The sequence below is a fragment of the Platichthys flesus genome, chromosome 7 (assembly GCF_949316205.1).
Source record: "Platichthys flesus chromosome 7, fPlaFle2.1, whole genome shotgun sequence".
Taxonomy (NCBI): domain Eukaryota; kingdom Metazoa; phylum Chordata; class Actinopteri; order Pleuronectiformes; family Pleuronectidae; genus Platichthys; species Platichthys flesus.
The window spans coordinates 10,969,823-11,212,890 of NC_084951.1; the positions used below are offsets into that span (position 1 = coordinate 10,969,823).

The 243,068-nt window shown below is 40.6% G+C and overlaps 12 protein-coding genes, 2 long non-coding RNA genes and 1 pseudogene across 15 annotated transcripts; 6 read left to right on the plus strand and 9 right to left on the minus strand.

Moving 5' to 3' along the window:
• Positions 1 to 16,997: 16,997 nt before the first annotated feature.
• On the minus strand, positions 16,998 to 29,653 carry LOC133956783 (uncharacterized). The gene is made up of 10 exons (XM_062392094.1): positions 29,592 to 29,653; positions 28,741 to 29,382; positions 27,516 to 28,235; positions 26,287 to 26,928; positions 25,067 to 25,783; positions 22,448 to 24,245; positions 21,035 to 21,211; positions 19,971 to 20,147; positions 19,445 to 19,491; positions 16,998 to 19,198 (listed from the first exon to the last, which is right to left on the minus strand). Exons 1-10 carry the CDS (start codon positions 29,638 to 29,640, stop codon positions 18,672 to 18,674), a joined length of 5,496 nt encoding a protein of 1,831 aa, XP_062248078.1. The 5' UTR covers positions 29,641 to 29,653; the 3' UTR covers positions 16,998 to 18,671.
• A 2,256-nt stretch (positions 29,654 to 31,909) lies between these two features.
• On the minus strand, positions 31,910 to 34,040 carry LOC133956788 (uncharacterized). Its single transcript, XR_009921171.1, has 3 exons — positions 33,955 to 34,040; positions 32,931 to 33,035; positions 31,910 to 32,013 (listed from the first exon to the last, which is right to left on the minus strand). It is a non-coding gene; the product is annotated as an uncharacterized LOC133956788 (long non-coding RNA).
• A 23,455-nt stretch (positions 34,041 to 57,495) lies between these two features.
• On the plus strand, positions 57,496 to 59,258 carry LOC133956787 (uncharacterized). The gene is made up of 2 exons (XR_009921170.1): positions 57,496 to 57,591; positions 58,318 to 59,258. It is a non-coding gene; the product is annotated as an uncharacterized LOC133956787 (long non-coding RNA).
• A 353-nt stretch (positions 59,259 to 59,611) lies between these two features.
• On the minus strand, positions 59,612 to 69,598 carry LOC133956784 (NLR family CARD domain-containing protein 3-like; annotated as a pseudogene).
• Positions 69,599 to 70,934: 1,336 nt separating this feature from the next.
• LOC133956785 (uncharacterized) lies at positions 70,935 to 73,367 on the plus strand. The gene is made up of 2 exons (XM_062392095.1): positions 70,935 to 71,026; positions 71,467 to 73,367. The coding sequence occupies exon 2, from the start codon at positions 71,560 to 71,562 to the stop codon at positions 72,253 to 72,255; it is 696 nt and encodes a 231-aa protein (XP_062248079.1). The 5' UTR covers positions 70,935 to 71,026; positions 71,467 to 71,559; the 3' UTR covers positions 72,256 to 73,367.
• Positions 73,368 to 74,089: 722 nt separating this feature from the next.
• On the plus strand, positions 74,090 to 77,084 carry selenok (selenoprotein K). Its single transcript, XM_062392098.1, has 5 exons — positions 74,090 to 74,229; positions 74,644 to 74,734; positions 75,476 to 75,550; positions 76,074 to 76,169; positions 76,726 to 77,084. The coding sequence occupies exons 1-5, from the start codon at positions 74,211 to 74,213 to the stop codon at positions 76,727 to 76,729; spliced, it is 285 nt and encodes a 94-aa protein (XP_062248082.1). The 5' UTR covers positions 74,090 to 74,210; the 3' UTR covers positions 76,730 to 77,084.
• A 670-nt stretch (positions 77,085 to 77,754) lies between these two features.
• On the minus strand, positions 77,755 to 82,715 carry actr8 (actin related protein 8). The gene is made up of 13 exons (XM_062392096.1): positions 82,446 to 82,715; positions 81,498 to 81,668; positions 81,279 to 81,389; positions 80,887 to 80,991; positions 80,580 to 80,753; positions 80,239 to 80,332; positions 79,980 to 80,112; positions 79,658 to 79,811; positions 79,472 to 79,567; positions 79,211 to 79,351; positions 78,797 to 79,106; positions 78,483 to 78,646; positions 77,755 to 78,290 (listed from the first exon to the last, which is right to left on the minus strand). Exons 1-13 carry the CDS (start codon positions 82,578 to 82,580, stop codon positions 78,147 to 78,149), a joined length of 1,932 nt encoding a protein of 643 aa, XP_062248080.1. The 5' UTR covers positions 82,581 to 82,715; the 3' UTR covers positions 77,755 to 78,146.
• Positions 82,716 to 83,051: 336 nt separating this feature from the next.
• Positions 83,052 to 87,363, minus strand: LOC133956791 (uncharacterized). The gene is given in 11 exon segments (XM_062392099.1): positions 83,052 to 83,739; positions 83,741 to 84,108; positions 84,329 to 84,603; positions 85,058 to 85,138; positions 85,238 to 85,270; positions 85,360 to 85,395; positions 85,510 to 85,639; positions 85,777 to 85,880; positions 86,156 to 86,269; positions 87,178 to 87,202; positions 87,286 to 87,363. Coding segments are annotated over 11 exon segments (1,275 nt in total). The 5' UTR covers positions 87,349 to 87,363; the 3' UTR covers positions 83,052 to 83,693.
• Positions 87,364 to 88,110: 747 nt separating this feature from the next.
• Positions 88,111 to 97,644, plus strand: chdh (choline dehydrogenase). The gene is made up of 10 exons (XM_062392388.1): positions 88,111 to 88,300; positions 89,901 to 90,342; positions 90,568 to 90,798; positions 91,745 to 91,911; positions 92,021 to 92,172; positions 92,853 to 92,982; positions 93,142 to 93,276; positions 93,948 to 94,090; positions 94,904 to 95,006; positions 95,214 to 97,644. Exons 1-10 carry the CDS (start codon positions 88,111 to 88,113, stop codon positions 95,630 to 95,632), a joined length of 2,112 nt encoding a protein of 703 aa, XP_062248372.1. The 3' UTR covers positions 95,633 to 97,644.
• On the minus strand, positions 97,463 to 167,184 carry cacna1db (calcium channel, voltage-dependent, L type, alpha 1D subunit, b). The gene is made up of 50 exons (XM_062392868.1): positions 166,983 to 167,184; positions 165,232 to 165,697; positions 164,310 to 164,415; positions 140,569 to 140,708; positions 139,917 to 140,059; positions 139,197 to 139,349; positions 136,718 to 136,914; positions 135,551 to 135,654; positions 135,125 to 135,294; positions 131,768 to 131,842; positions 129,960 to 130,047; positions 129,074 to 129,234; positions 128,705 to 128,930; positions 127,889 to 128,096; positions 126,812 to 126,932; positions 126,445 to 126,559; positions 126,230 to 126,290; positions 126,006 to 126,066; positions 124,964 to 125,108; positions 124,668 to 124,797; positions 122,150 to 122,209; positions 120,446 to 120,552; positions 119,735 to 119,822; positions 119,524 to 119,631; positions 119,282 to 119,334; positions 119,033 to 119,191; positions 118,623 to 118,824; positions 117,870 to 118,028; positions 117,435 to 117,545; positions 116,934 to 117,011; positions 116,250 to 116,333; positions 114,008 to 114,049; positions 113,077 to 113,205; positions 112,532 to 112,597; positions 112,328 to 112,419; positions 112,076 to 112,235; positions 111,830 to 111,957; positions 111,605 to 111,701; positions 111,411 to 111,513; positions 110,646 to 110,747; positions 107,185 to 107,321; positions 105,778 to 105,894; positions 104,585 to 105,036; positions 103,936 to 103,962; positions 103,524 to 103,664; positions 103,262 to 103,407; positions 102,644 to 102,756; positions 102,414 to 102,545; positions 101,915 to 102,100; positions 97,463 to 101,562 (listed from the first exon to the last, which is right to left on the minus strand). Exons 1-50 carry the CDS (start codon positions 167,008 to 167,010, stop codon positions 101,257 to 101,259), a joined length of 6,783 nt encoding a protein of 2,260 aa, XP_062248852.1. The 5' UTR covers positions 167,011 to 167,184; the 3' UTR covers positions 97,463 to 101,256.
• Positions 167,185 to 169,189: 2,005 nt separating this feature from the next.
• dcp1a (decapping mRNA 1A) lies at positions 169,190 to 178,558 on the plus strand. Its single transcript, XM_062391529.1, has 9 exons — positions 169,190 to 169,373; positions 169,704 to 169,744; positions 170,228 to 170,355; positions 173,931 to 173,997; positions 174,127 to 174,265; positions 174,612 to 174,707; positions 174,896 to 175,447; positions 175,604 to 175,819; positions 176,120 to 178,558. The coding sequence occupies exons 1-9, from the start codon at positions 169,242 to 169,244 to the stop codon at positions 176,198 to 176,200; spliced, it is 1,452 nt and encodes a 483-aa protein (XP_062247513.1). The 5' UTR covers positions 169,190 to 169,241; the 3' UTR covers positions 176,201 to 178,558.
• Positions 178,559 to 179,630: 1,072 nt separating this feature from the next.
• On the plus strand, positions 179,631 to 194,109 carry LOC133956467 (transketolase-like). The gene is made up of 14 exons (XM_062391530.1): positions 179,631 to 179,845; positions 181,604 to 181,721; positions 182,487 to 182,600; positions 183,226 to 183,323; positions 186,242 to 186,433; positions 186,858 to 186,976; positions 188,034 to 188,230; positions 188,332 to 188,496; positions 189,706 to 189,862; positions 190,755 to 190,885; positions 190,962 to 191,045; positions 191,176 to 191,269; positions 191,446 to 191,568; positions 193,369 to 194,109. Exons 1-14 carry the CDS (start codon positions 179,739 to 179,741, stop codon positions 193,554 to 193,556), a joined length of 1,887 nt encoding a protein of 628 aa, XP_062247514.1. The 5' UTR covers positions 179,631 to 179,738; the 3' UTR covers positions 193,557 to 194,109.
• A 9,044-nt stretch (positions 194,110 to 203,153) lies between these two features.
• On the minus strand, positions 203,154 to 206,615 carry nsun5 (NOP2/Sun RNA methyltransferase 5). Its single transcript, XM_062391531.1, has 4 exons — positions 205,497 to 206,615; positions 204,426 to 204,633; positions 204,003 to 204,161; positions 203,154 to 203,553 (listed from the first exon to the last, which is right to left on the minus strand). Exons 1-4 carry the CDS (start codon positions 206,419 to 206,421, stop codon positions 203,274 to 203,276), a joined length of 1,572 nt encoding a protein of 523 aa, XP_062247515.1. The 5' UTR covers positions 206,422 to 206,615; the 3' UTR covers positions 203,154 to 203,273.
• Positions 206,616 to 216,637: 10,022 nt separating this feature from the next.
• On the minus strand, positions 216,638 to 224,750 carry mybl2a (v-myb avian myeloblastosis viral oncogene homolog-like 2a). 2 transcript variants are annotated; one of them, XM_062392463.1, is made up of 11 exons: positions 224,596 to 224,750; positions 223,279 to 223,381; positions 222,840 to 222,908; positions 222,553 to 222,645; positions 222,217 to 222,437; positions 221,977 to 222,097; positions 221,168 to 221,382; positions 220,172 to 220,874; positions 219,369 to 219,611; positions 218,312 to 218,512; positions 216,638 to 218,108 (listed from the first exon to the last, which is right to left on the minus strand). In XM_062392463.1, the coding sequence occupies exons 1-11, from the start codon at positions 224,604 to 224,606 to the stop codon at positions 217,509 to 217,511; spliced, it is 2,580 nt and encodes an 859-aa protein (XP_062248447.1). In that variant the 5' UTR covers positions 224,607 to 224,750; the 3' UTR covers positions 216,638 to 217,508. The 2 variants fall into 2 exon arrangements, with proteins under 2 accessions (XP_062248447.1, XP_062248448.1); XM_062392464.1 differs by lacking the exons at positions 221,977 to 222,097; positions 222,217 to 222,437.
• A 3,139-nt stretch (positions 224,751 to 227,889) lies between these two features.
• sgk2a (serum/glucocorticoid regulated kinase 2a) lies at positions 227,890 to 241,142 on the minus strand. The gene is made up of 13 exons (XM_062391514.1): positions 240,926 to 241,142; positions 238,986 to 239,010; positions 238,195 to 238,256; positions 237,171 to 237,228; positions 236,404 to 236,487; positions 233,923 to 234,054; positions 233,294 to 233,406; positions 233,149 to 233,185; positions 232,945 to 233,031; positions 232,610 to 232,705; positions 231,945 to 232,100; positions 231,661 to 231,750; positions 227,890 to 231,105 (listed from the first exon to the last, which is right to left on the minus strand). The coding sequence occupies exons 2-13, from the start codon at positions 238,998 to 239,000 to the stop codon at positions 230,950 to 230,952; spliced, it is 1,086 nt and encodes a 361-aa protein (XP_062247498.1). The 5' UTR covers positions 239,001 to 239,010; positions 240,926 to 241,142; the 3' UTR covers positions 227,890 to 230,949.
• Between the last annotated feature and the right edge of the window lie 1,926 nt (positions 241,143 to 243,068).

Genomic DNA, 243,068 nt, shown 5'->3' on the forward strand with positions numbered 1-243,068 from the left:
GACATGTAGAAGGAGATACGTCAGTTTCAAAAGATATAACGTCCTTTTCGATGGCGTGGTTGTTAAGCGATACATTCAGTCAATGGCAGAGAGTTTCTGACAACAACAAACATGGCGACGGTCAAAGAGGTTGTGATAATGTTCTCGCAAAAGTTGTCGCAAAAAGTTCAGAGAATGTTGATAATTCAGACTGAAGTTTCCCCAACATTGAATCATACTAGGTGTAGAATAAAAGGAAGAAGTTATTGGCAGAAATCCAAAATAGTAAACAAGATCGAGCTTCTCTTACCAGATCTTTCTTGTGTTTAGAACTGACACCTCCTACAGCGTAGATAAGACTTGTGTCTCCCGTGCTGAGGGGACAGTAGAAAAGGAGGACAAGCTTGTGACTCCAGTATGAGGTTTTGCTGTTTTTCTTTTATTACATTTTTCAGTACAAAACATTGTTTTGCAATCACCAGCTGATGACTCCATCCCAAGTTTGTTTTTATTCTGAAGTCACGTTTGATTCAGTTTCTGTGAGTTCCCAAGTCTCTGGTATCACCACTCAAATCGTTTGTTTAAACGCCAAGTGTGTGGTCCCGTGTCTCGACCGGGTCGTCTATTGTGTGCGTTCTCACAATTTAAATATTTAAAATCTGTTACATTTGTCATTATGTCTGTGGTCTCCTATAATTCTAAAATCAGTTAAGATTAGAAATTGTGTGTAGCATAAAATTCCCAGGGATCTTCATTGGCAACAGTAGAACGACCAAAAGTTCCAAGTCGTACACACTCTCTCCATAACAGTTCAAATTCCTATCTCTTGGAGATATGAAAGTTTAAAATACGGAATAATATCTTTCTTAGCGTCATCATTGCACTTTTTCACTCCAATGGCGGATATATATTTTATCAGCATTTAAAACCACAAAAACCTTTTTGCCAATGTGATTATTTTACTAATCTATAGAGACTCTATACACTCATGGTGTGCATCAGCAAAAGAGTGAAAGACTCGTTGATGTGACAAAAAGGATGAAGAAAGAATGAAGAAGAGATGTAAAAGAGGGGAAGAAGGATGACTATAAAGACAGTGGGAGGACTCTTGGTATCCATGGAGGTAAATAACGAGAATCTCATGACATGGGGCCTCCCGGAAAGCGTCCCACTTTTCTTTATCCTACTCCCCCCTTTCTCTTCCTCCTTTTCTCTCACTGAATCCCTCCTCCTCTTCTCTCCCTGTTGTTTTCATCCGTGCCTCTGATGATTTGCCTTTCCCCCTCCAAAATCCTTCCTGTCTTTCTCTGAACCAGCGTTACACATATATATGAATTAATCTTGGCATCATATACATAAGTAAAGAAAATTCTTTTAATTTCACATGGAGCAGATCCGAGACAGTCATTAATGATTAAAAGGTGATTACTGACATGTCTGCTGTTTGGCTCTATGTGGAATGTCATGAATAAAAAAGACAATGTGGGGCACTGATTAGCTTTGTTTATATCTGGGTCTGTCTGGGGGAATGTAAATGCTGCTTTTCCCTGTGTGACCGTCTGATGATCAGCTGTGGTTTGTGTGACTTTGTTTACTTTCAATAATGCAAAGAAATTGTCAGATAGAATCTCCTTCAGATATCGAACAGCTTATTTGCTGCAAGGACATTTTAAATCAGATCCACTGTGCCCTGTTTTGAATTAATTGTTTAAGTGAACTAGATGAATAGAAAGATGAAGAATAGGACAAAGAAAAAGCAGAAGGGACAATGAGAGGATGAGGGTAGTGAAGTGAAATAGAAGAGTGCGAGGAGGAGGAACAACAGGGAGAGGAGGAAGGAGGGGGAAGTGGAGGAGAAGAAAAGGATGCAAGAGCCACAAGAGAAGGAAGAGGAAGAAGAGGGTACAAAAGGAGGAAGGGAACGGAGGATAGATGCAAAGAAGCAGAGGAAGAAGAGGATAAAGACGATGAGACAAAGGAGAGGAAGAAGAGAAGTGAGAACTGTAAAGTGATTTGAAGCAGTACTTATTAATTTGACCACTGAGGGGCAGAACAACAACTCATAACAACGAACGGATACAGTAGCTTATCAAGCACCAAGATCCAAATAAAACACAGTAATAAGAGCGTCTCTTCTAAAGTGAAAGTCCAAGATCCACTGACCTCATCACTTTGTAGTGTTATTTCTCTGTTTGCTCCAACAAGTGTTAGAGAAAAGCACGAGGTTGGCTTTCCTGCTGGACTTTAGTCGCCAGTTTCTTGTTTATTTAGGCTCTAAGCCACTTGGCATGGGACTGTTAGTACCCGTTCACAAGGGAGTGGCTGAACTGTGTGCACCTTTGTTTATGATGGATCAGATATTCAACCGAGGATTTAAGTACATGTAGCTGTTTTCTTTGTACCAGCACAACGCCTGTTTTAAACCTGCAGCCTGTTTAGAGTGTTCTACTCTCTGGTCCTGTGTTAATGCTCCAGAGCTACATCAGAAGTATTCCTCAGAGTCCTCCACGAGCAGTTCTACCGTACTCTGTCACTTTTTTATTCTTTGGGTGATGGACTTTGTGTGCAGAGATTTATGATGCAGTGTGAACTTTGTGTTCATCCTACCCGGATCATCTGCTGTTAAGATTTTATAGTCAAATGAAACTGTTCTGTGTGGTTTGTTGAATGATATACTGAGCTGCTGATGCTTTTTCACACATTGTCCTGTGAAGTTACCGACACACACACACTGCCTGTTATAGAGCAACGTGTGGCTGTTTTTTCAATTTTCACTTGAACTGAACGCATCACATGTCCAAATCCTCTCCAACTTGGCACTGCACTTTCTCAGGTCATTCATTATAGACATGCCAAGTGTGTAGCAGATTAGATAAATGGTTAGCCAGCCAGATAAGCGTTTCCACGTACAGACTGAGATGCAGACAGAAAGGTGTTTGTGGAATAAGTAGATGTTGGTTGATTCGTGAAGGGAAAATCTGTTGTTCTGTCACATTTAATCTGTTCAACATGTTCCACAGTAAAAGTTGCTTTATGTTCATCTCTCCCTGAGCTTCACGCTCACTCTTCTACACGACTCACTGTGATACACTACGGACATCACTCTAAAGGCTCATCTGAGTTCTATCCCTCATCTTCAGTTTGGATATTTTCAGATTACCAGCCCCCCTCAGTCTACCATCCACCGACATTAAAATGTACTTAATTTCCGTCTCCTCTCCACGCATATGAAACCTCAACCCTGCCTCCTCTCCCCAAACCCCACCTCAGCCCCCTAACCCCTCGCTCCCCCAGATCCCTGTGCTGTAAAATTCCTTAGGGCTGCTTAAGTGATGATAAGACGTCAGGCTCTCTCTCCCTCTCTCCTGATTGTATTCACTGCTGTTGGTGTGTGCATTTCTTCATGTGAGTGTGTGTGTGTGTGGGGGGGGGGGGGTGTGGGTGTGTGTGTGTGCTGATGAGATCATGTGATGATATAAAAGTGTTTAGACCTCTGGACTGACTTCAGAGTGGAACCCCAGGTTGAGTCTCCATAAACCTTCTGGAAACATCCCCAGACCTGCAGATGTGTGCGTCTTGTCCATAATGGATGTTTTTTTGACATTGGGGTCAGAGGGGGAAAGCCCCTCCTTCAGAGGAATGATAATCAGATGCATCACTGCAGGAGCAATCCTACACAAGCACACAGAGAGACCTGTACACACAGTTATTAAAGAATTGCTGTGTTTGGTGAATTTTACCATTATTTTCAACATTAGCCTCTTTTCATTTGAAATGATTGTGGATGATCATCTTACGTTATTTCTATTTACATGTTATTATTCCTTTATTAGAATTTTCTCAATATTTTTGTGACATCCTAACTTCAGAGACTCAAAGATATGTAAAGAATCTTTTGCTGGATTCAGTTTTCCTTATTATTTTTACAGAATAATGGTCACCAGCTTTTTGTGACCAAAAATCTCTTTTCCTGTTCAAATATGAGCAATGACCTACCTTTCAGAAATATTCATATTTAGATAAAGGCGCTCCTGGCTTCTCTCTCATCACAGGTACAGCAGTCAGCAGTGTAAAAATAAACACAATGTTCTATACACAATACTAACAGCAAACAATTTCAGTGATGTGTGCTGACACGGATAAACTACAGTGACAAGTACAATGTGACAAATGTCCTGCAGATGTTTCACTGTATATTCTCCACCGTGCACCATGGGAAACATGTCCTGTTGCGTTAAGAGATGTGACAAAGGTGAAAATAAAGAAATACATTCATCATTTGCATCACCTTCTAACTTCACAAATATCCAAGATAAAATAATTTGAGTCAAAATAGTAGTAGTTATGCCAGTGACCAAAATGGACATAAGGCACATTTCCTAACAACAAATTGTACACTTTCCTAACTTTTTCATAAACTTCTACAACTTCTACCTAAAACCTTATTATACTAACTAACCATAAAACTAAGTCATAATCCCTAAACAGACCTTTGAAATTGTGAGGAGCAGCAAACAATGTCTCCACATAAATATAAAAAGGCATTTATACAAACACACACACATACACACAAACACACACACAAGCTGCATGTACAATATTCGCATATGTGAAACAAGGAGTCCGATTTACAATAAATACTTTTACAGACATTTACCATTCAGAATGATACTAATGCACATATATACTGTATACACGCACACACACACACACACACACACTCTTCATTCCCCTCTCTCATCACCTCCGGAACTGAACCCAGCTTTGTTCAGTGTGCGCGCTCTCCCCTGATGAGTGACAAATCTCTCTGCCAAAGAGGCAATCCATCAAAGCTACACACAGAGGAAGAGAGAGAGAGAGGGAGAGAGCGAGTGAGGTCCACTGTGTGTTATGAAGATTGAATATCACAGTAGCATCACATGATCCAAACTGATTCTCATCCTGTATTCTTGTACCAACCTGCAGCCGATACACAGATCACAGCAGGAATGCGTGTTAAAAATGATCCAGACCAGAGTTTGTGAAGTGCACACACGCACACACATGTGCAGTAGGGAGAGGTACAGCGCAAAGCCACTTGCACATGCTAACACATACATACCAGTTGGAGCAGAGCCCTGTGATTTGGTTCGCTCCGCAGGGTGTCTGTTGTCACAGTGAGGTTTCCCATGGCTCGACTCTAACGGGAAATTCAGACTGAAAACTTTCTTTCACAGCCTGAGGCTCAGTCGAACACTGAGCTTTACACACTGACTAGACACAGAAATTGTGCCAAAACCCAAACAGCTTAATGACACGTTAGGAGAATTTTATATATGAATTGTTTTTTGTGTGTGGTTTTTCTTTATTTAAGTTAATTCAATCCAACAGTGCATATTTCTTATAGTATATATTATAGATTGATTATATATATAAATCACTTTCAGAGAGTTAAATACAATCACGACACGACAACCAGAATGTTTTTCTGTCAAGTATACAAGTGATTATGGTCTAGATGAAATAGAACAGAGAAAAAAAAATTGTTTCTGTGTCAAATGAAATGGATCTCATGTAAATGACAGATCCATTGTGCATAGGACATGGTTTCTAAACATAGAGCACGGAAGAGCTTTTTTAAAGACTTTCTGGAGCTTCTGATTCATGTACACTATACATGTGGGATATTTCCCATTACATTGAGAATAACATGTAAGGTAGCACAAGTATATTTCCTGACACTAGTTCACTAATGTACACATGTGTACAAATCACATATCTATGGATTTTTTTACTCTGAGATGTGTCGACAGGATGATTCTCAGAGGATCCGTCTCCAGACTAAAAAAGCTTTAGTCAGAAGCCCCACTGAAAATAAAGGTCACACAGAGTCAGTCTCCTTTTCAGTATCAACAGAGCAGCTCCAGGTTATACTTCTTACTGGCATTCAATTCTCCTCTCCTCTGGCTTGTGGCTTTGGATGAGTGTAGCTCATGTGGCTCAATGGTCTGTCCTAAAGACCCAGGTATAACACATTTTAAAGCTGGTCTGTGCCTTTCATGAGTTCAGATGGTATTTGCCTTAAAGCTCTTACCAGCATTTATATAAACATGACATTACAGAGGGGCAAAAACCTCCCCGAGTGTTTAATTGTGTTCATGGGGAGCAGGGTAGTCTCACAGCACTTTTCATAAACCCAACAGATTACTGAGGCTCAGAATTTACACAGAAACGCAGAAGTTACTCTCTGTTATCTTTCCATTACTGGAATCAAACTGTTTTCCCTTTCTATAGACATAATTGTCTGCTGTTCCAGGTAGACACTACTCTACTGTGTACTGTACACTCTGGACACATACACTTTCACCCATAACCAAACCATCTGCAGCACTCGTTGCTGCATTAAGCCTGCAGGTGTGTCAAGCAGTGAATGGGGGTGATTTGCAGTGTATGTTTGAACATTTTGAACATTAATCACACTTTCTGAAACATGATTATCCTTTCCTGGGTATGTTGGTCTGTCCTGAGGGGGATATTTAAAGGACGCATGGAAGCTGTTTTTGGTGGATTTGGGTCCTGCATACTGCATCAATGATTAGTTTAGCTGATTTACACCCCAAGAGACGGAGTACTTATGTTGGACATACAAACCTGCTGCGGCTGGGCTCCATATTTCTTTTGTTTCCAGGGGTTTTCTGCTGGTCAACCTCCATTCAAGTCCCAACTTTTTCTCTTTCTATTATTTAAGTGCAATGAAACGAATGGGAGGGGCGATGCATGCACTGTGTGTTGGATATACCCAAATCAGACAATGCAATTTCATAAGGCCATATTTTTTATGATATGATAAACAATGATTGGTTGATCTAAAAAGGATGTCTTTAATGTTATTGGTTGGAAAATTGAATGCAATTTTCTGACTTCATAGTGACATCATAATGATGTATTTCCTGTATGACCATGAACTAATTTTCTATCTATGTAATCTCTATAATCTAATATTTGTTTGTATTACATGTATTGTAAAATGGGAATGCTGCTCTGTAAGCTGTCTAATTTAGAAAAATCATATTTAAAGGTGTCTATGGAACTTACCCTAATCATTTTGTTGCCGCTTTTATTAATGTCATCAAAGATGCATCTTGGCATTATTACCAATAGGAGTAGTTGATTTGCTCTGATCAGGCCCAAAATTAACACCAGATTAACACAACAGTTACACCAGTCACTGATTTCAGATGACAATACAATGGGACTCTATTTTTGTTAAACGAGGGGATTTTGGTGCACTGGGGACTTTGCAGTGGGAAAGCGTTATTCAAGACTATTCAACAGAAATATTTTTTCGCCGTGTCAAATAATTTGTACCAGACATTGGGACCCTCGCGTTTGGCATTTTAGTGTCATTTAATAGCACTTTAATGTTTGAACCCATCCTCATGTTTCCTCTAACACTTACCAAGTGGTTTCATCCCTGTATAATTGAGCCTAAAACACATGGAAAGGGTTTCACTGCACACTGATAGAAACTGTAAAGTTGTGTTGTTTGAATGCAGGCTGATGAGCAGAGTTAGACATGCTGACACCTGCACAATGACCCTCTGGGTTTTAATATAAATAAAAGGGATAAGTGATAAATAACAGCTGAGGTAGATAAGGTGATTTAAGTGTGCTAAAATCAGTAAAGGACAGTATACAAGTCAGTGCAGAAATATTACAGTTAAGCCAAGTAAGACATGTTTTATTCTTGTTGTCTTTGGTTCGTAGGATTTAAGAAATTAGAACAAGTCCATGTTCTCAAAGTTAATACTGTGGTTCTGACTTCACCGTGTTCTAACTCAGGGGCATTGCAATATGGTCGGCAAAGCAGGCACTTCCTTGAGGCCCCCAAGTGGAGAGGGGGTCCCGTAGAATGGCTGATTATTTTTGTCCCCAAAAGTGAAAATTATGTGAGAACCCCCTTAAATGTTATGTACAGGCAATGACACAATAGCCATAAACCCCCTAACAAGGCCCCATGGCACAAGTTCTCTGCCAAAAGCTTAAGAGGTTTGGTTGAAGACCAGAAAGTCTAAATGCATGCCTTTAATGGGCATGGTGTGAATGGTGCTGGTTGCACTTAAACTTCGATGTAGGGCCCCCAAAGTCTCTTGAAATACTCCTGCCTTAACTCCAGGGGGTCTTGTTATATACTCCATTTCCTTGCACAATTTACAAATAAGAAGGAGTTAAGACAGGTGCCAATCATTTGTAATATATTGCTACACTCAACACCGCTCCTTCCCAGATGACAAGTTTGCTTTTCTAAACTGCACCTTATATTTTAACCATTTTATAGTTTACAGTGTCCAAATCTTTCTGAAAAATCCATAAAGACAAACAAAATGTCTTTATTTTCATCTGATCTACATAATCTGTAATATAAAAATCAAGAAATCCCCCTTTTGGTAAAAGACCAAAAACCAGCACATTTTGAACGAGTATAACACAAAGTAAAATAGGATTCGTAATCATACACAGCTGATAACCGTAACTTTTAAAATGTTTCTATGTCCGGATCGTAAATTGTGTGTGTTTGACATGAGTGAATGATGGTCTTGACCTCATCCTACGCTTCTCTGTCTGTCCACTTATTGCAGGAATGAGGTGAATCTGAGCAGACGTCTTTATCCTACAGGTATTTATAAATCACACTGTTCTTCAAGCTGGTCTCCAGCCAAGGAGAAAAACATACTGTTGATTGTATTTTGAAGTCCCAGAGGGAGTTATTCAAAGCAGGGTTCCCAAGGCGCTGACCCTCTCTCAGACCTTTTCACCTCTTCTGATTTATCACCACATGATCCAATTTTCCACAGCAGTGGAGGGGAAGGGAGGGACGGTGAAACAAAACAGAAAAGGAGGGAGAATATGACAGAAAGAGGGAAACACACAAGGTAAAGTGTAAAACAAGAAGATTGGTGACCACAGGTTGGATAAAGGAGGCCTTGAGAGATGAAATTATGGGAATGATGGGAGGGAAGAGGAAGAAGAGGAGGAAAAAGGAGAAGGAGAAAAGATAAGACTAAAGGGAATCTACTGTATATCCATAGTAATCATGTGTTTTCTCCTCATGAAGAAGTTTGAACTTGTTGCTGTGGCAGCATAGGTATAGAGATGAAGAGGAAGGCAGAAGGAGACAACACAAGGAAGAGGTGAGTGAAATGGTCTGAAAAGAGAAAAATGAGAGGCAGAGTAGATGAAAGCAGGAGGGAGGGATGAAAAGAAACAAGGACAGCGCTCGGGGAATAGACGCCGTTTCAGAGGTGATGAATGTTGTTTTGACACGTGTGTATCCACAGGCCCACAGGTCACAGTTTAACAGAAGGAACGCAGGTCAGTTGAAAGTCTGGGTCAAGTCAAATATGATTCCCCAAGTGACAGCTTTGGAATTTAAATATATGGATCAGTGACGCTGGTTTGACGGCATGATGGGTCCGATTTAGCAAAGTGAACATAATGGTTGGAATGTGGAAAGTCATCCACCGTATAAATGTATATAAAAGGAAAGCAAGAAGGGAGGAAGGTAATGCAAAAATATATATTGCAAAATGTTGGACTGTACAACATGTAGGAAATAAAGCCAAGCGAATAACTCTTTAGAGGCAAAGGGGTATAAATCGGACCAAAAATATGAATAGAAGTATGGCGGAAAGAAAGTGGGAGTGCTGCAAATGTGTTGATAATTTTTATTGTTGCACCTTTGACCAGTGCAAAAGCAGACACACACACACGCACAATCTGGAACCAATTACTTCTTACCTGCAGGCTGCAGGCGACCCTCATCGCACACACTGTGTTTGGACACGCGTAATCAACACTGCACTTTATGTGAAAAAAAATATGGAGTCTCCACGATGCAGAGCTCTGGCCAATCAAAGACTCAGGAGTTGTTAGATCTGATGGTAGTGACCTGCAGGAAACACGGACAAATACTCAAAGTACAAAGTGTTGATTAGCCACAAAAGACACACACACACACACACACACACACACACACACACACACACACACACACACACACACACACACACACACACACACACACACACACAATGAATAGGACTCTTCTGTACTAGCTAATGTAAATAAGAAGATATCCAGGAAGATAAGAGCGATAAGTGACATCATTCCAGGTCCACATCTAGATTTTGTGGGGTTTTCTTTGTCTCCAGCCCAAATTGTTTTGGTCTGCTCTCTGATATGTTCTGTGTCCTTGTCTCGTATTTCGACAAGTGCTTACAGAAATTACCTGATTCTGCATCAGAATCACAATAAGCGCTGTCTCCACTCTTTTGAAAAGTTACTCTTATGAACTGTGCGCACACTCGTTCGCTTTGGCTGTCGACGCGACTCAAGTTTGGACCGTCTGTGTTTTGACTTGGCCTTGAAACGTCCTTGTCCCTGGAGGACGACTCAGGCCGAATGAGAAAAGCTCGTTTTGAAATGAGCAACGGGTTGTTACAGTTCAAGATCACACACATCATGTTCGACTTGGGAGGAGGGGGGGTGCAGCTCCAGCTTGGGAAGGAGCCATCACATCGCCTGCAGCGTCAGGCAATTACACACTAGTTATTACTTGTTGAGAAGATAATCACATTATTTAACTAACTTCTCAACAGTAGAAGTAATTACTTATATTACTTTCTGTTACTCCTCCCAACTTTTTACAAGGCACTCAAAAGCTCACCACAGCCACATCAAATTTTCTGTATTTGACACATGTGGAAATAGAAACCATTGGTGAAACACTGGTGGTGCCTCTCCTTATGCCATGAAGCCGACATGTTGATGTCCCACTGATAGAGACTCTGCCAGGCATTTACCCAACTCTCTCTTTCAGCTGCACTATGAGACAGCCAGTGTTTTCAATCTTCTCATAATACCTTTCTAACTACACTACACTCCGATTTGAAATTTCATTTTTAAGATAGAAGTGCAGTAATTTTTGTATGTGTTTGCATGTACATATATATCTATAAATATACTTCAAAATGAAATATACTCGTAATGCATTTGCATGTTTGCGATATAAAAGTGGTTAAATAAATATTTACAAATAAATATATATTCATATTTGCCAGCCGGCCGATACATGCAATTAAGACATCTTTAACCTTGAATATAATATCCCTCCTCTTTTGGTGAACACCTGGCTTCTTATTAATGTATTATAGTCCCTCTTGTCATTTTAAGATACAGTATGTATGTCACATAAACCTTTAGTGCTGCAATTAAAGAATTACTAGTCAAAAGACAAATACTGCTGTGATATAAATTAACCTAAGAGTCACAATTCACTGCAAAAGGTTCTCGACCGTATATTAAACACACAACATTATAGGACAAGAGACTCCAGCCCTGGTGGCGAGCTAATCCGTCCTGGATCAGTTTTCCACTGAGCACATCAGGATTTAAACTCGGAACAAACTGCTCACAAATCAACAAACAAGCTGGTTTATAAAAATGTCCAAGTAATTAAATATTCATATGAGCATAACAATAAGAGGTCTATAATGTCTACTACTCTCCTGACACTTGTTATAGAACAAAACACATTCATACATAATAGAAACTGTGGTCAGAAGTCCTGCGTGTAGCCAGGATTATTAATAATCCGGCACAGATCTGTTGTGTTGCTGACGTCTTCTGATTTTACAGGACGAAACGAGAGCAACACTTTTTTGAAGATCAAAAGTATCCCATTATTCATAATCTAGACAACATTTCAAGGCTAGTGTGGTTTAAAATGTCCACATTAAAACATCTATGACTCAGCCGCATCTGGTTTTATCTATAGTTTGCTCACAGCCATAGCTCACAACAGCACAATGAAGGCTCAACCTGGTTCAAAGCTGATTGGAGCTCGTACTGTGCAGTTGTCTTGTTTAGGAAATTCATGCTGCATGTGTCATTTCTCCACTTTTCTCCTGAGTGACAGAGACATAACTTTACAATGAGCTCTATCCAGGGCTTCCTGTCCTCGGCGAGACTGTGCGCTACGTCTCTCCCCACGAGACCATCATGATGGTGTTTCTCAGTGATGAATCCTGTTTGAGATATCTGGAAGAAATAAAGCCAGTCCCAACAAACGCAGTACATACTCAGTTTATAAATATGACACTGCTGTGTTCATGTGGGATATCATCAGGGTCCTTTTTCCTGAAATCCAATCTTCCTGAGGGTCATCATTGTTTTCTGTTCCTCTCTGTACACATTGAGGATCTCATTAAGATACATTATACTTGAACTGTGGGTTCCTTCACATGTTTTTGTTTAAACCTGGTATATAAAAAATGTAAAAATGTTTTTATAATAAGAGATGTACTTTGGATTTGGTGGCTTTACATAACAACACCACATTTCATGTGTTGGTCATTTCCCATTCAGGATGTGTGTGTGTGTGTGTGTGTGTGTGTGTGTGTGACGGTGTGTTTATGTCTGGATTAGTTGTGACAGACCAGGTCGTATATCCCTCAACACTCCTCAGCTCTCCTCTCCATCGTGACTGTCTGCACTATGTTTTTCAGCAAGTGAATATGTCTGTGTGTTTGTGTGTGTGTGTGTGCGCGCGAGAGAGAGAACAGACAGATCATAAATTAAGGGTCACTGCTGTATGTTCTTAGCATGTGCTTCACATGAAACAGGGAGCTGTTACATGAAACACATGTTGACTCTGTGATAATCTCTGTTACAAAGCCACAAACAAAATTACGGTGTCAACGCACTGCAGTTTAAGGTGACACATGCAAATGGACAAAACACCCTCACCAACTTGACAACAAATAGTTTGCAGCACAAGTGCTAACAACCTAATGAATCTGTGTTGTGCTGAGAAATGAGGAGGTGATATTGATGTTGTGTTGTAGAGATTGATTGGTCGGGTTGATATTTTCGTGTCCTGTGTTTGAGACTTTGCTTCTTTCAGACAGAAGCAGGTGTCATCTTCCCATCTTCCCATTGTTTGAGTACCAAATGTACTTGTAAACATGTGAGTGTCCATGTCCAAGTTTGTCTTCACATGAGGGCTGGTCAGTTATATTGTTACTACATTGTTAACTCGAGGCAGTGGAACGTGATATGTCCTGTTTGACCAACAAATCCTGATGGCACTTGTATTCAGGTTGCATGATCAAGACAGTAAAATGCTACTACTATAGGTGGATAGAGAAGCTGGTTCTCAAAGGGAATGGGAGATGACACTGTGATTGTTTTCTTGCATTTACGCCCTAGAGACTATGTATGACATTGTTTAACCAGGCAGTGATTCATTTTCTGCCATTAAACAGGCAAAAGTAGACGTTTGGACGATGAGAGAGAGGAGGGAAGTAGATGAATTGTGAATCCTTCACAGTTTAACTTTGTGGGATTGGCTCATTTAAACCCACCAGTGAAAGAAATCAAGTGGTACCAGGTCATGCAACAGACAGACACAGGCCGGCTGTTGCCACCCATGAGATAAATGAGGGAATACAGACCTCCAAGTCGAGAAGCTTTTAAGTTTGACTGGAACGAGAGTCTGTCAACTCTTTTCCAATCCTTTAAGTTCTTCCAGGGCTTCGACCCGAATTCAAAATCTCAAGTGCACATGCACACCCACACAACTATCAGCCATATGCAGACCAATCTGTTTATATGTTACTGATGATTTATGAGTTTTGAGCAGCTTCATGTGTGGTCCAGATACTCCAAGCTAAATGAGTTAAGCTACTATATGGTCAGCATGGTATTTCAATATGAACATCTTATTTAGTTCATTCAAGTAGGTTGATGAAGTTGGAGTGTTCGAATATAGTTGGCTATTTGTAGATGGTCTGTGAGGAGCTCATATATCTGGAGGGTGCCTGGAGTGTAGCTGCTGCTCCTTTGGGTTAGAAAGCAGCCAGTTGAGGTGGTTCAGAATTTGATCAGGATGACCCCTGTACGGCTCCCTGTGGGGCTCAAAATGAGATTCAGTGGCAAACCCAGAAGACGCTGGAGGCCTGGGAGCCTCTGGACTCTTCAGACAGAGCTGCAACTAAATTGATGTAGAGGAGTCGCTGCAAACTGGACCTGGAAATATTTAATATAATAATTTTATTGTGACAATGAATTGAGGGTAAAGGTGTGAATTTGAGAGTGAATGGTTGTTTGTCTCTACATGTCAGCCCTGTGACACGCTGGCGACCTGTCCAGGATGTACCCGCCTCCAACCCGATGTCAGCTGGGGTTGGTTCCAGTACCCCTTTGCAACCCTTAAAGGAGGATAAGCAGCAAAGATAATGGATGGGTGGACGGAGGTTAATACCTTGTTAAATAATGGGAAAAGGATAAATACAAATGTACACGTGTTGAGGTCCAACCACAGCAGCTTAACATTAAATCCAATTTACATAATGTGGGTGACCTGACAGATAAAAGTAAAAAAAGATTGTTGAGGCTGCAAGACATTTAAATAGAAGTCTGCCAATATGTCCCCTCTGCATCTCACAGTTAGTTTAAGTCTTACATCTTTTTTTTCAGAGTTCAACAGAGCATTGAAAACATGGTGGCAGTGACATCATTCTTCTTTGGTGAGCCTTATTTATCCTCTTACCCTCAGTGTGGAAAAGGAAAAGACCCAAAGACAGTGACGAAGTATAAATATGTGTGTGTGTGGACTTCTACAATAATGTATTAATGCTTCAGTACAGAAGAACATGTACATTTCTATACTGAGGCATTCATATATTATATAATAAGATATAAATGTTTCAGTTAAGAGTGGCTTAGTGCTCTTCCTCCCTCCCTCTCTCTTGTCCATTCCCATTTTACCCCATCAGGTCTCATCTAATCATTTAAGTACCAAAGGGGGTGACCTCATCACCCCAGTGCCATGGTAACGCCCTGCAGCCGTGCACCCTGGGTCCCGAGGATCCTGGGAAGGTGGAGGAATGTGGAATGTGATTGGTCTGTGAGAGTAAATGTGGACGCACAGGGTGGGAGCTGAGCAACCTGAGGATGGATGGATTAAATGACAGCTTGGGCATGCACAGACATGGACGCGCACACACACTCACGCAACACACACACGCACACACACGCACACGCGCTCGCACACAACAGTGTTAATGCAAGACAAAGACACACAGGAAAATGCACAATATGCAACTTCTGATCGCCAAAGTATTATATGACATAACACATGACCCTGCAGCTACACACACTCATATTAACACACAACCATGTGATACCTGCAAAACAGCAGCTATCAGAGCCTAATTCACTTTGTCTGTCCAGGCTGCAGGGCAGAGGTACGAGGTGATAGAAGTGAAAGGTGCTGAAAGCCTTTGTTTTCAGACATTCACACAATGTCAGGGTTTAAATATTTGAAATAGCTGAGTTGTACCTGCTTAGCTGTAGTTAACTAAATCACGTGGCCATTACGGCTTCCTATTAAACGGTTGAAGTGCACTTCACATTGATGACCCTGTTGCTGAATGGGGTTTACGTTGGACGTGAATCACTGTTCTGAATGAGCGTTCAGGTTCATATTGAGAGAAACGTGAGAGTTTTAATATTTGGTTTTGGCTGAAATAAGAGAGTGAAGTCACAAAGAGAAAGTCAGCTGAGGAGGAGAGTAAATCACAGTTCTCCAGAAAGGTTTGTGTCTGTGCGCTGTGTGGATTCTTCATAATGCTGGGCTTCTCCAACCAGAAGAGCTGTCTCACTTGCAAATATATAACAAACTTTAAAATTGATCTCAAATTCAGCATCTTATCTACCTACTAATTACATAAAACACATCTTGTGAATCTTTCATCTTATCGGCTCAGCTCTCTGCATGGTGGCCAAGGAAAGTGCATTGTCAAATTTGTTCCTGTTTGGACATACGCTATGTTCAAAATCAATAAACTTTGAATGAACAGGCGACCAGCACTTTGATGCAGCAGCGGCTGGGACTAATCAACATAGGAAATGTTAAGTCGAGCTTCACCAAACTTTAAATGAACAGGTGAACAGGCATTTGTGCAGCAGCGGTGGTGCATCTTAGTATAATGATCTCAATTGCCTCTTGGTAGCAGTCTGTGGGAAATATTTTCCCATAGATATATACACACTGCACCGACAGGATATCTAATGCGGAACTTGCTGTAAGAAAAATACACATGTTTATGTCTCTGATGGAGCAAATAAGCAAATCAAACACAATTAATCTCCAATGTAGAGCGAGCTGTCCACTAACCAGAGGGTTGGCAGTTTGATCCCTGTTTCCCCCAAACCACATGCTGAAGTGTCCTTGGGCAAGACACTGAAACCTGAAATTGACCCTGACTGTTTGAGCGATGTGTGATAGAGGAAGTGTTGCCCGTGTAGATGCTTTTGTATGGATGTGTGTTTGAAAAAAACTGTAAAGAGCATTTATCATTAGATATTAAAGTCTTCTAAAAGAACTATTTAATGAAGCATATGACACAGACTTCAAGTTTTGCAGCTCAAACGCAGTGACATTCACACAAAGTCCCTTGTCTCCATCCAGCAGACCCACACAGACGCTCATTCATTCAACTGGAGGCTGGCATAGGCAGCTCCCTAATCAAAACAAGTCTTCAGAGACAGAGAGAGCAAGAGGCGCTCCAAATGTGTTGTCAATTAGCTGCAGCAGATCAATGGTACAGAGTGAAAGAAGCAGGAACAGGAAAGGTCCTGAATGAATCAAACAGGTCTGTTGTTGTTATGAGCTCTGTGATGCGGGACCAGGACTAAATGTTCAGCGGTGAGTGTGTCAGCCACTTCAAAGATTTGGTCAAGAATTAGGTTTATGAAAACAATGAGGCAGCTTGTGTAAAGAGGCCTTCACTGCACTGGCTGCCATATTGTCCCTGAACGTTTCCTTTTAGTTCTCGGTTTCCCCCTCCCTCTCTTTTCTCTCTCTTCTTGGCCTAGCTTTCCTTCAGGCCTGCCCTCCATGGGTGCAATTCATTATCGCCTCACGCACATACCAGCAAAGGCTGTGAAAGACACATTAATACATGGGGAGTGACATTCAAACGTACTGATAGCTTTTAAAGCACGTGTTTATTTATTTTTTTGGAAGATGCATTTGAATAATGAATTGATACCTTGTACATTGATTTCTGCTTTTGTAAATAGAGATTTGAAAATATGCATTGGACCTGTGTCTGTTTTAAGTGCATCACTCTGCATAATTAGTTGATTGGCCCTGGACAAAGTAAGAGTTTCTTGTTTGGGGTGACATTTGTAATTATTTTGTTCAAGGTACTTGACAGTTTCTCTGTGCTATGTTTGTGGGAAGGAAACATTTAATCATATTAAAATGAACTGTGCCGACTGTGGCATTGTGCACAATAGCTATGGTTGTGTTGCTTTTAATTTCTACATTAGTTAATGTTTCAGTGAAGCTGAGTGCCAAAAAGATAAGATAATCCTTTATTACTTCCACGATGGAGAAATTTGCATTGCAGTGCTGGGAGGCTGGTCACTCCAGGTGAGGTCCCCACGTTGATGCATGTGAGTGAGAGCACAGAGATATGAAAGTTTGTCAATTATTACATTATATTACATGTCATTTGGCAGACACTTTTATCCAAAGCGACTAACAATTAGTGCATTCAACATCTATGAGGGTTCATTTTTAGGGGTTCAGTAGCTTGCCCAAGGACACTTCGGCATGCAGATGGGGAAGAGTGAAGATTGAACTGCCAACCATCTTGCTGGTGGACGACCACTCTTCCCCTAGGCCACAGCTTTAAAAAATAAAAATAAAAATGTCTCTGCCTCCTATTAGTATGAGTTTGTAAAATTGATTGGTCTACCCCTTTGTTTCTGAGGGCTCCTGAATACACTATGGTTGAAGGGGTGTTTGAACGGCTAGATGTCCACTACTCCTACATCCAGCTTCATGGCCATACACAGAACAAAGGGGGAGGGCCAAGTGTTAGGGCTAATGGATGAATTGGGACAGGGCTTTATTCTAATCAGCTCCTCCACTTTATATACAATGTCATTCAATTTAATCATTATATGTTTATGCTAGTTTATACTTCACTTCACCTCTGGGGCAACTAGTCTTTTTTTTACGCCTTCTAACTTTAGTTAATAGTTATTTTGCAGATTCATGTTAAAATATCGACTAATACATTATGTGAGGCAAGTTTATTATTATTTATCTAGCACAATGGGACTTCAAAGTGCTTTATATCAACATACAAGTCCCATAAAACACAGAGCATTTACGAAATGATGGAAACAAAACAGACAATCAAATACAATAGATTTGTAGAGGTAGCTCTGATTTATTCCAGATCTGTGGAGCATAAAAACTGAAATCTGCTCCTGCATGGTTATTTTTACAATTTGGAGCTACTCACAAAATAACCACCCATAGACACTTCTTCTTGAATAGCTGCCCTATGACGTATCACCAAAAAAAATGTAAACACAATGATCATTATAAGTAAACGTGAAATGTAACAATGTAAAAGTTTGCATAAAACCAGTTGGAAAAAAAAAGGCTGTCAGTGTCATCTAACTTCATTTCTTCCTTTACACTGTTAATATTGACTTTCAGTATGAACAACTGAACAAGAACAGCGTGACATATTATTGTTAAAGAACTGAAATGATGCACTTGTGCTTTTACAACCCTAAATGCTCAGCAGGGCATCAGGTCCTCAGCTCCTCCCATCATGAGTCCTTCAGTCGATCTCACACAAAGTCACAGAGCCCTTCCTGAACCAGAAGCTGGGGAAGAGCGGTTGTGTGAACTTGGCAGAGAAGGTGTGTATAAGACTCAACTCTTCTGATGTCACACTGTAATAACTCACACTGCCGCCCTCCCAATCCAGAAACACTGCTATTTTTTGGCAACAGGACAACTTTTTAAGTGTGGATTCTTTCCCATGTACGGCTTTGTACCCAGCCTTTGAGCAGCAAAGACTCCAGGACATCTTGTTGCATCCTAGGCCACCACTGCTGTCCCATTTTCTAGACACTTCTCCATATGCCACTGAGATGCCAACTTCCCCCCTCCACTCCACCTCCCAGTAGCAAAGGCCTTTCAAGCCCTCCTCAACAGACACCTGAGACCTCTTAAACCTGCGATCATTTGCAGGTCGTGAAACTTTCTCCTCCACTGTCTTTACAGTTCGTACTTTCCTGTTTGATTCAGAAAAAACAAGTCGCCTGCTGGCTGTGTTTTCATCAAACTTCAAATCTACAGCATCTGAAAGAGAAACAAACAACAAATTCAGTTTGAGTGTTGATTGTGTGGCTAAAAGACTACTTTACATTTTAGATTGGATTTACATTTGTATGATTTAAAAAAGTAAAAAGTCAGAAAAAATAAAGCACACCCATTATTGCAACCTGTACTGATAAGGTTTAGTGAGATATTAATCTTATTGTCATTTTAAAATAAGTACGTATCAGGTCTGCGATTCATACTTTACTGAATTAATTCAAGACTTACATTTCTTCATTCCCGCCTTCAACCGATGTGCTCCACCATGGTCCAAACTGTGCAAAATCAAAATATAGTTTTCATAATAACACTCATGGTCGCCATATTAATTCATACGAAACAACAGCAAGACCCACAACAACAATCCTAATCTTTAACTGTTGGATAATAGGCTGCTGAGCTAGTAAACATATGTGAAGTGCTTGCATGGGATGGTTTTGTATTGGACTGAACGTCACAGTTTGGTAAAGCAGCTAAATGAATGCGCTAAACTGATGTGCTCAATAAACCTTATAAGTACTGAGAACAAGTGTATTTTAACAGAGAGGTAACCACTTAGCTTTGCTTATAATCAATAAATCCAAAAATATGAATCTTGGAACTGGACTGAATGAAATGATCGTGTATTTTATGATTTTCATCTTCATTAGGAGCTTTTGTGTATATATGTATTTTCAGTATAACCTGCTGTAAGAGATACAGCTGCAACAATAAAAATGGACACATTTAAATACATCCTGTCATCTTCACATACCACAATGTCTGCAGTTTCCTTTTTGGATCGTCCACTATGGCAGTGAGCCTCTTCGACCCACTGTCTCCTGGATGATTGTAACTGAGATCCAGCTCTTTCAGGGGGGAAGCTGGGTTGGAATCCAGAGCTGAGGCGAGGGCAAAGCAGCCTTCCTCTGTCACCTGACAACCTGACAGCCTGACAACCACACACAGACACACGTTTAGAAAAACACATTGCAGCTAATTCTGTTACTGCTCTAATCCTGACTAAGGACTAAAGTATTTGTCCGGATTAGGAAAACACAATTCATTAACATATTAAATCACAAACGTTTTTGACTGTAAGAAACTGATCATATGTAGTCTTCTCTGTCCATGTCAGAGACATTAATTTGCAACGTTGTATCAGATATTAAGATAATTGGGGAGGATACAACCTGTGTTCTAAATCAAGGGGAAGGGTCCTAAGTAACAGCACTAGCAAGAGCCTTTTTAAATGTTTGCACTTTGGAATAGCTACACTCAAATCTAAGCATTGTAATCATAGATATATATATATAAAGGCTAGATGTCTCGGCCAACAGAGTCGAACGTCTGCACATGCCGTCCATCTTGGATCAGGCGGCTCGCTCACCCATAACATTGTGTTGGTAGGGGTACGTACTTTTTAAATAATCATAACTTGCTAAATTTTCTACGATTTTTCAACGGTTTGGTTTGTTATAAACGTCACAGATGTAGTTATGACACTGCATCCTTATGATTAATTATGTTATTTTAAAAAAAATAGAATAATGTTCTAAAATAGGTAAATTTCCCTTTACAAATCTACATCAAGAGTTATTTTTCTTATTTTATTTAAAAAGTACATGTACCACTAATAACACTATCTTATGGGTGAGTGAGCCGCCTGATCCAAGATGGCCACCATGTGCGGATGTTTTCGACTCCATTGGCCGGCAACCCGGACAAGACATCTAGCCTTTATATATATATCTATGATTGTAATCCCCCCAAAACATGTACATGATATTGTGTAGGTTGTGTTGCTCATTATAAACTGTATAGAGCATGTTTACTTACTTGAGATGCTCTAGTTTACATTGTAAACTCTTTAGGCCATTAGCAAGTAGCTTCACTCCTGAATCCAGCAGGTCATTATGACTCAGGTCCAGCTCTATGAGATTAGAGGACGTGGAAGTGAGGACTGAGGATGTTAGACCTGTACAGGACTCCTCAGAGAGCTTGCACCAACTCAGCCTGTAAAAAGAGAAAGGTCCTGAGGATGATTACTTGTATTATTAGGTAGGTGCTAGAAATATACTGGTACATGTAGCTGAGGCTGTTGTTAGCAAAACAGTGTTATCTTGTAGGGGACAGGGCTGAAAGTAAAACAGCAAGGAAAGAAGTCACTGGATTAACTCCTTTTAAAATGGTATCCACAAAGTGTGAAATAAATCAGGGGGACAAGATTAATTCACAGTGGAAACCACTTATAGTGATCACGTACATAGTATTCAACCGTTTATATGGATCAAAAAGCAAAGAGTCGTTCCTATAGAATTTCAATTAATAATTAATAATTTGGTTATTGCTCAAGTAATTAAGTAATTTTTATTACAGTGTTTTAGTAGTTCTGTCAGTAATTTACTGCTCCTCTCTGTGTTTCTATCACTCACCCGCCGAAGCCAACTAAATCAGGCCAAACTGAGCACACCCCACAATCTCTACTGCTCTCCATATATTGTCTTAATTTACAAATTGTGTGGTTTTTGACACTGTTTGTGTGTTCATGTGTGGGTGCATGTGTGTGTGTTTGTGTCAGCCCGAGAGTGAGGAGACGAGAGCTTCCAGGACGGGCTGACGAATACCCGCGCTGCTATGAAGATTTTACTTATTAAGAAAAGTAATAGTTATTATGGGGTGATCAGTGTTGATATTGTGGCGTCATTTCAAACTTTAAACTGTAGCAATCGGAGACATCAGCTGAGCTGGTGTCAGTGTGTGTGTCTGAGAGAGAGAAACGAGCAGCGGATTAAGTGAGTGTGTGTGAGATGTCCGTAATGTTACCTTAACCTAACGTGCATACAGAAGCTACACAATTCGCTTATGGTGATAATTTTGGCTCAGGACAAACACTCTAAGCAATTTCCACTATATTAAAAATGTTTACTGGCAGAGAGTTTGTTAATGGAACTAAATAAAAGAACTGAGCAGTGAATGGCATTTAGTCCACCTAGCCAAATGGGTCAGCCAACTTTAGTTAAAAATGTAAACATATGGCCTGGCTAAGCAACTAGCTGAGTGATCTTTGCTAAGACAAGGGTAGGATTCAACAGCAGTAATAAAACTGTACCTCCTTTCAGAGGGCTCAGCTAGTTTATGACTCAAAAAAACTGGGTTTCCATAAAGCTGACGTAAGTATATATTGTTTTTGCATAGGGCTACTTCATAATACCATAATAATATTTGTAATGCTCATTTTAAAGTACTTACAAGGTGGTTTTGGAGACTTTGACCACTGGCAACATTCCCAGAAAAACTTTTTCTGATTTCAAGTACTTTTTCAGATCAAACACATCAAGGTTTGCATCGGACATAAGCAGCACAAAAGTCAGAGCTGACCACTCGGAGGCAGAGAAATTTTCAAATGCCTTCTTCTCTGACAGCATCTTCTTTTTCACTTCTTTAACAAGGGACTGGTCATTCAGCTCATTCAAACAGTGGAAAAGATTGAGGTTTTTATCCGAATCCTGGATCTCTTCACTAATTTTGCCTTTGATGTAGTTAATTGTCTCCTTGTTGGTCTCTTTGTTATGTTCCGTCTTTTTCAGAAGGTCTTTCAGTAAACTTTGATTTGTTTCCAGAGAGAGACCAAGCAGGAAGCGAAGGAATAGATCCCAGTCTCCATTTTCACTATCTAGAGCCTTGTCCACAGCTCTCTTGTAGAAGTACGATGCAGACAAGTCTGCAACCACTGAGGTGGGTCTTGACAGCAGATTTTCTCCTTTGTTATTGAACTCATGAAACACAAAAAAAGCTGCCAGAAACTCTTGAATGCTCAAATGGACAAAACAGAAAAAATTCTTCTGGTACTGTCCACAACCTTCTCGTGTAACCCGAGTAAATAATCCAGAGAACACTGCAGTTTTTTCTATGTCAATACCACATTCTGTCAGGTCTTCTTCAGTGAAGAGAAGGTTTCCTTTCTCCAGTTCCTCGAAGGCCAGTTTTCCCAAAGATAGGATTGTGTCTTCGTGCCTTGTATTCCAGCATGAATCTGTTTCAGAACTCCCACTTGTCTCCTCATCACCATATTTCACATTAGCCTGTCTGCATTGCAGCAAAAGAAAGCAAAGATACATGTCAGTCAGCGTCTTGGGCAGGCCCTCTTCTTGCTTTCGAATCACAAAGTCCTCCAGAACTTTTGAAGTAATCCAACAGAAGACTGGGATGTGACACATGATATAAATGCTCCTTGATTTCTTGACATGTGACAAGATTTGCATAAGTAGATCCTTATCACTGAATCGCTTCCTGAAGTACTCCTCCTTCTGGTCATCATTGAATCCTCGTACCTCTGTAACCCGGTCAACTTTATCAGCAGGGATATTACTGGATGCTGCAGGTCGGGAGGTGATCCAAATTTGAGCTGCAGAAAGCAAGTTTCCTTTGATAAGGTTTGCAAGCAGAACATTCACGGAGGTTTTCTTTTTCACATCAGTCAAATCCATATTTTGACTGAAGTCTAGGTCAAGGCGACATTCATCGAAGCCATCCAGGACAATCAGCACTTTGTACTTTTCATAGTTGCTTATTTCTGATTTCTTCATAGCAGGGAAGAACTGATGAAGAAGTTCTTCGAAACTCTGCTCTCTGTCTTTTTGCAAATTCAACTCCCGGAAAGGAAGAGGAAATATATAGTTTATGTGTGTATTGGCTTGACCCTCAGCCCAGTCCAGCATGTACTTCATTGATGCAAAAGACTTTCCAATGCCTGCCACTCCAATGGTTAGCACAGTTCTAATTGGTATATTTTCACATCCAGGATTGAAGATGTCATGATAACTAATGGGCTTTTCTTCTGTTACTGGTTTGAATTTTGCATCCTGAACCTGTCTGACCTCATGCTGAGCATTGACGTCTCCCCTCTGTCCCTCTATGATGTAGATATTTGTGAAGACATCCTTCAGAAGAGAAGAGGTTTTGTCCTTATCAATCCCTTCAGACACCCAGGTGAATTGCTCCCTCAGCTGAGATTTGACTTTCTTTTGACTTGTGACATCAGGCTTCTCTATAAGAAAACAGGTTGACATGAATTATTTAAACACCAAGAATTATGCGGTTGTTTTTTTATTTGAGTAAATACTAGTGAAGCTCTAAAGGGTTGCAAAGGCAAAAGCAAAAGCCAGTTCAGTCATCTGCTACTTTTCATTACATCTATCTACTAATTCCAAAAAGCTGTCTGATTTTTTTCTGTATGTCAAGAATTGTTCATCTTATTAGCTTCCCACCTGTAATTGTGTATTGTCTTAAAATCTTGATATATTTTGAATAATCCAGTGACCATCATCAGTGTAAGTAATGTTGTCAATAAGGGTTGTCACGATACCAAAATAATGTCGATAGCAAGTTATACATTTCAATACCCATATTTTTTCAACACTTTTCTTAAAAAGAAAGGTCGCTCTATCTGATCCAGTGGCACCAGACTTCTGTAGTAAAAACATGGTTTGAGAAATGATAGTGATAAATTAGTCATAGCAGAGGGTTCAATTAGTTTGTGAGGCTACCAGTAGTGTGCAGGCTGATCCTGGATTTGAGCTTCATCACCATGAAATGTCAAACTTACAATGTAATTTACCCCCATTATTTCCATTCTCAATAAAATTGCAATTTATCTGTTAAGTGTTTTCTAGTTTTTTTGTATTCATGCATGAATGTTTTTGACAATGGATATGACCTTCACTTTACAGCATTAGGCTATGTATAATTCAGATCAAGGTCATAACTTGTTAACTCCAATAACATAACTTCTCATTATAGATATGCAGATGCTGCAGTGAGAGAGAGAAAAACGCACGTAAATAAGGTAAAGCAGGTAAAGCATAATACCTCGTATTTCTGTCATCCTGTCATATGACTCATCAGGCAGGGAGCAACAAGATCTGGAGGTTATCCAGAGCTGGGCGGAAGGAAGCAGTTTTCCTTTGATGAGGTTTGTCAGTAGCACATCCACTGAGGCTGGCTGTAGGACATCTGTCAACCTGTCACTGTGGTTTAAGTCAAGACGTCGTTGATACTGGTCCAGTCCATCCAAGACAAATAAAACTTTGACATTTTCATAGTTAGATATGACAGATTCTTTGGTCTCCTCGAATAAATGATTAAGAAGTCCCACCAAGCTGATTTTTTTATCTTTTAGCCCATTAAGTTTTAAGACGTCCAGTGGAAATAAAAGTTCTTCATCATCCTTTGCTGTGACAAAACGGGTCAATAACCAAGTGAAAAGTGATTTCTTATTTTCTGCCCATATTTGAATGAACTTCTTTACGTGGAAGGTTTTTCCAACACCAGGTTCTCCAATAGTAAGCAGAGTTCTTATTATCTGTTCTTTTTCACATTTGAAGATTTCAGATGTCTCATTCACTTTTTTGAATGATTTTTGCTTTCCATTTTTCTCTTCATCATTGGTTTCACCATCACATTTTTCTCTAATAATGTGTTCAGTGTTTTTCTGGTTAAGATGAGTTTGTTCTTCATTTTGAAAGTATTCTCCACAAAGTCTTTTCTTCAGTTTTGATACCAGCTGCTGTCGGCGCTTCAAGGTCTCTGAAGAAACAGAAACATTTTCTGCATATTATATCCACTCTTGTGTTATTTTTAAAGGTTCAGTGTATACAATTTAGGTGAAAGGGATTTATTGGCAAAATTAATCATAATATTATAATAATCCTAGTGATATTTTCAAAGTGTGTAATCATCTAAATTGTACAAATCGTTCTTTTCTTTATCCTAGAATTTTCCTTTATATTTAAATACTTTATATTTACATCAGGAGCGGACTCTCTCTACAGAGGCCTCAGTTTTTTCTTTCCAAACTGGACAAACAACCTTTTGAGTTTTTATGACAACTGAAGGCTCCTACAGGTTCTTTCATGTTTGGAAGGAGAGGTTAGTTGAGGGGTATCCAGCTGCAACATGACACTTCAACTTCAGATGTCACTAAATTCTACACACTGATCCTTTAAACTATAATAACATTAATTTGTCAAACAGAAGTAACACCACCTGGAGAGGAAATTGTGAGCTGTGGAAATCCCAAAGTTTCTTACCTCGACATTCTGTCACTTTCTGAATATATTGAGAGGGAATCTTGTCGACTCCTGAAGGTTGAGAGATGATCCACAGTTGAGCAGAGGGAAGCAACGTCCCCTTGATGAGGCTTTTGAGCAGCACATCCATTGAGGCTTGCTCTGTTATGTCAGTCAGGTCCTTGTCTTTTTCAAAGTCAAGATCAAATTTACAATCTTCTAGGCCATCAAGGATAAAAGCTATTTTATACTTGTCATAGGTGGGAACTCTTCGTGGTTTCATATCACGGAAGAAACTATTAAGCAGATCCTCCATGCTTAGAGATCTGCCTATTCTTGAATTTAACAGATGGAAATTAAATGACACAATCAAGTCCATGTCTTTGTTGGAGTTTCCTTTTGCCCAATCAACCATTAACTTCCCTTTTTGAAATGTTTTGCCAATACCAGGAACACCCTTCATTAGAACTGTTCGTGTTGTGTTTTTCTTCGAAGCTTCAAATATTTCATTGTAACTTTTTAGAAGTTGTGGTTCGTCTTTCTTGCTTTCAACAGCTTTTATCACAAAGAGTTCTGTGTCAATCTCATTTTGATTCTGATCTTTATAATCTTTGAGAATTCTCTTCTTCAGGTTATCACGGAGTTCCTCCTTGGCATCTTTCTCTGAGGTAAAACAAAAACAGAAAAGAAATATAATGACCTCTCTCATGAGATATGGCAGTAATTTTATATTTTTTAATATTTAGGGTTATCACTATACCAATACATTTTCGATAGCAATTTATATATTTCAATACCCATATTTTTTCAATACTTTTCGTAAAAAAGAAAGTCGCTCTATTTGAGCCAGTGGCACCAGACTTATGGAGTCAAAACATGGGTAGAAAAATGATGGTGATTAATTAGTCAGAGCAGAGAGTTTAATTCATTTTTGAGGCTACCAGTATTGTGAATGATAATCCTTGATCTGAGCTTAATCACCATGAAATGTCAGACTTACAATGTCATTTATGCCCATTATTTCCATTCTCAATAAAATTGCAAGTGTTTTCTGCGGGTTTTTGTACTCATGGATGAATGTGTTTTTTTGACAATGGATAAGTGACCTTTACTTTACAGCTTTCGGCTATGTATGATTCAGATCAAGGTCATAACTTATTAACTCCAATAACATAACGTCTTATTATAGATGTGCAGATGCTGCAGTGAGAGAGAGAAAAACGCACGTAAGTACAGGTAAAGCATCATACCTCGTATTTCTGTCATCCTGTCATATGACTCATCAGGCAGGGAGCAAGATTGGGAGGTTATCCAGAGCTTTGCAGAAGGAAGCAGACTTCCTCTGATGAGGTTTGTCAGCAGAACATCCACTGAGGCTGGCTGTAGGACATCTGTCAAAATGTCACTGTGGTTGAAGTCAAGACATCGTTGATAACGGTCCAGTCCATCCAAGACAAATAAAACTTTGACATTTTCGTAGTTAGATATGACAGATTCTTTGGTCTCCTTGAATAAATGATTAAGAAGTCCCACCAAGCTGATTTTTTCCTCTTTTATCCCATTAAGTTTTAAGACGTCCAGTGGAAATATAAGATCTCCATCATCCTTCGCTTTTACAAAGCGGGTCCAAAACGAAGTGGAAACTGATTTCTTATCATTATTTTCTGCCCATTTTCGAATGAACTTCTTTACGTGGAAGGTTTTTCCAACATCAGGTTCTCCTATAGTAAGGACAGTTTTTATCTCCTTTCCTTTTTCACATCTGAAGATTTCAGATGTGTCATTCACTTCTTTGAATGATTTTTGCTTTCCATTTTTCTCTTCATCATTGGCGTCACCAACACATTTTTCTCTAATAATGTGTTCAGTGTATTTCTGGTTACGATGAGTTTTGTCTTCATTTTGAGAGTATTCTCCACAAAATCTTTTCTTCAGGCTTGATACCAGCTGCTGTCGGCGCTTCAAGGTCTCTGAATAAACAAGACAAATTTCTGCATATTATATCAGCTCTTGTGTCATTTTTAAAGGTTCAGTGTATACAATGTAGGTGAAAGGGATCTATTGGCAGAAATTAATAATAATATTAAAATAATCATCGTGATATTTTCAAAGTTTGTAATCATCTTAATTGTACAACTCGTTCTTTTCTTTACCCTAGAATGGGCCCTTTATATTTAAATACTTTATATTTACATCATAAGCAATCCTCTCTACAGATGCCTCAGTTTTTTCTTTGCAAACTGGACAAACAACATTTTGAGTTTTTATAATGACTGGAGGCTCTTACAGGTTCTCTTTCATGTTTGGAAGGAGAGGTTAGTTGAGGGGTATTCAGCTGCAACATGACACTTAAACTTCAGATGTCACTAAATTCTACACACTGATCCTTTCAACTATGATAACAATAATTTGCAAAAAAAACTAACACCACCTAGAGAGGAAATTGTGAGCTATGGAAATCCCAAAGTTACTTACCTCGACATTCTGTCACTTTCTGAATATATTGAGAGGGAATCTTGTCGACTCCTGAAGGTTGAGAGATGATCCACAGTTGAGCAGAGGGAAGCAACGTCCCCTTGATGAGGCTTTTGAGCAGCACATCCATTGAGGCTTGCTCTGTTATGTCAGTCAGGTCCTTGTCTTTTTCAAAGTCAAGATCAAGTTTACATTCTTCCAGGCTGTCAAGGATAAAAATTATTTTATACTTGTCATAGGTGGGAACTTGTCGTGGTTTAATATCACTGAAGAAACTCTTAAGCAGATCTTCCATGCTAAGAGATTTGCTTCTTTTTGAATTTAGCTGATTGAAATTAAATGACACAATCAAGTCTATGTCTTTGTTGGAGTTTCCTTTTGCCCAATCAACCATTAACATCTCTTTTTGAAGTGTTTTGCCGATACCAGGATCACCCTTCATTAGAACTGTACGCATTCTGTTTGTCTTCGAAGGTTCAAATATTTCATTGTAACCTCTTAGAATTTGTGTTTCATCTTTCTTGCTTTCGACAGCTTTTATCAGAAAGAGTTCTGTGTCAATCTCATTTTGATTCTGATCTTTATAATCTTTGAGAATTCTCTTCTTCAGGTAATCTCTGAGTTCCTCCTTGGCATCTTTCCCTGAGTTAAAACAAAAACAGAACAGAAATATAATGACCTGTCTAATGAGATATGGCAGTAATTTTATATTTTAGAGCAATATGGTGGCATTTAATAACGTGTTATGAATTCCGTTAAAGCACAGAGAAGAAATGGTATTATGATATTTAATTGTGACTTTCAAAATACAATGTTATCAAATTCGACTTCCTTTATGTTTGTTTGAGTACCTGAATCATTGTCTAAGTCGAGTGGAACATCGTGAGATCGGTTGTCCATCTCTTTCTGTCCTTTCTCTTTCTGTGGCTGGAGTGTGCTTCAACACAGGCAAAACATGTCATTATTAAATAGTTCAGTTCTCAGTTTGTGTGAGTAAGAAACTATAATTTTACTGTGACAGAAATAGTAAATATTGCTCATGACATGAAATGACTTGAGAAGTATAGTCTATTTTCTCTTTTACTCCAGATCTAACTATACCGAAGAAGTGGCATTACCAACATTATCTCACCTTTGTTGTTTGTCACTAAAGTTGGTAGATTTGCCCATGGAGCTGTCACTTCTAACAGAAGCATGGCTGGGTTCAGGAGAGACGGATCCTTTTTCTCCAAGAGACCTTTCACACAAATGGTAGAAATGGTTTTGAAATGTCAGACATTAACAGCCATCTTTCAAAATATTTAGAGCTCCAATATGTAATTTACAGTCATATGTATATGCACCAGTGTACGTCATTCTGCACAGTCAAGCTCAAAGATCCAAGTGTAGTAGCAATTAACAAAACCCATTTCTGAGTGAAGGATGACTTTAACACAATGGAAGAATTGCTTTCTACTACACTAAGGCCATCTAAAGGTTGGAGAAGTAATTCATTGTCGTGAATACAGGTTAGGGATTGAACATCTCTATTCACAGAAATACACAAATGCATTTGTTTACAAGCTGAGGGAAAAGGATCACGCAACCTGAAAAGCCAAACAACCACGTCAACTAAAATATGCTATTAATGTTAAAGGATTTTTTACAAATAGGATGAATAGTTTTATTTCTTGTGACATTGGAGATAAAACCTAACATAACAAAAACAATGAAAAGCATCAGAGGGGTGATTCATACTCTGTGCAAGTTGTATATAGGCTACAATATACACACTATAAACTCTATATTTGTCAGAGCAGAGTTAAAAGAGTTTGTTGAATCTAAAATGTCATGTTAATTCAAACTAACCATACGACTTGGGAAAATAACACATTATACTCGCATGAAGTCCATTGTTTTTCCTACCTTGGCTCAGGCTTCATCCACACTACTATGTTTTAGTCATAAGACTTGACTGCTTTATAACTGCCTTCTATTCAAAACAGAATTTCAAGCACCTAAAACGAAGAACTTTGGAGTTTATAGTTGGAAAAAGGACAGACAGAAAAGGAGATGTAAGGAAACAATGAAGCAGCAACTCAAAGTCTTGGAGACTTATCCAATCTAACTGTACCACAGCCCTGGCGTAACCAAAATGATCTTACCTTTGTTGTTTGTCACTGAAGTCGATAAGTCTGCCCATGGAGCTGTCACTTCTCACAGAAACATGACTGGGATCAGGAGAGACTGATCCTTCTCTGTCAGGAAACATTAATTACAAATTGTATAAGTGTTTTTGCAATGTCAGACATTAACAGCCATCTTCCAAATTATTTAGAGCTCCACTATGTCCATTACAGTCAATGTATATGCACCAGTGTACTTCCTTCTGCATGGTGAATCTCAAACATCCAAGTGAAGTAGCAAATAAACAAAACACATTTCTGAGTGAAGGATGACTTTAACACAATGGAAGAATTGCTCTCTACTACACTCAGGCCATCTCAAGGTGGGAGATGTAATTCATTGTCGTGAATACAGGTTAGGGATTGAACATCTCTATTCACAGAAATACACAAATGCATTTGTTTACAAGCTGAGGGAAAAGGATCACGCAACCTGAGAAGCCAAACAACCACGTCAACCAAAAATGCTAAGTAATGTCAAAGGATTTTTTACAAATATGATGAAAAGTTTTATTTCAAGTCACACTAGAGATAAAACATAACATAACAAAAACAATGAAAAGCATCAGAGGGGTGATTCATACTCTGTGAAAGTTGTGGCTACAATATACACACTATATACTCTTTATTTGTCAGAGCAGAGTAAAAAGAGTTTTTTAAATCTGAAAATGTCATGTTTGTTCGAACTAACCATACGATCAAATGTAAATACAATTTGGGGAAATAATACATTATTCTCGCATGAAGTCCATTGTTTTTCCTACCTTGGCTCAGGCTACATCCACACTACTATGTTTCAGTCATAAGGCTTGACTGTTTTATAACTGCCTTCTATTCAAAACAGAATGTCAAGCACCTAAAACGAAGAACTTTGGAGTTTATGGTTGGAAAAAGGACAGACAGAAAAGGAGATGTAAGGAAACAATGAAGCAGCAACTCAAAGTCTTGGAGACTTATCCAATCTAACTGTACCACAGCCCTGGCGTAACCAAAATGATCTTACCTTTGTTGTTTGTCACTGAAGTCGATAAGTCTGCCCATGGAGCTGTCACTTCTCACAGAAACATGACTGGGTTCAGGAGAGACTGATCCTTCTCTGTCAGGAGACCTTAATTACAAATTGTATAAGTGTTTTTGCAATGTCTGACATTTTAACAGCCATCTTCCAAATTATTTAGAGCTCCAATATGTCCATTACAGTCAATGTATATGCACCAGTGTACTTCCTTCTGCATAGTGAATCTCAAACATCAAAGTGAAGTAGCAATTAACAAAACACATTACTGAGTGAAGGATGACTTTAACACGATGAAAGAATTGCTCTCTACTACACTCAGGCCATCTAAAGGTGGGAGATGTAATTCATTGGCGTAAATACAGTTAGGGTTTGAGCCTCTCTATTCACAGCAATACACATGCATTTGTTTACAAGCTGAGGGAAAAGGATCACGCAACCTGAGAAGCCAAACAACCACGTCAACCAAAAATGCTAAGTAATGTCAAAGGATTTTTTACAAATATGATGAAAAGTTTTATTTCTTGTCACACTGGAGATAAAACGTAACATAACAAAAACAATGAAAAGCATCAGAGGGGTGATTCATACTCTGTGAAAGTTGTGGCTACAATATACACACTATATACTCTTTATTTGTCAGAGCAGAGTAAAAAGAGTTTTTTAAATCTGAAAATATCATGTTTGTTCGAACTAACCATACGATCAAATGTAAATACAATTTTGGGAAATAATACATTATTCTCGCATGAAGTCCATTGTTTTTCCTACCTTGGCTCAGGCTACATCCACACTACTATGTTTTAGTCATAAGGCTTGACTGTTTTATAACTGCCTTCTATTCAAAACAGAATGTCAAGCACCTAAAACGAAGAACTTTGGAGTTTATGGTTGGAAAAAGGACAGACAGAAAAGGAGATGTAAGGAAACAATGAAGCAGCAACTCAAAGTCTTGGAGACTTATCCAATCTAACTGTACCACAGCCCTGGCGTAACCAAAATGATCTTACCTTTGTTGTTTGTCACTGAAGTCGATAAGTCTGCCCATGGAGCTGTCACTTCTCACAGAAACATGACTGGGTTCAGGAGAGACTGATCCTTCTCTGTCAGGAGACCTTAATTACAAATTGTAGAAGTGTTTTGCAATGTCTGACATTTTAACAGCCATCTTCCAAATTATTTAGAGCTCCAATATGTCCATTACAGTCAATGTATATGCACCAGTGTACTTCCTTCTGCATGGTGAATCTCAAACATCCAAGTGAAGTAGCAATTAATAAAACACATTTCTGAGTGAAGGATGACTTGAACACAATGAAAGAATTGCTCTCTACTACACTCAGGCCATCTAAAGGTGGGAGATGTAATTCATTGTCGTAAATACAGGTTTGGGTTTGAACCTCTCTATTCACAGCAATACACATGCATTTGTTTACAAGCTGATGGAAAAGGAACAAGCAACCTGAGAAGCCAAAGAGCCACGTCAACCAAAAACGCTAAGTAATGATAAAGGATTTTTACAAATATGATGAATAGTTTTATTTCTTGTCAAAATGGAAAGAAAACCTAACATAACAAAACAATGAAAAGCATCAGAGGGGTGATTCATACTCTGTGAAAGCTGTATATAGGCTACAATATACACACTATACTCTATATTTGTCAAAGCAGAGTAAAAAGAGTTTGTTGAAATCTGAAAATGTCATGTTTGTTTGAACTAACCATACGATCAAATATCAATAAAATTTGGGGAAATAATACATTATTCCCGCATGAAGTCCATTGTTTTTCCTACCTTGGCTCAGGCTTCATCCACACTACTATGTTTTAGTCATAAGACTTGACTGCTTTATAACTGCCTTCTATTCAAAACAGAATGTCAAGCACCTAAAACGAAGAACTTTGGAGTTTATAGTTGGAAAAAGGACAGACAGAAAAGGAGATGTAAGGAAACAATGAAGCAGCAACTCAAAGTCTTGGAGACTTATCCAATCTAACTGTACCACAGCCCTGGCGTAACCAAAATGATCTTACCTTTGTTGTTTGTCACTGAAGTCAATAAGTCTGCCCATGGAGCTGTCACTTCTCACAGAAACATGACTGGGATCAGGAGAGACTGATCCTTCTCTGTCAGGAAACATTAATTACAAATTGTATAAGTGTTTTTGCAATGTCAGACATTAACAGCCATCTTCCAAATTATTTAGAGCTCCACTATGTCCATTACAGTCAATGTATATGCACCAGTGTACTTCCTTCTGCATGGTGAATCTCAAACATCCAAGTGAAGTAGCAAATAAACAAAACACATTTCTGAGTGAAGGATGACTTTAACACAATGGAAGAATTGCTCTCTACTACACTCAGGCCATCTCAAGGTGAGAGATGTAATTCATTGTCGTGAATACAGGTTAGGGTTTGAACATCTCTATTCACAGAAATACACAAATGCATTTGTTTACAAGCTGAGGGAAAAGGATCACGCAACCTGAGAAGCCAAACAACCACGTCAACCAAAAATGCTAAGTAATGTCAAAGGATTTTTTACAAATATGATGAAAAGTTTTATTTCAAGTCACACTAGAGATAAAACATAACATAACAAAAACAATGAAAAGCATCAGAGGGGTGATTCATACTCTGTGAAAGTTGTGGCTACAATATACACACTATATACTCTTTATTTGTCAGAGCAGAGTAAAAAGAGTTTTTTAAATCTGAAAATATCATGTTTGTTCGAACTAACCATACGATCAAATGTAAATACAATTTGGGGAAATAATACATTATTCTCGCATGAAGTCCATTGTTTTTCCTACCTTGGCTCAGGCTACATCCACACTACTATGTTTTAGTCATAAGGCTTGACTGTTTTATAACTGCCTTCTATTCAAAACAGAATGTCAAGCACCTAAAACGAAGAACTTTGGAGTTTATGGTTGGAAAAAGGACAGACAGAAAAGGAGATGTAAGGAAACAATGAAGCAGCAACTCAAAGTCTTGGAGACTTATCCAATCTAACTGTACCACAGCCCTAGCGTAACCAAAATGATCTTACCTTTGTTGTTTGTCACTGAAGTCGATAAGTCTGCCCATGGAGCTGTCACTTCTCACAGAAACATGACTGGGTTCAGGAGAGACTGATCCTTCTCTGTCAGGAGACCTTAATTACAAATTGTAGAAGTGTTTTGCAATGTCTGACATTTTAACAGCCATCTTCCAAATTATTTAGAGCTCCAATATGTCCATTACAGTCAATGTATATGCACCAGTGTACTTCCTTCTGCATGGTGAATCTCAAACATCCAAGTGAAGTAGCAATTAATAAAACACATTTCTGAGTGAAGGATGACTTGAACACAATGAAAGAATTGCTCTCTACTACACTCAGGCCATCTAAAGGTGGGAGATGTAATTCATTGTCGTAAATACAGGTTAGGGTTTGAACCTCTGTATTCACAGCAATACACATGCATTTGTTTACAAGCTGATGGAAAAGGAACAAGCAACCTGAGAAGCCAAAGAACCACGTCAACCAAAAACGCTAAGTAATGATAAAGGATTTTTACAAATATGATGAATAGTTTTATTTCTTGTCAAAATGGAAAGAAAACCTAACATAACAAAACAATGAAAAGCATCAGAGGGGTGATTCATACTCTGTGAAAGTTTTGGCTACAATATACACACTATATACTCTTTATTTGTCAGAGCAGAGTAAAAAGAGTTTTTTAAATCTGAAAATGTCATGTTTGTTTGAACTAACCATACGATCAAATGTAAATTCAATTTGGGGAAATAATACATTATTCTCGCATGAAGTCCATTGTTTTTTCTACCTTGGCTGAGGCTACATCCACACTACTATGTTTCAGTCATAAGGCTTGACTGTTTTATAACTGCCTTCTATTCAAAACAGAATGTCAAGCACCTAAAACGAAGAACTTTGGAGTTTATGGTTGGAAAAAGGACAGACAGAAAAGGAGATGTAAGGAAACAATGAAGCAGCAACTCAAAGTCTCGGAGACTTATCCAATCTAACTGTACCACAGCCCTGGCGTAACCAAAATGATCTTACCTTTGTTGTTTGTCACTGAAGTCGATAAGTCTGCCCATGGAGCTGTCTCTTCTCACAGAAACATAACTGGGTTCAGGAGAGACTGATCCTTCTCTGTCAGGAGACCTTAATTACAAATTGTATAAGTGTTTTTGCAATGTCTGACATTTTAACAGCCATCTTCCAAATTATTTAGAGCTCCAATATGTCCATTACAGTCAATGTATATGCACCAGTGTACTTCCTTCTGCATAGTGAATCTCAAACATCCAAGTGAAGTAGCAATTAATAAAACACATTTCTGAGTGAAGGATGACTTGAACACAATGAAAGAATTGCTCTCTACTACACTCAGGCCATCTAAAGGTGGGAGATGTTATTCATTGTCGTCAATACAGGTTTGGGTTTGAACCTCTCTATTCACAGCAATACACATGCATTTGTTTACAAGCTGATATAAAAGGAACAAGCAACCTGAGAAGCCAAAGAACCACGTCAACCAAAAACGCTAAGTAATGATAAAGGATTTTTACAAATATGATGAATAGTTTTATTTCTTGTCAAAATGGAAAGAAAACCTAACATAACAAAACAATGAAAAGCATCAGAGGGGTGATTCATACTCTGTGAAAGCTGTATATAGGCTACAATATACACACTATACTCTATATTTGTCAGAGCAGAGTAAAAAGAGTTTGTTGAAATCTGAAAATGTCATGTTTGTTTGAACTAACCATACGATCAAATATAAATAAAATTTGGGGAAATAATACATTATTCTCGCATGAAGTCCATTGTTTTTCCTACCTTGGCTCAGGCTTCATCCACACTACTATGTTTTAGTCATAAGACTTGACTGCTTTATAACTGCCTTCTATTCAAAACAGAATGTCAAGCACCTAAAACGAAGAACTTTGGAGTTTATGGTTGGAAAAAGGACAGACAGAAAAGGAGATGAAAGGAAACAATGAAGCAGCAACTCAAAGTCTTGGAGACTTATCCAATCTAACTGTACCACAGCCCTGGCGTAACCAAAATGATCTTACCTTTGTTGTTTGTCACTGAAGTCGATAAGTCTGCCCATGGAGCTGTCACTTCTCACAGAAACATGACTGGGTTCAGGAGAGACTGATCCTTCTCTGTCAGGAAACATTAATTACAAATTGTATAAGTGATTTTGCAATGTCAGACATTAACAGCCATCTTCCAAATTATTTAGAGCTCCACTATGTCCATTACAGTCAATGTATATGCACCAGTGTACTTCCTTCTGCATGGTGAATCTCAAACATCCAAGTGAAATAGCAATTAACAAAACACATTTATGAATGAAGGATTACTTTAAGACAATGAAAGAATTGCTCTCTACTAAACACTCAGGCCTGAGTTTACAAGACGCCAGCAGAAAGTGCTGGACAACTTATGTTTGTATTTTATGCATATTTGCTCTGTTAAGTGATAAAACATGCTGGAAAATGAATTGCTGTCAGTAGCAACGCCATTTGCCAAAGACAGCTCGAAAAGATTTGTATCGATATCAATTTATTGATCAATTCAAGCTGTTGTTATTATTTATTATTGCTACCACCAAGGTCAAAGCACTACATTGTGTTGCTTTAATATTTCATAGTGTCCCATTTTAATTAATCTTACTTACTTCTCAGGTGATTGGAACATGGCCCGTCCCTTGGTAGCTGCTGGTTTGAGCCAGCAACTTGTAGAAGTACAAGTCCTTCAGCTCCTGTGGTTTTTATATCAAGAGAATCTGATTAAAAACCATGATTTCAAAATCAGAGGTTAATAATTAATCAAATCCAATGCATGAAGTATGTACCTTAAACTTGTTGTGCACCTTAATTGGGGCAATATTTGTAGGTTATATTGCCGTACAGGATATATGTTTGGATATTTTGACTTTAAATCACTACAAAATTAAAATTCATGAAAGTCCACAGCATTTCCAACGGTCCCTGAATGCACCTCGTCAGAAGAAACCGTTGACATTTTGGCTTAAAACACGGTGTAAATGACTTGTTTAGAATATAAATGTCCTGTTCTGATCATTGAGCCAGTGTTGCCATTGGCGACTTTGTAGCTAAATCTTGCGACTTTCCAAACCCTCATGGCGACTTTTTTTGTCAAAAGATACTCACGACAAATCTAGCGACTTTTTCTGGTGATATTAGAGACTTTCTGGTGTTTTGGAGACTGACGTGACAGCACGTATTGTTCTGCACAAACTGTCTTCAACGAGCAGCGGGTGCTGCCGTGAGCCCCTCCGCCGTCCCAACGCACTCACAGGCGGTCAGTCTCCCAGTAGCCTTGCAGTCAGAGCAGAGAGAGGATACTAGTGTTGTGTCGTTCGTGAACGATTCGTTCGTTTCGAACAAATCGTTACAAGGACTCGGGAGTAACGAGTCCTCTCAAAGAGTGATTCGTTCATTTTCTCGTGGCCGCGCATCGGGACTGTTGCATAGGCTGCTGCAGGTCACGTGGAAAATGATCCAAAGACTCGTATCCGGCAGATGAAGGAATCACTGATCCAAAGACTCTGTTGGCAGAAGAACGAGTCACTGATCTGAAGACACGGTCGTGAGGTGAACGATTCGTTCATCTGCCGGGTACGAGTCTTTGGATCATTTTCCACGTGACCTCCATAGGCTCAGAAGAGGAAACAGATACCTCATTCCCTATCGCGGGACCGCTGTTAAAAAGCAGCCATGACTGACAGCTTTTGTGTGGCAGATCATATTTTTTTTAAGAAAACCTCCTCTATTATATACAGTAAAACATGACAGTTTGTATGGTTTTAAATTGTCATTTATAGTCACACTGGCATTTAATTATCACGGGAAATAATTACACTGCACTAAACTGTAAGTGTAAATGTATAGTGAAAATAACAAAACCAGTCATTATGACTTTTGAATAGGGCTGAACGATATGGGGAAATAATCTAATTGCGATCCCCCCCCCCCCCCCCAAATATTGCGATTAAGATTTAATATGCGATTCTTTTATTTTATCCTCTCTTTCCCCCCCAAAAGAAACATAATGAATGATTTAAATATGACCAACACAATATTAGATACTGTACAATATTCTTTCCCACATTTTTATTTAACTGCTCATTACAGAAACCAGAATAACAAATCAGTGTGCATTTAAGTAATTTAATCAAAGTCATTTTAAGTATAAACACAAGGCATGCACTTTTTAAAAAGTGTGTGCAAATTTACCATCTTGAGAATTTTTTTTTTTTAAATATAGGTGTCTTACTGCTGTCAAGTCAGTAACATTTCCAGTGTTGGGAAGGATACTTTCAAAACGTATTCTGTTACAGAATGCAGAATACATGCCAAAAAATGTAATCTGTAACGTATTCCGTTACATTAACTAATCTGAGTAACGTATTCTGAATACTTGGATTATTCCACATTGAATTACATTTTACAAGTGTAGGAATGCGGCGTTGTTATAGTCAGTGGATCAGCAGCAGTTTAAGCTCTGTGTCCGCGGATGCGGCGGGCCAGCTGGATGTGCTGGCAGCGTGCGGATCAGGAGCTCCGTAGATCCCCGTTCATGTCCGGGTGGACGTGCAGCGGTATGGAGGCGCCGGGCCGCAGCAGGAACAGCTGAACACCTCCGTCTCGCAGATGTGCATGTAGGTGACCGGGGGGCTCTGGAGCCCCGCCGCCCGGCTTGCTTTTCCGAGGAGCGATTTTCCCGTCCGCCGCCCGCACCGCAGTCACCGGCAAAATGAGCTCGCTCTGTGTGGCCGACACGTTGGCCGAAGACTCTGTGGGCAGATGAACGAAACACGTCGGGAGTTGACCGATTCGTTCATCTGCCGGGTACGAGTCTTTGGATCGTTTGTTGAAACGAACGAATGACTCAAAAAGAGATTCGTTCATTCTAGTGAACGAGATTCAAAGAACCGACACGGTAAAAAGATCCGAACTTCCCATCACTAGACTAGAGGATACCTACGCTCCGCGTCCTCCAGAATGCAGATGAATCGCGCGTGCGCAAAGCCACCGCTGCTATGGCAATTCCGCCCCACTTAACAGCCTTTTGATTAAATTTGATATTCTTACATTTAACAATACAGGACAAAATTGATTTATATATGTGGGTCTAGATACAGCATTAAAGTCATGAAGTTATTTTAAGAAGTGATGGCCTATTTCAATGGCAAGATAAAAAATTTAAAACAAGAATCAACAGAAGAATACGGAAGTTTATTGCATTCACTTGAAAAAAAAAGTTATGTTTTTTTAACTTATTGAGAAATTATCTCGGAATTTCCGAGATAATTATCTGAAAAGAACAGATTATTTTCTCTCAAGTGAATGCAATACGCCTCCGTAGTAGAAAGCTCATTTTTAGTTCTAAACATATTTAGGGTGTTTTTTTCTCACTTTTTGTACGTCCTACAGCAACCATTACATTATGCAAATTAGGCGATGACGTCATTCAGCGACATCTAGCGACTTTGAGGACAGCCGATAGCTACTTTCCTTACTGAGGAGTTGGCAACACTGCATTAAGCAGATGTTGATCATAGAGGAAACTGTGTTTTCACTGTTTGCTTCTACTGTTATTGCGTGCGCACACACACACAACCAGTCTCGCTGGAGTGAACGCCGTTCAAATTCATCATTTGTAAACTGATTCGTTCGGTTCAGCGTTCGCAGAAAATATGAACAAACTGTCAATAACATTCTCTGAACTCTCTCTCACTTTCGTTCTCATGCTCTCTGAGTCTATTCCCTACGGATACAAAAAGCCCCCCCCCCCCCCAACTGGATGGAAGCAGTTTTTAATTAGACACTTAAAGTATGTATATGAAATAGTAGACGGCATCAATCAATCTTACCACTCCAGGTGAAGATACACTTCCATCATCCAATGGTATTCACATAGCTGTTGTTTTAATGCAGGTTCCACTGCCACGATGCTGTCTCTTCCTGAAAGAGCAGACCAGCTGGAGTTTCAGTTTCGTTTTGATCGACCTCCTAGCGGTTAAAGATACAGTGATGTGTTTTTTCTTCTTCTTATATCTTTGGACATAGTACTTCTTAGACTGCATGTGCATATACCACTTTTAGTGTGCAATTTTTTGTTTTTTTACTAGGCTAATGCAATGTGAATGTCCCATTAGGAAATTGTGAACAGAGAGAAGTAAATAAAAAAGAAGAATGTCGAAAATATTTGTACACACATATGAAACTATTTTAAGCAAACATTATTAAATCTGTGAAGCTGAAGTTAAAAAAATAGCATCTAACTAACCTCTAGGTCTTGGAGTGGCTTTCAGGGAAAACAATGCACAATGGGCCCTTTAATTATCGCCACATTTATCCTAAAAGATAATTTATTAGTAGTATTTATCATTATTATTATTATTATTATTATTTTGTTATTATATTTTTTTGAACATTTCACCTTGTGCTCATTATCATTATTGTTATGAGTATTAATGATATATAAAAAAATTTCAATCTCCCTCGCACCCCCACATGGAGTGGTAAGGCTCCCACAAGCTCTGATCCTCTTCTTGAGGCATGGGAGTCAGGGCCGGTGTTCCAGTTTAACTGGCGGGCATGGCTTCTGGCGACATTCCAGATGTTGAGGCTGTTTTTCAGAGCCGGTGGCAGATTCGTCATTTTCACAAAGCGCCTGTGTGTGAAGTGCGGTGATCTACTGAAGGTCTTGCTGAAATAAAAATCCTACAAAAACCCTTCACGAGTTCATGTGTCTGTGTCAGCATCACGTTGAGACCGCAATATACATTTAAATGGTAAAAAAAAAAAAAATAGTACAAAAACCTTGAACGGGATGCGAAACAACAAGCTGAAGCACTATAAGCTTCTAGCCTGATGACGATCTCACTACGCCACCGAGTCGCTGATATTTACATCGCGCTTTAGATAAATGTCTTGTTCTTTGCTTTGTCAGCTGTATATCACCAGATGTGCTTTAAGGTAACGCCCATGTCATCTGGTGATAGTCCGAACACAGAATAAACGCTTTAAACGTAATACCAGGCTTTACAAATCTGACGATCCTCTTCATAGGAGACACAGGGAGCATTGAAGAACACACACGCGTCACCAGCTCCACTCGAAGTGCTTTTGTTTGTCGCTGGTGATCATTACAGCGCGCACACACCAAACAACAGGTCCATGTAAACATCCCTCACGTCAACAAGGCGGAAGCTCGAGCGGTGTTTTCATGAGTTAAGTTGGTGAACGTGCTTCTAATGGACGAGTGAAGCTTCACGTGTCCTCCTGTCGCTGCTGGTTAAAGTCAGCGGACGGGATTTTAAAAGATGTTCTCGTTATTGTCGATGATAAGGTACTTCATGAGAGAATGAAAACAACCCAACCGCTCATCACAGAACGGGTGTGTTGGTTTTTCGTAGTTTCTGTAATGCAAGTGTTGTTTATCTGTGTGAAATCAACAGATGATCTGTCCGAAGTGTGTTGTCAACATGACACATGTGTGACGAGGCAAATATGGAAAAATAAATGTGAAAAAATCCCACCACGGGAATCGATCTGCTGTGGTCCACATAAAAATTAACGTTGGGACAACGGCACTACGCACTGCACCACTGATCAGAGTTGTACACAAGTTCACCTCTATGTTAATTTGACTGTGAAGCCTGTGCACATCTTAACATGAGTTATTGTTTCAGGGAACACGCCCAGGTTAACTTGTGACAGTCAAAATGTAACCGTAAACTCAGAGTTATCGGTCACACGTCACACATTTGGACACCGCTGTGCCCGTGTGCTTACCACACGCATCATCTGTTGATTTCACACAGATAAACAACACTTGCATTACAGAAACTACGAAAAACCAACACACCCGTTCTGTGATGAGCGGTTGGGTTGTTTTCATTCTCTCATGAAGAACCTTATCATCGACAATAACGAGAACATCTTTTAAAATCCCGTCCGCTGACTTTAACCAGCAGCGACAGGAGGACACGTGAAGCTTCACTCGTCCATTAGAAGCACGTTCACCAACTTAACTCATGAAAACACCGCTCGAGCTTCCGCCTTGTTGACGTGAGGGATGTTTACATGGACCTGTTGTTTGGTGTGTGCGCGCTGTAATGATCACCAGCGACAAACAAAAGCACTTCGAGTGGAGCTGGTGACGCGTGTGTGTTCTTCAATGCTCCCTGTGTCTCCTATGAAGAGGATCGTCAGATTTGTAAAGCCTGGTATTACGTTTAAAGCGTTTATTCTGTGTTCGGACTATCACCAGATGACATGGGCGTTACCTTAAAGCACATCTGGTGATATACAGCTGACAAAGCAAAGAACAAGACATTTATCTAAAGCGCGATGTAAATATCAGCGACTCGGTGGCGTAGTGAGATCGTCATCAGGCTAGAAGCTTATAGTGCTTCAGCTTGTTGTTTCGCATCCCGTTCAAGGTTTTTGTACTATTTTTTTTTTTTTTACCATTTAAATGTATATTGCGGTCTCAACGTGATGCTGACACAGACACATGAACTCGTGAAGGGTTTTTGTAGGATTTTTATTTCAGCAAGACCTTCAGTAGATCACCGCACTTCACACACAGGCGCTTTGTGAAAATGACGAATCTGCCACCGGCTCTGAAAAACAGCCTCAACATCTGGAATGTCGCCAGAAGCCATGCCCGCCAGTTAAACTGGAACACCGGTCTTTCCTACAGGCGACATAGGCGGTTGCCTAGGGCGCCATTCAGAGGGGGGCGCCCTTTCTCTATGTGGTATGGCCAAAAATATTGTATTTAATTACTCTGACAGTAATTTAAGTAGTTTCATTAGAGAAATCAGTAAATGACAGCAGCACTCAGGTGGAACGTTTGGCACGGGAGCAGTTTCACCCCGTACTGTCAGGTGCAGTCTGGATGAGGAAGTGAAGGCTCCGTGTCGTTCCTGCTGCTGCTTCCATCCTGTATTCTACAGGGTAGTAGTGGGTGAGAGTCACCTACGTTAGCTCCTAAAGCCTCGCTTGCTCACCACGGGTGTCATTGAGACGTGTTGACTGGTAAAACTTAGAAACTCCGCTGGGCAGTGAGGAGAGACACTCGCGCACTAGGTGGGTGGGGCTACATTTGCCTGTATAGGTGTTTATTTTACCTGCACGTCGTCTTGCAGGTGGGTCGCGATAGTAAATTGTTTACTTTACAGTGTGTAGTTCAGCTCCGACACACACAGACTCTGTAATTCATGTATTGTTACCTATGCCTTATAAAGACCAGTTATAAGCTAATGTTCAATAGGTCTATATTGAAAATTATATTGAAAAATATATAAATTGTGTTTAATTTGAATAAGATGCAGTCTGGATGATGAACTGAAGGCTCTGTGTTGTTATTGCTGCTGCATGCATGCTGTATTCTACAGATATACTTTGTTGCTGTGGTATCAATTTTGGGACCCATAACATATATCTCCAACCAATACTTTGACATTAAAAAAATTAATCTAACATTAGGGTAAAATGAGGCAAAAATCGAGGTACGAACCTCCTTGGTGTTGTCAGAACATGCTAGCACATTGAGGCTAATGGTTGGAGTGTGTGTGTCCAAGCAACTTCGACGAAGAAAGAAATCATTTTATAATAAGTTTTCGTGCGGGGGGGGGGCTCCAGGAGTGAAGCTTGCCTAGAGCGCCAAATGTGCTAGGGCCGGCCCTGAGGGAGTTGTAGGGTTCTGCACAGTATGTTAGCTCTTCCTAGGACTCTTCTGCACAGAGGGTAAATATGTTGCTCCTGGGATCTGCTTGAGCCACTCCTCCAGTCTGGGGATCACAGCCCCATAATGCCTCTACTACCACATCTGATTTCACCTTCCACATCTGTTCTATTTAGAATTTCTCCTCTTCTCTGTAAGCCCAGCAAACTGAGTTTGCTAAAGTAAGCCCCCTAAAAGCATGCAGCACTACCTCAGTGATAGACTGCTGCATGCACTAGCTACCGAACATCTGGCAGACTTCACCTGCCTGAAAGCTAAGATGGATCATCCAGTGTTATGTTGCCAGCTGACCTATATCACGGACCCTGCATGCCTGAGCTGTGGGACTCTGTGATACCAGAGGGGATTCTCACTTCTTCAAGGGGCAACCCATAAACTGCCTTAGATAAACCGTCCTATATGTAAAGACTGGTCACAGATGAGGACTCAAGTGCAAGACTCTATTTGACAACAGTTTAAGTTTTTTCGAAAGAGTCTTAATCAAGACAGAGGTATAGGCAGTCACATCAGGCAGAGGTATCAAAAGACAAACTGGTTCATACGCTCAAAAAAACAAAAAATATTTGGAAGAATGCTGGTATCCTCACAGAACGCTGAAGAAATGACAAGACAGAACTGACAAAAACTTAGAAGAACCACTGGTGAAACTGGTCGAAGGCAGGGCAGCACAAAGGGCATTAAGGCAGTTAACAAAATGATGCATGCCACTGGATACAGCACTTAATATATCACATATTATCTCATATTCCTAGTTGCTTCAATCATTTACTAGTCAATTGCTCTTCAACCTCTGATAAAATAATCCGTTTTAGTGTGTCCTCGACGAAAGAAACCCAACTACATATGAACCTGCCTGTTTTTAATTTTCTGTTCTCTTGTACTGTGTGGATTCTCTGGAGCGTCTTCAGAATTATTCTTTGTCATTAGTGAGTCCTCATCACAGTTCTACAATATAGTGTCACTTTTTATTGTTTGCGTGCTGGACGTTGCTTGCAGAGCTTTTTTAGAAACAGTCTATGTCTGTCTCTAAATCAGGTTTTATAACTTCAGAGTGAAGTTATAGAACTTGATTTAATGCTTTATCCCTGATCTGATCACAAGTGGACAACTATATAAGTTCACCAGTTCACCCAAGTCATTATAATGTGTCCAATATGTCTCCAGCAACCACTTGTGCTCAGATCTCAAATGCATCCAAACTCTTGGAGGCGTTCACACCTGCAGATAGAGCTGTTCACCAGTGATTGGATAACCCAGGATGATGTCATTGACTGAACATTACATGGCCGACATCCCAGCTCCACTTCTAATCACATTTTATCCTCTCTCTGTTCATGTGTGTGTCCCTTTCCCTGCATTTCTTACAGTGATGGGTCCAGGTGTCATTGCTGTTAAGGTGGGACTCACCGCCACTGACCCTACAATGAAGACAAATCCATTATCTCACATACAGCTGTGTTTCCAGACCATTGTGTGTATTTTGAGTCCATGTGTGCCTTTCAGAATAAAAGCACAGAGCAAGCAGGGTAAATAACTGAGAAGACTCCCCATAGAAATGTAGGAATTTAGTACCTCCTCGATCTCACTCTGTCACGCATCGCTGAGTTGTGAGATCCACATACACACAATGCAAACATACTAAATAACAGACACACACATGACCCTGCAGACCTGTGCTGTGTCTTGTCCAAAATTGTGTGCATGGGGCAGGCATAGATTGACTGTGTGTGTGTGTGTGTGTCAATGCCTTAACACTGAACACATGGTCAGCACCTGTTCACTGCTCTGCTCCATGTTTTTTCATTACCCGTGCAGTTCACTGAACCCTCACTACGAATACAACCCGATTCACCTCTTCATGCTCCTCCTTCACTCTCCTCTCTATTTTCTGCCTACCAACAATAAAAGAGTCTTTCTGTAGTGCATGTCCATAAATGTCTCAAATGAGCATCAAATTAAAAGGAGACTGGTCAAAACTGGTGCAGCAGAGGTCAGGAAATAGCGACCTTCACAGCATTATCACTCCTGAAAGTCATAATAATGGTTTAGGTCTTCGTAAAAAAATTACATTTGAACTGCCAAAACTGAAAAGTCCCATGAAACAGACCAAACTATGTTGAAGTCCACAATGCAAACATAATTTGTGATGCAGTTTTATTTTGAATGACAAGACACCCCTGTGCCACATTATCTACATTACAGATCCCTGGTGTGACTGAGAGAGAGAAAGACAAATTGTTACTTCTGTGTTTGTTTCTGTGTAACATGCTAAATTAAAATGTGCAAAACATTAGTACATTTACAGGAGAAACGAACAATAGAGTTATGCTGCGTTGAAACCAGAGTACAGAAGCTCATCAAGATCATTTTGTACACACATTAACGTTACCTCTGTTATGAATCCTGACTATTCAGGTAGTACTCTCACAAGGACTGTGTTAGACGTTTCAGGCCATGAACTGTTTCACATCTACAATATCCGTCTCCACATCTATACCTTTTTTTGTGATTGACTACATAAAGTGAAAAATGGGCTAAATCCAACTTCAAAAGGTCACATTTCAAAAGAACTTATCTGTTGGAGCAGAGAGTCTGAAGAAGAAGAAAAGTCAGTTTTTGTGCTGAGACAAAAGCAGTCAAGTAAATGGAGCTACAAGTAAAGCTACAAGTAAATCACCCTTACTGGTGAAAGATAAGAAAAAGCAAAGTGGAAACCCACCGAGGCGTCTCCACAGTATGTTGTGAACAGCTGTTTTGAAGCTTAGAGTTTACTATTGGCAGCCTGGCTTTTTAAAAACAGAAGTGAACATATTTGGATGCATACCAAGCTTTATCATTGTTTTTTACTTTTTACTTAATTCATGATTTACAAGTTAAACAGACTTGACACTAGTGACTGAGACCGTAATCTCACTCATGTTAAGGTTCTAGAAAAGATGACTTATTTTTGCAACAATAGTAGTTTCCCTCTGCTGGTCATTTGAGGGACTTGTGTATTGGCTTCACATTCCAGACCTGGCGTCTACATCCATTTTTATATACAGGCCATGGATATAGTCAATAGTGATGGTCTTAAAAAACACAATGTGAGAAATAACGTGTCGCTAAAATCCCTCCAATAAAATTTCACTCTGTGCTTTTTCATCTAGAGAAATTATCTTAACAGTTTCCACTTGCCAAGAAAGAATAGGCTCAATGGACTTCATGAAACCATGAGGCTCGGACGGAGAGACAGACACAGATCATTTTCTGAGATGCCACAAACGGACACTAAGTGAAGCAGGAACAGATTCAGGAGGAGAAAGAAAGACAGTTCAGCCTCCGGCTCAGACTGAGCTGTCAACACGTCCTGTGATCTGATTTACAAACTGACCGACAGTCATCCCTCCGTGCTGTAGTGGGACAACAGAAAGGGAAAGAAAACTAACTTGGGAATAGAATAAAGCTGCGGTGGAAAAAGTACACACATTCCTTTCTCAAGTAGATACTTGTTGTTCAACCTCTGGACTCAAGTATAAAAGTACTGGCTCTGAAATCTACTCAAAGTATAAAAGTAAAAAGTTCTACTCCAAGTGCCGGTCAAGGGGCTGTATATGTGCAGAACAAACTGAAACTCATATAGTTTCAAGATTTTTTACTTCAAACACTAACATGTTTTTTTGTGCGTGATTTGGAACAATAGATAACAAGGTCTTTTCTTTTCTGTGTTGTTTTCCATTTAGATTGAAATCTATCTTGATCTCAGGAAGTCAGCACTTGATGATCCAAAATAAAAACATGCATTATGATAAGTAACAAGCCTGTTTTGAAAATGTAAGGAGTAAAAAAGTTGTCAGAAAAAATAAATACTCAAGTGAAGTACAGATACCTGATAAATCTACTTAATAGTAACAAAGTATTTTTACTATACTTCCCTCATTTGCAGTAAAGGCAGCTTGTTGAAATATTCTACATCAGTAACCAGGCAGCAGCATTTAAGAGGGAGAACGCATTATATTTTGACTTTCTCTCCAAAAGTGATCACACAAGGGAGTTGTACTTTGATGCCGAATCATGTGCAGAACAACTACCTGGACAGTTTCACTGCCAAGATGCTGACAGCACTAAGCTGATCAGAGGGCCGGACCCCAGGCTGGGCTGTGAAATATGGTGTTGTGTGATATTTTACTGCTCCCGCCTTGACTCTGAGGTGAGGGAGGGGGTTTAGAGGATTAAGACTGATGAATGATCCGGGATTAAAGAGGAGAAGATTCAACTTTAGTCTGAGTCATTTCTGTCAAGTGTGAACTGCTCGCTCCGAGTTCATCAGCATCAGGTGCTTCCTGTGCTCACTGGAGAAGAACGGAGAAGTGAGAAAGAGATTTTTATCTCTTTATTTGATGAAAACTTTGAACCTGTCTCAAAAGGTAGTTTCTGTTTACTGTGGGAGGGTCTGAGGGTTTTCCCCGCTTCTCGCCACAATGTCATACAGGATCGGCTCCATCCCCCCACGACCCTCAGGGGATAGATAAGCAGTATCGATAGTGGATGGAATGATGATTTGAGTAATTAAAGGTTATTAAGGAGACTAAATAGTACGTTTGGAACATTTAATGCAGTATGCAGCAGGGAGGTGGATGCGAAGTTGTTTGGAAAGGAGTGTGTGAGGAAAACAAGAGATCAGGACAGACAGAGTGTGGGTGTCTGATGAGAGAAGTTTGGTTTAGGCAGAAGTGTAATTATCTGATATCTCGGCTCCCATCTCTCAGCCTCCCCTCTCTTCCTGTCTCTCTGTCTGTCTCGTACCTTCCTGCCTTTTCTCTCATGGTATTCACCTCCCTGTCTGTGTTTTTTCTCTCCTGCTTGTTAATAATACCTTTCCTGTATCTCTTTCATCAGCAGCTAGCAACACCCATACCCCCGTCTTTGACCGCTGTCTCTGCCCCTTCTCCAGCAGTGAAAGATGGCCGGCCATCAGTGTGTGTGTGTGTGTGCGTGCGTGCATGCATGTAAGCAGACTGATGTAGATGATATGACGCTTCAGAAACAAAGGTCCACATTGTGAGGTGCAGGAATCAGACGGCACATCCACCTGACATTCCACAGAGCCTCATGGACTTTGGGTGGAAACATCAAATTGACCCATATAAACTGCTCAGAGATGCATTTACTCACATTTACAAGAAGGTTTGTGTTATTGTCCGTAACTAATAATCCAAAACAGAGTTGACACCACGGTAATACATCTTGATACTTGATGATAAAGACAGCAGAAACAGTTTTCAGAGATTAGACGGATTAGATTGGCACTTGTTGAAACCAGTCTGGATTTAGTCATGTCCAGGACACATGCAGCTGAATGGTGAGTTAGAATGAAGCTCTGCTTGTGTGTGTGTCTGTGTGTGTGTGTGTTCCAAGGTGCCTGAAAGGGTAAGAGTGACTAAATGTTTCCAGTGGAAGAATGTAACCTCTGAACTAAAAAGGGAAGTCATTTTCATTTGTCAGTATGAAACTGGACACAAAATCGCATACACACAAATACTGTCACAAGCAAACACACTTATAAGCACATATGAGAGTTCCACACACACACACACACACACACACACACACACACACTTATTGGTTGCCATGATGATTTATGAGAACATGGTGTATGATCATTTCCCTAAAGGCCACACTCTGAACTCTGACCCCTCCAGTGGCAAAAAGTAGTTTAGTTCTCCCTCAGAGAGATCACATCCGTATAGTTGTTTAAGTTTTCTTCTTCTTTCACCTCAGTGTCTCCCATCCATCGCTCCTCACCTTCCGCTGCCCTTTACACTTTGCCTTCTCTAACTCTCTACCAGAGTCTTCATCTTACCCAGCCACTACACCTACACAGAGAGGATGCATACCAAGCAGAATTATGAGCTCCTGGAATGTTTTTCACCTTGTCGTCTAGAAATTTATGGCCACTTATTTCCAAAATGCTAACATGTCATTTCCTGAATCTGCAGGTTTTATTTTGATGGATGCTGCAGGTGGATGCTGAGGTGCTGGTGAAACCAGAAGGCTGTTTCTCTGAGGCATTAACAGGATGAACATGGATGAATTAATTGAAAATATCAATTAATTCATCCATTATCTATGTCGCTTATCTTTATTGCATGGGGCTGGAGCCATTCCCAGCTGACATTGGGACTGAGGACAGGGAAAAAGGAATCTGTGTATGAGAGACAGTTGTGGAGAGGGAGGCAGATCATATGTAAACCAGTGTAGCTTGATCCAATTGCCTGAATTAGCTTGCATGCATCACTACATACAGTATACTACTTATTTGTCAATCCAAATATGTTTATACTCTGATACTGGACATAATGTGTCAGGGAAAATGTTTTGGGTTGGATGGAAAAATGTGTACTTTGGCACAAGACCTGTTCACGTCATGCACATCCTCGATGTGGATGGTTTGATGCCGACACAACATTTGAGCCATTTGAACTCCAGAGAATGTCTTCAGTTTGCCTTTCACATGAGAACAATTCGGCAGGAGATGCTTCACTTTGTTAAGATTCTTGCCCCAAGATTTGTTCGGTTGAGGGGAGGTGCATCAAGCAGAAACTAGGAGATTAGGTGTTTGGTTTACAACACATCCACTCTGGCGTCTGCCCTTATCATCAAAAGCTTTCTTGACACGTTTTGTGTCATCTACGTGTTGTATCCTCTTCTTCATCCTGAGATATTTGTGTTCTTTGTTTTTGCATCGGTCATATGTTTGAAATGTCATCAATCGGCTCAAACGTTTCAGGTGAATCCTCTGGAGGACCTCCTGCTGTGTTGTCCCATGGGCTCAATTGGATATTTTCTGGAGTTTTTACTAGTTTGCCATTAGGAGAAAATCTGGAGCCTCATTTGTCACATACAGGCCCTCTCGAGAATGTCAGGAGATTACGAGGAGTTCAGTGCGCTTCTGAAAACGGCTGTGAAGGGTTTATTCTTAAATAAATGAATGAGGTCCCAACATAAACATTAGCAGAGAAATCCTAACTCTGCATCCATCATGATCAATGCGTCTTGTAAATTGCCACTTTAAACCATTGTCTAAGATACTGATTATAAAAACCTGACTTTCTTTGTGAACACACACACAAAGAAAACAACTCCTTCTGTTTCCCTTCTTAGTCCCTCAATCTGTTTCTAACATTATCTGCTGCTCACGTCTAATTAAGTAATTTGTCTGCTGGCTGTCATTATCCACTATTATTCAAACTAGTCCCAATCCCTCTGGTTATTGCTTTTCTTTTCCTTATCAGTGGAAGCCTAATAATAAATACAGTAAATACACAAACTAGCAGCTAAGCAGCGCCTCATAATCTCCAATAACCATTAACAGCTGAACCCAGCTTAGCTGCAGTTATTAGGGAGGATATGAAGGAAAGAGAGGGGGTGAAAGAAGGGAACGAAGGAAGGACAGAGAGAAAGTTAAACAAACTGCTGACATTCCTCTTCTTCTCGCACTCACCTCTTCTCCAACTCTCTTCTTTTATCCCCCTTCTTCCTCTGTTTCCTTTTCCTCCTATCATAAACCTCATCACTATGTCTTCAGCATGGCCTGAAGGATCCATGTGAAATATAGACTGGATAAATAATCAGATTTGCCCATTATTACACAGAAAAAAGTCCCAAAATACACAAATTCCCACCGACACATACGCACACACATTTCTGTGTTTTCCCATCTCTGGACATATGATTAGGTTACAGGCAGATATGCAAGTGCAAACACGTGCACACTCTCATGCACTCGATAGACACTCGTTCTGACACTTTCTCAGATGACTGCTTTCACTGTCAGCACCTACTCTTATTCAGCACTCAGATGTTGAAAGTACATGTCATTTGTTTGTAGTGGGAAAATATTTCCACTTGTTTTTCCATTTTAACATGCAACACAACCGCATTGTATTTTTCTGTTTTTATTGATACTATAAACAGTAGACAACATATCTGTGCACTACTTCATTAAATCGTATTAAATAAAAAGCAATATGTGATGACTGATATTTCAGTGCTGGCAGAATGAGAGGATGGGATGCGCCAGTGTGTGCAGGGTGTGTGAACGTGTTTTCATGGTGTGAAGTGATGACAGTGTTGAAAGCTCTGCATATGGTATGAGGGCCGGTCCACTTTAAGCCAAGCGAGGGTGTGAAAAATAGCCAAGCCTAACACTAATGGACTCATCCATTACAATCTTGTGAAAACAGAGTCCAAGTTCCTAATATTAGCACTGGTGTGTGTGACCAGAAAGTGATTGTCAAAATGATGGATGAATGTTTTCATGTGTGTGTGCACGGCCACATTTATTCCATTGTTTCTCTTGTTAACAAACCAGGCAAAGTGCAGGAAGTCACATTAGCACAACAGCAATTCAGAATACTGCGGCAAACGTATGAAACAGAACATTGCTGTAAAAATATGCACAGTGCAGAAATACTTCAAATAAAGGTTAATTCAATATTTAACCATAAATTGGAACCATTTAGAGTAAATTTATACTCTTGAAGAAAAAGTTACAAAATGTTACAACTCTTCTCCACGGCTCAGTGAAACCCATTGAGAAGTAAAACAAGGTTCAGAATTGGCACCTGCAAAAATACATATAGGCAAACATCTAACTACAGGAATGATAGTTAGATGTTTGAAACTAAAATGTTGACATGATAATGAATAATGAATTCCCTCTGAGTGATACATCTTCGACCTCTGTGAAACACTAACAATCTGACTCTCCTTCTGCTGGAATTTTCAGCATTGAGAGTATAGTTTGCAAAGGCACACACACACAGAACCCAATGAGCAGGATTTGTCTCAACCACAAACCTCCACACATTTGCAAGATCAGAGAGCAAACTGGATGTGCTGAGCAAAGCAGGTCACATTTGCATTTTGTTTCCGCTCTCCCTCGAAGCATCACGTAACAACAATCTCCTGCAATCATTTCCAGAAAGTTTGGTTTGTGACTGACACATTACGTGAGCAGAGGAGAACGATTTCGTTGGAGTGTGTGTACGTCTCAGAAACACATCAGAACGATCAGGAAATAACACGTACACTGCAAAAATGAAAAGGTTCACTAGCATTGTAGTGACGTCATCTTAATGAGAGTTAAAACTGGCACGTTCTTTATACAACCAGCATGCAACTGTCAAAAGTATTTATCTCTGACTTGAAGGATGATTCATTTCAGTTCACTAAAAAAATGTAAATCAGCCACTGGAAAGTACAGCACTCACATTTCCTTGTCTTTAAATACCCTCCCATGACAGCCCCCATCCCTTTGGACCACAGACTGCATTTAAAGATGGACGACCCATCCACACTTCCTCCATCTATTCAGCAACAAAGCACAAATATCCTGGATACAATTACCTCCATCTTGTGCATTTGGAGTCAGCACAGCAGTGATCGGGGGATGGAGCTGCTATTCGGGGACCTTCTGGTAAATGCACTTGAGAAATCAGAAGTCGGTCTCAGCGGTCAATCACGAAGTTTCAACGTTTCACCCTGTCTTTAAAGCATTACATAAGTTACACCTAATTTAGCGGAAGCATTAACCCTTGGACACACATTAGTGAGATACAAACTACCTCTTTTGACAAAAAATGTGTATTTCAACAGTATTTACTCTTCTTAATTTTGTCCATGTCCCATCCGCTAACATTGAGGCAGGTTTCGTTACCTCTACTGCCGCCAGCCACCAGGTGGCAATCAAGACACTTTCAAGCTATGCATACAGTTCATGCTGAGGACAGCTACATGGCATCCTGGGATAATAATGTGAAGAGTAATAGTAATGAGAGTTGTATCAGAAAATGTAAATCAACCAGTATCTGGTGGATTCTTCAAACAAAGTGCACAAAGAGTTTTGTAAATAAATAAATCATTGTAAAAAGAGTGTTGCATTTTTTTAGCTTGTACTATACACATTCTTTACAACAAAGCATTGGAATTTGCAACTCAGATGTGACCAAAGCAAAGAGAGTGTTGGAAACAAATTGGCACAACACATTCCGACACTCAGCAAGTGCTGAGTGGTTCCCTGTGGAGCTTCTCTGACATGAGTCGACATTAAGCCGACAACTCAACACTGGCTGAAATCCATTTCGTGTTTACGGGCGTGTCAGAAGAAGAAATTCTTGATTATTTTGGGTAAATGAAGGTCGATACAGATTCTGAAAGAAAAACAGGAAATAGTTGTGGAGGGAAGAAGACCTTGGAGAGAAGAGGAGATAGTGAAGGGGAGAGAAGTTGTTTATCCAGCTGCCGGCCACAGTTTCATCTGCTTTCGTGTCAGTTGAATGATTCTGTATCAAATGCATATAAATACAAACATTTTTGAGGAAAATAAACTAGATTAAAATACTCCCTTTCAGATCTCTTGCTCCTTTTGGGTCTATGTGTGATCACTGTTCTCTTTGCCTGACTGTTGTGTGCTACCTTTGACCCCCCCGGCCTGGGTCAGCCCTCAGAAGTACAGCCCTGTTTTGTCTGAACCTGTGACCTCTCACCTTCAGTCTGGGGTCGTGGCCATCAGCAGCAGAGGCAGACGAACACCAGTGTGGTTGCAAGTTGCTTCAAGAAACTCACAGAATCCGTGTGGTGGAGCTGTTTCTTTTTTTATTCATTAGTCTTTCCCAAAGGGCGGTGCGCGACCTTAAGGGGCTTTACGGGGTCAGGAGGGTCCCTGTCAAAATAGGGAATAGTATATTATCGTTGTTAGTTTGTTAATGAGAAGCTAATGGAGCCAGACCACTAACTGTTTTCAGAGGTTCTTATATTACTCTGTGGGCTCTGCTGCCATCTGATGGCTGTACAGTGCAAACAAGACAAATGAAGTTAGAGGAAATCATTGAAATTGTAGAAACAGGGTGAGAAAAAGTCAGTAACTGTGTATTATTAACATTTTTACATACTTGTGACCCTGATGATACCAAATGCATAAGACCCAGAATAAAGTGGAACCAGGGACTGCTGTACCAAAATACAGATTGGAACTGGAACACGGTCCTTTTCCCGTTTGGAGACTTGCAGGTGACTGGAATCTACATTTATAAATGACCATGTTAATATTAAATTAAAGGGAGCAGAAATCTATTCAAAAAGATTTGTTTATGATTGAGCATTTACCTTGTCATCTGGCTGAAAGGCCTGAGCCGCCACTCCAAGTCCTAGTCCCTCACTAATAATGAATAACTAAAAAACACATTCTAAATTGTTGTTTGTTTGATACCATGAGCTAAATATACATGTCATGTTCTACTGTTTTATTTTTTAAGTCGTATTTATCAAAAATTGAAATGGAAAAAATGGCCCAACAAATAGAAAAAAAAAACTCAGGTGCTCTTAAATCAGGTGAGGCTCAAAGCAGGAAGTAAGGCCCAGGTGAACATACACACACAAACTGTCATGCATCCCGTTCAGTTTTTTTTTTTAAATCCATTCTCACATTTCGTAATTCATACTTGGCTTCCAGAAAGTTAGTACATATGCACAGACTAGTGATAGGAATCCGAAGCTGTTTTTTAAGACATAGCTCACCTACACTTTGACAAGTGCATATTTAATTAAAACTATTTCAGATAATTGAATGTCTACTGATGCATGCTGAAATGATTTAATTCTTTGCTTTGGTTTTTAAGCTATATTAGCATTAAGGTGTAAACAGAGACAGTTTCCCGCCTGAAGTTTATCTACTTGACGGTTAGTTATGTATGAGGTAGGTCTTTTAACAGGTCATTTGTTTTGAATACATTAATTGTACAATTAATTTTCACCCTGACATATGCTTGTTGCACACAGATTACCAAAGGAGATGTGTTGATAGTAACATTTAAACAAGGATGCTGTGCTCTTAACGCATACTGCATGTGACTATGCAGTAATCTTTCATTAGCAAAGCTCATTCTGGAGTGCAGCTGTTTAGTCACAGCCATGGAAACCTAAGTAATGATACTGATGTGTTACGTATTCTCGTTTCTTAGGTTCATGCTGCAGAAAGATGGCAATATAGTATGTTGGGCATGGACTGCCTGATATACCCCTGTAGTGTCCATGTTTAATTCATTTTCATGCCGGTGTTTTGTGTCAAAATGCTAAAAGTGATTTTGGAAATACAGAAGGGACACATACTTGAATTTCAAGGACACAGGTTGAGTAAAACTTAGTGTAACGTGGGGAGTAGTAATTTGTGTTGGTTTTGAATTCTCTTGCATTTTCATTAACCCCAGTTCTTATATCCCTTTGTGTGTCTAACTGAACAGAGCTTTATTAGTAACTGAAGAGATAGAGTAACCTTCATCGTATGAGAGAGAAAATCCAGTAGTATGTTGTGCTGCTAACGGTGAAATGAAATGATTCACTTGGTCTGACGTTTTCCTTCACATCTTTATAAAACACCTCATTAGCTTCACACTACAAACCCTATGGGGGGGGGGGAAATGTTTTTTGAGAGAAGATTCCAGATTCAATTACTAGCGGGTATCTGCGACCAATATCAAGAACCAGAAACAACATCCTCACATCATGGAGGAAAGGAAAAGAAGAAGAGAAAGGAAAGAACTGATGGAACAACGATGGAAAATAGGACCAATGCTGAACACTATTAAAAGTATATAAGAGCGTGGAGGGTGTCCGCAAGGGAGGAAAGACTTCTTTAGATGTTTAAGAGAGACTGGACATGACAGACAGGGGGCAGTATTGCGTCGCTGTGGATACAAGTTGCCGTAAATCCTGACAGAGGAAGAAGACGACGATCAGGTTGTATCCACCACCCTGATGAAAACAAAGCTCGGTGGTGACAGCTGTGATGGCTCCTCTGTTCACGTGTAGTAAGTACATCACTGCACCATTACTACCAGAGCGTGTGTGTCTCATCCCTTTATAACGTAGCATTGACATTGTGACACCTTCCTCTGAGTACATGTGTTTCTAAGCTACAGCCTGCTAGGTGGCTAACATCAACTCACGTTACAGCCTCAGAAAAGATGCTGTGTGGTAGCACTGCACTATAAACTGTTTGTACTGTTTGTTTCTAGCCCCTGTTGCTCCTTGTTAATTGGTTAATTAACCTCACTAAAATAAGATATAATACATGAATAAACGTTACGTATATACTAGCGCCTTTAAACCAGTTACAATGTGCTTTACAAGTTAAATATGAAAAACTGAAAGCAAACTATAGGAGAGAGGCTAAAAGCAAACAAAAATAAATAATTTAAAGGTAAGATGACCAAGATAAACATAAAGAGGTAAAGGGGATAAGGAGTTTGTTAGAAGGATGTCCTCAGGGAGAGAGGGAGCGATGTGGCATATATGGTGTCAAAACCAAATGTACTTAGGTCCAAGTGAAGAACTGAACTGACTTTAAAGTCAGAAATAAACTCTTAAAATCAATTCTTCAATTTACTGGAAGCCAGTGAAGAAAAGGTAAAATTGCCATAATATGGTCTATGTAGATTCTGATGAGTTTTTAGAAGTCCTGATACTGCATTCACTTTAATACAGACCCTCATACAAAGCAGTGTTGCTGTTTCACATTTGTATCTCTTTCACAGACCAACAGTGAATGTGGATCTCCGCTGAACTCTGCACATCGGCAGACAGAACAAGGGAAACAGCACAGAGAAAAAACTTGTTCCACTTTGAAGTCACTCTGATCTACTAAATCGGATCTACAGTGGCCACTGCTCAGTTGATTGATCGTTGGGTTTTGTCTGCCAGCATCAGAGGGGACAGACAACTCCTCCACCGACAGCATGAGTGAGCTAACAGACTTTGTCAGGGGCCAAATTGTTGGTGCCCAGGTGGCAGGTCTGTCGGTGAGAGAAACTGCGCAGCTCTGTGACGTGTCGGGAAGAACTGTCCTCAAAGTCATGAGTGTCTACAATACGCACGGACATACTGCATCAGCAAAGAAGAACAGCAAGCGCAAGCCCAAGAGGAAAACGAAAAGGCGGACAAAAGCTGGAGTCGAGGAAGGAGCTGCCATCGGAAAACTAACGTCTGACTCCAAGATAGACTCACAAGACCCTGAGGCTGATAGTGAGAAACCTGAATCCCAAACAAAAGACAAGGAGTAATATGGCTGTGTTTCAGACTTTCGGGTACATTTAGACTGGTTGATGTTTGCATTAAGCCACAAAATGCCTTGATCTAAACCACAATATTGCTTACTTTAAACATACATTTTAAATTTTTTGGGTAAGGCTTGGATATGAGCCTGTTCTGTCAGCTTTTGTACATTTCAAGGCTTTCTTCGAGTTTCCCCTCATCAGTAACTTAAATCCAGGGGCATTTATCTGTGTATGATTGACGCTATCAAGCTTTTTTGTCCAACTCATTGATGAGACAGGAAGTATGGAAAATAACAAATCTGTAAACTATAAAGAGCAGAAACCTGTTGATAATGTCAACCTGCTTTGTTAATTCAAAATCACTCATAATGTGTCTATGATGATTTATTAATAATGTGCAATAATAATATAGATCAAACTTGTTCTCCCGTCTGCCTACGTCTTCTGTCCTTTTCCTATTCCTACTATCGGACCTGAGGATGCACTTTTTGTCGTGATCATTAGCAGTTACAGCAGATAAAGAATGGTGACTTGATTGTCACAGAGATACAGTCCAGAGCTTAAGAATAGTTTCCAATTTTGCATTGGTCTCCCTCGGTTAGATTAATCAGTAATATATAATCCATAACTGCAGTCTCTGCCAGTCTGTCTATGTTGGATCCCTGTTCTGACAACTAGTTGTATGCATATTTCAACTCCCTGAGAAATACTTTATTCATATGTTGACCGTTGACCTTCAGTGTTATAATCATGGGAATAGAAAGTTGCAGAGCAGTTTAATTCAATTTGATTTTATTTGTAAAGCACAATATCACAACACACATTATCCTACAGCACTTTACATAAGCTCGAAACCTAAGTAATTTATAGAGAAACCAAGGTCCCAGTTTCACAGACTTACTGAGGCCTCCTGATAATAAAGACTTAAAATTATCCCATCTAGACGGCTGTCCGTAGAGACTTGTTTGATGTGTAGGTGAACTGACATGTCCTGGTCAAACAAAACAAGGTTTCCACAATAGAGCCTGGGGCCAGAGACGGATGCACAAGATCCAGATGGAAACAACACTAAACCTGAACTCGAGAAAGACTGACACACTGAAACCTGGTGAAGAGAGGACAAGACCTAATATGCAAATAAAAGCCAAAGAGTATGGCGTAGAGGAGTCTGTGGGACAGGGAACAATATCTGAATATCTGAACCCCAGGCTGGTGTGGAATAGTACAACACAGAAAAGTCAGTAAAGAGGATACTACAAAGTCACAGAGCCCTTCCTGAACCAGAAGCTTGGGAAGAGCGGTTGTGTGAACTTGGCAGTGAAGGGGTGTATAAGGCTCAACTCTTCTGATGTCACACTGTAATAACTCACACTGCCGCCCACCAAATCCAAAAACCCTGCTATTTTTTGGCAAGGGGACACATTTATAGGTGTGGATTCTTTCCCATGTAAGGCAGTGTATCCATCCTTTGAGCAGCGAAGACTCCAGGACATCTTGTTGCATCCTAGGCCACCACTGCTGTCCCATTTCTAGACACTTCTCCATATGCCACTGAGATGCCAACTTCCCCCCTCCACTCCACCTCCCAGTAGCAAAGGCCTTTCAAACCCTCCTCAGCAGATACCTGAGACCTCTTAAACCTGCGATCATTTGCAAGTCCTGAAGCATTCTCCTTCAATATCTTTACAGTTCCTACTTTCCTGTTTGATTCAGAAAAAACAAGTCGCCTGCTGGCTGTGTTTTCATCAAACTTCAAATCTACAGCATCTGAAAGAGAAACAAACAACAAATGCAATAAATCAGTTTGAGTGTTGATTGTGTGGCTAAAAGACTACTTTACATTTTAGATTGGATTTGAAAAAAGTAACATCTTTAATTCAGAAAAAAATAAAGCACACCCATTATTGCAACTGTACTGATAAGATTCAGTGAGAAATAAATCTTACTGTCATTTTAAAATAATTATGCATCAGGTCTGTGATTCATACTTTACTGAATTAATTCAAAACTTACATTTCTTCATTCCCGGCTTCAACCGATGTGCTCCACCATGGTCCAAACTGTGCAAAATCAGAATATATAGTTTTCATAATAATAATCAGGGTCGCCATATTAATTCATATGAAACAACAGCAAGACCCAAAACAACAATCCTAATCTTTAACTGTTGGATAATAGGCTGCTGAACTATTAAACTTTTGTGAAGTGCTTGCATGGGCCGGTTTTGTATTGGACTGAACGTCACAGTTTGGTAAAGCAGCTAAATGAATGTACTAAACTGATGTTTTCAATTACTCTTAGAAGTACTGAGAAGAAGTGTATTTTAACAGAGAGGTAACCATTTAGCTTTGCTTCTAATCAATAAGTCCATAAATATGAATCTTGGAACTGAACTGAATGAAATGATCGTGTATTTTATGATTCTCATCTTCATTAGGAGCTTGTGTGTATATGTATTTTCAGAATGTAAGAGATCCAGCTGCAACAATAAAAATGGACACATTTAAATACATCGTGTCATCTTCACATACCATAATGTCTGCAGTTTCTTTTTTGGATCGTCCACTATGGCAGTGAGCCTCTTCGACCCACTGTCTCCTGGATGATTGTAACTGAGATCCAGCTCTTTCAGGGGGGAAGCTGGGTTGGAATCCAGAGCTGAGGCGAGGGCAAAGCAACCTTCATCTGTCACCTGACAACCTGACAGCCTGACAACCACACACAGGCACATGTTTTGAAAAACACATTGCAGCAAATTCTGTTACTGCTCTAATCCTGACTAGTCTCTCAAACTTATTTGACTATTGTCAAATAAGTTTGAGGTAACTCATATGTAGTCTTCTCTGTCCATGTCAGAGACATTAATTTGCAACGTTGTATCAGATATTAAGATACAACCTGTGTTTACGTATTTGCACTTTGGAATAGCTACACTTAAGTCTAACTATTGTAATTCCCCCCAACATGTACATGATATTGTGTAGGTTGTGTTGCTCTTTATATAATGTATAGAACATATACTTACTTGAGACTCTCTAGTTTACATTGTAAGCTATTTAGGCCATTAGCAAGTAGCTTCACTCCTGAATCCAACAGGTCATTATGACTTAGGTCCAGCTTTATGAGATTAGAGGACGTGGAAGTGAGGACTGAGGATACTAGACCTTTACAGGACTCCTCAGAGAACTGGCACCAACTCAGCCTGTAAAAAGAGAAAGGTCCTGAGGATGATTACTTGGTTTATTAGGTAGGTGCCAGTGCTGAAAATATGCTGGTACATGTAGCTGAGGCTGTCGTTAGCAAAACAGTGTAATATTGTTTCAGGGGACAGGGCTTAGAGTGAAACAGCAAGGACAGAAGTCACTGGATTAACTTTAAAAGAGTATCCACAAAGTGTGAAATAAATCAGGGGGACAAGATTAATTCACAGTGGAAACCACTTATAGTGATCACAGACATAGTAATCAAATGTTAATATGGATCAAAAAGCTTGGGACAGAGTCGTTCCTACAGTATTTTCAATTAATAATTAGATTATTTCTCAGGTAATTGGGTAATTTTTATTACAGTGTTTTCGTAGTTCTGTCAGTAATTTACTGCTCTGTGTTTCTATCACTCACCCTGTCGATGCCAACTAAATCAGGCCAAATTGAGCACACCCCAAAATCTATACTAACCCAATATATTGTCTTAATTTGCAAATTGTGTTGTTTTTGGGACTGTTTGTGTGTTCATGTGTGGGTGTTTTTGTCAACATAAGACTGAGGAAACGAGAGCTTCCAGGACGGGCTGACGAATGCCTGCGCTGCTATGAAGACTTTACTAATTAAGAAAAGTATTATTCATTATGTGATCAGTGTTGATATTGTGGCGTCATTTCAAACTTTAAACTATAGCAATCGGAGACATCAGCTGAGCTGGTGTCAGTGTGTGTGTGTCTGAGAGAGAAGAGAGCAGCGGATTAAGTGAGTGTGTGTGTGAGATGTCCGTAATGTATCCTTACCCTAACGTGCATACAGAAGCTACACAATTTGCTTATAGTTATAATTTCGGCTCAGGACAAACACTCTAAGCAATTTCCACTATTTTAAAAACGTTTACTGGCAGATAATTTGTTAATGAGAATCATTTTGCAATACTAAACGAACTAAATAAAACAACTGAGCAGTGAATAGCATTTAGTCCAACTAGCCAACTGGGTCAGACAACTTTAGTTAAAAATGTAAACATATGGTCTGGCTAAGCAGCTAGCTGAGTGTTTTTTGCTAAAACAAGGGTAGGATTCAACAGCAGTTAGAAAACTGTACCTCCTTTCAGAGGGCTCAGCTAGTTTATGACTGAAGTGCCTGACAGCCACAGCAGAATCTTATGATAAATAATCATCTAAAAACTTGGTTTCCATAAAGCTGATGTAAATAAATATTGTTTTTGCATAAGGCTACATCATAATACCATAATAATATTTGTAATGCTCATTTTAAAGTACTTACAAGGTGGTTTTGGAGACTTTGACCACTGGCAACATTCCAAGAAAACCTTTTTCGGATTTCAAGTACTTTTTCAGATCAAACACATCAAGGTTTGCATCGGACATAAGCAGCACAAAAGTCAGAGCTGACCACTCGGAGGCAGAGAAATTTTCAAATGCCTTCTTCTCTGACAGCATCTTCTTTTTCACTTCTTTATCAAGGGACTGGTCATTCAGCTCATTCAAACAGTGGAAAAGATTGAGGTTTTTATCTGAATCCTGGATCTCTTCACTCATTTTGTCTTTGATGTAGTTAATTATTTTCTTGTTGGTCTCTTTGTTATGTTCCGTCTTTTTCAGAATGTCTTTCAGTAAACTTTGATTTGTTTCCAGAGAGAGACCAAGCAGGAAGCGAAGGAACAGATCCCAGTCTCCATTCTCACTCTCTAGAGCCTTGTCCACAGCTCTCTTGTAGAAGTCCAATGCAGACAAGTCTGCAACCACTGAGGTGGGTCTTGAGAGTAGATTTTCTCCTTTGTTATTGAACTCATGAAACACAAAAAAAGCTGCCAGAAACTCTTGAATGCTCAAATGGACAAAACAGAAAAAATTCTTCTGGTACTGTCCACAACCTTCTCGTGTAACCCGAGTAAATAATCCAGAGAACACTGCAGTTTTTTCTATGTCAATACCACACTCTGTCAGGTTTTCTTCAGTGAAGAGAAGGTTTCCTTTCTCCAGCTCCGCGAAGGCCAGTTTTCCCAAAGATAGGATTGTGTCTTTGTTCCTTGTATTCCAGTATGAATCTGTTTCAGAACTCCCACTTGTCTCCTCATCACCATATTTCACTTTAGCATGTCTGCATTGCAGCAAAAGAAAGCAAAGATACATGTCAGTCAGTGTCTTGGGCATGCCCTCTTCTTCGTTTCCATTCACAAAGTCCTCCAGAACTTTTGAAGTAATCCAACAGAAGGATGGGATGTGACACATGATATAAATGCTCCTTGATTTCTTGACATGGGAAAATATCTTCATAAGCAGATCCTTATCACTGAATCTCTTCCTGAAGTACTCCTCCTTCTGGTCATCATTGAATCCACGCACCTCAGTAACCCGGTCAACTTTATCAGCAGGGATATTACTGGATGCTGCAGGTCGGGAGGTGATCCAAATTTGAGCTGTAGAAAGCAAGTTTCCTTTGATAAGGTTTGCAAGCAGAATATTCACGGAGGTTTTCTTTTTCACATCAGTCAAATCCATATTTTGACTGAAGTCTAGGTCAAGGCGACATTCATCCAAGCCATCCAGGACAAACAGCACTTTGTACTTGTCATAGTTGCTTATTTCTGATTCCTTCATAGCAGGGAAGAACTGATGAAGAAGTTCTTCGAAACTCAGCTCTCTGTCTTTTAGCAAATTCAACTTCCGGAAAGGAAGAGGAAATATATATTGTATGTGTGTATTGTCTCTACCCTCAGCCCAGTCCAGCATGTACTTCATTGATGCAAAAGACTTTCCAATGCCTGCCTCTCCGATGGTTAGCACAGTTTTAATGGGTATATTTTCACATCCAGGTTTGAAGATGTCATGATAACTAATGGGCTTTTCTTCTGTTACTGGTTTGAATTTTGTATCCTGAACCTGTCTGACCTCATGCTGAGCATTGACGTCTCCCCTCTGTCCCTCTATGATGAGGATATTTGTGAAGACATCCTTCAGAAGAGAAGAGGTTTTGTCCTTATCAATCCCTTCAGACACCCATGTGAATTGCGCCCTCAGCTGAGATTTGAGTTTCCTTTGACTTGTGACATCAGGCTTCTCTGTAAGAAAACATTTTGACATGAATTATTAAAACACCAAGAATTATGCGGTTGTTTTTTTATTTGAGTAAATACTAGGGAAACTCTAAAGAGTTGCAAAAGCAAAACCAAAAGCTAGTTCAGTCATCTGCTACTGTTCATTACATCAATATGCTTATTCCAAAAAGCTGTCTGATTGTCTCTTTGTATGTCAAGAATTGTTCATCTTATTAGCTTCCCACTTGTAATTGTGTATCGCCATAAAATATGAATACAGATACAGTTTTGAATAAACCAGTGACCATGATCAGTGAAAGTGATGTTGTCAATTAGGGTTGTCACGATACCAAAAAATGTTGATAGCAAGTTATACATTGCAATACCCATATTTTTTCAACACTTTTCTTAAAAAGAAAAGTCGCTCTATCTGATCCAGTGGCACCAGACTTCTGTTGTAAAAACATGGGTTGAGAAATGATAGTGATAAATTAGTCATAGCAGAGGGTTTAATTTATTTTTTAGGCTACCAGTAGTGTGCAGGATAATCCTGGATTTGAGCTTCATCCCCATGAAATGTCAGTCTTACAATGTCATTTATGCCCATTATTTCCATTCTCAATAAAATTGCAATTTATCTTTTAAGTGTTTTCTAGTTTTTTGTATTCATGCATTCAGGTGGGTTTTTCATATAACAATCATAAAATAGATGTGCAGCTGCCTGAGTTAGAGAGAAAAAACCCACGTAAATACAGGTAAAAGTTAATACCTTGTATTTCTGTCATCCTGTCATATGACTTATCCGGCAGGGAGCAATATTGTGAGGTTATCAGGAGCTGGGCGGAAGGAAGCAGGTTTCCTTGGAGGAGGTTTGTCAGTAGCACATCCACTGAGGCTGGCTGTAGGACATCTGTCAAAATGTCCCTTTGGTTGAAGTCAAGAGGTCGTTGATACTGGTCCAGTCCATCCAAGACAACTAAATCTTTTCCATTTTCATAGTTAGATATGACAGATTCTTTGGTCTCCTCGATTAAATGATTAAGAAGTCTCAGCAAATAGATTTTTTCCTCTTTCATCCCATTAAGTTTTAAGAAGTCCAGAGGACATATAAGTTCTTCATCATCATTGTCGAAGTCGAGTGGGTCATCCTGAGATCGGTTGCCTCTCTCTTTCTGTGTCTGGAGTTTGCTTCAACACAGACAAAACATTTCATTATTACATACTGATTACATATTACAAACTAGTTTTCAGATTGTGAGTAAGAAACTATAATTTTACTGTGACAGAAATACTATAGCTCATGATATAAAATGACTGGAAATTAATAGTCTATTTTCTCTTTAACTTCAGATCTAACTATACCGAAGACCTGGCATTACCAACATTATCTTACCTTTGTTGTTTGTCACTGAAGTTGTAAACTTTGTCCATTGAGCTGTCACTTTTCACAGAAACATGGCTGGGTTCAGGAGAGACTGATCCTTCTTCATCAGGAAACCTTTCACACAAATGGTAGAAATGGTTTTACAATGTCAAACATTAACAGCCAAATTATTTAGAGGTCCTATTTGCAATTGCAGTCAATGTATATGCACCAGTGTATGTCATTCTGCACAGTCAAGCTCAAACATCCAAGAGAAGTAGCAATTAAAAAAACACATTTCTGAGTGAAGGATGACACAACACTATATAAGAATTGCTCTCTGCTACACTCAGACCTCCTAAAGGTGGGAGATGTAATTCACTGTCGTAAATGCAGGTTAGGGTTTGAACCTCCCTATGCCAGGCAATACACATGGGCATTTTTTTTTAAGGTTACAGAAAAGGACCCAGCAACCTGAGAAGCCAAAGAACCACAGCTTGTGGTTGGAAAAAGGACAGACAGAAAAGGAGACGCAAGAAAACAATGAAGCAGTCACTCAAAGTGTTGGAGTCTTATCCAATCTAACTGTACCACAGCCCTGGCGTAACCAAAATGATCTCACCTCTGTTGTTTGTCACTGAAGTTGAAAGGTTTGCCCATGGAGCTGTCACTTCTCACAGAAACATGGCTGGGTTCAGGAGAGACTGATCCTTCGTCGTCAGAAAGCCTTTCACACAAATGGTAGAAATGGTTTTACAATGTCAAACATAAACAGCCATCTTCCAAATTATTTAGAGCTCCAATATGTCAATTGCAGTCAATGTATATGCACCAGTGTATGTCATTCTCCACAGTCAAGCTCAAACATCCAAGTGAAGTAGCAATGAACAAACCACATCTCTGATCTTCTGAATGAAGGATGACTTTAACACGATGAAAGAATTGGTCTTTACTACACTTAGGACCTGAGCTTCCAAGGTGCCAGCAGAAATTGATGGACAATTTATGTTTCAATTTTATGCATATTTGCTCTGTTAAATGATAAAACAGGCTGAAAAGTGAATGATTTGTATCTGGCTGTTGGTAGCAACGCCATTTGACACAGGCAGATCAGAAAGATTTCAAAAAGATCAATTTAAGTTGTTATTAGTTATTATTGGTAGCACTAAGGCAAAAGCACTATATTGTGTAATATTTGACTGTGTCCCATTGTAATTGATTGTACTTACTTCTCAGGTGATTGGAACATGGCCCGTCCCTTTGTAGCTGCAAGTTTGAGCCAGCAACTTGTAGAAGTACAATCCTTCAGTTCCTGTGGTTTATATATCAAGAGAATCTGATTAAAAACTACGAGTGTCATGAATTCAGAGGTTAATAATTAATTCAATCAAATGCATAAAGTATGTAACTTGAACTTGTTGTTCACCTTAATTAGGGCTGGGTTATATGGCCTAGATAAGAACAATAAAAACAATAGTTTTAGGCTATATTGCGATACAGGATATATATTTTGATATCTCCCCGAAATCACTGTACAATTTACATTCATGAAAGTCCACGGCATTTCCAAAAGGCCCTGAAAGCACCTCGTCGAAGATATCAGCGGACAACACGGTGTAAATTACCTGTGTGCGTGCGTGTCTGTGTGCATGCACACACACACACATCCAGTCTCGTTGGAGTGAACGCCGTTCACATTCATTCATACATTAATTTGTAAACTGATTAGTTCGGTTCAGCGTTCGCAAGAAATATGAACAAACTGTCGATAATAGTGTCTGAACAGTGTTGATTATTTAATTCAAACTTTAAACAATGGTTTCATGTAGAAACTCTTCCCCCTGCTCAAGACAATTCTCTGGACAAAGACACCTGTCCTACTCACCGGTGAGTTCTTATAACTGAAAAGGTAGCAACAGGTGTGCATAAATGCAATAAACTCGCCGTCAAGCTTAACACTCTCTTATAACTAAATGCAAAGACATTCAGTTACATTCATTCAAAAACCCATAACAAAAGATCGTTTTGCACAGTAAACATCGTCACAATCAAAGTTGAATGTTTTTTCACATTCAGTCTGTTCACCCACAGTTCACTGTTTAACACGTTCAGTTCAAAGTGGTCGAGCAGCGGTCCTCAAAGTGTATTAAATTGTTCCCAAAATGGACGTTACAGTCTCGGACATTTTGCTGCTCGTTGACAATGCGACTGCAACCGCGGAAGGCCACGCAGTTGCATCGACGGACTCGTTTTGGTTTATACTTCTCTAACGTGCTGCGCGTGTTGCAACGCAATTCACCGCCAGTACACTAGGCGGAGTAACGTTTTTTTTTTTTCGAAAACAAAACACACAAAGAAGAGACGTCTTCTTCTTCTTCTTCTTCGTCGACTGTTTATTTACATCGCTACACCGGTTCCCCATGGCCTAGTTCTGGCGGACAAATCGGCCAGTCAGTGACGGATTATAGAAGTAGTCAAACTTTCGGATCTCTATTGCCAAGTGCTCATCTATTTGATCCATATTCGTTCTTCTAAATCTTCCGTGATTTCCGCGTATTGTGGGGCATGAAACCGGAAACTAGACTCCGGACGGGATGTAGTGAGCAGACCAATGACAAGCCTTGCGGGCACGCAAGCCGCCAGAGGGCACGAAAGGGGCGTGTTGCGTGTCTTGCGTGCATGCGTGCGTGCGTGCGTGCAACCCGACTATAATCCGACTATCAAAGCCGAATTATAGTCGGGTAATAGTTCGGCCTTCGATACTCACGAACCACAACGTCAGTCGTCGGCTTGCGATAGGGAGAGAGAGAGAGGTCAAGTGAGCTGCGGACCGTCCAGGGCTGTAGTGGCGCTGCCGGCACATCAAGGGCGGCAGTGTTGGCGACGAGCTAGTTGCCAAGTGGTTAACCACACTTCACTAACTAGCGAGGATATTTCGCCTCATGCTACAACGTGCTATACTTCTAAAAGCGACACCGGGGAATCTTCAGTGCTGGTGGTGTAGACTCCTTCTTCACTCCAATCGTAATTCTTCCGCAACACGGACACTAACAAACTTAACAAAGTTGGAGCTAAACTTATAATTAACCGACTATGTCATTCACTCGTGATCAGGTGTGTGTCTTCCGGGCGCCGTCTCATCCTTCTCCCGCCCCCTCCGCTCTCTCATTCGCCAGCGCACCAACCCTCCAGTCACTGATTGGCTGGACCTATGGCCAAACTCAGTGGTGCTATTGGGTGTGGAACCCAGGTTTGATGTCCCAAAGTAATCGCAGGGCTTCACATAAATAAATATGTTTACACTCTGGGTGTACCCCTACATGATACAAAAAGTTCACCCATAATAACATAATGAGTCCACACCAAGATATGAAGTGACCTTCGCAGGGAGTGTCTCCTCCAAACAGCACGATAAGGGAGACACATACTCACAGAATGCTGAAGAGATGACCAGACAGCGAACTGAGGAAAACGTAGAAGTACCACTGGTGAAACTGGTCGAAGGCAGGGCAGCACAAAGGGCAGAAAGGCAGATAACGAAATAATGCATGCCACTGGATACAGTATTTAATATCACATATTAACTTATCTCATATTCCAAATTGCTTCAATCATTTACTAGTCAATTGCTCGCCAACCTCTGATAAAATGATCTGTTTTAGTGTGTCCTTAATGAAAGAAACCCAACTACATATGAACCTGCCTGTTTCGAATTTTCTGTTCTCTTGTCCTGTGTTGAATCTCTGGAGCTTCTCAGAATTAGTCATTGTCATTACTGAGTCCTCATCAAACACTTCTACAATATAGTGCCTTTTTCTTTCTTTTTTTGTGCTAGAAGATGCTTTCAGAGCTTTTTTAGAAACAGTCTATGGTGTAGAATGAAGTTAGAAAACCAACGCTTAGTTCTTATATCCACATTCACACAATGCAGACATACTAAATAACAGACATGCACATGACCCTGCATACCTGTGCTGTGTCTTGTCCAAGATTGTGTGCATGGGGCGGGCATAGATTGACTGTGTGTGTGTGTAGTAAGTAAAGTATAGAGAAACCAAGGTCCCAGTTTCACAGACTTACTGAGGCATCATGATAATAAAGACCTATGATCCCATCTAGACGGCTGTCCGTAGAGACTTGTTTTATGTGTAGGTCAATTGACATGTCCTGGTCAAACAAAACAGGGTTTCCACAATAGAACCTGGGGCCAAGCAAATGCCACTTTAGTCTCAGGTTGGTGATTAATTGATAAGTAAAATATCATTACTTGCAGCCCCATTTTTTATGTGATTTTATTTTGTTTGTTATTGTCTATCCTTCAAAACATAGTTCGCATAAGTGTAATGCATAGTTTCCTGCTCAGGTAGTTTATATGCAAAATAAAACAAAAAGTAATAGGTTGTGGAGCAGATGAGACAAAACCTTTATTCTGAAGGTGTCACCGGAAGTGTCCGTTGTTATTCATTCTGTAGAAACAGCCTTAGGTCGGTGATAAACAGCAGCAGGACAAACACACTGATCTTCTGTTCCGATCGTCACAAAACATCTGACTTCAATGTGTCTGTAAGTAGCATTAACATGTTCACACACTTGTTAGCGACGGTAGCTAATCTATTAGTTTGTAGCCTGGTTAGCTTAAATAACAGCATCGAAAACGCAGCTACTATCATCCCTGCCGTTAATTAGCTTCTTAATGAGTAATGAATGTGTGCTAAAAGCTTTGTGCTTATAATGTAGTGTTAGGTTGTTTATTATATCGACCCCCTCCCAGGTTGTGTTAGCTCCCACATGCTGGTTGTTGAATGAGTTGATACCATAGGGAGTTTATAGGTTGATACTTGAAACTACAGTTTTCTTATATTATAAATATTATTATAACTTATTATTGTTGATGTTATTATTAATTACCATTGTTAGAATTATTATATACTGTATAAACCATTGCTAGTATTGTTATTATTTGCTATATCTCATTATCCCATTTTCATCTTTTTATGAATCAGTGATGACACCGTCCACCTCAGCCCCAGATCTATGGATCCTCCTCCACCATTGATCTCTCTGGATCTAATGGTACAAAATAATGGAACCCCCACATGACAGAAGACTTTGAGGAATTCCAGCAGCAGCTGCAGAGCCTGCATCCTGTCTGGCCTTTGACTTCGCCTGAAGCCTCCATGAAAGACACTCAACACTTTCCCAAGAGAGTTCCAAGTAACATGAGTGACTTAACAGAGTTTGAAAGGTGCCAGATAGTTGCTGCAAGACTCTCCGGCGCATCCGTCACAAAAACTGCACAGCTGTTCAATGTGGCGCGGGGAACGGTCTCCAGAGTCATGACAGTGTACGTCAAACATGGACGAACAACATCGGCAAAGAAGAACAGCGGGCGCAAGTCAAAGCTCACAGAAAAGGACAGACAAACGCTTCTCAGGATAGTCGAGGAACACCCTGAATACACAGCCTCGAACATCACTTCAGAGCTGAACACACACCTCTCTCACACCGTCTCTGTGAAAACTATAAGACGCGAGCTTCACAAAGCTGGTATTTTTAGAGGAGCAGCCAATCGGAGGCCAGAGACTGGTGCACAAGATCCAGATGGAAACAACACTAAACCTGAACTCGACAAAGATTGTGACACACTGAAACCTGGTGAAGAGAGGACAAGACCTGAAATGCAAAAAAAAGCCAAAGACTGTGGCGTACAGGAGTCTGTGGGACAGGGAACGATATCTGAATATCTGAACCCCAGGCTGCTGTGGAATAGTACAACACAGAAAAGTCAGTAAAGAGGATACTACAACATGTAGCATGATCGTGTTAAGGGAAAACCACAAAACGCCTGCATTCCTTAATGTCACCAACTATCAAACAGGCTCATGTTTGTTTAATAACCTGATTTATAATCGTGCTAATTCTATAATTTATTTTTGCATGAATGCATCACAGCTTTTTGTAGGAGTTTTCATTTTTCATGGTTTACAAGGAAACATAACTTTAAAACTGATTATTGAGAAATATTTTTAATAGTTGAAAATATCCCTGCTGGGTGTATTATGTTACTGATTAATGCAAAACACTCAATATAATGAATTGCAAAATTCAAGGTTTGTTCCTATTGAGCAATGCCTTGCTGAGATGACTTGTTTTTTGCTACATCTGGTTATTTGAGTAGTGCTCTAAAACGGGATGTTCCAGAGGTTATACTGTATGTATGGTAAAGGGTTTTGTATTTATAAAGCGCTACTCTAGTCTTGATGACCACTCAAAGCGCTTTACAGTACAGTTTTACATTCACCCATTCACACACACATTCAGATAGTGCATCTATTAGCAGCACTTTGTTGTTCTATGAGGGCCATTTCAGGGTTCAGCATCTTGCCCAAGGACACTTCTGCATGCAGATGGGAAAGACTGGGGATCGAGCTACTGACTTTCAGGTTTGAGGACGACCGCTCTACCCCTCAGCCACAGACGCCCATGTTTTTTTTTTTTTTCACCTCTATTTGCAGTGACTAATTGACCAACTCCTTTTTCTGAACAAAAAGGCCAATATTCCCAAATGAATTTAACACATTGGTTCATGACCTTGCAGCCAACTGGACTGGACTCTAGCAGTACACATTTTTATTTATTTTTCTCAATTTGATTGAAGCTCTAAGTTACTCTTATTTGTATGATTATTCTCAGGTTTATGTTACTCTATTATGTCTGCTTTATGTTAGTGTATTATATTTACATAATTCAATAAGGGAATTGGGACAAAAAACACATTTAATGATTTTACTGCATTTTACACCCAAAAAGTTCAAAGGTTGTCTGTACTTTGTTTTAATAAAGTGGACATATGCTCTGTTCTCTCTGGACAGGTGCAGTTCACCTGGAGCAGGTGAGAGTCCAAGAGAAGCAAATTAATAAATGTATGCACTCATTCTCAAGAATATCTCTTTCAAGGTGTGAATACTAAGATGTGGCTTCAGTGAGTTTAAATTGAGTGAATTGCAATGAAATGTGTTCCTGTTGAAAAAGTCTGTTGGCTATCCAGGAAACAAAACATTACAGTCGGGCTCTGTAGCAAACGAAATGCTACTTATATAAACTATTGCAAGATAGAAAAGTATTTGAGTTGCGTGCATCAAAATCATGAAATAAATGTGGGGGATGTCTTAGTTTCATTAGATAATACATTCATTTCAGAATCTGTCAAACTTGTTTTGGTTTTCCCCACATTTTGTCTCAGTTCATAATCAGCATGAAGCAAAATATAGTTTACAGGGAGACTAAAGGACAAATTACATAATGTTTTGGGTTTTAATAACCTTTTTGATATCAGATTTGGAAATATTAAATGTATATATCATACTGATTTGTCGAGACATTTCTAGTCATTCTGCTAATATGATAGGTGCCTAGAAGTGTCCCAAGTATTATACTTCCGTAACAATTAGTGTGGGACATTTCTAGACATTTGGCCTCAATGATAAGTGCCTAGAAGTGTCCGGCTCATTCTGATTGGTCGGGACATTTCAAGGCCCTTTGCTTTAATGTAAAGTTCCTACAAGTGTGTGGCTTATTCTGACTGGTCGGGACATTTCTAGGCACTTTGCTTTAATGTAAAGTGCCTACAAGTGTCTGGCTTATTCTGATTGGTCAGGACATTTCGATGACGCCAGGGTGATGGACCCGGACGTAGAATTCCAATAGTAAACACAACCGTGTAAACTGTGTTGTTACTCTTTACAAGATGGTGTACGTGTCCAACGGTGAGAGGTTTCTGCTGTTTTCAACTGCTTTCTCTTCGAAACTACTAGTTTGTATTTTTCTCAGAAATTTTCGATCAGTTTCTGTGAAAACAAGCGCTTCCGACAGGAAGTGATGGCAATAGAGCGATGCTATTTAGCTAGCTGGTTAGCTAGCTTAGCCGAGCTGGATCTGCGTAGTTTTCTATCTGCGTAGTTGACTTCACTGTCAGGTGCCTGAGTTGTTTCGATGTGTTGTTTTGAACGTTACTTTGTATTAACTTGATGTATTTTGTGCTGTCTGTCTCACTTTTGAGCCCAGATTAGCTGTTAGCCTGTGTCTATTGGAAGCTAGCTAGAGAGTACAATAGGTTGACGTGTAAACTGAGGAGGGTCATGTGCTTGGTTTCACATAATAACAAACTCTTCCTCTCTCAGGCCAGGTCCTGGACAGCAGGTCCCAGTCACCATGGGGACTCTCTTTACTGGTCGATCTCTTCTGGGGAGCAGTAGATTTCATCAGCCTGTTGTAAGCCAGTCACACAAACTCTAAACTAAACGAACCAAACAGGGATGTTTAATGTGATACACACGTGAATCAAGTGTTAGACCGCAACAAGCACACATACAATACAATAAGTGTTCCTGATTTGTTTAATTCAGCAGTCTCATGAAGATGTCCATCTCTTTTTCAAGAGAGACCCAAGGACAAGAGACATTCACGAACGGCAAATAAACAAAGAGTTCATCAATAAATTAATCAAAAAAAGGACAATTACTCGTTCCTTTTAAAAAGTTCTTAAATCCTGAACCAAGTTCTGCCAACATTAATGTGAACGAAAGGATATCTAAGGAGAAACTGTTATTAGTGCTTTGGTTAAAAAAGCAAGAAGACTGTTTCCTCTCGGTTGTGAGGATGTCAAATCAAATGATAATGTGAAATTTGTAAAAGAAATATAATGCACTTCATGAGGTTTATTGAGCACTTGTAATTTTGCTACTTAATGTGTTGATAACGTTTTTTCTGATGCTGTTACTCAACATACAGGGGTGTTGATACTGTGGAATAATGAGAGATTTACAAGAGTTACTATATAGGCACATTCTAAGCTCTGCTAGTCACAGCTGTGCTTTGAGTTAAATAACATGCAGATTTTTAGCAGGTTTAATTTTAATCATTCACCAACTTAATGTAATGCATCACATGAACCAAAGAACTGAATATAATTGTTATGACTCCTTGTTGATCACCTTTTTTGATCTCTACCAGTTTTAGGACAATCCTTAACCCGGACATGACAAAGAATGGAACTACTGGTTCGTCACAACTAAGTGATGGCAGAGGGTAGGTTCCTGTGACACAGTTACTCCTTTATTGGCACACACATGGTAAAGAGGACATGCCCCTATGTCTTGAAAAATGGAGGTAACATAATCCAATGGTAGAAAATAGGTCTATGTGCTGGCATGTTTGGCTTTGGAATAAGATCTATGTTTACCTGAATGTAGAAATGTTTTTGTAAATGTTTTGAAAAATTCTGCATGTTGAGTTATGAAGCACATATATGAAATCCATTGGTCACAACCGTATTTAAACATTGTTTATAATCTATAAAAAGTCCTGACCTGAAAGCTCCAAAGTTATGCTATCATCTTGTGCCTGACCCCCTGCGGCAGATGACTCTTAACTGCATTGAGTGCAGTGTTTCTTAATTCAGGATATCTATCCCGTTGTACTCCAGTTTCATAGCACTGGTATAGGCAAGATAATGACAAAAGCGGTAATAAAGGATTCATCACATATAAAGAATTTTAAGGCTTTGTTTTATACCATTGTTCTCTCCTTTCTGTGTTGCTTGATTGTGCAGTCCCCCTGGTCCCCCTGGAGGCAGAAGGAAGATGGGAAGAATAAACCATGGTACAGGTCCCAGTGCTCCACCAATGGGTGGAGGAGGATGAGGAAGGTGAGGAATAGTTTTTCTTAAATAAAATGTCCTTCTGGGATACAAAGCTCCTAACTTCTATGGCTGGAGCCTGATTCAGTAAGGCTTCATTTAAACATACATTGAATTTCAGCCTGTTTCCTGAACTTTTCAAGGGGTGCTGAACGTGAGAACGCAAATGTCTGAGTCAGTTGCTCCAGACATTTTCCAGAACTTGCATATATATATATATATATATATATATATATTTACATACATACAGGTAGAAGAAAAAGATTTATGCAGTGGAATTTATGTCATATCCTGCCTCCTCACACAGGTGGCACCTCTTTGCTAAGTTTTCTGGTTGTTAACACCTCCTTCTGTGTTCATCATATGTGAAAGACATATGGAAAATGTCGTCATCAAATTTTCTGGACATTTTCTAGAGTTCATGTCTGAAAGGGCTTGAATGAGATTACAGGTTTAGTCTAGTAATAAGCTGAAAAGCTTGTTAAGAATGTTTACACATTAGTTATTTCTTAATTGAGAAACATATACTTAGACATGATGTATATATATCATTGCCTCTCTCTAGGTAAATGCCTACACATCCAGTGTAGGCGTGGGGCTTGGCCTGTTCGTTTGCTGACAACCTAAAGGAAGATGGCAACGTTACGGTGCTGACCCCCCTCTTCATCGGCTGCTACTGCTACAGGCAGTTTCATGACACCTTTCTGGGAATTTCTACTTGTAGGGTCCAGAATGGCTGAAACAGCAGCTAGTCACCTCCCTCCTCTCATCTTTACCTGCATCTACCCTTCCCCTGTAGTCTACCAGAAATGAGTATCACTGAAATCTCAGCTATGGTAATCCCTCCTGGGAGTCGTTAAGTTAGATCGTCTGTGTTTTGTAACCCTCTGTTTAAATAAAAAAATGTGTAGTTATAAGCGGCTACTACTGAGTTGGTCTTATTCCATTATTGACAAACTTGATAATGAGCTAGCTTCAACGTAGAGCTGGACAACACTGACATGAGATGGCAAACCTTTAACTATATATTTGAGTGTTAGTAATATGAGAATTTTATACAACATTAAATCTAAGTGGGTTTCAGTGACTGAAAAATAAAATGGATAATTGCAGAGGAACTAAATGTATTTGTCATTCTTTTAACTCAACTGCAACAGTCACATAATGCATGTTGCCTGTAAAAGCACTGAGTTGTGAGGGTTTTTGAAGAGAGGTTTGGGTTATATCGGAGACATAGATGTGTTTAAATGCCATTATCTATATCACTCCCCCTTCAAGCTGGAGCCCATCCCCGCTGACAGGCAGGATACACCCCCGACAGGTCAACCTGAGTACCAAAGAGACAAACAACCATTTATACTCAAATTCACACAGTTTAGTGTGTCCTATTAACCCAACCCAAATCTGCATGTGATTGGACTGAGTGAGGAAACCAGAGTACCTGCAGAAAACCCACACAGACACAGGGACAACATGCAAAAACCATAAAGAAAGACAGCGGCCAGGCTGGAATTTTAACTTGCACCACTATGCCGCCCTGTTTAAATTCAATATGTGTATAATTCAAAGAAAGGTAGAGTTGTTTGACAACTACTGTGTAACCAAGTATGACAGGTTTATTAACACAGCTCTAGGTTTCCATAAACATGGTAGAATCACAGTAATATTTACAGAAGTGTAAAAAGTGAGCACACTCATATTAAGGGCGGTTCAAACATTCAAGATAACCGCAACCTCCGGGCTTTCAGAGCAAGAAGCTGCAAACGTGACAACCACAAATAAAAATAATTGTTCTGGTGGGATCAGAAAAATGACACTTCCCCATTATTCAAAGGGCTGTTATATTGATTCTAACTTAAGCTTCTGGCAAAACACCCGTGGTCTGATCATGAGTTTTATCATCTGATTGAGAATTGTACCATTTTGTGACAAAAGTCTTGATGTGTCCCATTGTGTCTTTAAGTAGCTTCTGAGTTTGGTTCTGTTTCACCAGACGAAGGCAGCTCTTTCTCGGAGCATTCGCACACCGAAGCGCTGCCACTCCCTCTGGTGGATCCACATCTCCTGGGTGGTGTCCAAACACGCCAGCACTGATCCCCCCTTCCACGATATGAGACGAGGGTCCATGTCCTACAAAGCATGACATTAGAAGAGACAGTGTACGGCATTATTCTACCTCTCTCTCCAGGATGTACTGTATTGTGTGTAGCACTCTTTAATTCACATCTTCTATTATATATGGTTGTATTTATACTCAGCACCATGCTGCTCTGCCAGGATTGCGGATCTATATCTTAGACTGTACAATGAATTCCAGGTTACCTTTGGTCGAGTGATAACTTCCACATTGTCTACCAGCCTTCTGAAGGAGGGCGGCATCTTGTTGATGATGCGGTGCAGCAGAAATTCCTGAGCTCCGAGAAACATGAGCCCACCTCCCACTACCAGGATGGAGCTGTACATCTTTCGCTTGGTTTCGTCTGAAGCTGTAAAAACCAGACAAGTTGACTTAGAACAGGATCTCCACAGCTCTGAGGGACACCAATCCTCACAACAAGTGAGAGATGATTATATCTTTTTATAGTATTAGTCTACCACTTAGTCCTTTCCTCCCTTCACCATTCATCCACGCTTACCACAGCAGTCAATGCTATGCAGGATGGCTTTATCCAGGCCCAGTGCTTTGCTCTCAAACTGGTTCATGATCGCAGTCTTCCTGGAGAGGTGAGCAGACAGGGGCTCATCTACGTCACCCGCCCCCATCAGGCACTCTCCCTGGGTAGGCCCAAGCTCCATCTCCCCTTGCATCCCTACTCCACTGCCGCCACTCCCGCAGCCCCTGGGCAAGTCAGAGAGCTCTCCGATCCCTCCTTGATTGCTCATCTCACCATCCAAAGCTCCACCGGGTCTGGAGATAGCCTTCCGGTCTGCAGCCGATTTGGAGGACTGTTGGAAAAAACAATGAAGGAGTAAGGAAGGAAGGCGGGGAAATCAGGAGCATGTATCTGAAGAAATCGGTTGGAATTCAAAGTGTGAAATGTGTGAGCCACCTGGTCCTGTTTGCTCTGTGTGGCCAGCAGGTAGTGTTCATCATGAGGGTCCTCCGAGTCGCCTGGGGAACGGTACTGGAGTGATGACATCTTTTGACCTACGATGCCAAATGTGGCTGGGTAGAAAAGTCCCATGGGTGCCTAACACATACACACACACACACAGCCATATATAAAGCGCAATTCCAGTACACAAGATAATGTACACAGCATTGCAGCACTTATCTCACATCAGCTTTGTTTTTTCATGAATGTCTATACCTGTAATTTCTCATCTCCTAGTCGAACCTGGTAGAGTAGAGTTGGGGCTTCTGGGAAACGGGTCTGGAATTCATGATCTTGTAGTCCTGAAATGTCCTGTTAAAAAAAGCAGAAGACAACTGCAAAATTGTCTCCTGAGTCTAAACAAAGATAAATACATCCCACTTCCCAGTCAAAATCACACACTTGGTTTAGATGGCAGAACGTCTCTTTGAGCTGTTGCAGTAGCTGAGTGTCCAGTCTGCTGCCCAGCTGACAGTCCCTGTAGGGAAACCCCGCCCTCTGCAGGAGCCAGAAGAAAGTACGGGTCACGTCTGAGCCACCGTACGCTAAACCCAACCTGTGGAGTTCAACAGAGAGATGAAAAAAGATGCAAAAAGTCACATCGAAAGCAAGACATCAACACAAATCATTATTCAGGTTACATTAATTAAAGGGATCCCCCTTCTTTCTAATGAAAACCTCTAAAAATCTAAAAAATATTTAAAATAGCAGCTCTCAGTCCGACCTGGAGTTCCGGTGAGACACTCCGTCCTCTACACAACAGACACTGGTCTTCTGGTCTCCTACATCCACGACACAAGCACTGCTTAACCCACTGCCGAATGTAGCACAGACCGACTCCTGGTGCACAATGATTGCTATTCACAAGCAAACACACACATAAAAAAAGGCATTGAATGCAATGTGTATTACATTACACGCTTTTATCCAAAGTGACTTACAATAAGTGTATGTACCATACATGTTTTGTGTGTGTGTAATACCTGAGAAGCCCATATTGAGCAACAGCATGTTGACAACTTCCTTGATGTGCTGCCTGTTGTAGATGTCCGGGACCAATAGGATGCATCTGTAATACTAACAACCAATAAAAAAAGCTCAGCATTGATTTTGAGATATAAAGATATAGAGTAAAAATGAGGGAACTTTAACATGATTACACTGATCTTGTTACATATTTAAATTATAATAAGCCTTCCTATATCTATATGTCTTCTGTCATCATTTATTCTACTGTTCTATTCATCTTTCAATGTGTTGCAAAGCTTTCAACTCGGCCCGTGGAGGAAAGAGAGATACAAGGAGGTGAAGACGTTTTCCCTACCTTTAAATCTTTGAGGGGGATCTCCAGACTCTTCTGAATGACATGACTCCAGATCGTCTCGAGGTCAGACAGGACGGCAGTCAGTGAGCCTCCAGGACCCGGGTGCACATTGAGCTGACCTCTGACTACAGGCCAGTGGATGTTGTAACAATCGGATGGATTCACAGTGAGAGCCTGCATGAAGCCAGGATGGAAAAGGTGGGAGAGGGAAAGAGAGGAAAAAGCAGGATGAAAAAAACCTGAAACCAAGACTCTTGTTCCAGTTTAACGTAAAGAATAATAAACTCATTTAGAGACAAGCACCGACCTCCTCTCCCACCAGATGAGGAGGATGGTGGGCTGTGTTGGTCCACTTCACTCTGGAGCTGCTGTCAAGTACCGCCGGACGGATCTGACAATTATACGCTTTGGCCTGCACACAAACACACACACCCACACACACACAACATTTTATTAGAAATAGATTGATCGGTAAATTTCTGCAGATGAAAGCAAATAACTCTTGTGAACACTACACTAATATATTTCCTTAAAACCAGCGAACCAACCCCCGATTATTCCCAGCAGCAATAGAGATTTACATTTCTGTAATTGGTCTCCTCCGTTCTCTCTCCCATGAGATGGACTGGAAACACTTGGTGTAAATATATTTGCACGAAATCGTTCTCTTCCCGTTTGTCTCCTTCATAATGCACACACCTGTTCAGCAGACACCGGAGTCCTCCGCACTCCATTTGACATCTTCTTTGACCAGATGGCCTGTTCGACCATTTTAAGTCCGTTCTGCCTCTGCTCTTTACTCTCTGGTTTCTGGCGGAAAAATGAAAAATGACACACACATGAAGTTTATTTGAAAAGTGGAGTAAGACACAGACTGAAAGAATTTATCGTTGTTGAATCTGGTCAGGAGTGACGTACATTGAGACCATCTCGCAGCAGCCAGGCGTCTTCATATCGGGGCTGTCCACTTTGCTTGTGCCTGCGTGCTATCACATGTGGGACCAGAACTGGAAGATTGTCTGTTGCTCGGCCAATACGGAGTGTCCGTGAACCAGGGTGGATGACAACTATAAAGTTGCTTTGTATTTGCTGTAAAAGAGGAACATTTAAAAAAAATTTGCTTAATCATACCAAAACGTGACAATGGTTCATCTTCACTTAACCTAATTTCTTGTCCATAAAACTCGACATTGCCCTCAAACCTTGAGGGACATTATTTTGTCAAAGCTTTGGACTTTAAAAAAGCTGATCACGGCAGTTTTTCTTTTTTAAATTAATCTGTTTTTGAAAACGATAAGATAGCGCTGTGTGATCAGCAAACTGCTTTTTGATTGTTTCTTGTTAAATAGTTTAATGTGAGAAACATTCTTAGATTTTGGAAAATTTTTGCGATACAAATGTTTCCCTTCAATTTAAACTTGTAAAGCACCTTGTAACTTTGTTTTGACCGGTGCTGTACAAACAAAGTTTATCTAAATTATAATTCATAATAATAATTTTCTCATTGATCATATAAACCAATGGCTGACAAAAACCAGTGCTGAGCATGAGGTATCAAAGCATCTGAACAATTCTAAGTTGGGCCTATTGCAGCTTGAGATGGGTTTTGGTGAAATGTTTGACATTTAGCCCGGCAAAAAATAGAAACAAAGAACAATAAACAATAATATTATAAACCACTATGGAAAATAATCAACTGAAGTAAATGTAAAGTAAACAATGAGTTTCAGTTACGAACACTTCGCTGTAGAGGAAGTGAAGCCTGTGCATGTGAAAGCTATAAAGAGAAATATAGCCATGTAAACAGATAAACTGCTGTATGTAACAAACATGAATATGAGACATGAGTGTAAACAGTGGAGTCACCTCCTGCGGGGGCTCCGAGATGACCGGAGGAGCGATGGGTCTTTTCACCCCGCGCTGCTGCTCCTTCTCTTTCTCCTTCTCTCGCTCCTTCTCTTTCTCCTTCCCGTTGTCCTGCTCCTTCTCCGCCTGAGTCATCTTCACCTTTTACTTCACTCGTCTCAAGGCTCCGAGTCTTTGTCTCTGGCGCCTGTAAAACTCCTCAGAGTCGACGACAGGCACGAAGCTACCGCCTGAGAGAAACGCTGCTCGCTCCGCCACTTCCGTGTTTGGTCACATGGTACAAAACAGTGATCTCTATTGGTCGAGGGGGTTGTTTTCCTCTCTGCGTCCACAGCTCATTTTTATCTGATTCATTATTAATGACGAACATAAGTTAAATAGAGTTGTGCACACCATGAATTGTGTGTCATATTGTTGCACATTCAAAGTGGATTACTATTAAATGTCATATTTTTCAAAATGTGCGTTGACACAGGTTCAGTTCAATGTTGGACGAGGACAGCTCAATGACATTATTGAGAACATTTAAATGACAAATTTAACCGATTCAGTATTTCAGAAACTGGATGTTTCTTTCATCGTAATGCAGATGAGCTCACAGAATCATTTCAGATGTGATTATTTTATTGAATTCATCATCAAACTGGTCAAACAGAGGGAGAGAAGGCAAACAAAGTTAACTGTTCCATTAACAGGTAACAATAGGTTTGGGTGAATGTGGACAAGGTTACAATCCTTATTTATAAAATTGTAATATTGTGTTCTATTTGTTATACTTCCATTCCGTCTCAAAGTGTGTTTGTCATTGTATCCAAAAATCAAACAGTATAATGACTTATAAACAAAATAAATTAAATCATAACATTTGAATTCAGTGAGTTAGCATGTAAGGTGACAGGCTGTCACAGTTCTGAACTATGCATGGACGATTATGGTATTGTTTATGATTTAAAGAATATTTGGAAAACTTTCAGTCTTGAAGCTGTTTACAGTTTTTACATGATGATAAATACGGAACATGCTTGAGGACAGTTTCTACACTAATAGAAAAACATTTGTGTTATTACAAAATAGATGAATAAACAGAATACACTATGAATTACTGCAAACCACAGATCACATCCTGACAGAAACATGCATCAAAATCCAGGTGTCAAGTGGTTTGCATTTTACAAAACAATAACAGTAATGGAGAGTTGCCATCCCTCTTGGCTCATAACATAGTCTCTCCTCATTCTCATTAGATGTTCAAACAGACGTGATCACATTTCTCAGGAGTTCCACCCCTCGGAAAAATCTTTTGTACAGCTTCTTGTAACTTCACTGAGTTCTTTTCACTGTAGGAGACCTGTGCCTTGGAGCTCAGATAGGACATCTTCTTGTTGCCCTGCCCCTGAGTATGAAGACTCCTGCAAAGTTTGTTCAAATCCTTCATCAAACAGAAGGACTTGCACGCCCTCAGTTCCACTTCCACGTCCCTACACAAACTTTTGTCCTGCTGCTTGCCCAGCTGCACCACCCAGAACTTAGACAGGTCACTGGTGCTCTTTGCGTGCCCAGCCACCATGTTGAGGATCAGGGGGTAAAGGTCATGAGCTGCTGCTGGGATGGAGGGTTGTGGGAAACTGCCGTCAGGAGGAAAGTGGCTGGGCTGTGAAGAGTGCTGAGAGTAGAGCAGAAAATGCTTGAGCATGGATTAAGTCTACAAAGGCGACCATATATTACACAATAAAGTTCTTATTTTGATCATTACTGAAAAGATGTGAGTCAAGGTGCCATCTTATAAACCATGATGCAGTAAAAACTCATCCCATTAGTCACTGCTAGTCAGACAACAAGAAATAATCGAAATATATAAATGACCAATAACATACAAGCTATACCTGAGGGCAGATGATGAGCACTCGGTCGGCAGCTTTGGCCTGTTCCGCCAGCCAGCGCATCGGCCCCAGCCCGGCAACCTTCCCCTGCTGCCACATGTCGATAGCCACGTTACAGCCACCGTGCAACTGCAGGAACTCTGCCAGGGCCACCACAGCCTGCTGGAAGGCTGCATTCTCAGCAGGGTAAACCACGAGGACAGGGACGGGAGCCGTGGGACTTTGAGGCAGACTTTTGAAACCAAATGGTGTGGCCTTTCTGGTTCCACAGTATTTACCTGTGGCATAAGAAGACACTTTCAGCACCTAGCAGCGGTCTCAAATATTTTGTATGATCTGGAAGAGATTTCTACATTTTTTAAGGAAAGGTTGTTATGAGCCAAACATTTTAACAAACTGTTATGTGTTAGTGTCTGGGAGATTTGCAGGATGATAAAGATATTTAGCCAGTTGAATATTTGAAGTGAGAGATCGCTGTAAATGGGTTGGGAAACATTTGGCAATTTTCTAATGTTTTGGTTTAGTAGCCAGCGACTGAGGTCAAAAGACATAAATACTAAATGTAACAATGATAAATGGGAGAATTTCTGATTAATATGACATTGTTCCACACATTTATATGAATGTAGCCCTGAATTAAACCACATTTTACACACACAGAAGAAGATTTTCATTTTTTGGTGCTGAGGTCCTCCTACCACTTAATATACATTTTAAAATTGGGACATTTACAGATTATGTAGCACGAAGTCAGGATCATCAGACCGGCCAGTCCTCCGAAAATGGTGACAGCAACATGACCTATTCCCAAGGCTACACAAAAAACACATAAACATAAAAACATTCCTTATTTTACTGTGATACTGATATTTATTGACAGGGACAGTGTGTGATGTGCCTGTAGATACTTACATGAAGTAGTGATCCCAACTCGAGCGTAAGATGCTATGGTAATATTTTAGCAAATATTTTAGTAAAGTATGATACATTGCACACACACACACACAAACAAGAAACAAAATCTGTTTACTCACTTGAAGAAACTTGAGAAGATCTTTGTGTAACACTTGCTAAAAAACACATGGATTTAGAGAGAAAGTGTTAAGATCTTATTTTATATAATAATGTTGCTGTTGAGGAAATTGCTGAGCATCAGTAAAGTTGGGAATAACAATTTTACTTACCCTCTGTTGAACGAGGTATCCAAATTGTTACGGACTTGTAAGAGAGGCCTAACGATCGAGGCAAAGGCAAATTAGCAACTTGGATAGTGCTGTAGCCGTGGCTTGCTCTTTTTAAGTAATGAAACCATTTCTAGATTTGAAAAGATGAAAAGATTAAAAGTTAAAATAAAAAAAAAAAAAAAATATATATATATATATATATATATATATATTCTCAATTCCTAAAAATGTATATTATTAATACAAGATAAGATTCAATCCAGACACCTGCGGGGGCCCAGTCTCATTTTTGTTGGCCAAAGGTTGATTGTATTTACAGTGGTACGGTTCATCTGCTAGGATCCGCGTTCCCTTCAGATACTGAACACTAGCTGCAGAGAGAGAGAACATGAAAGGGTTCAATAATGTAATATCTTCTTCCTCTCACTGCTCATTCTATAAGTTCTATTAGGAATTCCTGCTGTTGACATTACGTGTTCATCTACTTCATCACTTCCTCTTTCCCACAGACTTATTTCCTCATCCAGTGTCACCAAAACCAGACATGGGTTGTCTCTAATGATATTAGATAAACATCATATATATCACAGCTATTACTATTTTCTGTTAAAACACTACAAAAGTGAACCACATGTTTGTCTCCTACCATCCATGTTGACTGCCCAGCTGATGTTCAGCATACCCTTTCCTCCCACTGTCACCAACTCCACCTTCAAGTTTGCCAGTTGGGATGGAGATGGGTCCTGCCTGGGAGGTAATCCTGAAACAAGAGACAGTGGCTGTGATCATTGTCCATGCATCCACGATGTGTTTATAATCAATCTCTGATCACATGTTCTCTGTTATTTCAGCAGTAGAAATATCTGTGACACTTTATGTTGAAACACTGGAGAAAGATTAATGTAAAACCATTCTATTCACATTAACCATAATCTTTTAATGTATGTAATGAGGTCTGAAGCTGTAAATGTTGAAAACCTGAGGTTCTAAAGATTTTTATTAAATGTCACAGAGCTATTTTTAATGAACTTATGTTGCTTACAAATGAATAAAAAAGCTGGCGAGGCCATTTATTTTGTATCAGGTTGTTAATTTACAGGTTTTCAGCTGATGTATCATTCTGGTCAACATATGTTTTGCATGGGATATGTTTTACTGTCCCATAGGACAGGGCAATAAAACAATATAAATAATTATTGCAATACAATTGTCAAAAAAGTCCTAAATACACTGATACAATACAAGCACAGTGAGTAGGTATAACACATAACTGATCGACCTCAGATTTGTAAAATGTTTTATAGTTTAAAACTATACGTTCACTCTGGAAAAAAAGTCAGTCTTTAAACTCAAAAGACATAATAATGTGATATTTATCTGGATAAAATCAATAGCAACCAATGTGAAAATTTTAATAGTTTAGGGCTTTATGCACTGCCATATTCTGTCTCCACATTTAAACTCTTTTCCCGTTTGAAAGAAATCTGAAATCTCCAATGAATTAAAACATAAAGGAACATACTATTTGGAGGTGGTAACTTAAAATATATTGGAGTCTGCATTTGCCAACACACAGCCTTGTAAACTGGAATGACTTTTTAAAGCCACACATTATTGACAGTAGAGGTCACATTTCACATCCAAAGTCAATACATTATTATAACTTACCTTCAAATAGCTGACAGTCCACTGTCTGCAAACCAAACGGATCACGTTAATCACTTCCAGTGTTGAGTAGAACATTTAAGGAGATGGTTACTTAAATCAATTACTTACAATTTCAAGAGACATCACGTGCACATGTGCACAAGAGAAAAGAATCAACGTGAGTCTCCACATGATGAAGCACACGTCTGACCTAACAATAAAAACAGAAAAAGTGAGGTTTGCTTCCATAATCAAATAATTCTTCACCATTAACTAGTCTGTGTATTCTAATTATACTACAAATACAGACATACAATTCAGGCAAATATCTGTCTTCCTCAAATAATTCTGTCTCAATGCGAGCAACAAAAGCAACAAAAATGTGGGGAAAAAATAATTAAAAACACAAACAACATTAAAAGAAAGAAACATAGGGCCACAATTTAAAAGATTGAGCTCATACTACTACAGTTCTACAATGTATGTGTAAAGACCCTCTTTTATAGTTTTGTATTGTTTAGTGGATGTTTGTCAGGACATCTCTGTACTTGTTTAACTGCCAGAAAAAATCGAATTGCCTACAAGATTAATTAAAGTATTAGTTGTATTGTATCGTAAAATTAACAACCTTAAATTATAGCAATTTACATTGCATACAGGCCAACATGTGCATAATGAATAATATCCCTTTCACAAAATACACAGTCAGTCACATGCAAATTACACAGATATTCACACACAGAATACACAGTTATTATCTATTTTAAGAATTCATTAGTTGGGTATATCTCATTTAAAATGTTGACGTTCACCTCTACCTTTAGAGGAAGTGGAATCTTATTTTCTCTCTCTCCTCCTCCACACTCCTTCAGATTGTATTGGCTAAAGACAATATCCGTTTCCCAACTAGTTTCCCAAAGATACGACAACATTTATAATGACAAAGATTGTATAATGCAGTGTAGCATCCTACCTGTAGAAGACTTGTTGCAGATTCTGGTTCGAGCTTCAGCTCCGCTTGTTTATACGGTGGATGCTAGGCTCCGCCCCCCCACCCCCAACCCCCCACCCCCCCATTCCACTCGCCCCGCACCGCCCCCCCAGTCGTCCACAGTTCAGTCCGTGGTGGTGAGTTCCCTTCAAGGTAGGATCCTCGTTTATTCGCTGCTTTAATCAACATGTGGAACCGTTTCCCCTCAGTGTGTCCACATTCAGTCTCTGTTTAAATCTGAGTATAACGGTCGTATTCAGTGGTACTGCAGTAAAGTGTCTGTGTGTGTCTGTGTGTGTCTGTGTGTGCGAGCTGCGGACGAACAAACAGTCCAGAAATAAAGTCCTCAGGGCTGTCACCGAAGATTTGAGACCCTTTTACCGTCTCTGTGTCGCACTGTAAAGTTTTTAAAGTGTGTTTAAATAAAGGAGCATGCTTCCACCCACAATGCTGCAGCAGACCGAGATAGACCCAGAGACTGGGTCCGGCGAGCGGCCGACCACAGTCTCATTTTCATGTGATCGTAAACATTAAACTCACAAGTGACCTTTAACAGATGCATTTAAACGTCATCGACGTGTGTTTTCCTCTTGTTGTGTTGTTTTTATTAAAGTGTTATTTGACTTTTCAGGGTGTTTTGCTGAGTTCAGCTTCATACTAAAACGGTTGGTCACTGATATGACTCTGACCTACATTCTCCTCACTGACAGCCTGATAACTCACTCACTCCGGTAGAGATCAATACGTACTGCAATGTAACTTGCGTCAATAACAAGATAACGAATTTAAACTATAGCAATTTAACAAAAGTCCAATGCATATCAATTTCTGCTTACGAATGGATAAAACAATATAAATAAGAATCACAATATAATTTTCATTAATAGCAATATAACACAAATTCAATACATGCCGATATATCACTTATGCATTGTGCAAAAAAACTTTCAAGATGTAGAAAACGATATATATATATATTACAGCATCATTTTTATCAATAGCAACATAACAAAAATCCAAAATGCATATCGATATAATGCCTTTGCCCGGAGCAAGCACAGTGAGGAGCTATATTAGGGCCAGGTGATAAAATTGCAATATAATTTTCATAATAAGCAATATAACAACAGCTAAATATTGATATATTGCTGATACATTGTGTAAGCGTTTGTCCTTCTCTGCTCATTGAACAAGAGTTTAAAACCACAACCTTTGCTCCATCTAAGGTGTAAAAATCTGTCTTTTCAATAAAAATAATTAATAATCTGGAATTTTTTTGATATTACGGAGCCCCTCAAGTTTTGGCCATATCGTCCAGCCCTACTGTCTCGCAATATGGGAAAGCCTTCGATACGATTCACATTCATGAATATGAACTTGTAACACACACAGGCAATAGCTTGTCTGTGCACGATGAAGATAAAGTTAAAAGAGAAACTAAACTTCCCTCCTCAACAGCCCTGAGTGAACCTTGATGATGATTAACCTGGGCTCCAGGTCAGCCACTTCAAGTTTATTGAGCTGATAGTAATTTTGAATGGGGACAGGGTTTGGCCCATGTAATAATTAACCTTGATAGGATCCAAATGCCAATCAAATGCCTCTCTGAAAACCACAATGTGTATAAAGTAGTTAGAGGGACACAAATTATAGTCATTTCTTGAAAATGATCCTGTACTTGATTTCCTAGGTTCAGATCCAGCTTGACCCCTCCAGTGTGTCCTTAAGTGTTTGTTGTTGCTGTGATTTCCAGGGAGTGAAGAAAGCCCTCCCACAACCAGGATGATGTCTTCGGCCACACTTTGCCAAACTGGAGCCTGGCGATTTGTGACCAGTCTTATGAGGGACAGGAGATCCTGGTTGGGACGTTTGCCAGAATGTTTCTCTGTCCCAAAGACCAGAAGCACGAGTCCTTCTCTTCCCTGCTCCTCCTCAAGCCATTACCGATGCTTTAGTGCCTCTGCTGCTAGTCGCAACTCTTCATCATCACCTCATCAGAAGACCCCGTCCTACAGCTATGTCATCGTTGGGGCCGGGTCGGCGGGCTGTGTCCTTGCCAACCGTCTCTCAGAGGATGCCCATGAGTCTGTGCTGCTGCTGGAGGCCGGGCCCAAGGACATGTTGCTAGGCAGCATACGGCTGTCATGGAAGACGCACATGCCGGCTGCACTGACCTACAACCTCTGTGACGACAAGTACAGTAGTTTAACTTACTTTACCTGTCTGCCCCCTGTTTCGAAATGTGTTGGTGCCAAATGTATGGACAAATTTTGAAATCGGAAGTTTACACTTTTTGCAACTGTCAGTGTTCATACCGTCAAATCACTGTAGAAGAATTTCTCCTTACTTTAACTTTACTTTAACCTTTCATAAAGTGAAATATGAATTCATGCTATTGATGCCATGCTGTATTTCTCCAGGTATAACTGGTCCTACAACACTTTACCTCAGGCCCACATGGACAACCGGGTGTTGTACTGGCCGAGGGGTCGTGTCTGGGGCGGGTCCTCCTCGCTCAACGCCATGGTTTACATCCGTGGACACGCCGAAGATTACAACCGCTGGCAGAGAGAGGGGGCAGAGGGCTGGGACTATGAACACTGTCTGCCGTACTTCAGGAAAGCTCAGTGTCATGAGCTCGGAGAAAATAGGTACCGAACAAAAACTCTCTGGAGCATATTCTTTTTAGTACCTGGTCGATATGCAGGGACAAAGTTTGAGGTGGAATCATGACCCAGGAAGGGCTAGTGCTTTGGTTCCATGGGCTCAACATGCGTCATGGGTTTGCTTTTGAAACAGGGAGATTATTTCCCGGGAAGAAGCTGAACACACAGGCGTCACAGGCTAATTACAGTCACATATTTGGATTACATGCAAAATAGGGGGAAAACTTAGCTTTCACATGCAAATGAAAGATATAAACAGCATCACTGATACCCAGATACTTATCAGGACTTCACAGGTCAAAGATCGGTGTGTTTGTGATTTAATGGAAGATAGAGAACTAAGATATACATTTATTACATTGACGCCAATGTGTTAAATGTGTCCAATGCTGGAATATTACTCTTATCAACTCATGCGTATTGGAAGCTAATCCTACAGGATCAGATAAGTGTAATGCTCCAGCTGAGTAATAAACCAAATATTGTCCATTTATCGCGTTAAGAACGAACCAAGACTCATGAAGTCAATGCCAAGTCCGATTGTTGCCAGTTTTCAGGAACCAATAAGTTTCAAACAGCTTCACAGTTTCGGTATAAAGGTAAATGTGGAGGTCTAACATTTATACAATCCCTCCAGCATGAGGGTAGGTTAAGAATCTGTGAAGCCTCCATCTTTTATTTTTTGTGTGTCAATTGTTCATTAGAAACCACTATTCTGATTCATTTTTTTTTTTGTTTTCTTCCGCATAAGTTCAGGAAGAAGGGTCTCAGCACGTTTGTTTATCTGCTTTTATCATCACTTTATATTCATAAGGTCTGACTGGGTTTTTGGCATGAAAGCAAACTGAGTGAAATGCTCGTAATGCTCGTAATGAAATGATTAATATCTATTGGGGATGTTAACGTTTGTGTCTTTGCGTGTGCACTGTAGGTACCGAGGTGGTGGTGGGCCTCTTCATGTGTCCAGAGGGAAGACCAGCCACCCCCTTCACAAGGCTTTTATTGAGGCGGGGCAGCAGGCGGGATACCCCTTCACTGAGGACATGAATGGACACCAACAGGAAGGCTTGGGCTGGATGGATATGACCATTCATAATGGTTTGAGGAGCTATAACTATATTCATAGGATATTTTAGATTCAGTGTTTAAACACTAGTACAAACCAGCCCCTTATTATTATCTGCGTGCCACTTCTTCGTCTGTGCAGGGAAGAGGTGGAGCACGGCCAGCGCTTACCTGAGGCCTGTCCTGGGTCGACCCAACCTGAAGACAGAGGTGCGCTGCCTCACCTCCAAGATCCTGTTTGATGGAAACCGTGCCGTGGGAGTTGAATACATACAGAAGGGACAGAAGAAGAGGGTAAGATGCTTCCAGACATGCACTTAGCTCCGGACATTAACCGGATTTTAGGGATGGGCTGTATGTGAGAACGCAAATGTCCAAGTCAATTGCTTGGGACATTTTACGGAACTTTTTCTGCCAGACCCTTTAGTAAAAGGTCTGGAGACTGTCCGAGTGAAAACCCAGCAGGAAAATGTCCGGGAAAATTCATGGAAGGCGAGAAGGGGTCGGTCGATGCTGTTTTATTTCTAACGCGCGATGGAAAAGGGAAAAGTCAAAAAGAAAACGACTTTCTCAGAGAGAGAATGAGGAGAGATACATAGAAGACAGGGACATAACAAGATTCAAAAGCTTTTGGTGAAAGAGCAGCAGCTGGTGTCAATGTGCTGTAAACAAAGAACATGGGGTTTTTCTGCAGTGGTGCTTATATCACGTGTTTTGCCTCCTGCATGTGCTAGCCAGGCACAGCCCCTCTCCTGCTCGTTGTGTACATGTTCCTGTTGTTGTGAAGGGGTGTGAGCCAAACCAGCTCCAGGTGCGTTCAAGGGGAAACCCCCAGGAAAACGTCTGGGACCAATTTGCTGCAAATTTTTTACGACTTAATGACTGAAAACGTCTCTGAGAGATTCCCTTACTTTTCTTCTGGTATTTTAATTCTCATTCAGTCACTCTCATCAGTTTTGCTCTCCTCTCCTCAGGTGTTTGCCGATAAAGAGGTGATATTGAGCGGGGGAGCCATCAACTCCCCTCAGCTTCTCATGCTGTCTGGGGTGGGAAACGCTGACGACCTCAAACAACTCGACATCCCTGTGGTTCAGCACTTGCCAGGTATTTTTAAGCATTTACAAATATCTAATTCCAACGAGCCGAAATGGAAGTAAAGGACTCACTGAACCTCATCTTCATACGTTTTTACAAACAGACCAAACCGCCTTTCTTGACTCCATGTGTATTTTCCTTGTTACTCTACTGCGTGATGTGTCTCAGGTGTTGGCAGTAACCTGCAGGATCATTTGGAGCTGTACATCCAGCAGCAGTGCACTCAGCCCATCACCCTGTACAAGGCACAGAAACCTTTCCACATGGTCAAGATAGGCCTCGAGTGGCTCACCCTGTTCACAGGTAACCAGAGGCACCTACACACGCAAATGGGAACACACACATGTTCTTTGAAATAATGTATTTCTGTGAGGTTATATCACTGATAGACATTGATTGGTATGTGTCCAATTATTACTTCCCCTCAATGTTAACCAGTCAGATGCACGGAATGATTACTCTTTGGGCTTGGCACTGCTAATGCAAGTAATCCAAAGAAAAATAAATATACAAACTGACAACATAAAAAGTAGCCTCCGGTTGTAGCTCTGACAATATTCAGCTGACTAGTGGGGGTGTTAGAAGACATATGAGCTTAAAGCCTTTCCATGTCCCAATAGTTTGATGCAGACAGGAAGCACCTGGGTTTCACCGGGTGTGTTCATTCCCACCACTGATTCTTATTTTTTTGACGTAAAACACCGGCATGATACCAGCTGGATGTCCAAATCCTTACGGGAAAGCACATGTCTCAGATACAGACTGGTCCAATTATTAATAGTTTTGGCAGTGGCTCCCACAGAAAAAAAAGGAGTGGGAAGGGACAGACTTCTATTACGTGTCATGACATTATACCTCATTTAGCTGTTGCTTTTATCCAAAGCGAGTTACAACTAGCGCCCATTTTATACAGTAGGTTTCACAATCTGAAAGACAAACTATTTGAATCACCCACCATGACCCTCCTCCCCCAGGTTACGGAGCAACAGCCCACTTGGAAAGCGGCGGGTTCATCCGCAGTCGGCCCCATGTCACACACCCCGACATCCAGTTCCACTTCCTGCCCTCGCAGGTCATTGACCACGGAAGAGTTGCATCTAAGTTAGAGGCGTATCAGGTAAAACACTGGGGCTCCTTTTTGTGCAGGTATAAAATATGATGGTAGACGTATTGTGTGTGTGTGTGTGTGTGTGTGTGTGTGTGGTGTGTATGTGTGTGTGTGTGTGTGTGTGTGCGTGTGTGTGTGTGTGTGTTTGGCTGATATTAGGATGAAGCCGCTCCACTACCTGTCTATGATTAGATTTATGATTAGAGCACAGGTGTCGAGAAAGTACCTTCACGTGCTTTTCCATGGTATCTCATTAAATGAAACAATAGTAGTTCCCTGGAAAGGTTCTGCCTGGGAAGTTTACTTACCCAACTGCCAGGAGATCAGATATCCCTACACCACCCACACAATCTGAGCTTTGGGTTTCTTTAGGAACTCAAACAAAGAAATTTTAGGTTTTTACAAATCTTTCTTAGAATACAGCACAAATTCCACACTTCTCAGTGCGTGAGAATCATGTGACAGAGCTTTGTCTTTTTTTTAAATGATGAAGAAAAAAGAACATGTGAAGCTCTTTCCATAAACCCTGTTAGACTGAAGGGGTTGCTCTGGGCTTTCAGTTCAGTGAGCAGTTTACGTTTGACTTCTGTTTTTTTGTTCCAGCACCTGTGCAAGGTTTTTGGATTAGTTTCAAGTTATTTTATTATTGCTGGTGAATTATTGTTTTCCAATTTTTCAAGTAGCATTTTCTTGTGCCACATTAACAATCAAGTCATTCAGAAAATACCTGGGCAACTTGAGAAATGAGTTATTTGTGACCTCTGTTTTCTAATCCAAGTTGATAAAAGACTCGCACTGGGTGCTTGTTGCTTTGTGTTGTAGGTTCATGTGGGACCAATGAGAAGCACCAGTATCGGCTGCATGACGCTGAAGAGCACCAACCCTTTGGATCACCCGAATCTCCAGCCCAACTATCTGTCCACTGGTAAGATTCACTCCCTGAACTCTTCATCAATCAAATCCATCTTGAGCTGGAGCAGATCTGTCTGTCTCTGAAGATATAAAACTTGTCTTCGAGAGCAGAGCCTTTGAAGCCATTGAAATGTTGGGCCGTGGAGCTGGTTTGACTGGTGTGTAGGTCATTTAGCAGAATTTTGATTTCCAGCTTCTCCATCTTTTCCTCTCCTCTCAGATACCGATGTGTGGGAGTTCAGACAGTGTGTTAAACTCTCCAGAGAGATTTTTGCTCAGAAGGCCTTCGATCCATTCCGGGGCAACGAAGCCCTGCCTGGTCCTCAGGTCCAATCCGACGCCGACATCGACGCCTTCGTCCGCCGAAAGGCCGACAGCGCCTACCACCCCTCCTGCACCTGCAAGATGGGCTCGCCCTCCGATCCGATGGCGGTCGTCGACTCCAGCACGCGGGTTCTGGGTCTGGAGCGGCTGCGTGTGGTCGACGCCTCCATCATGCCCAGCATCGTCAGCGGCAACCTGAACGCGCCGACCATCATGATGGCAGAGAAGGCCGCCGACATCATCAGGGGTCGGCCTCCTCTTGTCGAAACAGGGGTTCCCGTGTACCAACCACCAACGCTCGACACTCAGAGATGAACAGGGATCCAGACTAGAGGGTAGTGTGTTGTCAGTGATTAGGCAACAGCAGCCGTGGAGCAGCTGGTTAGGAGGATCCTTCATCCGTCAACTAATGTGAGTGTGTGTTTTCTTGATTTTGAATACTGGTGAATTTTAACAGTTTACATCTGAGGCTCAGTTTTACAAAGATTATATAGAACCAGCGGCCGTGTTCTCACAGCCACACAGCAGTTTTAATGTAGTGGCTGAATATACAAATATAATATACCTTCTTTGTGTATATTCACCCAACTTTACATATACTGACTTTCTGCACTGATTGTTAGTGTTTGTGTTCAAACTCACTTTAACTTCATCCAGTATTTCTTGAACCAGCTACAGTAATTTTTAAAGCCTTTTAGAACTCTTGCATTAATAAACCTCGGACATTTTGATTATCCTGAGGTAAAATAAAATCCCACAGCACACAACGTGTTTGGAATACAACTCAAGTTTAAAAAAAAGTGACATTTTTAATAATCACAGGAGAATAAGTTGTTTTCTGAGTGACGATCAGCAGGCTGCTTTCTAACCCCAGCAGTCTCAACAGCAGGTTTGGTTATTTAATCTGCTCTAACCAATCATCACCATGGTAACATGCCTCTTCCTTCCTGCAAATTTGCAGAGTCAACATTATGTTTGCTGTCAACATTGTCATTATAAAAAGCTAAATACTTTTAGTAAAAAAGTAGAAATGGTTTGGAGTTGTATCGACACAACTGACAACAAATGTGAATAGTTCATTTATAAACTCCTCAGATTGAACTCTATTCACATCTGGTGCTGAGACTTGAGCCTGTTGTTTTTAACCAGCTCATTTTCTCATGGGTTCTGGGCCCAGACATAGATCTGTTATCAGTTAAAACCAAAAGACTCACACATGTCTGGCACAAGCAGAGAACAACTCTCCTTCTTCTACTCCACTAATTGTTCTTAATGTATTCAGTTGGCGCGTTATGAAGCAGATAAAGGATCAATCTGTTTAATTGCTTCCATGAAACTGATCTTCCTGATGTGGGAAATTTGCTGCTTTGGTTAATCAAGTTTTTTAGCTCCAAGCTTTTAGCTGCTTTTTGGTTCAGTCTGCTGCATTAGCAATAAATTCAAATGATATCTCTGATTATATGAAATCCTGCTAATATAGATATTGTGTTCAAACTCTCTATATGTAAAATATACACTAAAAACTTTAACTAAAAAGTAGGGGAAAAAAATAATTGCACATTTATTTCTATGTTTACAAAGAAGCTTGATTGTGTTGAACTGACCAGATAAAATGAAACACCACAGCAGCCTATAAGATGTGACCATATCTATACAGTGGTGTTATAACTAGTGTGGATCAAGTTCTAGAATCAGCTTCACTGAAAATCTTAAATTCGTACATGAGGTATTAAATGCATGTTTTATGATGTGAAGGAAACAGCAATGTGTTCAAATAATGTCTAATAGTCTTATTAAGCTTTGCACTACACTATGAAGAATCTAACTGACGATAATTGTTTACATTATATAATGTTGCACAAAGTTAATTTAGTGTTTAAATCATTTTCATGTGTATTAATGAAGGATCACAAAGGGAAGTTAATTGTGAAAATTCACACAGTATTATGTTTGCATGTTTTTTTTTGTGGTTTGTACTGTAAGCAGACGTCCTGACTTTGTCCTCATTTCATTCAGACTTTATTTAGTCCTTAAAAAAAATCCTCGACAGGTTCATTGTCATTTCAGGCAAGAAGTAAAACGTACAAAACTGGGTTCGTGTTTACATTGGTACAAAAGGTACGAGTACGTTTGCTACAAAGTAGACAGAGCTATGATTGTTATTTAATTTTCATACAACAATTGGGTAGAAAGCAGAAATCTTCAAGTTCATCACTGACTTTTTACAAACAACTGTACAGATTTTACACATCATCGTTGTCGTGTCATAATCGACCTGCAAAATATTCGAGCAGTACAAAAAAATAAAGCTGTCAGTTGCACAACAAGATTTTGTGTTTTTTGTCATGTGATAAAAGTCTTGAAGTTGGACAAGTGTGTGTGTGTGTGTATGTGTGTGTGTGTGTGTGTGTGTAGTTGTAGTGTTTGTAAACTGCACATTATTATTCTGGTTTCTCTGAGTTCCTGACAGGTGAACTGTGATGTTTGTTTATATCGGCCTGGCCATTTAGATTTTGATTCAAATAGTGACGTTTACAAGAAAACAATTAGCGATTACATCGAAAGACTAATATTTAATGGAACACCTGGCAGTTAACTTCTTATCACCTCCACCAAGGATTCAAGGTTTTCACTGTGATTATTTGTGTATTTGTCAGCAGGATACAAAATAAATAAATACGAAACAGATTTCCCTCAAACTTTTTCCCTCTATCTTTAGGCCTGTTTTGTGGCGATAACGAAAAATCGGACCACATCCTATTTCTTTGATGTTTCTGCTTAAAGTCCCGGACACTCACGTTGTTGACCGCTGTCCGGAGGTCTGTGCCATTCTGAGGAAAACATGTCCGACTGACAAGCAGGGGAATGTAGTTCAGAGGAAACAGTGATAGGTTGTAAACTCCAGATGCTGCTCTGTGTTCCTCTTCACTAGTCTGAGTCTGTCTCCCACACATATCTGAGGTGGCCATTCCGAGAAGTTTACAGCTAAAATGTTTGAAATCTTAATGAAACTAGACGTCACATTTTCTTCATCTTGTGTAAATGCATCACCTCACTGTTTCCCTGACACGTTGACCAACACACCTGGATTGGTGCAGAGGTAATAACATTAATGTTTGGTAAAATCTCAATTAAACATATTTTACATGCAGCTAGATAATGCATAAGTCGTATTTAGTGTTGGCCATTCAAACCTGTGATGAAAGCAGAAGAAGGGGATTTATTTACAGTACGTGTGAGGAGTGTTTGAGAAACCAGCTCAGATCCTGTTCCAGGTTAGATTCATCTGGCCGTTGTTTATATCAACAGCCAACAGCAATCTTTCTACATTTCAATTTTGATGTGCGTGTAAATGACTCAATATTCCGCTGGTTTGCTTTTACTTTGAAGGAGCCCTTTGATTGCACAGATTGAACTTGTCGCCCTGACAACAGTGTGTAGATAAAGGGGGAAAACAAGAGACCAGTGCTGCCACAACCCAGCGCTGGCTTTTAAAAGTTGACCTGAAGACATTGTTATAGGTGGCAATGGTTCACAAACACTGTCCTGTGGTGGAGCGACCGTGCAGAGCAGCGGGTGGAATGTGTTGCTTCTCTAAAGTGTTGATTTGTTTGTTTCTATCCACGAGCAGCTTGTGTCGTCGTATCTCTCTTCAGAGAAGCAGCTGTTTCGGACATCTCGTGCACTCTAACTCGCTCAGAACAAAAAGGAATACTACAAATAAAATGTGACACCATCAATCATTTCATTAAAAAAAAAAAAAAAAAAAACACTCTACACACCCATAAACAGTGTACTGCATTTATATATTGTCGGTAAATAAAAAAAATTGTATAGTTTTCCTGTCTGTTGTGATGTTTCATGTGTCAGTGTTGTGGTGCACGTCTGACTCATCCTGAAACAAGTGCCTACTTGCCTGAGAAAACTGTCACACCTGCTCAGAAGAGGAAACCAATTCATGGGCGATAAACTTTCCAGCTGTGGAGGTGGAAGTGACTCAGGACTGACGTCAGATGATACTGTTGTTTTGCGACAGAGAGGGGGAATCCCTGTGTCATCTGTTCTGTATCAGTCCCGAGGCAGAAGTCAATCTGGACCGATGTCAGATGATACTGTTGTTTTGCAACCAAGACGGGAGATTCTCCTCTGTGTCATCTTGCTTGTGTGACACGCCCACTAGGCAGTTCTAAAAATAGCATCACCAGGAGAGCACAGACTAAAATAGCATAACTTGTTTTGGGTCCCATCTATTCTTAATAACCCTTTTTAAAAGTTGTATTAATTGAAGATTTATAACATTTAACTTTGATTTACCTTGACGTGACATCACACGTCCAGTGACCAAATAGCTGAAGGGGAGTCGAGTTCACAACAACACTGTCTGTGTTTGTGTGGTAAAAAGTAAAAAGCAAAAGGCCAATTTAGTTCTTAATAAAATACCTGATTAACAAACACAGAAAAGGGAGTTTTAAATATCTACAGTTTGCAGGTGACACGCGTTACACAACCACAGCGCACTGGTTTAGGTAAAAGCTATTATTCTGGGACATTATATATAACAAGTAGCCCTACATATTCAGGTAGTTGTCAATCTCAGAAAGGTAAGTTACCCCTGGTCCAAAGCAGCTGTGACTAACGTGAATCTCTGCATATTCTGAGTGAGGTCGTTCCTCAAGGTTTTCAATAAAGCTAATGACATTGTAACAACATCTTCAGCTGTCTTTGTTTCATGGTGGTTAAAGGAGTAGGAATGTCAAAAAATGTAAAGTGTGTAAAGATTTAGCATCAGTGTTGTTGAAGGGGGCAAGGATTGGCAGTGTGTTTCTCTGTGTGTCTTATGAGCGTACACGTGAGACAGAAGGATATGCCTGAGGACAGAGTCTTTGTCGTTGATATGTGATTTCCTTTTCAAGTCAGAAAAACAGAGTCGAGCAACGTTTAACCCTGAAAAAAAGCGTGAAATGCAGATTCACAGGCTGGAAAGTCTTTGGATCGGCCTGATCTGCAGCCACTCTGCTCTGAGATGAAAATAAACCGACATATAAATATGGACTATATATGTTTTTATGACGCCATCTGAGTCGTGGAGGCCAAACTGTAAAAGACAGAGCAGCAGATCAAAAACTGTGTCTGTTACTGTGACCAGTGACAGGTTAGAATCACACAAAATATATACATGAAGTGAAACAAATGGGAATCTGGGAATCCCCAAACTGCCATTTTGAAGCAAGCCCACTGCAACTTGGCAAAGCCAGCTCAAGCCTGTTCCCTTCACGCCACTCATTGTCACTGGTGTTTGCTTCTAACATCCCAACTGGAGAGCTAGGGGAGATGGTCTGAACTTTTCATTTGCGTAAAAAATCTGTTTCTGATTCAATCTTATTTCACACAGACACTAAGTGCTTAAAGCCCTAACACTAACCATCTGTTGTATTGCCTCATTGGGTGCTGAGTAGGCTGTGTGGGAGTCACAGCCTTGCAGCAGAACAATAACAGGCGCAGTATCCAGACATTGTTCACTAAACATCTTTGGTTACACCCTCAACCTGAAGCTAAAAGTTTGACATTTAGTTTGACATTTTAGTTTGAGTGTTGTTGTGAAATCTAACTTGGCGTGCATGGAGCTGGCTTCGCGAGGCTGCCGAGTTGCTCTGCTGCTTTGAAAAGAAAAGAGAGGCATGAACTCTTGCTGTTTAAGAGGCGGGGCCTCCCCCGCCGGTTTCACCATTTTCTGAATTCATCTCAGTTTTCCACTTCTTCTCATCCCTGTGGCATTTCAATTTTCAGAAAGAGAAAACAAGGCACTTTGTTCTCTTGTTCGTCCGTGTTTTACATTTGCTGTCTAGTCCGGGACGCACTTGACCAGAGACGTCCCCTCAGAGTAAAACAGCAGTAGAAGTTCAATTGAAAAAAACTACATTTTCCCGTGTGAGCCGCTGCTATAGCGACGTGATGCATATCATCTCGTCTTTCAGGTCCTCTTCACATTTCACAGCCACGTACGGCTCCTCGTCGCTGTAGTCACGGAGGCTGTGGTCTCTAAGATGTGCGGTGGCTTGTGGGTCCGAGCCGACGTTACCCGTTCCCCCGATGGTGTCATCGTTCACACTCCCATTCAGGAGGTTACTGGCGGCGCTCTCCATCTCGTCGATGGTCATCTCGCAGGCGTCTGCGATCTCGTGTTTGGTCGCTGAGACAAACTTGGGGTCCTTGGCGTACTTCCCCAGACCCTCAGAGATCAACACCTGGGAAGAAGAGGAGAGGAATGATCAAACGGCATCAGGAAGGTCTGTGCACGCAATAAACCAAACTGTTTGTTTGCACTGGGCATAGCTTTGCAATGGAAAACATTTTTTACTCTTGAAGTTTTACACAATCATTATGCGGTGATTAGTGTTGATACTGTGACTACAAACAAATCAACTGAGAAGCATAACAATGTGTTTAAACTGCAGCAGTTCAGAGGAGGTCAGCCGAGTACGTGGGCCACATGTGTCCAGGATCACCTCCAAATGTGGTTTGAGATCGGACCTCAGGACGCATTGAGGACACGTTTGGGTGTGTTCAGACCGTAACTTGTAAATAACTTCTACTCACAGACTCCACCAGACTGTTGGCACTCCCTCTCTTCTGCAGGAAGTGGGAGCAGCTCTCTGGAGGTAGCTGCAGACGGGACGGGGACTGGCTGCGACTGGGAGGACCATCCAGGCCGTCTGTGTACCATGAACTCCTCTTCACTGCTCCAGGGAGGCTGCTGATGCTGCCAGGACTGCGCCAGTCCACCTGAGTACAAACACACACACACGCACACACACACACACGAAGACACACACACACACACTCATGAGCATACTTTTTAAACTAACTTACCAACAAACTAACAAACTTCAAAGTGCTTGGGTTCAGCTTTACTGGAGCATCATTAGCAGTAAATACTTTTCCTGACCTTCTCTCGCTTAAATTTCCTTGGTGGGAAAATGATGATGAATGAAAGCCAGTTGTATTTCTGGTATTTCCTTTTTCTTTCTTCTTCACAAAACCAGTCGTGCCCAAAAAATGCACAAACAAATAATAATTTTAGAAATCGACTAAAAACCTGTATGAGCGGCGTGTAGCTGGGCGAGAAGTTGAGGCTGATGGGTGAAGCAGGAGGCGTGGCCCAGGATCGCAGAGACCTGGTCGGAGACAGACGGTGAATTCTGGGATCAAGCCCGGCCACCGCCATCACCTGAGGTTGGAGTTCAAAAATCATGATTAGAATAATGAAGGTGAATCATTGACAATGATGACAATACTTTATATTTCTTCATGTATAGATGATGGCACCTGTTGCTGCACCAGGTGCAGTGGAAGAGCTGTGCAGGACGGAGAATGAGGGGCATCGTCAAGACTGCTTCTTCTGCGGAGACACTCAAAACTAAACGTTGGTTTGTTGGAGGCTGAGAGAAAATTGAAAAAAAAAAAACTGTCAAGCTTTCGGTATCCATATCTGAGGACTTACTGAATTCAATCTTTTATTTTATTCAGGAACAAAGCTGGATGACACATTACAAAACCAAATTCTATGAACAATTACACAAGGATATAATACAGTACTAACAAAACTGAATAGATGACCTTTCCAGCACATTAGTTCTTGTACCATAGTTATTTATATTCTTTTAAATTTGTAAAGCGGCCTTTGGTACCTTGAAACGCAATATATACATCAAAGTTTATATTATTATTATTGTTATTATTATTATTGTTATGTAATTGACAGTAACAAAGCATAATGATCAGTTTCTAAATAAAATAACCCAAAAGTAGCTCCAACAAACATCCAATTTAATAAAGATTTTAATCTGAATGAAAAGTAAAGTTTATAAACATCAAATCTGACTGTGTTGGTGAATCTCAATCCCTCCATCGTGGTAACTACAGATGTTTCACTGCAGATCTCACCTTGAGGCGAGGGTAAGAACCATCTCCTTGGTGACCGCCTGTTGTCTTGGTGGATCAGTTGTTGATCATCAGACTGGTTGTTGCCCCCGGCAACCTCGGGATCCAAGTCGGCCTCTGCATCATCATGTCGATCCTTGTTGTGGAGCCTGTGAAACAAAGAGGATACAACTTTACATCTGTACATCTGCACCTGAGCTCTGTGTGTTTAAGCAGCTCCATGAATTCTTGACTCAGAGGAATGTCAGACTGATTCTTGCTGTACCTGTCTCTTGTGAGCATGATGTCGTCCTCGTGAAACTCCTCTCCACTGAAGTACTCCCCTGAGCCCCGATCCTCATCGCTGTCCACACGGCCCGGCTCCTCTCGACAAATGGTGGGGTAAAGTCCACCACCACTTTCTGGCCTGGCATCGAAACATTGAGACAGAGGGAGAAATTGCATGCTGGAATTCCATGTCCCCATCTTGCTTATATTCGTATGCAGATTCAGTCTCTCCTGTCTCTGTCTAAACAATAATACGGTAAAACACTGATTTCACTGAAACATCAAGATGCCACAGAGTCACATTTCCCTTCAGTGCTCATTGTCTCTGATTCTGCAGCCACAAGTTATCTTTTTATGACACAATAGCCACCATGAAGAGCAGACTGTGGAATGAAGCTATGGGAACATACCTAATGTAGGCCTCATAGTAGCGCGTCCTGCTCCGGGGAGAGGGAGTGGTCGGTCACACAGAAAGGATTATTTGGAACAAGAGAGCAAGAGACGAAGGGGATGAGAGGTTGCATGCAATGACAAAATACCAGAATACACCAAAAAAGTGCTAAAAAAGGTTTTCGGTATGATGGGAGAGGCAGTGTTACTGGTTTCATTTCAAATGTTGCCCTGGAATTTGGCAGAAAATAGCCCCAACATTGGAAACAGTGTCTGGGAATGATCAGGAGTAATTGTAGCATTGGTTTTTGGGAAGGAAATATTGTTTTATGTTTTAAAATGAAAAACACATTTTGTCCAATTATTGATGAGTTGAGGGCGGAAACATTTGTAGGGTTTTATTTGTGTGAGGAGGCTTATCCGTGCAGGTTGAACAAGGTTTAAAATGGAGGTGTGTAATCTGCTCATGCTGAACAGGAGGCGTGGGGTAGTTTCAGGGATTAGCTCTATCCCAATTTTTTTTCACAAGACATTTTTCAACCAAAGGTGTCAGAAAGTCCCTGATTCCAGCTTCTATTATTGGACTTTCTGCTGGTTTTCATTGTCTTCAATGAGAGTAAATTAAACAACATAGCGACTATAGGTCAGACAGAGAACAGATCCACTGACCTGGTGGTATGTGACCTCACAGTCTTGTCACGTGCTCCTTTGCTGTGAGTGGATGCCGAGGACCCATTTTTGGTGGAGGACGGGCGCTCTCGTTTTAAAGACTTCTGTTGCCTCACACTGGTCATGGGGAGAAGCGAGGGCACGTTGGCATTGTTGAGGTTGGCATTGGAGGGTATTGGCGATTGATTGTGGGTGGAATTACAATGAGGGGAATTATGAGGATGAGGGGGATGATAGTGGTGATTGTACTGGTTGGGGGAGGAGTTCATCCCTGTCTCTCCCTCCCTGTCATTGCTGGTGGCTCTCCTGCCAGTCCGGGTGGGCTCAGTGGAGGAGCTGCAGGAGAAGGTCAGGATCTGGAGCGGCCGTTGCGTGACGGTGGTCGGCTGAGAGGAGCCGTGCTGATCGCCACTGACATGGTTGACGTGGTTTCCAAACAAACTGCCATTACGCTGCCCAAACCAATGAGGAAGGACACAACACAGCAAATCAAACACTGTAGGAGGTGACCGTTTAAATAGATCCTGACACCCTGACAACTGGGACCAGTGCCACTTATTCACTGTAATCAATACATTTCACATAATTCTACAATAAGTAACACAATGATTCATGTAGAGGTCTTATTTCATTTACTAAGGTTCAAGTGTTTTAGTGTGGGTGCAGCTTATTTATCCTTATTTCTTAACCATGCACAAACGCTGCATCCTCGTGAACATCCAGTATCAACCATTATACTTTATGCTACTGAGGAGAAAACCTGTAATAAACCTTGATTCAAACATAGTTTTAAATATTAAATCAAACATTTTGTCCATTTTCATTATAAGAAAAACTTGGGTTTACACTTTTTATTCATCCTCTTTGTAGCTGAGCAGATCAAGACTTATTGAGAAAGTAAAGAAGCTAGATACGTATATGTCAAGAAAAATAAGGGAGATGTGGATTCATTTATGGTTTGATAAAAAGTGGAAAATCTCATATTTGAATTTGTATGAGATTCTTCTTCTATGTTGCTTTGATTCACTATTTCTGATTTACCATAATATACAGTACATGAATCTTGACAGGGAGTTTCACTCTTTTGAGTCTCATAAACTGGTCGGTTATTGTCAGTTGGTTCCACTGGGGAGAAACATCAAAATTAGAGATAAATCTTAATTGTCTGACACGGGATCTTTGTGCATGTTTACCCTGTAGACTTCCTCCTCTTCCTCTCCATTAGCATCTACTAGCCCTTCCTCCTGCAGGTCACATGATATGGCTCGACGGATCTCTGGTCCCATGTCATGCAGCGTGCGCAGACCGGCCTGCAAAGAGAGCTGCTATGATACCAAGCCAACCAGCCAGTACATGCCTTTTATCCATACTTACATCTTGGTGAAGAGGAAACTTAGTGATATTAATGACGATTCTTTTGCAGGTTTATGAACATGACTGTGCTGCTTTTAAAGACAAGAGTGAATTGTAGTTTCAATGCTGTGAAAACAATAAAACAACTTATATCCACCTTCATTGTTCTGCGGTGGAGACAGACTGATATTCACTTAACACATCTGCTTTGTGTAGTGTTGCTATTAAAGTCTATGTGATAAACCAATGGACTGGATCTAAAGATGGACGACACGTCTCCAATTGTCCAGGAATGAAGCCAAAATATCCTGGTTATGAACGCCGTCAACAATGAATGTTAATATAAACCATATTGATACTATATATCATTTTATACAATAATATTTTCTTTTGCACACTCTGTCTACATATTCTTACACTCATAGTATATTATATTATCTATTGTATAGTAAAATACTTATATTTATACCTCTACTATATATCATATCATATTATATCATACTCTTTGTATATTCTTTGTATATATAAGTCTATATACACATATTTATACATGTGTACATGTTATTATTATTATTATATTTACTATTATTATTATATATACTGTTGCTGCCATTACTACTACTGCTATTATATTGGTATAAGTACTATCATATATAAATATATATTATGTTATATTACATTATATACTATATATACTGTGCCATTTTTATATAATGTCTAACAATAACATTACCATCATATCATCAGTACTATTACCATCATCTTGCCATTGCACCTTATCTACCTATTTATCTTGTGTTTCTGTTTTTATTCTTTCTACCTACCTCAATATTTTAATTTTTTTAATTTTATTCTATTGAATTGTATTTTATTGTATTCAAATATACCGGCTGCTAAGACAACTTAATTTCCCTTCGGGGATGAATAAAGTAATCTATCTATCTATCTATCTATCTATCTATCTGTCTATCTATCTATCTATCTTGTGTATTTGGAGCCACAGTCTGCAGTTATAATGGAGACGGAGAAGTGTATTTTAACTTTTTTTGTATGGTTCCACAGCAACCGGCCCCCAGGTAGCAATAGAGACACTTTGGCCTCACTTTTGGGGAGATGTCATGTGTCCATGTTTAGATACAGTCTATGGATTAAACCAATATTTGATATAAAGGCTGATATAAAGGTTCCACACTTTCATATTGATGAAGGGACTTCTGTTAACATTCAGTCGCTGACACTTTACTCACTTGTAGAGCCATGGTGGTGTTCAGCCTCTCCCACGAGGGCCTTCCCACAAGACCTTGCTCTTTGCGCCTCTTGAATTTCCTGAAGTAGTCCTGTATCAGGAAGGTGGCATAGAACTTCCCCACTGTTACCTCGTCATCTGAGTGAGCAGACCAGACACACCAAAGCCTCCCAGATCAACACCAAGGTACCTGAGCACCACAACACCTCAACACTGAAACGTTCTTTTAACAAAATCTCTCAATGGAGACGTCTCCCACTACAATCAAACAGTCTGAGAATCAAAACAGGGAGAAGACTAAATCTTGACAGTGAAAAAAAATACTACCGTACCAATCAAAATGAAATATATGGCAAGACACTTTAACTCTCAAAATGCAGCATCATCATAAATGTCTAGTCAAGGAAACACTAGTTGAGTAGATCAGCAGATACCAGCACTCAAACCCCTTCCATGATGTCTCGTGAGCAAATTGAAGAAACTGTGGTCTATGACTTAACTGCAGGTCACGATGTGTCACCCACTGCTATGTATCACAAGTCAGGTCCTGAGTTACTGTTGTGATAATAACACAAATTACCTTTAAATCTACAGTTGGAGCTGAGTGCTAGTATTGGCAAAAAGTAAATGTCAGACATTCACGTAAGAACACGTCCGTTCAACTATTGTGAGAATATTTTAAACTCAGCTGCAGCTGACACACGCAACCCCCCCCCCCCGACACACACACAAACACACAGACAGACACATCTATACCACAATGAGCCATAAGAAAAGTCATATTCACTGAATTCAACTAAATCTCACCAGCTCCTAACTCAACTCACACACCCCTGCGACATTATAAGTCAACTGCAGAATTGAGCACAGTTGTTGTCAGAGACAGGGATGTGTGTGTGTTTGCATCCCAGACAAACAGCATGATCAATAGCGAGAAGCACATGCGAGAAGGCAGCAAAGTAAAGTAGTCTGGAGAAGCAGCGATGGTCAAACACTCAGCTCACACTCAGAAACTACATTAAGCCAGAAAGCAAGCTGTGACCACCCACCCACCCACACACACACACACACACACACACACGCACACTCTTTCACACGCTCTGCCAGGAAGGGAGGATAATCAAGCGTGGGTCTGATTCCCTCAGATAAAGTTCTTTCTAAGCACTGGGGAGAGGCTCTTGAAAAAAAGTGGCTGAATCAAAGTGTGTATGAAATGTGTTTTTTTCTTTTTCACTCCTCAACACCTTTACTTGATTCGTTTTTGCTGGAGTGGAATCGAGTAAAGGTGGCGGATGTAAGTGGGATGGATAATTTAAGATGGACTCAACATTTTTTTTTTCCAGTGAATCAAATAGAGCATGGAGCCTGATCTGATGTTGATCCATCTTCAAACACCGAACACGTTTCTCTACAACACCCAACACAGCCAGACAGGGACTACAAAAGCCTCTGTTCAGAAAGCAAACCTGATACCAAAAGACAAATTGAAAAAGAATCTTGGATTTTAGATTTTCATAGAATTGCTCATTTTGGCTTATTTTCACTTTGAGCCAGTGATATTTTAGGATTGAGTTTAACTGACAGATCAACACACATAATGTTGTTTCCCCAAAAGTGAAAAAAGCAGATTGTGTTTCTGGACAGAGGCAGGTGAAGTTTTTAAGCCAGGTATCAGTCGTTTCATGCCACCAGACTAAAACAGGACTGCTCCAAAGAGCTCAGGACGGCAGAAAGAGAAAGGAAGAAAGGCCAGCGACAGTCACTGAAAGCAGAGGAAGCTTTGGAAGAGCGAGGCTTGGCAGAAAGGTTTTAAAAAAAGAAAGAGAAAGAGAGAGGGGTTAGCAAACTAATGCACACAGAGACATGCAGTCAAATTCAATTTGACAAGTTCTAACAGGGGCTGAAGCGGAGCATATGTCTGTGGGGCAGTGGAAAAGATTCATGAAAAAACTAAAGGAAGTTCCCTCTTAAGACCTCATAATTAATTATTGAGCTATTTTGCGGCTCACACGTGTGTGTCTTCAGTCCGCTCATTGTGCACCGGATGACAAATCAACCTCAGTACGTAGGAAAGAGGATGTTATCTGATAATGATGGGTGGAATGTTTTGCATAACTGACGGTAAACTTCAAGTCAAATCACATTCAGCAGTTTTCTTTTTGGTATTTTTAACTCTAAATGTTAGGTAATCATGAATTAAACACATAATAGCACAACATAAAGACAGAAGTATTGTTAAAGAAGTTGTTTTTCATATATATATATATGTGAACATATTAAACCAATGTGCAAGCTTGTACTGTAGATACATATAACATACATGAGACAGGGGACAGACATGACATTGTTTGTGGCCACATGCAGCAGTAGTGTGTGAAAATAAAAAGTTTAAATTTGTGTTTTATGCAGCTTGTTCTTACTTTCTCTTTTAATTGCTAGTACGTGACACTTACCTTCAAAAATAGGATTCACTGCAGGGTATTGCGGACGCCGTAAGTTACAGAACTTGAAGTAATTTATCACTGCTGCTATCAGCCTTTTAAATATCTCACTGTGTATGTATTTGTGCTGTTGTGTATTTATTGTTAACTGCTGGCTGCACAATCAATTGTCATTATGGGATAATCAAAATATCTTAAACCTTGAACCTCAACATACTGTGCAAACAAATGTATTTTCTCCTGCAACCACTCTCAACAGTTGAAGCATTCAAATGAATATATCAAAAATAAAAGCAGCCTATGTATAACCCTCTTAGCATAAGGTGTGTTCATATCCAAATCTGATGAACTCTGACAGAACCAGCTGTTAGTCATTCACACCTTTTATCAAAGACACTAAATCCAAGGTTTTTTTAAGATGACTGTAAGAACGAGGCCTCAGCACAGACTGAAAACTTCATGAGTTTAGGATTCATAAACGGTTAAAAACTTCAGCGCTAACTGTACAGTACACAGCTTTGTTTTTTTTAACAGGTAGAGGAAGAGACACTGAAGAACCACAGCCAGAGATGACTGACAAACAAAACTGTGGAACAGCAGCTCAACTGTGACTGACTGACAGCGATAAGGAGCGTTTCTGTGAACTGAAGGGAAAGGAAATGGCAGCAGTCGAGTTTGTTCCCCTGTCTATCACATCTGGTCGGTTGTGGTCGCGTTTCTCAAACCTTTGCTGATTTGAGAAATGCAAAAACAGGATGATGAAGGCATCTGATTGATCAACCGTCAGCAACAAAAATGCATCTTCTGTGTTTCAACATATACATGCTGTTCATTTTTTTTTACCCTCAACAGGATATGCAATCTAGATAATGGATGGATGGAGCTTAGGGAGCAGTGTGTAGCAGCTGTATGACGGTGAAATGTTAATGCAAAGCAGCACATATTCAAATCAAGTGAGTGATGGAGTGAGGCCCCAGTTTGAACTCTGAATAATGGTGATGATGACGTAATGACCACTGACCGCCTGCTGGGGGAACGACTTGGTCCAGCAGCTTCATGCTGGTCCTCTTCCAGATTTTTTTGATCACAGCTCTGAGCTCCTCATTGGCTTGCTCCAGATTTCCTGGAAAAATGTGAGAAATGTAACTGGGGGGTAATTTGGCTAAAAGCACCATTAACAAAAAAGCACACAATTGAATGTACAGTCGCTCTCTTTGACCAACACACACGATCACACAACATCAGACAGAGGATGTTTCACAGAGGATTAAGAGCCGAACGCTCCACAAATGCTGTTGCAACTGCAGTGGATGTCTACAGCTCCCTCTTGTGGCAAGATGTGGGCTGAGCATATGCACACCCTGACCACGAAAAGAGTGTAGCAGGATATGATATGAATTCAAAAGATAGACTTTCTTGCATGCCATCTACTAAAGCCACTTTATTCATGACCTCTACATATCATTACTCCTTTTGCTCCTCTCGTCGTAATCATAGCCTTGTTCTGAACTTATTGCAATAATTTAAAAAAGTTGTATTTTATATTGTTTTTACTCTATTCTCATCTGTAAAACTTGTATACGCTTGTACTGTGCTCTTCAAATTGCTTGTAACTGTTTCCCATTGTTTGCCTTCGTTGTAACGTTGTAACTGTGTTTTGAAAAGTGCTATATGAATAAAGTCTATACTAATAATATCAATAATAAATAATATATTTATAATCTATAATAATAGATTTTTACTGCATCAACTGGCAACAAACCAATACATGCAGGTTCAGACTCACCCTCAGTCTTAATCTTGAGAGCAGTGCGGACCAGAGCAAACAAGGTGGCGTTAAACATGACAGTCCCGTCACTGTTCAGGGGCATGTTCATCGCCACCAGACGCTGCAACAAGATTCAAAGTACAGATCGATAAGGAGGCATCAAATGTGAAGTGAGTTCTGTGAAACTTATGTATCTGCCTGTCTAAACCCACCTTACAGGCCACTCTGTGTGGGCAGAGCTTGCCAAAGCCCAGCGGAGGCTGGATCCTCCTCAGCAGAGTCACCACGTCGAGATGCTTTATCCGGCCCCTGACAGAACATGGAGTCAAATAAAAGCTGTTACACCACAGAGAATAGCTTATACTGATGCAAATATTTCTTCATGGGATAAATAACGGGAGAAACTATTTATTTTCCAATGGGTCCTTTTCACTCACTTGGCTTCAGGATCGTATTCAGACCAGATCCGTTTAAACTCATCCAGGTGATGCGGTCCCAGAATAGACCAATCACGGGTCAGATAGTCAAAGTTATCCATGATGACAGCCACGAATAAATTGATGATCTGAAAAAAGAACATGCAACAAACTTTAGCTGTTTTAGTCATACGGCAATATGACGGCTGAGGTCTGAACTGAAACATCACTGGCACAGTTGAGCACAGTGAAGCATGTGAGGATTACCAGGAAAGCACAGAGCATGTAGAAGCTGATGAAGTAGATAATGGCAAAACCGCTGCCGCAGGTTCTCTCCTCTCCGGGGTTGTAGTCGGACTCCGGGTCACACAGCTTCCCAGGCAGACAGGCCAGCATGATCTCCTGCCAGGCTTCACCTGTAGCACACCTGACACAGAACAATAATGTATTGACTATAAGAATGTGTTATTACTTAAAATGGCTTGTAACCAACAATTGGAACTACGCAAACACAAATACCTGAAGAGCATCAGGACAGCTTGAGGAAAAGTTTGAAAGTTGTTGTTGCGGTTGATTTGTGTTCCATCCACCATGGCTATTTTACCAAACACCTGATGGTAGACAGAGAAATGTCGTCCACAGATCAGTCAGCTTGCTCTCAAATGACCCTTCAGTGTATCTGGTCAAGTTTTTCTAAATTTTGAAAAACTGAAAACATTTTACCTGCATTCCTATTACAGCATATATGAAGAACAACATGGCGATCAGGAGTGCAACATAGGGAAGAGCCTGGGTGAGAAAAAAGAAGGAGTCAGATTCTAAATCAAGTGATGCACATTATCACACCACAATTACAACACAAGATCCACTGATAACAAATTGCCTCGTTGAATCTACATTAAACCCCCAAATTATATAGATTTTTAGGGGTCGATATCAATTCCATTGTTTTGGAGTAAAAAAGTTGTGGATACCCATTACTATCTGATATGTATACTCATATTAAAACTCATATCTATGTTATTCAAGCTGAATTTTCAGGTTTATCATGTTTTCATCTTCTTATTTTTACCACCCAACCAACGAAGAACTTTGTGTTTCCTTAATGTTGTGCGAATTTCTTAAAGCTTATTTATTTATTTTCATCAGTGCTGTTTTCTGAAACTGTTCTTAAGGTTTGATGTCCTGGCTTAAATCTATATTAACTCGCCAACTGTAACTGCAGATTCAAGAAGGATTTTTTCTGGCTGCTTATCTTCCGATCTCACCTGGAAAGACTTGATGAAGGTCCACAGCAGAGTCCTGATGCCCTCCCCTCTGCTCAGCAGTTTGACCAATCGCATCACTCTGAACAGGCGGAAGAAGGTGATGGAGATGCGAGCACTGTCCTCTGTGTTCTGAGGTGGAGGAGGTGAAAGGTGATTACAAAACTGCAGAAGGAGGAGACATTCTTGTACCGCTCACTGATTCATGCAGTCAGTCATACGTGCATTCTTCATGACAAATAGTAGTTCACAAGCATTGTATTAATATGATGAAATATATTCCAGATTGGGAACTTTCTCCATCTCTGCAATGACAAAACTCGACATGCACGCAGAGATGGCTGTATCTTGAATAGCATGCCATTAACAGACCTGGACTTACACATACACAACAGTTAACTCTGAACAGCTGATTAAAAACAAACAATATACAGAATTAACAGAAAAATACAAAAGACAAACTGTAACTGACTTGTGGAACACCTGATACAAACACCAAGATGGATCTTTTCCTGCTTTGTTGTTACAATGCAAACACACAAGACCACCAAAGCAGTACAATGTCCGCACAATGCTGGTCACCTGACGGCAAACACTCCGAGAAGCTATGCTGAAATGATCGAATCACCGAACAGTGTTGCTGTTCACCCGGTGTCATGCCATGCACCCGGACAGGACAACACGTCAGCTGAATGAAAGTGGAGCCACAATGCAACAAACCAGGTGGAGTTGAAAAAACAAGACTTTAACAAACACCGAGAGTTCAGTCACAAACCCTCATGTTTTACTGAATAACTAAAATCAGAGGATTTCAACGATTTCATCGGTAAGTGACAGAGAGTGACAACAGAAAGATCTTGACACTTTCAGTTTTCCATTAACACAACAGGAAAGGGTGAGGGGATTTAATAGAGGGGGGGGGGGCACTTCTTACCCCTGGCTCCACTATCACCTTGACGACAGGAATGGCTGCCGACTTGAAATCAAAAGCCTAAGGTTAATCCAAGTTACACAAACCAGCTGTGAAGCACCCAAACTCATATCAACGATACCTTTGACTTATTTAACAGGTAATCACATGAAAAAAACACTTCACTTACACACAGCACCATATCAGATTCATCCCACAGACAAGAAACTCCTCATCGCAAAGCATGAAGCCCATCAAAGCTTTACCACATCATCTCAGCACTGACAGACAGGAGACGCAAGTGTAAGGCTGTGAAATGATACTGTAGTTTAACTGAACAACAATGAGGAGAAGACACTGATACACGTGATCATATTGTTTGTTTTGTTTTATCATTACCTTGTCTACGTACAAGTTCCCTGAATGCATCTGACATTTTAACAAATGATTTTGGAATCTGTGCTGTATGTCATCAAATATCTAAGATACTCAACTGTTTTCTATTTATTACAAGCTATGCAACATTTCAATATCAAATCTGATGGTTAACAGTGACACAATACAATGAAACCATTCTTTTGCTTTCCACAGGGGAGGTTACGTTTTCACCCCCGTTCTTTTGTTTGTTGGTTGGTTTGTTTATTTGTTTGCAAGATTACCCCAAAAAGACCGGACAGGTTACCACGAGACCTGGGTGAAGGGTGTGCTATGGGTCACGGAAAAAAACCAGGGGGCAGAACGAAGAATAAGCGTCACTTTCTTCAACATTGTGAGACAAAGTCAAATAATTTAAAATAAACATCATGTTAACAATTGTATTCTTATTAAAATTGGGTAAATTATGTGATATTTCCAAATATAGAGGTTGTGTATAAAAATAAATCTACAGGAAATTACATTAAGATATATAATCATTTTAAAGGAATTAACACAGTAGTATTTTTTGACTCTGCACTGCACAGACCCAACCAGTAGATGGGGTACTGACATACTGTCAGAGGATATTTTCCATTTAGCTGGAGCTCAAATGTCACATTTATTTTGTACATTAGAACGTTTCCTAAAATCTCATCATAAATAGTGAGTTTCTCCTCAAACATTCAATCAAAACAAGTGACTGGACACGAAAAACAAACACCTTCACGGAGACAAACCTTCAACAAGCATGATGTTAAACCAGGACAGAGTGGCCTTTCCAGCATCACAGCAGATTCAAAGAGGTAACAAGCAAAACAATCTGGCACAATATGAGGACGACTGAGATTAGGAAATAACAACTGATTGGCCTTCAAAAACAACAGCTCCCTAAAACATTTTAGAATTAGATTCCTTTAGGTCACTGTTGACATTTTATCTTTACAATCTCACAACAAACATCACACATGTGAATGTTTCCAGTCACCGTCCTCCCCTTTTATATATTCAGTTAAATACTGATTTCATAATGCGAGTACCTAAGAATCATAGGGACAGGCATGAGGCATATCTTTTGCATTTCAAGAATAAAGTTGAAATGTAAAAAATAACTCTGTTCTTCTGGTCCATCAATCTAGTTGTGTATAGCATGTGTATGTGATGAGGATTTGGCACAATCTCTTCAATTCGTATCACTGCCTAACAGATTGAATCTACTTGTTACTAAAATGGGCTCAGAAGTACAATTTCATATGTTAATCTACACAAGGTATGCTTTTGTGGCAGTCATTTGTGCCAACATTAGTAGTTTGATATTTTCTTAAAAGTTTGACTTTAATTTACATTTCAAACGTATTTATGGTATGCAAAATCGTAAATAAAAAAGCTCCTCTGATTTAGAGTCACTTTATTCTCAACATTTATGGAAAACTATTCCTGAAATAAAAAATTAGAAAAAAACCCTCCTCTTAAGATTTTTCTTTTCTTTAACGTACAATGTGTAACTTTGTCAGCCTGGGTCTCTCAATCAAAACATAGCTAGAGACCTCGAAGCAGTGTGGGATCATGGGAGGTATGTCTACCCGACACAACACAGGAACATGTACATGGATCAGGTGACTAACTGGCTAACTGGCTTCTGAGTTGTTTCTCCATTGTCATACATCGTCTGCACCGGAAGTTATACCAGAGATTGGTAAAACCATGGGAGAGGTAGATATGACAAATTAAATGTTAAGCAATGTCATCACAATTTCACAGCATCATGAATGTGTGGCTCTGATGCTAGAGCAAGGCCCCCTCAGATGGGACGGTCACAGTAAGACAGTATGTGTGATGAATGACTACTTACATTGATCTCAGTGATGGCAATGTCAACCACGCTACCCACAACAATCAAGGCATCAAACGTGTTCCATGCATCAGCAAAATAGTTCTGCGAGCACAAGCAACAAAGACACACAGAAAAAAAGAAAGAGAGAGACAACAGAGAAAGAAAGAGAAGGAAGAGGAAGTAACAAAAAATAAAGAAAAGAATTATGACAGATAGAAAGACTAGAACATCAAAAAGTTGTGATTTGATATTACAGAGTGAGGTTGAAAGTGAAATCCTCCCTGCCACTGATTCTGTGAGAGTACAGGTTTAATCTACATTGATATTCTTCACTTATTCCCATCTTAAATGAAATGTCTGTCCTGTTTTTCAAATAAGAAGAAATTATCACCTAAAACTAAACAATTCTACACGATTGAATCAGTATAGACGAGTAAATGAATGTGATGACTATGAATCGTAGCTGTAGTGGATGGGAATTTGTCCTGCTCATTTGCGTGTATATAGTCTTTGGTGCTTATCAACTATCTGTCAGATTCAGCAGAATTCAAGAGTAGAAACTTAATCAACTCGACGTAAAAAGATGAATCAAAATTAGGACAGGGAGTAAGGGAAGGAGGAAAGGTGTGAAGGAAAGACAACACGAGAGTGGCAGCAGCAATGGGAGAGCAGGACGAGTTTTACATACGGACGTCTTTCTACCTGGCTGAGTATGATGTCGACAACACTGCCAACCACCACCAGGGCGTCGAAGACATTCCAGGCGTCCCCGACATAGCCCTGAATACGGCAGCATGCACAGCCAGCAGGAGAGGAGGGGTTGAGAGGTTGCGGAAGAAGTGAAGGGTGAGGATGAGGAGGAAATGGCAGTGGAGTCACAGCCGGTGTGGCAAAGAGCCCACGAGTGAGGAGCGTCAAGGAGAACCAGAGGGGAGGGAAGAGAGACAGGAAGAGTGGATGAGGGCTGGGATAGAAGGAAAAGGGAGATCTAATGGAGAAAAGTCTGAACTGGAGGCTTTAATGAACAATACATATATATATTTATATATACATGTATGTGTAGGTACAGGAGAGGAGAGGAGAGAAGAGGAGAGGAGAGGAGAGGAGAGGGGAGGAGAGGAGAGGTGAGGAGAGGAGAGGGGATGAGAGGAGAGGAGAGGAGAGGAGAGGAGAGGAGAGGAGAGAAGAGGAGAGGAGACTTACTCTGGGTTTGAAGGCGATGAGCTTGAGGATCATCTCCACAGTGAAAACTCCAGTAAAGACCATGTTGAGGACGTCCATGGCGTAATTAAATAGATGAGACTGACCATGGTGCTGGAAAGAGACAGGCTGATCAGAGACTGATGTATATGTATTCTAACTATATGTGTAAATCGGTCTCCATCATCTATTTAAACTCAGATAAATCTGGTAACAGAGAGTGCATTAAACTCATAACTGCAAACAAGATTATATTGATAAGTTATATGTTGATGTATGTATGTATTCAGATCATAAGGTGTGAATTGCATGTATCATTGAGGGATTCATAAAAAATAAATCATCCTTTACATCAATAGACTTGAATTCATCATCAACTGACCACATCAGCTAGTTTATGTTTGTTTTCTAAACGGACCAAAGAGAGAAAACACTTACCTGTATAGACAGACACAAGGTGTTGAGGATGATCAGGACAAACATGACGTATTCAAACCCAGTGGAGTTGACCACATACCAGAACTTGTACTGGTATGGGTTTTTGGGGATGTAGCGTCGCAGAGGACGAGCTTTAAGAGCGTATTCCACACACTGACGCTGCGGTGGTTATCAGAGCAGGTATGAAGAGAAAGAGACAAGGACACTCAGCAACGAAAGGATATAAAACATAGTTTCTTTGTGTGTTGTGATAAAGATTCTGATTGTATATGAATTGAAGCATTTCGGCAGACTATACGTTTGTAAATCATAGACTGTATAAAGAGATGGACGATGCATCTTCACTTTCTCCCACTATCCAGAAATTAAGCCAAAATATCCCTGACACGAGTGTGGCCATCTTAGGTATCGAGCTCCCTCCGATACACACTCTGGACTGATCGAGAGTCAGTCTCAGCTGTCATGATGATTTTTTGAGTTTTTATAGCATTAAATAAGAAATTAAACCAAATATCAGTGTGATAAGAATTAGCTATTACTACCATCTTTGAGAAAAAGTTATTGAACGTGGACTTTGACTTTTATTTGGTCCATGTCCCATCTCTTAACATGGAGGCGGCAGGATGTGTGACCTCTACTGTAGCCAGCCACCAGATGAGGATCAAGACACTTTAAGCGAGCAGTCATCTCGAACATCTTTACAAAAGTCTTTGATCTATTCAACACGCACACAATAATACACACACACTGTACCTGGTTCTTGTCCAGCTCACAGTTCTTGTACTCCTTCTCCCCCTGCTCCTGGAAGGTGACGATAACGAAACCAACAAAGATGTTCATCATGAAGAAGGCAATGATGATGATGTAGATGATGAAGAAGATGGAGATCTCAATGCGGTAGTTGTAGATGGGACCCATGTTCTCTTTATTGGAGTCGATGGCCTTGTACAACAGTCTGCAGGGACGCACAACAAAGAAAGTCAATTCAAGATGGCGGAGAGTATTTAACTATATCAACTCTGCATATGTACTTTGTGTAAAATAAATAAATACTCCACGATACTGGAAGTAGAGGTTCTTAGGAGGCTGCAGTAACCCCTACTGGCAAGGGGCTGTAACTTGCCATAAAGTTTACAAAATAAATACATTTAAGAAGAACTTACGTGGGCCATCCTTCAAAGGTGGAGACGGTGAAGAGTGCCATCATGGCCATGAGGACATTGTCAAAGTTGAAGTCACTGTTGTGCCAGATCCTCTCCTTCACCATGGGCATCGCCGTGTTTATCGCCGTGTCCCCATTGTTGTACAGAATGTACGTACCCCTGAGATTTAAAGACGAACAAATTGAAACACACAGAGATGCTCAGGGAAATTCACAGAGCTGGAAACACTGGCAAGTTAAAGTAACTCACTTGCACTCCTCCGGGCTGGACTTTGCATCGTCTGTGCATCGATAAAATTTCCCCTTTATTAAAACAACCACATAGAAAGTCAGGGGATTTAGAAAGTCATCATTTTTCACTTTGTTCAACTTCTATACAACTATTTGATGTTTTAAAGAAGAACCAGTTGATTTGCAGATCCAGAGAGACAGCAGTTATACATCAGGTGTGACACAATTACCCTCTATCTTTCAACGCATTTCTGCATGTACCTTAAAGAGCTGTACACCGATACAAGCGAACATAAACTGCAGCAGGGTGGTGACGATCATGATATTGCCGATGGTCCTGATCGCCACAAACACACACTGGACCACGTGCTGAAAGAGACACACAGTAATTCAAAGTTAATAGCAATTCAAGCTAGTGTGCAGCAACCATAGAGACACACACTGCACTGTGTTGTATTATTTCCATTCTGACCTTGAGTCCCTTGGCTCTGTTGATGGCCCTGAGTGGACGGAGGACTCTGAGGACACGGAGAATCTTCACTACGGAGATAGCAGAGGACCTGTGGAAGACACACACACAGACCAGAGGATCTAGCAGAACTTTCCAATTTCACCCTTTGGTAACTTTACTTTGAAAGGGTAGTACATCCCTTGAGAGCTCATCACTTTTCACCAGATTTTAGTCCAAGTTAAATAGTAACATTGTTTGTTTGAATACAATTTTGTTTCACCTCTCCTGTATTCCGTATTATTTTATCCTGTGGGTTTCCATGTTATACCTGTTTCATACTGAAACACAGCAGCAACAGTTAAATGTGATTCATACTCATCACTGCACAAGCTGAGCTTCAGCTATTGGACATTTTCTTGACGGAGTGACTTCCAAGAGTCCTGCTTTTATCGCAGTGAGAACCAGACATGATAAAGGCAGAGAAGAGGCCATAAAGAAATCCAGCACATAAGTTAAACACAGACATCTTAACAGTATATTCCTGTTCTCAGTCTCTGTGGTAAGATGAGCTAATCAGCTGCAGCTTAATTTTTTATGAAATATAAGCTAAGATAAGATAAGATAAGATAAGATAAGATAACATAACATAACATAACATAAGATAACATAAGATAGTGAAAAGTTAAGTCAAGACAATAACCTGTTACTGATGAGTTACTGAATGATACTTACTGAATGCCGAATGACACCAGAGACACACCAACGACCAGCAGGTCTAAAAGGTTGAAGTAGTTTCTACAGAAAGCTCCTTTATGAAGGAACGCTCCGAATGCCGTCATCTGGACACATGGACAGAGGATAGACTGACGTCAGGACTGGAGAAGACACATGAGCCATTCAACACATTCACACAGGCTGAGATGGGATTTTGACGATAATGATGATTTAATGATCTGTTACAAATTTTTTATGCAATATTCTTTTCAAAAGAATATTCTCTATGAACCAACATTTTTGTTGTTAATATTATCCTTTTAAGTTAAAATAAATGTTTTCAATAAAAAACATTAGACTTAAAGACATAATGGTACAATGTGAAATGAGCTGCAATTTTGTACTAAAATCATACTGTATTGATTATGTTGCAGTTTTTCAGTAACTAAATAAATATTTATATTAATTAGTATGTTGAAAGTTACATTAACGCAATACTTCTATTTCTAACTATTGTTTGGTTAAATTCTTAAACAATTAAAAAGACTGGATTCACACTCACAAATGCTACAGTTTGAAAGATGTTGTGGTCAGCCACACACACACACACACACACACACATGTCTGTACTTCAATCTTAGTGAGGACACTCATTGGCATAATGCATACCCTAGCCCCCTACCCTAACCTTAACCATCCAAAATTAAACACCTAACCCAACCCTAACCCAAACCCCATATCTATACCTAATTCTAACCCTAACCCTAAAACCAAGTCAACAGTCCATTAAAGGTTCACAAAGTGAGGGCCGGCCAAAATGTCCTCACTTTCCCATAATGTCCTATCGCCATAAGTGTCCTCACAAAGATATCTGTACAAGAGTACACACACACACAAATAAACCGATTATAAACAATTCTAGATGTTCAGACAAGGAGGGTCAAAAGCCACTAAAATAATTTCTGATGCAGATTAAGCCAGAAACAGCACTGAGACAGAGCCCTTAATCTTCTTCCTGATATAAATGAGTTTAAACTTAAACCATATTACCTGGTGGGGGCATGCATACAGCAAAGGGGTTAAGCAAGAGGACTGAATTCTAACAGTAAAAATAATGTTGTTTGTGGATTTTTTCAGAAATACTCTTTGAAAGTGCATTATGCAAAAATAACAGGTAGATATAAGGACCTGGGAACATCTGTATGTAAAGTGTACTATAGGGCAAAGGGACATAAAGTTTAAGGTTATTTTCAAGTCTCTCTACTGTTCAGAATATTTACAATTTAACGTCTTTCTTGTTGAAACAAATGTCATATTGTAAACTGGTCGAGTATGAAGGGGGGGGAGGAAGTGGGTTGTGATGGAAAAGAAGCTGACAGACAAAAAAAAAAATCTGACAAAAAAATACGAGCTTCACGTTGACGGACTGGCGCCATGACAACAAGACAAGCAGGCGGCCATTTAACTTAAAAAGAATATCGAGACAAAAATGAGGGGAGAGAGGATGTGTTCACCAAGCTCGGAAGAAATGGGTGGTTACCGAGGCAGCACAAGAGTTATTTTTAGTTGTTTACCTTAATAAGGATCTCAAATGTAAACATACTAGTGAAGACATAGTCTGCATAGCCTAGGATCTGAGGAGGCAATAAGAGTGACATAAGCACGCAGGGTTACTGAAGCTCTACCCAGCACAGCACAACACAGCACGCAAAGGACATTTACCTTCAACAGGATCTCAACAGTAAAGATTGCGGTGAAAGCATAGTCAAAATAACCAAGTATCTGCAAGAGGTAATGCACAAGTTCAAGTCATTGCAGGAAATACAGAACACAGTGAATGAGCTGTCAAATACTGTAGAAGAGCTGGAGATACAGTAAGAGTCAAATACAGATAATACATCAACTCATTTCTATATATCAGAGCTGTACTAGGTAATTTTTTAATGGAGACATGTTACACTTTTGTGTCAAACACTTGAAATTGGAGCCTTAAAGAGACAGAAGCTCAAATCAAACGTTTCAGACAAAGGCTGAAAAGAGGAGCTTCAGCAGCGGACAGTAGGGGAGAGCGGGGTAATGTGGGACATCGGGTAACGGAACACATTTGTGGTCATTTGAACACTATGTTTTCAAGCCCCTCCCATTCCCCCCTTGCCATAAAGGAGAAGTTGGTGCTGGTGCTGTGGAAAGTATGTTTTTGTCAATCTAGCTGTCAGGATTTTAACTGGTTTGTTATGGTAATTTTAAAGTGGAAAGGTAAGTGGACCACCTAACCCGTAGCCGGGGTAAAGTGGGACACAAGACCACTTTTTTTTAAACAATCATATTTTGTTATATGTTATAACACTGCCCTTTGTCCTGAAGACATTCTGATCATTTCCATTGCTAGAACACATCCTGAATTAATTGGAAATGTGTAAATTTTACTGATATATCACTTTAGCTCACCTAGAGGGGAGTAAATGTAAAAAATATCCCACATTAACCTGCTCTCCCCTATGAGGAAAGTAAAAATGTTTACCTTTCCAATAATACAATTATGGATACTGAATATAAACATAATATGCCTCTTTTAAGTTTGTGAACAGTAGGGGCAGGTTTCTCTGAGCAAAGTGTGTGAATAAATTTCACACACACAATCCTAAAATCACAGCCTTGCCAAAAGTACCTTTTCAGCCTTCAGTTCTAGGGTTGTTGTTTTTTTAAATCAGCGGAGGTATTTGTGCCAAGCCATGCTTTGAACCGCTGTGAGCAGTCAAGTGTTTTTAACTTGTAAAGTTGTTAGCATTGATGATGTGTTGGAAATGTCCTAATCACAAACCACAGTAAAAGGCTGTGACCTAATGCTGTTTTCATTTCAATGTGTTTTTCCTTCTATTCGCACAATCTCTCTCTGAAATATTTTAAATTCCACTACTGCAACTTAAGAGTGCACTATCTGAATATGTCCATAAATTAAATAGTTGATATTAGATAACTGAAAAAGGTTTTCATGAAGAAAAGCACTGCTGATAAAGCTCAACTAACTTAAGATGAGTAAACAGTCAATAAAGATTATATCTTAAAGTACAAACAGGAAAAACGTGACTGAAACAGAAGAAAAAAAGAGAGACACAAATGTACTTAGAGCTGAACACAGATACTTTACTAAAAGAGCTTTCCCTCTAATCTCCAGCAGAGACATACACAACTGATCTGCTGTGCACACAGCAAGGAGGAGACGTCACAGCTTGGCTGTGGTTGGCCCTCCTGCCATGCAGGACCACATCGGTGTAGCTCACTGTGGTTATATCTCCTGCTGTGAGGCTGTAGTAGTAACACATGTCGTCACGGCTCGGCTTGGCACTGCGCAGTGAACGCACATTTAAGATCACGTCTATTATGAGCACTTTGTTGTCAACACATTACATAACTTCTGAGTGAAGAAATCCTGAAATGTACCAGTTGCTAACTTTAGAAATTGCCTATTGCAGCTTGTTTTTGTTTGTAGATATATATGAAAGTACACGTAATTAGAACAGGCTAACATGATGGTCACGTGTATTATGCAGAATGCAGTTCTGTGAAGAAGTGATATTAGTAAGGAAGCAAAAAATGTTCAGACCAGAAACTGTTTATAGAGATGGATGTCATGACTGCTCTCCAAAAGATCATGATCACCCTCTGGTGGCTGACGGCAGAATGGGTCATAAAGCCTGTGTCCTTGATGTATAGCACATTTTAAATATATTTCTTCCCAAAGATGGTTTCTTTCATTTAAGGATGTTGTTATCTTACTGATGTGTGTCCAAGTGTCTGTCCAGTAAATTTGGTTTCAATAAGATATGTGATGCTATAGAAATGGGGAGAAATGTAATTGTGGACAGCTGAGATTGATTTGTTATTGGACAATTACTTTAACTCACAGGTATAACTAAATAAATATGACTTCCCAGCAAGTGTTAATACTTTTTTAGTTTAAAATTCCACATTGTTTGAGTTACTTCCTAGAGGCTTTTTCACAATAGATATTTTGACTTGTCAAAGCACAAGTGTCCGTTAAAACATGCTAGTGTGACAACCATGACAGTGAAGCAAATAAGGGGGATTCAGTCGTTGTTAATATTATTATTTATACTTGTACTTTTTAAGTCAAGATATCTGCACATCAGCAAATCGTCAGCTACAGGGACTTCCAAATATAAGTGGGACAGACTTTCAGGGAAATTAAAGTCTGCAGTGCCAGAGGTTGTTTACGTACAATGTTGCGAGCAGAGAAGTTGCGTATGGGGTCCTCGGCAGCCAGAGAGACAGAACTGAGCATGATGAAGACCAGGATGAGGTTGGTAAAGATCTGATGGTTGATCAGCTTATGGCAGAACACACGAAACCTAAAGGGAGAGAGATAAAAAGAGGAGGGTGAAAAAGGCACAGCGTACATAACAAAAGTATTACATTTTTTCGCCTTTTTTTATACCATCATTTTTTTGTTATTTAGAAGTTGTTGTTTTTTACACACTGAAACAGGATGAGTGTTAAGCATTGTGTGTGACTCACAGGTTTTTGCTGCTGAAGATGAAGAAGGCGCTGCCCTCCGGGATGGGCGGAGTCTTCTCCTTGATAGTGAGTTCAGAGAGCCTCTGGGGGCGGGGTCCAGGCAGTGCTTCTGGAAGGTGTTCATTATCATGATCCACTTTACACACTTTGACAGAAACAGAGTTATTTATTATTCGAATGTGATAACAATCCGACTGTTTTATTGTTTGATATGTTACTGAAGCTTAGAGCAAATTAAAATGTTGATTCACTGTAGATAATCTTTACAAAATAAGAGGTAGAATTGTGTAGATGAATTGAATTGTTATTACCTCAGCTAAGTAGGTGATGTTTTCATTTGCGTTTGTTAGCAGGATTATGCAAAAACTACTCAACCGATTTCCATGAAATAGAGGGCTATGGTTTGACCCAAGGAACCAACCATTACATTTCAGTTGGAATGGGGAAGGGAGCAGATCCAGATTTTGTTTCTATACCATTGTGAGATAAGAGTGATTTCAATATTTTTCTGGATTTCTCACAGAATAATTAATTTAGCTTGTTGAACACAATCACGCATGTTCAGGGGTCTAAAATTTATGAGCATCCGCAATTTGGTGATCCACATAAAAGCCTGGATGTAATTTTAATGAGGATTAAAAATGGAAATGTTGGGTCTTTGAGGAAGTATACACTCTTCTAAATGCCAAATGTTGAAATTGAATGGGTTCTTCCATGGGTCCGGCTCCACCCATCTACAAATTTCATGTAGACAACATAACCGCCTTGGCAGAGGAAATAATTACCCAAGTTCTTCCCCTTTAAATAAATACAGCTGATTTGTAATCCAGTATCCAGTGCATATGTTTGTTTAGAAGTGAACAATAAAATATTCAAAGAGGACAAGACTTCAGGGAAGTTTTGCTTCTTGTCTGTACTAAATTAGCTCTTAAACTCATGTAGAATTTGACATATTATTGATCTATTTTCAGCAAATTTGCTCTCAATACCATTGGTGCTGTTTAAGTCATTAAACACTTGAGAAACAACAGTAGAAACATACCTGGCAAGTCGATGGCAGGATACAACTCTTTGTCTTCTTCTAGCATGGCGTCTGCTGGCATCTATAGATTGAGATCAGGTTATTCTTTTTGAAAACATACAATTTCTGAGATGAAAACTAGATCAATGATCCAGATATGTGGTCACGATTTGACAATGTATAAGTAAAATCATCCAATTTCCAAGATTCATGAAGGAAAACTCATGCCCCTGTCTGTCTCTTACCTTGGTCTCACCATCACTGGCTTCTGTTATTTCCACTCTATTGTTCTCTGTGCTTGTATCCCTGTTTGAGACACAGAGAGAGAGTAACTTACGAGGCAGAGAGACACTTATTTCAGCCTGGGGAAAGTGCTTGAGACAAATGTCTTCACAAACTATTAAACAGCAAGTGTGAACAAAAAGTATAATGTGAAATATTGAGTTGCGCTCAGCTGTACTTGGCACTGTTCTTCCTCTTCTTGGCCTCCTCTTCCTCCTTCTGTGCTGTGTTGAGGCTCTCTGCGTCTGCCAGGTTGTCGACGGCGATGGCCAAGAAGACGTTCAGTAGGATGTCTGGTCATGTGACTCAAGGACAGAAAACTGACCAACACGATGAATATAAAAAAAAAAATGTAAATCCACCAGGACTGCGAATATGGGACAATGTCAACTGGCTCAATATCAAAACACAACTTACTAACACATACATGTGAGAAAATGTGGATTTTTATTTTCATGTTTAATCATCTGTGTGTGTGTGTGTGTGTGTGTGTGTGTGTGTGTGTGTGTGTGTGTGTGTGTGTGTATTTGTAGGCAGTAGGATACAGTTTCCACAGATGAAGAGGATGATGAAGTAAATGCAGACCACCATTCCAGAGGAGGAAGGACCACCGTACGCCATGATACCATCATACATCACTGTGTTCCAGTCTTCTCCTGTTAAGATCTGGGGAACATGATATAGAGCCATCTCAATCATTATCGTGGGTTTTCCTGAAGAAGCATCAGTCCATCCGTCATGTGGCAGAGTTATTTTCCAGTAATCATGAAACTGACAGAAAGTCTACTTAATAATCACCACAGCCTCCAATTTAAATTATTGGAGACGCTCACATTGTTCATGCATCAACTCCTTAAGCTTTGCAAAAGTCAATGCACGTGAGCGGGTATAATTGGTCCAGAGAATTTCTGTAATCAGAAGTCTGACTCAAAATCCTGCACTGTGTGAATAGGTAAACGTCTAGTTATAAATCTTCCTTTAAAAACATTTGAATTTTGCATTGTAGTAAGCAAAAATTGTTTATGATTGATGATTTTATAATACAGTTTGTTATCTACCTACTAACTAAGTCTTTCTGTCTATAATGGTCTGTGCATTGTTAAGAGTCCAATGAAGTGCAGAGGCAAATGTGCGGCGATTTGGTCACACAATGAATTCAATGTTATGAGATTTGAATAAACAGTTCAACAGCACGACACTCAGTGGAAGCAGGGCTTCATAGTGCTTTATGTCATGCTTTACTGGTGCTAGATTTTTCATATATTGGACGTCTATTTCAGAGTAAGTTCAGTAAATCATTCAAACTGATATATAAGCAGTAAAATCTTCAAAGGAAACAGGAACGTCACAAAAAGCTCTGCACAAGATGTTCAGCACTCAAACAATAAAGAAATGACAGAATATTGTAGGTCTGTTTGAGGAGGGCTCACTTAGGATGACGAGGCATGGATAGAACAGGCACTGCTCTAGTATTTTAAAAAAATCCAATAACAGTCTACATACCTAAGCAGAGAGCATTGTGTTGAGTTTGAATCTCGAATCAGTTCAAGCTGTTCTTGAGATCGGATGTTATACATCCTGCAAGTTCTATCTGAGTGTTCTGAATAAAACCAAGCACCAACCTGGAACACGGTGAGCAGAGCCTGGGGGAAATTATCAAACGTGCTCCTCTTGGTCACTGTCTCGTCAAAGTTGAACTTGCCCCCAAAGAGCTGCATGCCGAGCAGCGAGAAAATGATGATGAAGAGGAAGAGCAGCAGCAACAGGGAGGCAATGGACTTCATGGAGTTGAGCAGAGAGGCCACCAGGTTACTGAGAGATGCCCAGTGACTGGAGAGGAGAAGATACACAACAACTTAGCAGAAGGTCAGACACAAGGAAAGCCAAGCAAATATAGAAATGACAATACTGACAAACTGGTTAGTTTGGTTTAAATTATCATTATTGACAGCTGAAATTGACTTGCGATTAGTCAAAGGCTTGAATTGGCAGGACCTCAATACAGCGGCTACTGCACAGACACTGGCTTCAGATTACGTCATTGGCACAAAATGACATATCTGGGAAATGTTGCCATAATTTTACAGAACACTCTGTTGCAACCATATACTTTATATAGAGATGAAGTCGCTTTGGAGTGACAGTGTTGTCACAACAGTCTGGCTGCAAATGTCTTATCAAAGTACCTTTCTGCGTTTGAGTGATTTTGACACTGTTTGTTTGTTGCACAGGTCTGAATTGTACTGAAAGGTGAAGATTTATTTTTTAATAAGGATTGAAATTGATCAAAAAATGTTGTTTTATTAAGTTTATTGTAATGCCTTACTGAATCATCTGAATCATTTCTTTATTATAGAATAAAAACAGAAAGGGACAGCCACATATAAATCTTCTCTACCACATCCAGAAAACACACTCAGGTCTTTCTGGGTGCTCACCGAGTAACTTTGAAGATCCTGAGCAGGCGTACGCAGCGGAAAACCGAGATGCCCAAAGGAGACATGATGGCCAGCTCCACCAGGATGGTCTCTACGATGCCTCCGCACACCACGAAACAGTCAAAGCGGTTAAACAGGGACACGAAGTACGCCTGCAGCCCCAGACTGTACATCTTCACCAGCATCTCCATGGTGAACATGGCCAGGAGGACCTTGTTGGCTATGTCTGGCCAGGAGAGGAGAGTCAGACAAGCTGTTTACAGTATCATCAAACATCTCATCATTGAACAAAAATGGAGAAAAAAAACGGACCTAAACACATGATTTACAAACACAACAGTAGAACAAAAACAGAATAGAAATAGATACCCTGTACTTCAGTCAGCCAGTCGGGCTGGTTGTAGTGCTCAGAGGCGATGGTGAGAGTGTTGAGGAACACCAAGATGATGACCAGCCAATAAAACGTCACTGATTTCACCGCTACACGGCACTTTCTGCGGCAGAACCGGTTCCAACGCCGCGACTGACGACTGACAGACAAACAGCTGCACTTTAGGATCAATTGTCAGGACAAGTGGGAGCAGGTTCAGAACAGTTTATTTTCCCGATGAGATATTATCGTATGAGTTAATGGAAAACTCTCGCACATGTTTTGGAATGACATCTCCTGACTTGAAAGGTTTTATTTCTCCCATATGCGTTTAACATATGGTGAAATAACATGACAGCACAACATCACAATGAATCAAATGAAACAAAGACGGATTAGAACGAAGTCTGAAAATAGAGTTTGAGGTGCAAAGGGAGAAAAACACAATGATGGGACTGTGGTGAGGTCAGGATAAAGACTGTCGTGAGTGTGTCACATATAAAACATGATACATGGTGGACAAATGTCAAAACACTGAAGTGGACACGAACACAGATGGAGACGTTTGAGATCAGAGCTTTCAGCATTGAAATATGATGTCAACAGCCATGCAAACATCAGCCGTGCAAGATGAGTTGAATGAAATAAAAAATGCATCAGGCCAAGGTACTAACCTGCACTTTGACTTAGTAATTTTTTGACTGAGGAGAATAAAAAATGAAGCAACTTTTAATAAATGGAAACAACATGTGCAGCTTTGCATTCTGGGTTTGAGTTATATATATAGTCATTTATCTGGTGAAAATGTCCCTGAAACACTCCGCTTTTCTATTGGCCCATTGTAAGTGACTGGACTGTCAGTCAGTTATAATATGTCAAACTCACCACAGTGGTCCACAACACGGTGATTTGTCCTCCTCTCCATTGTGATTGTCTGTGTTCACCGACTCCGTCTCACTGGTGGGCATGCTCGCTATGGTATCACACATACACACACACACAAAAGTGAGTTAACGCAGAAATACAGGGCAAAGGAAACAGGTCTCATCAACAAGTCACATGATGACCGAGTGACACACACATGCATTTTTGGTTTGGCTTGGCAATAGTGTGACAGAATTGTGTTTATCTGTTAAGTCTTATTAATGCTGATCAAACCTTTGACTGAAAGTACAACAACAGAGCAAGTGCTCGTGACCTATCAATAAACGATGAAGTCTTATTTTTAAAACTTAGCTGTTGATTGTAAGTTGATTGAAAGACTTTTTTTCACTTTGGGCCGAGACAAACCACCAGAAAATAAAAACAAAAGCTGAAAATGGAGGGCATGTTAGTGTGACCAACTCCCCCCCCCCCAAACTTTGCCGTCATTTAAGAGGAAACTCAGCCAGGTTTCTCCTTAAATCCAAACTGTTTTAGTTCTCAAACACAGAGACTGACAGTATTCATTTGCAGAACAGATGTGAAATCTGTTTTGTTTCATGACACAAAAAGATGAATTGGCAAAGATGAAGTCACAGTGAGTGCAAGCTGCCAGAACTGAGACAAATTAGATTGTACAATTTGTTCATTCGTTTTATCAATGACTAGCCTATCAAAATGAAAATATTGTTACACAGATTTAATATTTCACTTGCGACACATCTTTAGTGTAAATATAATCCTTTCAGAGCTGATGGCATCATCCAGTAAAATTATTTGATCAAACTATTTGGGCCAAGTCTGTGTGTTGAGCAAGTATCACTTACACAGTGACAAGGTTACATGATACAGTATATTGGAAATCATATATACTGTACATACAGGTAATATGACAAATGAGAGAAATTCAAAATGATCATGAATGGATGAAGGGAACCAACATATTGTGACGGTTCTGTTTATCTTCATTTACCTAAATATACATTTTACTCAATTAATCTACGATGAACTGGAAACATTCATTTTAGCTCAATGTATTTTATACATTTCAGACTTTGTCAGAACTAAAACTAAACTCAATGAAAAATGTTAAACATCTGGTTAAAGTACAGCATGTCATATATCCCAAGGCATCAGATGGAAACTTTTTTTAATGTATTATTATTATTTATCTAAAATTAGGGTATTTGACACAATGCTTACCAATTAATGTGTATGAACAGCGGTGTGTCGTATTGATTTAAATTTTAATTCAGTCTTTCTCTGGTGTAAAAGTAAACTTTTCATGTTTTCATATATATTAAAACCAGTAATGTAAAGTTGGTTAAAAAGGTATTTGATATTATATCTTTACACACTGAAGGTGCAACATGTGTACTATGATAAACCATGTTGAATATGAACCTCTCTCGTGTGAGTGTTATTCTCTCTCAGAGCAAAAGCATTATTTCCCATAAATGGGCACTTCTCCAGACAAAGACGACAACGCTGCTCAGTAAAATCCTCCATGGCTACATTTGCATTTCTTTTCTTGCTTTCTACAAAGAATTGATTAATTTCACAAGCAGTAGAGCATTTTATGTTGGGGTTTTTTTCAGCTGAGAACAATTCAGTTTCATGAGATGAATTTTGTTGTGATAAAGATGATAGGGATCAGTTCGACAAAGGGCATGTGAATACAAAAGCACAAACGATAGCATAGGGGGAGCACATGCACGCAGAAAGACGTCCTGCAGGACGAGGAGGAACTGTCTGCCAGAACACACATTTACCCTGTGTCTCTGTGGACTGGGTGAACCAGCCAAACTTCCCTTTCTTCTTCTGAGTGAGGTCAGCCAGCGTGACCCCTTGGTGATACCAACAAGCAGTTCACACAGCCAGACAGCAGAGGAAGCAGTGAGTCAGTACACAGCAGAACAAGAGAGAAAGAGAGGAATGTACAAGAAGAGACAGCAGCAGTACAAACCACTGACACAGCTACCATGTCTACACCAAGCAGAGCAACTAAACAAGTGTCCAGGACGGACAGTGACGTCATCTACCTGTACCTGACTGAATCAATTAACCTGCTCTTCCTAAGTAAAACGTATCTGTATTATTTGCTTCTGCGACTTGCAAGTTACACGAAAGAGAAAGTTGAGACATTACAGTTTAACAGTAAAACTAGCTTTTAAGTATTTGCAAAAATTTGTACATACATTTGCTTGAAGTATATGATGGCATTACGTAAAAGCAGTTTTTAATAATATACTGTGCAAATAGGAAAAAGCCAAAGATGTGACTAAGGTACTTTTAACCAGTCTCGTCCTTACACTGCCCATCAGAATGCACTGGTTGTCAAATATCATGTTTAAAACTGTAAATCTATCTGGTGCTTTAAATATAGTAATTCTCAGTTCAAGTTCAGTGTTGCTCGAGCTACATCCAGTTCTGGACAGAGCAACTATGTAATATGATGTTAGACTGGGGGGGACCAGAAAAACACAAGCCTCCAGTAAGAAAGCAGACAATAGAAGGAAGGCACAGAAGAGAACAACTGTTGGCGACAAGGGAAGAAGAACTGGGAAACAAAAGGAAGATAAAGGAGGAATAAAACTAATGTTAGCAGACATTTATTTTTTATTTTTTACAAGGCACACAGACACTGCAGGAATCAAGGAAAGAGAGTTAGTAGGTTGTTTGGGTGTGTCGTCTACAACAATGACAGCAGAAGTCGGAAGCACGGAAACTAATGGAGGACAAAGAAAACAGACAGGCGCAGAAGCACTGGTCACTGGTTTTAAGGCACTGTATTAAGACGATAGGCAAGGCTGCCATCAAACATCACTCTGTGCCAAACTGAGGAACTGGTTCACAAACTTTTAAAAGGTGCAGTTGGTTTCAGGCGGTTTACAGCTACATTTCATTCGACTCAACCTTTAGCAAATGCATTCTGTCCACAAACTCTATTTCATTATTTGAATAAATTATAAATTTAAATAAGTATAATAAATGTAATAGATTTAACCATGACTTTAAATAATTAAAAAATATAGAAGATTCTAGGGAAAGTGCACATTCTAAAAACACTCTGACCATTTTGTAAAATAACAGCACTGAGCCATAATGAGTCAAGAAAAGGGTGTGAAATATAAAAAGGAACTATATAGTAATAACAGAGCACGACCCTGTTCCCTTACCACCTAGATATTTAATTTGATACAAAAACAAGGTTCAGCCTAAAAAAAATTTGCAGCCAAAAAACAATGACCAAGCATTTTGGTTCTTATCACAGAGCATCTGCTTTTTAATAAATATCTTCTTGCAGGTGCTTCTACTTTTTAATGCCAGTCAAATTATATGACTTCCCGAATGGGACCTGAAGGTCAGAGTGTGATGGGATCCTCACATCAATACACACGTAAATAATCTAAACTCAGCCATCCAGAGCCATGGAGAGCGTGGCCTAGGGGATAGAGCGGGTGCTCTGCAACAAGAAGGTTGCCGGTTTGAATCCCACTCTATCCCATCTGCATGCCTAAGTGTCCTTGGCAAGATACTGAACCCCTAGATGGCCCCTCATAAAATGATGAGTGTTCTAAAAACGAAGTCGCTTTGGATAAAAGCGTCAGCTAAATGACATGTAATGTAATGTAATCCAGCCTTTCATCTGATAAGTATGTTTAACGAGTATATTTCCACCTTTGCTTTATTTCCAAAGCGTGCCTAATTGAATAGAGATAAATGAGGATTACTTTTATTATGCTTGGTAATCCGTTGATTGTTTACTAAAATAAAATGTGTGAAAACTGTCCAGTGTTCCCTCTGTTACTGCAGAGGTCAGTTACCTCATAAAAACGTAACAACTAAATAGCAGATGAACTTTCTTCATGGTCCAAGCCTGAGTTCAGGAAATGTGAGAAATGACTTGATTCTGAAGTGAGAATTCTTTTCTGTGAGTGATGATCTGGAAATAAATATTCTGTCTCAGTTCAAACAAAAGGCAAAAAGATAAAGTGATGAAGACATCAAGTAGACGTGGAGGAGGTGGCCAAATTGAAAGTAAGAGACAAAGAAGAAAAAGGCCATTTTGAAACTAGAATTACCGCAGTGTGATTGTATGATTCCACCAAGCAGTCAAATTTCTTTGTACTGATCAAACTGATAAAGCTGAATAAATTCCAGATCTGTATTATATATATCACTTTCAAGAGGCCAAAAACATGTTTCTGAGGCCACCTTGACCTTGACCTTTGACCACCAAAGTCTAATCATCAAAAATGATTGAACTCATCTTTAACTGAGCGTTTGTACCCAATTTTAAGACATTCCCTCAAGCTGATCTAAAGACATCATGTTAAAGATAAACATAAACATACTTGTGTGATGCCACCATGACCTTAGCCTTTGACCTTTTGCAACAAAAAAATGTAATCAAAGTTGAAATAAATGTTTGGGCCAAATCTGAAAAAAATCCGTTAAGGCATTCCGGGGATATCGCATTCACAAGGAAAAATGTGCTTTGTGACAGTTATCTTGACCTTTGACCTTGGACCACCAAATTCTATTCAGGTCAACCTTGAGTCAAGTGAATATTTGTACCAACTTTGAAGAAATTCCCTGAATAGACAACCCTTCAGCCGTCTGTCTGTCTCTGGTGTGAAGGCAAAAACAGGTTGTCAGTTTTGTCAACATTTTGTGACACTAAGTTTCAGATTTCTGGGTTGATTCTCTCGGACACACACAGTATTTACCAAATGTTTTATGTATCTCTGTAAGGTTGATACGGTCCTTAGTGAATATCAAATGAGATCATCATATAAACTCCTTGTAACCATACAGTTGATCAGTGTAACTATGGAAAAAAGCTATGTATACGTTTTAATGTATTTTTTAACAACCCAACAGCTGAGCCAGGGCAATTTTCCCTGGTATTCAGACATTTTCTTTAAGACGTATATAAGGCAAAGTATAATTGAGATAATCTGTTAGAACAGCAGGTGGGTGAGTAGATGTTTGGCCTCATCATCTCCCTCTGTTCACTCTTGATAGAGTAAAAAGACCGGCAACACTCAATTAAGGCTTGGAAACACAGAGTTCTGTCTGTATTCTTCATTTCCCTGCTTTAGACAAGAATAGTGATAACTCACGGTTACGCTTGCCCTCCTCGTCTCCTTCTTCCTCGTTCTCAGGGTCGATGTCCTCTGCCTGGGTAATCCAGTCCAGGTAGCCCTTTAGGTCTTCCTCCAACTGCTGCTTCTCACGGAGCTTTTGGAAGTCTCCCCGAGCCTTGGCCTTCTCTCGCTCTTTGGAAAACTCTCTGGACATGGCAGAGCATAATAACATTCAAACCTGCATCACATAATACTGTACAGGATCAGGACAGGTGCTTTTCCCCCAAGAAATCATTATATATTTATATATATTCTTATATTTGAAGAATTAAAACCATTTCACATAATATTTCAAGACATATTCCTAGTCTTTGTACAAACTTGGGAAGTCATTTGTCAGAAACATCAGTTCCAGAAAAGGAAAAAAAGGACAACCCAAAACAAAGTACACACACTACCTACCCACTTAACACTCCAAGGACCAAGTTGAGGACAAAGAAGGATCCAAAGATGACCAGACTGACAAAGTAAACCCAAGGCAGCTCAAAGCCCATTGCATCATTCATCTACATGGGAACACGACCAGAGACAGAGAAAAGAGGAAAACATATAATCCTGGTTTATACATGGTTTTAAAATTGATCGATGGTGTACTTTTCAGTGTCCAGCAGTAAAACCACCTGCCATTCAAATCCTCACCAGCCACTTTATGACTGTTATTAGTGATGAACTCTGATAATGATAAAGACAACACCTTTTGTGGGAGATTAGTAATGAGTGACAGGAAATATTACAAAATTATATATATATTAGAAATGTGGGTTGTAGCCAAAGACCACACCACATAGCTAGAGTGCCATTTAATAGTTTGGAGGAGATAATGGAGTTTGTGAATTTATAACCTCACATCTGGGATATTATAAAACCTCTCACTTGGTCTAATATTCACGGAGATGACGCAAATTCTCAAAAAAACCAACGCACAAAATGTTGCCACCCACACTGTAGTAGCGATCAATTGATATCTGCAGGAGAGCTCAAAGGTCAGACTGAAGTAATCTATTCCTTCTCCATCTTCATTCTTATCTTTTTTTGAGTGTCCTTCCTTTGACACTTTGAAAACAGCATTCGCATGGTATCGCCATGGCAACACATACATGCTTTAGAAATTAAAGGGTGTGTGAGGAGGAGAGAGAGCGAGAAGGAGGGAGAGAGGTTCATTATTTCATAGAAGAGGGTCTCTGTCAATAAAAGGACGTGGGTGGATTGTGATTATAACTGAGTGTTTTGGTTGTTGAAAAGCTGTTGGTGATTTTCACAAATGAGAAGCAAAGGGCATTTGTGATGATTGTGTCCGGTGAATGTTATTTCCAGATAATTCAATGACCAAGAATACTCCCATCCTTTAACTGAATGTATTTTTGATTAGATATTAATTTGTGATGCCAATATAACATCTGACATCCTCTGATGTGATTAAACATTTAAATTCACTTACGAGCAAATATGTCACCTAGTTTTTAAAAGATTTCTTAGATGGTTCTGTCAAAATCAAAAAATGCAAAAAATGAGACACAGAGTAGATTCATAAACAAATGTGGTCTTCATTAGAGTCACTTTGGAGATTACCCAGTAGAGAACGTCAGTCCAGCCCTCCATGGTGATGCACTGGAACACGGTGAGCATGGCAAACAAAAAATTGTCGAAGTTGGTGATGCCGTTGTTGGGGCCCTGCCAGCCCTCTCTGCAAACTGTACCGTTGAACATGCAGTGACGGCCGTGCCCTGATACCGCACATGGTGTGGGCTCTTCTTCAGAGAGGACACCTGTAGACAAATATATCATTCAAATCTGTGAATGATAAAATCAAACTGGAAATATAAACGGGATAAACCAACTGAGGCTTATATCACCATGTTTTGAAACTAGAAACCGACCATTATATCAGTTGGCTGATAAATTCACAGATATATCTGTGTTTATTTTGCTAATACACAACGATATGATGCATAAAATAATAAATGTATGGTTAAACTCTAAAATATCAAGCCTCAATAACATTTACATGGCATAAAGGTGTGATAAGAACATCTTAGAAATCCTTAACAATGTTTATTTATATATGTAAATATTGGCATTGGAAATGTTTTCTTTCTCCCTAATATTGGTATCAGCCCCCACAAATCCATCCTCAATTCGACCATCATATAAAGGCTGCGGAAGATGACTTGATTCTTTTGTAGGTCAACAAACCCATTTGCAGAACATTAGAGTTCTCCAAATGTCTTAGCATCTTGACATTAGTTGTCCATCAGTAGTTGTTTCAGAATAGATTTGTTCAGTGCAGGATTGTACAGGTGAACATCTCTGACTGTTACAGCCTTCTATTTCAAAGAAACACTTTTCTTATATCTCCCTTTTAAAGATAACCCTTCTTTTATATTTTCCTTATGACTTTACAGCTTCTCTCTACGTAAGCTATAAAGAACAGATTTCCAAAGCAGCTAGTTGAGAAAACACTCAACACCAGAGTTGCTCTATCATTCCAAGACCATTTCATAATGTACTGGGAGTGCTGCTTCTGTGTTCTGACCACAACACAGTTTTCCTCATCCTAAAGTACCTTCGGAGATTGAAAGGCATTAAACGAAAGAAAGAAAAAAGGGATATGAGAGCACTATGGAGAAAGAAAAAACATGCATAAGGGACTTTTTGACTTAGGTCTTATTCATAATATTTGATCATCATGTTTATACTGGTTACCTCAATGCTGTGGCTTAGCCTCCTTTTGAAATTTTATATTTTTTAAGACTCTGCCATTATTAACCTTTTGTCATAAGTTCTGCTCTTTTAAATCCCATTTTCCAACCCATCCTATTTTCTGCTGGTCTTGAAATGATAAAAGCGAGTTCCAGCATTTAAGCTGCCTCACAACATGGAGATCAGCTTTCCATACAGCGTATTGGAACACAGTCGGCTAGGTCATACTTTGTTACTGGATGTTCTGTCACCATGGCGTCATTACATAAGTGATGCAGATATTTATGGAACACGCTCAAATGAAACCACACCCACTCACAAATGTACATGCACATGGCAAATGCAATGTAGACGAGCCAACGACATGTCAGACTTTCCATCAGACTCAGTCCCTTCTCTAACCGAGCAGACACAAGGAAAGGGGGATCAAAAGCCGCTTCCATCTCCCTCTAAAAGAACCGTATGAGCCATGTCTACAATGCCTCTCCTGACTTTAACAAACAAACATATCAAAAGAGATCAAAGCGAGAAAGAGCGAGACAGGACAGGGTTAGGTGTACAGCACATGACAGAGAGTGACACGCTGTATAGCCCACCTATCCCTGTTTGCCATGTTAGAACAGGACTGTCAATCAATTTATTCATACTTTTTGAATGATCCTTTCATGTTGGAAGCAATGCTGGAGTAAAGGTCAAGCATGTTTACATAACAGCCAGATATTAGTCATTTAATTCCACCATCTGTTGTTCTGTCCCATTTTCAGCAGCTTGTTGCCATTCATACGTGTAAAAGGAACATGTGTCCATTCATCCTGAGGAATTAAATACTGTAGTCTATTAATCTTAAACCGATGTATATATCGGTTGACACTGTGCTGTAGGAAGGTTGTGGAATTGGTTTAACTAGAATTACCGCCCTGTGGTTGCAAGCCTCCACCAACTAGTGCAGTTTCTGTGTCTAATGTCTATATACCTTTTTGTCAAGACTTATATGAGGTCACTATGACCTTCGAGCTTTGAGTCCAAGTGACAAGTGGTCAACAATTGAGGGAATTCCCTAAAAGCAGACTTGAGATACCACATTCAAAAGACCAAAACAGAGTCCAAACGTTTGTACCAAATTTTCAGAATTTCCCCGAAGGCATTCTTTAGATATCATGTTTACAAAATGGGACAGATGTACATACAGATGTACAGACAACCCCAAAACATAATTCCTCTGGCCAATGACTGTTGCCAGAGCATACGTAGGTCTAGGAGTGACTCTCTCACAATTCACTATCATGCATGAGTATCAAATAAAACAACTAAAACCAAAATATAAAGGAATATCTTAGCACCACCTTACCTGTTTGTATCACATAGCATGTGGCATGCATTTTGCCGATGAAGAGTTCCAGGCCAATGATGGCGTAGATTATGATGACGAAGAGGACGAGCAGAGCGATGTGAAGCAGGGGAACCATGGCTTTAATAATGGAGTTTAAAACCACCTGTAAACCTGCAAATATACACATAAGCCAAGGTCAGGACTAATAAACATGTTATTATACTCAGACAAACAACATCCCACTATCTACCCAGCCTCATGATACCACTGATGATACCAGTTTGAATGCCAACAAACCGGCTGCTGTTGACAACAAAGACGAATGGTAAAGTAGAATAGAAATTTAAAATGTCAGTTCAACTTCATCTTTTGCAGAGGTCCCCTCCTTGCTGAAAGTGGTGAATGATTTGTCGCTATGGCAACTCAAAGAAAGCAGACACATTAAGGCAACTTCATGTGAGGCCAGATGTGAACCGAAAACAGAAACTGTGAAGGAAGCAGTGTCTCCTGGGAAATAAAGGAACTGATCATACCAGTAGGGTCGACACAGATGCTTTCCATAAGTAATACATTACATTTCAGTTTATATAATATAGTATAATTTAATCATTTATAGATATATAACAGAGGTAACAATAGAGTGACATAATGTACAATAGTGAGTAGTGATGTGACTTGGCTGGAAAATTGGCTCAAATACGTAGTTTAAGGCTCAAAAACAGCTCTGCGTTAACTCACTGGGAACTCCGGAGACAAGGCGAAGGGGTCGAAGCACGCGGAAGGCTCGGAGGGCCTTGACGTCAAACCCCCCAGGTTTGCCTCCAGACTGTCCACCAGAGTCAGCGTCTTTGGTTATCATTTCCAGAACAACACTGAACAACCTGGAGAGCAAGAGACAGAAAGGAAAAAAATATCTGTGATGGAGATGCTGTCACCGATGCAAAAAAAGATGAAAGCGTAAGAGACAGAACGCAGATAGCAAAGCCAAAAATCCTCTTTGTACTTTTGTATGCACCTGTGTGTGCGTAAGTGTTTGCTTATATACATGGTTTATGTGTGTGTGTCATTTATGTCTGTGCATATTTACCTTGCACTCATCACAGTTTACATCCCTCAGGAGCCACGTGGTCTACTGATAAACCATCACAAATAACAAGGCCTTGCATGTGTCTATCTGTGTTTGTGTGTGCGTGTGGGTGTGCGTGTGTGTGTGTGTGTGTATGTGTGTGTATGTGTGTGTGTGTGTGGGTGTGTACACAAGTAACTCTATGAGTGTGTATATAAAGTTTTAAGCCTAGCTGTCAAGAATAAGATCATTGTCTAAGTGTGTATTTGCATCTATGATTGTGTGAGTTGGTACATACACACAGCTACCTATGGAGGTACTTACCCCACAATGACAATGACAAAGTCCAGCATGTTCCAGCCGTTTCTGACGTAGGAGTTTTGGTGCATGACCAGGCCGTAGGCAATAATCTTCAGAAATGTCTCTATGGTGAAAATGATGAGGAAGGCATACTCTACTGTTTCCTGCATGGAGAGAAAGGAGGAACGGAAGGAAAATTGCAGGGAGAGAGAGAGGAGGAGAAAATAACGAAAGAGGAAAGTTATATTAAACTTGAGCAAATAAATTGACTCTTAGCCAAAGAATGTGCATGTTACAGACAGGTATAAGGCTCAATAATGAAGACATATCCCATGGCTGGCACAATTGGCACAAAAATGTATTTCTTTTTTGTCAAAGTCTGCATTAAAGTATCCTTGTTTCGACTTCCACAGCCTAATGACTCTAACTTCTGACTTAAAATCAGGTCCTGACCAAGCAAAACATAATACAATCATCAAAATCAATCATCAACTATCAACTATTTTTACTTTTTGAGGACAACGAGTCCAGAGAGTTATGTGGCTGAGTGTGGAAAACAAGCAGAGATGAACCAGGTGATCCAAAGCAGAGAACTATGGTGAGAATGCAGGTGGCGGCGATGAAAGCTTTCCATAAACACACACTCAGATCCGGCAGATTCGGACGAAGCTCTTCTATCAAATGCTTTGCTACAGTCTGTGAGGTAGTAGTGTTCCAGTCAGTCTTTATCCTCTTTGGAGGCTCGGGCCACACGTAATAGCCTTCCTTATCTACCCAGTTGCAACCCCCCTGGTCATGGCTGTAAACATGGGTACACCTCTCAGCATTGAGAAACATGTAACACTCGCCTTTAACAAAGGGATGTGAGTCATTCATTTCTCGTTTATAAAAATACAATGAACATCAGAGTACATTAACAACAACAGAAACTCATCAGAGAGAACACCCAGGGGAAGATGTCACAACATGGCCTGTGCTGTTTGATTGAAAGATGATCTCTAGGAAATGCAATACAAAATAAATCACTTTCAGGGCCAAACCTGTTCAGCCATACTGTACGTCCTGCTGCGTCATCAGTGTGTTTCCATGGTGACAATGTGTCTGATGATGGGAGCAATTCCTTGAATTTGGACGTTGCCTCAGACACATCTATTTATTGTGATAACACATTGTTTCACTTTCTCAGCTCCACTTTCTTTCTCTCCCACAAGAGCACCAATCACTCTCCTACATATCTCACTTCTTTCTGTCTCTCCCACACACAATCTCTCTCTCTCTTTCTTTCTCTTTCTCTCTCTTTCACTCTGACTACCTCATTGCAAAAGGTTAGTTGGCCGTGGCACGTTTGAGGGCACATTAAGTTAAGCCTGTCTCTTGATTGTTTAAAGGACTTAAACTTTGAGAGCACGCACAAAGATTCACACAAACACATTCGTGCTCACAGGAAGTCGCTGAAGACAACAGTAACACGCAAACTCAGACTTCACACCCACATACACGGGCAGAGCGATCCGCAGAAATACACACCCACACACACACACACACACACACACACACACACACACACACTAACCACATTTCTGAATAAAAGCAAGACAGTTTTACACAGGGATTATTGACGCTCCTAGAAATGGTAAACTAGATACAGCCACTGTAAGAGCATGTACTTAAACAGCAGCCTTTCTGATTTAATACCGTCAACGTTTTCTTTTCAGGCAGCCACTGGCTTTCATTTAAGTCCCCCTGCTATTCAAAGGAGGATTTTGCTTATTGTCACTTCACTTGGATGTTTGGCCTTGGCTGAGCAGATTGATGTTTCTGCACTAGAACCCTGTTTTCACATTCATATGCTGGAAGGGGAGAGTTGGTCTCGACTCAGAGTTTAGCAGATATTGACATGAGAGAGTTTGCAGGACCATTTGTCTAATGGGCAGCTCACACATCATGATCTGTAAACCTGAAGCCTCCAAAGCCTTTTGTGTGTAATATTTAGACTATTGTAACACTTTATGTGGAAAACCTATTTCTTATAGAAATTACAAAAAAATAGTGTTTTTATAAGGAAACCAATATCTGTAAAGAAATCAATAATCACATTTTGTTGAGTTTTGTAATCCATAACAAGGAAAAACAGAGTTTGTAAAAAACATTGTTCTAGCTACAATTTGTCTACTTGTGTTGGTAACGTTGTTTTAGCCTGAACTGTGTTGCCTCAATCTAACAATAACAAATATCACTCACCACAGCAGATACCCAACAATTCCCTCAAGTCAATACAACCACAATAAGTTGTTCACACTCATAGCATAATTTCCCTGATTGTGACTTGTTGTTTTCATCAAGCCCCATGAATAAATCCCTGAGAAATCAAAGAAAATGTTGAAACGCCCTATCTCACAATTAGGAGAGAAAGGGAAAGGAAACGTCTTGATCTACCCCCTGATCCGGATCTGCGCACACAAATCTAATGGTATCTTCACTGACCAATACCACATCCTTCCATCAAGACTTAATGGAAATCCATCAAGTAGTTGTTGTGAAATGCGGCTGAGCTAATAAACATATACACAAACGAACACAGATGAAAGCATAACTTCCTAAAATGAGGTAAATATTTATGCAGGTTTAATATTCATCGTGATGGGTTACACAACGCAATAGTCTGCCAACTGATTTTCCTATCATTGCTAATGTATAGAGTCTGAAATTATCTGCTTCTTCACAGTTGACTATCAAATAAAGGCTAAAATGACAAACAGTAATCAGAGTAGCTTCATCTTGACCACAACTTGGAGAATCACTGCTGTGTTCATTTCATGCGGCAGAACTGCCCGCGGCCTCCACTCATCAAACTCGTGTAAATATTGATTTGGCTACAATGGTGGTGGTCTTTGTGCTCCTAATTGTTAGCTGGTGTAAACTGAGTGCTGTGCCATTACAGTAGCTGGGTGATGACTTGTTCAGGTCAAGAGGCGCCATGACTCAGAGCTGTGTGGCACAGATAAGAGGCAGTGAAGCACACACACATGAGCATGAACACACACCTGCCTCCGACCAATTTAACATTCTTGTTCCATCCTCCTGTTGTTTACATTGGTCTGAAATGTCCGCTCTTCTGCTCGGCAAACAGATGACAAAGTGTGTGTGCTCAGATGTGTGTGGAGCTGTCTGTGTGTCTGTATCAACTCCATTCGGGTTGTGTTGCTGTGAGTCAGGCTGTGTCTGATGAATAGAGATTATTGCAGGACAATGGAGGGAATGAATGGAGGGGTCACATGATCTTACACACCGAGTAAACCCACAAATACACGTGTAAACAAACAGTATACACACAACAGACACAATGCAAATGGAAGTTTAAAATTAAGAAATTAAAGAATGTAAACTCAATGTATTGATTTAGAGGTTCAACACTGCCTGCATTACTTGAGACAGTTTGATTGCCCATTTGAATTATTTAGTAATAATACTGGTAATAAAGGTACCACAACCAAGCAGGTTTTGTGGTCGCCCCCTGTGAGTTTTGTGGAAGGATGTGACATGTAGAGATACATTATCTAATGATAGAGCTGCGCTAGACGACATTGCCCTTGCTTCCAATGAAACAGTCAGGAACTTGGGAGTGATCTTCGATCCTGATTTATCCTTTAGTAGTCACTTAAAACAAATTTCTAGGACCGCCTTTTTCCACTTGCGTAATATCTCAAAAATTAGACATGTCCTTTCGCAAAAAGTTGCAGAAAAACTAGTCCACGCCTTTGTTACATCGAGACTGGACTATTGTAATTCATTATTATCAGGCTCCAGCAGGAAGTCGTTAAAGACTCTACAGCTTGTCCAAAATGCCGCAGCGCGTGTCCTGACGAGAACAAAGAGAAGAGAGCACATTTCTCCAGTATTAGCATCGCTACACTGGCTTCCAGTCAAATCTAGAATAGAATTTAAAATTCTCCTCCTCACCTTCAAGGCCCTTAATAATATAGCGCCTTTTTACCTTAAAGAGCTGTTAGTACCTTATAAACCCACTAGAGCACTCCGCTCCCAGAATTCAGGCCTACTTGTCGTCCCTAAATTCTCTAAAAGTAGAGTAGGAGCCAGAGCTTTTAGCCATCAAGCCCCTCGGCTGTGGAATAATCTACCACTTTCAGGTCGGGAGGCAGACACCATCTGTTTGTTTAAGAGTAGGCTCAAAACCTTCCTTTTTGATAAAGCTTATAGTTAGAGCTAATTAGTGCGCCAGAACGTTACTTGTTCTATTTTATGACACATGACACACGGAGCTTCTCTTTCCAGCTTCTCCTTCCTCTTCTCCATCCCTATCCCCCTTCCCCGGAATCCCTTTGCTTTATCACCCGCAGATCCAGGGCCTCTGTGGCCGCACCATGGATTGCGGTTTGTGGATCGCGCACCGGGGGTCGCGGTGTTGGATCCAGTGTGGCGGATTCTGAGTCATGTTGGCTGATCGTGGTGCTGGTGGCGAACCCTGTGTCGCGTTGGCATTTGGCAGGGGCGGTGGACCAGGACCGCGGTGGTGGCTCGTGATGGGTCCTGTTGGGCGGCGGTGGACGGTGACTGAGGTCTGGAGTGGCGTCTGGTCTGGATGGTGGATCGTGGTCCCGCTGGTTGCTGACCATGGACTGTGATTGCAGCGGGACTGCTTGGCATGTCATGTTGGGGTCGTCCTTCGGGATTCTTACCTTCATCAATGCTGCTAGAGACTTTGATTATTGATGATGTTCTCCTGCACGTGGCATCTATTGCACTTCTGTCCGTCCTAGGAGAGGGATCCCTCACATGTGGCTCTCTCTGAGGTTTCTACGTATTTTTACCCTGTTAAAAGGGTTTTTAGTAGTTTTTTTTGCTGAGGGTGAAGCACAGAGGATGTCACACCCTGTTAAAGCCCAATGAGACGAATTGTAATTTGTGAATATGGGCTATACAAATAAAATTTGATTGATTGATTGATGGACCAAGAAAGAGTCCATTAAATATCTTTGGCAGATATGGAAAAAGGAGCGGATCCTAGGTTTGAACAATGCAGGGCATAAAAAATGTGGGTGTATTTATAAAATGATTTTATGATTTATGATCGTGTGAAATTTGGTGCAGCTCGATTGAATTTAATATCGTATATTAAATATCTAAGACTAAACCAACTTAAGGGGAACAGCTGAGCAATTCATAACAGTTATCAATTCACTGTAGATTTTTGGGAAAAAACACCAGCAAAATAACCCGACCAAAAGTAATTTTGGATGTACATCCATACTAAAAAACTAAATCAAATGAGGAGACCTGCAATACTCACATAACCCCTAATCCCCCCCCCCCCCCCCCCCCCGCTTGGAAGTGGATTTAATATTATCGGCAGAAAAAGTAACAGTCTTTAGCCTCTTCCCTATTACATACCTCATGGTAGCCATAAAAAACGTGGCATGATGTTACATAAAATTAAATCCGTCTTATCTTTCACATCCCGGGGGGGGGGGGGGGGGTTCCTGGACAGTAAGTGGTGTGTGAGAGTAACACGTGGCTCCATCCTGAACTAGAGTGGTGTCGGGTGCGGAGCGAGAAAACAAGTGGCACCTGAACCCGCCAACCTTCGTCTCTACTGAAGAGCTGCACAGTTGTGTTGCTTGGTTTATTTTTTGGTTTACTTTACATGTAGGCTCCTTACCAAAAGGATAAATGACAGATTAATGTTTATTGGTTGCAGCTGTTCTCGTTCCCTGTCTCCGTGTTCAGTGAAGAACTTTACACCAGAGCATTGTGGTCCTCTCCTTCTGTGCGTGTTGTGTGGCCGTGATGGGCATAACGTTGCCATGACAATCAACCATGTTTTGTGTGTGGGCAGAGAATGACACTTGAAGTTGAGATACTCAAGACAACTGCCTCGGGTACAGCATGCAGGTTAGTATTATGCTCTACAGCGAAGGCTCAGTCCTTTAACTGCAACATTTTCAAAATAATATAATTTAGACAGTAAACACAATTTAAATCTGCAAGACTGCAAGTTAATGTACGCAGTATTTTATACATATAAAATATATTAAATCAAATTAAAATAATAAAATTCCATAGACTATTATCTCATTATCTCTGGAGAAGATAAGCTTAATTGGCTTCTTAACTGCTAATGACATCCACCACTAACTAAGTAACTGGATAGTCTGCCTTCAGGAAACATTTGTCATGAGCTTGGTAAAGTACCTGCAGAAAACAACATATGTGTTTAGTACGTAAGCACCACTGGATGAGGGAGGGCTCTGCTTTCCCCTTTTAACTTACCCCGCATGGCTTTGAAATGTTGTTCACCCAAACCCAGAGCACAGCACAGCAGGGAACCACAGCAGAGAGAAAGCGAAGCAGCTTAATTGATTTAAGGAGGAGCCGTGCGTCCTGTAAGCTTCCAAATCCCTTATTTTGGGAGCCTGACAAGAAAATTTGGTTGCTGGAGCTGAAGCCAAGAGCGCAAACAGAGTGTGTGCAGAGGACGGACAAAATGTCCCAGATGATGTTTTTGCAATCACAGAGCATGAACTGTGGAGCAGGTTTTCAAACAACAGGAGAAAAGGTTAAGGTTTAAAAAAAAACAACGTATTATCTGCAATGTTATTTTCCCAAATTTACTAAACCTGTTGTCCGAGTTATATTTTTATCACCCACGTTTGTTTGAGTGTTGATTTGTTCTTTGGACAGGCAACATCCATACTACAACGTTGTCCATTGAATTTTCAAACTAGAATAATCTCTGTCAAAACAAGCATTTTGTCTCTGTATCAGTTGTAATCCCTGACCAAACACATTTCAAGTGATGACCCGCGCCAATTTGTCATGTACTGGCCGGTGTGAACACAAGACATTAATGCCCAGGAATTGTCGCAGATTGCTCAAATAAAAGCTTTTCTCCTACACATGTAAGCAACTGTATCATTGTAAAATGGTGAATTTAACTGCACAACAGCTCTGAGCAAAGACAACAGGGTCAGTAACGCTTGGAATGGATTATCCATGGTGAGTTCTATACTGGTAGCCAGTGCTGAGGCTAGTGCCGGTTGTTGTCCTCCATGCAGAAGGGGGCATGTGATAGGGACGTGACAAATCATGATCAAAGAGACCCAATCAGCAAGCGTTTGTGAGCGTCTATGTCATCATAGGTTTCCAAACATCTCTGTTTCTGCCCATCCACACTAAAATGCAGCGCTGGAGTTTTAAACTAATAAACACTAGTGTATTAGTTCGGACAACAGGTGTGTCCACAGCAAACGGAAATGTAACTGTGTGAATTCTGCAACAGTTAGCAGGATTATTCAAAAGCTACTAAATGGATTGAAGGGATGCAGGATGGGTGAGGAAAGAAACCATTAGACCGGGACTGGTTTCAGAATTTTACTCATGTTTAGGGAGTTAGTATCAATAAGTGTGTGCAATTTCATACTGATTCATATAAAAATCTGTGTCTAGTGGATTTCAATGTGTATTCACAGGGGCCGAGAAATTTCATGTGGCCTTGTTTTAACTTAAGGAGACTTTTGAGCCTCGGAATAACGTGTTTATTTTGTTCAACACCATATCATGAGAGCTATCCAGAAACACTAACAAATTTCTCCTAGACTATCGAGCAAATATATTTTTTAAACTCTTAAAATGAGAATAGGTATTGCTGAATTGCAATTCATAAAATAATAATAATAGTAAAGCTGATTTTAAAGAGGAGGTGAGTCATGATAAAAGGTTTTCACCACGTGAAGTGCTACAGACCTTTTAGACTTTTCCAGATCCAGTATTAAACCTGATCAGATGAGCTTTGTTGAAATGTACAATTTTAGTGGGTCATTTGTGATGGAGACAAATCAACATGATGATGCCATATTTCTAATTATTTTGTAGGTTTTGACCTTGGCTCAGAATCCTGCAGACAAACAGTAGATGCCGTAAAGGATTAAGAGTCACATCACAGCAGGAGAGAGAAAAATAAAGAGTGACGAATCAGAAGGGAGGAAGGATGAGGGACAAATAATGAGAACGCCAACGAGAGAGAAGAAGAGAAGATGAGTGAAAAAGGACACAGAAAAATGAAATGACAGAGGTGAATACAAAGGAGACACAAACAAGGAAAGACAATCAGCATCCATCAGCTCTCAGATCATCTATTTGTGAACCCTCGGTGAACTCAGAAAGAAATATGTTCATCTAGCTTTATATATAGATAAATATATATAAATGAATCAATACTACAGTACTACACAACAAACTACATTCCTGTAAGAGGCTTCACAAAGGCAGTATTTCAGGCAGGGTCAGTGAATGAGATGCCATTACATTGTAGTTGTCTGTGTGGTTACTGTATTGTACACGCTGTCTTCACACTGCTATGGTCAGAATTCAGTGGCGTGTTCCCCAATAAGTGAAACTGGTAGCAGCAGTGGTGAGTTGGCTGTACTCTGCAAGTGCCACATTGTGTTGTGTGAATCTTTGCAGTTATATCAACAAGTTAAGTTTGTATGTGCTGTCCCCAGTACACATGAAGGACTTAGACTCAGTGCTCACGACTCATGCATCAGACGACACAAATCTTTGATCTCTGCCGTCGTTTTGATTTCATTCTGGTAGAGTTTTGTTAGTGTATCTTGCACGGCTGTTATACTATCACAGTGACATCATCGTCTGTCCACAGACTGACAGACAGACAGACACCTGCTAAAGTACTTAAAACCACCTCAGTTCTATGATGACAGACCCACATACACAGACGAAACAATATGATGTTTAACTGAAGGTTTCTAAAGCGGTTTTCAGACATGACTTTCGGGTCAATTCTGGAGAATTGGCTTGGGTCTTTACCCGCAGTTTGCCTTTCACACATGCACAACACAGCGGGGGGTTCTCTGTACTGACACGTTCACAACAGGATCAAATTTTCCGTGTTATTCAAGTGAGGGGTGGAGCAGCCGGGTGCAGAGCACAGACACAGGTAGTGATGTGTTAACTCCCATGCAGAGATCATGTGATCACTTCCATAAAATGCCTGATACATGTATTTTTGACACTGGACTCCAATTGCAGCGTTGTGTTTGATTTCTATTGAATGTTCTTTGTCGGCAGCAGCAATGACCACGAATGAATCCCCCCTCAAATTCAAGAGCAACACTATGCAACTATTCAACACTAAAATAACAGCTTTATACTCATTTGATGGAACACTTACACGTAAAAAGAAGAATGCAAATCCCTTAAATCCCACTTTGTATCCCTAACATCCCTGTTCCTGCACTATGGGTTTAAGTTATATGATCTCCTGTAAGTAGAGTGTGAAAAGCACAATGAGTCACACACCACCAATTAGTGTTCACCTAGCTAGAAGAAGAAGCCAGCTCGTGATACTCAGGACGGACTTCATGACAAAGAGAATTAACCCCTAGCATCTACATTTTGTCTCACAAAAAAAAGATATCCGATATTGGTCAATATTAGGACATTCATTTCTTACCTGTTTTCTACATCACAATATAAGTGTATAATAGCGGTGCAATAAAAGAGGGTAATTGTACAGATGACCGATGTACTTTTTATCCCCCCTCCTTCTAACTTGCTGTATTTCAGTAAATTTGTGTGTGTGTTACAATTGATTAAAGGGAAAGGATGGACCATACCACCATCATGCCTGACCTGCCTAATAGATCAGTTGAGCGCAACACACACACACACACACACACACACACACGCACACACACACACACAGAGAAAGGGGGAGAGAGTGAGAGCGAGAGAGAGCAGACGCAGGTTCACTCCATGTCACTACCCTCAGTGATGATAACACAAGCTGACATAATGCTCAATGCCATGTGGCTTGGATCGGTGTGTGTATGCGTTGCTGTGTGTGTTCAGTGTAGCTCTGGTCGTCATCCACCCCACCCAACAGGAACTCCAGCATCCCATAATGCCCTGTGTGTGACCAAGAGCTGTGATGATGCTTCCTTGGTCACATGATGTAAACAGGAAGTCTGTAATACTGTTAAAACTTATTTAATATTGTATATTTGACTTTCTATAATGGACTTTTTTTCTGTTAGAGCTTGTCACATTGAATCCTAATATGTGTGTGTGAGAGAGAGAGAGAGAGATAGAGAGAGAGAGAGAGAGAGAGAGAGAGAGAGAGAGAGAGAGAGAGAGAGAGAGAGAGAGAGAGAGAGAGAGATAGAGAGAGAGAGACCATGTGCGTGTGAATGTGTGTGTGCCGATGAATCATCCAGGCGGTCAGATGCAGGCTAATCAGCTCCTATTAGCCTGTGGTCGCAATGGACTTAATAAGATTAATGAGGGCCAGAGAGGCTGAGGATGTGCTGCTCATCGCCTCAGCACAAGCGGAAACAAAAGAGCCAGTGATGTCATCACCATTAGGGCTCCATCTTCTATCAGGCTGGCGTGTATGCAAGTGATGCTGGGGCCCTTTGATCGACAATCTAAATTTATATTACATATTTACAATTCTCTTAAAATGTTCAATTAAAAAACCAGGACAATCCTTACACAAACATACACAGAGTGTAACACGTTAACTGAAAAAAATTAGGTCTGCTTTGCACAACTGTCTCTAGTGGCAGAAATTTGGACTGTGGGCAGAAAATCCGATGGTTGTCTCTGGTTCGAATCCATGGAGTGACAACAAAAACAACATACCTGAACGGACAACACCTGGACAACACCTGGATCTGTTCCACACTGTCAAAGTGCCTACCCCACCCCACTGCCTAAGTGCCCCTGAGCAAGGCACCTTACTCCCCTAACACCTGCTCCCCGGGGATGCCGTGCATGGCTGCCCACTGCTCTGTGTGTCCTCCTGTATACACCAGATGGGTCATAGCAGAAAACAAATTTCCCCCGTTGCATGTCGTGTGTGTGTGCATCTGTGTGGGATAATAAATGTATCTTATCTTAGCTCTGCCATATTCACGCGAAAAGGAAAATGCGGTTACATTATAGATCCTTCCATAGATCAGTTATTATAACCTGCAGGTTAGCGCAGAACAAGTTTTACGATTTCAAGCCACTTCCAAACACAAACATTTAGGTAAAATATAGTATCTATGTAAGAGATAGTGCATAAACTGTAGACATATCAGTATCAAAGAGGGTAATCTGAACTCTCAACCTCATGGAAGCATGAGCATAAAATAAAAAATATATAAGAAAAATAAGTTAAAAGGGTAACGCCAACATTTCACAATATCTACAATTTCAGCTCCTGAGATCCAGAGATCACACAACCATCCCCCACTCATCTTCTACTAAGTTTATTTATTTGTGGACCTCTGAAAACAACAGGAGGATGTGACAAGGAGACAGAGACCTGATCACAATTCGATCTTTTCAAAATAAGTCAATGTTTTTTGCTTGCTATTGTTGATGAAGAACCTACATCTAATCTTTTGTAAGCTTCCCTGGTTCTGTGTTGCCTCTGGTTAAATTTAAATAGAAAAGAAAGAAACCGAGGGAGGACGGAAGAAAGACAAGACTGTCGATAATCTTACTCTGTCCTGGAGCACACGGTGGGAACAAGGGACAGGAGAGGAGAGACTCAAAGATGTGATTTATTTTGTCAGCCTCCTGCCCCTCCCCTATGGCATGTCTGCGTCCCTCGTGTATTTTCCTGTTAGCCTCCCTGTTCCTCTGTCTTTCTGTCTGTCTGTTTCTGGTTTTATTTTCCTCTCTATCGCTATCTCCACATCCCTCTCATCAGTGGAGATCTGTCTCCTGATATTGTGTTTGATAAACATGAAATCAGATAGGAGTGCAGAGGAGAACTCTGTAATTGCTGCTTAGTAATTATTAAACCAATTAGTCTTGCCTGACAAACTATTTATTGCGCACAATTGCATGAAAGAGATTTTAACGTAAAGCATGCTCTGTGTATATGTCAAACAATGGAATTATCTACGTTGTGACGTGTATTTCACATCATGCTTTGAGGAGTCAACTCTAATCTGTCCACTCGTTACCTTTGATTCAACTCAAAAGCCCAAACCAATAGGGAGCTGCAAAACCTGAGGTACACAAACACTTACAGGCAGCAAAGTTTAATCCAGTTAGCAGAAAAGCAAAAGCCAGGGAAGTGAGAGGGTCATGAAAAGTTCAACCGGTGCATTATATGGTCAGGGACAGGTAACAATCGGATCTGAGGCTACTTAAAAATTAAAAAAGTCTGTTTCTCTTAAAATACTGCAACCAATAAACAGTCAGTTATAGTGCTTGTATGATGCACATTTCCAAATAAAACCAAGATAGGCACTACATGTTATCATCTTTAAGTATCATCCCCTACCACCCTGTCCCTTTGTTTATACGTTGAATGGTTGTTTGCTTGTTTGTCAGCAGCATTATGCAAAAACCACAGGAAAGATTGCTATAACTTGGCAGAAGGATGAGACATGGGCCAAGAAAGAACCCAATAAACTGTGTTGCAGATCTGGACAAAAGGTTGCTTGACAGAAAGCATGTATAGCTAATAATGCTGCACAAAGCTATACAATGCACCAACAGAGCAAAAAACTAAGATAGTTGGATATCTCTTTTTTTGTATAAGTGTAAACATCTTCGAAGGTTCATTTTGAATTTGTGATCGGGGTCAGGAAAGACGCCTCAGAGAGTCTGAGATCGGTTGTTTTAGGATATTTTCATTGATTTCTCAGAGAAAAACTGAGAAACTGAAAAATAATCAGACAAAGAGACCGATCCAGACAAAAATCTAGATCTAGTACATTTAAATGTGGTCTCATAAGGGGACTGTTGAGTGCTATTCTAGTTGCATATGGAATTGAAATTATGAGAAACATGGGCGACAGGTCTGCAATAGTATATCAAAGAAACAACGTTTTTTGTAAAGTCTGGTTCGTTTGAATCAGATTTTCAAATAGAAACACTTTTTGTTTTTGAATCAATGTTTCGCATTATACCTTGCTCCGTTGCACGACCAGTTCAGACAACTTTTATTGATGGTTCAGCAGCGGAGTCTGGCCTCTACACTTTTCTGTTTGCCTCTTTGGGTTTTTCTATTTTTAGCCGTGGATATTCATAATCCCGAAGTCAAAAAAGCGAGCGAGGGCACAAATGCAGTCAAAACAGCCAACATTGGTCCTGGCTGACGACCAAAAGCTTCCTAATCCGAAGCTGGCATTAAGATCAACGACCATGACAGCTTCCGAGATCTGCCACAATATAAAACAGTCATGTGTATGTAGACTGGCTTGGTAAGTGCAGGTAAATAATACTAATGCACAGAATGCATACACATTGCAGCTGTTCAAACGTCAATTCAATTATATGCTGAATCAGCATAACAGATTGACAGGCGCTCTCATTCAAAACAGAGCATTAGATAAAGAGATGAAAAAAACTTCCTTCATCCTTCCTCCCTCACCCTCTTCTCTCTTTACTCTTCTCTTCATCTTCCTCCTGCTTTAATCCTTTTGTCCTCCTCTTTAATACTTCCCTCCCTTGTCCTGTCCTCATTCTCTTCTCTCATCCGTGTGTCACCTACAGTCTTAACCTCCTCTCTCCTCCCTCGTTGTGTCTTTCTTTCTTTTTGAACATGCTCTTACTATCTCCTCCTCTCTCTTCTTGCACTTGTCTTCCACTCTCATGTCCTCTCTACTCTCTTCTAAATTTCCTGTTCTTCTCTTTCGCCTCTCAGTCTGCCTCTCCTCCTTTTTTCTCTGTTCTTTCTCTGTCCTGTCGAGAGCCTGCTCTTCAGACACTCCACAAGTCTCCATGGCCACAGTTGTCACGGCAGCAGACTTTGCTATATGTAAAACGGAGTGGAGGAGCAACACAAATGCATACAAATGCATACAAATGAATACAAATGCACCATACTTATCAATAAACAGTATAGTTATTAGTCAGTGGAGATCTAACAGTGCATCTCATGGAGCTGTTTGCACTCATTGACGCTCTACAGAATAGACAAATATGATTGATTAGGATCAAGGTCAGTAGTTATTAGTAATTTATGATTGCTTAAATTTAAATATAATATATATTTCATATTCATTATCATGACAAATATAGAAAATCTTTGACTTTATCATTCAAATTAAAACTTTACGGACTGTAAGAAACAGGAAACAAGCGTCAGCCGGCTCTTTTCTTGTGAACCCAGTTGCACGGTGGGGATCTGCAACCTGCTCATTAAATTTCATGTCCAGTCTGACCTGATGTCCCAGTTGTACAGCTGGACACATACTATGTATGTTCAAGGCTACATTTCAGCCCCTGTCCCACATGTTCAGAGTGTGCACAGTTTCAAAAGTGAACACAACAGTTTAAATTTGGTGCTATGAGAGGTTTATGTCATTTCTAAAATAGAATCCATGTCTCTGGACGGACCATTACCATGTTTACTATATGTACAAGTTCACAATTTGATTTGTTCCTTAAACGAAGTTTATCTGGCAAATGTACATATTTTAAATGTAGATTTTATTTTTTATTCAGTTATAGTTCAATGTTTTACATGAAAAAAATGTTTAGTTGATATTCTGAACAGTAGTTAACAGTCTCATAGTTAAATGAGACATAAAAAGACGATTAAATCCCAGCCGACCTGGTAATCATCAACAAATGAATCAAGATTTTTTATATAACTTCTGTTTATGGGAAACTACAAAACAAATGAGAATCGATCATACAGCAATGAGGCTGATCTGAAAATAGGGACAGCAAGGTAGAAGTAAAGTGTCAGGTAAAACAGACATGCTGCACATTTGTGCAGGTTCTTCCCTCACACAGCAAAGCATCCTGCTGTATTCTAGAAAACAGTTGCAGCTACAAAAATTTAAGTTTTCATTTATCCTACGTGCCATAAACCTGCTCAGCTGTAACAGATAATCTCCTCATCACATTTCCTGGTCATTCAATCGGGTGCAACTTTCAACATTCATTATCTTTCAAGTTTAATACATTTGTCTTTTGAACCATGAAGTCAAGTCAATCAAGACACGATAACAAGTGGATTAATGAATCATCGATATTAGAGTTATTAATTGATGAAGGGCATTCCAAATCTTCTTGTTGAAATAATTGCATTTCTTCATATTTTATTCAATATTTGTCTATGTTATCTATTCATTTGCAACCGCATGAGGTCAAGTTCAGTTCTGTCTTACGTCTTTTGATAAAAATTGAATTAGGTGTGCAGACAACAATTTGTATGAAGTCTAGCAGAACAGTGTCTTTGGTCTGGTCTACAAGGTTTTACACTCATTCACCATTAATTCCCTGTGCACTGTTCTGTGGCTAATGTCTGAACAAAGTTTGGTTCAGGAATACAGATCTGACAAACTAGTGTGTTAGTGGGTGAGTGTGTGAGTGTGTGCATGGGTGGGTCCATGTATGTCCCACATTCCCTGCAGTGTGTGGTCCCTGGGCCGTTGGGTGCTAAGCAGCGAGTCCAGAAGGACTCTTGACATCTGGGCATCAACTCACAGCCTAAAAACCTGTAAATCCCCTGGGCTCCATTTAAAATAAACACTTGCATATCCATCAGACATGCACACGTGCGTGTGTGGGGGGGTATTGTATATGGAATATTGGGGGGGAGTATATCGTTCATTGTTGTTCATTGTTCAGTAACATCAAACTAATGTTGCTGATGTAGTTTTACAAAGTCTATATTTAACACATTGTAATGATGAAGAGGAGTGACAGCACAGAGAGCCATGGAAATGACTCACAATGATGGGACTGCAATGTAATATAGCTATATGAGATGTCCTGAGGCTACTTTCACTGTGTCTGTACGCGCGAGGTTCTAAAATAAATCTGATTCTCATGAAATCAATGCACACCTATGCATATATAATAATGTTTTAGGCAAACGCACTGAATATGGCTCATCATACTTCTATGCAACTATGCAAGAATCCGGCTGATGAGGGTTGATTGTCAGTATGGAATTCAACCTGATGTATAACTGGGGCGAGTGACAGGTAGAGAGAGGGCCAGTAGTATGCCTGCTGACAACTGCACACCCATCAAAGAGCACAGAAAGTTCTACCTTCCGGCAAAGGACAGTAACAACTTTACGGATGCTTTTACAGGTCACCAAAGGGATGGTATTTCTCCAGGTGCTGCTAATGACCAGTCTGATTATGACAGATGGATAAATGTGTTAACGAGAGAGATAGTGGAGGCAAAGACCGCTGCACACAGCTCGACAATAAAGCAACTGTACTAGGGTTTAATATTTTTTCAGGATATATAAAGTATTAAAAATGGTTTAAAATGAAACTGTGGAAGGCCAAAATTAGAATGGCAAGCCACAAACAAACCACGCTTTAAACAATATTGCAAAACCGTTAGTTGACAAATAGTATCCCCCCTTCAATTGATTTAAATATTTAATTATGTGTATAGATTATAATTCCATTATCTTAAAATGTTTTATTTTATCTGAATATTTCAAATAATTGACATACACTTCTACCCAGTTAACAGTGACCGCATAATCATTTCAGAAGCTGTAAGAAAATGTTTTTTGTATTTTTATTTAATATATGAGATGATGCGACTTTCTGTGTCACTCTTTCACACACACACACACACACGCACTAACACACACAGAGACCCTGAAGCATATGAAACTGCTGTGGACATTTATAAGACACTCACTAACACACACACACACACACACACACACACACACAAATCGTAACACATTGACAGTGAGTGAACCAACAGGGTAAATTAAGCTTTAAGAACATGCGGTCTTGGGCACTTTACCCAACCCACTCTCCATCCCTTTTCTGTATCTCTCCATCCATAAAATCATTCTGCCACCAGATCCTTAATGCTGCTAATTATCCACTTGTATGGGATGCTGGGAGAGAGGAAGCTCATAAGCCTTTTTTGTGTAGGTTGTCACAGATATGCCACAGACAGATACATTTTTATCACTGTTAATAAATATAACAATAAACCAACTCTTTTAATGTGGCACTGCTATGAAAACACTTTGGTTTGGTTTAGGCGCAAAAAAAACTTGGTTAGATACGAAGACAGAAACCAGTCAGGGATCAAAAAGATTAAGATTAAGATTAAGATGCATTTATTAGTCCCAAACACATGCACAGACATGCAAAGGCACACTCATGCAGGTAGGAAAATTTAACTTCTGCTTTTGACCCATCTGGTGCAGGACACACAGAGCAGTGAGCGACCATGTACAGCGCTCAGGGAACAGATGTTGGGGGAGTAAGGTGCCTTGCTCAGGGGCACTAGACAGGGTAGGGAGACTCTTGGATTTTTGGACAGATCAATCCAGGTTCGTCTTTTTGTTGTCTCTCCGTGGAGTCGAACCGGAGACGAACCAGAGACCTTCTCTGCCCATAATCCAAGTTTCTGCCACTAGACCACCACCTCTCCTACGCAGGAACAGACAGTGAGTATGTCATTAAGGTTAGAGGACGTGTGTGGTTAAGGTCACAGAACGATGTTGGTAATGGTTAAAAGAAACCTCACAGACCATCTTTTTAATCAAGAAGCGAGCAGCAACCTCTTACTCCTCTCACATTTGTACCCATCATAATTATACAGCCACCAAAGAGGTTTCATAAATACCATTTTCCTATTTTCCCAGATTTAAAAAAAACAATTTTATAATCAAAGTTTTTAAACTCTTATTATGGTTAGCATTAGGAAACTACATAGAAAATCTAAAGTTGTATTGAGATGTGTTCCTCCATCTCCTGCGTGAAGGTCATATTTCCAAAACGCCCATTCACCACCTATTTAGGTCACCGCAGGACTGGTACTTAACTTTGGCACTGACTATAAATTATGAAGTGAACATGGGAAACTTTATTCAACATCCCATATGCATTAAGTTTGGTGGCCACTAGAGCACACTAAGGAAACATATGCAAATAGACACAACACATGTTTTGGTTGTATTGTGAGTATTTGCAGCTCATATTTTAATTGCCAATATGAGTTGACAAAATGATGAAGATGTGTTGAGTGTATTTGATAACTCTGTCTGAGGGACGTGTTGTTTTTTAATCATAAACTCAAACGATCTAATGAGGAAACCCATCTCAGTCTCAACTATCCACCACTGCCTGTCCCTTTTACCTCTTAACTTACCTCACACATACACAAACAAAATCACACACCCTCCATGCTTCTCCGAGCCTGATTGCTAAGGAGAGGGCTTTTCCTTACACACTCCACACTCACATCACACCTTCATGCTTCCTTACAAACACACACATACATATATCCATAAACATGCAAACAGACATACATTTAAACAAAATGGCAGCTGTGTGTGTGTTTGTGTGTGTCTGTGTGTGTGTGTGTGCCCTGAAGGCTGACAAGTTGCTAGGTCAACAACCAGTAGCACGGTGCCTTCAACTGATCACCAATGCGATTAATCAATCTCTCTCTTTCGCTATCTCTATTATTTTTAAATATGGTAGACAAGTCATACCAATTCTGTTTCAAATATGTCTGAAAAAATCATCACAATATTAAAGAATGCAAGATTTAATACTTGTATTATTCATTTGTGGCATAAATGTGTTTTAAAATGTTGATCAAACCAATTGATTCTCATAAATAGACTTTTTAAACGAGTTATAGAATGATACGTCAAAAATAATCAATAATTAGTGACCTTAATAGAAAACACATTATTAGCACAGTTGTGTAACACAATATCGATATGGACACATGATCAGACAATAACAATACAAAGTCACTCAGTCACTCAAGTATAGGATATTGTTTAATTCCTCAGCTCTCACTTCAAAACATCCATCAAGAAACCTCTGAGTCTAAAGGCACAGTTTGTGTGCATCTCCCTCTCAATCTTTCATTGCAACGCACAGATACAAACACAAACATGCAAAGAAAAAGTCACGCCCACACACACTCACGTGCTTGATGGAGTAGTGTGTTGCCTAGTGTGACTCTCATTTCCCTTCTGCTCTAAACCTTTAATCCCTGACAGAGAGAAATGACGCAACCTGACATTCTGTTCTCAGAATCCACACACACACAGACGTGCACGTGCACAAACGCACAAACAAGAAGAGAAACACAAACACATGCAACCCAAAAACCACACATCATGCATGAATGCAACAGCAACACATGCGCATGTACAGACTGTGTTGAGGTCATAGATACACACACAAACAGGCATATGGAACTGTATGAATAGATCCACACAAGTACAAAAACACAAACTCACATATGTACAAACACACACAGACACACTTACACGGCACAGTTTTGGCAGATGTTTCATCCTCTAGGGAATGTTATAGTTGATTTTCACCAAATCTCAATGATAAACAACACACTTGTAGGAACATACTCACACACACTTACAACACACTCAGAAAACACACACAGAAAAGACTGAATAGACTCTCTCTAGTGCTGATGTTTGGATGAACCCTCCCACCTAATAGCATTCAGGTCTTATGATTGCTGTTATACAACCAACTCAAATATCTTTCTGAATCACATGGAAGAGAAACGACTTTATATTTTGTGTTGACACAAACACAGACACACACAAACACAGACACACACAAACACACACACAAACACACACACACACACACACATAATCTGGTGAGGTCTGGACTTATTCTGCTTTGTTCTTTGCCTTGATGTCATGACAATATCTAAACTCCCCTGCTGCAAAGTCTGCCTATGGTTTTAGTCATAAAATGATGTGGCTTGTTACCATGGTTTTAACTCCGATATCCAACCCTGCATTAGCCAAAAGATGATTTACCCTCTGATCTCTGACTCATGCTGTTCATGTGAAGACTCACCCACATGCAGTTAAAATGGAGTCCGATGATGAGGACAGAATTCAAACCCAACCAGTCGGGTAAACTGGGACAGCACACAGGATGACTTCAGTTTATGATACTCAGAGGACATTTCAGAATATAAAGAAATGAGATTAGAAAGTATTCATCTTTACATTTTCTTTGTCCACTTTTTACACTGCCAGTACTATCTATGACATTGACTCATGCACTGTAGTACTAAAAGGACACTATTAACCATCCCACCTACTCCTTTCACGTCATGCCAGATTTCTATAAACAGAAGGTGTTCAGACAGAGCTGGGCAACGAATCAATATCTCTGTTCCAAAATTATCATATTAATCATGTGATGCAAAGATCTAAACAAATATCTGTTACAGTGTGAAATCTAAAATAACTCTTAACTTATCTTTTTTTAAATTATGTTCTGTCTTTCAATGAAAGACTGCAGGATTCATCAATACTTTGGATAGGCATTTGGTTTTAAGTTATGTGATTTTATTTTCTTTGGCAGATAAAGTGTCATAATTGTAATAGATGAAGCATTAGTGGTCATCATGACTAGAACAGTGGTCTATAAATACACAGACACAAGACTCAAAACAGAATAAAATATATTTGTATCTATTTTGTTGCCAAAAATCCTAAACTCTGACCTACAAATATACAGAATATGTTAAGAAAAGGTCCCTATTGGGTTAAATATATCATATTATATATTATATTATATATTGACATATCAAATTAGATCTAAGACAGTATTATTGTTTATATATGATGCCACCAATCTAACTCCACATGTCAGGATTCTCTATAGAATAATCTATAGATTTTTTATGGGATTTTTTCAATAATTTATAATTACTATTTAAAATAAACCTCAGTCCCATTTTCATACCATGACACAATATTGTCTCCAACACTTGTCATAGGCTTAACTAAGCCTATGATTTCCACTTTAACGTACATCCAGTACATGCTTTTAAGCCGTTCACTCTGACACAAACAGAGACTACACCTCTGACTCCATATGCTCATACAGCAGATTCATATAGGACTCTTATGAGATTATGAGCTGATCAGCAGTGTATGTTAGTCGGCGAGCGGCTAAAGGGGCTGTCATAAGTCTGCTAAATCACTAAACAGCTTAATGGGATATTAATCATTCTCCAGTCTGCACTGAAGAAGGGGGGCAAGAGAGAGGTGGTGGGTTAAAACATATCAACATGAACCGACAGTGATGTAAAAACTTGTTAAGATCAAATTACATCTGGGTTTTTTTTTTTGTTGGACACATTTCAGATAGAATCTTGAAAGTAAGAGAATCAAGACTTTCTAATACTTATTATTCCCTTATCTATTTTTTAAGGTTCTTGAATGGAGTTGTCCTTGGATGTTAATGCTGACTCAGCTAAACTGCAGTGAAACATAATCCTGCATTGCAACATTAGGGCCAATTATAACGTATTATTTAGTTTTAAAAGAGTATGTTGCATATCATAAAAAAAAAAAATGTAAATCCGGGTTGAATTCTGATAATATAATAAATATATGCAGAACATGGAGTATATTTGGTTATTTTACTGTTAACTGTGGGAATACCAAATCTAGGGTAAAATATATTTAATTTAATTTGTGCATTGTTTTTATTAAAATTGATTACAAAATGTTTTTAATTGCAAATAGATAGATAGATAGATAGATAGATAGATAGATAGATAGATAGATAGATAGATAGGTCACTGTACTAAATAGATTGCAGGTAGATAGAGTTAAAATCATGTCAGTCACATGACAGTGTTCATTAAAATCTCTCTATCAGTTGACCCTCCCACTCATAAGCTCCCATCCTACATCTCTCCATCCATCCACCAATCCTCGCATCCATCCATCCAGCTCTCTTTCCCCCTCTCTCTGTGTAACCTCCACTCATTTACTGTCGACTAATCCACTGCCCTGCTTAATCCCTCAACCTGCTCTCTCTCCCTCTCTCTCTCACTCCCTCTCCCTTCCCGCACAGATACACACGCACACTTACACACACTTTCTCAGGTCTACCACACACTCACACACATACTGTAATATATAGAATATAACACACATACTCAAATATACAACACTTACTCTCACAGACTCATCATGGGCAGTGACATGTGTTTATTGTTAGATATTCTATAAGAAGAGTTTTTAAATGAAGATAGAGAACTGTTGCTCAGTTAAAAAGGCCTGAAAGATGCAGGTTAAGAAACATCTTTATAAACTGGTGTTAAATATATTTTGTGTTATTTCGACACCCAACATTTTAACACTGTTTCGTGACATAAGTGTGTGTTTATGTTTATAATTGCATTGATGTTCAAGAACACCTGCACATTGTGCAGTGAGTTGGAGAGACGGTGGACTAGTGGCAGAAAGTGCGACTATGGGAAAAAATCTGACGGTGGTCTCTGGTTCGTATCCACGGAGCAACAACAAGAACAACATACCTGGACGGACAACACCTGGACAATACCTGGATCTGTTCCACACTGTCAAAGTGCCTACCCAACCCCACTGTCTAAGTGCCACTGAGCACCTTACTCCCCTAAAACCTGCTCCCCGGGGCGCAGTGCATGGCTGCCCACTGCTCTGTGTGTCCTCCTGTGTACACCAGATGGGTCATAGCAGAAAACAAATTCCCCCCCTTGCATGTCATGTTTGTTTGCATGTGTGTGGGACTAATAAAGTGTATCTGTCTCAAGGGTTACAGTGCAATTCTTCTTCTTCTTCTTCTTCTTCTTCTGATGAACAGAGACTTTACTATATGAATAATTCCTGTTAAAGGAACATTTCATATTTCTGCATCCAACTCTCATTCACTCAACATACACACACACACACACACACACACAAACACACACAATTTAATGCTAAGAAGGTCCAATGCTAGCCTCCAAATGTTGGCACTGCATGATTAAATCAACTCTAAATGTACTGCTCTTTCGGCAATGCATGTGAGGTGAATTGTTATTCGGTCAAATCAATTGAATTGAGAAAAACCCTTGCTTTACAAGGGAGTTTCCCTTGTAAATATTTGTGATCTTTACTGAGTTAATTGTCATCACTATTATTCAAACAGTATAAAACTTAAATAGTGTTGAATGTTTTATGTAATCAAATCCAAATTAAATGAATGAATTGAATTCACTATATTGTATTGTGTGGTAATGATTATTATTTTGTCTGTAATTTCATGCTGTACTATATTGTAATTATGGAGGCACCAAAAAAACTGTGTGCAGGTGTGTATGTGTGCATCTGTGCGTGTGCGTGCGTGTGTGTGTACTGGTGTTTACGTTGGTCAACAAAACAATGAAACCCGACACATCCATCCAAATGTTGCCAGGAAAGCCCTGTGACGCAACTCACACCACCAGCCAGTCCCACTCTTGCAAAGGTGTTGTCTGGCTTTTGTGTGTAATCTGGTTGATGACAAACCGCGGCACGAGCAGCAGCAGCAGTGCAGTTTGTGTGTGAGAAGCTCTTTCAACCTTTGCTGCACAACAAAGCCGGCAATATCAGGAGATCCACACACAGAGCAAATTAATATGCAAATTAACTCAATCGCTGACCTGTGTGTGGTAGAAAGCTGTTCTAGACAGAAGTTCTGCACAAATTTAAATATGGAAATGGCTAAAACTGAGACAATGGGTTTGTTGCCAACTTAGGAAAACCAACTATTTAAGATGCATTTCCTTCAAACCGCTAACCAAACCATTGAAATTCCTCTCACCTGCTGATTCCAACCATCACACAACATATCCTGCTGTCGGGTGGGTTTTACAACAAAGGGGATGTGTATACTCTGCAGTGTGGTCTAGATAATGATAACATCACCATAGCCGTGTTTCTGTATTTTTTTTCCAGTGCCACTCACCAGTTCTTGGTTGGTAGAATTGGAGTCATCTCCAGGGAAGGGGATGTAGATGGCTAAGGCCACACAGTTGGCAAAGATAGACAGCAGTATAAAGATATCAAATGGTCTGGAAACACACTGTTAAGGAAAATGGTTATCTCAGAGAGACTGCACAATGCTAAGTATCAGGATTTTTTGAGCAGCTTTGTACATTTATTGATTTATTTGATAAGGTTGAAGCTAGAAAGATCTTTTTTTTATAACAGTGTTAATCGTATACTTTTTTGGTTTATTATTGTGTGATTATAGATAAACATCAAATGTTTCCTATACGCTATAATTTATATACGAGAATTTCAACCCCTATTATCACAAATATTGATCTAATTCAGTTCCCAAGAAATTCACCCACATCACATGTCACATTGTTTCCTGTGTTGCTGTAAATAAACTGATGCTGTCATGGATCTGTCATAATCTATTCAGGGGTTATGATTCGATACAAGGCGATGATTGTTTGCATGTTTTGCTTTTAACTAAAAAGTTGTTTTTTGTAAAAAATAACAGTTAAAATATGACATTTCAAATTGTTTTTAAATTGTATTTGGTTTCTGAAAATCCTTTTGTGACAGTTCTTCAGGGTCCACTGTACTTATTCATCTGTTCATTCATCTGTCGATCTCATTAAATCATTTATTGATCAACCCAATCAAACATCTAATTTAACCTTCTATAGTTCAGGTATAGCACTTGTCGTTTACACAGCACGCCCATTCTATCAAAGGAGTTATGGTTCATTATTTCACTGACTGATAAAGTTATACCTTATTTCAATAACTCTGAAAAAAAAAACTGTCCGTAAACAAACACAATGCATTCAGACACTCAAACATCTACCTTACATCCATTTAACCAGAGCCTCAGTCTTAAGGATAAAGGATACTTCCACTCCACCAGGCTGATGCAGGCCCGGCGGATCGGGTTGTTGAGGGTGAGGCAGAACAGAGCTCTGGGTGGCCTGCTGTTGGTAGATCCTCCTTGTTTTTTGCTTTTGGCATACTGCTGCCTCTTCCTCTGCGCCAGTGAGCCTACAGGAGCTGGACCAGTGGTGCAAACTGAGGGCCGTGAGTCCGTGTCAGGGTTTGCAGAGTCGCCCTGTGCTTGGCGAGCCGCGCTAATGGCGGCGTGCCAAGCGAGGACTGGGCTGACACTGGTGTCAGTGCCAACGTGACCCTGATTGCCACTGTTAACCCCAAGGAGGCCATAAGAGGTGCCGACTGGCTTGCCGGTGCTGGCCGGAGCCTGCAGTTGCTCTGGTGGATGGAGCTGGTGCAGGCGGGTGTTGCTTTCTGACCAGAGGGCCGAGGCAGTGGAGGGAGTGGTCGTTTTGTTGCTGGCATACTGTGCCCCTGGAGGGAGAGTGGGAGGAAAAAGAGACAAGATTTTGAGGCTGTACGAGAGAGTTAAAACAAAACGGGAGAGAATAGTCACATGGCAGCTATTCCGCTTGCTGTTTTTCATTTCTGTGAGCACATAAGTGCAAGAATTTCAACATAAAGAGCTTTGATAGGGGTTTGCGTGTACTTATAAATATTTAACTAAAATGAAGTTCCCAACATGAGCCGTTACTGTTGATTTTAACTAAAGAGAAATTTAAAAATAAAGAACTGTCAAAGAATTTCAGATGAGGTAGAGGAAGAACGGTGAGAGAGAGAGAGCGAGAGAGAGAGAGAGAGAGAGAGAGAGAGAGAGAGAGAGAGAGAGAGAGAAGGATAGCCTGTGTGGATGAGAGAGAGTTCATTAAAATCAATGCAAAGCTCCAGTGAAAAAGACACTTTGGTTCACAGCAGCTCTACAGCAGAGTCTGTTCAGAGTGTCACTGCCACAGCTAACCCACATCACATGTCAGAAGCAGCTCCCACACAGTGATGAAAAAAACCCATCAGAGATATATTTTAAGAGTACAGATCGAGTGAAAAAGTCAGCGTGATAAAAAAAAAACTGGAGATATTAAGAAACCACATAACCACAAATCCCAAATGTCGCGTCTGATGATAACAATATAACGATAATAATAATAATACAATTAAAGATGACCACCCAGTCTGTGTGCTGTCTCTGAGATGGGGTTATAAGAGTGAGCCCTGCTGGGTGTCGCACATCTGTCACACGACGCTCCATAATAACTGTTCACGACTTTAGTTTGACCCGGGGTGTCTTTTTAAACGGATCAGCGTTTGTTTGGACCAATTCGTCACAGTGACAACCAAGGCTATGACCCAAAAACTAACGGGATTCATTTGAAAAGTTCGTTTAGCGTCTCCTTGTCCAGGACGCACGACGCAAAGCAGCCTGCACAGTTTGTCACATGGCCAAAAAACCATCACTTGACCATATTAACAAAATAAATACTGTCGACCATTTTTTATTTTGAAAGAAGAATAGTCGCATCTCGCTTCCCAGTGGATTTGATAAGTGATGTCATTACTTCCATGGAGCAGAACTCAAAATGTCAATACTTAATCTAATCACTGGAATAAGTTGGAAAGGGGACTCAGCAGACTATGGACAGTTACAGATAACAGAATAGAACAGAATAGAATAGGCCGACATCAGGGAATACATCACACAGGCGCTCTCGCCCCCTCGCGCAGCGCTCCAACTCTGCTCCTGCGCTCCACGCACGGTCTTTACCTCCACACTGTTCATCTGCTTCTTGCATCCTCGCATCCACATTGAAACAATCCGCTTTAAACCCAACTCATAGCTGGAGACACCGTCCGGAGGTGCGGTCGACGCGCGAGCCCGAGCCGAGCCGTCAGCCTGAATCATGAGATGTTTCCCTAGCGCAGCGGACCCTGAGAGGAGCGCCAAACATTTTCGCCACATCCGGGTGCCTGTCCGCAGACACACGGCGGATCCGAGGAGGACAGCAGCAGTCAGTCCACTGCTGTCTGTCAATGACTCCTCTCAGTGTGGCGCTGTGTCCGGGGATGGACTCATACAGGTTGGAGCGACCGTGGCTGCTGGAGTCACTCGCGCACGCAGCTATCCTTATTAGGACTATGCATTGACTTCCATTCACTGTGGACAGCCGAACCAAAACCGTGTCTCGAAGCGTAACCATAGTTACTACTTGCCTAACCCTTACCTTAACTTAACTTAACCTCACCTTAAAAACGTGGTCAGGCTCAAAATGAATGATTTACTTCATGTTTGTTGTCCCCAGAACATGAGTCATACCAGGACCAAACAAAAACACACACACACACACACTTTAAAGAACAATCATTGCCATGATGCACTCACTAGACTCTAATTTACCTTTAATAACAATAACCCTAACCTGATCCTAATTCTAAATCTGAAACCAAATCTTAATCCTTAAACAGTCCCACTTTATAATTGGGTCACACACTACCTAAACTACTGTCCTCACTTTCCCGAAATGCCCTCACTCCGTCAAGGCTCTAGGCAGAAAATTGACCTCTTCTGTAAAAGTATACACATACACATATGATCTGTGAATGCACCTGCCTTTCAGGAAACTTCCTAGATCAGCTCAAACATCAAAATGACTTTTGTCTCAAATGCTTAAAGAAAAGTGCTTAAGAATGGTGATTTGTGCTTTCAAACACAGTTTGAGTCTCATCCGATCCCTCCAGTTAAGCTACAAAAGAGTCTCTGTCCTCCAGCTCTTTGGACTTACCCCTCAGGGCTCTTCCCCTTATAATGAACGGCATTCTGTCACCTGGCTCTTCTCTGGGGCCTCATCTCGCCGTTTTCTGCCCTCACTCCGCAGCGGTTCGAGAGGAAATGAGTTCCAGGGAGCTGTGCTGGAAGGTTACCAGGGATAGGATTACCTGCGCCTGTATAAAGGATAACAGTTTCACGGCAGGGCGTAATCCTCAGGATTATAATCCCAATGTTCCCTCAGTGGCAGGTAAAGCAGTCAGCTGTAGCTCAACTGGACCAAATAATAAACAATCAGAGAATTGTACGCTATGTCTCTTTCCCAGAAGTTTACATATGATGGATTTAAAGATATGTAGATCAGTGGACAACAATATTAAATTATAGGATACAATATTGGGGATAATCCAGGAGGCTGAGTTGTTCTTTAGCCCTTGTCAGTATCATTGTGGTTAGGGTGTGTACTAGTAAAAAGCCTGAATTTAATATAGCTCTACAGAAATCTTGTGCATTCACTTAATGTGTGAAAAGCCCTTCACTTGGGGTCTGTCATGCATGTAGGTTCTCAGATTAAAAACCACGTGTCAGATTGTACCAAAATATAAGATGCGACACAGCACAGTGGGATTATGTAATATGAGGATACTGTGGAGGATTCTATGCACATACATGGTCCTTACAAAAAATATTTTAATATTATTATATATTATATGTGTGTGTGCATTTAATCCTCATCCTTTCAGCATTGTTAAAGGGAAATGTGTCCCCTTAGTGATTATGATAAACCTTTCTATTCACTACCACATTTAAATGAATGGTATCGAGTGTGACATTATCTTGACCTGGCAAGTTGTGTAACTAGTTTTTGTAATTTATGTAAATCAACAAAGCAGCAAGCAATTGCTTTGGAAAAATTACTGTCCAATGTGACAACGTTTGCACCAACATGGTCTATTTTTTTTATCTCATGAGAGGTTTTTACTCATTAAATGTATTTGTTTGTAATATATCAAGTTTGATTTTCGAAAGCATACTGGCTAAACTAAACAAGGAAAGCTAAGCTCAAGGGGCTAACTGTATTTTACAACAAACATATCGTTTTTAGCGGAACTCTGACCGATTGAACATCTACCTGAACTTAACCTCAGATAAACGTGCGCAGAATAAACAGAGACGCCACAGCTGAGATTTCCGGTCAACACCGGAAGTTTCAAGTGTCTGCAGAAATTCAACCGTGCGGGAGCAACAGCCACATCCAAGATGGAGACGCTAAATGCTGGACATATGATGAGTTTAGCAGCTCTACAGAGACAAGACCCGTACATTAAGACACTGCTCGATGTTACTGGCCAGGTGGCTCTCTACAACTTCAACTCCAAGACCAACGAATGGGTGAGTTTGTCACAAGACCCCAAACTGTTTGGTGTATCCACTTAGCATGCTAATGCTAGCTTGACGCCAAAACCTAAAAAGAACCACAATTAAAGAATCTGGTGGCGTTTGTCTGAGTATAACTTATGCAGATAGGTTCACATACGTACTGTTTTGATTCCAGTGGGATTCTTTCAATGGTGTTACGAATCTAGCAATTAACTTAGCGTCCTCTTACCTCAGCTAACAGGTTAGCTGGTAATGCTAACATCCAACGTACGTCGCTTTTATTTAGCACGTTTCGGATTAGCGCTTTTTGTTTTTGGCTCCTAACGTCACGTTTCATTTCAGGAGAAGACCGAAATCGAGGGCACCCTGTTTGTTTATACCAGGTGAGCATATTCATGTTTTTAACGAAGTCGTGTGGCACGACAACCATGAAGGTTGCTGTGTTGTTCAGCTTAACTTTTCTCTGCGCTGTCACTTGACGTAGTCCGCACACCTGTGTAGGCCGCAGTCATTGTAAACAAACATGAACTGCGGTTATTCACATTTCATTTCATGGACATTTCTACTCTCTTCATCTTTGTTGTTCTTCTATTTGCCTTATCACCACATTGTGCACACAGTGGTTCTTTATTAGACGCAATGAGATTATATAGGTCCATAGTTTAGTATGTCCACAACAGGTTTCCACATTATGGCAAATTTTGTTCTATGCCACACTAACAGTTCTTAGAAAGTCATCCTAACCATCTTAATTTGCTTCTAGTATGTAAATAATGTAATTGTTCCCAACAACTTATTATTATTCTTTTTATCAACACAGACCAACAATAAGTACCCAAGCGTGTGTTCATCTTCTCTCCTATCAGGTCGGCCTCCCCTCACCATGGCTTCACCATCATGAACCGACTGAGCACAGAGAACCTGGTGGAGCCGATCAACAAAGACTTGGAGTTCCAGCTGCAGGATCCCTTCCTGCTCTACAGGAACGGCAACTGTGAGTGTTATGTGTGATCGAGACACTCAAACATTAGATATCATTACAAACCTCTTTTTGTGCCAAAGTGGGTTGAAATGTTATGTACTTGAGAGTCAATTATTTAGTCCTCTGTGATCCAACATTCTCAGCACTTGACCTTTTTCAAGTCCCAATATATAAGGGAATTTGCAGGTAAGCCCAAGTCTTACACCAGTCGAAGATTAATTTTAAGAATCAGTGTGATGAGAAATGTGAGATATCTTCCAGGAGAAGATGTGAATCAAAAACAATTTCTCGCTTCATTATAAATGCTGTGTGTATCAAAAATCCCCTTGTCCTTATAGGAAACCTGTGTTTCTTAGCTACAACATTTTTTTTCTCTCAACTTTATGCCCAGCAGCTTGTAATGGTGTCCGCTAGGCTCGGGCAAGTAACTGAAATGAATGGAAACCGTCATTCATGACCTCTAACCGACCTAATTTTGCTCATTTCGGTTAAACTGGGTTTCTGCACTGTTCCGTGCCTTATCACCCTGCCCCATGTACTCCCTCTGCTTACCTTCGCTCACTTTACACTTTCACAATAAACAAAGGCTACAGGACTGAAAGTTAACTTTTATTGTTTAATTCACTATAAAGCTTAGGACACACATATTCAAAGACCTTTGAAAAATAGTCCAACATTTTGCACACACGTAGTCCACATGCAACATGATACGTAACATGAAGCACACAGCCAGGAAATCAGTGTTAAATTGACTGGAATGAGCCGGATTCATGATCAACCTCATTGATTAATAACTAAATAAATGTAATAGTCAATTTGTGTGAAGGGCGACACACACACACACACACACACACACACACAGTAGTGTTTCCCACACACTCCTGCAGTATCAGAAGTTCTTCTTATGGTGCAGCGCAGAGTTTTGAGTTCATTGTTGCCAAAGAGGCAACAACTCAGGAACAGAAATATGAATTCAGCTTTCTTTCATAAAGATCAGTTCTATGTGTGAGGGATTAGAAAACAGCAGAGTCACTTGTTGACCAACGTGGAGTTATGCACCCTATTGGGGGGTGTTAATTATAATTGCTCATTAATCGTAATCAAGGTTAAAGTTTTACGAGTTAAACAAGTTAAACAATCAAGATAGTGATTTGAAGTCTTATCACCCAGCCCTAGGTTAAGCCTAACTTTCAAGAAACACTGCTGTGTCATAGAAGTTTTTGCAAAAGTATTGTATACATTTGTACATATCTCTGAAATGCCAAGTAAACAGTTACACAGGTGTTGGCGAAATTCACAGTCACACACATTAAGTGCAAAAGATATAAATATTACCTCTGAAAATGCAGAACAAACACCTCCTCAGTGTTCTCTGGAACATCTCCTTTCCCCTCTGCTTGAAGTAACTTTGGTGTCTTGGAGTCACATTGAGCAATAAAATTTCCTCTGAGGCGACTCTTCCAGTCATGGCGTCATGAAGGTTGACCAGACGGCCACAGTTTCAGCTTACTTTGACCACTGTTGATGTTGTTCTCCATTGGGGCAAAATCAGCCTAGAGACCTAAAGGTTAAATCAATGATCATGACTATGTTTACATCTTTATTTCACTAAAAGAGTTTGCTAATGACTTTATCTAGTGTCGCGCCAATGCTGCAGTCAAACGCATCTGGCCTCATTGAAACCTTTCTGCAGGAAAATGTGAAAAGTGATGAAATTCCTCAGATCTTTAGGAAGTAATTGACAGCACTGCCGCCGAGGTAATCTATCAGAAGTCTAAAAAGGACTTTCATCAAGGCAACAAACAAGGACTTGGATTGTTTTCCCATTTGTTTGCTTATCAGAAAAAATAGCATTGCCAGGCTCAGTGTCAGCGTTGACTGTTCCCCATTTTGACTTGTTTTGCCCATCAGCTTGGCTGGTATGGAAGACATGATGTCGTTTTCTTGTTAGTCTTCACACCTGAGCAGCTTCTCCAGTACTCAGCATCTTAATTCCTCAGATTGGGTTGAAGTGTTCAACAAAAACGAAGAAAAAAAAATATTGAGAATATTCCTCAAGTTATGTTGGAGAGGCTTCCAATCCCTGGCAGCTGACGGTCACCTCTGGAAGACTGGTCAGAATGAATTCTTCCTGTTGGTGTCCTGTCCTGGCTTTTTTCTGGCAATTTACTGGCTAAGAATCCTTTGGTTCCTCTGAGGCATTACTTGGTCAGACATGTCCACATTTCTGATGTTGAGAGAAAGAGATATCTTCAAGATGTTTTAGATTCCGCCTTCTGCTGAAAACAAGGGTGAAGCTGAATAGGAACAAGATAGAGAGTTGATTAAAGAGCAGAGACCAACGAAGGGAAGCTGGATTCTTCAGGATGATACTAATGATGAAAATGAAAATAGTTTCTTGCTCTCAGCCTTGTTGACTCCTGGTGAACTCGGCCCCTCGGCCGAAGGGTGACAAATCTTCTTTAAGTCTGAGAATAGTGTTTCGAGAAAGCTGAGTAGTTTGACGCACAGAAACTCACACACACACCTACACTTGTTTACACCTTTCCATATTCCCCTTGGTTGCAGTAGATGCACGAAGACAAACACCCAGGTTGCTAGGTTACCACAGCTTCCTGAGGGACCTTCAATGCGACAGTGTTTCATCACACAAACAAAACTAACAAGCTGTAAATGCTGACTTATACTTACATTTTATTGTATAATAAGTGGTCTGTATCCTTTGGGGTAACACTGAAATTAATTGTGTTTTTTAGCTGAGCTCACAAACATATTTTTCAAGCAATATATGTTTCTTACTTTAATGTAACTATTGAAATGTTCCACCAAATCTTAAAACATCCACCTAGTTGTTGAGACTAGGCCAGACTTTCTGTATTTACTTTCTTCTATTGGCCTGGGATTCCAAATGACCAGGATCTGCAATATATTTGTATGTACTTGATGGTGCGTTTGGTTTTTGATTACAACACAACGTTATTAGCATTATCTTTGAATGGAATATCTCAAGAATGCTTTGAAGGAATTTCTTTATATGTTTCGATTTTGGTTGTCAAAGTCGCTGTGCATTCCGAAAAACGTGAATGTGATATCTGGGGGAAACCATTTGGGGAAAATGTTCAATTCTAGTTCAAGATTTTGGTGTTCAATGATGATCACATTGAATTCATGTTCAAATTGTGACAACTTAACAGACAAATGTTAAGAGATAAAGGATTTAGACTTGGCAGATGGTACCTACTGTTAAAAAGTAATTTTACACCAGAGCTTCATTCTCGAGGAATTAGTATGCCCATTTCTTTTAATGAACTTCTAATATTTTCAATGTCTTCTAATTCCATACCTCTTTCACAACTAAAAAGTATAGAAGTGGTAATTGATAATATGCAGAAACTTTTCCAGGCTTGGGCAAAAAATGTTGTGTTACAATAGGCTGACCTACTTAATTAATTAATAAACTTGTAAAAAAGGCAAATTGTAAAACCTAACCATTATCTCAGTGATTTTTGTTGGTGATGATATATGTATGTGTCAAGAGATTTGTTTATGTATCAATGTTATATGTAGTATCTGTGTTTTTCTTGCAGTGGGTATCTACAGTATTTGGTTCTATGACAAGAGGGACTGTCATCGTATCGCTCAACTGATGGTCAAGTAAGTTGACAAACATCTCTATTATGTATCTGTTTAATTTTTTCACCCATTAGGGGTTAGTTGTCCGAGCAGCTCAAATTTTACACTGCACTTGAGAAGACAACCTGTCAAGCATTCACTTTCTTTCAGGATTGTAAAACAAGAGGCGGACCATGTCAAGAGAGAATCACCAGAGAGGGCAGTGCCGGGGAGGACCAATGGCGTTGCAGAACCACGGCCCATCGACATCCTGGAACTGCTCAGCAAAGCCAAGGAAGAATACCAGAGAGTGAGGAGGCGACACACTCTTGTAGATATGAACGTATCAGGTTGTTTATGTAGCACCAATAAAATTATTCTGCATTACTCCTATGGGTTCTTAACAGTAACACAATGGATGTCATATCAGATGACGCATACAAAAACGATAATGTGGCATTTGTAGCAAAGACATAAGTGAGGAGACCTGAGCACCATAGTCCAAAATGCCAAAGTTGTTGGTTGTATGACACATGAGCCTGCTGCGTTATCATTGCTCCTTTGTAGTGAATCTTTCTTATTTTAACTCCGGCCAACCCTGGATGAATATTTTTTTATTTCATCCATACATCTTGAATTTCTGTTTTTCGATGCAGGGTCAGGCATTCGAAACAGATGGGCCTACGGAGCAACGAGTGAAAGCAGCTGTCCACACTACAGAACATACCCACAGCACATCACAACCTCAGAAGGTACATACATTACAGAGACATGCGTACAAAAATACTTATAAGCCCAGTAGTTTATTTTGTTTACTCCTACATACAAAGACTGTCAAAGAAAACAAAGAGATTCTTATTCTAGTGGCCATGAAACCCTATTTTTGGTTCAGCATTTGGAGATCAACCCATCTTATTGATTTGTTCTTTTTACCCACCAGAGCTCCCACACAATAGTGAAGCAGATCACAGTTGAGGAGCTCTTTGGCTCGTCCCTCCCCAAGGACCCCTCTCTACCCGCCATGCCTTCACAGAACACCACCAATGCTTCCAGTGACCCCTCCTACATCCATAACCACGGCACCAACCAGCGACACCAGGTCCCCGGCCTGCTCCCAGCTCCGTATGCACTTCATTCCAGCCCTGTTTTCCAGTCAGTAGTCCCCATGTCAGACCACCAGCCTCTGTGCTCAGTTTCACCTCTCATGGTGCCTCATCCGGGCTCAGAGCTGCGGACTGCCCCCCCCGGTCCTGCAGCACCACCACCTTCAGTCTCAGGAGCTTTTTTGGGACAGGAAATATTAAGCTCCCTCAAATCGGCAGTTCCATCCATGAATTCAGACATCCACAAACCCATCCTCGCACCCAGCTTCCTGCCAAGCACTCTGGTCCCACCCCACAGCTTCCACGAGCACATGGGGAAACCCATTATCCAGCACAACAAAGAGAGGGATGTTTTCACTCAACCTCCAAAACTGATCAAACCCATGTCTGTGAGTTGAAGGCTTTTCTTTGCGGCTGGTTTTGTCTATCTGTCTCTCGCAAATACTTTAATACCAAAACAGAATATATTATAAAACCACAAGTTCGGTTGCTCTTGTGTAATTTACTCTGCCTTGTCTCATGTTTTTCTTTTTCCTTTTTCTCAGGCTGTCCCCATGAGTCCAGGTCTTGCTGTTCGAGGGCCTGAGATTTCGGTGCTTCTCTCCCCCAGCGCCTTTCAGCAGTCCTTCAGTAAGACAACAGCAGCATCAGTGGTCCTCCATTCCCCCTCTGAGCCCCCCTCTCCCAGCCCAGCTGTAGAGTCACTGCCAGACCCCTGCAGCAAAACACAGCTACAGGAGACTCTGATACACCTCATTAAGGTAAAACCATGGGCATGAAACATGTAAAAGTGTACTACTGGATTCCATAAGCCTTGAAAGGTTAACACTAATGTCTTAATTTTATGACCGAGGACCATTTTTTAATTTTGCTTCATCTTAAGATAGTTTTAGCTGGTTCTAATTTATAAGTTTCTTTAAGTTATAAGTTTAACTAAAAAAGAAGAAAAAGTGTAAAGCTGAAAAGGTTTAATTCTAGTTCAAGATGTGTCATCTTAAACTCCACACGCACACTCATGTAGTTTGTTCATTCATTCTCTCTTTTACTTTCTCCCCATCTAGAATGATGCAGACTTCCTCAGCACCATTCACGATGCTTATCTGCAGACTCTGTCCAAGGACTTCAGCAACATGAAGCTATAGTCCTACTTCAGACATCACCTCTGTTACTTTTAGTGCCACGACCCCTTTGTGACATGTGAGACGACCAGACGTTAATGTGTGTTGAAGAAGTGCAGCGAACAGGTTTTGACACACTGTACATCACGACTCTGCAACCTGTCTGTGTTCCGAGGGTCATTATAGCATGCGCCTAACTGTTTAATCCTGTTTGAGTCTTTTACTGAACACTGATGCTGCCCCAGCTACTCATATCAACATGGGTCTACTTTTTGTCAGCGAACGTCGAGCCACAACTATTGTGGGAGAGAGGGGTAAGATAAAACTTCCAACTGTGGCCTGGAGTTTTTCCTTTTAATGCTTAAGAAATGTAATGAAACTTTGGGCCATGTGCCTGTAAAGTTAAGCTGTGGCTGATGTGACAAGAGGGGACCACAGAGGAGCTTCGACGACCTTGAGCTATATGGCGTTTGACCTTAGAGCGAAACATTTTCCAGCTCAGAACCACAGATGCTGCTTTTCAAATTTATCTCACGTGTTTGGAGTTCTCGCAGTGCGAGAGTATATGAACGCTTATATAACACCTAAGCTTTGACTACTTGAGAGAAAGATGTTTGGGACCTGGGTGGCTTTAAAAAGGACTCATCTTCTTTTCAATGACTGAAGCTTATTCTGAACCACAGAGAGACGGTTCAGCCATTAGTCTCTTAATAAGGAGGAGACTATTGAGGATTTACTGCCTTGTTTGAGGAAGATAAAGAACTTCCTTGTTTGGAGCAGCACTTGCAGCTAAGCAATCTAAGAATGGATTACTCTCCGTTTTTCTTTTTTAATGTTACCCCACAGACTTTGACATGCTCATAAAGAAAGATGAACGCACAAATTCGCCTCTTTGCTACATTTTATTTCTCCACATTCCTTCTTACCCTTCCTCTTTCTTTTAGTTTTTTTTCTGCCTGTGTCGTTCATCTCTCCTCCTCCAGCTGAGCTCCCAAGAACTTTCTGTTGTTGAAGAAGAATGTGCAATAGACCACCGTCGCGATGCCTTTAGGGACACCACCATTTGAGGATGGGCCCTCGGGCTAAGTTTATCTGAACAAAGTTTATATCAACACAAAATGTTCTGCAAGAGATGTATAATTTAAGTATCACTAAAAAAAGCTTTATAGCTCTTAATTTTGGATTCTTGTTTACGTTCACCCCTTATATGTTAAATTCCTTAAAAATAGAAGAGACAGTTGATTACAGCAGTCTGTTTCAAACCAGTTTTAGTTTATACCAGCAATCCAAATTAATAATGAAAAATATAAACTACCTCCATTCCTGCTCCTCATTTTATTTGACCAAGTCCCAATTACGTCTTAGGTCACAATGACTTAAACTCAAAACATATTTTTTGCAGTAAAATGCTACTGCAGAACAGGAAGTAGAAGTAGATCTGTCTTCTCATGATGTGCAACACTGAGTGGGAATGAAACATTTAAAATGTTTATTATTAGCTCTTGTACATATCGAAACAAATACAACAGGCTTCATTTTTTCCCTTTGTCACAAGTTCAGCACAAAAAAAGACCATGAAAACAATCTGAAAATAATGTAAAAGCATGAAGAAGTTCTACAGCTTTCTGACAAATGGTACAGTGATATCAGCTGTTGGCTTAATAGACAACCAGTATACTAGTCATTCCAGGTAGGAACCATGTATTTTTGCTCAGGTTTTGTTAACATTAGGTGCAGAAATTGTTCCTTTTAGGTTCATGTAAAACAATAAATAAACATCAGAAATCATGTAATGCAAAATGTTTTCTCCCTGAGCGAGTGATTTGAGTTTCACCTTGGTTGTCCCTTTGTATCTGACCGTGCTATTTGAATGTATTTGGTGTTTACGTGCAGTTTATATGTGCCAGTCCTGTTTTCCTCTGAACTCGGATCAACATTTTGTCACTTCAAACTTGTTTTTCTTATTGAGACATTTTTAATTTAGAACGCAAAAAGGATATGTCAGCAGCTGGAGAGTTGATCGAACAATTTGTATTTGTTAATTTCAGAGGTGATTTACTTAACCAGGTGTGGTTAAATGAACGGAAGAATGATTTGAAATGTAGAGATTATTTTTTTAATTACGCTCACATATTTAAGATTTTAATGTTCTTTTACATTGAAATATAATTTATCTTAATTGAGTGGGCAGAAGTACGATTTTGGGAAGGTCTTTGCGAAATTTGGGAATTTTCTAATTTCCTGAGATTGTTGTCACTGCATAATTTTGTTTATGATTATTTTGTGAAATTAAAGATTTGAAAATGGAGTTCTTGTTTTGCAGTGTTGTGGTCAACTGTGAAAATGAGCTTTAAAGATTAAACCATGCTTACTTTTACATTACATGATTTCGTGACTGAATATTTCTTATTAGTACATAATTATAATTTTTTTCTCTTTGTCCTGAAATCTCCTTTGTTTCCAGTACAGGATAATGGTGCCGTTTCTGTGTTTGGCCACTAGATGGTACTATCTACCTACTTTTAATCTACCCAACAGTGAATGGTTGTATCCTGCCATCATTAAACTGGAATCAGTTGATATTCGGATCTGAATGAAGTAGCAAAAGTGAAGGTTTCTCCTGATTTCCTTAATTGATCATGATAGTTTGTATCATGTCCTCTTAGAATTTACCTCCCCCGCCTCCTGCTGTCCACATGGAGAAGTTCCTCTCAGCCAGTGGGAACATACCTTTGCCTTGAGATTTCTTCAGATAACCTTAAATCCATTTATTAATACACAATGTCATGGTCTCCTTGAGCACCTTTACTTTGGGTTGAATCATAGTTTGGTCATCATATTTTCCAACTAAAGCAATTGTTCGCCACCAGATTCAAATCCTTTGTGCGGATATGTGACCGTTTAAATCCAGACCACATGGTGCAGCTACAACGAAATCCACTAGTACAAAGTACTAGTGTCTGATATTTTCTCATATTTTTTATAATTGAGGATGAATTATTTTCTTTTCTTTCAATCTAGTTGTGATCATACCGACCATTTCAATCATTTCATATTGTTTTGTTTCATCTTATTTTTACTCTTCATATGCTTTTTATTGATGTCCTCTTTGCTTCAGTGCTGTGTCTTTACTGTTTCCTATCGGTTGCCTACAATTCTGTATTGACTTAAAGCTGGGTCCTTCTGTCTCCGTGTCTGTCGCTGCAGAAGTCGAGATGCTTTTTAGAGTGTGTGAACGTGGATTTGCGCGCACGCGTGTGGCCATGGCCTCGGCCCAAAGCCTTCCCCCTATTGGCTGCGCTCCTGCGTGACACGGTGGTCAGGTGTAGGCTCCCTTCAGCCCGAGATTAACCATATTCATAGGCTTTACTCGCAAACACGCCCCTTCCCTCCTCCTCCTCCCCTCTGCGTGTCTCTCAGGTTCAGCTGCTCTGCCTCTTTTTAACCCCTGACATCGTCCGACGCACACTCACCCTCGCCTTTTATTCTCGGGACAGCGAACCGGGGACTTTTAACTCTTAACTCTATTCAACCAGCTCCTGTGTGCGTGTGCATCGGCCAGATGGAGGACTACCACAAACCAGACCAGCAGACTGTGCAGGCGCTCAGGAACATCGCCACCCGGCTCCGGATCAACTCCATCAAGGCGACAACTGCAGCGGGCAGCGGGTAAGAGGAGAGGAGGAGGAGGAGGAGAAATGAAAAGGCACAGCAGGTGCAGGTGAACAGAAGTGGGACAAAACAAATGGGTCCTGGGTCAGGTTCTAAACGCTTACTGCCCTTGGTAATGATGGAAGGACGCATCAGAGGAGGAGAAATGCGTAATGAGGGAATATAACACATGATGGTCACAGTGTGCGCAGCAGACAACGTGCAGGAGGAGCTGCAGCATAAACCGTCCAATGATTTGATATATTGAAACAGCGTCTTTCAGTCTTTGCGTCATACCGTGCGTAAACTGAAACATTTAACTAGTTAGATAGTTTGACTGTGCGTAAAATGGATATGGGTCAGCCTTGTGCGCAATTTACGCACTGCTCCATAAAGAGTTAGGTGTAAAGAGTTAATGTACTTGTCTTTTTTTTTCACTTTTTATAAAATGTTCGCTCCCTTCAGACTCTTATTTGACAGGTGGACTCGTCTGCGCAGCTTCGATCATGAACAGCTCTAGGTGCACCAGTCGTCCGCTCTTCCTCTTTACCACTTGCACACTGTGACTGGTTATGTAACAGAGGAGAGCGGATCGGTGCACGATGCCGTGCGTGCAACCAAGTGGTGCGTGGAGGCAGCGGGACGGAACCCGTTGGTCGCACGAACGCGCTTTTGCCGCAGCAGTGGCTGCGTGAATTCTGATGTCGCAGCACATCACAGTAGCCGGAATTATCAAAAATAAAACACGAAGTGACAAATGGAATGCAAATCATTTTTAAAGAAATAAATAATAGGAAGTATAAAAGTGTCATTGCTGCATGTCCCTGATCATCTGATACTCCGTGTTCCACAAAGGCTTTCCTCTGGTACTCTGTTCTCTCCAGTGATTGATAATTGATCACTGAGATCTTGGAGTAAGTCTCTTGTAGTCAATCAAAATGTTTTAACCAGTAGAAACACTTTCTGAGTTTTGGAATATAATCCAGTTACAGAATAACACATTTTATAAGGGTGAGTGCTGTGTGAAAAGATTTAAACGTGTCTAAAGCGCAGCTCCTCCGCCGATTTTCTGTCTGGTGACAGGGAGGCGGAGTGAGAGTAAATCTAATATACCGTGAACCCGCCTCTTCAAAATCTGGAAATTTACCAGATTTGTTTAATTTATTTCAAACTTCTCTTGTGATAAATCATGTTTATATTTTCTTGGACACCAGAAAGTGAAAGGTGTTTTTTCATTTAATCAGTGGATTCATATTTCAACAGAATTGTCAAACAGTAATTTCTTATATCATCAAGAAGAGATCATGATTGGTCATCATCTCCTTCTGGTTTTTACTTTTTTTTTATTATTTTCATTTGAGGATGGTAAAGATAAAAAGGCCGTGATGGAGGAGGCCTGAGTGAGGTATCAGCGCCATGTGGTTGGAAGATGTAAAAACTCATAAATGACAGCACGTGTCCAAGAGAGTCAAGGAGACGTCCTCTAAATGTATTTACACTATTTGATAAATGTCTGTGTGTGTTTGAGAGAGGGAGATACTGTGTATGTACTTAGTGCCGTATGACCCTGATAAAGTCAGTGCGCCATCTGCTTTACTCCGCTCTCTGACCACAGCATGAACCAACCAGTTAAATCAGAGTTGAGTCAAACTCCGCCTCTGGTCCCTTCTGTCCACCTGCCTCCTCATGCGTCTCTGTGTACTTACGATTTGAGCTGAAGAACCAGGCGGCTTCTAACGTGTGATCCTAAACCTCCTCCTCTCCCTTTCGTTGCAGTCATCCCACATCATGTTGCAGCGCAGCAGAGGTCATGTCTGTGCTCTTCTTTCATACCATGAAGTACCGACCTGAAGACCCCCGGAACCCCAACAACGACCGTTTCATCCTCTCCAAGGTGATGATGCACGCCCACACACATCCATTAGTTCCTGTGCGGCATCCTCAGAGGCGTCCTATACAACTTCTGATAGATTAGGCTATAACATATGCATGGTACATATTTTGGATATGTGTTGCCATATTCCAAATAATAATTTAAATGAAGTAACTATGCCATGAAATTGAGAGTTTGTAGTTGATGGACTTCTGGTTTATCTAATTAATGTTCTCTGGAACAAGCATCACACAAATGAACACGTCAATTGAAGAACATCTGAATGTTGACACTGTGGGCTTATAGATAATTATGGACAGAGCACTGATGTGAGATGGTCCTTTGTGTGTGGGTTAATTCCTGCTTGTGCTCAGGGGCGGATCCAGGGGCGGGATCAGCCCCAGCTGAAATCTGATTGGCCCCCAAAGGCCCCCTGTACTGACAGTGGTCTTAAATAAAAAAGAATAGTAATATGCTAACATTAAATATGAATAAATATGATAATTTGTTTAGAATTTTGAATTGTTATATAAGTTATTTTGAGTTACACAATGTGCTTGAACAATAGATTCGTAATAGCAATATATATCCAATAATATTTGGCTTTGCTCAAAGTTACGGAGCTTACTAGCTAAGTAAAGAAGGGATGACTTAAGGGATGGATGGATGATGGACATATTATTGCCCGCATTTGTTTAAATTGCCCCATGATGTGATCTGCACCACATGTGGTTATAACATGGATGAGCCACTTCTGACCTTCGATCTTTCCCTCTGCCTCCTCAGGGTCATGCAGCTCCTGTGTTGTACGCCGTGTGGGCAGAGACCGGCTACCTGAAGGAGAACGAGCTCTTCAACCTGCGCAAGGTTGACTCTATCCTGGAAGGTCACCCAGTGCCGGTGAGGTCACATTCAAACGTGCAGGAAGCTCTGGATCGGAAAACTCATATATACAACAAAAGAACAGAAGTGCCTCAGTAATATTTAAATATTTCACCACATTTGTTGTAAAAAAGTATCTTAAATGAGGGTTAGAAATTATATTGAAAATGTCACACATTTCACCTTAAACATACAGCAGCCATGAGCTATTGAACAGTGGCTCCTCACAGTTCAGTGCCTAACTATGAAGCACAAAACTCAGGATTACATTCTTTGGGTAGTTTTTGCCTTTTCCAAGTAAAATACTGCATAGTTTTACTTCTCCCTGATGAAAAATCTGCACACTTCATGTCTGAAGACACAGAAAACACACAGTGTGTACATGCAGGGACACGGTGACAAAGATGTTCTTGTGTGACAGAGATGGTCCGTCCTTGGTTCCTTTCTCCTCTGCAGCAGACAATGACATCCCACTAGACACCAACTGTAGCTTATGTCCCAACTGTTCCTGCGTTTTTCCTTGCACATGGAATAAGAGAGTAATCCGCCCACTGTGTTTCATGTTTACTGTCTTGGCAAGCTTGAGCTCACCTACATTATGGAGAAGAAGATACATTTGTGTGTGATTGTGTGTGCCAAACAGAAGCAGCAGTTTGTGGATGTGGCCACTGGATCTCTGGGTCAGGGCCTGGGAGCTGCCTGCGGGATGGCGTACACCGGGAAGTACTTTGACAAGGCCAGGTAACTAACACACGTGAAAAAACACATTCCAACAAAAACAGCCTCCAACGTGCGCATGACACGTATGCAGCAGCCCAGCTCCTATCTGCACATACTAAGGTGGACGATGTGAAATTATGCATGACAATGTACACTGCAATGCAGCGTGCTGACATGTGACTTTTCAGCCTGGAGCTTTAGTGAAACTGTAAGTGACAGGCCGGGTCTGGGATGACATTTAGGAAGCAGGCGTAGAGGAGCTAACCTCTGATCAGTTTTACCTACACATCAGCATGAATAGGGAAGGGGTCTGCAATGTACAGTCTATTGTATCTGCTATATACAGGAATCTGATCTGTAATCTGAGACTCAAGAAGAGATCTAATTAGTTTTCTATCTATGCAAAGATTAAATCAGTATAATTTGTTTATTCTGCCGCTATTTAACGTCCAAACACAGTTACATCAAATTATATTAAAGAGCCTGTAAAGCAGTTTTGAGCTGAATGTGAGCTGACAGTATTTGCTCTCGCAGATCAGTCCACATGTATCCCCTTTGTTCTCGTGTGGTCTAGAAAGAGCCATGTGGGTTACAGTCAAACAATAGACACATGGAGTTGTGCGGCCGATACAGGCACACAACACATTCCTCTCACATAGTCACCGAAGGACGATGTGATACAGAAGCATGCGGGCCGAACCTCGACTTTTCAGGAGCACAGAATTCAATTTGCACAGAACACACGGAGACGGTCTGAATGGCAGTTCTGGTTTTGCACGGAGCCGACACATTGATACGGAGTCGGTCAGCGAACGACAGACGTGCAGTCAGTGATGGCGGCCCTTGATATCTAGCTCTCGCTCTCTCTGCATTCTGTGTGCACTCAATTGTTTCTGCTCCAATAATTACACATGCAAGAGCACAGTTCCTCCCTCGTCTCTCTGCCTCACCCCCTTCACCTCATCTCCTCTCCTAAAGAAGTAGGTTTATGCATATGCTTTGGATTCTACTGAACACAACGTGCATGCGATTGCATACGTTGCGTGTGATTGTGCAGGAGCATGTGCGCTTCCCCATGCAATGCTTGGAGCAGCTCTTCATGCTAATTTGCTGCAGCCTATCGGCGCAAGACTCAACTTTATCAACACCTCATAGAGAGACATGCACATATATATAAACAATATAAACTGCCAGACTAACAACTTATTATGTCTTTTGAGTAAAGCAGCAAATAAAACCACCTGCTCACATTTATATTGTCACATTTCATGTTCAAACTGGACAAACTGGAATCCCCCCAAACAAGCAGACAGACTTCTTCAGGGTCCGTGAGTGTGTGTTTTAATAAAGAAGCGATACATGGATGAACCTGTCACATGCACTTATCAGCAGTGCAGTGATGATGCTGAATAATTGATACTAGTCATTGTTTCATGCTTGTGTGACTCTGGTTCAATACCCTGCTGTTGTATGAGATTATTGGATTAAACACAGGCGTGGGTTTCCCCTCGTGCTCCTTCACACTTTCCACCGACTCCAGGGGATAATACAACTTAACACAGAGTGTATCGAGTGGAAGTGCTTTGGCTCTGTGTGGAATCGTGTGGGTGACACAATGATTCGCCAGGGGGGTGGGTGTGTGACCCGAAACATTTTAGGATATCAAGATTACATTTTTATGTCATAATCTCATAAAAGCATAAAACAAATTGTGTACGTGTGTGTGTGCGAGCGTGTGTGTCTGTCCGTGTGCGCACAGATGTGTGTATGCTCGTGTCTGTGTAAGGGGGGGGCTGTTTCTAGGGGAGACATCACTATCATGATCTGTAATTCTCACCTCAAGATAGATTAATATGACACACACACAAACACACACACACACACACAAAATATCCTGGGGGATGACTGTACTCCTGAATTGGATTCCTCTCTGTCTTTATGTTCACATAATGAATGTAATAATAAGACTAATTATAGTAATTGTTGTAGTGGTTGTTGAGCAGCATCATGGGAGCAGTGTGGGGTATTTTACAATCACTTATCTGGACTCCAGAGGCAGACACATCAACAACAGGAGGAGAGAAGAAGAGGCCGAGCTAATAACATAATGAGAAATTAATTTGTACAGATGGAGAGGTGAGAGGAGGCGAAAGGAGCTCAGTGCATCATGGGAAGTCCCCCCGGCAGTGTCCCCACATTCTGTCACACAAACAGCATAACTAGAGGACGGTTCAAGACAAACCTCCCAGACAGTGACTGGGCCTCCCAGTGTAGGATGGTTCTACAGGAGCGGAACCTTTTAGAGACGTTTGAAGACGATAATAAACTTGTGTACTTTTATACTGTGTCTGGTTGGAAATACTAACAACTATAGTTTTATGACAGTTTTCCAAATTTAACTTGTTTATTTTCTGTTAAAGATTTTTTAAATATTCGAAAGATCTACAAAGTGCCATTTGAAAATTTATAAAACCTGTACAACAGGATTGTCGTCTTTTTCTTCCCTCCAGTCTCAAGTCTCTTTCTCTTTTCCCTCCCTCTCTCCATCTCGCTTCTCTTTCTGGTCCTCCCCCTCTCTTTTCTGTCTTCGCTGTGTGTTTTCTCGTTGCACTCGGAGTTGGAATGCGTGCTTTGATTCGGCGTGTCTCTGCCGATCTTCCAGCTTTAATGAGAATGTGTCTATTTGACTGGAAAGCTGTCAGAAGTCATTATGCCACGGGAGCACATAACGAGGATGATCCGAGCATTGCGGGGGAGGGGGGGGGGGGTGAAGGGCGTGTGTGTCTGTGTATGTGTGTGAGTGTAGGTGTGAGGGTCATCTGTCACGTCGACCCCTATAGGTGGAAACTGAGAAGGAGAAAATGTGTCCCGACGGAGAAAGGAGCCGAGACTTCTTATCGCTTCTGTCCATTCACTTCTTTCTTTCTGTCTGTTTGCAGCTACCGGGTGTTCTGCCTGCTGGGTGACGGAGAGCTGTCCGAGGGCTCAGTGTGGGAGGCCATGGCTTTCGCCTCCTTCTACCAGTTGGACAACCTGGTGGCCATCTTGGACATCAACCGCCTGGGTCAGAGCGAACCGACTCCGCTGCAGCACCATGTGGAGAAGTACCAGCGGCGCTGCGAGGCCTTCGGGTGAGCGGGGGGGGGGAGTCAGAGGAGGAGGGTGTGGCCAGGAGGGCGAGTGTTGTGCTCTCTATTGCTGAAATATTAAATAATAACTAGACTGGGACAAATAAGCATGTCTTCAAATGGTTTAATCATTTGTTAGTAAGGAAACTAAATGGCAAAAATCCACTTGTTTCAGTTGGTACTTTTGAAGATTTTCTTGTTTCATATCATTTGTTGAAAACGTCTCAGTTTTAAATTACTGTCAAACATAAGACATCAGCCTGACCGCTAGGAAACTGGGATTGGATTGTTCACGTAATAACCGTCAGATTAATTCCAGTTCCTGTGAAGTTTTATTTTGTCATATTTGTGTGTTTTGTCAGCATGCAGTTTTGTGTGTTTGAAACGGTTGGACTGCATTGAAAGTCAGATCTCTGTGTTTTCCCAGGTGGCAGGCTGTCATCGTGGACGGCCACAGTGTGGAGGAGCTGTGTAAGGTGCTGAGTCAGCCCCGCCACCAGCCACTTGCCATCATCGCCAAGACCATTAAGGGCAAGGGCATGTCAGGTACAACTAGAATCACACTCAGCTGAGGGCAGACCTCCACCAAGGCCCAACAGTCCCCTTCATTTCAATCACAAACTCATAGATATCCAATTAAATTATTCCCTGGGAAAATGTCGAAAAAAGTCTTATCTTACACTGTCAAAAAAATAAATCCTGACTCCACTCTCTGATCCAGGTCCACACAAAATGTAATGGGTTGTTTCCAACAAGGGGAAAATAACCTCCTTGGTGGAGGTAATAATGAGTTTTCATAACGTGGCAACGAGTGTTTCACTCCAACCTGCTCCAGAAAACGATGACTAGGTTAAATTGTGACGGCTGAAAGGGAATAACGGCTCCGTCAGAAGTCTTCCTGCCGGCCGCCGGGGGAATGTCGTCGGTGCAGAGATGCGCTAAACTCGCTGTAATCCTGGAAGCGCTTTAGTGATTCAGCTCCCTCAGCTCCATGATCCCTCAGAATGTGCAGGATCCACAGGCCATTGTGCTGAAGTTGTGATAAGAGTTAAGGGGGAGTGTGCGTGATCAATGTCTTTGTATGTGTGTGTGTCTGTGAAACACGCTTGTGACAGCAAGGTGTATTTATAAGAGAGGAGTGAGTCTTCATTTATCTAGGATTCTACCAGAAGTGATGAAAGTAAAACAGGATTTTAACCTTTGACCTCTGAAGTCGCCTGTTGTGACCCAATGAGGTAGAAGATTGTTATGAGTGCGACAGACGACCATGGTTTATCTTATGAATGAGGTCACGTGCATGCACATACATGTGGAAGAGATGTATACGCAGGATGACAGGAGGAATTTGGTTTATAGCGTGTATGTACTTTTTATTTTCAGAATAATACACGTATCTAATTCTTCAGGATTATGTTAAATCAATTCAGTTGATTCATCATTTAGTCGTCTGCTGAATCTGGAACATTTAAAAGGCTCCGGCCAGTGGATCTCCCAGTGCCAGCAGGGTTGAATGGGGATAAAGGATCTGCACTACACTGAGGAGTCAGTAAAATAGGTGTTTTGGATTTGCACCAGTACTCAGATGTGTGTCTGTGTGTTTCAGTGGCTGAGGATAAGATGGGCTGGCACGGCAAACCCCTGCCCAAAGACATGGCCGAGAGCATGATCAAGGAGCTGCAGGGCCGCATCGTCAGCTGCAGCAAGCGTCTGTACCCTGCTCCCCCGATCGAGGACGCGTCGCCCGTCAGCCTCCGCAACATCCGCATGCCCAGCGCACCCAGCTACAAATCTGGAGAAAAGGTAGCCGACAACACAAGGCCACGGCCAAGTTGTGTAACCCTGAGTAATGAACAGCAGAGGTTCAATTGATGTGCTGAATCCGTTTGTCCCCGTGTGACCAGATGGCCACGAGGAAGGCGTACGGCATGGCTCTGGCCAAGCTGGGTCGCTACAACGAGCACGTGGTGGCTCTGGACGGAGACACCAAGAACTCCACCTTCGCCGAGCTCTTCAAGAACGAACACCCCAACCGCTACGTGGAGTGTTACATCGCAGAGCAGAACATGGTGAGAAACAGAGGGGAGGTGTTTCCAACCACAGCACAAACCAGGAAAATAAGACACGCAGTTCATAAGGCACTAAAACAGGGAATATTGTTATATCATTATACATTTAAAAAAAGGTTTAGTGTAGTAACAGCTGTCCAGATGTTATTTTTTTGTAAGTGAACCATAGTAAAAGACAAATAGACTATTTAAAGAAGGAAATTCATATTATGAACTCTCGATTTGAAAGTTAATATTTTCACCGTGTAGAATTCCTCTAGGCTGTGGTTTGCATCTTAAAGAATGGGTTTATCTTAAACTCATATATAAGCGAGTGTGTTTAGTGAAAAACTGCTCTGTTTGTGTACGGAGGCTCATTCAAACCAGAATGGCAGGTTACAGCCACACAAGCTGCTCTGTGAGGCTGAGCTAACCGTCGGCATGATGACACAGGCAGAGCGGCTGATAGAGGCTGAGCACGTTTGATGTTCACCGTGTTCACCTTCATCTTAGTTTGTTGTGTTCACTTTCGCTAATTACCTCTAAACACGCAGAGCAGCGGAGGCTGAGGAGAATGTGGGGAGGTCAGAGCTCCTTGTATAAAGGTCAAACTGGACACCTGTTTTGTTGTTGTTGTTTTGACCTGATGAGAAAACGAGATGAACCCCAGAGCGATTACAAGAGGGTTATTACAGTTGGAGTTGTTTTTTAAGCCTGATTACACAAAAACAAAGGAAGGGATTCCAACGAAACTTGGTGGAAGGATGTGAGTCAGAGAAGAAGCCGTTTGCTTTTGGTGCAGATCCAGGATTTTTTTAACAATGCTGGGCGATGGAGCATTTTTTTCAATTCATGGATCTTAATAAGAAAAGAAAATTATGATCAAAGGATTATAAGCTCCTGAAATGACACCACAAAATGTAACCCTAACCCTAACCTTCACTTTAAAATAATGTCCACCTAGTGTTGACGCTTGTGGAAAAGGACGAGGTGTTCAGTTAATAATGTTAGTGTCCATTACAGCGATCGAATACATATATCAGCAGAACAGGGAGAGCAGCTGTGTAGCTCCCACTAGTCACTGTTTAACTCCAGAGTCTGAACTACATGTTCATAAAAGCTGCTTTTTCTGCATAACTCTTATTCTGCTTATGACTCTAATGATCTCTTACACACACATCCTGTCCTCCCCCCTCCCCCCTCCATTTGTCTCCCTTTCCTCTCCTGCAGGTGAGCGTGGCGATGGGTTGTGCCGTGCGCGACCGTAACGTGGTGTTCGCCAGCACCTTCGCCACCTTCTTCTCTCGAGCCTACGACCAGCTGCGCATGGCCGCCATCTCTGAGAGCAACATCAACCTCTGCGGCTCCCACTGCGGGGTCTCCATTGGTCAGTGCCCACCTCTCAGTCCACCAATCACGGCAATCTGATCGAAATGACCTGATAGGCTATTATTATGGAGAGAAAAGGAAGATAAACATGACATTACTGGTTTCAAATTAGGGTCATGAACTTTTAAATTGTGGAAGAAGTTATTGACCACAGCAAACATGGATTTATTATAATTTCCTCCACTACCTTAAAACCTTGACTAAGCAAAGTCAAGACCCAACAAGACACACACACTCATAGATATACAGTTCATGGTGCGGCTATCAACATTTATAAAAAACACATCCTATCCCGCAAATGTTAAAGAAAGTGAAAAATACATGACCTGGATCCGCCCCAAAAGCAAATGACTTCTTTCTTGGCCGATGTCTCAACTTTCCATCAAGTTTCGATGTAAATCCTTTCAGTAGATTTTTGCGTAATCCCCTTTTACAAAGATGTGAGCCGAGTTAGCTACGTCCACCTGCACCCGTCTTTAAAACAAACTGTCCGTGAAAAATCCTTCAATCTTTGCTGTTTCGCCAGTTTCACTGCAGCGGGTTGAACTTCTCCCTCACTTTGTCTTGGTCTTAATTTCCCTGAATCCTAAACTCTTTTTGTCCTTTCACATCCGGTATCAGCACTCCCCCCCTCCTCCCTCCATCCCACTCTCCATCTCTGCGTGTCATGAAGGTGACGACAGAGCGGCCTGATTCTCTTTTACCTCCTCCTCCTCCTCCTCCTCCTCCTCCCCTCTCTCCTTCTCCTCCACCTCGTCAGGTATATTGCATGCCCACGTTTTTGCAGATTGAATGCATGCCAGTCCACTTGACTTTATTTCCCAGCCTTCAGTGAACATTCTGGTCGCACTGTGCCTGACTTCTGTCGGTTGGCTGCTGTGTGTGTTCAGGGGAGGACGGACCCTCTCAGATGGGTCTGGAGGATCTGGCCATGTTCAGAGCCCTTCCCACCGCGACCGTCTTCTACCCGAGCGACGGTGTCTCCACTGAGAAGGCCGTGGAGCTCGCCGCCAACACAAAGGTTTTCATTGATACCTGTTCTTAAAAATGTCAAATCCAATGTTAGTGCCACAACTAAAGTGTAAGACTCTTTCTAGGGTTTGTGTTACATCCGAACAAGTCGCCCAGAGAACAACATCATCTATAACTGCAATGAAGACTTCCATGTTGGTCAGGCAAAGGTTTGTCCAATAACCGGAAATTAAACCCATGTATTTTTGTAACTATTTTCTGTTTTCATCCATCATCATGGTTACCACATTCTGAATGTCTTTATTTCTAAACACAAATAAATCTTCTCCTCCTACTCAGGTTGTGTACAAAACCAACGATGATCATGTGACCGTGGTCGGCGCAGGAGTGACCCTTCATGAGGCTCTGGCTGCTGCTGAGATGCTGAAGAAAGGTACCGAGAAATAAATGATATATTAAAACCAACTCATCACAGCATTCAAACACTGTTAAATCCAGCATATTGTGTGTCATGGCTTCCATTAACCCTAATGATATCTGAGGACTAAGTCGACTTTAACACTAAGCGTCAAATAGGCTAAAGGTGCATCCTCCCCTCTCCTCCCTCAGAGAGAATCAACATCCGTGTGATCGACCCTTTCACCATCAAACCCCTGGACTCCAAGACCATCATTGACAACGCCAGGGCAACCAGAGGACGCATCATCACAGTGGAGGACCACTACTATGAAGGTGAGGAGGGAGACAACACTGTCAAATTCACAAAATAACCTTCAAACGAAACCAATCAGGCAAACTACAATAGAGTTTTAGGGCCATGTTAAAGGAAAAAGAGGATATTCCAGAAGAAAGTTGTGATTGAGAAGAAACTCTTAATATTATAAGAATTAGGTCATAATATTGTGAGAAAAAAGTCTTGCTTATGTCACAAAAGATTAAATATTATCATAAATATATTATTTTTGAAACTTATAGATATGATTCATCATTTAGTTGTCTGCTGCCTTTAAAAACCTATTGACTCTTCACATTCCTAATTTTGAAGCAGACAATATTTTTATTATATTTAATTTACTTTACTATCTCATTTCCAAAGATGTTTAGTCTGTGGATGCAGAATGTTGATTTATGAGACAATTTATACGTCACATACTTTAAACTTCTGTCAGTTCATTTTTCAGCAGCTCCACAATATATAGAGCCACCTCAAATGCATTTATGCTTTAAATCCACTGAATTTTATGACCATACACAATTATACTCAGGACATTCTCCTCTAAGACTAGAATACATGTTGTGTATTATATGTATTCATGTGGATCACCTCATGAATAAAAAAAAACACAAAGCAACAAAGGATAAGGGTCAACCTGCAGACAGTCTGAGGTGTCGTACAAGAGGGTGAAAGAAAGACTACGAGGCAAACGCAGCTGTGGCACATGGCAGAGCATTGTGTTGAGTGTTGTGTGGGTGAAGAGAGGGATGGAAGATGCAGAAAAGATGAATAACAAACAGTATATGATGGGGGAGGGAGGAAGGGTGGAGGAGGAGCTGGGAGAGCCTGTCAGGGCTTCTTAATTTCAACTCTGGCCTTTGGGCTCAAGCTGACCTACATTCAGCACCAACATGACAAAAAAAACGAGTGCCGCTTCCTCTCCTTCATTGGGTTTGTATGCATTTTTGTTCTTTAACATGTAGTTACCTTCTCCATCCTTTGAGATGACCTCCATTTGCTTGACAAAATAGTCAAAAGAGAACCGAGCAGTTAAAACATTTTTATTCTGGGATCCGCCCCCTTAAACAAAACCGTTCCAAAGAGTGTTGGTTCTTCCTTGGTCCAGATCCTTCCTTGAAGTTTCAATAAAACCTGTTCAGTTATTTTTGCATTATCCTGCCTACATACAAATAAACAGACAATCAACAATAAGACATAACTTTTTCTTGCTGGAAGTTATGTATTAAAGCAATATATTCAAGACGTTGGCTGTTTTCAGCTTTGAAACACTGCTGCCAATTTCTATTTTTAACCCTTCACACGCGGTTACATGTTTTCATAAGAAAATCCTCCTCTTCACACTTTTTATACTTTTCATAAAGTATAAACTTGACACAACACATCTCTTTCACTTTTATGCTCATGTTCAACTAATAAAGGACAAAGAACAAGTAATCCCTCTCTTTTCTTCATTGTTGGGCTTTTCTGCCTCACTCTCTCACTGAGAAATGTTTGGAGGGGAAAGTTAAAAACAAAGCGTGAGAGAAAGGAGGGAAGGGAGAGGAGTGTTCTGGGAGTGAAGGTGAGACAGTGGAGCATCGAGGTAGAGGAGTGAGAAAGTGGAGAGGGCGTTGTCAGTCCTGTCAGTCCTGTCAGTCCTCATCACATCGCTCCACTGCTCAGTCGTCTGTGGAGGTGTGAGGAACTTGATTTGACAGAAGGGTGGAGGAAAGGAAGACATTTGTTCCAATTCTTTGTGTGGAGGCTTGAACATCTCAAGCCACAGTTGTGACCGTTTTATTCCCCGGATTCCTCAGGTGGTCTGGGCGAGGCTGTGTGCTCGGCTGTCGTCAACGAAACCGGCTTCACCGTCCAGCGCCTGGCAGTGTCCCAGGTGCCACGCAGCGGAAAGCCCCAGGAGCTGCTCCGGATCTTTGGCATTGACCGTGACGCCATCGTTCAGGCGATCCGTAAAATGCTCAGCACCTCCGCCAACGCCAAGTGAGAACACTGCGGCCGGGGCTGCAGCTGCAACAACATGGTCGAGGACTCTGTGGTAAACTGGTGGTTATCATGGAGGCAACAGACACCCAAGCCGACACAGGAGGAGAAGCTCTTGTGGCCCACGTACGCTCTCCTCCCCCTAAAGCTATCTGAAGCATTTGTCTGAAAAAAAAAAAAAAAAAGATGCCATTGTTTTTTTCTCTCTCTGTCTGTCACCGATGTGATTCGGCAACCCCACCTCAGAGTTTTGCCCCATGCGTTTGTGATTTCGGTAAACACACCTCCGCCCCTTCAAACACGTACACAAATACACAAATACACAAAAGCACACAAACACACAACACACACTGTATGTCCACACCTGCTCCCTCTGACCCTTCCTACCTCCCAGAGAGAGAGTGATCTGGTGCTACTCTAGTGTCTCAGTAAAAGCAGTGAACGTGGTGTGGAGTCTTTTTTTTTATCATTTCTGTGGATCCCCTCTCACTTCTTAGGTGCAGCATTTCAAACGTCTGCACCCAGTACGACTTTGTAACCTCCCCCCCCCCCCCCCCCCCCCCTACACACTGTAGCCAGCAGGGTGTGGAGAAAGTCTGGTCTGGTCTGTTTGAGCACTGACTGTTTCTAACCCTTCTGACCCTGACTTGGATGGGACTGCTTCACACCAATAAAGGGATGGTTTCTTCACTATTCAACTGTGTCTTACGTCTTTCTTTGGGGTTTTGTTGTGTATGAGACAAGGATCAGTGTTACACTCAAACACTGAAAATAGAAAATAAATGTTCTGTTAACTTAAACTTCAAAATTCAATGAGTTCACCTCCTGAAGAACAGTCTGTCTATTTAGAGATTGCATAGTGACGTTGAAGACATAAGTCAGCAGAAGAAAACTTACGCTGCTTGATGCACACAATGTCAACTCACAAATTCTCTGAATTTATTTGTTAAGTTTGAATATTGTGGTTTGCAATTGACTAGATGACAGAGTTAAGCTCAACACACAGTCATATTGCTAAGTTGTTTACAGGTAACTAAAGCCTATTTGGATGAAGCGGTTGATGAAGACCTCTTAGGTTTTAGTCAAACTCCCAGCAAAGCTCTAGTGCTGAAGACTGGCCACCAAATGTATCTCTAATGTTGATTTCAGCGGAATTTTAGTGCCACCTACAGGTAAACAGGTAAATGGGAAAAAAACAAATACATTTTACAGTTCAAATAACATGAGATGCATTAATATGAAAAATTAGTTTGCCTAATTTGCTTTCCCATTTAAAATAAATATAGGTCAGCAGATAAACATGCTGCTGGCTTGTTGTTAGACTACAATAACTCAATATGTAAATGTGAGTGTACTCCGTATATAATTGCAATTATTGGAATTATGTAAATTCTTAAACATAAAATTGAGAAATAAAAGTTAATCTGAATAAATCTGCATGAAAATAAACCATCCTACACTCTTTTTTTTTTTATATATATACTTTATTTTTAAAGATCCATCCTACACTCATATTTGTAAAGTGACTCAACCTGAGTAATCATTCCACTCTTCAGTTGTGTGACTGCAGGGCTGCGAGTGTGGTGAAATTGAATCAGGTTAAAACTAATCAAATAATAATAATATTAGCCCTAAACTTCCCCTGATGGTCCATAATGTTTTTATAGGTTGAAATACATTTTTCATCTCTTAGAGGAGTAATGTGTTGATTTAAACTCTCCATCCTGTCCTACCCTAACCCAGTTTGACCAAGAGAGAATCCAAATTAGGATCCAATTAGATTAAAGAATTCCATTAGAACTGTCTAACTGATTATATAAAAAAGCTGATAAAATGAAGATGGTTGTTTGAAAGGATAAAGGTTTGTAAGCGATTGACCAACACAATGATTAAACAAAACGTCATATATGATATCTTTTTTCTCCAGATTCTCAACCACCTAGGACCTGATCACTTCCACAATACATCCATTATATATATTGCTTATCCTGTCACCATCACAGAGTCAACATAGAGGCAAGCAACCATTCCCATTCACATTCACAACTGTGGTCAATTTAGATTCTCCAATACAATCTGCATGTCTTTGGACTGTCTGCTTACCTGATGGGAAAAATATCAAAGAAAGACCCTGACAGATGCAGGATTCAAACCGAGAACCTTTCGGTCAGACAACAGTGCCAATCACTGCATTGCCGACCGTTTTCACAATGCAATGGTGTCCAAGAGGGAGATCAGTAAACCCATTCAGGTTAAATTCAGGTTTAAGTTCCCCAGTGAGTCTTGAGGTTCATCTGAGCCTGCAGCTGCCATGTGCTGGGCATATTTAATGTGTGTCAATAATTGAAAAGCCCATTGAAAAATTCACACAGACTGCAGCAAGTGTACGTGAGCATGCGCATACGAGAAGTGTGTGGTGCACGACATTACAACTGTTAATATCTGTGTCCTTTCATTCAGATTCACACAGACTGGGCTCTGCTTTTCAGCAAAGTCCCAAAGGAGAAGTTCCCAATGACAGATGGATCTGTGTATCTGTCCTGTTAAATTCATGACAAGTCAGTATATTCATTAAAAACTGTATCCGATACAATTCTATGTTGCCCGAATGAATACAAAGTCTAGAAAGTCTTCACTGGACTGAACTTCATGAAAAGTATTCTTTGAATTGCCGATATGCAGCGGTTGTTGCTTGGTTCCAACACTTATCTCTAACGTTTCTTGTAAAATAAAAAGCCGACAAGCTCAACTTGACCTTAAACAATGTGATTTCAGACATATTGTTTTTTTATTGTTTCTTTTGAAAACTATTTGAATCTGTAGAAGTCAGACTGAATGCATCAGTACACAGAATGTAACTCTCGTTTTTATTACATAGAAGCTGATCAGTTGTAAATATCAAAACTGTGCATTTATAACTTTGTGCAGTTTATTCACAGGCAAACAGACCCTTTAGTTCTGCAGTCTCTCTATTGATAGGAGTAATCTGGGTTTAGATTTACACTTGCTTATACACGACAATTGTGTAACCAAAGAGAAATGTGATTTTTTTGTAAATCTTTCCGGAATGCAGATAATAAATCCACAAAAACAAGTTTCAGTCAAAGGTCGGGTCGGTTGTATTAAAGATGTTTTGTGTAGGTTTAGGGTGGAACAGCCAAATTCAGCAGGACAGTAATCTTCTCTTTGTCTTTGGACCCGACGGGGTTGTCTCTTTGTGCACCACACTGACTGACTGAACTCCAGCTGGTGATACGGACCCCAGAAGATTGGATGTGATATCTGGGCCGACCTTTGACCCCAGCCCCTATAGCGCAGCAGGAGCCCGTCTGCTCTGTGAGGAGGACAGAGTGTGTCAGCTGTGGCTGTGCGTGTGAGGGAGAAGAGTAAAACGGAGTGACACATTGTGTGCGTGTATGTACAGTATGTGTGTATATGTTCATACTGTTCTCATACTGTATTGTGGGTGCTGGGAGCGGAGACAGGCGTCTATCTCTGAAGGCCGTCTAAGCATCTGTCTGCGTATCTGTCAATCTGTCGTATGGATTCTTCTCCACCAATGAACACACAACACCCACTCTCTCTCACTCACTCACCCACACACACACTCACACACTCACACACACACACATACACACACGGTACATATGAGCGAATGCGGAGCAGCTCACACACCTGTCATATTAAATTGCTGCCGCTGTAGCACCTTTAAAACACGCATACCGTACATGTCCCCAGCTCACATATAAATGAGTTAATTACACACAGCCTGAACATAGCAAACACACACTAAGCAGTAATTATACACTCTCCACTACAAAACCACAAACATGCAGACAATCCAGACTGTCAGAGTCCATCACACACAGCGACACGTTTCAACCACTGAAGAGTTTTTCATTAATACTTTAATATAAAGACGGGATCGTTCCTGTTTCGTCTCTGTGTTTATATACATTATGTGACAGTGCTACAGGGTCCCCCACTCCCTTCCTCTTCACTGAGTCCCTGCCCCCCCCACACACACGCACTCGCACACTCACTAATGCGCACACATGCGTTAACAGTCAACCTCATGGCCAGCGTTTCAGACACAAAGGAATATCAATGTATAGTATAGAGTACAATTTAGAGGGTCAATGCATCTAAATATAAATTTGTTGGACCCTACTGTACAGGCATTTTGGAAATGTTGAGAGAATTGAACGGTGATTGAATTTCTGATGCTCAACATATTGGTACAATGACCATTAAAACAGGAAATTAGTAAAAGCTAGAAGCCTCTGCTTTTTTTAGGAGTAAGAAAATCCACTGATCTGCATGATCACTGACTAGACTCCTCAAGAGGAGGAAAAAGTAGAAATGTGGGTGAAATGTTCCTTTGATGGATAAACGCTAGATTAGAGTTGTGATTGTCATAATTCCCAGATCATATCTCATTATGTTTCATAAAATGTACATAAATGAATGACACACAGAACTTCCTCTTAATCCTCTGACTTAAAGAGATCGTAACCATTGAAAAAGCACTTCAGTAGTGGAAGCATGAGCTGTGGGAGAGAAGTGTTCAATCTGTGGAACTGCATCAAATAATCAAAACGTGACACCTTAATGAGAAAAGACATAAACGTTGCGAAAGTAAACTAGAAGATTAAGATACGTTTATTTTTACCAAGCACATGCACAGACATGCACAACACACTCATGCAATGGTAGGTAAACGTAACCTCTGCATTTGACCCATCTGGTGCAGGACACACAGAGCAGTGAGCAGTCATGTACAGCGCCCGGGGAGCAGATGTCGGGGGAGTAAGGTGCCTTGCTCAGGGGCACTAGACAGGGTAGGGAGAATTCTCTTGGATTTTTGGACAGATCAATCCAGGTTCGTCTTTTGTTGTTTCTCCGTGGAGTCAAACCAGAGACCTTCTCTGCCCGTAGTCCAAGTTTCTGCCACTAGACCACCGCCTCTCAGTAGTAGAAGGCAAACCTCCACAAAAACAGTTTCCTTAAATTCAATCAAGCTGCACCACATTTAATTTACAATAGATATCAGTTCCCTAAACATTTTTTTCTAATCAAGAACCATGAAATAATCTGAGAGATATTGGCAAAATTTCCTCTCTCACAGAGAGTGAAAAAAATGTATCATTCATCTGCTGCCTGATCTGCACCAGGATGTAATTGGTTCCTCCCTGATCTACACCACACCCTTCCAGCAAGTTAAATGGAAATCAGTTCAGTACTTTTTGTGTCATCGTGTGCATAAACAGACAAATAAACATCAGTGATTAACAAGAGGGACAGAAAGAGAATAAACAGGGTAACATTTTATTTGTTTCTACTATATGAGTCTCTTCTACATTAGTCCTCCTCCTCCTCCTCCTCCTCCTCCTCCTCCTCCTCCTCCTCCTCCTCCTCACCCCATCTGTCACATCCACTCAGCCTCACTCCATCCTCCCCCTCTAGCTCCTGTACTCCTCCCCACAGTGCTCGAGGAGCGCCATGGACACACCATACATTCACCCGGCCCACCCAATGGTGGTCCAGCACATAACGTGATGCCACGCTAGCCAGTGAGCAGTCGGGTCTCTTGGCAACGGTAACCAAGGTGACAACGATGCCCTGGAAAAAGGGTCCAACCAACCGAAGTGAGAGAGAGTGAGAGAGAGGCGATGAAGAGCTCCGACCCACAGTTGGGCTCCGAGAGTAGACCTCCAGCTGAGAGAGAAGAGACCTGGAAGAAAGATGCAGGCCGAAGAGTTTGAGGAGTCGGGGCTTCCCATCGCTTTTTCCCTTCCTCTATCGCTTCGCTCAACCTCTTCCTCCGTTCCCATCATTCGTGCCACCTCTTCCTCTCACTTCTCCTCTCTGTGTCCTGTGTTCCTCCCCCTGTGGTCTCTCCATCCCCCTGACTCCTTGGGGTCTCTCCATCCTCCCTGGAGATAGAGAAGAAGGGACGAAGCGATGGGAGGATGCGGGCAGACATGGAGACCATGGATAACAGAGGGGGGAGGAGAGAGGATGTGTCATAGTGTCGAGTGACTCCATCTTAGAAACCCACCATTTTACATCTTTCTGCCACGAGGCGGACGGTACTGCTCATTAAACATGCCAGAGCTTTGCAACGGCTCCACAGGAGAGACACTCACTTTATATAAGTGATGGGAAATGTGAAGCTGTGGTTTAATGTATCTCAGCCTGTAGACCTACCAGTGGAGGTGACCTCCGCCCAGAATGTGGAACCTGCAGCACCCCAACACACACACACACACTAACTGTGGCCATTTAAAACAGCATAGGTGGTTTCACTCAATCTCTCATCAACACAAACACATCACCTGACAAAACAATATACCTGCATGTGTTTGTGAATCTGAAAAAAACTAAATCTTTCAACATGAAAAAAAAATTGTGTTGTTTACTGTTGTTTTACTATTATAGTGTACATATAAATGCATCCTGTAAAGTGTGTGCACTGGCAAGATATTGTGCAGATGTTGTTTTTTTCTTCACTGCAATCATATCCTAGTGCACATGAAAGCAAAACATTGAATCCATTGTGATGTGAAATTGAAGCAAGAACTAAGGTGGAGTCAGACACTAACAAAGAGAACAAATGGTCCATGTGGTTTTTCTTTTGTTCAGTAGATCAGTGAGATGACTTCCTGGATCCTTGGGAAGACAAACACTGCTCTCTGCTGGATACAACTCGTCCCGCTGTTAAAAACATGGCAGACTGTTTCTTCTTCGTCTTACCTCATTGGTCAGAGGCTCAACTTACGGTGGTTTGGTCCTCGTCCAGAAACATTACTGATCGGCCTGCTTATTTTCTCACAATAAATCAGCAGCTATTCAGCTTAGTTCTACTCCATGTTTTCTACTGGTCGTATACCATCTCCACCATCCCCCTGATCGATGCACCCCCCCCCCCCCCCCCCCCCAAGGAGGGCCCACTTCCCAGTTTGAGGACCACTGCATTAGTCTGTCACAACACATCAACGACAAAAACTCAGATCTGAGCCACATGAGACCTGTGTGTGTGTGTGTGTGTGTGTAGTGTGAGAGTAGATCTTAATGTGTGTGTGTGTGTTTGTGTGTGTAGTGTAGTGTGTCTGTAGCTCTGTGACAAACACACACTAACAGCCGGAGGAAAAATCAATACCCGGACCGTACTGAGCTAACAGGAATATACAGTGTGTATTATATTCCATAAAATGTCAGAAAATGTTTTTATGTAAAGTCAATCTGTGTTTCTGGAGCCTCAACATGGCTCAAATGTCTTGTCCACAAACCATAGATAATCACTTACTTCTACATAAGAGGAGCAAAGAGAACTATTATTAATATTCACATTTAAAAAGCTGAAATCAGAGACTTTGGACTTTTTCATTAAAAAGAATCAAACTGATTAATCAACCATCAAAATAGTTAATTTCAGTAGTTGATTACTGATTGATTAATTGTTACAGCCCTAGTTCCTGATGTAAAGTGCTCACGGTCGTAACTGAGGTAAAATATTTTTTTAAACTAAAATAATTAATGGTATTTATGAATGAAATGTATTTTTAGGAAAACCTACCAAATGACAGATAGATTTTTTGTTGTGTACCTGATAAAGTATGAAGAGTCTCTTTGCTGTTTCTTGTTATCAATGTCTTATTCTCCTCCTTGTAAATGTCACATACAACCACTGTGGAACACTAAGTACAGTCTAATACATTGCAGCAGCGCCCTCTTGTGTTTAAGGTAGAGAAGTCAGGCACAGAAAACCAGTCAACACATCTTTACTGGATATGACTGACCGAGCACTCTACAGACAGACAAGCTACACGTCAATATATAGTGTTATGATTAAGAAACTTGGTAAATAGGTTTCTTAATTTGGAAAAAAACGTCTAAACTGTGCATTTATTTATTTATTTATAGCTTCTCATATTCTTAAGAAAGTGTTGATCCCAAACTTGAGATGAAAACTGAGCAAACAGCAGGTGAAATGTGCATGTGTGTGATAAAACTACTGTTAGTAAACTACTGGACCAATAACCAAACAACTTGGTAGAGGGAAGCTGTATGGATCAGAGATAAACCTATACAGCTCTGTTGATCTCTACTAGGGGGCCAGTCTAGTAAATTAATCTAGAATCTTTTCTCAAAAAACATTTCCCCCCCCCACAGGGTTTGAAGTGTGAAGCTTATGAGGTGTTTTATAAAGATGTGAAGGAAAACGTCAGACCAAGTGAATCCACTTTATTTACTTTCCCCGTTAACAGTGATCCTGGAATTTCTCTCTCATACGATGAAGGTTAATCTCTTCAGTTACTAATAAAGCTCTGTTCAGTCAGACACACAAAGGGATATAAGAACTGGGGTTAATGAAAATGCAAGAGAATTCATAACCATCACAAATTAGTCCTCATTAAGTTTTACTCAACCTGCGTCCTTGAAATTCAAGTATGTGTCCCTTCTGTATTTCCAAAAACACTTTTAGCATTTTGACACAAAACACCGGCATGAAAATGAATTAAACATGGACACTACAGGGGTGCATCAGGCAGTCCATGCCCAACATACTATATTGCCATCTTTCTGCAGCTAGAACCTGAGAAACGAGAATACATAACACCTCAGTATCATTACAACAGCTGCACTCCAGCTGTTGTCCTGAATGAGCTTTGCTAATGAAAGAATACTGTATAGTCACATGCAGTATGCGTTGAGAGCACAGCATCCTGGTTTAAATGTTGCTACCAACACATCTCCTTTGGTAATCTGTGTGCAACAAGCATACTGTGTCAGGGTGAAAATTAATTACACTGCATACAGTACAAGCGACACAAACGTTTTGTACTAACGGGAGAAAATTTCCTTCAAAGTCGTACACAACACAATATGGATGATGGGTACACAGTTGTACCCATCTGGAGAGGAGAGAGGAAACAGTGAGTGCCACCTGTGGTGAAGGAGAGAGCAGCATTTAGCAGGTAGTATTGGTAACTGTCGGTTCTAAACTGTTTGAATAGATAATTTACTGACATTAAGCGTGATCGAGCATTGTTGTACGTGACAGCGTTTCTGCATAGCCGATATATTGATCACTGAGGGTATAGAGCAGCATTGTATTGAACAGCTCTGGCTTTATATTACGCTGTGTGTGCCACATGCGTTATGACACAACTATATTCTTCCAAGGTTAGTATAGAGAAGGAGTGTTCTGGTATTTCCTTTATTAAAATATAAAGATTTAAAACAGCTGCATCAGAAAAGTTGCTTTGTTAAACTTAGATTTTCTGACAAGTTGCGCTAAAACCAACACCCAATTTACCAGTTAAAGAACTAACGTTTCTACAGAAGTCAGACTGGTCAACCCATGAGTCTGTTTGACCAGAGGCAACATCGCGGTAACATTGAAAATTTCCCCTTTGTGAGACAAACAAAGGATTATCTTAATTATGTTAAATAAGCTCTTCCCTGTTGGTTATATGCCCCCTCCCACCTAAGTCCGATCACTTCTCTGCAATTCAAAAAACCACTGAACCTCAATCGGGAAAAATATAAGGAAAGAAACCAAAGAATGAAACAAGAATGAGGCACAGACACGTGAGACATAAAAAATATTCTTTACTTCTCTTTGACGTACCACACAGGTATCTATTGGAAATTAGCATAGGCCTTCACAAACAATCGCTCCTGGGACCATAATGTGCAAGTTATTTTCTTCTTATCATTCTGCCGGCAGCACCGCCGTCACCGCTGCTTCCACTGCTGGCGCTGCTACTGGCGCTGCCGTCACCACTACTGCTTCAGCTACTTCTGCCATCACTGCCGGTGCAGCTGCGGTCGTCGTCTTCTTCTTCTTCCTCTTCCTCTTCTTGCCTGGTGTACTGTCAGTTTGTCCGCGGGGCATCACGTCTGCTGCAGGTGTCTGTTCGTCCTCTGACTGGGGATCTTCAGGTTTCTCCTCGCAGGCATGTGGACTGTGTGAAGTCATCGCCTCAGGTCCGCTGTGACAGAGCAGCAAAACATAAGCTTAAAAACAAACTGTACAGCCTCTGACCGACGTGGCCATCAAGATAGAAATTTCCATATAAGATGATATAAAATATATATACATTATAATTATCACGATAAATGTCACATTATTTATTCTTTTAAGTTTGAAGATTGATATTTGATCTGAGTGAATGTTGTGGTTTTTAAGAATTACAAACACTTGATAAACCACAAAACATTTTATGAATCTGAGGTTGATCAATTATGGGTTATACCTCCTCACTGTGCTTACACAATGCAAAAGTATTACAGATAGGACTTTTCTAGGAATCATAAACCATAACTAGGTTGCAAAGTAAGTAAGCATGTAAATTATATAGTGATTACCCTCGGGAAATACAAACCCCAGAGCATTATACCAATATATAGGAAGGATATTACAGGATACCTCAGTATTTACCTGATAACAGTTTCCTGCTTCGTATTCGCAGCCTCACTGTGTTTCTCCAGCAGCGCCACGAAGAAGCCGTGTGTGCGGGTCGTGGCGATGCTGGCGCGCAGACACTGGGTAAACGGCTCCAGGCCTCGTTCAGGCCACTGAGCCAGAAGAGGAACCAACCTGGAGGAAAAACCACACACAGAAAAAACATTCAAGCTGTAGTGATGTTCCATATCACAAACTCTTACTGGCATAAAGCAGGAGTGTTTCTCTAATGCAGGGTGGACAGGGCCCTGACATGTCCTACTGAAGTACTCTCTAGAAAACAAAATCAATACAAATGTGGGGAATGATGCCAAGTCACCTCGACAGCCAATATCGATGAGTAAATGGTCAAAACTGAACAGCGGTATGACTATTTTCCTTTGGATTGGGTGTTGCTACCTGAAGCCGGGGTTCTGCTGCAGACAGGCTCCTATGACGTCCTCATTCTCCTGTCTGTGGATGGAGCAGGTGGAGTAGACCAGGCGCTTCAGGCGGGGGAACCTGAGAGCGTGGTTCAGGCACCGCAGCTGGAAAGAGGCCAAGGAGGCCAGGCGAGCCTGATCCTTCTCCTGTTTGGCAGAGGTGCTCTCCCGGAGGCACACCATACCTGACGATTATATCATCATTAATATTTCTCTTAGCACAATATGTCTTTTTGTTGTAGCTACTAATATGAAATTACAAAAATATGGCTAAACAATTTTTTAAAGTCGTCATGATGCCATAAATGGATGGAACCAATGGACTAACCCCTAACAATTGTATTTCATCAGTTATTTGTGTTATGTGATGTAAAATCATCTGTAGAGTAACTTGTTAATATATCTGTCAAGTACAGTTGAGCAAACATCACAATATTTCCCTGTGAAATGTATTTGAGAACCCCCAAAAAAATTCATGCAATTCCAATTTTTACTTAAATCAACTTAGTTCCTTTCAACCCCTGGCAGTAACATGTGAGCAGGTTTGGTGGTGGTGCTCTGCTCCAGAACAAACAGTTTAAAGCTCCACAGAGACCTGACTCTGACCCAATCTGGAATGATTCAGGAGTTTACATATTATCTAAATTGCTCATGTGATAGTTTGTGATCATGACTCGCATGCAACTGTAGTCACAGTTTTTTCCGAAAACCCTTTTATAACAAACGGATCAAACCAAGAGCGATGTCCAGAACCAAATGTCCAGAACATTCAGGCGAGATGTTGCGTCTGGGTGGAGTGAGCAGGAGGCGGGACATGACGTATGAATGCTGCTGCAGAAGGACCAGTAATTTTGTTTAGAGCACATCAACACCTGCATCTGGATTTATCACTAAAAGCCCCCTGAATCGTATTTTCTGTGTGGCCCATTTTCTATCCTTCTATTCCTCCAGTTTCACGTCAGTTATGTGTTGGATGTTTAAGACCTGTGAAGACAGGTGATCAGAAACCTGGGTCATGTACACACACAGGGATTACAGATTACTGTACCTGATCCACTGCAGGACGGATCCAGCAGGATGTACTCCACATCTTTATACTGCGCCCCGTCAGAGTCCACCTTCAGGAAGTCCTGGTGTGCCAGCTGATGACAGGTGACCCCAGCTCGGAGCAGGAGAGTGGACATGGTGGCCAGTCGCTTGGCGTCCAAATCAAAAGCAAACAGCTTTCCCTTGTTCTTCATGATGGCGGCCAGGTGGCTGGTCTTGTTGCCGGGGGCCGCACAGGCATCTATGACATGGCAGCCAGGTGGAGGATCAAGGAGGTAGGCGGGGAGGCAGCTGGCTTTGTCCTGCAGGATGATGTGCCCACCCTTGTAGAGGAAGTGGTCATGGAAGTCAGTTTTAGGAGCGAGGACCAGCAGCTCTGGAAGGTGCATGTCCCTCGCAAAGTGGTTCTCCTTCAGGGTGAGGTCCTCCAGCCTGGAGGCGTTTCCCTGGAAGGTGAAGCCATCCCTCTTCAGGTAGACCCCAACATCCTCCACGGTGGTCTTCAGGGTGTTCACACGCACATACCTGGGCAGGTGCTCCCCGGCGGGGTTCTGGACATCGGCCGGGAGCAGGTCTTCATTCCGGCTGACCTTCTTCTTCACCTTCATGCGGGCCAGCGCCGCCTGCAGCCTGGAGCGGTGCTTCATCATCATCACCTTCCAGGAGCCGCCGCACTTCAGGCCCTGTCCGATCAGCAGGTCGTACACCAGCACCATGGCCAGGTGCGGGCTCAGCCGGGTCTGCTTCAGCAGCTTGGTGTACTCGATGATCTCCAGCAGGACGGAGGAGAACTTCTGGGTCTCACACACCAGAGCGAACAGCTGCTTGATGTTGGAGAACTTACTGTCGTACACCAGGGTTTTCAAAGCGCCCTGCTTCCTCTCCGCCTTCTCCAGGATATCTGCGGCTTTCACGTACAGAGCCATGGCCACAACCAAGCCCCAGTTAGCTAGCTAGCCGGGTTAGCTGGTTACTGGCAGTCGGGCAGTTCCTGGTGTCTCAGTCGTCAGCGTGGTTTATTTGTCTCCTTCAGGTTTCATAAACGCAGCTCCTCGGTTGTTTTTCCTACGCACATGGTAAAGGAGCGTCGCTGCGGAAGTTGTCGCTGGCGCATTGTGTTAGACGTAGTTGATCCGTCAGCCAATCACTGAAGACTACAGAATGACGTCAACAAGTCGCTAAGCTCTATAAAAGCACTACCAGTTACATCTACTACACTGTTTATTTTAAACTTACCAACTTAACAGGAATCTTAAGAATCATCATTGAATTATCCCAAAAGAGAGAGAGCTAAAAAAAAGCTGTTCCTCTGCTGCAGCTGTTACTTTGACCTTCACACTGTCAGTTACACAACGTGAAAATTAGACCCCCCCCCCCCATATGTACATATAGAAAAGTCTGAGAACTCAATGGGAAATATCGCAGATCCTGTATGAAATATATTTTTTAAAAAAACATATAGTTTTTTGTCCTTAATTATTTGTCCTTAATCATCCATAGATGAAGCAACAGAAAATAATTCACACCTTAATGAAATCATATCAGTTATTGTATATAAATGTATCTGTTGTGTGTGAAAGACTGACACGCACACGTGTTGCTTCAGAAAATACACTGTATTCTTTACTTCAGTCTCCTGTGTCGATCAACACTTCCTTGTTCTACAATGCCCGCGCATTACCCGTCACGTCGCATCCCATCATCATCACACAGTTTCCACTATTTAGTAACATACAGCAAACCCATGTATCACAGTTTGACCATGTTATTAGAACATAACAGTATCCCTTCAACATAAATGCAATATTGCAATACTTTTTGTATTGTATAAATACTCTACACAAGTTTACTTATTCATTTATAAAAAATAATCATTATAAATAAAAAATATAATAATCACAAAGGTTAACATGGAAGTAACAAGAAGGAAACTAGACTAGATCTCAGGTGGGATGAGAGAGAGGCTGATTATGTTTTTTTACTCATCAAACCGGGAGCTCAACCCTGATGTCAGCCCACGTAGTTAAAATAATTATATATGATTAACAATATACAAAAGCTACTCTAACATTCAACAAACATGAGGGAGCTGAGAAATGAAGGCTGGTTAATGGGTTGGTCTCGTATACACATGCACACCCACGTGGCTGAATATATTTAAACGTTATAACACCAGGAAAAATACAGGAGTATTAGTCTCTCACACACACACACACATATATTTGAGTATCAACGATTCCAGACGACATGATTATCAAAGATGGATAAACAGTGTTGTCTACAACACTTTGGGGACTTTTACTTTCTGTAGGACATATAAGATGAGACAATTGATACCACTATATCTGCGAGTTAAAATACGAAACAACACCCCCCAAGTCCATTAAGAGTAAAACATTGATTTGATGCCAATTTCCATTTGTACACCTTTTTTTTTTTTGTGAGGAATTGACAAAACATTATTAAACATGATAATCACTGAGGTTTAGAGCACTTATCAATGTTTCTCATATTAACAATTGTAATATGTGTAATAAATATACAGGAGCTGGAATTTGAGCTTTACCTTCACCAGATATTTCTCCCATCGGTCTGCTGACACCAACTTGCCGATCTTCCTCAGCAGCTTCACGTGAAGATCGTCCAGCAGCTTTGGGACTGAGGGGAGATTTGACAGAAAAAGAGGTTTAGTGTCAAAACTCCATTTCAGACTAAACTTGGCATCTGTCAAGACCGTTAAGTAACTTACTAGGCAGACATCTGTGTCCAGTGTCTTCAAAAGTTATCATGTTTGTTTATGTCTTAAAACTGAAACAGGCTGACTACACAATATGCACAAAACATAAACTACAATATATTTATATACAACAGAAAAAAAACAGATTAGAAAGCAGAGGAAGCGATCAGAGACATCTAGATTTCATATCACACAGGAACCAGCAGGTTCAAATACAGTTCACATGCTTTAGCGTTCAGCGCGACACAAAGATGTTGGCTATAATACAACATTAAAGTAAAATGATTGCAACTAAGTTAAAAGATTAGACAGACACATAGCTTCACATCAACGTCATCATCAATACTCTGAATAAAGAGCTTTGGGAGATGGAATGCTACTTTAAACAACGGCTCTTAAAATGCAGACGTGACTTTAAATACTCACGTTTCAGTTGATAACAGTAAATCTGTTTCTGCAGAATAATAATCTGTGTAACGTAGTCAAGTCAAATGGGTTGACGAGTCAAACATCTTTACATACCATTAGATATCTTACGTGGTGGACACACTTTACCCCGCTGTCTGGACCGTTCATGTCGGTTTATGTCGGTTCAATAACTCTGTACGGTCCGCTAGCATCGCCTTCAGGCTAGCAGAGCTAAACTAGCAAGCCATGCACAGGTACCTGCTCATCTCTACTAACTAACTCATAAATACAATGCTAAACTTGACTTACCACAAAAACGGGAGCGCAGACGTTTGCAGCTTCTCTGTCAGGAGAACAAACTGAAGATCAAATCGTATTATTTACCCGATATGTGAGTGAAACCTCTCTAGTCTCAGGTCGTGTTAGCCTGTTAGCCTGTTAGCTCAGGTGAAGCCGAGCAGGCAACAGGTTGGGAGCTGGAGTCGCGTTATGCATTATTCGTGTCGAGTTACTAGGCAGAATTCGTGGAGCACATCTGAAAGTGCCCCCCCACCCAACGTTAACTTTTATGTGGTTCACTCATTGGTGTTTCCATGGCAACAGTCTGAAGCTTGGGCCGTTGCCGCCAGAGCAGAGATGGACAGCAAGAGAGAAGCTCATTTCATAGAGCCAGCATACAGACAGGAACACACATGAACCAAATGACTCCAAAACAAGACTATAATGCTTCTAAGTTTATTCACACACACATTCTACTTTGCATATAAAACAAAATTAAATATATTTTGACACAAAGTACAGATGTATTGAGCATTCTGCACAACAGCGCCATCTGGATCTGATGGGGCAGTGCCCTACGTGCCCCTAATGTAGAGATGCCACTGTATGTTTGAAAAAGCTTTGCTGCACAATAAAATCATAAACAACACAAAAAGGAAGATTTCCTGCTCCTTTAAAACAAGCTTATCACTTTGTTGATCAGCATTAAAACCACAGCTAGTCTTTTTGAGTCCATTAGTGAAGTTGGATGAATTTACAGAAATAATAATAATGTGAAAAAACATCACAAACCCATCAGATAACAGGTGATAAGGGTTTCCACTATGAGACAGAGTCAAGGTCCAGTTTACAGGTCAAACCCAGATCAGCGCCAAGGCTGGAATCATTTCTGAAAACAACAAACCAATGTCCAAACAAAACTGAACATGAACATTCAGTCACGTCATAACAAGTGGTCGTGTCTGAATGAAGATGAAGATGAAAATGAAGAATCAAACCTTCACATTGGATGATCCTCCTGAATATGATCATTGGATGATCCTCCTGAATATGAAGCTTTGAATAAGGAAGTTTTAAAAGTACATATCTCAAAAAAAAATTCCCATTCAGAATACATCAGAACCAAATCTAGCTCAAAAAACCCACTTGTGAAATCTGGAGCAGATTATCAAGGAGAGCGTGAAACCTACTTTAGATTTGTGAAATACAAAAACAAAATAAAGTTCACACAAACGATAAAATGATCAGGACAAGTTCAAAGTTTGTTTTACAACAAATTCAACCAGGTACAGAACTCAACCAGGTACAGAACAAAAACTCCAAGAAATCTAAAATATCAATCAAATGTTCAATTGTGAAATACGATGAGCAAATCTTCCTGAAATACGTCTCATAGTTATATTACATTCTTTTTCAGTCTTAACATCTGAACAGTTCAAGCAGCTTAAGAAATAAAATCAACCGGAGGCTGAATAGTTGTTTAGACACATGATGGGAAATTACTTTATATATTTTGATTGTTTCTAGTTAAATTCATAATTAAAAGCCTAAGAAGAGAATAATAAAAAAGTTTTAGAGACAAGTTGAGGCTGATGCTCTTTATTTTTGTTTCTGGTTTCACTTGGTACTCAATCGGCTCAACAAAGCTGCTTGTCCGGTTCCAGCAAAGACAGAGGACAATGAGAAAGAAACGCAGAAAGAGAACTTGATATCAGAAGCTTCTGAGGTCAAATCTCTCAATGGCAGCAGAGTCACCTTTGATAGCAGCTTGCCTTTGATTGCGCTGTTATCAAAGGCAGCGTCACGTCTGATAGCAGCGCCCTTGATAGCGCCTTTGATAGCAGCTTCGCCTTTGATGGCGCTGCTATCAAAGGCAACGCTACTATATAAGGTGTAGCTCCCAGACAATGCTCCCACAGTTGATGCTGCTCTCAAAGTCAACGCTGCTCCCAATGACGATGCTGCACTCCAAGACGACACTGCTCCCAAAGGCGATGCGGTTCTCAAAGGCGCAACTGCTCCCAATGGCGAAGCTGCTCTCAAAGGCGATTCTGCTCTCAAAGGCGATTCTGCTCTCAAAGGCGATGCTGCTCCCAGAGGCGACGCTGCTCCCAGAGGCCATGCTGCTCCCACCGGCGACGCCTCTGGTCCCAGATACGACGCTGCTCCCAAAGGCGGCGCTGCTCCAAGAGGCGGCGCTGCTCCCTGAGGCGACCCTGCTGCGGATCCCAGAGGCGACTTTGCTGCTCCCAGAGGCGACACCTCTGGTTCCAGATGCGACGCTGCTCCTAGAGGCGACGCTGCTCCCAGAGGAGACGCTGCAACGCTGCCCCCAGAGGCCAAGCGGCTCCAAGAAGCGACGCTGCTCAAAGAAGCGGCGCCGCTCCAATAAGAAAAGATGACTGAACCTCCTGTGGTTAAACCTGTAGAACCAAGAGAAAATGATTGCAGCCAAGGATAAAAGGGCGAATGAAACAAAAGATGAAGATGGACGTTCAAAGGTTATGGAGGAGGTCGCATTGCACCAGAAGAACTCAGATAAGGAAAATGTAGAAAAGGAAAACGACGCAGCAACAGAAAAGAAAAAGAACCACACGAGTATCGTCCACCAAAAGGAGAATCACCATCTCTACCTAGAGATGTAACAAATGCAGCGGATGAGTCGTCTAATCACAAAGAGTGTGAGAAGAGAAAAGAGAGTACCGGCCGGGCTCTCTTTCGTCTTCTCACACTCCTTGTGATTAGACGAGGAGTGTGAGAAGACGAAAAAGAGTACCGGCCGGGCTCTCTTTCGTCTTCTCACACTCTTTGTGATTAGACGACTCCTCCGCTGCATTTGTCACATCTTTAGGTAGACATGGTGATTCTTCGATGGTGATTCTCCGAGGACGGTAGAGGTTGAAGATCATCAGCTTGTCTGTGTGAGCCGCCAGCTGGAGGAAGGCCTGCAGGCTGCAGACCGACTGGTTTCTTGCCCGCTGACGCTCGTCTGCTCCCAGTGAGCCGGCCGTACCGAACGGATCAAGCTAGAAGGGACAGCCGTCGATATCGAATTAACACGCTGACACAAGCTGGACGATATGTTCTTCACCTGCTCACTGGTGACTGTGTGGTGCTGCTGTAAATGCTGATGTGTGATGCACTCTTTGATATTTAGTATCTTCATTTAACAACTATATGTTCTTTTATAATAAAAAACACTTCTCTATGGGGGCGCCCTTAGCTCAGTTGGTAGGGCGTCCCCCCCATGGGCCTAGGCCAACAGCGGACCCGGGTTCGATTCCAGCCCGCGGTCGTTTCTGCATGTCACTCCCCTCTCTGCCCCATTTCAACTCTGTCTCTCTCTGCACTATCAATAAAAAGCATAAAAATGCCAAAAAAAAAAAAAAAAAACACTTCTCTATATTGTCTACTCTGCGTTTTGTGCGACTCACAGACAGAAACCAGGAGCTGGCGTTCAGGCTCTGCGGTTCGGCCCAGGAAAACATGGCTGCCGCGGTATCGGTCTGGTTTTGGGAAAAACTTTGTTGATGTTGGTCGTCCTCTGCAGTGTGTGGTCGTGCATCACAACACAACAGCTATCATCACAGTAAAGTGTGTAGAATTACTTTTCACGCCCACTGACCTGATGGTGACTTCGGTAACCAGACCTTCATTTCCTGCCTCCACCACCTTCTCAAAGGACATCAAAGTGTTTTCTGGAGCGAGCTGCAACACACAGTGACCAATAAATAATGACATTAACATTTGAAAAGCAGGTTGTTCTTTCACTCTAAATATTTCTCACGTTGTGTTCACAGAAATCTAAACAGTTTGGCTGAGAAGGATATGGGTTACAAATCTATATCAAATATGTGAAACATTATCGATGTCGGAAGCAAAACTTAAAAATTAAACCTGTGATATCACTCGACAACAATTTATATTATGCAAATTAAGATAAATAACACATCTTGTTTAAAAAGGCCGAAACAGATGTACTTCAATGAATCTGCTCCATGACCCCCTACTGGTTTAACCTGGCCATGACTTTAAGAGCCTGATGACTTGGACCAGATGTTTCCAGATGTTGGACGTGGTGTGACCTTGCTGCAGCAGCAGTCTCAGGGCTGAGCGCGACTCCGCTCGTAGCGTCTCCACCTGCAGGTCGCCTCTGCGACCTGCACCTTAACACTTTGCCTTAAAACCGCAGCAGCTTTTCTTTTTTAAGCAGGAATTTAACACTGTTGTGTAACATCAAAAGGCCAAGAGTTAAGGAGCAGCTACAATAACATGTGATTTCCTATTGGTTATCATTATATCACATGGAAATACACAAAATGATCTACTATAATGAGTCTGTGGGTGCAAATAAATATGCTTTATTTTGGAAGGTTTGAGGGATTTCAGCATTTTATCACCACGTGAGTAAAGGTGGACAGTAAAACACGGAAAATAAACTATATATACTATATAATGGTTATATGATGATATGATAAACACACACCTCTTATAAACTGAAATTTGACTCAAGTTCCGCTCATTTAAAGGTTCAGAGTCTACGATCTAGTGAAAGCTAGCGGTGAAGTTGAAAGTTGCAACTGAATACCCTCATAAAAGCTCAAAAGTTTTAGTTTGTCCAGTTTTGGCTACCTAACCCTAACCCTACAAATAATTTGAATAAACATCCCTGAAGTCACACTAAGTGTTATTTGCTTAAATCTGTCTAATGGATTTTTTAATAATTTGACTTGTATTTATTCTTATTATTTAGTTGAATGCTAATGTTAGCTGTAAGTGGTCGTTCAACCCGGTGTCCCCCCAGATTTGACCCATAATTGTGTTTTTAGATTCTGATCAGAGCAGAATTAGTGAAATAAAAACAGTTTGCCAGTGTTTATATGAAGTTTGAACCTGGGTCATCAAACTGGTGACCAAGAGGAACATGGCCGCCGGGTGAACTTGGTCGATTCCGGCTCATGTCGATCCCACTCAGTCACATCGATGTGAGGAATTTACAGTCTACAGTTCACCTGCATGTGTTTGGGAATGGGGGAGGAAACCGGAGAGGCAAACTCAGAGTATACACACACTGGGACACACTGAAACCACCACAAACCAAACCTACACCTTCCAACTGCAAACTTGTTCAATAGCCTCGTCTTCTAGACCTCATCATCTTCCTCAGCATCTTCTCCCAGACTCTTCAGTCTTCACCTTCCTCAACTGGACCATAAACCCCCATGGTGACGAAGGCCCCGGAGCAAAATCTGTACCTGGCGCCTGTGCAGAAGCACATTTCTCTGTATAGCACAGATTGTACAAGTTTAATATCCATAGGGAAATTCTGACTGAATTGAACAATCACAGCAAAGTAATTTACCGATTTAGGTTTTACTTTAATAATCTCAGTATTTACAGACAGGACTTTGTCATATTGGTTATTTTCGTCACCAAATATGGTTCAACCTGGAGTCCTGTGCCATTTCATGCTTTGACATGTTTGAAAACATTTGATTTTGCTTTTATGCACCACATTTTACAGATTTGTTTGTGTATAATTGCCTGTATGACTAAATTATATTTTTTTCACTTTGATGCCAAAGTCAACTTTATTGTCAATTTTAGCATTTGTAAAGGAGGTAGACGAGATGGAAATACGGTTTCTCTGTGATCCCTGGTGTAAACAGATATAGACAGAACATACAAGCAAGAAACATATTAAAGGTTCCGTGTGTAGAAGTAGTGACATCTAGTGGTGAAGTTGCCTGTTGCAGCTGAAACCATTTATCATGATTTAATCTAAACAACAGAGGATTCAAATTAAACCGAGTCCTTATACCAACAACAGATTAGTGATGTAACATTTTTTTTCTATACGACCTACATAAAGCAAATAAAGCTGCAAACAAAAAGCTCAAATTAAAACTTTATGACTGAAAAACATTTTTAGGTTCACAGACAGAAAAATGTGTGTGTTTGTCTAATGTGTGTCTGTCTCATGTTTGTCTATTTCATGTGTGTGTTTGTTTCGTGTGTGTGTGTGTCTCATGTGTCAGTTGAGGTTTGTTGTTCCCTAACAGCTGTAACTTTCTCTGTCAACACGTGACTGTTCAGCCTGATGTGATCACACCCAGAGTCAGGACCAAAGATAAAGATAATATAAACAAGTTATAGTTTAATCTTTATTTAATTATGATAAAAAAATATTACCACAATTACGACTGGATCCTGTTCAACCTTTCGTGTTACTACTTGTTAAACTGCAGCATGTCTTCACTCATTCAGTCAGTCATTATCTACAAACTAAGTCAAGCCTTTCAGAATAAACACCTCCGTTTCTGGTTACGTCTTCCAAAATAAAAAACCAAGATGTTCCCAAGCTTCGAGAATCATTGAAGGAGACTTGAAGGAATATTCAGCGTTTTGAGGCAGTTTTACTGATTTTCTTTATGATATCACCTTCATTTATATGAAATATACAGTGAGGAGACAGTTAATTGTATTAAACATACAAACTGTTTTGTCTAAAGTGGAAAACATCCACAGACCAACAAAAGTGTCAAAGTTAGAGACAGTTTAAAGATGGACAAAGCATCGCCACCTCCTTACACTATAAGGAAATGAAGCCAAAATATCCCACATACGAACTCTGCCATCTCGCAGCAAAGACGTCATTTGAAGCAAGAATTTTGGAGGAAAAATTAGCCCTTGAAAATCAAAAACTACCTCATAATGACAGAAAAACTATGTAGACGTGTCCGTGACATTTTAGTGGGGCCCACATCCAATCTGCAAACGTGGGGTAGGTTTATTACCTATATTTCAGCCAGCCACCATGGGGGAATCAAGATTGTTTGGCTCGATTACATCTCAGCTGTTTATTTGTTGTTTTTCTATCCAGATTTTTGAGATTTTTTGCTCCATCATCAAACAATGGAGGTGAATGGGATTCAATTTGTGATGTTGAATATGTAATGGCTACACCTCTGTGCATAAATCATCATTAAAGTTAAAAATTGTTTTTTATTCCTGTTTTTAGCTGTGAATCTTTTAATTGAACTTGAAAACCAATTAAATGAACTGCGCTGCTTTTATAGTGAAGGCTGACCCTCCTTGTTTTCTGTAGCACGGCGTAAAACTTGACGCTCTGGCCCTGCGGCTGCAGGTCGCACCGCAGAGCAATGACGGACTTGTGGGTGTCCCTGGCGGTGCTGGGGGTCGCGTTGCTCCTCAGCGAGTGGACCCGGCGGACTGCGGCTCTCCTCCCGGAAGATTCCCGGGTTTACCCGCTGGAGCCGGCGTCCACCTTCCGGCTCTGCGGCCGCTGCAACCATATATCTATGGCTGCAACGAGCTCAAGCTGCTGGGGGAGTCGGGCCGCCTGGAGCTGTCGGTCGGCCTCACCATCACCTACAATGTGTTTTATGTATTTGACTGTACTCTGACACCTTCTATTTACTTCTATTAATTATTTTATTTGTATATATCTTTTACTTTTTTGTTATATATGTTCAATTAAATGTTCCTTTTCTGTCTATGATTTATCTGTGTATGTGATTCCATGTGTATGTGTTTATCTCTCACTGATTGCACAGTGGAAATGAAATAACAGGAAAAACACTTTTTGCCATCTATTTAAAGGAAGTGTCCTTTAGGTAGATTGATGACAAAATGTGGTAATTTCTTTTATAAAATCTTTTTAAAATAAGCCTTTTTGATAACTTCAGTCTTTACAGTCAATATTCCAAGCTTATTGCAGCATTAGTTTTATTCTTAGGCACATGGTGTTACAAATAAGAAAACTTCTCCGAAATGAATGAAAACACTGGGCTGTAAAGAAGCTGTAGAGAAAAAAATGTCCTCAATACTTCATACACAAACATTCTCTGGGTACTTCCATGTGGAGACACAAAACGACTGAAGTTTAAACCAGTCTACAAACAAAATCAGTCAACTGTTATTCAATGTGAACTTCAGTTTGTTTCTAACCTTCTAACCCTGCCAATCTACAACAGCCAAACCTTATATTGTAGAGAATGAATGAAACTGGGATGTAGAGGAGGAAAACTGTTCAGAAAGCTGTCTGCATCTTGAGAAAAACTCCTTGCTGCGCAATGACAAGACGGCCAATAAAAATGAAAGATATAAACAAAGAAGACATGGCATTCTCATTCAGTTCACTGTCAGGAGCCAACAAAGTACAACTAATAAAAACCTTTACAAACATTCAGTCATCAGCTGTCCACTGACCTGCTGCACAGAGGAGAGCACATTTCTCCATCAATAGAAAACAGTTGATGTGTAGCAGTGTTCTTGCATCTGATTTAAGCATCGTAAACAAAATTTTGATGGTATTACGGCAGGTTTGTGTTTTTCATTTTAGTTTGAACTAAAAAGCTGCAAAATGCAAATCCCTGTTCACTCCTCTGACCTGAACCTTCTTTACAGCTTCACAAGATATCCAAGTCTGAGATATTGAGAGATTGTGGATGTGCAAACACCATTTACAGTTTAATGAAGGCTGAGTTTTTGTTTAATGTGATGTGACTAGCATAAAACAGTGAGTATGAAGAAAAGATCAACCAGTGCCATTCATGACTGGGTCCATCAGTGTTTACTGGCCCCATTGTGCTTTTTAACAGTCTTTGTGGAGTCCTTATATATAAGCAGTCTCTCTGTGGTGTGATGCGGAAGGTTGTTACTCTTGGCTCTTACAATACATGCAGCCATTGGAAAGAGTTTGTCGAAGCCGCCTGAGGTGGCCGGTACTGCCAGCAGCTTCTTGGCGATTGCCTGGAGCATGGGAAACCGATCAGCAGATTTCCAAAACAGAAGACTGGAGTTGCTGTCCCACAGCGGTTCAGCCAGGTACATATCAAGCTCAGACTCAGACTTTATGGTCTTTGCAGGCAGGTGGAGGAAGTTGAAGATGGACTTGCGCTTGAGTTCATTTCCACAGACTCCATCGCGGTTGTTTTCATCTTCGCAGGCACCAGATGCCTCCATTAATGTGTTGGTCTGATTTTCCTCTTGGTCCTCGGGCTCTTGTTTAAACTCCTTCTTGATCTGGTATTTATCAGCTTGCACAGAGGGAGGTGGTAAGGCCCCCATTTTTTCTAATGTGGCTTCCATGATGGTGTGAGCAAGGTGCTTTGTTGGAGGAGACAGGAAACCTGTCTTGTAATCCAGTTTGACATCAGCAAACGGCTGAAAAATAAATATATGAAAGACAGAGGGAGATATTTTAATTGATGCACTCCATATATCCAACATAGAGCTAAATATATAAACAAATATACTGAGTTTTAAATCAAAATTAAGATTGCCCCACAAAATTGCATTTTAAAATATTCAGTTCATCAGCTCTCTGGATAGGAAATAGTTGACAGTCATCTCTGCTAAATCAGTACCTGCATTTTTATCCTAGGGTTAAGCACAGCAGCGAGTATCATGTCCCTCTGGTGAATTAGGGATTGGAATTGTGTGTAGAGGCCTGTGCGCAGAGCCTTGTTGAAGTGGATGTAGTTGGTGGCACTGCTTTCCAAGATTTTATCCAGTCCAATGATGGAGGGTATGATGAAAGATATGGTCACACCATTTCCTTGCAGGACCTAAGTTGTAAGAGGCAAAAGGGAATTGTTCACACGTACTCTTCTACAAACTATACCTCTATAACATATACTTCTTTGAATGTATTTGTATGTAGGGGTTCACAAGGGAAAAAGAAAGGTCTTATCCTTGAACTAAAGCTCAATGTACCACTGAAAACCTCAGACATGCAGTGTTTCCTCTTGGATATTGATGGCAGCTAATGAATTAAGTGCTTCAGTATAAGATTAGATTAGATAGATCTTTATTGATCCACACCTCTGGGATATTCACTTGTTACAGCAGCAGGCAGGTCAAAATGAGGTAGACAAGAGAATAAAGACAAATTTAAAATCACACACACAAAAACACAGAAAGAGGTCAGAGCTACTGTAACTAGCTGCCACTCGTACACTGTCATCTCAAATCACTCAATGTCAGTCACTCAGGGACATTCACATTCCTTCTTAAAAAGGTCCAGTGTGTAGGACTGAGGGGATTAATCAACAGAGCTTGTAAAATAATGATCAAACAAATTATATTTCAATTAGTTTATAATCACCTGAAACAAATTTGGGGTGTTTTATTCTTTGTTCTCTACATTGAGAGGGGGTCCTCTTCCACAGAGGCCGCCATGTTGAACAGAGAAACCAAACATATGATCTAGAGAGGTGTCTTTTGAGTTTTGCTTATCTTAAGGCCACTCCTACTCGCTCGGAAGAGGAGCGAGAAGCAAGTGTTAATCTGTCTGTTGTGAAATGGTTGGTTGTAAAATGAGACTTCATCCCCAGATGCCACTAAATCCTACACACTGAATCTTTGCTTGATTAAGGCCCACAAATAGGTCCTAAAGGAGTGAGGATTGACGTCCTCTTTTACCTGTAAGGCCTCCTCAAAGGGCTCAAGGAGACCTAGGATGTCCAAAACTTGCTCCCTCTTGACCATGATCAGTGGAGGGGCGCTGGCTGTGTCTCTGGCCTCTATGCGGGCCAGGGCAAGGACCTTTAAAACGGCGCTCCAAGCAGACTCCTGCACCATGCGGCGTAAAGACAGCATCATGGAGTTCCAGCGACAGCTACTGGAAGATGGGCACAGAGACACGTTGCACTCCCTCAGCAAAACCTAAATGAACGAAATGACACAAAATGGTGAGGTTGAAACAAATCAAGAAATAAGCATCTTACCTTTTTGAATCAGTGTTACCATAAAGATTTATGATAACATGTGCCCAACATAAGGAAAAAATTAGCACAGAAAGACAGTAATGACACTGAATGAGACATTACAAGATATTTGTAAATAGACCAGTCCATCATATATAAGCCTCCTCTGACCCAGTGTCTCCGGCAACCCAGTCATATAGAAAAAGGATAGAGTATAACCATTTATTTGACGGTTAGCAAAGGAAACGCATTTAACATTAGAAACTACCAGTAAGTCTGATGTCTGGGATTTAGCGTGTCCCCACACAGTCGAGATTATTTAATGTTAGATGTTCTGCGATTGATATGCACACGTAATGCAGTGATTTATAAAAAAAAATAATGAAAAGCACAACACAGCTTAGTGCCAACTCTTTGGATGTGAAATCTGATAATCTGTAATATAAAAATTACTTTGACAGGGAGCGTGTGGCTCGTCAAGAAAAATTTAAAATAAATATGCTCGTCTTTTTCTCCTACCTCACTCCAGTAGGCGCTGTTCCTAAAGAAAGCCACTACGTTGTTGACCTGTAAGAGCATGTTCTCCACCACTCTGGAGTTCCTCAGGGCCTCCTTGATCACTAGCTGCAGTGTTCTGGCCACACAGGTGATCCTTTTCCCGATGTGCGTCTCCGAAAAAGGGGACGCGGTTTCTGGCAACTGGTTGGATAAAAATGTCAGTGTCTCCTTCCCGTTTGGTTCTCCCTTGTTGGCGGAGCAGATGATTTTGTAGTCGCAGAACAACTTGTTCTCTGACAAGGTTTCTTTGGCCTGGTTGGGGAGGATGAAGCCGATGCTGCGAGGAAATATGCCGTAGCTGAGCAGCACGTCTTCCAGCTCTCTGGCCACAGCGGCACTGAGGTTTTTGTGGCGTAGATGTCGGAAAGCCACGATGGGACGCCGGATCTGCCAGGAATCAGTGACAAAGTGGAGCTGCACGACGACGACGGGCTCCTCCACTGGTTGGGACTCATTCCCGGCCCAAAGGTCAAACGTGACATGAATGGGTTTCTCACCCTCTTTGTTGCTTGCAAGGCAGGCTTTAAAGTCACGGATCAGCTGAGGCTTGATTGTTCTTTCCACATCATTGTAGAGCTGCAAGCTCATGGCCCGCTGGGATAGCCTGTTGTATTCAGGGCTAATGGAACTGACAAAATTCCTAAAGCCTGCGCCTTCCAAAAAACTGTGTGGAACAAAGATACATTGATGTGGTGAGTGTGTGAGGAGGTGATAGAGACTGGTGATCAGATTTCTACATCAACACTTGGTAGACATTCGGATAACTAGCCTTTCTGCTTAAGTGCAGTAATTCAATAAACACAAAAATAGTTGCTTGAAAGACAAGGAACACACAGGACATCGACCAAGGAACACTGACTCATCAAGTAATTTCTTTAACTTGCAGATGAACAAACATGGGTATTTTGACAACTTCCCCACAGGGACAAATAAACAGCAACGAGCACCAAAGGTCACCTGAATGGCAGCATGTCGTCAGCAATCATCCTCAGTGCTGCATCAACAAACTTTTTCTGGTCCACCGCCGTGGCTGCTGGTGGAGCACCTGAGTTGGGACTGGGACTGGGACTCGAGCTGGGGGTCAAGTGGGGACTCGGAGAGGAGACCTCTCCCAATGAGGCCAAAGCTTCTTGAGGTGGATCAGCCGCCTCCTGTTCAGAGTTCTGCCTGACCTGCAGAAAAGCAATAAGTAGGAGAATTAGACCAAGTCGGCCAGCTGGGAATATCTTAAACATTCAGACTTTTTTAGTTAGGCATCCAAAACCAGCTCCTAAAGTTTTGCCAGGGAAGAAAACACTTCCTGGCTCAGCGTCTAACAAAACGTCACACTTAAAGTCCACCTGTAACGAAACATCTAATGATAATCCAGAATACTCGAAGGGCAGAAATATTTCATAATTTTGATTCACAGTCTGATCAGCAACCGACAAATGACCAAAACACTCATTCTAACTTTGTAACAACTTAATAAAAATACCAGTTTTATGATTTAAAGCAAGCAGTGTAATACAAGCACCAGGCATGTATCACCATACCAATACTGGGTAGGGGCTTCCTTCACTCTAAAGTGTAGTTCACACTACACGATTTTCAGCCAGATTGTCAGTTGCAATTGAGTTTTCCAAGTCATCGACAAAAGCCCCTGATCTGCGGTTGATCGGCATTTTTACCATCAACATCCCAGTGATGATGTATAAACTGAAGCAGAGAGTGGAAATGAGAAGCAATGAGCTTAACAAAGTACCAGCAAAATTCTCTCAAAATACCTGTCCTTCCGCAGACGGATGAGTATCAAGGGAAATGCTTTCAGCAGCACTTTTGAACAAGCCCAGATACACCTTCTGTTTCATGTGGAAGTTCCAGTGATTGTTCACGGACGTGTTTGTCCTTCAAGAGAAATAAAAAGTGTGCATTCAAATCACCGTCGTGTCTGATAAAAATAGACTGCAGCAGCCACGCGACTGCGTTACATCAACCTGGTCAAATTTCACCACAAACTAGCCCACCTTCCAGGGAGCAGCTTGGCAATCTCAGCCCACTTGTTCCCTAGGACGGAATGGACTTTGTAGAGGATAAGTTCTTCTTCATTAGTCCAGGGTTTCTTTTTGATCTGTGGGTCAAGCTGGTTGTGCCAGCGCAAACGACAATCTTTCCCCAACCGCCCTTTTAAGGACTTGGCAATAAAAGACCACTGGCTGGTGCCGTACAAGCCCACCATCTCTGCTATCTGTCCAAAGCAGATACACGTGCAAATGCAGAAGTACAACGTGAGATGGGACAATATTCTGTAAAAAAACTCTTTAAGTAAGGTCTGTTTCTGATTTTCTCTGTCATTTTTCAACCTTTTCATCTTCCTCTTTGGTCCAGTTGTCTTTCACTACATCAGGATTCAGAAGTTGATGCCAGCGGCGCCTGCACTGGATTACTGTCCGCCCCTGTCATGGCAAGAGGAAATAAATATTAAATATTCACCGTAGGACATTGGTTAGCATTCAGAGATATACATTTCCTTTTAAATTATAGACCCATATCTCCAACCTATCTGGGTTTTCACCTGTTCCATTAAGCTTAAGTTCACATCGCTGATTCATTCATTCTCTTTCTCAACCGATTATTTCTGAATACTCACGACTAAAAGAGAGGCGATGGTTCTCCAATCGTCCGGAAATTTGTTGAACAGAAATTTGAGATTTTCATCCTGATCAGAGGAAGAAATCATTTCAGATGCACAATAATTTAAGGTCAGCTAACAGGTACAGGTTATCAGGAACTCATTACAATAAAATGGGTAAATCAGGGAGATTTCACATTAGGATAATTGTGAGAGCCATGTAGTTTTTATCGAATTTATAGTTATATTTAACATTAGCTAACAAATAAATGTGACATTTTTTTAAGCATAATACGTCCACCTGTTAGCATGCAGCATCACATTTAAGTGGCCAATGTAATTAGGTATTGAAAACATAGTGAGTAGCTCCAGATAACATTAACTGGTAAGTGGCCAAACTATGAATATCAGAGTGTTGAAAGGACAAAATATGTTTTAATGTCTTCCTTTCACTCACCTCTTCCTGACTCCATTTGACTCTCAACTTGGGAGGGTAAGTCTTCTCGGCTGTGTCCGAGTTGGTGTTGAGGTATAGATAACTGTCCCTGGTTTCTTCCATGCTGCAAACCCAGTTAGGAGCAATATTAATGGCATCAGACATCTCAGCTAAATGTAGACAATGTGCACTAAGAGATCAACACATTATATGGTTGATATGAATAATGCTGTTATTTTTGGTCCCATGTTTAGTCATCACATCAAATAAACCTAACCCCTTAAAACATCAGCGAATACTTCCCTCTGTTTGGAGGGAGTGTGTTAAACGCTACAAATAAAAGTCTGAGTGATGTGCTCAAAGAGCGATGTGAAATTAGATCAACACTCTCCAGGCCTATGAAGAACAAGATGCTACAACTGTTTAATAAACAGTATTTAGAAAGGTCCAGTGTGTAAAATTAAGGTGAAAGGGATCTATTGGCAGAAATCTAATATAAAATAATCCCACTGATGTTTTCACGAGTGCGTTTCATCTAAATTGTACAAATTGTGGTTTTCTTTGCCGTGGAATTGTCCCTTTATATTTAAATACTTAATATTTACATCAGAGGCGGGTTATTTTTACAGTAGCCCAGAAACCTTTTGAGTTTTTATGACAACTGAAGGCCACCATAGGTTCCCGCTCACGTTTGGAAGGTGGGGGACAACTAAATTCTACATGCCAGCTGAACCTTTAACTTGGCTATTCATTTAGAAGTATTCAACCAGTTTCCATGAGTATGTACTATTTCACTATCCTTTCCAACACCCTAAGAAATATGTTGTTGTGTATTTAGTCAACCGAGTCTGTGATGTTTTACTTTAAATACTAAGCAGATACCGTGGGAATAAACCAAGCATGCACATTGTGTAAACTTTACGGTAACTGGTTGTGCCTCGCAGCAGGGAGCCAAAATAGGGAAGTTGAAATAGCTTAGCATGGCTAACTCTTGTACACGATGAAGATAAAGTTAATTGACAAACACCGCAAACCTCCGCGACATTTTTTAAGGTGAAATTTAGCGATCATTCTAATGAGTGTGACTTGAAGATGAGATAATAAAGAAATTTCTGCATTGAAGTCAAATCGAGCAACTGCTTCCGGGAAACTATCGGGCTCCACTTTTTCGTTCTCACACGATCTCTACAGCAAAGAGACCTCTTCTTTCAAAACCTCAACGACTTTGGACTGTCAACATTACAGCTGGGAGACATGTCATTGTCCATCCCGATCACACACACACACATTGTAGTTCCTCAAACAGCAGGAAGTTGAGTAGCACGTTCCCTAACTTACCCGCGCGACATGTCCGCTGTGTTGTCTCGGGTCGCTGCCTCCCCCACACTGCTGCCGCTGCACACTCAACTTCTTTCTACACAAACACGTACGGTGCCGCCGCCGCCACACACTCTCGTTGAAAACGTGTGCTACTACAACACAGAAACCGGAAGTTGTGGCGCCGTGGGGAGAATCGAGGGGCGTGTTCAACAACACTATGGCAGCTCAACCATGAGCTCAACTGGTTCCGGAGATGTACAGGAGGCGGAGGCGGTTGGCGACTGCTGGGCTGTGAATGGTCAGAAGATGCTAGAGGGAAGTGACGGATCAGAAAGCGAGATGGAAATTGAAGTCGATGGCGGGAGAGGTGATTGTTGGTCCACAAGTAACCGAAATCGTCAGTGAAAGGGGAATAGCAAGGTGGAGGGGTTGCAGTCGTTGTGAGGAGTGGGATGAGGTACAATGTTAATAACATTGGTAAAGAACAAGAATCAATAGAAATCCAAATATGGATAGAAACAGACAGCATAGAGATAGTGAAGTATTATAATCCATGTAAAAGAACGATACCAGAGATATTAAATTCAGCAAGTTGACCGGTCCATGGCAGAGTAGTGTGGTGCGAAGATTTTAATTCATGGTACATTATGGGGATGCAATAATACAGACCATTTTAAGTGTCAATCTTATTTTTCAATCAAGAATTTAAGTTCCTGAATAATTTCACAGCCTGCAGTTGCTTATGACATTTTGTGTGCATGTAAAATGCAGCAATGTATTTTGAATGTGTGAATTTGTAAATCAAAACAAATATATAGTCATAAATCCATATAGGATAACTCATGCCTCTTCCATGTTGATGGATGGGAAAGTTAAAGCACACATCAAATACATTTTTCTCCAAGAAACATTTAGGTTGTTCTATTGATCTGATGTATGAAGTGTTCATTTTTTCAGTTAGTTTGATTTTAATTAGGTATTTAATACTATAAAAATGAGGTGAAACGTCATTAGAGACAGCTGAGACTTATTCCCAATTGGTCGAGCAGGTATATCGACTGGACCATCACCCAATCACAACTGGGCTGACCTGGCTCCAAAGCTACAAAATAGCAGCTTTCGTATCCAGTGTATTTTTTTTAACTTTTTTTCTGCATAGTGGGAGGAAGAGGAGATGTGTCATCCATTTTATTACACCATCTATGGATGATATACTTTTTTAATTTTTTTTGTTACCAGCACTGTACATTTTTCAAGACTTTAGTCGGCCAGCTTTGAAACTGAGAATAGCCTTTGTTATCAAGGCATGTGACTGAAAGATACTTTGTAGAAAATGTTAAGATATACTGGTGTATGTGTGTGTGTGTGTGTGTGTCAGTTGCACAGCCTTGTTCACTTTGCACGTTTCAGCCTCAGTCCTTCGCTCTGCTCTCAGTGTTGCCAAGCAACTGTCGGTTCCTCACAGTTACTACGGTAACTTGAACCAGTGGGTCTCTATCAAAATGTAAACGTTTATCTTCAGACCATATTTTGAATGTGTATTACTAACACAGCCTAGGAACCTGAAAGCTGTCGCCTTCATGTCACTCACACAATGGTAGTGGTGAAAATGTGGGAAATCATATCTGTTAAATGCAGTTGTGCATGTGTGTGTATCACATAACCTTGGCTTCTGTTGTATTTCACTTGTTTACCACTAAGTGGGGTCCATTCTACAGTATTGTAGATTGTGAGCTGCTTTTAAAGTTGCATCTTTTCACCTGATTATATTGACCTGTTACTTTACATATTTACTATTTCTATAAATTTTTCCAGTTATTAGGATCATTTAATTTGATATGAGTGATCCTGAGTTTATATCTATATAAAACAAAAAAAAAAACATTATATGCACTCAGGGATGTTTCACTGATGACAAGTTACTAAGACAGTAAGACACTTCCTCCTTAAGGCCACCACTGCCTCCGAGACGTGATGTGTCATTGGGTTGTGTGAGATGTTTTCTGTAATGACCCTCAGAAATGAGGTGTACTTTTAAGTTAAGGAGAAAAATATCTGAAAAGATGTACTGATTTCATATTGAATAAAAACACATACAAGTGGTGTACAAGCTGTACATGACTGTGAAATAAAATTAGCAATGCTATTACCTACAGAGTGTTTCATTTTTGTATTGTGGTTTCAGTTACTCCACTGGGATCTGTTTGTAGTGTTCACAGATGAAAACAGTTTACTGACACCCTTGGAAACACACACACATACACACACACACACACAAACACACACACACACTGTATACCCAACCATCAGTAAGTGAGTGTTGCCAACAGAGCTGCTGTAATGTTATCACGTACTCCAGTGGTCTGACAGGTTTGAGTCCAGAAACAAGCAGCATCTGAAGTCCAAGATTTTAAATTATTTGTAAATTCAAGTATTAACTGCAGAATGTGGTTTAAGTAACACAAGTCAAATTACTCTACTCAAGTACACTTTACTATATACAGTGGTGTATAAAGTACTTGAAAGCCATACTTGAGTAAAAGTACAGATATCTTACCTGGAAGTGACTCCGGTAAAAGTATAAGTCACCCGTCAGAGAATGACTTGAGTAAAAGTCTTAAAGTAGCTCATATTAAATCGACTTAAGTATCAAAAGTATCTGGTGTTGAAATGTACTCAAGTATCAAAAGTAAAAGTACAAGTACAAAAATTTAAAATGCAAAGTGCTTTTCATAGTAGGCCTACACAGACACAAAACAACCCCAAATTGTTCTCTTCAGGATTTATTTAAACTGAAATTATAACAACAATATACATATAATGTATAATTTTACAAATTTGGAACCCCAGATGCTGAGGTTCAAATAGTATTGGACTAGTGCATCTGAACTTCAAGTGCCTCTTGTGTCTACCTAAGAACACTAATAGACCACAGTATAACCACTAAATGTCATTTAGATATTTACAAAGTGTAATTCTGTAAATATCACTAAACAATGGAGCTTTCATCAGTAGTAGGAATGATACACAATGCCCCTTATGATAACTCAACAATGGGAAACAAGTTCTAGCACACAAAATAAGATAGTTTCTCTTTTGTTAACAGCCTGAACAGCGCTAGTACAGAGAAGAAACAAATGGAAATGTTTTACCTGTGACTTTCTGTTCTTAAATGATTCACACGTAGGTTCCACATATGGCAGCATCGTAATTTACTCGGACAAGCCTTTCGGAAATTCAATCCATATTCTGATATGTTCAGTGGAACGAGGCAGGACTTAGTGTGCAAGAACACAAACGTAGGGAGATAAGTGCACGTATGGAATTTTATTTACACAATCAGGAGTTTACGAAGGAAATGTTCAAAACCTAAATAGGCCACAAAACCGAGAGTGCTGACAGGCTGGTCAGTTCAGATACAACCAAAGATCCTGAGTACAAAGGGACTGCAAGGTTCTATCAGGTAGGCAGGCAGGTAAGACAGACACAGAAACAGACTGGCAAAAAGGTCAGCCCAAAGGTCAGGCCTGTCGCAGGCCCAGCTTAAACTCCTCGAGTATATTTGGTTACGCCTCAAATGTGTTTGTCTTCTCCCGGAGATCCTTGACCTGCTCTGTTATACAAGCAGTAAGAATATATTTTTAACAATACCCTATTTGCACTTCTTTATATATACGAAGTAGAAAGTACAGAAACTTGTGTTCAAATGTAGTGAGTAAAAGTAAAAAGTCATCAGGAAAAATCAGTACTCAAGTAAAGTACAGATATGTGAAAAATCTACTTAAGTACAGTAACAAAGTATTTCTACTTCGCTACTTCCCACCACTGACTATATATGATTAGGATTGTAAATGCAGTAATGCACTGCTACATACTGTTGGACCGCCGGACATTTCTAGTTACATTTGTAGTTACAACTGAGTGGATCTACAATGTTTTAAGAATATTCAGCTTATCCAATAAATGTTCGAGAAATGTGTAGCAACAAGCACAAACAGACGGGTTCAGATTTTCTTTTTCTCCTCTATTTCACAAAAACTCAGTATTTCCTGAAAGAGGCATTCTGTTTGAGAAGCTCTTTGTGCAATATTATATTGTCTATATTATAGTAACAGCTGCGTTGTGCACCTATATCTAAATATGAAATGGAGAAACTCAAGATGAATGAAAGTATTGCAACATAGAACAATTACATGCTGGTTAGTCATCAAGAACATTGTTTCCATTATGCACACAGCATCATGTGTAATGGTTCAATCAAAAGAACATGTCAACGTTTGGACATCTGTTTGATTTATTAACATGTTTACTATGTACACACCCACACACATATGGATTTTTGTTCTGCAGTCATCAGCCCATAATGCTGCTGCTGCTGGCAGCGTGACAGCTCTGTGTTTACAGGATCAGTCGGGGGTGACAGCTTCTCACGCGAGTTACATTTTTTAGAAGGCAAACAGTGAACAAGCAGAGTCAGAGAAGCATTTCTCTCCTGTCCCAACATTTCATTCATTCATTCATTCATTTAAAGCCGTTGTCTGAGGAAATACATTGTGATTTCCCTGTTAGTGAATTTAGTTTCATAGAAAAGCATCTGATCGAGTGTTCTGAGAAATTCAAACCTCGAGGAGGTAAATAGTAATGTGCTTTCTTCTGGAATTGCTGCGTCTTTAATATCAGACGCATTAACAAGACTGCATGTGTATATGAAAGACAATATAAATCAAACTCAAGGACATCACATGTTCATTTTCTAACTGTCAGCCGCAACTGCCAACATCAAACTCCATCCAACTCTAATAAGGCAGAGAGGCACTTCATGGTTTACACTGATAAAATCCCATGGCTGCAGAACATGATCCTATTGCTACTGTATATTTACAGATGCTAGATACAGTATTTTCACAACGGCACAAACAATTTTAACCCATAGACTGGACTTAAAGATGGATGACCTGACAGCGCCCCAAAAGTGAAGCCAAAAGGTCATAAATCCTGCCTCCCATGTGAGCGGAGCAAAGGTAAAAAATTCAAAATACACGTAAAATAAAAGTATCTCAGATATGGTCACTGTCTGTGTTCATTTTTCCAGCAGCATGCAATACAAAATATGGCAGCATTTGTCTCTGGGATATTGGGAGGAAGTGGGGATACGTCGTCCATCTTTATATATAATCTAAGTTGTAGCCTGTTACATATCATGAAATAAAACTAATTAATATGACTGTCTGTAATAATGTCCAGACTAACAAATATGAAAAATTTCCTCATTTCCAGCATTGAAATAAAAGCACAATTCACATAAACCAAATAAACAACATCATTTACATCATGTACTGCTTTTTTCCCCAAACCTCCTTTGTTTCTTTGATCAAATATTTTCAGGTTTCAGGTTTTTAAGGAGGAAGAAAACCCCAGTTGATCACTTGCTTTCTAAACATTGTACTTTTATCTTTTTCTTTTCTATGTGTTGTTTTATGTAGTAAGAAAAGCAAATGAACAGGAAGCATGGGAAGTTTATGAGGCACAACAATCTGTCCTTGTGTCACAGAGTGAAGCAGCAGTTTCCCTGAGAAATCTTATCCTGCTCAACAGTGTCAAATCAGGTCAAAGCCAATAGAGTCCTGAACAATCTGGCAAAAACATCACACTGATATCTGGTGTTAAAAAACGATTTAAAAGCTACATTTGTACATTTGTCTCCATATCATTGAAAAAAAAAAAGTAATTTCTTTAGGTTTTCTGGATCTGAATCTCCGTTTTAAAGCACACTGGAACATAAGGGTTGTGTTTTTTCAGTTGTGTACAAAAAACTTTTAACACGTTCTTCATTCCTTTGCAAAACGAATATAAAGTTTCTCCCACATCTTATGAGCCTTGTGTATTTGGTAAGATCATCCAAAACCCTGAAAAACTAGTAGAGAAAGAGAACGACAAGTTTTCTAAAGCACGGCCTTGAACATGATCTGAATCAGAGGCTGTGTCACCTGGTCTCATCCTGACTGGTCTCATTTAAACAGCTCTCTCCACCATCGACATCCGAACCAAATGAGGGAATGTATTTTTGAAAAATAGTGCCCAATCCATCCAGGGACTTGTAGAATCAACGTGCACCAAAGTTGTTCTGGCGCCTCATGGTGGCCCAACAAATTAGCAAGACAATTTATATCGATTCTTCCATTAATCTGTCGACGGCCATCTTTGAACCTTTAAAAATACCTCATCGCAGGCAGTTGGTTTTATACAAGGCCCCTTTTTTTCTACACCCTCAAGAGGAACTATTGGGACATTTCCACAGAGGTCAAACATGATAAATACACAGTGGGTACCCCAGTGTGTGAGTAGCTCTTGTTTCCACGAGACCCAAACGTCTCACAGAAAGCTGTCGTCGTTGCCCACAAAGGAGAAGCCGTTGAAGGCGTTGTTGCAGCTGGTGCCGGCGTTGAGCTCCGGCGTCCGACCCACCGAGCTGGGAACCATCTCTCTGGTGAACTCTGGATCAATGTGTTGAGTGTCAGCTGGCCCTCTCTGAAACATGAGGTCATCGGGTAATGAGGTGAAGTTTCTGCTGACATGATTTCATTCGTTTTTTGTTTTTTTTAGCAGGACGAACGAGTAGCTGTCCTTACATCATCATTGTTGTTACTATGGTTACATGCGGGTTCCCACACAGATTTTGTCTTATTTTTTAAATCAATCTCCTAAAGACTTTTTTTTTAAAGATGTGCTTTCTCAGGATTTTATTTTTATTCATACATTATCTTTAAATCTAGCTCTGATTTTACCAGCTGTTTCATAATTTTATAACAATTAACTATACTTTATTTTTGACTCTTTTCTCATTTGTAACATTTTAATTCTAATATTTGTGCGCAAATGTTTGATGCTCCATTTTCCTTTGACTCAATCCTTCAGTTTAAAAATGTGCAGTGGATCAGCTTTCGAGAAGAGAACAAGAGGGCGTATTGTCCCTGAAAAATGGAGGTTAGGTAAAAGATAGTGCAGGAGATACGTGAGAAGGCACCAGAGTGTCTACAGGGACACACACAAAGCTGACTGAAGACGGAGCAGGAACAGACTCACCACATTGGGGTTGTAGGGAGGAGTGATTCTCTTGTGGTCGAGGTCGTCCCAGTTGATTGGAGCGAAGAATGTGTGGTTCTTTATTTCTAACTATAACGTACAGAATATGAATATATACCATCATTTTCAGAACTTCCTATCAAGATTTCAGATTCAAGAATTTCATATATGAGAGAGAAATGCTGAAGATCTGTCCTTTGTCTCAGACTAAGCTTGTGACCCGTCTGGGAAAGCATCTATCTTGTTGTGCAGCTACAGTTGAGAATTCTTTTGATCACACTCACAAAGTCAGCGATGGCCCCGAGGCGTCGGTGCTGGTCCTTCTGCAGGAGACCCACCAGCAGAGAGCCCAGGGCCTCAGACTTCCCCTGAGGCAGAGGCAGCGTCTTGTGGAGGATCCCATCATACATTTCATTGACGTCACGGCTGTAGAACGGAGGCTGAAGCAAAGGGACGAGCGCAGAAGTCATTAGCATCACGCGATACAATTGAGCTAATTTGCAGAGATACATTACAGTCACTCCGAAGGAAACCGAAATTTCATGAGAGATATGTAAGTTTGGTCTTATAGCAGCTGTGTGTAAGGGAGATGAAGATGAAGGCAATTTATAAGAAATTAAAAACATACTAAAGCATCAAGTTTGACCTTTGACACTTTAACTTGTACATATGGACTGAATGTGAAGTAGTTACTAGTTGCCTAAACCTAACCCTTAACTCTAACTTTGACTTAACTTTAACCGAAATCTTAGTTTAACCAAAACCTAACTCATAATGTTTTAACCTTAAAATCTATTGATTTAAGTTATGGTGACTTTTTTTTTACCAAAAAGGAAGACAAGTCCTCATAGTGGGACTATATAAATGTATTTAGGTCCCCACAACATATTAGGTTATACCTATACACACACACACAAAAACACACACATGCACGCGCACACACACGCACCAGACTGTAGATCATCTCATAGAGAACTGCTCCCAGACACCACCAGTCCACTGTCCGGTCATACGGTTCCTTACGAAGAACCTCTGGAGCCAAGTACTGCAGATGGAGGGATGGATAGAAAGGAGGGAAAGAGAGAGAACATGATTAAGGGAAGTGAAGACAAGATTTACTGCACATGACCTTTATAATCTCTGGAGTCAGTCAATTTGAATCGAGTAGTGTCAGTTTGGCGAAAACCCTCCTCTTCTAAATGTTCAGAGGACATGCATGATGCATGTATGGACTATGACAGATTTGTGGTATGATTGTCTCATGTCCGTATATTTTTCACTCACTTCTGGAGTCCCACAGAAAGTCGAGGTCGTTCCCTCGGGCTCCACACCTTCTTTGCACAGCCCAAAATCTGTCAGTACCACATGGCCCTGCACACACAGACATGAGCAGGTATTCTTCAATCAGAGCAATTATATATATATATATATATACACATACAGTATTTACAATAGCGACAAAAACAGATGCAGGGGTTTCTGACTTGCCTGAGAGTCAAGGAGAATATTCTCTGGTTTCAGATCTCTACAGTGAACATGAACAAGCAGATCATCATTATAAATGATCATCATATGTGAATTCAGCTCATATTTTTAAGAAATATGTGACCGTGAATGTGCGAGTCTGTCGGACCTGTAAACGATGTTGAGAGAATGAAGGTAGCCGATGGCGCTCGCTACTTCCGCAGCGTAGAACCTCGCTCTGGGCTCAGAGAAACATCTCTCTCTCTGCAGGTGGAAGAACAACTGCAGGGACAGGAAGAGAGAGAGAGGAGGAAAAAGAGGGAAATTACAGTTAGGGAGCCAGTATGCAGAATCCAAACACATATCACGCATAGCCAATATTAACAGATAATAATTTACTTTCACTCATGGTGTGGGGTAAAACACCAGCTCATCAGCATAGAAGGTGATTTCATTGATAAAATTAAATAGAGGTTCATTTATCACGACATAGTTACTGTGCAGCCTGTTATGCAGATGTCAGCTGAACAAAGAGGTAAACACAAAGTACGGTCCAGCAGGCGACATGGCGTCAGACCAGGTCAAACTCCAGTTTATTCACAGTCTAGCTGTTTTAATTTCCTTCTCCGGTTTAGGATTGAAAAACAACAGATTTTTAGGAAATAAACGTTGTTGTTGTTAAACGTTGTTATTGTTAAATGTTTGAATGATTTCGGTCCTCCAGACATTGAGGATACGTTCACTGAGTTCGCCCTCAACAGACCTTACATTGAATCTATTCAGTCTAAAAAAACGTACCTCTCCCCCGTTTACGTAGTCCAGGACAAAGTAAAGTTTCTCAGCTGTCTGGAAGGAGTAGTGGAGCCGCACCAGAAACGGATGTTTGAGACTCTTCAGCAGCACGTTTCTCTCGGCCATGATGTTCTTTTGCTGAAGAGAGAGAAGAGAAAGAGGTGAGACAGAAGGTAGAGAAGGATAGGAGGCGGTCCAGAGCCAGTTGTTTACATCTGTAGCGCTGTGTGGCATCGATTGTTTTCCTTTGGCCTGACCTACTTTAAAATATGTCCTGTGTTTTCATTAATCGCCCTCCTTTGAGAAGCTCACTGTCAGTTGTGTTATTTTCTGTTAAACTGTAAATCATTTCCTGATCTATCTGTTTTCATCCTCTCTTTTTAGTTACCGGTTTCAAATTTTGATCTTTTTCTTATTCCCCTTTATTCCCTTGAATTTCTGGGGACATAACACTGACATTTCAATGTTAAGTTATCTCTTAATACATTTAGATCATGGGCCACACAAGAGGAAATAAACGACACCACCTGTAAATCACTGAGCTGGTTTAGTGCCTCTGTATTTATCACATGATTCATGATAAATACATGATACGTGTTGTTCCTGCTTCCTTTCTGCTGAGCACGGTTTACAACTTGCTCCAAGAGGACTTAAAGTCCTGTGACTGTAAATGACAGCACACTGGTGAAAGTACCTTTGTGTTCTTCGATAATACAAATAGAAAAAAGTGTTTTGTTATTTGTTTCTTTAGCCTGAAGTTACAGTGCACACACTTTGGACAAAAACAAGATGTGAATGAGTTATTTTTATGCTAAAGTTTTAGCTTCCTATGATACACAGGGTAACCCCCCCCCCCCCCTTCTTTTGCTAATGTTATTAATTCATACATGTACTACTCTATCTGTAATGATTTCACTGTGTCAATACGTGCAGGGCTGGGGGGGTGGGAATGTGGATTTAAGGGCATGGCCGATTGTATCTAATGAAGCTGCATTTTTGTTCTCAGACTGCCCAAAATAATAAAGAGATTATAAAGTGAAGAAAATGGAGGATGGTAGGCAAGAAGTCTGAGAGTAAAAAGAGCATCGGAGGGAGAGAGGAGTCACAAGAGGGATGTGAGGAGGGGGAGCAGAATCACGAGGGGGGAGGAGTACGAGGGGAGGAAGAGGAGATAACGCAGTGTTTAACCCAGAAGTGTTTCTCCTCACATTGGCACCCCCTCCGGGCAGAGCGAGAGGAACCACAACACCGATGTTGCCCCTTAGAAGAAGGCAGAGTGAGAATTACATGTTTCTTAACAAACAGGCTGTACACTGAAGTGTGTTTAACCTGCTAGTTTGTGGGACATGGTCACGTTTTTGGAGCAACTCAACAATAAATAAACAAGAAATCATGTGTCTTTCTTACTGGCAGTGAACCATTTAGTGTTCCAGCTGTGAAATGCAGCAGATATTCTCAGTTATTAAATGTGGAATTCTGTATTAAATCTTAATCTAAAGTGTTTTAATTTAGGTTTTAGAGATGTGCATAAAGACTTAAACAGAGGAATGACGCAGACAACTCGTCTTTGTTCTAAAAACCACACAACGCGACAAAGTGTGTGAAGCACTGTTATTTTCTAGGAGTCATAAAAATTGTCCTTTGTACAGAACAAGCAGTAGATTAGATAAGATTCAGATTGTGTTGCTGGGTCAAAACTCTGTTTACTAATAACACTCAAAGATACTTGTACACACACACACACACACGTATGCACACACACAAGCACACACACAAAGATTTGTCCTCTTGGCTCATGTTGAGATATTTTCCACCTTCATCTTCTTCAGCCAGAAGTTCAAGCTTCAGGTTGAGGGTTTATATCAGTTCCTATCTTTATTGTCGTGTGTATGTGATTTTGTCTATATATTATTTTACTGATCATTGTACTTTTGTGCCTTCTATGTAACTTTCTCCATATTTTCATATAAGCTATCATACAATTCTGTCAGTGATCTATTAACTATTTGTGCCCATGTGTGTGTGAATGTACTTCTGCATTTGTATTTGTCATTGTAGGTTGTTTAATATCATCAAGCAGATAGAAAACTAGCCTGCATGGCTAAATCTGGCACAATTACATGTTGGACTTTAGCATAATTACATGTTGGACTTTAGCATGCCGGTTAATGAATGTGCCATGACACTTTTAAATATATCAGCAGTATGTTAGCATTTCTTTTTTAAATAATGTGTTCTGATGGAATATAAATAAAGAGTTGATTTATTTTAGGCCTGATCACAAAGTCAAAATGTTTGTTTCAATAAAATCAAAACTCTCCTTTATCGAGCTGAGGACCTGAGCCTGAGAACTAAAGTGCTTTAACGTGGCCTTTGGGTTCAGAATCAACTTTATCGCTGAACATGACGACTTAATAAATGTTTCTTAATCTTAATCTTCAGAAAGAAGCAGCCGTGATCCGATATGTGCACGACAGCAGTGCCCACCTCTTTCTTCTTCAGGATGACCTTCTTCTGCAGCACTTTGACGGCGTAGAATTTGCTGTCGGCTTTGAGCTTGGCGAGCAGCACCTGCATGAGGGGTTTGTTTGTTAGTGCTTTGTTTGGTAAACAGTCGGCGCCACCATCGCCACAGATCGCTGTCAGGACACTGCATTAATCCTCCTCGAGATCAGCACACACACACAACACGGATGCGGGATCCATGGAAACAGATGATCGTGAGAAATTTGATAGGTGTTGCATGCAAAATGGAGAAGACGTCTCCGTCCTGTGAGGATAATTAACACTATTCATGTGTTGAAATTCAAAGCTGCTATCAAAATAATGTGTTGGTATTAACAGGGCGTTGTGTAGTTTGTGTGAAAGCCTTCTCTGCTGCTGTCTCACTCCACCGTTGACTGGCTGATGTTGGGGCCTCAGTGGACTGTACAGTTAATCATTCATGAAGCTGGCAGCACATTGTGATCAGACAGGGCCGAGCTGGTCCGCTCTCTGACCCTGTGAGCGGCGTCAGCAGCAATTAAACTGAACCCACAGAGAATTACCGTCAATCTATCTGACCCGCCATTAATAACCTGCACCACAGATTTTAATTTCATGTCCTCAGTGCAAGGTCACAACGCAGAAGCCTCGTCTGCTTTCAATCACTTTCACTGACGAGTCTCTGCTGGAGAGCGTGTGACCTGAATGAGTCGCAACGAGGAAACACTTTCAGACTCAGGCTCATAAATAAGTAATGGTTGGAGTGTTACCTTTCCAAAGGTCCCCTTGCCAATGACAGCCAAGAAGTCAAAGTCAGTGGGCCTGGCACTGAAACAACACACAGAGTAATGTATTAAATGCATCATATCATACATGGTCGCACAATAACTGCTGAAGAGCTGTATTTCTAGGAGCTGGAAAAGTCACCTGCGAAAAAAGTCAATTTGCTGAAAATGATTCTCTCAAAAAAGGTGGTGGTTAGAACCGCCATCATGTTTTCATCCCTGTCCATTCGTTGGTTTGTTAGTTGAGAGCATTACACGAAAAGAACTACAAGACAGATTACCATGAAACTCTGTGGAAGGACGTGGTATGGCTCAGGGAAGAACCCATTGCATTTTGGATTCGGGTCCGAATCAGGGGGAGGAGCCAGGAATGTATTCTCCTTTTCTTTTTCATTGCCTGAATTCTCAGATAAGAATTCATGAATGTGTGAAGTGTGGTGCAGCTTGATTGGATTCAATGGGACTGTTTGGCCTTGGTGGAGGTGAAACCGAACACATGACACAAACCATTAAATATGATCTCTGTAGGATTTCTACTGATTTGGCAGAAAATAATCTGATCCAGATGAAGGGATACTATCACATGGGGACAGCTTGTTACCATCATCAAGGAGTTTATGTTTTCCAAACTTTGCATTTGTTAATTTGTTTGTTTGTCAGTGGGATTATGCATAAACAGCAGATCTGAAGAGAGGGGACATGGGCGAAGAAAGAATATCCTTCATATTGATGGTGATCCGAACAAATTGGTGGATCCAGGTTATTTTTTTTAATCCCTATCTTTAACATTATTTTGGAGATTATCGCTTTTTAATTTCACAGGGAACAATTCATGGATCTTGGCTTAAAAAATTGGAAGCATAAAAGGAACTCATATCGATGAGTGTGGGTAATTTGGTTAGGTCAAAGAAGAATTTGGCTTCCCTGGATTTGGGGCTGTAATGAACAATCCTCAGTGTGTTAAAGTAATGAGAGCGATGTGCTGGAAAGTGAGAGGAGAGCTACTGACTGTGGGTTCGCTGAAGGTCCCAGGTTGACATCTTCTTGAGACGAGGAGGATGGTGACCGTATCTGGAGAACGAAAATAAAAATAAATACAATTCAACACACTGAGGATTTAAAATAATTTCAAGGGAAATGAAAATATTCAAATCCACGGGAAAACATGTTCTACTACTTTCTACTCCACCCATCTATCTATCTATCTATCTATCTATCTATCTATCTATCTATCTATCTATCTATCTTCTCTACGTTGGCATGACAACATTGTGCATTACAACAATCATATTCTAACTAAGGTGTCGGACAGAACCAGGCCTTTTTCTTTTCTTTTTATTAGAATCACTCTTCCTCCAGAATCTTTTACATGCTGCAATTGTTGTTTTTAGATTTCAACTTTGTGAAAAGCACAACTTTACAGTGTGGAAATGTTTTAAAGAAAAATATGGAGTTTCAAATTTAGGTGGCTTCATCTTTTGGTGAGAGTGGTTTAATATGAGCATATTTAAAAAGAATACATTTTACTTTGGAAAGAGAATTGTCTTCACAAACTTGGAAACACAGTAACAGGCAACAAAAGCAAAGAATATTGTTCCTGGAGGTAAGAAGAGGAAGGTATGGAGACACCCTGAGCTGACATGTGCTTATAATATGTGACATGCAATGAAATCACCTCAGAGCGAAAACACATCAGAAGCAGGTGCAGACATCTATTATATAAACCACCTTATAATAAATAGAGTTAAAACAGACCAAGACCCAAACATAAAAAATAAATAAAAACTTAAATGTACTCACATTACAGACTGCCATTCCTCTCCCACTGCAGAGTCAGCATCATGAGAGGAGAGGAGAGGAGAGGAGAGGAGAGGAGAGGAGAGGAGAGGAGAGGAGAGGAGAGGAGAGGAGAGGAGAGGAGAGGAGAGGAGAGGAGAGGATTATTCAAATCAGCTTTTATCCTTTCAACTTTGAGATGCTCAGAAAACTCATAACCACCTTTTCTATTATATCTTGTGCATGTGTGTGTGTTCGTCTGTGTGTGTGTATATGTGTGTGCGTGTGTGTGTGTGTATGTGTGTGTGTGTGTGTGTGTGTTTGTGTGAGAGAGAGAGAGAGATAGAAGGATGTGGAGCGAGCGGCTGGTAATTTGCGTTTGTAAGAAACAAGACACACAATGAGGGACATTGGGAATATATTCTGTGTGTGTGTGTGTGTGTGTGTGCGTGTGTGTGTGTGTGGGTGTGGGTGTGTGTGGGTGTGTTTGTTGGTGTGTAGGGACTATATCATCGAACATGTTTACATCATAAATATTGTTGTTTCAGTTTAATTTGTCAATAAATACGGGATCACCGTCTCTCTCACCCAAACACACACAAAATAAAAGTTGCAATTATTCTCTTCGTTTCTTCAACATCTATCTAAAGGCATAAAGAATAAAAGAGAGGTGACACTTTTGGTATTTAACTGTTTAAAAAAAGACAAATACTGAACTCTAAATCTATACAGTTGATGAAAACACACAAAAACTACCCAAAGTTCATACACCCTGAAAAACCATACAAGATGATAAGACAATAGGGCAACAGACAAAGAGCATCTCAAGTTTACATTTGGAAGCAGGACAGATGTCCTCTGGGTACATTCGTTTTTTGTATTCCTTTTCCTGATTTAAAGTCCTCTGTGGGTTATCTGAGAGAGAACTGAAGAAGTCCACACTCTGTCCATCACATCTCTCACTTTCCTTTCAACAAGAGACTTTCTGATCTTATACACGTGTCATCAAGACTTTTTTTTAACTACACTACTATCTTTTGTCTAATTGTTTGAAAATGTCAATTCAGACAAGTTTGTTCTCACGTTGGTGGCAGATAGTGTACGGTGATAGTGTATGAGCTGGTGTTCCTTTCTACAAGGCTCATAAAGCTGAATATACATGTATATCAAATGCAATGTAATAAAAGTGATTTTCTTCTTTGCAGTTTGGATAAAGCCTGAATATTATAATGCATGATTCAGAAGGATTGTCAAGAAACAAGAGCAAAAAAGAGGGATTTAACAACGAGCAGGTCCAAATGATCACAGGAATGAATGGAGATAAATATCTTTTAATAACAACCATCATCCACACGCAAGTTAATCTATTTTCCGCAAATAACGGTAAGCAACAAACAGCTGCTGTGTGTCCAAAGGTTTACTTCACAGAGCGAGCAGCAGACTGTGGATCACTGAATCAACACTAAACGAAAAATCCCAAACATCCGCCACCGTAGAACAGACAAGAGACGTTCTCCTCCCCAGTGTTGAGACCCTGACTCAACATTAACATAATCCTTGAGACGTTTCCCAGAAATAATCAGAATCTCTTTATGCACACTTATAGAGCTTTCTTTAGAATGAATCATCATAGATTTGTATTTAAAGATACAAAAATAAGTTAAGCTACAAGTCTCCTGGTTAAGAGCACAGGCAGCACACATTCAGGAACCAGGAAAACCTAGGATTCTCTTATCACAGCCTGAACTCTGCCTAGGCTAATAGTGATATCATAGGGAGATCAATGACCTGATGGGACTATAAACCTGATAAGTATCTAGACACAATCGTCTAGTGGATCACACTTCTCAAAAACACCACTAACGAGGAGACAAGAGAGAATTTACAGATATGTTGCAGGAAACCGTCACTGTGCGGTAAAATCAAACCACAGGTCAGCAATGTAAAATCAGAAGTTTGCTCACCTGTGTGCAGATACTTGTTCAGGTTCAGGACTGAGGCTGATCTCAGGTCGGATCTCTAACACAGTCAGTCAGTATGAAGAAGGTTCACTTCAACAGAGTGAATCATTGATGGACACTTTCTGAGTTTAAAACACCTGAGGGCAGCTGTTTACACAGGCGGAGCTGGTATGTGTGTGCAATGTCCTAAGAAGGATAGAGGTGTAACCAACCTTGCGTGTCTCGTCCACACGTCAAAGTAAAGTTACATACGGAAGCTGCTTTGCTTTCAAAATAAGATAAATAGCAATAGCGCTCTATTTATCTTTTTCAATTATTTCATATTTTTATGTAACTTTGCTCTTATCGCTGAGCTGACCTGTTCTTCTCAACATGTTTTATTGTACCGTTGACCCTGCTTTATGACAGCTAAAACTTGTGTTAACACACATACACACACATACATTCATTTAAATAGACATACTGTAGTTTCTTAAACTTGATTTATGAAAAACCTTCTTTTCAACAAACTCATATTAAAACTGCATTGTAGTGGCAAACCCTGGACATGCATCACTCTGCTAAGTGAAGCTCAACATTCAAGTAACTTCACAATAAGCAAAAGACATCTTAAGAAAGTGTGACTTTAAAACCCTTCAGCACTTTTCCGATCCTGCTGATAAGCATGCTTTATTTTGAAAGCACCAGGCTCCGGTCTTCTTGGCCTCCTCCTTCCAAAGGATACAGGTCATGCTCACATGCTGAACCCTCCTGTATGAAACATTTACCATCCAGCAGTGAGCTGATGCTTGAGTGCTGCTGTGTCCGGCTGCAGCAGCAGCGACGCCTGCTTTTCAGGCCTCTGCAGTGGAACATGAGGGAGATAAGCAGCAAGAGCAGAAAGGGCGTGAGAGGAGTTGACACCACCACAGACGACTGTTGCTGACAATATGGTGGATGGGGGGGATGTGATGCAAACAAAATAAGTTTATAGTCAATAGTGCAAAGCACAGAACACACCGGCACAAGCACAGGAAATGCAGTGTGTGTGTGAAATCCATCATATAAAAGAAGAAGCAGAGACTATGAATCAGACAAGACAGCTTTGGACGTTTATTAATTCATATGGATTGAATGGCATTTGTGACCCGAGATTAACTTCACTCGCACTCGCACACACACGCTCTCTCTCTCTCACACACACCCACACACACACACACATACGTAAATCCCACCAGAGAGACACACAAAGAAGTCATACTCCAGGAGCCCTTAAAACTTTCCAGTAAAATAACTTTCATCTAACGATATCAAATCCATACTTTTTTTTTTAACATATTCTGACATAAAATGTAAACATTTGAAAGAACAAATACTCTGAATGGAGTTTCCATCACATCTGAAGAGTAGGCTGCTCCCCTGGCTCCATGTCCAATCCATGTTTTTAGTGCTCCCATGTGGTTTTTGCACTCTCTAGTGACCAAGTGTGAGAACATCATTGTGTAAAATTCCACTTGGGTTTCACAGTTGTGCTAACATGCCAATGCAAAGTGTCCTTCTTATCTATTAAGATTTGTAAAGAAAATCACTTTTTTTTTTTTTTTTGCAAAAGTAAAAACACTGTTGATTCTGACTCTAGATTGGAGGGGATGATTTTAAATGAGAGCTCTGGTTATCCCTTCAGCGTTCACAGTAACGATGCAGCGAGAGAAAACCATGTGGGGAATTTGGAGGCAGAAAAAACAAATGGCGAGCTCACGGTTTTCTCTCATCTGCCACGACACTTCAGCTTTCTCTGATAGTCTGAACAAAATAGCTTATTTGTTGATCTTGCATCTTGTTCTATTAGAATTTGTCTGATAACAAAGGAGCAGCAATATGAAGTGTTGCTTTATACAGTACATCTGTCTCAATTTTTGTATATTGCACAAAACGTGACGCTTGTAGCAGCTTCACCGACCAGCCTCAGCAGCTGCATTAAACTGGCCACGTGTCCCTCGGCCCACAGTACTATCTTTTAAACAACATTTATATTTCCCTTATTTCTTATTAGTACATCTGGGATTTCAGTTTCTTCCACCGATGCTTTTGTCCAAATGGGCAGCAGTTTTTCATGATAATGAGGTCTTGTGTAAAGTTCTTTTTTTCTCTGGCTCCTCACCTGGTC

Bases quoted from the DNA above. Each gene is read 5' to 3' on its own strand.
- LOC133956783 (XM_062392094.1), bottom strand. From the start codon at position 29,640: ATGGACAACCGATCTCACGATGTTCCACTCGACTTAGACAATGATTCA. The intron at 20,148-21,034 runs GTAAGTAAACAT...TGTGGTTGTCAG, and splicing joins TGTAAACTAGAGCATCTCAA to GCTGTCAGGTTGTCAGGTGA. The intron at 19,492-19,970 runs GTATGTGAAGAT...GATTTTGCACAG, and splicing joins AGGAAACTGCAGACATTGTG to TTTGGACCATGGTGGAGCAC.
- LOC133956785 (XM_062392095.1), top strand. From the start codon at position 71,560: ATGACAGAAGACTTTGAGGAATTCCAGCAGCAGCTGCAGAGCCTGCAT.
- actr8 (XM_062392096.1), bottom strand. From the start codon at position 82,580: ATGACTCAGGCGGAGAAGGAGCAGGACAACGGGAAGGAGAAAGAGAAG. The intron at 81,669-82,445 runs GTGACTCCACTG...CCTCTTTTACAG, and splicing joins TCTCGGAGCCCCCGCAGGAG to CAAATACAAAGCAACTTTAT. The intron at 80,333-80,579 runs GTAGGGAAAACG...ATTGGTTGTTAG, and splicing joins TCCCCCTCAAAGATTTAAAG to TATTACAGATGCATCCTATT.
- chdh (XM_062392388.1), top strand. From the start codon at position 88,111: ATGCAGTGTAGCATCCTACCTGTAGAAGACTTGTTGCAGATTCTGGTT. The intron at 92,173-92,852 runs GTAAGATGCTTC...TCCTCTCCTCAG, and splicing joins AGAAGGGACAGAAGAAGAGG to GTGTTTGCCGATAAAGAGGT. The intron at 94,091-94,903 runs GTAAAACACTGG...TTTGTGTTGTAG, and splicing joins CTAAGTTAGAGGCGTATCAG to GTTCATGTGGGACCAATGAG.
- cacna1db (XM_062392868.1), bottom strand. From the start codon at position 167,010: ATGCAAGAAGCAGATGAACAGTGTGGAG. The intron at 128,931-129,073 runs GTATCTATTTCT...TCTCCTGGCCAG, and splicing joins CTGGCTGACTGAAGTACAGG to ACATAGCCAACAAGGTCCTC. The intron at 103,665-103,935 runs GTATGTTCCCAT...TTTCGATGCCAG, and splicing joins TACTATGAGGCCTACATTAG to GCCAGAAAGTGGTGGTGGAC.
- dcp1a (XM_062391529.1), top strand. From the start codon at position 169,242: ATGGAGACGCTAAATGCTGGACATATGATGAGTTTAGCAGCTCTACAG. The intron at 169,374-169,703 runs GTGAGTTTGTCA...GTTTCATTTCAG, and splicing joins ACTCCAAGACCAACGAATGG to GAGAAGACCGAAATCGAGGG. The intron at 170,356-173,930 runs GTGAGTGTTATG...TTTTTCTTGCAG, and splicing joins GCTCTACAGGAACGGCAACT to TGGGTATCTACAGTATTTGG.
- LOC133956467 (XM_062391530.1), top strand. From the start codon at position 179,739: ATGGAGGACTACCACAAACCAGACCAGCAGACTGTGCAGGCGCTCAGG. The intron at 186,977-188,033 runs GTACAACTAGAA...TGTGTGTTTCAG, and splicing joins TAAGGGCAAGGGCATGTCAG to TGGCTGAGGATAAGATGGGC. The intron at 190,886-190,961 runs GTTTTCATTGAT...GACTCTTTCTAG, and splicing joins AGCTCGCCGCCAACACAAAG to GGTTTGTGTTACATCCGAAC.
- nsun5 (XM_062391531.1), bottom strand. From the start codon at position 206,421: ATGGCTCTGTACGTGAAAGCCGCAGATATCCTGGAGAAGGCGGAGAGG. The intron at 204,634-205,496 runs GTACAGTAATCT...TATAATCGTCAG, and splicing joins TCCGTCCTGCAGTGGATCAG to GTATGGTGTGCCTCCGGGAG. The intron at 204,162-204,425 runs GTAGCAACACCC...TTTTTCCTCCAG, and splicing joins CAGCAGAACCCCGGCTTCAG to GTTGGTTCCTCTTCTGGCTC.
- mybl2a (XM_062392463.1), bottom strand. The intron at 222,438-222,552 runs GTTGAAAAATGA...TGCTTTGGACAG, and splicing joins CCAAAGAGGAAGATGAAAAG to ATAGCAGAGATGGTGGGCTT. The intron at 218,513-219,368 runs GTAAAAGAGGAC...CTTACAACTTAG, and splicing joins CCTTTGAGGAGGCCTTACAG to GTCCTGCAAGGAAATGGTGT.
- sgk2a (XM_062391514.1), bottom strand. The intron at 237,229-238,194 runs GTCAGTAGCTCT...GTGTTGTTTCAG, and splicing joins GGACCTTCAGCGAACCCACA to TGCCAGGCCCACTGACTTTG. The intron at 232,101-232,609 runs GTGCGTGTGTGT...CCTTTGCTTCAG, and splicing joins ATGAGATGATCTACAGTCTG to CCTCCGTTCTACAGCCGTGA.